General features: G+C 33.9%; 15 protein-coding genes across 21 annotated transcripts; 7 read left to right on the forward strand and 8 right to left on the reverse strand.

Moving 5' to 3' along the window:
* The first annotated feature begins 8278 nt into the window (after positions 1 to 8278).
* On the forward strand, positions 8279 to 100792 carry LOC126768944 (protein GDAP2 homolog). Of its 3 annotated transcripts, none has more exons than XM_050487425.1 (12): positions 8279 to 8431; positions 48775 to 48940; positions 49486 to 49628; positions 51293 to 51425; positions 52644 to 52753; positions 53385 to 53609; positions 61803 to 61956; positions 93073 to 93226; positions 94715 to 94854; positions 96216 to 96270; positions 98059 to 98202; positions 98803 to 100792. In XM_050487425.1, exons 2-12 carry the CDS (start codon positions 48786 to 48788, stop codon positions 98845 to 98847), a joined length of 1458 nt encoding a protein of 485 aa, XP_050343382.1. In that variant the 5' UTR covers positions 8279 to 8431; positions 48775 to 48785; the 3' UTR covers positions 98848 to 100792. The 3 variants fall into 3 exon arrangements, with proteins under 3 accessions (XP_050343382.1, XP_050343381.1, XP_050343383.1); XM_050487424.1 differs by lacking the exon at positions 8279 to 8431 and adding an exon at positions 16335 to 16482; XM_050487426.1 differs by lacking the exon at positions 8279 to 8431 and adding an exon at positions 16335 to 16482 and having other exon boundaries at positions 61806 to 61956.
* Positions 100793 to 102834: 2042 nt separating this feature from the next.
* LOC126769028 (phosphatidylinositol-glycan biosynthesis class F protein) lies at positions 102835 to 103661 on the reverse strand. Its single transcript, XM_050487566.1, has one exon. The coding sequence runs from the start codon at positions 103593 to 103595 to the stop codon at positions 102885 to 102887; it is 711 nt and encodes a 236-aa protein (XP_050343523.1). The 5' UTR covers positions 103596 to 103661; the 3' UTR covers positions 102835 to 102884.
* Positions 103662 to 104131: 470 nt separating this feature from the next.
* On the forward strand, positions 104132 to 106061 carry LOC126768937 (5-aminolevulinate synthase, non-specific, mitochondrial). Of its 3 annotated transcripts, none has more exons than XM_050487411.1 (2): positions 104132 to 104311; positions 104400 to 106061. In XM_050487411.1, the coding sequence occupies exon 2, from the start codon at positions 104405 to 104407 to the stop codon at positions 105899 to 105901; it is 1497 nt and encodes a 498-aa protein (XP_050343368.1). In that variant the 5' UTR covers positions 104132 to 104311; positions 104400 to 104404; the 3' UTR covers positions 105902 to 106061. The 3 variants fall into 3 exon arrangements, with proteins under 3 accessions (XP_050343368.1, XP_050343370.1, XP_050343367.1); XM_050487413.1 differs by having other exon boundaries at positions 104135 to 104322; XM_050487410.1 differs by having other exon boundaries at positions 104135 to 106061.
* LOC126768918 (pre-mRNA-processing factor 17) lies at positions 106057 to 141066 on the reverse strand. Its single transcript, XM_050487371.1, has 11 exons — positions 140755 to 141066; positions 140407 to 140680; positions 139499 to 139658; positions 138820 to 138935; positions 138118 to 138221; positions 137614 to 137721; positions 136785 to 136893; positions 135711 to 135865; positions 134984 to 135117; positions 134006 to 134227; positions 106057 to 106253 (listed from the first exon to the last, which is right to left on the reverse strand). Exons 1-11 carry the CDS (start codon positions 140926 to 140928, stop codon positions 106076 to 106078), a joined length of 1734 nt encoding a protein of 577 aa, XP_050343328.1. The 5' UTR covers positions 140929 to 141066; the 3' UTR covers positions 106057 to 106075.
* A 248-nt stretch (positions 141067 to 141314) lies between these two features.
* Positions 141315 to 143506, forward strand: LOC126769059 (V-type proton ATPase subunit F). Its single transcript, XM_050487611.1, has 5 exons — positions 141315 to 141457; positions 141597 to 141678; positions 141801 to 142006; positions 142824 to 142847; positions 143362 to 143506. Exons 1-5 carry the CDS (start codon positions 141404 to 141406, stop codon positions 143392 to 143394), a joined length of 399 nt encoding a protein of 132 aa, XP_050343568.1. The 5' UTR covers positions 141315 to 141403; the 3' UTR covers positions 143395 to 143506.
* Positions 143507 to 143518: 12 nt separating this feature from the next.
* On the reverse strand, positions 143519 to 153409 carry LOC126768998 (carbonic anhydrase 7). The gene is made up of 5 exons (XM_050487530.1): positions 153309 to 153409; positions 145733 to 145936; positions 145124 to 145395; positions 144177 to 144407; positions 143519 to 143920 (listed from the first exon to the last, which is right to left on the reverse strand). The coding sequence occupies exons 1-5, from the start codon at positions 153352 to 153354 to the stop codon at positions 143714 to 143716; spliced, it is 960 nt and encodes a 319-aa protein (XP_050343487.1). The 5' UTR covers positions 153355 to 153409; the 3' UTR covers positions 143519 to 143713.
* Positions 153410 to 166919: 13510 nt separating this feature from the next.
* LOC126769062 (uncharacterized) lies at positions 166920 to 169244 on the reverse strand. Its single transcript, XM_050487615.1, has 3 exons — positions 169156 to 169244; positions 167725 to 167895; positions 166920 to 167591 (listed from the first exon to the last, which is right to left on the reverse strand). The coding sequence occupies exons 2-3, from the start codon at positions 167864 to 167866 to the stop codon at positions 167362 to 167364; spliced, it is 372 nt and encodes a 123-aa protein (XP_050343572.1). The 5' UTR covers positions 167867 to 167895; positions 169156 to 169244; the 3' UTR covers positions 166920 to 167361.
* On the forward strand, positions 169091 to 179385 carry LOC126768856 (uncharacterized). The gene is made up of 4 exons (XM_050487210.1): positions 169091 to 170094; positions 171096 to 171159; positions 171247 to 177169; positions 177237 to 179385. Exons 1-4 carry the CDS (start codon positions 169433 to 169435, stop codon positions 177641 to 177643), a joined length of 7056 nt encoding a protein of 2351 aa, XP_050343167.1. The 5' UTR covers positions 169091 to 169432; the 3' UTR covers positions 177644 to 179385.
* On the reverse strand, positions 179366 to 181682 carry LOC126768904 (vacuolar protein sorting-associated protein 51 homolog). The gene has a single exon (XM_050487315.1). It carries the CDS (start codon positions 181545 to 181547, stop codon positions 179445 to 179447), a length of 2103 nt encoding a protein of 700 aa, XP_050343272.1. The 5' UTR covers positions 181548 to 181682; the 3' UTR covers positions 179366 to 179444.
* A 1777-nt stretch (positions 181683 to 183459) lies between these two features.
* Positions 183460 to 192215, reverse strand: LOC126768926 (TBC1 domain family member 5). Its single transcript, XM_050487389.1, has 13 exons — positions 192043 to 192215; positions 191904 to 191971; positions 191427 to 191561; positions 191085 to 191184; positions 189711 to 189827; positions 189452 to 189579; positions 188602 to 188652; positions 187671 to 187770; positions 187188 to 187306; positions 186725 to 186867; positions 186475 to 186616; positions 185855 to 186101; positions 183460 to 185242 (listed from the first exon to the last, which is right to left on the reverse strand). The coding sequence occupies exons 1-13, from the start codon at positions 192043 to 192045 to the stop codon at positions 184973 to 184975; spliced, it is 1623 nt and encodes a 540-aa protein (XP_050343346.1). The 5' UTR covers positions 192046 to 192215; the 3' UTR covers positions 183460 to 184972.
* Positions 192216 to 192601: 386 nt separating this feature from the next.
* Positions 192602 to 194366, forward strand: LOC126768950 (uncharacterized). Its single transcript, XM_050487434.1, has one exon. It carries the CDS (start codon positions 192871 to 192873, stop codon positions 194281 to 194283), a length of 1413 nt encoding a protein of 470 aa, XP_050343391.1. The 5' UTR covers positions 192602 to 192870; the 3' UTR covers positions 194284 to 194366.
* Positions 194367 to 195454: 1088 nt separating this feature from the next.
* LOC126768929 (transmembrane protein 181) lies at positions 195455 to 203334 on the reverse strand. The gene is made up of 12 exons (XM_050487396.1): positions 203051 to 203334; positions 202862 to 202965; positions 202248 to 202406; positions 200534 to 200636; positions 200090 to 200243; positions 199810 to 199890; positions 198405 to 198504; positions 196850 to 196977; positions 196222 to 196368; positions 196046 to 196148; positions 195742 to 195966; positions 195455 to 195662 (listed from the first exon to the last, which is right to left on the reverse strand). Exons 1-12 carry the CDS (start codon positions 203206 to 203208, stop codon positions 195526 to 195528), a joined length of 1599 nt encoding a protein of 532 aa, XP_050343353.1. The 5' UTR covers positions 203209 to 203334; the 3' UTR covers positions 195455 to 195525.
* A 1175-nt stretch (positions 203335 to 204509) lies between these two features.
* On the reverse strand, positions 204510 to 219276 carry LOC126768877 (aminopeptidase N-like). Of its 3 annotated transcripts, none has more exons than XM_050487258.1 (15): positions 218946 to 219276; positions 213914 to 214113; positions 212283 to 212920; positions 211883 to 212038; positions 211136 to 211456; positions 210786 to 210969; positions 210372 to 210607; positions 209876 to 210056; positions 209407 to 209602; positions 208795 to 209069; positions 208399 to 208595; positions 207840 to 208007; positions 207092 to 207305; positions 206776 to 206923; positions 204510 to 206185 (listed from the first exon to the last, which is right to left on the reverse strand). In XM_050487258.1, the coding sequence occupies exons 2-15, from the start codon at positions 214094 to 214096 to the stop codon at positions 206085 to 206087; spliced, it is 3198 nt and encodes a 1065-aa protein (XP_050343215.1). In that variant the 5' UTR covers positions 214097 to 214113; positions 218946 to 219276; the 3' UTR covers positions 204510 to 206084. The 3 variants fall into 3 exon arrangements, with proteins under 3 accessions (XP_050343215.1, XP_050343216.1, XP_050343217.1); XM_050487259.1 differs by lacking the exon at positions 218946 to 219276 and adding an exon at positions 214329 to 214411; XM_050487260.1 differs by lacking the exons at positions 213914 to 214113; positions 218946 to 219276 and adding an exon at positions 213364 to 213573.
* A 13388-nt stretch (positions 219277 to 232664) lies between these two features.
* Positions 232665 to 248963, forward strand: LOC126768886 (aminopeptidase N). Its single transcript, XM_050487283.1, has 15 exons — positions 232665 to 232742; positions 234478 to 234555; positions 235680 to 235942; positions 236621 to 236815; positions 237648 to 237803; positions 238295 to 238434; positions 239992 to 240181; positions 240540 to 240690; positions 241714 to 241925; positions 242423 to 242606; positions 243213 to 243414; positions 244002 to 244276; positions 244870 to 245069; positions 247154 to 247468; positions 247965 to 248963. The coding sequence occupies exons 2-15, from the start codon at positions 234490 to 234492 to the stop codon at positions 248230 to 248232; spliced, it is 2817 nt and encodes a 938-aa protein (XP_050343240.1). The 5' UTR covers positions 232665 to 232742; positions 234478 to 234489; the 3' UTR covers positions 248233 to 248963.
* Positions 248964 to 257129: 8166 nt separating this feature from the next.
* Positions 257130 to 259516, forward strand: LOC126769060 (WAP four-disulfide core domain protein 2-like). The gene is made up of 3 exons (XM_050487612.1): positions 257130 to 257392; positions 257999 to 258178; positions 259306 to 259516. The coding sequence occupies exons 1-3, from the start codon at positions 257350 to 257352 to the stop codon at positions 259470 to 259472; spliced, it is 390 nt and encodes a 129-aa protein (XP_050343569.1). The 5' UTR covers positions 257130 to 257349; the 3' UTR covers positions 259473 to 259516.
* The last annotated feature ends 28842 nt before the right edge of the window (positions 259517 to 288358 follow it).

Below are 288358 nucleotides of genomic sequence, written 5' to 3' on the forward strand. Positions count from 1 at the left end.
GAACTGCCTTAGTCTTTACATGGAACCAGATTAAATTATTAATTAATATCGCTACGATTCATCAAAAGTGAATTTTGTATAAATATAGAACGGCTCCATACATATTATTTAGTATCATTAAATGCAATTATAGCGAGGTGTGGCTTTAAAACCAAGTGTCCATGACTTAGTGTGAAAAGACAATTTAATTGACTGCAAACCGATTAAAGTCGTTCGTTTAGATAACAATATTACTATTAAGCTACTTGATCAAGTATTGTTGTACAGGAAATATAATTGTCAAAGTAACAAAACATTTTTTTATAGCAACTTAATTGAATTTCATTATTGTAAGTAATTTTATTTAAATAATTTTCATTTTGACAAAAACAATTACTGTCAGGAAATGTCCAACTGTTGGCCTCCTAACCTCTCGAGAAAAAATGTTTGGCTTATTCCACTTTTACGCGTGAGTTAATATGGAAGTTTCCAGGCGGGTTGATGGATATAAGATACTAGGCAGAATTTATTCGTCGCAAAAATTCATCGCGATGTTTTTCGTCACTACAGAGCACGTGATGAATTACAAATACATTAAAACTCAGTGGTGTTTACCCGGTTTGAACCCGCAGTGTTCGGTTAAGATAAACATGTTCTAGCCACTGGAAAACGAATTTAATTTACTATACTAATTTATTGATACCGGCTCGAAATGATTAAAATTATGTTGCAAGAAGAAGAACAAAAGCTTATTTGTTAAATAGAATGCTAAATAACAAAAATTAACATCAAAATTGCCAAGTTTGCTTCTGGTTTAGAAATAATACTCTGTTATAATAAATATTTTATTGATACAGATTATAAATTAATTGTTGTATTTGATATTAGTGAAGATTTGCTTGTAAGCACTTCATCTATTATCGATTCAACTGTATGTTTATCAGATTTATCTTTTAATAAATTAACCGTATAAAGATTTTCTAAGTCAAGAGTAAAATATTTTGAGTCAGTTTTTTCTAGATATTTATTTTCGGGTAATAGTGTTTCATTTTCATAGTTAAATTTATTTAAAGCATTTATCACTAAAACATCGTTTTCTCCGAGCTGAATAACAGTGTTATTTTTACTGTCAAGTGTAATGTTAGTGCTATTCAGGAATATACCTTTTGTTATTATTTTCAAATTAATACTTCCTTGATTCCTTAAATGTTTTTCGTCTTTATTTCCTGATATAATTTTAATTTCAATTTTTGGTTGCCGATCTACTACCTTAATTTCCAAAGTAAGCGAATTTGAGGAATCCATATAGAAATTTTGTTCGTTTTCTTTATTGATTGATCTTCTAAGACCTCGTAATGGCAACCTAAGTGACGAGGTAACCGTTTTTTCTAAATCAATATCTTTTTTTCTGCTACAATTTGTTATTACTTCATCAGTTGTAGACATAATAGTTGCACCTGTCTTAGAATGTCGGTAAATTGCTTTTGGAATTTGAGACCTAAGCTTGAACACTGTCGATAATTTATTCGATTTATCTTTTTGATCCACGTCATTATCATCATAGTAATCGTCACCTGCTTTCTCAAGACCGAAAGCAACATTGTCGTTTGAGAGCAAAACATCGTTCGGATAGAAGAAATCATCCTGAAAATTGAAAATGCTGTATAATTATTGTTGTTTAATAGTCATATTATTTATTTTCCCAAATATTCTAATATATCCGTATGAGCGATAACTTTTTTATGAAATAGTTAGGCGGACGGGCAAATTAGTCATCCGATGGTAAGTCCATAGATATTGGCACCATAAGAAATATTAACCATTCTATACGTCGCCAATGCATCACCAACCTTAAAAACTAAGATGTTATGTTCCATGTGCCTGTAGTTACGCTAGCTCACTCACTCTTAAAACCGACATAAAAATACTATTACTGTTTGGCGGTAGAATACTTTATAAGTGTGTGGTACCCGGACGGACTTGCACAAATACCTTTAAAGACATTACATACATTTCGTACGTCGTTGTTCGTCAAGACATAACATTTCGTATGATTACCTGTTTTAAATGTAAATTTTAAATGTTCAGCGATACGTTGACAATGTACCTATTTCATTAAAAAATAGACAAATAATAACACATACAGATCCGAATTTTTTGGTTCTGTCCGATGGCGTTGGGTTAGGTAAAGGATTCACTGTTGTCATTAAATAACAGAACGTCGAAAATAAGGCCAATAAAACCACTGAATATAAAAACAAAAGTATGGAAGATTTCGACATCACAGTGTTTAATTAAAATAGATATATAAGTAAAGAAATTATTGAAAAAAATACATAATAGACATCTTTACGTTTTGTTCTTAAAATATGTCATAAAATCTTTACTTTTGGCGCAGATAATACTCTGTCAATGCCAATGAGAAGATACGAAAGAGAATTATTAAAACCTTATTCGTTCAGTGGTCTAAATTCGACCTCAAACATTATTTAATAATTAAGAAAAATAGATTTATATAATTTTGCAAATTTCGCACACTTTTTTTCGTAATCTGATTTCCTATTTTTTTATTGCTATAATTACACTAAAACTCAATGCTCGAAATTTAAAAAAATAGTTTGCCTCTTCTTGAGGATGTTCTCCTTTAGAGCTTATTCCACCAATCTACTCCGATACGAGTTGGCGGATACACTCCTTGTTGGATGTAACTGGATACTAATAGGTAACCTTTATCGCAAGTTATGGGATAAATCACAAGCACAAATTAAGTATAAAGTACTTAACTTCACACTTAACTCACTTGTGCTCACCCAGATTTGAACCCGCGTACATTTTTAAGATACAAGATGACTTTCGTTAGGTTATAATAATAACAGTATTCATTAATCAGTATATTAAATATATTACATACGGCTTGATATTATATCTTTTTAAAGATTTTTTTTTTATAGAATAGGAAGGTGGACGAGCATATGGGGTGCATGTCAGTCACCTCCACGTGGTGCACCCTGGGCAACGGGGTCGACCAGCAATCCGATGTTTTTTCCGGATTGCTTGTCGACCGCGGCTGAGACTGACGCGGCGGAAGTGTCGCGGGCCGCTCCTGGTACTTCTCTGTTGCGCAGAGTAGACCAGCGAGCGGCTTCGTGGCAAGTAGGAGGACTCCGGGGTCCTTTTGGGCCGCCGGAGAGAGGAGGAGTTGGTCTCCGGGGTCCTTTCGGGCTGCCGGAGACAGGAGGAAGGAGTAGAGAAGGAGGGAGAGGCGGGTTCGCCCAGTTTCGGTGTCGATGCTGGGTGGACGGACTTCGGTCGCCGCCTTCTCAAACTCGTTTCCCCATCCAGGCGCCAGCCTGTGGTGGGACCGAGGGCCTTGCCTTCACCGGCCGGGCCAAGAGAAGAAAACCTCAATAAAAAACAACCGATCGGTCGCTCACCCAAAGCGACGGCCGCAGGCGGGGTCGCGGTGGTGAGCTAACGCGTTCCCGTAACCCCGCCACCATGCGGTGAGACGGAAACGAGGAGGTTTTAGTCGGTAGGACGGTGGCCTTCTGCCCTGTGCGTCCCACATACCTGTCCCGGCCGTGTCCGGGCGGGAGGCGTAAATGCCTTTCCTCCTCGAAAAAAAGAAAAGGTGGACTAGCATATGGGCCACCTGATGGTAAGTGGTCACCAAACGCCCTTAGACATAGGCATTGTAAGAAATGTCAACCATCGCTTACATAGCCAATGCGCCACCAACCTTGGGAACTAAGATTTTATGTCCCTTGTGCCTGTAATTACACTGGCTCACTCACCCTTCAAACCGGAACACAACAATATCAACGTATTGCTGTTTTGCGGTAGAATATCTGATGAGTGGGTGGTACCTACCCAGACGAGCTTGCACAAAGCCCTACCACCAGTGAAAGATTATATGCCTCTTGACTAATTGACGTAGTTACCGCAAACTCTCGATATTTTGTGTTATTGGATTGAGTGAGTTAGAATAATTACAGAAAGAGCGTACCAACATAAATTCATATGTATCGTACTCTGACTGGATAAGGGCAGAGGTCATTTAGTCATTTACTGTAAGGTATTGTAAGTATTTTTTTTTCGAAAACATTATTTTCAATTTGTTTTCAATTTGTTTTCAATTTGAAATGTTATCAAGTTGTTCGTCCATTACTTGTGTTACGTAAGTTTTAACACTGCCTCATAATTGAGATGTAATAAAAATGATTTATTAGTAAATTAATACGAAAAAAATACAATTAAAGCCACAGGAAAAATATTAAAATAAAACTCAAGTCAAAGTTATATTTTTTTTATTATTATTAATTAGTACAAGGGCAATTCAATAATAAACAATATTAATTAAGTAATAGTTACAAAATATTTTAACTTACGCCTTGAATGAGTTGAAAGTGCGTTATCAACATCAACGTATAGTTCGGGAGGCTGTGAATTACATAAATATATACATATGACAATAATTGAAGATAAGCTTGACGAATGAAAAAGTAAAAAATAAATAAATATTTAAATACTTATTATACAATTTAATTAATTACCTATTTGTATGGTTTTTAAGTATTTTCTAAAACAGATATCTTAAATTGAACACGATTGTGATAAAAATACTGAAATTTGCGACACGATATCATCCGCGTTAAATTTATTTTCAAAGTAGATAATGTATTTTCTCATACATCTCGCACATATTTGGGTATTTATATTATTCTTCAGGACCTATTATGACAAATGTCATCGTGAACGATAAAGCGATTTTGTCGTGATGACAGTTACATTAGCGTTTATTATAATAGTATCGATATATATAGTTATACTTAAAATGCCTCGTTGGTCTAGTGGCTAGATGTAAAGCTGCAGACCCAGTGGTCCTGGGTTCAAATCCCAGGTCGGGCCAATATAAAAGTTATTATGTATTTCTATCGAAAGTTCTCAATACCAGCCCGGAATCTGGAAGTTGGAAGCGTGTACACTCCCGTGCCTCGGAAAGCACGTAAAGCCGTTGGTCCTGGGCCTGAACTCTTTCCTGTCGTATCGGATTGCCGTCCCATTGGGTTATGAGAGTTAGGGAATAGGGAGTGCACCTGTGTTTGCGCACACTCATGTGCACTATAATATGTCCTGCGCAGTTGGCTAATCTCTCTTGAGATTGGGCGCCGTGGCCGAAGTCGGTCTGGAGGACAATATATATTGTTATACTCACGAGGATAGTTTTTTCATTGTGATGGTCTTCAGACGATAACATAGCTGATGCTTTCTCTGACAACGTCATTAGTCCGGGATCAACGGTTGTCATGAGATAGACAAATGTAGAAAACAGCCCCAATATCATACTGGAATAAATTAAAAAGTACAAAACGACTTTCATTGTGCTTCGTCTTGTATTACAACTTCTTATTAATTAATTATTCTTATAAGAAATTCGAGTAGTCGAAATCGTAGAAAATTTGAAAGTTAGAATGACTTTCCCTCGGTCTGCGAAAATAGGACACGTCACATCATTGCGTATTTTTAAAGATATTACACACTATCGCGGCGAGGGTGAAACTTTATGCTACAGATAAAAAAAAATATTTTGTTGTATTTCGATATTTTTATTATAATAATACCATATTTGATACTCCTTATTGTTAAAGTAAACATTAAGGTACTACAAATTTAAACTTAAAGCAAATAGGTTGCATTACACATGCCTTTATAATATATATATGCTTTATCCAAAAAGTATTATTTTAATTTTTACTTAATAAACTTTAAAATTAATTAAATGGTAAATTAGATATTTATTTATATTTCATTGCACACAATTTACCAACATATAAAAGAACGACTAGTACATTAGTATGCAAAGGCGGCCTTATCACTTACAGTGATCTCTTCCAGGCAACCTCTGTAAACAGAATTATTTGTTTTTTTTTTTTTACCAGGATCATTAATAGGCTGTAGTGTGCGAACAACTTATACTTAAAATTTATTGAATGATTATAAACTTAATAAAAATATGTAATACACCAACATACATACTCTATATAGATATATTATATTCGAAATACATATTAAGTAAAATTGTATTTAATGAATTACTTTCCAAAGTTATTTTAACCAAATATTTTAATTTGAACTAAAACGGCTAATTTTATGAAATTTTCACATGAATATTTAAGTAATATTTGAGGATGACGTTCGATAACCGCAGTGTCTATGGTCTTAATTTGTTTCTACAATATTTATTTGGTTTGCATTACAAAATATTTATAGTGTAAATAAACATAACAATATTCTTTTAACCCTTGAAAATATATATTAAAAGTAAGTTGCAATATTCTAAATTGTTTTGAAAATTATGAATTAAGAGAAAAATGGTACTTATTATTTTTAAATACATTCCTGACAAATATAGTTTTTATTACAGTAATGTCCAAAACATCTGATAGCAATACAGATTCTGAAGCTGATTCCAAAAGGCCTTATCGCGTAAGCCGACTGAGCGCAATAATATGTCCGATTATATGCGCTCTACTCATCATATGCGTTTTCGTGGTTTTATTCCTGGGAACCAAGATGGCGTATGAACGTTACGATGCATTCTGTAACCGTCGCTTCAACATCGAAAAGCTTTATATACTGCCTAATATAACAATGAAAATAAAATGTATATGACAACATGGAATATTATTTACAATGATTTAATTGCAAAGACCGGTTTGTGAGAGATATATATTGTGTAAAGATAATATTACGTCAACAATGAAACAATACAGTAATAGCTGGAAGTTAAGTGCTGGGCAATGCCTCCTCTCCTCTTGTTGAGAGCGTATTCCATTACGCTGCAACAATGCGTTAAAGATTAGTAGAAAGTCATGTGTAGAATATTCTCCGACACACGGATTTTGTCTCAGATGAAGAAAATGTACAGACAAAATCAATTAAGTCCGTTAATAATATGTTAAAAATATAAGTGAAAGATACTCGGATAATATAACTCACCTGAATGAATTTCCCTTGCCATGTAATAGAATGAACCGGATGAAGTATATAGACCTTGAACGACATTATTATATTAATGTTTTATATATACCCTTTTTTAACGCTGGAAAAACGCATAACGCGTTTCCCTACGGTAACAGTGTGGGGGTAGGCTTGTCGGTGTCCAAGATTTTATACCCTTATGGAACCTACGCAAAGCCGGTACGGGTAGCTGGTGTATATAAAATATTACAATTTACACAATAACTTAATTGCGAATTATCTTTTCTCCAAAATTCTCTTTACCTGTCCTAGAAAAACAAAATAGACACAAATGTACTTTTACTAATATAACACACGCACCTAAGTGCCTTTTTCGTCACGTTTAGCTTATCTCATAACTTTTTACACACACTCGCTATAATTGAATACTTGACTTTTTGTTAAAATACAAATAACGCACAACGAACACTTAACTATTCATTGGCTTTTTATATAGAATTGGTAGGCGGACGAGCATATGAGCCACCTGATGGTAAATGGTCACCAACGACCGTAGAATTTGGCATTGTGAGAAATGTAAACCATCGGTTACATCGCCACCAACCTATGGAACTAAGATGTGATGTCCCTTGTTCCTTTAATTACACTGGCTCACTCCCCTTCAAACCGAATCACAACAATACCAAGTACTGCTGTTTTGCGGTAGAATATCTGATGAGTGGCCACCCACTCAACTTACCCAGACGAGCTTGCACAAAGCCCTACCACCAGTTAATATAACATCTCTAAGAACAAAACATTTTTTTTAATAAAATTTTAGTTATTACATGTCTTTATCTGTTTTGAATGCGATAAACTATTTTTATAGAGATAGATACCAGAGATTTTCAACCAGCTATTATAAATTTAAATTGTAGTTAGGCTATAAACATAATACAATTATTGTGTGTATAGTGCGTATATCATTATATTATCATATATCAATCTCTTGAATTCACAATCAGTATATGTGTTATAATGCCATCTAGCGGCGTCATTTTGTAGTAGGATAAAAACTTCCACACTATGTAAGAGACCACTTCAACATTTAGATGACGCTACTAATAAAAACAAATAAAATTAAAGTACAGAAAAAGAAAAAACCGTGGTCAAAGTATAATTATTTTACACTATATAAACGCAAACACGACATTCATAATTTTTATATAATAATTAGGCATATTTATTTTACAAATAAATTTAAAAGCGTATTTCCGAACGCTTATTTAAAATATTTTTGTACAGGTAAGAAATGACAGATCATAACAAAAGGAATTGCCAAATGGGCGGCCGCTATACAGTAAAAAAAATTGATTGTTATTGTGATAAAAAATTTAATTCTGCTCAATTAAATTTAAAAATAGAACAATAAACAAAAATACCTCAGTGCTAGTGTTAGTTCCTGCTGTTTCATACCTGTAAATAACCTTTTGTAAGTATAACATGTTCTATATTACCGTATTGATTGTTGGTTGGAAGGCCAATGCCAAGCCAATGTTACTACGATTACTATGAAATAAAAAATCTCTAAAAATCTGATTACTATAATGAATTCGATATAGTTATAACAGACTTAAATTAAAATTATAATGTATTAAAGCTTATATTAAGTTTTTATAAATAAACTGGCGGTTTTCACTTAATCTTATTTATTTTTATCATTGACAAGTTTTTGATAACATATGTAGGTGTACTTAGATGTTCATTGTAGATTTGCATATTATGTACACAAAAATTGGATACACATAACATAATGACATAATAATTTATTTACTTCAATAAATTGCTATAATTTATTAGGTTATGATAAATATTTTACTATATGTTCAGAATTCAATAAATATTTTAATTTAAAATAATATTTTTTATCTTATATAATCATTATATACAGAACTAGCTTTTGCCCACATTTTGTTTGGGTTGGCAGGTGTTGGATATAAAAAAAGCAGCTTATAACCTTTCTTATGGTTCAAGCTTGTTTCATATTTAATAATATCAAAATTGGTTTAGCCGTGATTTTGTTGAAGGCCTTTGTAAAGAATTTTTATTATAAAATAAAAGTCATCATGTCTAGCAGTGGATGGAAATTGGCCAACTGTTCAGAGCTGAAATAGAATGGTGGATAAAATATGCGGAGAGTGACTATTCTTACACACATACAGATGTGCGGCAGCAGGGCATTATAATCTTTTACTTATTATAATAAATAAAAAATTGAATACTTTTTTAAATATGCATTTATAAATCTTGCCACCCTACTATTGTGTTGTGGTATAATTATATATTATTCTACTTATTATACACTAATATTTAAAATCAGAGTATGCGGTATACCAAAAAAAAAAATCTATATTAACTAATATCCATAATTTATTTTATACTAGCTGTACCTGTGACCATTGTGTTTTCCCATAAATTATTTGTATTCCATAAAAAAAATATTGTAAATGTTGAGTCAGACAGTAGATAAAATCAAAATCTTAATAGTTTTTGCAATATTTAGTAATGGACAAACAAAAAATGCATAAAAAATTAAATAATATAACTAAAAAAATCTGTTAATCTGGTAATGCATGAATTCAGCTAGAATTAGTAGCACCATTCTGGAAATTTGATTTATTTTTCATAATAACTTATATATATTATAACACTGACTTATCTCTCTCTGTTATCATTGGTTTGACATTCAAAAGAAGAAGACACAGCATTGTTGGACTAATCATACCCGAAATAATATTTATAGGTAAAGCTGATTTTATTTTAACTATTTCTTACATCATCAATCTTGGGTTGAACCAATCAATGGGAACCAATGAAAACTAAAAGTGATGTCACTTGTGTCTGTAATCTGGCTCTTTAATGTACTCCCACAGCTAGATAACAACACAGCATAGATTTTTGGTGGTAAAGTATGTGCTGAGAAATAGGCTTGCACAAAGTCCTAGATTTGAGTAGTTTTGCTATATAATTATATACATTACAATAACATAGTAATACATCATCATCATGTCAGCCGAAAGACGTCCACTGCTGGACAAAGGCCTCTTCCAAGGATTTCCATGTTGGATGTTCTTGCGCTGCCTGCTTCCCGTGACTCCTTTTATGTCGTCGGTCCACCTTGTCTGGGGCCTGTTGTAGGGGGCCTGCCCACGCTGCGTCTTCCGTTCGGTGGTCGCCACTCGAGAACCTCTCTGCCCCAGTTGTCAGTTCTGCGAGCGAAGTGACCCACTGCCACTTCAATTTAGCAATTCTATATATCGAATTATTTCTCAATAATCTACAGTTAAAGAAACAAAAAAGAATATATAATAAAAATATTTGAATCACATATAACTTGTAAAAGAGCTTAAATCTGCAATCTCTTGAGTTATTGCATCCCCAAGGCCGTCTAATGCTCATTACCATTAATAATATATATAAAACCTGCTTGTAAACAATTGACCAATAAATAAATTTATTCAGGTCAACTTGTACATTATTTAATACTTTAATGTTACCTGATTTTTGAAACGTCAAAGATATTTATTATCTGTGAGAAATCGTATATACTCTATCAAACACACCTGCGTGATCATTTCAATCTGACATTTGCCTCGTTATTCATGTTAATCGGATGTCAAAGTTGACGTTATAAAGTGCATTCGTTTGACAGCTACATTCGATAGGAGCTGTAACACGTTATAATATAAAATGTTGTCATGGCGGTTGCTTAAGTTTACGACACTAATTCAGTTTTTAGTCACCATATGTTTTTCAATTTAGATAAAACAACAAACTACAAATAGCATATATATATTTTCGAGCATAACAATTTTATTGAAATAAACAGTTACAAGACCATAAGAGAAATTATTTAATAATCTGTTTTACTTACCCAAGGGTATTTGGGATACGAGATTAATGCCTAATTACCGTAACAGCCTGTGAATGTCCCACTGCTGGGCAAAGGCCTCCTCTCCTCTTTTTGAGGAGAAGGTTTGGAGCTTATTCCACCACGCTGCTCCAATGCGGGTTGGTGGAATACACATGTGGCAGAATTTCAATGCCTAATTAATTCGCCGATATTTCAAATCCAAGATATTAATATTTTTTATTCAGTTAATCAGAAGCGAATTGTGCAATTAGCATTCTAATGATCTTCATGGTGTGTTCATACAGGTGTAGTGGTGTTGGTGATGATACTTTGCATAATATAAAAAAAATTAAAAGGAATCTTTAGTCCAATTACTCAAGCAATAAACTATAACACAAAAATTATTGATATTATATTATTTTCTGAAACATTTAGATTTTTGCTTTTAAAAAAGGTGTGTTTTGTTCTGTAATGGCTATTATTCTTTGTGTACATAGTGAGTAATATATACGATTCCAATGGCAAGTGAAATAAAGGTAAATGAAAAACTTAGACCTTAAAAGTTATGATTAACCTTAACCTGACATGATTGTTCGAGATCTAAAATAATTATAATCTGTGGTATTAATAATGGATTCGTAAGAAAATGAGTTTTGAATCTCGTCGAATCGATAACAACTATCGACACTATGGTAGTAAAATTAATATTATCGTTTGAACTGCATTATATAGCACAGCTATTGATAAATTACATGGAATATGTAAATCTAAGGTGTTTTTTTTATGTGTAAAAAACATTCCACTCGAATTTATACTAATAAGAAATCATATAAATTAATAATATGAAATAATTATCTTACAAATTTAATACGTTTTCTTAATATTATAGAGGATAAGTCAAGACGTTGTTTTATCTTGTTTCCAAGGCCGTAAAATTTCTTCATCGCGTCTTATGAGCTCACAGAACAAACTTTAAACTGCTAACATCTCATGATTATTAACCCTGCCTTGCATCTTTTCATGTCTTTGTGCGAGATGTTCCATTTTCTTTACGCCTTATTGGAGTGCCGCAAAACCTTTGTTTCTATATCAAGGCTTAAGAAATATCTATGAAAAGAATTCGCAGTGCAAAGTTCTAATAATGTATGAACCGACGTTATTTTAAGTTGAAAATAAAAAATTAGATCGTGGAACACGCTGTTTATTTTTGTGTATGTTATAAAACCTAGAGTATATTTTTCTGATTGTGAACCGTTTTTCAGTACCCATAATGATTACATTTTTTTGCTACACGAATAAAAATTATAAGTATGCTTATAGTAAGTATGTTACAAGACTTATTTAAAAGTGAAGCTACACTGGTTCCGAATATAGATTCTACCGGGAAGAACCGACAAGAAGATGTATTTGAATTGAAAAATAAAACGTTTTTATAAGACTTCTAAAATGCTATAAAACCAAATTGCTCAACTGCAATCAATAAATTGCCTCTGTGATAAAGAAAATAACTTAAGGTTAATTACATTTAATTGGAACACCGAGCTCTCGGATAGGTACATAAGGGGCCGGATTAATTTTTTGCATAAAAGTCAGACAAGCAAGGTCTTTGCTTATTATTGATAAGTATTACAATATTATTACCGTTTGGCGGTAGAAAAATTCGCGAGTAACAGGTTCACATCCAGTCAGATTGGTGAAAAGGTTCTGCCATTACAACTAATACCAGTAATCATTTAATATACTAATAATTCATCAATATTAATTATTATTTATAAAAACTTGTCTTTCGCTCGAAGTAAAGAAGCAGTTCGTGTCCGTCCCACAGCTGGGCAAAGGCCTCCTCTTTTCTTTATTTTGTATATTGTATTGTGGTTTTAAGATTATTTACCACGCTCGCTCTTAGTCGATGATTGCATACTAACGATGTTTTCACAACTGAGCACTAGATGAATTATAAATACAAAATGAAGCATATAATAATTCAGTGATGCTTGTCTATAACCTGGATCTAACATGTATGCACACATATATATACATGCAGGCTATAACTTTTTGAAGTCATATTTCAGATTTGCTAATTACCAATTTCCATAGCTCTTTCTTTAATAATGAACGATTTTCATCCTATTTATCACTACCTTAGGGTTCAATTTTCATAAATCCTTAGTGCTAACCTACTGTGTAAAAGTATGCAAATCTTCATGGTCCCGTGACTACCCGGGAGTTTGGGCTGCTCTTTGATATGTCTGTCAATGAGTCAGTTATTCTATTAATGTTCACATACATATATATATTTACTGAATATATTTGTGAGCTTGGTGTTCCAATTAAGTTTAATTAACCTAACGTTATATTCTTTATCAAGAGGCAATTTACTGATTGTAGTTGAGCAATTTGCCTTTTACAATAATGATTTAAACCTTGTACATTGTCAGTAGTTACAGTTCACGGTAAATAATGCATATTGCAAATGATAAGTAGTTAGAGTAGATAATGATATTTAAGGCCACCACATGAAAGCGATGTTTTTTTTTTTTATAGAATAGGAAGGCGGACGAGCATATGGGCCACCTGATGGTAAGTGGTCACCAACGCTCTTAGACATTGGCATTGTAAGAAATGTCAACCATCGCTTACATATCCAATGCGCCACCAACCTTGGGAACTAAGATTTTATGTCCCTTGTGCCTGTAATTACACTGGCTCACTCACCCTTCAAACCGGAACACAACAATATCAAGTATTGCTGTTTTGCGGTAGAATATCTGATGAGTGGGTGGTACCTACCCAAACGAGCTTGCACAAAGCCCTACCACCAGTAAAGTGTATTCAAGATTTGTATATAAATACAAATTTGTGGACTTGAATTTCTTTAATAGGAATAGTATATGAAGAATGATATTATACTAGATATCTATGATATGACTAACGAAACAACCTATATTGAATTTGTTAGTCAGGATGTTTTCCTTTGTCTATGATCCAATTTCCGGGTTCACCTGGAATGCGTCGCTGACGTCACCGACTACGTCACAGATGACATAGTGACCTATATAATCAGGGTGGTCGGGTGCTCCATTCAATGCTCGCGAACAACCCTGGTCTATTTTTAGTTTCACAACTCCATTCACCATTGCATGCAATGATTGCGCATGCCTCGTTGACTGGAAACCTCACAACTTTATCGGTCTATGAAGATTCTATTTGAGACATTACATAACAGCTGATCACTATTTTTAAAACGGCTTAAGTACTATACCGTTCTATAAAGTTAGCTGTTACTACTACTTACTAAATTAAGTAAATCTTTAATGAAGATTAGAAGAGCTATACAATAACAGCTATACATTAATATTAAAAAAAAAAACTCCAATCTTTGTCTGTAATTTCGAAATAATTGCATTTCTGAGTCGATGTGACAATTTGCAAGTTACCGTAACGAAAACGGACATTATCTTTATCTGTCTGTTTGTCCGGAGATATCTTTAAAACTGGTAAACAAATGCAAATATTATTATAGGTAGTAATCCGGTGCCGTTTAAAATAAGGAGTTATCTTACTAAAATCGATTGAGTACGATTCATGACTTATTTAAAAAAAAAAACAAAAAACAGCGTGTTCATTCATAATTCCAAATAAACGACCTTTGTATTTTAATCTTAAACTGATTAAAAATCAATGCTTCAATAAGAATCTATTACCTAAGATTAACAACATAAAATACTTAATATTAATGTAGAGGTTCATTTTCAATAATAATTATGTGAATATTTAATCATTAATTTATAGATAACTTGATAGAACATTGAAAACAATAATATGAATTAGTATTCGTAAATTTAATATACACAGATATAGCCCGTACAAAATTACATATATACATCGTGGTTCCTAAGTTTAACTAAACTCAAAATGTCCCAAAAAGCCTTCTCTCGGTTTGAAGAGAATGTTAGGAGTTCCACTACTCCGCTCAACTTCCAACGAGGTTTGGTGGATACACATGTGGCAGATTATTATATAGGGCCTCTGCATCTTTGACATATGATTTAAGCGGCATCGCGAAGGCACTTGCGTTCATGACTGAATAGACCAATGCGAGAGAGGATCCTCCGGCCGCACTTCCGACAAGTGTATGCGCCCCCAGATGGGCGGGGGTTTGAAGCCCGCTCATGACGCCTATTTTTTATTTCAGGACTAGCCCATATAGTGTTAGTAAAACATATTTTTTAACTTTACAAATTTTAAAATACAATACAATAATAAAAAAATAATTACATTTTTGTTTTAGATAATAATATTTATCAATAACAATTTTAAAATTTAATTTAATTTAAATAGTTTTTTAACATTATATTTAATATTTTATTATTATAATTTAATATAAAATTTTTAATCAAGCAGTTATTTAATTTTAAACAAAAAACCATAAATAAAAATATAAAAATAAAAACAAAGCAATTAATTACAACAATTCTTAAAACTACGTTAGTAATACGTGGGCACGATCCCAGCGCCTCCAGATATACATCCAACACACACAGGTTTCCTCACAATGATTACCTGAGCACGAGAGGGATAATAAGCATTAATTAAGCACATGAAAATTTAGCGGTGCACCCGGGTTTGAATCCTCTACTCTGTGTTAAGATACAGGTATTCTAACCAAATGGTCATCTATGTTTTTAACGTATAAATAATATTAACAATATTACCTCCTCTAAGTGCATTTTCCTCATGTTTAGCTTATCTCATTACTTGTTACACACATACTCTATGATTGAATACTTGCCTTTTGGTAAAATACAAATAACGTACAACAAACACTTAAAATAACTATTCATTGACAATTTTTTTTATAGAACAGGTAGGCGGATGAGCACGTGGGCCACCTGGTGGTAAGTAGCAACCAAAGCCCATAGACATTGTCATTGTAAGAAAACCAATAACCTAATAAAAGCTAACCATCGCTTACATCGCCAATGCGCTACCAACCTTGGGAACTAAGACGCTATGTCCCTTGAGCCTGTAATTACACTGGCTCACTCACCCTTCAAACCGGAACACAACAATACTAAATAATGCTGTTTAGGTGTATAGTATCTGATGAGTGGGTGGTACCTACCCAGAAGGACTTGCACTAAACCCGACCACCAAGTAAAGTATTTACAATCACAGCCTATGATTTTGTTTATAAGGTCCCTTATATTTTGTGATCATATCGTGCCTCATCTACCGTTGTATGTGAGGACACAAACGTGTGAAGTGGTTACAAAGCGAACTTGTCATTACGATAGGAGATAGTCGGAAGGCGTGGGCAAAACTGGATGACATGCATACTGATCACTAGAGACGTTGAAATTAATTTAAACAAAGCAATATAGTCATTAAGACAGTAGATAAAGAACACAGTTTTCCGTAAACAAAAGTCAATGCAATGCTAACTGATCGTCATCAGACCTGTTCTTTAGTTACCCACCGGTTGTCGAGTTGAGTGGACGTGTCGCTCATTACAATTAAAATTTGTATATTTTATTTTCGCGTAAATATAAATCTTGAGTGTGTTTGTGAAAATATAACGGTTTCTCCCTTAAGTGCAACGAAGGCAGTCACACTGGATTTCAAATTTAATGGTAAAACATTATTTGTATATTAACTTTATTGTGTAGTTGAAGTTCTTGCTTTTGTGTGTCGGATCTTTTAAGCCATAATCTATGTAATAAGTTATGTATATAACTTCTGTGTATTATTATTTATATATTATATAGACGTTCAAGATGAAAAATATTCTACCTAAAATACGTCTACTTATCTATATAATTTAAATAATTTTGATCATTTTTCTTTATTTTAAAATGCCTAAATTGAAACAAAGTCAAAAGTAAAACTTTGTATATTCAAACCGTGTATAAAGTTTCTGCTATAAAATTAACACGTTGGCTCTAGATGTACAAAAAAGACTTATCTAACATCCGTGACCGTCACAGTTCTATAATGTCAAGTCGGTACCGTCATCCGTCATCCGTCATCCGTCACAGTTCAATTACTTAAATACTTAGCATAAAAAGTCGGATTCGTTTTAGTACAACCTCAAAAAAAGAACATTGTCCGGTTATAACTGAATCAGTGTTTTCATTTTGTCTGTTATATAAATTTGTAATTATTTTTTTAGTTAAAAAGTATCAGATAAATGGTTAGCCTATGTTACCAAATATATTGAGGCGAGATCCCAATAGATAGAGACTCTGCGGTTCAAACCCCGGGAAACGCTACAGAATATACATGTGTTTTGTTTATACGAATGAAATAAAATACTTTAAAATTTTATACATTTAAAAGTATACATATAAAAAAGTTGTAAGCCATTCACCCGTAGAAGGGCTTTGTGTACGTATGAGTGTCACTCACAAGCTATTCCCCGATTTTGTATAGCAAAATTTCTTCTGAATGATAAGTGGGCAAATGAAATTCTAAGCGCAAGAAACATCAATCATCATCGTTTGTGTTTGTCAAGTTAACCATATAAGATATAGCTTATACTCCTTAATACATTTATCATCTACGTAGCATACGCTCGTGTAACGAATTAAAAATCAAAATATCGTGTGTATATTATTGAATTTGCAAAGCATTCTCCTTAACAAAAGATGAGTCAAACTCTAACATTTGAGATCTAAGAATACGAATAACGTAATATTTTTTTATTTTTTTTTTATAGAATAGGAAGGTGGACGAGCATATGGGCCACCTGATGGTAAGTGGTCACCAAACGCCCTTAGACATTGGCATTGTAAGAAATGTCAACCATCGCTCATAGCCAATGCGCCACCAACCTTGGGAACTAAGATTTTATGTCCCTTGTGCCTGTAATTACACTGGCTCACTCACCCTTCAAACCGGAACACAACAATATCAAGTATTGCTGTTTTGCGGTAGAATATCTGATGACACAAAGCCCTACCTCAAGTAAATATGATACATTCGAAATAAAACTATTACTAAAAGTAAAATAGGATTGAATAACGTATAGAATATAGGGCAAATTAGTTCTGAATGTGAAGATAATCTTATTAGAATGCTCGTATCGTGCGCCGGATGTGACCCAATGGTAGCACTGAGCACGCAACTAAATATCAACTAGACACCCTATAGAATAACAATCGAATGTGATTCAATAAAACCATTCACATTCGCCGCTTATAATAATGTCCTCCAGGCCGACTACGGCCACGGCGGCCAATCTCAAGAGAGATTAGGCAAATACACAGGAGATATTACAGTGCACAAGTGTGTGCGCAAACACAGGTGCACTCTCTATTCCCTCACTCTCATAATCCGATGAGACGGCAATTCGACACGACTGGCAAGAGTTCAGGCGCAGGACCAACGGCTTTACGTGCTTTCCGAGGCACGGGTGTGTACACACTTCCAACTTCCAGACTCCGAGCTGCTACTGAGAACTATAATAGAAAAACCCAATAACTTTTATTGGCCCGACCTGGGAATTGAACCCAGGACCTCCGAGTCTGCGGCCTTACATCAAGCTACTAGACCAACGAGGCAGTTATAAACACTTATAATAGGAATAATTAAAATATTTCATTAATTCATTTCATTGTATTGTTATTAAACATCTAACGTATGTTCTATTATTTCTTGTTTGAATTCATTCACCGTTCTTTATATTATTTAACTAGCTGTGCTCGTGGTCTCATTCGCAAAGAATTCCGAAATAAAACTGACATCAAATTTGACACATTCTTACTTCGGGATTATACTAAATTCGGTTAAGTACTTTTATAGTTTATCTGTTACAAACAAAGAAATCTTTCTTCTATAATATTAGTATAGATGGAAAAAATCTAAACTAACGGCTCTTATTAAGTTTTTATACATAAAGCGTTGTATATGTGTATCCAGCTCCTATATAACGTTTCTTAGTAAGGTAACCCTGGATGTGTAAAGATTCGCGCTCTTTATGAATACGCTTTCATGTTTATGACATCGTCCCCACGGAATAAACTCATCTCTACTTCTAGTAAAAGATCTCATTAACAAGATATTCCCAAAAGATAATATACATATATAGTTTTAATGAAGCAGTTCTTTAGAAATTGAGACTAACTATTTGAACTTACCCATCGCGGCTTCGTTCTTGGGATGTTTAGAAATATCTGCATTGCATGTAACATCATATTTATCTTTATTTTTTTATAATATATATAGAACGGACAAATTGGCCACCAGATTTTAAGTGGCCATCACCATCTTTGCTAAAAATTGCTAAATTTATTAGCGTGACATTAAGAAAAGAATATCCCCAAATTTATGTGGTATAGTTGTACCGCTGTATATTGTACCGCTTAGGTACGTTGATCAGTCAGTCAGGACATACACATGTCTTTTATTTTCATAGAATATCGCGTCATGACTAATCATCAAACTAATTTAATATTATATAACCTTTACAATGACGAATGGCAGTCGTCAAACAACTATACTATAGCTTTATTCTATCGATAACATGAAAAAACTGAAAACACTGCCTCATTTGTCTAGTGGCTTGATGTAAGGTCGCAGACCCGGAGGTTCTGGGTTCAATTCGCAGGTCGGGCCATTAAAAAGTTATTGGGTTTTACTGTCAGAAAAACCCAATAACTTTTTATTGGCCCGACTTGACTTTTTATTCCCGGGCCTCGGAAAGCACGTAAAGCCGTTGGTCCTGCGCCTGAACTCTTTCCGGTCGTGTCTCTTTCTGGTGGTGGTCGAATCTCATTATATTCTATGCGTCAAAGCAATGCGGTAGACCAGTCGCAAATGAGTCTTTACTTGAACTGAAAAAAATATTGGGCCTCTGCCCAACTTATATTTTAATAACTGATCAATTGCAAATGATTCGAATTTGCATAACTATTTTATTTCGTTATACTAACAGTCGTGTACGTTAGTTTGTCTGGCAAAAAATGCAAAAGTTTTAAGTCTACTTTTTGTGCAATTTCATTTAATTGTGCAATAAAGTACTTATATGATTGATTAAATCCTTTTATATTTATTCCTCCTATCATGCTTTTATTTATTACTGAATTCGCCCTGAATAAAAAATAGACTCGTCTGAAACTGATGTTGTCTAAGTGATGCAAAAATTGTTTTCAGATCTAAATGACGTAATAAGTGCATTTAATAGACTGAAAGGCAGATGCTTCCTACAGGGACCTAAATTTAAATTAAATCACGTATTTATATCTCGTATAAAAAAATGGATGTTGTATATCTGTTTGAGATTAATAAACTTGGACACTGACCTATCTCCGTGAAAATGGGCAAATGTATTCATCTAGAAAGTTCTTATACTGCTTAATTAATTTTAACTACTAAAAGACGCTAAAGAACATTATTGTTTTTTTTGCAGTTCAACTGATCCCAAAGACATTTAGTATTTATACACAATCAGGTTTGTCGGTTTTGAGCTAGTATGTTTACGTGGAAGAGACACGATGGCATAAGAAAGCTTTATGCTACTTGTCGCCAGACGCCATGTATAAGAGGCCCCAAGGCGCTAAACTAAATATTTTTTATCAGTTAACTATATATCACCAGAGTTTATTTATTTGTTTATGGAAAACTTACAAGTTCATACAATTACGTAGGTATATTTAATGAAATAATTACCTCAAGAATGAGAGAAGTTAAATAATATAGAAACGAAGATAAACACGGTGTAGATAATATAAATATTAACTGAACTACACACGTTTGATAAATATTTAACTTTATCTATGCAACATGCAAATGTCAGCCTCCAGTTTTATTTAGCTAAATTAAGTCATCGAAGCCATTGCCATGATATTGCAGTAGTTTAAGCGCTTAAGTGCTTACTAGTGGAATCCTAAAGTTAATTGATATGATTGTGATGCTGCCTAGGAATAAAAACACGAAGACACGAGAGAATGACGTAAATCAATACAACAGAAAGGATACACCAAAGACATTACATATTTGAGAATAGAAAGGATTTACTGAAATTTCTTATTTTTCAATTTAAAAATTATTAATTAATAATTGAAGTGTCATTTGCAAGACTCAAGAGTTCCTTGCCACGGCTTGTTTAGTTACTGAGATCAAAATCTGTTCTACCTGAGCACGAGGCAGCTGAGAGTAATTATCCTTTTGAGACACCTATTATACCCCTAGACCCCTAAAGCCTCAATTTATTTTAAGATTTTTTTATGGATGCCCCAGATATAACACGTATCTCACTCTGAGGTCACGTGAAAGCACTTGAGATTTTTTGAGTACTTAATTTTATTTATAATTTATCCCAAGACCGAGGGTAGAACAAAATATTGCCAAGGTATGCAACTGTACATTTTAAAAGTTTTTCTAGGATAAACCTGTAGCGAAACCTTTTTCATAATTGGAGAGATGGTCTTTAACGAATAGAAGAAACTAACAATTACGGAATTAAATTAATTCTCAAAAGGCCTTTAAAATTATTCCTTCACCACCACCCAGACATTGGCCATGTAAAAAATATTAATAATATTAATAATATTTCTTATATAGTTTCCCATTGATGGTGTCTCATTTCTCTTATTCCTGTTTTTCAAACACTCGCCGTTCAAATCGGAAAAAAAATCAGTACGAAATTTATCTAGTTAGTTAATTATGTTCGAGAGATAACTATTTCAACTAGTTGTATATAAATTGTGAACATTTATTGCTTAGTTTTATATTCGTCTAAGTAATGGTAATTTCAACTTCAACAACAATGAGCAATAAACATATTATATCGTTAACAATAAATTGAACGTAGTTATATAAGTTAGCGGCATGATTTTTCTGGATCGATTCTTGGCTGAAATCGTGACATTTTCGTAATTTTATGATAGCAATTGGGTCAATGAACTTAACATAATTTCTCCTTAATATTTATGTACATAAATTAAATTGAATCACTTCCAGTTGATAACCCCATCAAATGTCGTGACATGGGTGCAAACTTTCACGATTAGTTTAATGTAAATATTTTAATACGTGTTCGGAATTCAACATTTCATAAGATAAATGCATTCTAGAAGATTAACCATTGCTTATAATTAAACGATACTAACTTGAAATGTAATTAAGATAAGAAGAAATTATAGTTTGCAGATATTTTAGCGTTAATGTTATAGCTGTATATATATTTTTCTTATATCTCGTTTCATTGTCTGAATTGTCATTTCATGTGTTATTTTAATCTTAACGGTGTACTTAGTTCTAATTATGTGTTAGAGGTTCAATCGTAACAAAATTATACTGGCGTCTATTAAGTGGTAGGCTACTGCAACCAAAGGATAACCTACTGTTTAAAATAATTACTGATATCGGCATGAATTTGATTAATAAATACATGGATAATTCGATTTTCTGGTCATGCCACCAGCAGTAATTTTATGGATACTCACGTCTAGTCATATATTTAAAAAAAATATATTAATCCTTATGTACAATTAACCTTTTCCATACAAACCAACATATACAATCTACAAAAGCTGTTCTTTTATAAATATCAATCTTCGAGTAAAATCGTCTATTTGTATATTTATATATGGCTGACTGACGATCAGATAACATGAGTATCGAAGGCATATATTACACGTTCATTCAATTTCATGAATGAAATGTAATAACATACGAGAAATTAATTAGATGCATTAAGGGCGTTGCTAACAAAAGACCATCAAATGTTTAATATTATAAACTATATAAAACCAATTAATCAAGTATTGACATGGAATATCAACATGTTGTTATTAACATTGTGCATGAGCAGTGGACCGTTGAGTGCATCGCTTTGCTTTGTAAGGTACCTCGGATTGTTCAACGGTCATCCAAACGTGACCCAATTGTACCGTCTCTATGGTCGCTCATGAATAATATATATGTACTAGTAATTGGTATAATATATAAAAAAGCCGAGATGGCCCAGTCGTAGGAACGCGTGAATCTTAACCGATGATCGTGGGTTCAAACTCGAGCATGCACCACTGAATTTTCATGTGCCTTATTTGTGATTAAAATTCATCTCGTGCTGGAATAAGCTCCAAAACCTGCTCCTCAAAAAGGGAATGCCTTAGCCCAGCTGTGGGACATTCACAGGCTGTTACGATTACTAGTACTTGCCCGCTGCGACACGTGTTAGACGTAGAGTGGCGGGTATTGGGTAATAAAGAGTAGCCTATACCCGTCCTTATCGTTCAAGCTTTGCTTAATACCACATTTTATCAAAATCGACACTGTTGTTTAACCTTAAAAGCGTAACAGACAGAGTTATTTATAATATTAGTACAGATTAGTATTAGATATCCATTAAATGTGACTTGATAATTCCTTGACTATAATTTTCAAAACACTATTTGTAAATATTTTGATAAAGATAAAATTAGAGTGTTGTGTTGAATTTTTTGACGTCACGGCGTCTTTCCGAGTATAGGTCTACTTTAAATGTTTCTGTCATGGGCTATTCATCAGCCATCCTGACCATCCTCCCTAATACATTACATATCTCGTCTGTCCAGCAGCCTGTCTACATGGTGTGCTTTTAGCTACTGGACCTGCCCACATTTAAACGATATCGTATATTGTAGTTTTTCAAAGTATTAGCTTTAAATATGCAACATTTTTAACAAACTTTTAACAAGCAAGCATTATACTTGAATGAAAATGCCTGTTCGATGTAGGAAATGCCTTTGAAACATACATTCCTTTTAGCTAGAACAGACTTTATGTAAGTGCCTTGTTTTACGATCGAACGAACTTGGAATTATTTATTCCAAGTTCTAATACTTGGAATTATTTAATCCAAGTTCTAATAGTTGGAATTATTTAATCCAAGTTCTAGTAGACGGTAGATAATATCTTAAATGGCGAAAAGGATAACCATACAGCAAAGTTTTGCCAGTATTTTGTACGTTTACAAAATATCACATTGTTTATAGTTTAACTCATTCGACTTGTCCTTGTATGATACTCATCGGATAAGTTGACAAAAGAAATAGTTGGAAATAGGATCGTTGCGAAATCCCTAGGCTTCGTTCAGTCGACCGCGAAAGAAGCCCTCGAAGTAACCGATTATATCAAATGAAAATGGCTTACCGTTGACGTAAATTGTGTAAATGATCGATTACACCACAAATAAAATACAAGAAGTATATATACATTATACATATCTTAATTTATACAGTCAGATAAATTTAAATAGCCAAAACAATGTTATTCAAATTTTGTTTAGAATTTTAACAATTTAAATTGGTATTAAAATCAACAATCGTTACATGACCTCAATTTTTATAGATAAAGTTTATTTGGCGAAATATTTTATCTTTTTCTGTGTCACAATTAAATGTTTTTTTAATACTATAATTCGAGGGAGTTCTATCATCTAGTTCATTATGGCTTATTGTATTTAGTTAATGAATAGCTTATGAATACTTAAGATGATTTATTAGTTCATTTATTTGTATCGTTTTTAAAATATTTTTAGGCAATCTAATACTTGTTTTGTCGATTTTCCGAATAAGTTATGTTGCTAGTTCAGATTTAACAATGTTAAAATATTGTTTTTATTTGAAATAAAATTTTGCAATAGCTTTAATTTCTGGGCGCCAAGATGACTCAGAGAACTGGTGAACTTAATCCAAGATCAAAGTTTCAAATCCAGACACGACACTGACTTTTCATGTGCCTTTTGTTTACAATTTATGTCTTGTTCTTCGGTGAAGGAAGAAAATTCTTCTACATGTATATTGTACTGTGTGTCCGATACGATACGATAAATCGTTATCCTTCAAAAATATCGCACCAACTTCAAAAATTTCTTATTAGACGATGGCAATGTTTTATTTGTTCTTAATTAAAACATTCACGTTACAATATAAGAAAAACATGATAAACAGTTACATTGAATAGTTAGATTAATTATGATACGATGTATAATAAATTTGTTGGGCATTTTTATATTGTACGTCTTCACAGTGCAGCAGTGTCGAGTAGGTGAGTGGGCTCCGAACCTCCACCTAACCAAAAGAAGAAGTTACCTAACAATTAGACATATATAGGCGTTTACTGCTCTAATTTTTTTATTTTATTTCAAATTATGTAAACGAAAATAGTACATTTATTCTAACAATAACAATTTACATACAATTTTTTCCGTGAAGGAATGACACATGTTTTCTTCATGCAAACAAAGGCATTAACGGTTTCTACAGTAAGAATAACTAATTAGGTCAAAGTAATACCTACTTTTAATTGTTTTTAAAGTAAAGACAGATAATCGATGACTCCCACCTTGGGAAGGATTACCATTTAGCTTATGTTAGAAACTGCGTAGTGCTCATAAAAGCAAGTCTATATATTACCTAACGTATTAGACGGTCACGATTTCATAATTTTAAATGAGACCAGGGCTAAAAACTTCGCATATAAAACTTGGAGATGCTCTCGTTAAATCAAAAGAAATGGAATATTACAAGTAATCAATACTTGCATTAAATGTAACTGCTTCTATAAAATATTGAAAGTGTTTATCTTAATTTTCTATGTCTTTTAAAATCATATTTTAAAGAATAATCTCATGATCATTATCATCGATAATGTATTAACGTTTTATCTGATCACACTGTCATTGTCTAATGGGGCTTTGTATATTGACAGCTTCTTACATGATGCAAGTTGATGATTATTGTTATTCAGGAAAATGGAAACATTTTTTTCTGGAGTGTCTCCGTTCCTCCGCGTGATTACATATTTTATATATTGCGGCTATTTTTTTTGTGGCGCAATTGACATGTAAAGAATTTTCGGCAGCCCTATACGAAATTAAAATCTTGTGCAACAACCAGAAAGATAACATTCGAGTTTAATAAATATGTTAATTACATTAGTCATCGTCCATTCAAGACTTATTTGTTGACTATTTAAATTGCGAATTCATAAATTTTTGATCATTAAATTCTATTAAATCGTTTTTTGTTTTTTTTTTTCGATATCATTCTACACGTCATATTTAAAAAAAATAGGACTTTTATTATTTTTGACTACGTTTTGATACTGTTGCTATTCCTGTGAACAATTTAATTAGCTAGACACTTTTAATATGACGTCTCTAAAATATTAAAAGTCACTAGTTATAATTCTCTGTAAACTTATACGTTTACACTAACTGCGTTATTGGTAGAGGCTAGACACTAGCTAGCTATTAAGGCTGTAGATCCCGAGGTCCTCGTCCAAACCGCCGGGATTTTCTGTCGTTAAGAAAGTAGCCAGAAGCATTTAGGATGGCAGACTAGCAAATAGAACACTCGAAAAAGAATGATGATTTTCCTTGTGCCTGTAATAACACCAACCCAATCCAATGTAATACTGCTTTGTGATAGAATAATCAGTGAGTGGGTGCTAACTCCCGATAGGCTTGCACAAAGCCAAACTTTATTATATCATACACATATAGAGTAATAATTTAATTGAAAGTTACATTTTATAAACTGAATATCCTTCGTGCGTCATGATGTTGACTTGATAGGTTTCTACGAGCACGTAAATATTGACAACATTATAAAATAAAATCTTTATTTTATACATCGATCTAAGGTGCGTTTTGATTAGATCAGCTTCCGTAATTGGATAAAGTTTTACCGATAGTCTAAGTGAGTTTTACTCGTTTGGATGAAAATCACCAACTCCTCAAATCATTTAGAAAAATAAACGCTTTCTTGCCACCTGAAATATGTGTGTACGTCATTAGTAACAGGGCTATGTGAGGTGCGGCTAATGTCAAAATCTATATGCTGTCATCGCTTGTCATAGTTGTCCGTATACCAGAAAACAAAAAAATAAGGGTTGTAAACGACTAACGGACCAGGTTATCTTAATGGATTATATTATATATATATCTAAATAATCTGTTCGACACGAAGCCAACGATTGTCTCTAACATTATAAAATTATAAGTTAAGCAAACAATATAATAATCAATAAAAATAAATTGCTTACAGATAATTAAACAAAACGCGAATTAAAAAAAACACTTAAGTCGCACACATCAAGACAACACGTAATACATTTAGTTTTAGTTATAACTCTACAGATAAGGGCAGTGACATCACTCAATTGTGAAATAGTGGAACCAAGGTTGTAGGCTGATGTGTTCTTTGCTAATTCAGCGTCTATTCTAGCAATACATTACTTGTGTTTGTTTGTCCTCTTTGTATGTATGCGTTTCGCTTTTTACTCTAATCAAATATTTGTTTAACTCTTTGTGCTTGTATAAACATGTCCGATAAGTTTTATTATATACTAATATTATTTTTTGAAACAAATCATAAACAAGTAATAGTGTACTTAAGGAATAAAATTAATACATAAGTAGTTTATTTCGATCGATTTTTTTATTATTTACCTTTTGCTTTTTTAGACAATAGTATTTTAAATGTATCCGATTGTACAAGTACAAAGGATTTATTTTTTATTTCGTTCAGAGAAATCATACTAACATTGTAAGGACACAGTTTTTGTATCTTGTTATTTTATGGATTTTATTTATGCTTGTTAATCGATTTCAGATGTTTTGTAGTATCTTAAAATGTTGCATAATTTTTAAATAATGATTATAATTTTCTGATCAATTCCGGGCTCAAGCGTGTGCGCACGTGTTTGCTCGTATCTGATTGGACGGCAATTTTAAGTCACCGGGAAGAGTTCAGACTCAAGAATATGAATCAATCAGTCTCAAAATATAACATATCGAACAAAAAAAGAATTATCGGAATTCATTTACAGTGGCATAGCTATCCACAAAAAACAAAGGAATGAATAATTGATAAGCTTATTTTTGTAGTTGGCTAGAAATTATTAGTGGAATTCTTCATTTTAAATGTACAATAATAAAATATTATATTCAATTCATACTCAGAATCTTGGATGAATACAATGATGTCATTTTACTTTATGTCTGTAAATTATTATTATACTATTATGAGTATAAACATAATTCAAGTTTTTGTTTGTTGATTTATTTGTGATTCAAAATAGTAGACTTAAGTTATTGTTTATTTTGGCTTAAACTCGAAAATACTCATTAGTTACTCTTTTGTGTTGATTCTTATACATTCATGTATTCGATATTTAAAATAAAATAAAATAATAGCACAGTGTTGTTTCAAGAGTTCTCATCGTAAGCGTCTGCGCGGATTGGGTTTTGTGCAAGGCCGTCTGGGAAGGTACTAGGTACCCACTCATCACGTAATGTTCAATAACAAAATATCGAGACTAAACATACTTCACATTCCCTATCGTTAAATCTAATAAACAGTTTTCAAAATTTAATTACCGTAAATATCGTGGGCGCTCATAAGTCGAACAATAAAATTACAAGTTTCTGAGTCACACGATATATAAAACTTCGTAAATGTCGTTGTTGATATTTTCATTTTCGCATTTTCCAATACAATTATTATCAGTTTCTCGAACGTCATGTTTGTTTTGCGATGCAAATGTAGAAAGATATCTGTCTAGACGTCGCATGTAACTCCTCAAAGTGGATTATCAAGTAGCTGCTACACGTGTTTCCTAATGCGGCTATCGTCGGCTTTCATATGGGTAATACTAAGTTTTATATAATACTTTTTCGTTCGCGGCTACGCCAGTATTTTAGGGGAGGAGAGGCGGGTTGTTAAAAAAAAGTAGCCTATGTCCGTCCTTGGAGTTCAAGCTTGCTTCATAGAAAATTTTATCAAAATCGGTTCAGTGGTTTAGCCTTAAAAGCCTAACAAACAAAATATTTTTGCGTTTATAATATTAGTATACATATGTTAATTTATGCTGAGGTGATGAACTGTCACATGGTTTGGAATCTTAACCGATGACCGTGAGTTCGAACCCGGGCAAGCACCGCATTTTCATGTGCTTAATTTGTGGTTATAATTTATCTCGTGCTTGACGGTGGAGGAAAACATCGCGAGCAGGTTTGCACGTGTCTAGTTTTAATTGAAATTATGTCATATGTGTATTTTACCAACCCGCATTGGAGCAGCGTGGTTCTCCTCAAAAGGCAGGCCTTAACCCAGTAGTGGGCATTAACTTTTTTTTTAGTGACAATATGGAAGTTCTGTCAAATAATATTGCTTGTTATAAAAGCATACCACTTTTAGTGAAAAGTATTTTATATTGTTACGTATAATACTTTTTTATACAGACAAACTGTCAAATGACCTACATTACCCACTGGCTCATTTACCCTTCAAACCGGAATACAACGATTCTAAGTATAGCTGTTTAGCGGTAGAATAACTGATACATTGGTGGTACCTACCCAGACTAGCTTGCACAAAGCCCTACCACCGAGTAAACACATAACAGGGCTTAGACGAATATCTGATTCGAGTTAAAGATATATCTATTGTTTTTCTGTCGCTTTGTTACGTCATTTCAAAACATTTTTTTTGTTTTCTACAATCGAATTGATGATGTCATATTCTCTTTTAATTTAATTTAAACGTAGTTTTTTTCTTTAGATGATCAAACCCCCGCAGACGTGTTGTTTGTGCTTTTGGTGTATCTTTTCCATTATTTTGATTGCCTTGCATTACTTGTTTTTACGGGTCTGCCTATTCTATTACTAGACAGCATAATATAATATTAGGATTTCTTATATGAATGTACAATTTTATGTCTTCTGGTTTTAACTAAAACCCACCTGTCCTGACTAAAACTATAAATGCGAAAGTGAATTTGTTTGTTATGCTTTTACGTCTTAACCAAGCAACTGTTTCTTAGAATTTTTGCATACACATTTTTGGTTGTACAGACAACACATGACCCGCACATGCGGACAAAGACGCGGGCGGAAACTAGTTGTATATATTTTCAACTTATTCATTCTTCTTCGTTCCTGATGTTATGCCATTTTTTTTTTCATTTAAACGTAGCTCAGTTTATAATGTTGAATAATTACGATTTATAATAATAATAATATCCTGGGAAATTATTCACACACGGCCATCTGACCCCAAACTAAGCAGAGCCTGTACTATGGAAACCAGACGACTGATATATCACATATACTACTTTTCTTTTGTAAATACATATTTATATAGATAATTACATCCAGACTCAGGACAAACAGACATGTTCATGCACAAATATCTGTCCTGGGTGGGAATCGAACCCATTACCATCGGCGTGAAAGGCAAGTATGTACCAACCACGCCAACCGGCCCGTCATTTAATTGTAAGGACGTTCGTGTGATTAAAATAACTTTCATTAAATTAGTGGTACCACTTGTTAACGAATGATCAATTTCAGCTCATTGACTAATTGATCAGAAACTAACGATAGAGTCAATTACTGTTAAACGAAGGTCAAATATAAGTATACAGGTTCTTTGTTTTTTTTTTTATTCGGATTATTATGTTTAGTCTTTACGATATTTAACAATGTACCTAAGTTAAAATATTCCTGATATTAATCGAAATTAATTAGTTAAGAGGTCATTGGACTCCTGTACCGAGTTTTGTTCCCTCCCGATTTCAACGGAGTCCTAAGCCGAGGTCCGGCCTCACAGGAGGCACCCTTAGGACGTCCGTCTCTCTTGAGCCTTATGTGGCTCCCAACATCCGGCCGAGTTCAACTCGCCCATCCCGCCCGGTTACGCTATAGAGGCCAGTAAGGCCAACAGTAATACACAATCCGAAAAAAAGGAAAAAAAAACCGAGTTTTGCATAAATATTTTTAGAACCTTTATTATTTCACTCTCAACTGAGAATTTTTGTTTATTATAAATTTAATATATTACATTTGTTATATTATTGTTAATTATTATTTTTGGTTTGTATGTCGTATTTATTCTTTAGATTGTATATTTGATGATTTAAAACAAAAATATATACAGGCCACGGTCAGATGTCAGTGATCATCGAATAATTTATTATAATTGTGTATATTTCTAGATTAGATTACATTATATGTTATGTAAACTTGTTTGCAAATAAAAACTATATTATCATTAATAAAGTAACAAAAAAAAAAACAAAAGATGAAAAATAGTTTTCGTTATTTAAAAAAAGGACTGTAATAATAAAAACTCGCGGTAACTATTTTCCATAATCTTGTCGTACTCACGCAGAATCTTGAACTTTTAAAAAGACAACGATCTAATTCTTTGTATTTGATAATAATTTCAACCTAACAGATATAGAGCCTTATAGACAACCAAAAGCGCCGGAAGCCGTGATGGTTCAGTGGTCAGAATACGTGAATCCTAACCGAACGTTGCCGATTCAAATCCGGGCTAGCATTACTGAATAACATAAAAACAATACACAAATAATAACAAAACTACATGTCATACAGACTATTTTTATCATTAAAAAAATACATCAAAACATACATCATCATTACATATTATAAAAACAAAGTGTACCCGCCGCGTTTGTTTGTCTATATGTATGTTTGTCTGAACGCGCTACCGACCGGATTGGTACGGTTTTCACCAATAGATGAAGTGCTTTTGTGCTATTGAACCATTTTTGTAGCCCGTGTATGTATTGCATGTTGAACATATTATTTTATCTCGAACAAAAGCGTAGAGAATTGTATCGCAATCGTAAAATATACGTTATCAAAGTAAACAATGATACAGAAAGCGCATAAGGGATTTATTTTTATATCAATTTATATTATGTTTGCGTAATGCGAAGCTCAATCTGACTGTCTATCCGTTGGATTACTTTTGGTATGACAAGCTTAAACCTCAAGGTAAAACACAAAAGCGAAGCCGCGAGCGAATACTAGTTAAAATTAACTATACGCAATGTTAAGACGATTCTCTCACTCAGAACACGAATATAAACTTGCTGTTTTTCGAAATAAATAGTGAGACAGACACACGAATGCCTACCAGCAATAACTTGAAACCTCTTACCAATGTTTCATTTTGAGGAAATACTGCCTCCACACTCATAAATAGAAAAATGTTTCTAAATAGTACGTAATTGATAAGAATAAGGAAACATACATAATTTGGAGACATACAAAACGCAGACGTCTAAAGACAATCATCGTTAAACTAGTTCACGTTGGCAATCAGGTCTTGTTGGTTGTCAATTGAACAGAATTATAATTACTACATTTAGCCATGACTTGAATTCAACCGCGTTCTCCACATATTAGAATGAAAATTATTCAAATTAAATAATATATACCTATTGTAAATATATGTCAATTTCAATCATAACTATAGATTTTAATAACATAACAACACAAACACAAAACAAATCTAAGCAGAGATATGAATCTGTTTGACCTTTCGTTCAAATCGTTCATTAATTTCACCATCTCTAAAAGAAGCAACAACGTTCCGACGTTGTTGTTTAGATTATGCTTAACTTATTGAATGTTTCAAAATTCAGCTTTCAGACACAATGTAATGTAACAGCCTGTGAATGTTCCACTGCTGGGCTAAGGCCTCCTCTCCATTTTTGAGGAGAAGGTATGGAGCTTATTCCACCACGCTGCTCCAATGCGGGTTGGTGGAATACACATGTGGCAGAATTTCAGTGACATTAGACACATGCAGGTTTCTTCACGATGTTTCCCTTCACCGTATAGCACGAGATGAATTATAATCACAAATTAAGCACATGAAAATTCAGTAGTGCTTGCCCGGGCTTGAACCCACGATCATCGGTTAAGATTCACCATTGGGCCATCTCGCCTTTCATTTCAGACACAATACAGTATACATATACAGTTTTGGGTGTGCGTTATTATAATGATAAATCTGCAGTGTGCGGATAGTATAACATTTCATGGTATAAACAGTAAATCCGTTCATTATGACTATTATATTCAAAACAGATTCTTTATCGTTTAGGCTCACTGCGTGTGTCTCTTGAGTTTATTGACTGTCCTAATTCTACTTGTCGTGTTGTATACAACTGCTGTTTCATTCTTGTGGCTTACATACATTAAATTTAAATTTGACTTAACGTTTAGCAATATTTTATATGTTTTGGGATTTTTTTATTTTATTTATTTATTAACAACTATTTTTCATTCGGGAAGCAGCTGGTAAGTATAAGAAGTAGCTTCTGTCCTTATAGTGGTTTATCTCCGAAAGCGTAACAGACAAACAGAGTTTCTTTTGTATTTATAATATAATATTAGACAGTCTGGAAAATGGGCCACCCGATGGTATGTTGTCCACGGACCATAGATAAGCACTGTCAGAAATATTAACCATCACTCGCGTCGTTAATGCAATCCACATTGGGAACTATGTTATGTCCCTTGTCTGTTGTCCCGTGTCTTGTCAGAATATTAAGCATTTCTGTTTGGCGGTAGAAGTTGTGATGAGTGAATGGTACCTACCCAGACGGGATTACAAAAAGTCCTATCTACAAGTAAATATATAATAAAAGTATATATTCTAAATTTTAAATTTTGATTTCAAATCTTCTTCTTCTACTTCGTGAAATCAAATGGTCTTTAAACCTAATACCGACTTACTTAGAGTAATAATAATTATAAGCTATTTTTCGCCCGCCTGTTAAGGGGAGGGGGCCGGGTATTTGCTATAATAAAGTAGCACATGTTCGTCCTTGGCGTTAGCTTACTTCATACCAAATTTCATCACAATCGGTTCAGTGGTTTAGCCGTTACTTTCGCATTTAAAATATTTATAATTCCTACGTCTTACCGGAACCGCTCGCAAGTTATAAATAAGTCAAAGGCATCCAATGTTTGTGCACTGTGTATGCAGACTACAGTCGAAGGTCAATCGAAGTAGAACAGGTATTGATCGAGATGTATGTAATTAAATTAACATACATACGTGTTACGTGGCTGATTAAAAACATTCAACTATATATAATTATTATATGTATATCCATTGTGGTAACTATGTTACTTATTTAACTAAACGTTTATACTCGCGGCTTCGACGGGATCAAGGAAACCTCCTTTCTAATTAAGTGATATTGTTTTATAGCAACATTTCGTCTCGTTTGGCTGCGGTGGTTCTTTGGGCTGACAAAAATCTGTTTGACTATGTTATGAGGTCGATTGTCTTGTTCTGGCTTCAAACCCTGCGTCGAGCCGATAAAATATTATTTGTTTTTTTTCTGTCAAAAAATACTCAGTAGCATCTCAGTTTGTATTTTGGATTGTGTAAACACGTGCCTTGGAACTCTTTCCCGTCGTGAATACCGTCCCATCGGATTATGAGATTTAGATAATAGAAAGTGCACCTGTACTTGCACACACATTTGTGCACTATATGCCTTGCACAGTTGGCTAGTTACCCTTGAAATTGGCCGTGGCCGAAATCGGTCTGGAGGCCATCATCACCATCATTATCATCATCAATAATACTTATATATTGAAACTATTGAAACAAACCATATCTTCAGCTAAGAATCTTATTTTGATATTTTTATCCCTATCATGAATTTGTGTTTATAATTCATCTCGTGCTCTACGGCGAAGGAAAACATCGTGAGGAAACTTGGATGTGTCTAATTTCACTGAAAGAATTACAGTGTATCACATGTGTATCCACTAATCCGCACTGAAGGAGCATAGTGAAATGAGCTCCAAACCCTTTTTCTCAAACGGAGAGGAGTCCTTTCCAGGAGATTCATAAGCTGCTATTTTACTTTTTATTTTAAATATTTCTGACCTTTTAGTGTTTTCAAAATTTTTATAAAAGCTACCTGAATATATCTAAACAATTAGAAGAAATTTAAAGCAAAAATGATATTTAAATATCCAAGCCGTATAACTATATTGATTATAGTTTATATGTATCGCGTATCCATCCATTTACAGTCAGCAATTTTTTTTAAATAACTGATAATAGGGTAATTAATAACTGTTTTTTTCCTTGTAAATATTTTTAATATTTTGTCAAACTTTTATTTGATAGTTGTATAATATGTAACACTAAACTAGTAGATATGGAATATATATAATTGTTATTAAGTATTTTCACGTGCAATTAATACAGTTATTTAAGTTGGTAGTTAAACATTGAAATTACATTAAAATAAATTAAAGATAATGTACAACAAAGGTAGAGAAAAAAAATACAAATACGAGAAAAAAAGTAAAAGCTGGTAGTAGCAGCTCTCTTACAACCCATTATGATACATTTCTTGAAATGCCCATATACTTGCATCATTATTTGTAAACAATTTATGATAGATAACTAAAACTTGCCATCAGTGCATGTACGATACAAAAGTCATCAATTTACCATCCGTGGAGACGCAGCTTTGCAAACGTTAATCTATATAAAATGTATTCCTTGGGAAACCATTAAACCGAATACAATATGGTCATGAAAAAAATATATATATTAACAATATTTCAAACAAGCAAATGACAGTGCCTTAAAGCGAGTTGAACACGCAACATTGAATGTTAAGAAAGAGTCAATACACCCGTGTCGTGGTTGTAAGTAACGTTTTGATAGCAGTTCAGATTTTCTTCAATTCCATTACGAGAATTGTAACAAAGTTTTTTTTTCTCTTCGAACTGTGCTTATTTTAAAATAACGTATATTTGGTTGGTTGCCTGGAAGAGACCGCTATGTAGCGATAAGGCCGCCAAAGTTGTATGCTAATTAGGTTGTATCCATGTCTTATGTATTTTTTAAATCTTTGTGGTGTACAATAAAGTATCTCTCTATCTATATTTGTGAGGTTATATAGACGTAGTATTTATTTTTTTCGACCTCTACATCAAATCGTTTTGTTTTTAAAGGTCTTATATATTATTAATTGACTGCCTCGTTGGTCTAGTGGCTTGATGTAAGGCCGCAGACCCGGAGCCGAACCCCAATTACTTTTTAATGGCCCGACCTGGGAATTGAACCCTGGTCCGGCCATTAAAAATTTATTGGGTTTTTCTGTCAAAAAATTCTCAGTAGCAGCCCGGAGTCTGGAAGTTGGAAGTGTTTACACTCCCGTGCCTCGGAAAGCACGTAAAGCCGTTGGTCCTGCACCTGAACTCTTTCCGGTCGTGTCGGATTGCCGTCCCATCGGATTATGAAAGTTAGGGAATAGAGAATGCACCTATGTTTGCGCACACACTTGTGCACTATAATATGTCATGCGCAGTGGCCTAATCTCTCTTGAAATTGGCCACCGTGGCCGAAATCGGGCTGGAAGATATTATTATATATTATTAATTCTTAAAATTCGACTGTGATGCTACTTGCGAATAAAACGTCAATATAAAAACATAATCAATCAAAAAAATTGAAAAGACACACCAAACGCACGGACAAAAAGTCCGTGAAGGATCTGTTTATAAAAGAAAAAAATATCATAAAAACCAAAAGTGACTTATTTTTTTGACCTAAATCTATATTTTGTAAAAGTAACTTTGCCTGTCTGTTATGATGGCTAAAGGACTGAACCGAATTTAATGAAATTCGTTTGAAGCGAGCTTGAACCCCAATGAAGGACATAGGCTGCTTTATATACTTAACACCTGTTACCTTCCCCCTAATACGCGGGCGAAGCCAAGTAATTTATAACTTTAAGTATTAAGGTAATATTAAGCGCTCTTGATGTATGCTTACATAACTGTTAGTCTGGATCTAATTAAATGATCGTTATCATGTTATTATTTATAAATATCATATAACGTAATCTTTTTGACATTACAATAATGCTGTATCCATATCGCCTAGAATGTCGGACGCTCAGATAATCGTGGGTGGATTCGGGTCAGTATAAAACAAAGGGGGACCATTGTCGCATGACAGTCTAAACGGCGAAGACAATGCCTTTCTATGAAATAGGTTGAGAACGTCTCGAGAAAAAGAGCTCGTTTAGAAAAAAAATGTTGCTTACGACTCTTCTTATGAGAGCATTTTAAAGCTCATGTGAAGTATCTTTGTAAAGAATAGAACAAAAATAACGATATACATAGTATAACCATGTATGTACCTGTAAGTGCACAAGTATGCGCGATGCAATGCCAGTATTTCAAGAGGATCACATGTGTAATATGATGTGATAGTTTTGAAATAGTGCTATTTAATTTTGATCTACAACTGTGTCTTCATTCCTTTTCATACACTTTGGGTTTATATAACACTAGATGTTTTCGTACGGGTAAAATTCATACAAAGTTACTTCTTTGTTTTTTCTATTTAATTTAAAAGCTGTGTTGCAAACATCAGATCACGAAAGTATTATTTTGAATAGGATTTGCGTAAAATCGTCTTTAAAAGACGTATATTTTTCTTGAGAGCTCATAATAAATCAACCTGTGAGTTGTATTTCGCTTTTAAATATTTGCATATATTATATACAGTCTTTGATCAAGTTATATAAATATTCATTACCAATAAGCAACGACAGGAAACTTGGTATAAACTCCTATTACCGTTTTGTATGTAAAAATAGACAAGTTACGCATACGTCTAGCGAACCGTGCTAATAACATAAAGTTTGTATTTATATCGTAAAGTAAATGAATCGTAACCGATCGTTAAAAATCATTTTCCTTTTGCCATTTGTTCGGTGGTAGTTTGATCACGCGCCCCATTCCTTTTATGTCTCATATTAATAAAATATCAAGCTCTAACTCACGTAAATCATTCGATCTAGCTATTACGCCAAGAATGGATCAGTCGGGTGCTTTGCCACGTTTCGACTTACTTTAAGATACGTGTTCTGTTTACTGGGCTAAGTCGGCTCACTGTAATACCGCACGTAATTAGTCACTCAAATGGTCAAGGTAATATTATAAAAACTCTTGTTTGTTTTGTGTAGTACTGTCATAATAAAAAAGGACTTAAAAATGTCTATAACAGTATTTTAATAGCTTATTCCGTGCTTATATGCCCTTATAGAATGCATGTGCTCCTCATGACAAAGAAAGTATGATCTCTTTTATATATTATCGTCTCTGTTCCACCGATTCCGAGAAGTTAAGTCATTGGCCTCTGAATGTTTTGCAACAGCGATTTTGTCTCGCCGTTCCTATTTATATTCGAATACCAATCGTTTTTTAAACCGACATTAGATATATTTTTAAAAGGACCAATTTAAAACTTAGATCCTGTTTCCGTGTTCACATTATTCGTGTTTGTTGAGGCTTTCAGGCATTTTTCTTTCTATTCTTAAATGAATTTAGTATTCCTTCGAGATGAATAAAATATAATTGAGCTTTGTGCTCAAGGCCTTTTGTGGACCGGTGAAATTACAGAAAGGATCCCTTGGTTGACAGCACATGAAGACGAAATGAGTCTTAAACTCTTGCAGACTATGAACTGGACAAATGGACATTTGGTCAGCTACTTTGTATGCGATAATTGCGATTTTATATAATGGAATAAGATTATTTTATCTATCGTTAATTTAAGTTAAAAATATATTTAAAAAAAAAATAGATATTACACAACTACTGATAAAGTTTTTAAGATCTCAAGTGAGATTGGACGGCCAACCCGACACGATCAGAAAGAGTTTAGGCGCAGGACCAACTGCCTTATGTGCATTCCGAGACACAGAAGTGTACACACTTCCAGACTCCGCGCTTCTGCTGAGAATTTTTCGATAGAAGAACCCAATAATATTCTATCTGGGGCTTGCAACCACGACCTCAGGATCTGCGGCCTTATAGCTAACCACCAGAGCCTGATTTAGGGGATTTGCCCATACGGGGATATAGTACAATTCAAGTATAATTATTGTTTTATAATACATCCTCAAATATTTGTCAAAATAATTTATTTCGTTCCGCAATAACTTATAAAACACCTGACGGACAAAAAATGTTCAATTTATTTAGAAAATGGCCTCCACTTTCATGTTATCCCGGGGCCTCCAGACATCTAAAAGCCCCTTCACTGGCCCTACAATGAATGCGATAGAAAATAGAAAAAATTGTGAGAGAATTGCCCGAGTTATTTTGAAATTATACTGTTGTTGAATAAAATAGGTAATATTATAATAACTTACAATAAACAAGTACGCAGAAACTAAGCAATAAGTACCCACTTATGACGTTGTATTTCCCACTGTCTTTGTTCTTGCAATAGCGTGCAGTGGCGACCTATAAGCCTTTATAAACATTATTAACTGCTAAGCTGTGATTCTTCAGTGGTTAGAACACATTAATATTAACAAAATATGTTCTTAATTTTTCTTTATAATTAGTCTTAAAGGTTAGTTTTTAAGGTTAAGGAAAAACTTCGTCAGGAAGGTAATAATAATAATATGATAAAGGAGGAAGATTCAGTAACAGCCTGTTAAGGTCCCACTGCTGGGCTAAGGCCTACTCTCCCTTTTAAGGAGAAGGGTTGGAGCTTATTCGCCCACGCTGCTCCAATGCGGGTTGGTAGAATACACACTTGGCAGAATTTCAATGAAATTAGACACATGCAGGTTTTCTCACGATGTTTTCCTTCACCGTCAAGCACGAGATGAATTATAAACACAAATTAAGCACATGAAAATTCATTGGTGCTTACCAATACCAATTATAGGTTTGAACCAACGATCATCGCTTAAGATTCACGCGTTCTAACCACTAGGCCATCTCGGCTTTAAGAAAGCTTAAGGAGGAAGATAATATATTTTAGATAAAAATCTGCCACGTGAGTTTCCCGCATTGAAGCAGTTGAAAAAAGTTCCATCCTTCTCAAAAAGAAAAGGGGTCATACGCAATAGGATATTAATAACATGCTTTTTCAATTTTTTCCTTAGTCATAGTTGATTATGTAATTTAATCTGATAAAAATGAGTTTTTACTGATTTTGCTTAGCGGTAAAATTTTGGACTTTACACATACAACCGTATATATGTAGTGCTCTTTTACATATGGAATCCTGAGAAATGTCTACAGAGAACACCGTTTAATATATTTCCTGTTAATATTTTATTAAGCGCGATTTAGGTCACACTAAGAAACTAAAGCGTAACCATATCGAATTTTCGAAACAGTTAAAGCGATTCGTATTGTGTTAACATCGCGTTTTGATTGCATGAGCGCGATATCTGTGCGTATAAAATTCTTCGTGTAATATTCTCGTTACATTGTTGAGAATTCTGTGATTTATTTTAAGGGCATAATACCATCGATTCATCCGCCAAACTGATATGATATCTTCAGGTATCGGTTTTAGTGTGTTCAGCTTTATGGAATAATTTGAATCAAAATCAGTTTTACTTTATTCTCATGAATGCAGGTTTTACTTTATTCTCATGAATGTAGCTTCATAGCTAGAACAACTTCTGAATTATGAACTTTTAATTAAAGGCACAAGGGACATTGCATTTTATATCCCATTGTTGAGTGGTTTGAATAACTATCGATACATCGATTTAAAATTCTGAGTGTTGAAATGGAATATATATCGATATTTTTTCATACCTAGAATTTTAAAAAGCCAATTTTAGAAACCAAACAAACAAGGTGGCCATTTACCAAATGGTTTCTCATTTGTTCGTATATCTTCTATATATATATATATAAATATATCTTATATCGGAGTATCTTTGAAGGATAAGATTAGAAATGAGATTATCCGGAAAAGAACCGGAGTCACCGACATAGCTTGCAAAATTAGCAGGCTGAAGTGTCGTAGGACCGATGGCCGTTGGAGCAGACGAGTCCTAGAGTGGAGACCGCGAATCGGCAAGCGCAGCGTAGGGCGCCCTCCAGCCAGGTGGACCGACGACCTTAAGAAGGTGGCGGGCACCAACTGGATGCGGAAGGCGGAGGACAGGGAGCTTTGGCGCACCTTGGGAGAGGCCTATGTTCAGCAGTGGACAACGATTGGCTGTTGAGTGAGAGTGATATATATATATATAAACTACTGATATTATCTATGCCTTTATCATAGTAAACATGTTAATGAGTACATAGTGAAATGGGATTATCTATAAAATCCACCTATTGTCATTTGTTTCCAACAATTGCGCTTTATTGCTCAGTTGTTGTACATAATCTGCGTATGCACATATCATAGATGTAAATAAGGTCATGCGCAATTATATTAAAACTAAAGATCAGTTCGATTGTAAACAATAGTGCTATTCTTTAAGAACACAGAACACACATCTTAGCTGTGAAATGTTGGAAATCAACTTATGGTGATACGCTATTTTGATGCGTATATCCTTTATATGTTATAATTATTACAGTCAATATCGCATATTGCTTTCTTACATATCACATCGATCGTTTTTGCGGTGAGTCGAATTTGTTCTATACTACGAGCTACTTAAGCTCTACAGACCTACTTCATGTTCGTGAATAGACATATACTCTAAAAGATAAAACGTATAGTAACTATTTTGTAAAATTATTTTGTTTGTCTGTGTTTCTTTGTATGTATGTTAGTACTATATGCAGCGCCGGCCCTAACCCTATAAAAATAGTATAATTATGATTGAACTGTTTTTTTATTGTATTATGTATTACCTTATGTATTTAAAAGTCGAGATGGCCCAGTGGTAGAACGCGTGAATCTTAACCGATGAACGTGGGTTCAAACCCGGGCAAGCACCTCTGAATTTTCATGTGCTTAATTTATGTTATAATTCATCTCGTGCTTTTCGATGAAGGAAAACATCGTGAGGAAACCTGCATGTGTCTAATTTCATCGAAATTCTGCCATATGTGTATTCCACCAACCCGCACTGGAGCAGCGTGGTGGAATAAGCTCCAAACCTTCTCCTCAAAAAGGGAGGGGAGGCCTTAGCTCAGCAGTGGGACATTTACAGGCTGTTACTGTACTGTTACTGTTTTTTTTATGGATGGTTGAACGAAGCAATGTGACGCTGCGAATTGGCTCACTCAGCTCCACACTGAGAGTGATACCTCAATTGATTATCAGTGACTGCCATACGCGTAAAACAGTGACAGTAATCATTTTGAAAGAAATAAAATGAAAGCCCAAATATAATTCATATAAAATATACACAAAAATGATCTAAATTTATATACAATGATATGAACAACCGAATCAATTATATATATTACCAATATATATACCAATTGTGTTAAAATTTACATATATACACGTATAAAATATTATATAATATTTAATGTCCCAAGTAACTAACATATTAATCTTCGCGAATATACTATTTTTTTTTACATATTTGTGTATTTATCTTAGGACATGCTGTAGCGGAGCGGAGAAGACCTACATTGTTTTGATGTATCTCGCAAAGTTTAGGCAACGATAGTTGTGTAAGCGTATGAAAATAGTTTTTTGAACAAAACACGGCATAGTTCAACCATTAGAAAATATTAAAAAATATATATATACGAACTTTCCTTGCTTTTTATATTAGTGAAAACCTTATCAAAATCCGTCATGTACTTTAGAACTTTCTCTTTTCTTTTTCAGTCTTTGTTTTCTATTATTTATAGATGTATAAGGTGTAAATATCCCAGGCCTCCTCTCCCTTTTGAGAAGAAGGTTTGGAGCTTATTCCACCACGCTTCTGCAATGCGGGTTGGTGGAATACAGACGTGGCAGAATTTCAGTGAAATCAGACACATGAAGGTTTCCTTACGATGTTTTTTTCTTCACCGTCGCATCGGTTAGAACGCGTGAATCTTAACCGATGATCATGGGTTCAAACCCGGGCAAGCGCCACTGAACTTTCATATAGATGTATAAAATTATATATGCAATAAGTCATGTTATGGATATCCTTGTAAGTTTAAACAAGTTATCATTACTCATAATGCCTACGTGATCTCTAGTAACAATTGCATTAGTACCTTACCTGCATTCAGATTACTCGATATTTTAAACTTGGATTACTATCTCCATCGTACACTTGTCTATGTTCGGACGAGACATGAGTTTGATATCAACCCTAAAGTTAATTTGCAAACATTCTCTTTATTTTTTAAAGAATAGGAAGGCGGACGAGCATATGGGCCACCTGATGATAAGTGGTCACCGACGCCCATAGACATTGGCATTGTAAGAAATGTTAACCATCGCTTACATCACCAATGCGCCACCAACCTTGGGAACTAAGATGTTATGTCCCTTTTGCCTGTAATTACACTGGCTCACTCACCCTTCAAACTGGAACACAACAATTTTAAGTACTGCTGTTTTGCGGTAGAATATCTGATGAGTGGGTGGTATCAACCCAGACGAGCTTGCACAAAGCTCTACCACCAGTAAACTCCCCTGCGAAATATGTACATACTATTTGACTCTATTGAACCGATATTTCAAAGTTTGTTCAACTTAATTATAATGTAGATGTAGCTACTGCTCGGTTATTATTTGAACGTAATTTTTTATTGAACAATAAATAAGATTCTATTTTCAAATTTCGTTCATTTAGTTAAAGAAAGAGAAGAAGTTTTTGTCGTGTGTACGGTGACATAACAGTTATATTATATTAAATTTTAGTTAAAAAATTACGACACTGGAAAGATCATTATTTAGTCATATAGTTATTATATATTTATTAATTACCAATACTTACAACTCTACCATTGATCACAGCTGTATGACACTAATTGCTTTAATATATATAATTAAATAGCACAAAGTATTTTAAGTCTTTAGTAAATTGATCAAAATTGAACTTGTCATTCCAAACGTAAAAATCAGATGATTTCATTGTCTCGCACAAATCACAATAGAACGACATCGGAAATGCTTTCAAACCTGGCAGATCGACCTGTGATCCCATGACCTACTTCCGAGGTTCGTCGACCGTGTGACGTCACGGCCTTCATCCCTCCTACTCGCCCACTCTCCCTCTCAGCTGGGGGTGTACCGCCCGTTCGAGGTCACATGTATGCTATATCCCGAACGGAGCGGACGCGTTCGTTATAAGGATTAATTCACCAAAGTTTAATTCAGTGATTGTGCTCCGAGAATGACCATTTTAGGTATGATGTAATTTTACTAAGTAAAGTATCTTTTTAATTTACAATATATGCTTCGAAATCAATTTAATTAATGTTATATTTGTTTTTCTTTGTATATTTGAAGGGGCTTACATAAGATTATTAATAAACATACAATTAAAATTAAGTGCGCTAAATGCTTATCACAGACATGTTTATCTTTTCATTAATAAATAATATATTATATTTAGCAGCATATAATAAATGTTACGTAATAACGTTATATTTTTATTGCATCGTAAGCACATTGAAGGGCAAAAAATAACAAGGATATGAAATATATTATTATAGGTTTTATATAATTAATATATAAGTGAAGCTAAAGAGATTTCTGGTACGTTCTTTGTTTCTTTTTTGTTTCTATATTTATTTATTTTTCGATTTTTTTACAACCAGGAAGTGTATGAATACATTTTTATTAAATTTAATTTTAAAAGCGTTTATTTAAGATTATATCGGTTGGTAAGTGTGAGTCATATCTTGGGACTGAATTTTTAATCAGTATCACTCAGGTAAATGAGCTGAAAATTTTTAAATACGGATCTGGAGTACGATTTTATGCCTACAGCATATGTTAAGGTATAACTAACTAATATTCCTATTTACCCCTCCAATTAAACGTACAGCTTATATCAGGAGTGAGGACGTTAGTAGCCCAAGATCCAAGAACTTGTACTTTAACATTTATATAGCCAGCCGTGAACCATTGCGTTATTAATGTTTTAGTACATATATTAAATAATTTGTTTATTAAAAGATTTTTTGTTATGTCAGATACATTTACGGTCGGTTCGAATTTAATATTAAAGGGATCCACATTTAAAGAATGAAGCAATAGAATTTTATGTAATTGCACTCCTGTTTTAATTGTGGAAATGAATTCTATTCATGTAATATATGTTGTTTGAAGACGGTGATAATTTTTTTTAGATTTATTATTAGACAAAAAGGTTAAAGCAAAATCAAACAATTACAATTTTTAAAAGCAACTGTCAAACGTTTTTACTTTGTGATTAGTGGTCAGTGAGCCAGTTTAACTACAGGGACATCTTAACCCCAATATTGGTTGCGCATTGACGATGCCAGGACTGGTTAATATTAAGAGCACCAGAGTCTATGGGCAATGGTGAGTATTTAACATTAAGTGTCTAGTAATTTCCATTTGCCTATATATATACAAAGAACGTACCGTAATTAAATAGTTCTAGAGATATTCGAATTTAATTTTTTTTTTATTTGACCAAATTTTGCAATTCATTGTAACATTACTAATTTCTTTATAAATTTAATTTGACAATGTTTTATCTTGTAAGGGTACAATATAAAGGATAATTTTATGAAGAGCTTATATCATTATTACGTAACATAATAGAGGACGACCTTTGTGTCTATTTGCAGTAACAATTTGCTAAAATAAACCGTTAAATCAAATTGCTTTTCAATTTAGTCGATTAAATACGTAAATAATTGTGTATAAGTTCTAAATAGCTATATCAAGACGTTTTCATTCTTTACCTAGGCAAAGGTTTGAGCGTGATTTGTAACTGGAGTACGGACTTAATAATAATTATATAAAATTTGACGAGCCAGTTGGCGTGGTTTGTAGATATCCGCCTTTTATGCCGAAGGTTATGGGTTCGATTCCCACCCAGGACAGATATTTGTGTGCATGAACATGTCTGTTTGTCCTGAGTCTGGGTGTAATTATCTATATAAGTATGTATTTACAAAAGAAAAGTAGTATATGTAGTATATCAGTTGTCTGGTTTCCATAGCACAAGCTCTGCTTAGTTTGGGATCAGATGGCCGTGTGTGAATAATGTCCCAGGATATTATTATAAAAATAAAAAAATAACCCAATAAAGGGCGAATGTTTCTTTTGTTAAGAATAAACCTTGAAGCTTATTTCACCACGCTGGTTTATTGCTCGTTGGATATTCATCTGCTTACTTCATCCGACGGGTTTTCTTGCGGGTGAGCTGAGCTTAAAGTGTACACGGTCATTCGTCATACGTTCTTAGGAGCTCTATTCGTTGATGCTCATTAATTTTACTACGTGATAACATAAATTATAAATCTCGAGTTATTGCGGCTCTCTCAACCAAAGCGTGTTTAATATTCTATGTGTATTACAAAGCTACATTATAGATTGTGTATACCCTTTTGAAGACGTTCGTGTGAAACGAAACTTGGAAAGTTACGTAAAACCGGAACAAAAGTGTTAACCCCGCTTAGATACTTCCATCCTCGGAAGGAATGAAAGAAATATGTTTCACTAGCTTCGAGACGTGGCTTCGGTCGCGTGTGGGGGGGGGGCAGGTGTTGGGTTTGGTTAGTTTTGTGTCCTTTTCGGTACCCTTGACAGCATACATATATGCAAAATTTCTAGATGATTCGTTGACTAACTAAGCGTAACAAACAAACTCACTTTCGTATTTATAATATTAGTTAAGACATTCTGATATTGCCATTTCTTATGGTTACATTGGCATGGTTTATTATTTAAGACATACAATCCTTTATTAACATCGTTACAATTTTCGTTATTTAAAAATATAACTTTCGAAAATAAAATTAAAAAGAATAATTCTGTAATTATAAATTCTGTAACTTCTGCTGTTCAAATTTCTTCTTCCGAAAAAGAAAATTTAAATAATATTATAAAACTTTTTGAAGAAATTTCCTTTTTGGTAGAAAAATTCTAGACTATTGCCTTATTTAGATTTATATTTTCTCTTAAATATTTCGCACATCTCTTTTATTATTTTTGGCTTACCACTTATTTTTTATGCAACTGCATGTTTTGTTTCCAATCAGCATTCTAATCTAAATTTTAAAATTATCGTAGACTATTTTAATTGGATTCTAATCTTGTAACATTTTATTGGCAAGTTTTCTGATGTTTTTTTTTTCTATTGACACCTTCTTTCTTCGGAATGTTATGTACCAGTTGTTTTATTTAATGCGTGTGTTATTGTATATATCTCCGTGGGTTAACTCTATTATGAGTTGTAATTTTCACTAGTTTATATCGATATATAAATTTTGCATTTTTAAATTCTAAACTTGAAATTATATGCAAGAAATTATCGTTTTCCATGTTCTCGGATACAATTATTGACTATCGAGTTTTACATGGAACATCGTAATAAATAATGCCTTTTATTTCTCAGAACGGTAAGGGCCAAGTATTAAGGCTAAGACACAACTACACGACAAATACAAGCGACATTAACTAAAGCAGTGTCTTCAACCGCAAAACATTGTTGATGCCTCGTGAAAGCAACGCAACTGTTACTAATAATAATAAAAAATATATTATGAAAAAATACATTTTATGTGTCACTTTCTAGACCGAAAATGATAGAACATTTTGTTTATATAAGTTACACTTTAAAGAAGAACATCTTGCATGATATTTTTTTTTTACTTTTCCGTAGTATCAAGCATAAAATCTCGCAAAACTAATAATTAAAATTTCGAGTTTCGACTTCAAGATTGAGAACAGCTACTCTTAAATAACAAACAACTGAAAACGAAACGAGTAAGAAACTCAAAACAAATTTTTAATTCTTCCGTTATTTTATGCATGGGTTGGATGTAGTTATATGGAGGATATTGTTGAATCAGCTATTCTATAAGAATAAACTTGACTTATTCCTACTAAAACAAATCATCATATTTTAAGTACACATGTATCAAAGAAGCGTTCTACTTTAAGTGAGATTTTAACATATTACGATAAGTGCCCGGTTATTATATTGAAAGAACTATTTGTTTGACATTAAAGGATTGCCTATTATGCATTAGTAAAAAGTGTGCAATTTTTTTTAATTAAACAGTATGTATCATTATATACTTACATATACCGACCCTATTCCTTATTCGTAGTGCCTTCTATTCGTAAGTAGCAAGACAATCTAACATTGGCTTTGAAAATTGAATTACGCCTCGTAAACAATTTTGCAGTCCGGACGTACACAACACTTGTCACATTTCAAATATCGAACACATTATTTTTTGTCGCACGTGTGTTGGTTGCCTTATTTATTTAAGTATACAAATGACAATATCGTCTATAATAAAATAATTACTTGTATATGAAAGATAATAATAGTAGCAAAGACGTATTTACAGAAGTCCTTTGAACATTTTTAAATTAGTATTATTAATGTTTTATATCAATTATCTCTTACCTAAGTATTCCGTTTTGGAATTTTCGCTTAGTTCACTCGTTATCAATTGTTATAAATATACAGTTTTTTTTTTAATTGTACACCTTTATAAAATTAATTATTACTAACAGCATATATATGCCAATGTACAAAAAATCCTTATGTTTTTACATGGCTACACTATGCTTAAATTTTTATTTTATAACTTATATTTAAAATAAATAAAATATACAATTCTCTAAATAAAAATTATTGCAAATAAGCTAAAGCACGCTGAAGTCCTCGCGTTGGCTAATCGTTAAATAAACAATTACCGCCTGCATGTGACAGTACACGCGAGTGAGAATTTTTAACCCGCACGAATTACGCAAAAAATTTATATTTTGGTCACTTGATATTTATTTTGTTTCAACGGATGCCTTTCTCAAAGCTATTGGCAAACCATAATGACTATAGAAGTATTTTTTATGAGTGATTCTTTACTAATACTCAAGTTTATACGATTTTTTTTCAATAAGAAGACGGCTGATAGCGTGTACGTAGGCATTGACACTGTGATGTACATATGTACCGTTCCTTTGGGGTCCAACTGTGGTCTAAAATATTGTTTTCCTTATACCTGTTATGTAACACTGGCTAAATACAACGTTTCGCTGTTTGTAAATTGAATATTTCACGAGTGTGTAATGTTGATTTCTAAACAGACGGGCTTGCACAAGGTCATATGAATAGTGAAATTTATTTTACATAATACACGATTTTCATAGATTTTTTTTATTATCTATTTTCAGAAAATAGCGTGATGCGTGCGCCGGCGAGTGCCGGCGGGGTGGCCGTGACCCGCTGGTCGCAGACTGCGCCCGCGCCGCTCACGGACTACGCGGACAAGGCGCCCCCAGTACACGCATACCCCGTGTTCCCTTATGACGATGAGATCAACCAACGTCTCGCTATTTGGTAAAATAATAGTATTTACAAAAAATCATCAGACACTTTTGCGAGTATCCGCAATTACACATCGACACCTAAGTAATTAATTATTATCTGTTGTCTTCCTAATGTGTTACCATTTGAAATAATTTATGTCATTTGATTTGCCCAAAATTTCCAACCGATTTTCTTTTCGTTTGGCAGCTATTGACGAGCTTGTGTTTTTTTTTTTTCTCTTTTTGAATTTAAGGACATTTGTTCCACAAATATACGATTGAAAGTAGAAAATGTACAATTAATAATAGAAAACAAAGTACGTTTTTTTTTTTTTTGTTGTGTACGTGTATGTATGTGTGCAGGCCACATATTGAATTGGAGTGAGTGTAAAATCCACGATTATATCAAATTTCTTAAAAAGCATTATAAATTTAGTTTTGATTGAGACAAATGAAATGATTCTAAGATTATCTTGTAAAGCATTTAGTTCCGTTTAATAGGATAGTTCAATTTCTTTGTTACCTTTTATGGAACTTGATAGAGTTAAGGCAATAAAAGTCCTCATTTTATTTCAGGCAAGGCGATATATCAACGTTGGAAGTGGATGCAATCACGAACACAACTGACGAGACACTGTCAGAATGCAATATAGTTAGCGAGCGTATCATGCAAGGAGCGGGACCAGACTTGAAAGAGGAAATCATTACCAGATCCTTAGGTATGGTCATGACACGGTAACGATGATGCTGATTGGAAATGATGACGTTTGCTTTTGAATTACATTATATGTACAGCTGTAGTAAAATACTTTACTTGCTGATAGGGTTTAATAAAAGCCTGTATGAGTAGCGTTCTATTCATCACGTATTCTTTTACCAATCAGCAATAACTAGTATTGTCTTCCGGTACGAATTTTGAGTGGGTTAGGCACAAAGGACTCATATTACTTAGTTTCCAAGGCTGGTTAGCGCATTGGCGATGTAGGGAAAGTAAGATTTTTGTTCTAAATTCAACATCTTTATTCAACAAATGAGCATTACATTTATTACTGATTATCAAAAATCAGTGGTTAGAACGCGTGAATCTTAACCGATGATCGTGGGTTCCAACCCGGGCAAGCACCACTGAATATTCATGTGCTTAATTTGTGATTAAAATTCATCTCGTGCTTGACGGTGAAGGAAAACATCGTGAGGAAACCTGCCTGTGTCTAATTTCATTGAAATTCTGCCACATGTGTATACTACCAACCCGCATTGGAGCAGCGTCGTGGAATAAGCTCCAAACCTTCTCCTCAAAAGGATGAGGAGGCTTTAGCCCAGCAGTGGGACATTAGCAGGCTGTTACTGTTACTGTATCAAAAATTGGACACCAATTCTTTAAGGAACACCTCAGATCTGAGACGAGCCGGCGTTAGAAATTGAATGGTATTTTTACAAAAAGAAAGAAAATTATTACGACGGGTTGACTGTAATGTGATTGTAAAAAAACTAGCAATTAAAATTACATTAATTTCAATTTCAAAGGTCGATGATCAGAAGAGCCGAGATGGCCCAGTGGTAAGAACATGTGAATCTTAACCGATGATCGTGGGTTCAAACCCGGGCAAGCACCACTGAATTTTCATGTGCTTAATTTGTGATTATAATTCATCTCGTGCTTTACGGTGAAGGAAAACATCGCGAGGAAACCTGTATGTGTCTAATTTCTCTGAAATTCTGCCACATGTGTATTCCACCAACCCGCATTGGAGCAGCGTGGTGGAATAAGCTCCAAACCTTCTCCTCAAAAAGAGGAGAGGAGGCCTTTAGCCCAGCAGTGGGACATTCACAGGCTGCTACGGTTACGGATGATCAGATGAAACGAAATAAATCGTAAAATAATTCTACCCCTTTAGTACTCATAACACGGATACACGAACATAGTAAAAAATATTTCAAGCATTAAATGATAATTCGTTATTTATTCTAAAGTATAGTCAAGACAATTACGCGAGACATGATGCACAAGTGTGTGCGGAAACACAAGTGCACTCTCTAATATTATCTACATATTTAATCCGATTGGACGGAAAATAAGTCTCGACCGGAATAAGTGAGATGTGTAAACACTGCAATCCAAAGTCCGGGCTGCTTAATATGATATTTTTTCAACAGAAAAATCCAATAATTTTAATGACCCGACACGATACGAACCCAGGACCTCGGAATATGCGACCTTATACGATCACCAATATTATATCACACATACACAATCATCATAGTACACGATATACAGTGTGTGAGGTGAGAAATGCGCAACGGCTTATCGTTATAGCGTCTGTATACAACGAGAAAAATCGAAAATGTTTTATTATGAAAAATCCTCTTTTCCTAATTCCAGAGTGTCGAACAGGGGAAGTGGTAGTAACTGGAGGGTTCAACCTCCACTGTAGACACATCATACACACAGTGAGTCCAAAATACGTGGCAAAATATCACACAGCGGCCGAGAGCTCGTTACACAACTGTTACAAGTAAGTACATTCGGTGTTCGGATTTTTACACTTCAATCGCAGTGTTTTAGTTTTCCTATCAATTGTACATAAGTCTTATTTGATTAAAATGATTGACACCCAACTCACGGTAACCGCGGACAGTAACGCACCGCACTTCCAGCGGTGCGTGTCAGTCTGTGTCGGTCTTGAGATTCGAAGCTATTATGTAACCAAATCGTAACAAAATGTAAAGTGAAAGAGACATTCTCTTCGGTTTCAATGACGGTTCTTCGCACCGCACCTTTGAAGTTACCGATTTACGGGTCCGACGCACCGATACTCTTCCCATGGTGCGTTGGTGCTGGCTAGTCGGCGTCCGTCCGTAATACGCACCGTGAGAAGCCTAAGAGATTAAAAGACTGAGTGTTTTTTCCTCGAGTACGTTTTTGTACCATCCACGTTGTTGTAGCTCGCCGCTACATGACACATCAACTTCTAATATCGTTTGGCTTATCGCTATAACAATAATTGATAATATACATATATACTGGAAAAAAAGACGAGATGGCCTAGTGGTTAGAACGCGTGAATCTTAACCGATGATCGTGGGTTCAAACCCGGTCAAGCACCACTGAATATTCATGGGCTTAATTTGTGATTAAAATTCATCTCGTGCTTGTCGGTGAAGGAAAACATCGTGAGGAAACCTGCCTGTGTCTAATTTCATTGGAAGCGTGGTGGAATAAGCTCCAAACCTTCTCCTCAAAAGGGAGAGGAGGCTTTAGCCCAGCAATGAGACATTCACAGGCTGTTATTGTTATTTAGTGCAACATCTATTGGCGTGACTTAATTGGGTTAAGACCGACTCGTATGAACGGCACATACCCCATACTCCCTTAATACGCAACTCTTTTTGGTTCTATATTATTGACTAGCTAATCGTCTTGGCTTCGCACGGATAGATAAGAAAAACGTATTTTGGATAGGATTTGCGTAAAATTCGTTCTTAGTGACCGTCTATGAAGATGTAACTGAAAAATTTCAAGTCAATCGGGCGCCTAGTTCAGATCTCGTGATGAGTGGTATTTCGCTTATATATAATAATAAATTTATTTATTCTCTCCCACAGACAATAATGTATGCTTTTTTTAATATATATATAAATACAGTTATATGTGGGAGACAGGAGCCCAATAAATATATATAAAGGATATAGATTACCCGTAGCATATAATTTTGTTAATCTTTTTATTATAGAAATGTTCTTCATTGCGCTCTCGAGTTGGGTGTTCGTTCGCTCGCGCTGTGCGTAGTGAGCTCGCCGCGGAAAAACTTTCCGCCAGATGTCGCCGCGCATGTCGCGTTACGTGAGTAGTATATACATTAAGTTCAAGTGCTTAAAACTTTTGAAAGAAATATTTTGAATATGGAACAATAATTGCTTTTTTTCATTCTAATGAAACCAATATTGTAAAATATATTTTATTTGCAATTAATTACTATTATATTTGAATTTATTGTGACATTATAAGACATTTTCATTTAAACAATAAAGATTAATTAAATGATTCAAGTTCATAAAATAAATTAAATGTATAAGTATATAGGCTGTATAAAGGCTTGCACGGTCGTGCTTATGAACCTTGTTCAGCGGGTTATTAGGTAATCAATGGTGTCTTCTTCTTTCGAATGTCAAATCAATAATGACAGAAAGAGAGCAATAAGTGTTTAACTAAACAGCCGCTAAGCGACGTTTATAAGTAAGAGCTTAAATCTTGTGTACTTTTTTTATTTAATGTTTTACTGTCTCGCTATAGCTTAAAATATTCCTCTAGTTATTTAAACTAGATGTCAAAGTCACTCACTTACGTGTTAAAAACGTACCCATCGTAAGGAGCGCAGCTTTCACATGACCAACGTTTCAAGTTTACATCGAACGTCATACTCGTGGTACATGCGATACTCGCAAGTGTGACGTCGCTAGCGGTCCGCCCGTAGGCTCGGTGCGGCGCCACCTGGAGAGCGCGCGGCTGCCGGCGCAGGTGGTGCTGGTGAGCGCGCTGGGCGCCGAGCTGTCGCCGCTGCAGGCGCTGGCGCCGCTGTACTTCCCGCGCGGCGCCGGCGAGGCGGACGCGGCGCGCTGGCGCCTGCGCGACGCGCCCGACGCGCACCCCGAGCGCCGCATCCGCATCATCCACAACCCGCACGAGCACGCCGACCGAGGTACGCGCACACCACTTCCTACATTCTTTTAATGATAGCCAAACGAGTCTCCATCACAGGAGACGCTTTCAACTTAACTCGTATTAACTCACTTGCCCATATAAACGTCGTTATATGGGCAAATACAAACTATCCTCATTATAATAACCTTAACTTAAGAAACTGGATGTGCTTGTTTATATAACATATGTATTTTTGCGTGATTTTGTTGGTTATGGTAATGTTAAGCGTAGATATTACAGTAACAGTAACAGTAACAGCCTGTAAATGTCCCACTGCTGGGCTTAAGGCCTCCTCTCCCTTTTTTGAGGAGAAGGTTTGGAGCTTATTCCACCACGCTGCTCCAGTGCGGGTTGGTAGAATACACATGTGGCAGAATTTCGATGAAATTAGACACATGCAGGTTTCCTCACGATGTTTTCCTTCACCGAAAAGCACGAGATGAATTTTAAACAGAAATTAAGCACATGTAAATTCAGAGGTGTTCGCCCGGGTTTGAACCCACGTTCATCGGTTAAGATTCACGCGTTCTTACCACTGGGCCATCTCGACTTAGATATTAGCACAAATATATTTATATTTTTACTCAAAAATGTACTTGGACCTTTTAGCACCAGGGCACGGTATATTTTTTATCCTACTGACGATTGCTACTATATATACATTTCTTATCCTATTTATATTTTCCTGAGTTTCTTTTCGACGATGTGTCACGCGTCTGTCAGTCATTTTAATAACCAAAGTAAATACTAAACGTTGAATGGTCACCTATTGCGTCATCATCTGCCATCGACCAATTACAATCCGAATTTTATATTTTAATCACATTAACTAAATAAAACGAATATATATTGCGTATCAACTAATTATAATTCGGATTACATATTTATACAATTTACTAAATAAATTGTATTACGTAAAATATACATTTACAATATAACTATTGTTGATGGCACTTTAAATTAAAATTTATCACAATGAAAAAAAGTTCATTAATTTTCACTGAAAAAATGAACTTTTTTACTTATTACTGGTAAAACCCGCGGCTTCGGCAGCGTGGCATTCAGTTTGTAACGGAAATCTTTAAAATCTGCCATTTTAACGTACATAATACCAATTCAAATTATACATAGAAATTATTTAAATTATCAGGCAGCAATAGTAGTCTAAAATAGTAAATTGTTGTTATGGTTTTGGTATCTATCAAATAAACAACAGACAGATTTACTGGTGGTAGAGCTTTGTGCAAGCTCGTCTGGCTAGGTACCACCCACTCATCAGATATTCTACCGCAAAACAGCAGTACTTGGTATTGTTGTGTTCCGGCTTGAAGGGTGAGTGAACCAGTGTAATTACAGGCACCAGGGACTTAACATCTTAATTTCCAAGGTTGGTGGCGCATTGGCGATGTAAGCGATGGTTAACATTTACAATAGCTTTGTCTATGGGCGTTGGTGACCACTTACCATCAGGTGACCCATATGCAATTTCATTTATTTGTATAGGATATTTATTAATTTTATGTGAACGATCAAATGAGCCACCTGATGGTAAGTGGTCATTTTACGCCAATCCATACTGTGTTGTGTAGTTTTTCTAGTGAAAATTAATAATCTAATGTATTGACTGTACTATAATTCTCCCACTGCTGGGTAAAACCCTCAGCAAATGTTTGGCTTATTCCACAACACTTCCAATTCGGCTTAATATATACACATTTAGCAGAATCTCTTTCGTCACATACATGCCACATGTTATTTCCTTCAGCGTCAAACACATACTAAGCAATAAATACTAGCTTCCGTTTGAACCTGCAAACCATCGGATAACATTCGCGTATTCTCCATAACTGAGAAAATTCGACTCCAATTCATTATAAGTACACTTTTTCGAAGTAATTTCATGACTCGGTTATTTATAATAAGGATCTTATCGTAATAAAATTATCTTAAAAGAATTGATTTTTCTGTATATAATGCGTCATCGTTTTTATATGAAAAATATATTTTTCAATTGATTTAATGAAATGATTACTTGGTTTATCGACCGTATCTTTATAAATTTAATATGCGATAGAATTATATAGGTATTTTTAGAATCTCTAAAAGATCAGAGATTTATTTATATAAATCACAACCAAGTACTCATGTCCAAATGGGCCGAGATATACGTTTGCATTTATTTAGCTTATAATTAATTATATTATTATTACTTGTATATTTACTGCTTTACGCCTTTCAATTTTAATAGTTCTTTAAAAACTATGAGACGTCATTCCGCTTTGTTTGTTTTTATGCGTTTACACCCCAATTACTCGGTCGATCATCATTCATTTTTGCATAATAAGTTTTAAGTTATTCAGGGGTATAGAGACAGACAAATATTCATACACTTGTTTAAAACATTCTGACACACGGGCGGAAACTAGTATTAATGTAAATCATTTAAAGTATAATATATAACAATAACAGCCTGTTAATGTCCCACTGCTGGGCTAAGGCCTCATCTCCCTTTTGAGGAGAAGGTTTGGAGCTTATTCCACCACGCTGCTCCAATGCGGGTTGGTAGAATACACTTGTGGCGGAATTTCAATGAAATTAGACACATGCAGGTTTCCTCGCGATATTTTCCTTCACCGTCAACCACGAGATGAATTATAAACACAAATTGAGCACATGAAAATTCATTGGTGTTGCCCGGGGGTGAACCCACGATCATCGGTTAAGATTCACGCGTTCTAACCACTAGGCCATTTCGATTCATTTAAAGTACCTTATCAAATTAACTTAAAGAAAATATACAATACTTTTTTTCAATTGTTATTAAAGAGATCTACAATGACATCGTTCTAAATTATCGGCTGTAGTATATTATGTCCGAGCTTATCGAAGATACTAGTACACTGGCTTATCGTATATTGACGCATTCAGTATTATCGATCGCCTTAGTCCGAACTGTTCTCTTGAAAAAGTGTGTCGTGATTTTTTTTTTTTTTTGACAATATGGCGCTTCCAGTCACACCTATACCGAGCGTGCATTTGAATTTGGAAATGAAAGTGCGACCAACGGGTGAGATTGAATAACGTATTATATTAGAAATTATATTTCCTTATATTTGTACAGCATAGATAAAAAATATTTAAGATAAATACTTTTTTAATAACTGCCCATATCTTAAACAGATTCATTAAAACATAATCCCTAAAATGCATTACAATTATAAAATACATTTTATAGTAGAATGAAAAACAATAACACTTCATTAAAATACCAATAGATGGCGCTAATTAATGTGATTTTTTTTTTTATTGTGAAATTGCTTGACTAATATTTAGTCCATGCTTTAAAAATAACGTTTATATTTACGCAGTATTTGATGTTCGAGATTAGTTTGAACATTAATAATCTGTAAAATTTATTGCAAGTTATTCTAAATTAGAATGTGTTTTTAAAAATAATAACTAAGTCAAAAGCGTAGAATTTATCATAATATGATAATAAAGCGATTGTGTTATACTTAAGAAACATTATTCCTAACGGGTTTATGATTTAAAAAAAAAACACTTTAAGCTTAATATGAAAATAATGATATTGTAATGGTTTAAAAAAAAAAATGTTTCTGAAAAATCAAATATTTATTGCAATTCGTCTCATCGGGTATATTAAATAACATTATAAGGAACCTTTATAATATATAGGAAGGCAAACATAGAGCTAGGGTAGGCAGATATTTACTGGTGGTAGGGCTTTGTGCAAGCTCGTCTGGGTAGGTACCACCCACTCATCAGATATTCTACCGCAAAACAGCAATACTTGATATTGTTGTGTTCCGGTTTGAAGGGTGAGTGAGCCAGTGTAATTACAGGCACAAGGGACATAAAATCTTAGTTCCCAAGGTTGGTGGCGCATTGGCTATAAGCGATGGTTGACATTTCTTACAATGCCAATGTCTAAGGGCGTTTCGTGACCACTTACCATCAGGTGGCCCATATACTCGTCCATCTTCCTATTCTATAAAAAAAAAAGATAGGGCAGGTGCTGGCAGTCTGGGCCATAAGTGACTTAAACTTTTTTGTAATACCTGTAGACAAAAATTACTATATACTTCAAGTTGGCTCAATTGTTCGTCCGCCTTCCTCTCTATGTTTTGTTTCAAGCCCGCGCTGTCGTCCATGTTGGAACAAACAGTTTCTATTTTATAAAAGGACAAGAGGACAATGGGACATTGACCCGTTCCGGCCACACGAGATAAATGCGCACATTGCTGTCATCCTTAAATGAATAATAGCTTTGTTCTCAACAAATGTAATTATTTTATCCATCCGATTGTAACACAACAAACATATCCGAGTCAACATTCAATTGCAATTTAATTTCGTCATTTTGAAAATTTCCGGTAATAGTAAAACTTTAATCGCAAAAACAAAAATTTTTTTTTTTTTTTTATTCGCCGGGAGGGCAAATGACTCTACTCCACCTGTTGGTAAGTGGTAGTAGAGTCCAAACGCGACGACGGCCAGTACAGACGGGAAAAACGTTCTGCACTAGCCGCCTTCGCCTTGCCGGCCCGCAAGATGCCTCTTCACGCCTCGTTTGAAGGAACAATAAAATGTCATGAATATGTATAATATGACATTATTATAATATGACATTTATTAAAAATGTAGTGCTATAACTGTAGTACCACCCACTCATCAGATATACTACCACTAAGCAGCAATACTTCGTATTGTTGCAAATACAGACACAAGGGATATAACATCTTAGTTCCCAAGGTTGGTGGCGCATTGGCGATATAAGCGATTGTTAACATTTCTTACAATGTAAATGTCTAATGGAGACCACTTACCATCAGGTGGCCCGTATGCCGCATCGTCCGTCTATCTATAATATAAAAAAGAAGAAAAGCAATTTCAGTGTAGAGTCGAAGTCTTACTTAGATACAATGTCAGAACGAACCACCGTTATATGCATATGCACCGAATAAATGATCTATCGGATGGAAGCGAGGATGAAGATAGCTACGAAATATCTGGAGTTGAAAAAAATCATGATTAAAGTTACTTTTAATATATACATATACTATAAAAATACAAATATATATAATTGACCTCTTCAAGCTGAGACTGTATTGTCTCATTGAGTATAAATATATTTAAACATAGTATAATTACTGGCAAAACCGTCATAGCATATTCGTTTCTATTGTCTGTGGTTTTGATGGTAATCATGGCTAATTCTCAGTGGCTCAATGGCTATGAGTTATGAGTACTTTATTATAGCTTATTTTTCCCTTTTAAAAAAAAAAACAATACAAATATGTTCTTATTACAAAATAGTTCACGATAATGCTAATCAATTAAGGTCGAGTAGTTGTTACTTATGTATTATTAAGTTAAGTGGATAGATTTCCAAGCGCTAGAATTACACTGGCTAACTTATTTTTCAATTGTTTACACCAATTAAGAATCCCGGATAGCACTATTATGAAATTTAAAAATTGAATTGAATACGTATACATTTATATAGTTATTATTTTATAAATTAAAAAAATACATAATAATATAAATGTAATGAATGAATTTTTAATAATATATTTCAAATATAATATTTATATTATATTATTACGAAAGGAAAATGTTAAAATTTTTAAAATATCAGCCTCAGCTTTTTATCTTAGACAAAGAAATGCCTTCGCGCCATAATTTGACAAGCAGCCTAAAATTATTTCTTATCTGTATTCTACATTTAGCCCAGTTTAATGAAACGTTTTTTTTTTATAACGGAATACTGTTTATTAACTATTTATTTTGTTAAATTTAGGTTTTGCTATTTTTTTTAAAGGTATTTATATATGCATTTATTTTTTTCTATTAAAAATTAATTTTGAGAAACAAATCTTTGATAGTCTAAATGTGAAATATTTTTACACTATGTGCTTATGTATTTAGTGTTTTTAAACGTGATGTTATTTTCAATTTTGGTGTTCGGAAATGATAAACCCAGCTTTTGAATATGATCGTAAGTAAAATTTTATTTTATGGTGCGTTTCCAATGAATTTGTTGGATTTCCTTGTGTTTGCGAATGTATGCAATCCTTAGAAAGTCAACAACTATTTATTACACAACATTTAAATAAAAAATAATGTTCCCTTAAAATATCGAGCGGAAAATCTTTGAAAATTTGTTTGATTAGTGATAAATAAATCATTTACGTAAGTGAATGAGGTATATATTAAATATTTTTTACTCTGTATTTATAACATACGGCTAGATTTAACTATGTACATACATATATCCGATGAACGTGGGTTCAAACTCGGGCAAGCACCTCTGAATTTTCATGTGCTTAATTTCTGTTATAATTCATCTCGTGCCTTTCGGTGATGGAAAACATCGTAAGGAAAGTTGCTTGTGTCTAATTTCATCGAAATTCGGCCACATGTGTATTCCACCAACCCGCAATCGAGCAGCGTGGTGGAATAAGCTGCAAACCTTCTCCTCAAAAAGGTAGAGGAGAACACACATGAGAGAAACTGAATACGACTGACGACCGAACTCCCATTGCTTAGTAGCTTTAACGTCGGTTCTTATTATATAAAAAAACAACACAAACTCTTTTATCTAATTACGCGCATATTTTTATTGCTACTTGTTCTATATAATGTTTTTTTTTTAATTGTATAGCTTGGGAACACTGATAAGATAAATGCTGAGATATTAAGAATATAAAACATTAAACAAAGAAAGCGTTCGTAAGACAAGAATCCTGATAGGGCTAGTACCTAGTAAACTGTTTCGAAATATTAAACTTTGTTTGTCATAATGAAGACGATTGTGATTGCAATAGTGTATTCGATTGCGTTGCAATGATTGTGATTACAATATTCTGATATTTTTATCGATTCTGTTTGGATGTTTAAAATTAATGAAACACAACAACGCAACCTTTCGTAAAAAATTATGAATTCATTCGTCGGCGGTAAAACTTTAAAACTAAATTCGATTAATTGCTTTAGACGAAATTAGTAAACGTATTAAAAAAATTTTTGCAAATAATAGAAGAAAAATAACCTGATATTAAATATGGTGTACGTACTACAATAGTGCAATATGTTTTTAAAACAATACCATACATATATATGTATGGCACGGTTGATATAATTCAGTCTTATTTTATCAGTAAAACAAATCGTAAACTGATAGGGACAATACTTCCTTTGAGATAGGAATGACGCATTGCAGAATTTAGGCTAAGCTTCGAATACATATGCGTCGGCGAAAAATACTTTGCTTTAGGTCGTAAATAATTAAATCGCAAATGTGTTTGTAGCCTTACGGTGATTTCAAGGTCTCTCAAATTTCGTATTGTCGCACAGGCGTTGCTCATGCTTTAATATTCCATCGCCTGGCTGCGAATCGACCTTCAAAGTAGTTTTTTTGTCGGCTTAGTTTTCATCGTTACTGGATCCTTTTGTTAACAATTTATCTGTTCTCATTCATACCATATTGCAATTATGACAGCTGTCAATGTGACATATAATAAATTAAACACACATGTTACTCATGTAGAATATATGTATTTTTCTTATTCCTTTTATATTCTTAATATTTAACTTTAATCTTGCCGTGATATGTAATCCTTACTAATATAAATGCGAAAGTGAGTTTATTTGTTTGTTACGCTTAAACATCTTAACCGCTCAACCGATGATCATGACATTTAGCATTAACGTTGTCACGTATACAGAAAAAAAGACATAGTATACCTAACACCTTTGTCCTTCACGCGGGTGAAGCCGCGGGCGGGAACTAGTACTATACATTTCAAGAAAGTTCTACAGAAGAGAATTTTCATCGGCTTCGAAGCTACAGTAACAGCCTGTTAATGTCCCACTGCTGGGCTAAGGCCTCCTCTCCATTTTGAGGAGAAGGTTTGGAGCTTATTCCACCACGCTGCTCCAATGCGGGTTGCTAGAATACACATGTGGCAGAATTTCAATGAAATTAGACACATGCAGGTTTCCTCACGATGTTTTCCTTCACCGTCAAGCACGAGATGAATTATAAACACAAATTAAGCACATGAATATTCAGTGGTGCTTGCCCGGGTTTGAACCTACGATCATCGGTTAAGATTTACGCGTTCTTACCACTGGGCTGGTTCGAAGCTAACGTACGTCGATTTGTTAGCAGCGGACGACGACACGTCGTTGTGCGATGAGGACGCGGCAGCTGAGGCGGCGGCGGCGTTCGCCCGCGCGTGCTCGCCAGACACGCAGCTCTTGCTGCCCGCCGCCTCGCCGGCGCCAGCACCGCACGCCGCGCGACGCTACCAATCCGAGCAGTAAGTCCTTATAGATAACTCTAAATATTATTGCTATATATTTTTTTTTTACAATTAATAGGCCAGCGTTTGACCGTTGACTTGCCTGATTTTAAGCATCGACACGGTCTAGGATGTAGCACGCTTGCCTATAAGAAACCTGTTTATTTTGTAACCTGTTTATGTTATATTTTATAAGCGAAATAATTTGATGCATCTGTTGGACGCTGCGGACGGTTATAACGAACGCAGTGTTACAATGGACTTGAAATATATAAGAGATTCCTTTTAGATCAAATTTAAAGTAATCACACTGGTACTATTATGGTTTTGAGTGTTGAAAAGTCATATATTCCTAATCATAAGTGATAACCGATCTGCGACCCTTTCACGTTTCATTAGCGCGCATTATCGTCGATGCAGTTCGGTTGTCTAAAGCGCTTACAAAACTAGAAATTAAAAATATGATATAAATAAAAAACGAGGTTATAAAATTTGAGGGAAACATTTTCTTTAATTTGTTTCCACTAGTATCTCATTTTTTTTTTGATAACACTATAGCAAGTCAACGGCTACCAAACAAAAAAAAATGTCGACAAACAGAGGAGAAAAAGTTTTGTCTAAACCTTTTCATATATATAGATAAATAAAATTAGTAAAAAATAATTCGTTAAGGAAATGATTACTATTCCATTAGAACCATGACATTTTTCTTTCAATGAGGAAAACAACTGATACGCACGTTGCCTTAATTATCATAGCGTGTCTCGAATCTATTTTCTAAATTATAAATAACTAACCTCGAGCCGCTCACAACAATGTTGATTAAAAATCATATCGTCCCCGTTGTGTCATTAAAACGTCACATCAGAGAGAATCCGCGTACAAATAAAATGAAAGCAAATATTTGTCTTCGACGAAACTGGCAACACATTTGTCACAAATAACTTCGAATAACAGTTTGGAGAATTTAATATTATGAGAATTCAAGAAATGGTTTAATTTTATTACAGTATTTCGCTTTAGGTTTTTCTTACGTAGATAAAGTATCGACAGCGGTAGCTGTCGAATATCCATTTGTTTGAAAATATCACGTTGCTGTACATGCATTCATGTGCCATATGAAATAAAATTTTAGAGGTAACTCCATTAGGTGTAGTTCACAAAAAATAAAATATTTTTTTTTTATTTACTTGGCCTGTATGGGATCGTCTATTGATATATAAATTATATTTTAAATTATAGTTAACTAGTTTCCGCGGTTACTCGCATAGCTGGGAGGGCGTTGTTGGTCATAAAGCGTAACAGACGAATAGAGCTACTTTCGCATTTATAATATTAATATAGATATATATGAAGAATTAATAAACATTGTCAGGAATCAGTTTCACGTCAACACGTATCTCAAACAATCAGCGAACAACAAACAATTTAATGAAACCAGTGACTATACACTGATTTCAATAGAATGTTTGTTCGCACGTCGACACGGAATTATTTCAACATATCTTACTTTCATCTATCACCAACAATAATTTATAAATTTAGGGCGCATTTCGTACAATCGTTAGAAAAGATTTGTTCGTTTCGATGTTAAGTGAAACGGGAGACGTGCGCAAAATTTCATCTGATGCATGTTCATAGAACGTTTTGTTTTGACAGATGGCGGGTGTTATCGGATAAACAGCCTTAATATAGTCAGTAGCCTTATTATAATATGTGATTATCGTATGTGTCAATCTGATGAATCATAAATATAGCGACATTTTGTGATGCTCAGTTACATTACCAACGTTATTATTACTTTGAATTGATGTCATAAAATCATTTGACTGTATGGAATGACACTAGCCCCGAAGATACGAGTCCTCCTAGTTTTGTGTACTTTTGAATGTATGTACAAAAACTATTTCAATAAAGATTATTATTATTTAAAATTGTTAACAAAACCTTCTTAAGTAATTTCTCATGTTTCAATTATTTGTCAGTCTTATTTTTTTTTTATAGAATAGGAAGGCGGACGAGCATATGGACCACCTGATGGTAAGTGGTCACCAACGCCCATAGACATTGGCATTGTAAGTAATTTAAACCATCGCTTACGTCACCAATGCGCCACCAACCTTGGTAACTAGGTATATACTTGTTTCCGTTTTATTGGTGTATTTATTCTGCACGGATCTCGTCTTGGGAGTTATCAAAGGTTCATAAACCACAGTACAGTAACAGCCTGTAAATGTCCCACTGCTGGGCTAAGGCCTCCTCTCCCTTTTTGAGGAGAAGGTTTGGAGCTTATTCCACCACGCTGCTCCAGTGCGGGTTGGTGGAATACACATGTGGCGGAATTTCGATGAAATTAGACACATGCAGGTTTCCTCACGATGTTTTCCTTCACCGAAAAGCACGAGATGAATTATAAACAGAAATTAAGCACATGTAAATTCAGAGGTGCTTGCCCGGGTTTGAACCACCCGATAAGATTCACGCGTTCTTACAACTGGGCCATCTCGACAAGTAAACCACAAGAAAGACATATTTTATATACTAAACCGTATTTGCATTGTAACTGGTGATTAGCCAGTGTTTATATTTCATAGAGTAATAATGTCTATGAGTGTTGTGACCATGGTAATATTAAAAATATCGTAATAGTCCTAAAGTGTATTAGTAAAAGTAAAGTATTGTAGTAATATCGTGTGGTTTTTGAAATTATATGTCTGACGCATTACTCAAATAATCTAGAAATAAATTTATATGTATTGAACGAAAATTTTCCGAAAACTAACTACATTATAACAAAGGATTAAAATTTGACGCCAACGTTCGAATGATTCCACGAATACACGAACATTTCAGTGGGCGTCATTCATATTTGCACTTAGCTGAATATAAAACTGTCGAAAATAGATTGAATGAAAACAAACAGCGTCGAATGAAATGCGTATTAAACGAATATAGTACAAGGCCCACTTGAATCATATTTTAAGAAATTACACGAATGTGCAGGAACTTCCGATATTAAAATCTGTTTAAATTTTTCGTTTCGTATTCTAGGAATAATTTGTCGATATGTTAATTTGTTCTAAGATAACCCTATTTTTTGTCCTTAATTGCTTAAACGCTGTAATAAAAAGAAAGAATATTGTCTACGACTAGGACATTTAGTTTATTTCCAAGAGACAAATATGTACATATATATATATATATAAATAAATATGTACATATATATAGACAAATATGTACATATGTATGTATATATATATTAAAAAAAGCGCATCCGTTTCTGAAATAAAATCAAATAGTTTTATTAAGAATAAATATATAACATTAAATTGGAATGAAACGGTTAAAAAAAGAATAAAACCTTGAAGTTGTCGATGTACTTTTGAAATCTGCATGTTTGCATAACACATGCATAAAACATCATGTGTCGACTAACATGCGCAGTGCATTCCATTAGTTATTAACAAATTTGTTTTTTTTTGTATAAGTTCTTTATTCTTGAAAAGCTATGTATAACCATTTAGATATATTCGGGTTGTATAATTTTTTTTTTTATGTAATGAACTAAATGTAACGACTTAACGGATCAAAGGGATTTTCGCTAAAATTTTCTCATTTATTCACACATAATATTTACAAAGAACTTTTATTAGCAAAAATTTGTTTAATTTTTTCATATGTTGCTTATAAAACCTTAAAATGGGACTGCAACAATTTTTTTTTTATGAAATACTTGTACAGTAACAGTAAACAGTAACAGCCTGTTAATGTCCCACTGCTGGGCTAAGGCCTCCTCTCCCTTTTGAGGAGAAGGTTTGGAGCTTATTCCACCACGCTGCTCCAATGCGGGTTGGTAGAATAGACATGTGGCAGAATTTCAATGAAATTAGACACATGCAGGTTTCCTCACGATGTTTTCCTTCACCGTTAAGCACGAGATGAATTATAAACACAAATTAAGCACATGAAAATTCAGTGGTGCTTGCCCGGGTTTGAACCCACGATCATCGGTTAAGATTCACGCGTTCTTACCACTAGGCCATCTCGGCTATCACTTGTACTTGTACACCACAAGCAAATGTGTCACCTCGTGGTATGTGATCAACACCATCTAGAGACATTGGCGATGTAAAAAAATATAGCCATATACCATACATCACCAATGCGCCACCAACCTTAGGAACTAAGATTGGTGTAGTTACACTAACTAACTTAACTCTTAAACCGGAATACAACAATATAATATTTTGTATTATAATGTTGTTTGGCAGCAGAATATATGATGAGTGGCACCTACACAGACGGGCATGAATTTATAAAAAAATAATGTAGTTTTCTGTTCTTAGAATGTTGCTGCTGTTTTTCTGACTACGACCTCGCTTGTCTAGTGACTAGATATAAGGCCACTGACCCAGAGGTCCTGAGTTCAATTCCCAGGTCGAGCCAATTAAAAATTATTAGGTTTTCTTGTCAAAAAATTCTCAGTAGCAGCCCGGGGCCTGGAAGGGGTACACTCTCATGTCTCGGATAGCACTTAAAGCCGTTAGCCCTGCACCTGAACTCTTTTCGATCGTGTCGGATTGCTGTCCCATCGGATTATGCGAGCTAGGGTGTAGAGAATACACCTGTGTTTGCGCACACACTATACACTCACCTGCGCTTATCTCTCTTTAGATTGGCCGCCGTGGCCGAAATCGGTCTAGAAGGCCTCACATGATGAGTGGCACCTACACAGACGGGTATGAATTTATAAAAAAAAATATAGTATTCTATTCTTATAATGTTGCTGCTGTTTTTATATATTTATATAATATTAACATTTATAACTCGATAAGTTTACAGGCCGTAAATGACTGAATATAATATACTGTATACGGCTTAGGTATTCTAAGCATATTAATTGCTGATGCCTCATTAGTATATCCGCCGACGCGCATTGTACAGCATAACTTGCGTGTTTTGTATATTGTCTTACATAGATTATCTTATAAAATGTACTTACGTCAAGTTTATTATATGTTAATTAATAGTTCATGTTAAATTTATATACAATGTCTATTCTATGAATCTCGTCTTATTAACAAGTAAAATATTATATAGGAAGTAAATATAATTATGTAATAAAATTCAATGAATGTTAGTTGGTTAGTTTCAAAATTCTCTGGTTATGCTTAGTCACAAAATAATATTTTTCATTGTTGTTTGTTGTTTGACCTCTTTACGGTAGCATGCGCTAGCGATACCATGGCGTTCTTCGGAAAGACGGAGATGGTACCGCTGGTTTTTTAGTAGGTATTCTTATTTTCGGGCGAAGGTGTCTTGGATACCGGTGAATCTCATATAACTCCCCACCCCCTCACACTTGGGAGAAACGCGTAACGCGTCCAGCAATTAATAAAAAGGATAAACTGACCTATACTTGGGGGTTCAATATCACAGTTTCCATTATATTGCTTATTACTGTTGAAACCAAAGATCAGTCCGTATGTGGTTTTATCTATCTACACTTTAAATTTTCTATTTCACAAATTTAGAGAAAGTATTTGTTTTTTTTTTTAATTTAAATAAGCTAAATTGAATGATAAGTTAATGAAATGACAATTTTAATATAAGGCAATAAAACAAAAAAAAACTATACACACGCACTCACACAATCCAACTTAAGGAAGAACTTTAAACATTTGTCAACATTATTTTGCTACCGAGAACTGCTGAAACCTTGAAAATATTGAAAACATCACTTTTCCCGTTAAATATTTATAATCGTAAGCGATAGTATGAACTATCTATATAACTACAACTTAACATTGCTCTCACAAAGTTCCAAGATCATCTGCTATCAATTTAAACAAACAAATGAGTTTTCACGTTTATAAAACTAAAGTTTTTACGTTAAAGTAACGATTTATTTAAATTAGGAATTGTGCTATCAGCCTTGTAGGCTGGTGATTACTCTATATTTCAAGGTGGTTTAGTGTATATTTAGACATTTTTGTATATTACTATTTCGCGAGGCTGTAATTTGTGTATACGTATTTTATTAGATATTTTTTGTATCTGTAAAAAAATACTAAAGTTAAACCTGCTAATATCCCACCGCTGGGATAAGACCTCTTCCTTGAAAAGGTTTATTCAACAACGCTGCTCCACTACCGGTTGGTGGAGTTACAAATGTGGCAGAATTTCATTGAAATTAGACTCGTGCAAATGTTTTTCGTCAGTACAAAGCACGATATGGTTTATTAACACATGAAAACTCAATGGTGCTTGCTACAATATTCGGTGCGGACCCACAATATTCGTATACAACACGACTGCCCTGAATGAATCACTCGGTATTATGTCATGATTCTAACGATACAAGATGCATACATTCATACATACATGAACCCTAGAAATATTACCCTCTTTTGGACAGTCGAATAAAAAGCGTATCAAAACCGATACAGAAAAACGTGATCTAGGTACATAAGCTAGCCTCGAGACAATAGTGGCGGAGTTCATGACAGAGATAACGAAATGGGCGTTAGCGCGGTGACCTCATGAATATTAATCTACCCTCACTAGCGAAGCAACATTTGGAAGCGAGAAAGCGATAAAAAACATTATAATACTCTTTATGTTTCGAATTCATGTAATTTACAAACTAAACAGTAAAACGTATGTAACAATATAAACCGAATAATTATCACAATGAGTACTTTTGAGCTTCTTATCGCTAAATAGTTTTTATCTCGTATTGTTTATAATGATCTGGCGATTTTTAATACTACCCATTGTCCGCGAGACGTTGATTCTTATCTCGAATATTTTAAAACGAAACCCTTAAGTATACTTCATAATATAATTAAAAACATATTTTTTAAACTTGGCAACTAATAAATTAAATTTGAATATCGAATGGAAAGTTATGATATGGCACTGCTTATATATATAATGTAATGCAAAAAGATGGATTTTCCACATAGAATAGTTGTAGTAAAAAAGTCAAATGTGAGGGTTGCCATGTGCAAGCAGGGAGTGACGGGATATGAAAATAAAGGTGAATGGCTAATAGAGGTGACTTAAAAATAAAAATAATTATACTAACTGAGATAAGTGCAAGCAAATGTTGAATGATGACAAAACTTAAACATAAATCTCAGATATCATGTCTTAAATGCTTTGTTAATTTCAAAATGATAAAGTGCTTAAATTCGATACGACACTGATCATTTACTAATTTAAAAAAATCAAATAATTATTCAACTTTATTTTAATTATCTTGTATACCTTAAATTTAACTGTGACATCCTACCACACGTGATGCGACAATCCGCAGTGTGACGACACCCTTATCTCGTAAAGTAAATATTGAGACAAGATGAACAAAGGCTGTATAATAACTAACATTTTAAACGATATTTTTGCATTTTATGTATGTAGTAAATCTATAATTTTGTGGTTTACCTCGTGTTGGATTTTTGCGAGCCCATGGAGGTACCTTTCAATCATCAGATTTTACCGTCAAACAGCAATATTTAGCACAATTGTGTTCCTACTGGCACAAAGGCACATATCATGGTTCTAAAGGTTGTTAGCTCATTGGCGATGTATGGTTCATATTTCTTACAGTGCCATTGTCTATGGGCGGTGGTGACCACTTATCACTAGGTAGCCCATTCCAAGCGGCATTCGTAAGCAGGCTGGTGACCGTTACTAACTAACAAACAAACCGACGTGCTTAAGTAAAAATAGATCTGAAAAACGTAACTAAAGAAAAAAGATAAAAAATAACGAATTGTGAAGCCTTTTAGTGATGTCGTGTCACTAGAAGTCGTTTTCAATTAGTTTTCAAGAGAACCGAAGGCCGCTACAATATCCGTGTCCCACTTTGTTGAGCGAACGTCGCCGATCGGCTTCTTAGTTAAATGGTTTTCTATTGAATTTCATTCTGCTTATAACATGACATCAAATGCATGTCTAAGTCTATTATGTTCTGTTTCAGTGTTCCATTTTAGATTGATACTAGTTTTCGCCCGAAGCTTTGCATGTGTGTATAGGGGGGGGGGGGGGGGCGTTAGTTGTTGTTATGATATTTATATTAACACCGTTAATCTCAATTGATATTATGATCAGTGTTTAGATACTGATCACAGTAACAGCCTGTTAATGTCCCACTGCTGGGCTAAGGCCTCCTCTCCCTTTTGAGGAGAAGGTTTGGAGCTTATTCCATCACGCTGCTCCAATGCGGGTTGGTAGAATACACATGTGGCATAATTTCAATGAAATTAGACACATGCAGGTTTCCTCACGATGTTTTCCTTCACCGTCAAGCACGAGATGATTTATAAACAAAAATTAAGCACATGAAAATGCAGTGGTGCTTGCCCGGGTTTGAACCCACGATCATCGGTTAAGATTCACGCGTTCTAACCACTAGGCCATCTCGGCTTTTTTTTATATATATACTGATCAGGTTGTCTTAAATATAAAAATGATACTGAAGATCGTTCAAATATCTCACGATTGGTTTTGTTGGAAACAAACATTGTTAAACCTATTTTTACAAGGGTAGTACCGTTTAAGAGTAACATGACGACGAAAGGATATTATTCACCTTTGACATTTAATACATCTTTTTAGCAGAATTGGGATCCTTGATGGCTTAAGGCAATTTTGACTGCCTCGTTATTCTAGTGGCTAGATATAAGGTCGCAGATCCCGAGGTCCTGGGTTCACCCCAGGTTGGGCCGATAATAATATATTGGGTTTTTCTGTCGAAGATTCTCATTTGCAGCCCGGAGTCTGAAATTTAGAAGTGAGTACACTCAACATACGTGCTTTTGGCACATGTATCAAACATGCACGTGCGAGGCAAGTCGTTGGTCCTGCACCTGAACTCATTCCGGTCGTGTCGGATTGCTGTTCCATCGGATTATGAGAGTGATGGAATAGAAAATGCATCTGTATTTGCGTACACACTTGTGTACTATAATTTATCCTACGCAGTTGGTTAATCTATCTTGGAATTGGCCGCCGTGGTCGAAATTGGTCAGGAGGACATTATCAACTCAATTTAGTTTTTTTTATTTTACACGATTGATTCCGAAGTTAAGTCTAGTTTGACTATGTCTTATAATAATCGGTTGAATTTCACAAAAAATAAATGGTGTATTACGAATACACTCGATAAGGATTTTTCGATATAAATAATTCAAATAAAAACAAAAGTAACAAGCTAATGCTTACTATTTATTCTAATGCCAACTTTGGTAGCGGTGGACTCAGATTGGCTAAATAATAACTATGATGATGAATGGCAACTGACGTGAGAAGTTTTTTTCGAATATTCCTAATATAGGCTTCATACTTCCTGCTATCAATGCTGTCATACAAAAAACTTACAAACGTTATATTTAACATTAATCAATAATTAATAAGTATTAAAATACTTTCGACCTATCATATGATAACTGTCTTCCATATTGAAATGTAATAAAAATATTTTTGCTCCTAAGTTTTTATTCTGTTGCTATCCTATCCTCGTTATATTGAAAGAATACTGGTCGTTTAATATTACAAGAAAAACAAATATTTATAATAATATAATCGATCAATCTTAATACAGTAATGTCTACAGGTTCAATACGATTGTCAAGTAGATTGGTTTCGTTTTGTATTGTTGTACTCCGGTTTTAAGGGTTAGTGAAACAGTGTAACTACAGGCACAAGGGACATAACATCTTAGTTCCCAAGGATAGTATACATATTACAAAATAGCTAGGCAATCGGGCCACCCGATGGTATGTGATCACCACCGTCTACAGACATTGGTAATGTACATGTATATTATATTAATGTTTACGCTGCAATCCTAAAGAGTAAGTGTAAACTTTAGCAGACTAATCTTTTAATCTATCAAAATAACTTTATGTACTCATTATGTATAGTACATACGTAGTGTTTGATCGAAGCCCGACCAAGGCTGAAGGCGTTGTCAGTACCGTCAAACGTCAAAGCGAAGGAGACCTGTAGAGACAGGCCAGCCATGTAACGGCACATTAGTGACACGCGCCAAAAGTCACGTGACTTACCGCAATGACAATCTTTTTTTTTTTTTTTTATAGAATAGGAAGGCGGACGAGCATATGGGCCACCTGATGGTAAGTGGTCACCAACGCTCTTAGACATTGGCATTGTAAGAAATGTCAACCATCGCTTACATATCCAATGCGCCACCAACCTTGGGAACTAAGATTTTATGTCCCTTGTGCCTGTAATTACACTGGCTCACTCACCCTTCAAACCGGAACACAACAATATCAAGTATTGCTGTTTTGCGGTAGAATATCTGATGAGTGGGTGGTACCTACCCAGACGAGCTTGCACAAAGCCCTACCACCAATCTTATATCCAACTCTTATTTTATTAGAAAACAAAAATTGTCACCTTAATAAACAACTGTTTATCATTGTCACCAGTTCGTGGTGACGTTGGAAACGTGCTCGGAATAGGTTGAACAGTAAATAATATCGTCAAATACTTATATACACGTACGTATATTTCGATGTTTTCACTAAAACTATATATATTAACTATTTTCGAGTATTGAATCCTTTATCATGTTATTTATATACCTAGAATGCAGTAATATATCATGTGTATATAAATAATTGTTATTTTATTTCAATGCAATATTAATTGTTGTGAAAAAAGTATTTTATTCTAATATTATAAATGTATTAGTAAGTCTGTGTGTGTTTGTTTTAAACTGGGTATTAATAAATTTTATTCATTTTAATACCCAGCCTAACTTATAATTAAGTTTTTGAATATCCCGAGCATGCGCGCATGCATCTTTAACATCGGTTGCTGCTCATATATACCCAAATATTCCTTAAGAGATAACTGGACATCAATGTTCTTATTCATCGGATTATTTAAATTAATGATTAAATAAAAAAAACCATTTATTGTTATTTAGTTTAAGAAATTTAATTATTATTTGTGCAACAATGCAGTAAGTTGACGTTTTTATAAAGGAATCTTAACTGCTGAGTTATATGGTAACAAGTTGAAGGTCACGAAAACGAATTCCGTCGTACGAATATAATTGGCGGTGACGTCATAACGTCATACAATACAATGTTTATAAGGACTCGTTGTGCGATCCGTCGGGCGATCGATCAAGAAAACCGCCCTAGTGTGGGCGGGCAGACGTTAGGCGGTCAGGCAAAGCATCTTATATACATAGCCATTGGTATTAATTAAAAACACTCCAATGTCTGTTTATATATGCAAATATTCATCAATATTGCTATCGATCCTTATTTGCTTGAAAAAAGTAATACCAGTGAAAAAACGTATCAATACTATGACGATACTCGTGTTATATTTTTGGACTTTCTCAGCACTAAATTCCTATATAATCGTTAAGATTGAAGATTTGCATCGAAAAATAACTGGAAAAATTTTACCCTGAGAAGCGACGCGGCGCGCATTTCACTGCGCCCTTTCAGTCGACTCGTGACCGCCGCCGAGGACGCACGCTCGAACCGCATCGATTGATAACTAAAAAAAAAAACTGTAACTGTATAATTAGTACCATACGTTCTTAACGAGTGCTTGTGTTTTGTGTTTTTGTGGGTTTCATTTTGTTCCATTCGCTCCCACGCTAAACAGGAAAATCAATCTTCAGAAAGCTATTGTAAAATAACGAATAGGATAGTATTTTGGCAAAATATTTCGAACAAGCGTAAGTACGTAATTCATGGATTAAATGTTTTCGTCTATCGTTGATTCGTGTCTATAACGTCAACATGTGAAGCTAATTGCTTCGTTTTATTTTTAATGAGTCTATTATAGCTAACTGAAATTACATACGACAACGTATAATTGTGTATGTATTATAATGTTTTAGAACTTTCTATTTAATTCACATGACATTCTAAGTGACAATAAAATCCCAAGCTTATACTTACTATGATTTTTTTTAGATTAAATACGATACAATAAAACAGAATTCGTGTTTCATTCTCGTCGTTTCGCAAATTAAATAATAAATTAACAATTAGCGAAGAGATTTGTTCGTTGAATAGCAAAGTAATTGAAACGAGAAACATTGTCTGAATAATAACAAGATAATACTATGCGATATTCTGTTTAAATATAAAACAAATTAATAAGTATTAATACTAACTATTAATGCTCCGTTAACAGTTAAGCACGGTTACGGTATTGAAAAACGATTCGTTTACTTAACGAAAAATAAAAGTATCTATTGCATATTATTTGAACAGCTAAATAATTATTTTAATTTATTATTTTTCTTTAATAACTATGTTTATTCTTTGTTTGTATATTTTTTTTTTTTTGGTAATATTATTGGTCTTTAGAATTGGAATGGATAGATGGAATAGTTTTGAATAATATTTTGTTTCAAACCAGGGGTCGTGTGTGTGTTGTTGTGTTTGACGGGCCGGTTGGCGTGGTTGGTAGATACTTGCCTTTCACGCCGAAGGTTGTGGGTTCGATTCCCAACCAGGACAGACATTTGTGTGCATGAACATGTTTGTTTGTCCTGAGTCTGGGTGTAATTATCTATATAAGTATGTATTTACAAAAAAAAATTATTATATGTAGTATATCAGTTGTCTGGTTTCCATAGTACAAGCTCTGCTTAGTTTGGGATCAGATGGCCGTGTGTGAATAATGTCCCAGGATGTTATTATCAAGTTACTGTGTACGTTTATAGAATTCTGTAATTATTTGTTCTTATTTTAAACATCGTTAATAAGTTTATCGCGATTTCAAATGAATTTGAGATATTTTGATAATTCATAATATTTCTGATTTATAAGATAAATTAAAATTCAATAGAAAGGACATTCTCTTCTAAAGATTTTTTATACATCAAATAAATAGATATAATAAGATTTCGCGAGGACAAATCATTTTAACGGAATAGATTGAGTAATTTATTAGCGCTTTAGTAATTATATTTATCTCTTGCTATAACGTTACAAAATAATAAAAATAGCCTAAAATCGTATAACATTTCCAGATATATCCGCATCAAATTGCTTCAATCTAGTTTTTACTGGTTTGTATAAGTACACAACAAAGATTTATAGAGCGCATTATGATCAAATACATTAATTTTACAAAAAAAGTCCTTGCAATTACTGTATGACCGAGAATCGATTTCAATAAATAAACTATTCGTGAGCTTAGCGTGTGTATAACATGTTTATTGATTCATAATTTCAAGATTAGTATTTATAGATATTGTTCATATATGAAACCGTAACCGTAACAGCCTGAGAATGTTCCACTGCTGGGCTAAAGGCCTCCTCTCCTCTTTTTGAGGAGAAGGTCCAAGCTTATTCCACCACGCTGCTCCAATGCGGGTTGGTAGAATTCACATGTGGCAGAATTTCAGTGAAATTAGACACATGCAGGTTTCCTCACGATGTTTTCCTTCACCATATATATGAAAGTCATACATATAAGTTTTTATACGTTAGACTATCGATTAATATAAGTTGGGTTTGTCTCAAATAAGTTCACCTTTCGAGAGATTGTTATCAGCTTAATACTATACGAATCGTAAGCGTTTAACGAGGTATGTTGGTGACGTGATTCCAACGCATCGGTTCCATGACGATGGGAACCGTAGTTTTCTCGTAACGTTATTTGCCGAGAATAAATAATGTTAGTTAAACTTGATTATATAAAAGTATCAGCCATATGATCTACTGCTGGGTTAAATTGAATAGAATTGGAGCTTATTCCAAGACGCTGCTCCAATGTGGGTTCGTGGATACACATGTCATAGATTATAATCGGTCACATGCACAAAATAAATATAAATACAAATTAAACACATGACAATTTTGATTAGAACCCGTAATCATCGTTTAATACATATTTTTATCCTTAATATTACTGTTGTATTGCCTAATGTTAAGCAACAACACGGTCTAGGATGTAGCACGCTGGTCTAGAATAAACCTGTTATACTAAAAACCAGAAATATTCACGTATGCTAACCACTGGACCCTCACGAGTTAAAATCAGATTATATAATGATAAATATAGTTTGATATCAGGTCAAGTTGTATGTAATATAAACGTAGACCGCGGCGAATGATAGTTGTAGGCTATTGAGTTCAATGCCAATAGCCTTACTCGCATTACATACGCGTTTTTCATTCACACACGTTCTCATTATAAATACAATTTTTTTTTCTATTTAAAATGACTGCAGACTGACAAATAGGCCATTTGATGGTAAGTGGTCTGCATCGCCCATAGACATTGGCAAGAACCGGCCAACCTTAGGAACTATGATGGCGTGTTCCTTGTGCCTTCAATTACTGTAACCGACTCACTCTTCAGACCGGAGCCTAATAATACTAAGACTATATGACTGGGTGGGACCTAGTACCTACATTTGTCTTGCACAAAACCCTACCACCATGTATCGGTTTCATTCGACTTTAACCGAGCCAACACTGAGTTAGTTTATACTAAAAAAATACATAAGTAACCTTTTTCAATCTAAACATTAAAAAAAAAAAAAATTTTAGATACCAGATTGTGTTATCGCCAGAGCTAAGTTTGTGCAAAATCTTCACTTAATCGACTGGACGGAATTTGTTTTATATTCAGTTGCAAAATTTGACCCATACACGCTAACAATTTGAATTAAATAAAATCTTGTTAAATGTCATATTCTCGTTCACTTTTATAGAAGATCAAGGGAAGAAATAATTTCACTTCACAATGCGAACGTTACTTTTAACGGTAACGATACTGCAGTGTGTTGTCCTTTAAAAGTTCGTGTCGTATCTCACTTGTGAAATGTTTAAACGCGACTCACATTGATGCGCTATTTTGATACGTAAATTGAATGTTATGTTATAATTTTGTAGTCAATGTCGCGTATCACTTTGACATTTTACGATCTTGTTCTGCGTTAAGTTTCGATTTTATTATATAGAGTAATAGCATTGGATTCATCAACTTAAATACTGTATAGTCATTGGTGGTAGGACTTTGTGCAAGCTCGTCTGGGTATGTACCACCCACTCGTCAGATATTCTACCGCAAAACAGCAGTACTTGATATTGTTGTGTTTGGTTAGAAGGGTGAGTGAACCAGTGTAATTACAGGCACAAGGGACATAACATCTCAGTTCCCAAGGTTGGTGACGCATTGGCGATGTAAGCGACGGTTAACATTTCTTGCAATGTCAATGTCTATGGGCGGTAGCGACCACATACCATCAAGTGGCCCATATGTTCGTCCGCCTTCCTATTGTATAAAAAAAAGTTATCATCATCATTAACATCAGCAGTCACTTCGCCTATTGCGGTGTTTAACTCTACTTTTGTCTCTGTCACGCCTTAAATGTCCTGCGCAAGTAATAAGCAGGTTCCAGGCCTTATATGGCGGCGAGTCATATAGTACATTATCCAAATCTAACTAATATTTATTCTATCATTATTATTCTGACGGTATATTAATCTATATATATAGTTAAAATAAATTTCTATTTCAGTGTCTTTGACCAAATTACACCATTTAGTTATACTAGATCATTTTACAGCATCAAAAAAGTGCGCTAAGCTTTATCGCTTGTGTGGAACTGGTTTAACATTTAAATGGTTTGTCCCACACATACTAACAAGCGATGTCAAATAAAAACTAGTAGAAACGTAACCCAGAAACAAACTGCGAAAAACAATTATTTTTTATAAATGTTTTATTATTCTTACATTTTAATATCTGACCTACATGACACGATACATTTCATTAAAACCAATTATATTGTTTCATTCCGAAATAATGGATGCAATGTCTCGATACGGACCAATTAAATATTGCATTCGTATGCTTAAATAGCAAAACTGAAAATATTACATTCAGATTTCAATTTAACTTCAATCAATCTATGCTTTTATTAATTGTCGTGTTATATTGTTGACTTGTCTTATTAGAATGTAGAACTGAAGGTCCAGAATTCAAAATCCAATTATACCAATAGAGTTTTTGAGTGGCCGGAGTTCAGAAATTTTGGTCCCGCGCCTGAACTGAGAATACAACAATGAAAACCTGGGTTTGCGCAAATGTGCATTTCCTAATGTCCGTGCCCAATGCCTAGTGTCCGTTTTGTCGTAGCCGCAATCGGTCAGGAAGACATAACATACAACGGTTTAAGGATGTCTGTATGTGTCGGATGAAATACTGTTCAAAGCCCAGCTGTGGGACAATGACTGTATTTTTTACATTACAATACAATACATATATACAATACACGTCGTATTGAACTGGCAAAAATATAACCAACATATACACTATTAAATAATGATTTCAATTAAGTACTTTTAATTATGTAGGTTTAATGTTTTCAGGTTTCATTTCATTTAGGTTATAATCAATAGAATCTTGATAACAAATATATTACATACAAATGCTAATTTAGCACCTATAAAACTGAATAATCGCACAATCTAGAATTCCACAAAAGCGAGAAAAGTCCATTAAGAAAATTATATTTTTAAGCAAAAATAAATCAATTATTTTTGTATTACATTAATATAAGTTGGCTGACTGTCTAATACGCAATATGATGGTAAGTGGGCACCATCGCCCATCACACATTGTCGATGTGCCACCAACCGTAGGAATTGTCTTCTGTGCCTATAGTTGCTGGCTCACTGAAACTTTTTATACAAAATTGTAGATTATATAGAGAAAACTCTGAAATAAATTTCGAAAATATTCTTTTTAAAATGATTTTATTGATCAAATATTTCAGTTACAGACAAAACACTGTTTTAGAATTCTATATATTAACTAGGAGCGTCTGGCGATTCGGTTTCAGTTGCGTTAAGCTTTGAGTTTCGACCCTTTAGTTGTTTAAGGTTACTGCTAACACGGTCGTAGAAGGCGAATTTATAGAGCCTATAAAATTCCTTATTCAAATTGGCAGGATAGTTTGTTAGATTGACGCGATAAACGTGTAAACTCTCCTGCTGTATTATATATAGTATTTTTTTATTAGATGTGTTCATGTTCTTATAATTAACCAGGTATCGCCCGCGGCTTTGTCCGCGAGTCAAAAATTGATTTATAAAATTAAGAGTTAAATTCGTTAAGTTTTATTTTATAATCTGTAATAAATCAGTTTATTATTCATCCTTCAAATGTTAGAACCGACTTATGGTGATATTTTGATGCGTGTATTTTTTAAATATTATAATTATTATGGTTAATGTCGCATATCAATTTTTGATATTTCACGACCGTTTTCTGCGGCGAGTCTCGACTTTGTTCATACAAAATAGCCTTACAGAACATAATTACGTATGTATTTTTAATATTGTCCGGAAATAAAGCGTTTAATCTTTTTAAACGGAATCCTTAGTAGTCTAACGTGCCCCGACCACACTGTACCGCCGAGATCCGGTGGCGTTTATTTACGGTCGTTAACTAAAGGCCAATCATATACTTGACCATTTGAAATCATTGTTATATGTAATAAATTATGCTTAACATTAAATCTATATCTTTGCAAGAACATTTCAGTTAGAATTGTTTTTAATGACTTTTTCTTTTTCCAAGGTACTCGTGTTTACAACGTAGCTAACAAGTTGCTTGACATATATTTTAATACCAGAATGTAAAGGTGATAAGTTATAAAACGGTTATAAGTTTTATTTACAGTTAGTATGGCCTCCTGTCTCCCTTCCTATTTAATTTCATTTCATTGTACAAGATGTAGTCTAATACGTTTTTTTTTTTTGAGGAAATAAATAAATAATAATCATTATTATTTATTACCGAAAGATCGTCCTCTATCGTTTCACTGTCGATCTATGTATCAAGACTTTTTACGCGCAAAAACGTCCCAGTACTTTCGTTAACTAAATTCAATTGAAAATTTTGAAGATTTTTCACATTAGTTGCTGAGTGAACTAGGGTAACTACAAGCCCGAAGACCGAGACATAACGTATTAGTTATATATAAAAAAATACAGACTCAATAATTAAGAATAATTGGTATAATAGTATCATGTAATCACTCAGCAGCATAAGTACCTTAAACAAATTCTTAAGTATTACAAAACGCTGGATTCGTTGTAGCCTCTGGGCTTCGCTCAAGTTTTGGAGATTTAATTAAAAACGAGAGATAATAAAAAATATTAACAATACATACATATTAAGGAAACTTTACATCACTTTGCTAGGATTTTATTGATATCCCAATTAATCCCAATAAAGCAAGTAGTGTTCCTAAGTGAAATATCAATTCCGCTTATATCCGATTTCGTGCAGTAAGATCCGGCGTGAGTCATTCTACATGTTGACATAACAGAACTCTCGCGGAACCACGTAAAGATGCAATGCAATACATGCCCAGCGCATGTGCCAGCAAGGTTGCGTCAGAATGACTTAGTTTAACCGAATAAGGGATGCATCTTCCGAGTTCTAGTTTCATATTATAGCTATGTTCTTTTTTTAAATATTGTTTCACGTACTTTACTTAGACTACTATACTTGTTATATTTTATTATTACATAGTAATAGATATTTTTTATCGATAGATATTTTTTTATGTGAAATCAATTATTTCGACCCGGCATACCTTTAGAAAACTGATGCTATTCAATGAGCAAATGGACCTCATTAAAAATACAATATAATATTAGGTTCTTGAATAAGTTCTCGCCGTTTCCTAAGAGATGACACTACCAGTACTACGTACGTGTAATTACAGATGGTAACACATCTGCGGGGAATTACTGTATGTAGTCATTAACTTCAGTATTATAATAGTAATATTAGCTGGACGTCCCACGACCCAATTACATTACATCGTGACGTATATCCGAAAACACAAACAACAACTCTCTACAAACGCTAGTCTGGTCTAGACAAACATGAGGATATTGAAACGCGCGCCATTAGTATTTAAGACATACTGGCAACCATTCCGCCATTTAGTTACCAATGAGTGTATTGCAATGTATTTTTACATGTAAAAAGAATTTGCTACACCAAGAGCTGACCAAGTGTCTGACACTTTCGAGATTGCTTTTACTGGTCGATCCCATAACGTCACCATCCGGGAATTCCGGGATATTGAGGTGCTTCCGTGCTCGATTGTTACGGCTTTTACTACTATCTCAGGTTGAAACGTAATTGCATTGTTTTACTCAGCCGTAACTACGAAGTTACTTTTTTTTACGGTGTCCTATCTATTTAGATTTATAACTTCGAGCTCACAACCCTAGGTCGTGAATTACTCATGCATGTGCGATCGCTATGGCACCGTGAACACATTATTCAGTGTGCGTACGTTCTTATTACATGCATATAGAGTCTGTAATCGTCTAACTAGATCATTATTTACATTGCGCACTAAAACACCGATCTCTCACTTCAATCTGCTTCTACATAATAATAAAATTTATATAAATGAAATATAATTAAATATATTCCCTGTGTAATAGCTTTCCGTTGATTGAAAATTTTTATTTATTAGATAATTTGTAAATTTAAATCTGAAGAAATCCATGATTAAATCTTTACGGACTCAGTGAATTGAATTAAGTGTAAAAATGGCAATGGACACTATGGCAGTCGAACTGCCTGACTTATCAACACATGCTCCACAACGACCCGCAGAGGAAACACCTGAAGAAAAGTGAGTATAATGATTGCTTAATGAAAATTTTAATTTGCACAAACATAATAGTATGTTTATTTTTTATTATCAATTACCGCCTTCACGAATTTCTGCTTAGCCTAAAGGTTGACTGGTAGAGAATGCCTTTAGGCATTAAGTCCGCCTTTTGTCCTACTACACATTGTATGGTGGTCAAAATAATATTTAAATAAAGAATTAACCGGTTGGTATATTTTTTTTGTAAATTGAACACTACCTCTTAATGCCTTTTAATGACATTATCTGTGTAAAAAAATTGAATTGAATTAGTCTCTTTTTCAACGTACATTCCTACATACATAATATATTTTTAGGTCAAAAATATGTTATCGTTGTAAACGGAAACAGTTTTACGAATATTAGACTTTAAAAGACCCACGCCCACACCCATACAGATGATCTAATAAAATAGAACATTTTATATCTCCAAACATTAAATAGGTCAAAGAAAAAATATTGAAGCAACGTTCGTGTATTAAATGTCACTATAAAATTAATGACTGTTCAGAATTTTCATGATAGCATTTGAGAGTGTAACGATCTTCCCCATTCCATCCCTCATTATAAAAATAAATAAACCTGACGGCTCTTCTCGGGTCGAAGCAAGCGTTTCAAGTTTTTCGTAATTTAAATAAAACAAACTTTGTTTTCTAAAATTAGTAAATATATTTTGAAGATTAAGAAAATTCCAACCAGCACACTTTTTTCCTGGAAATTCAAAAATATAACCGTTCAAAATGATGAAATTGACTTACATTTGTTTTGTCTACCATAGATATAAAAATTTAACATATACATATAATATATATAATCGTACTAACTTTCATCAGAGTTTTTACCCGGACAAATGATTCATACCGAGTAATTTAAGTACAGAACGTTCATTTTCCGTGCACTTGTTAGTTGAAAGGTGAAACGGTAGAACTGGTTGAAATATGTAAACAATTATAATTTATTCTTTTTGATGGATCCAAAGTGAAGTGAGTCACTCCGCGTGATTCGCTTCGGATGTACGTTACGTACTCGTCTGTTTGTATCAAAAGTACAGACTGTTGTTAGTTTCAATCCAACTGACAAATCACACGCAATGTTTTTTCATTCATTAATTAATATTATTTATATTTTTTCCGTGTCTTGTTAGCTAGTAATTTAATTAATAGAGGTATTTTATTCCGTATACGAAATAATTTTTCATAATAATAAAAAATTGACGCTCTTTCTACTCTTAATATTATTTATTTCTGTTCAACAAACTAGCGGCCCGGCAGACGTCGTCCTACCATACCGACATTTTTTTCATTTGGTGCAATTTTAGTATTTATGCGTACTTTAGTGTACCTGTTTGTTGTGTGTTATTTTTGTCCTTCAATATACATATGTAAATCCTTATTCTTTTATCGCTTGCTAAGCCAGGACGGGTAGCTAGTATAATATAAAAAATATATTTTTAAAAATAAATACCGTTTTTATATTTAATCTAGCATGAGAAGTCATTGAGTTGTGTACGCATACCTCTGTAAAAATATATAGTCTGAATTGTTCAACGGGCCCGGCGATGCGAAAGTAGCAACTTCGATCCTGGCTCACAGCACTACGTTGTTGTACTCTGTCCTATATACAGTGAGAGTGCGTATAAATATTCATAATATTTTGACATGTACCGTACCGTAACCGTAACAGCCTGTGAATGTCCCACTGCTGGGCTAAAGGCCTCCTCTCCTCTTTTCGAGGAGAAGGTTTGGAGCTTATTCCACCACGCTGCTCCAATGCGGGTCGGTAGAATTCACATGTGGCAGAATTTCAGTGAAATTAGACACATGCAGGTTTCCTCACGATGTTTTCCTTCGCCGTTAAGCACGAAATGAATTAAAATCACAAATTAAGAACATGAAAATTCAGTGGTGCTTGCCCGGGTTTGAACCCACGATCATCGGTTAAGATTCACGCGTTCTTACCACAGGGCCATCTCGGCTTTTAATATGGCATGACATGTACATAATTTCTAAATCAAAATAAACGAAATAAACTAAAAATATTACATATATCTTACTTAGTCTTTATTTATCGCTGGAAAAACGCATTATTTCCAAAGCGCCGAGTGCGCTGCGAACATCGGCGTGTATTCCAATAAGAAACCAGCGGTACTCTTTCCGTCTTAACGTGGAGCGCCACGGGATCGCTTACGCATGTTACCGTGATATATCTTACTTAGCCTCATGTAGGGGGAGGGCGTTAGAACTAGTAAAATAATTGTTGTCTGTAGTGTAGTTCTGGTATTTGCGGTTTGTAAGCGCTTAAATGAAATCCCCTTATTTTTAATGCTTTTTTTTAATTGTCTTAACTTAAAGGTGTTTCCACTTGACTGTCATTTTTTTGTTATTTTACTTGCTTTGACAAAAATGCTTGCAACACTTAGAATAACGTTTTCAGCCTAGAACGATATTTTTAAAAAACCTCTTCATCACACGTAACGTAATATAAGTTAAGAAAAAAGCATGACGTCACCGCTGCTAATGATCACTACCCACGGCGTGGAGTCGGGGTAGTTATTCCCATGTGCTATTTAGGTCAAGCTGTGACGGTATTGATTCAATATTGTGATATTTAGACGCACTTAATATTTTTATGATAGCTTATACGATTCATATGTTGCGTCAAATTTTTATGTTCGGGTCAGAATGTTGGGTCAATAAGATCACACATAAAACAAATTCAATATGATGAGTATGCAGTGAAAATAAATCGAACACAAAATGAGTCCCAGTGTAGGAATAGCTCAAACGAAACAGATTATGTGTAAAGAAAAATTTTTATATTATATGATTTTTATATTATAGGTTGGCGGACGTGCATATGGGCCACCTAATGGTAAGTGGTCACCAACGCACATAGACATTGGTATTGTAAGAAATGTTAACCATCGCTTACATCGCCAATGCGCCACCAGCCTTGGGAACTAAGATGCTATGTCCCTTGTGCCTGTAATTACACTGGCTCACTCACCTTTCAAACCGGAACACAACAATAACAAGTACTGCTGTTTTGCGGTAGAATATCTGATGAGTGGGTGGCACCTACCCAGACGGGCTTGCACAAAGCCCTACCACCAGTAATTAAAAGTGCCTTAGCGTTTCATACTTATATGACACGAAATTGAGATCGAAGATCTTTGTGAAGGATTCTATGTACAACAAGGTATTAACCGAGTGTGATAAGATATATAAATGAATGCATGATGCATGTGCATCGACTAATGCTCCATAAGAGTTATTTTGATCATGTAGCGTCATATTCTTATGACGTATGACTTTTTTGGTGTAAATAATACTGATGATTCATAATGGAGTGTAAAAGAAATTTAATAAAATGTATCTTAATATCTTAACACGATTTTATTAAATAATATCATGTAAACTTTGTGTTAGTATATGGGTTTGATGTTAAAAATGTCGAAAATGCTTTGACGTTTCTTGCGGTTACTTTTACTTGTTTCATGACATATTCCAAAGCAAACACATTATGTGGATACAAATTGGCCACGCGATGTTCGATCAAATATTTGTACGTTGAAAATCGATATAGTGTGATAGTATTCTTTCTTACTTACGTCTCGCTAGAGACCGCATTCAAAAACATTGTAGCTTAAAAAAGTGACGATTCCAAAACGCTTTATTATAAATCTAATTTGATTTATTAGTGTTTTCAAACACGCCAAGTCGATTCTGATATAAGACGACCGTGTCCATTTCTCCTGGACGAATCATCAAACAGATCAACCTAAAATATTTCTTCTTATTGATAGTCATTTTGAATCATTTTCGATAACATTTTTATGTTTTCATAGTATGTGGTTTTGTTTATTTAAATTAAAAACGATATATCGAATCAAAATTTAAAATTGCTCCTATTCTTACTATGACCGCGTTTAAAGCAGCATTTCCCCGTTAAATTTCTGGGTGAAAAATTAACCAACCTCCTGTTACCAGTATGTATTTGTTCCAATTTAACAGCAACGCTAAACGATCATTTTCCAAAGTTGAATTTCTCAATTTAGTTTTGAAAATGAGTTAATTTAGTGCTTATAATTGTCAAATATGTCAGTAGTTTCCGTCACTGTTTAAAATACAAAGAAATTCATTGAAATGCTGTCTGTTCGAATGATTTACATTTAATGAAGAAACAAATTGCTTCTTTGCATTTCAAGCAAATAATAAAAAATGTATCGTGACTGAAATAAATAATTCTCGCTAAATGTCGACATTAATCATTACATCCTCATACTGAATTGTTATTAAAACTAATTAATTATTTACGTTTTTTTTTGTACGTACGATAAAAGCAATAATTTATTTATCACTGTTCCGCCTTGCCAATTTAAGGCCTTACTAATAAACGTTATAAAGCAGGCTTTGGTCTAGTGGCTAGCTTATAATTCCGGTGAGCTCAATGTCCGGAGTTTAAATCCTGGTTCGTGCCTATAAAAGTTATAGTCTTGATTGCAATTACAAATCCATTTATCTTTATTTTAAAATTAGTAATAAGACACTCGAAAGAAAAAAACAAATATATGTGTAAATATACAATACAATTAAATACAAACAATATACAACGCTCGTTTAGAAAGTATATTGAAGGCATACATAAGAATAAATATTTAATAAATTTTTAAATATAATACTAACACTATTATTACATACTTAATTTTAAATAACATAGATTAAAAATGACATTACATATATCGAGCAAGTTGACAACAACCTTCTTTTTTTTATTAATGCAAATGTCTAGACTCGTGTTTAATAAAAAGCGAGCTATTTCTACAAGCTAAATATTGTAGTATGCCAATATAATTTCTAAAGCTTGACACTTTAAGACTAGATTCGAATGCCTATATTTACATCTGTACACTTCTGCTGTTGGATACAATTTGCATAGCCATAAAAACTTTAACGATATTCAATAATAATCGGAGTGCTTGTCATTCAGAATTTACTTAGCATTATTTATTTAACATTACCATAAATTAAATCGAAATATTATACCTACACTAAAACATACCTACAGTATGAGAAGAATCGTTAGGTAACCATATATCTTAGGAAATTACGCCATGAAGCAATTGTCGATAAACCTTTCCACTTCTTCGTCCATCATACAATTAGAGGATCCGCATGGTCTTTGGTCTTTGTGATATATTCTACCTATACTATTTTATCTTTAGTATAAGCTTATGATACATTTTTAGATGAGATGAGATGTGCATTGTTTAAGGAATATATTAAAATCTAGATTAATCATTCACATATCAAAAAGTACCTTAATAGTCATAAAACTTGTACTCGCAGAACATGTTCGTGTAATGTCAGAGAGTGATATGCGACATTGAGTACACGAATAATAATATTGAAAGGATACAAGCATCACAATAGCGTATCACCGTAAGTCGATTCTCATCGTTTCACAACTGAGATATAAAGTGAGATCTTACAGAATAGCAACGATAGAAGATATAGTTTATTCAGTAATCAATAGCGCAATTATTGCACTGAAATAAAAACAAAATATACGTTGAGCTATGTTAAAGCTATGACCGAAGCTACACCGGTCAACCCACTAATAAAGTAAAGGGGCCAATATTAAAAGGCCCTTGGCTCATATTTGGCAAAGCATCACAGAGCAATTTCAATACTGGCAGTAATGACCACGTACGAACAGGTGAATAAATTGGCTGATTTCCGATATTCGTATCTGTTAACTCCTTGTCTGGGTTCGTAATACAATATATAAAAAAAACTCTTCAGGAATAAAACCGCGATAGGTCCCGTGACGTCATACTATGACAGGAAATTTTACTGTCATAGTGTTTACTAGTTTCTAGGGGATACCCATGTAATGGAATTTAACTAAAAGGAAATATGTTTTTTTTTCATTATGTGTAAAGTCTAGAGTTAAAGGTGTAAAAATAAATCTAGCGTCACAGAAAAAAGTGACGCTTTTTTTTATTATATTTGAACGAAACCTTCGAGCCTCTATTTATGAGCTTCTTTAAATCATTTATTATTTACACTTGAACATTGTTATTCAAGATATATAATATTAGGCTCTCTCTCACATCAATTATTAATAAAATTATTTATTATACAAAATTCAAATCTTGAAGCAATTAATAATTTTATTGATTTTCTTCATTTATAAAATATAGTAAACCAAAAATTCCACGTGATTTACTCCCTTGAACCAATTATTCGTTAGTGATATTAAGCATGACTTTACCAACAAAATATATTATATAATTAAATAAAACGACAATGCAATACGAAACATTACGATCTTATCTACATAACAAAGTACATAAACGTAGTAGATATGTGCTTATAGCTCCATTAAATATACATGTTCTGAAGAGCTCTGTAAATGATACATGGTTGTAACGCATTAACAATTTGTAATCGGATTTATTTTAGAATTGCCTCATAATTATAATATCTTTAAAGTACATGGAATCGACTTATAATCTCAATTAAAGGCAGATTAAAACTTTTAACTGACTGTAGTATAGGTAGGCGGACGAGCCCATATGGCCACCTGATGGTAAGTGCTTACATCGCCTATGCGCCATTAACCTTGGGAACTAAGATGTTACCTTCTGCCTGTAATTACACTAGGTCACACACCCTTAAACCGGAACACAACAATACCAAGTACTGCTGTTTTGCGGTAAAACATCTGATGAGTGGGTGGTACCTACCCAGACGAGCTTGCACAAAGCCCTACCACCAGTAAATATTTTATTATTCCAATGTTAACTTGTAATAAGTCGACAAAACATCTGTGACTCAACTACACGAAACACAATAAAAATATTGCTGTTTGGTGCTAGAATATGTGATCAGTGGATATATACACGTAATTACACACTCACAAGTTCACATACAAACCGAAATTTTCTTTTATAGTATAATCTGCTTGTACCATGATTCTGTTTCGATCGTAATGAATTATTTATTCCACGTATTCGTCCCAAATAAGATCAAAGAGGGAAAGTCCATCTCTTGCTATAAACACATAAGGAATCTACCTAACTGGCATTTATACGTAGCAAATTGTATTACGACGCAGCCTGGCGAACAGCCAGCGGGCCTGGCCGTACCGTGTATACATCGGTTTTAATATATTTTCACTTAAAAAAAACTACGCATAGTAATTACGTTTGTACACACGTTGTGCAAGGCTGCTTTCTATTTAAAATATTATGTAAAAACTTAATTAAGTAATTGCGAGATGAATGTTGAAATACTTCAAGTTTGTCTCTGGTTTGTGAGCTGACGAAGATGATTTCTAAAAAGGCTAACAGGCTTTGGTAGCAAATTTCAGAGTGGTTTTTCTTGAATACTAATTTTCATTTACAGTACAGTACAGTAACAGCCTGTTAATGTCCCACTGCTGGGCTAAGGCCTCCTCTCCCTTTTTGAGGAGGATTTTAATGAAAATCATTTAAATATGATCATGTAAATGTACTTGATCATATTTAAATAAACGTTTGCATAATTTTGCATTTTTATTTTATTAAATATATTTTCTAGCTTTGGTTACGATTTTTTAATATAAATCGTCTCGTGCAATAAAAGAAAACATACTAAGCAAAACCAAACATTTATAAATGTTAATCGTTGCTTATTAAATTTCCAACATCTTTATTTTTCTTTTACGTCAGTAAATTATTAAGCTTCTTATCCGTATGTCTCAACGAAATACGGTCGGCTAGCGATATAAAACGTCGTGATCCCTTGGGCTATTGTATGACCCTTAACAAAAGCTTTGCGCTAAACTTAAGGGAAAAATAGGAATACCTATTTGAAATTCTCTAAAAAAAACTTTTATGAAGAAAAATATCATAGGCTTCATTGCACCGACTTTTTTTTGTAACATGGTAGAGAGACGGGCAAATGGGTCATCTGATTGTTAATGGTCACTACCGCCCATTGACATTGGTGCCGTAAGAAATTCATCCCTTATATCGCCAATGCGCCACCAACCTTGCAAACAAATATGTTATGTCCCTTGTGCCTGTAGTTACGCTGGCTCACTCACCCTTACAAATGGAACACAACAATACCTTGCTGTTTGGTAGTAGAATATGCAGCTTGTACAATGCCCTACGACCAAATAAATACTTTACTTGAGACTAGAGACAGTTTAATTGGAGCAGTATAATACAATCTTATTCCCTTCAATATATACAATGTTTTCCGAAAAGCGGGACGAGATACTGCTAACTAAAAACTCCGGACAGCTGACAATGAAATGAAATAGCTAGTAGCTGGATTAACCTATATTACTTCTTACAATGTCAACTTCATTATACAAGCTATTAGTCCCCGCCAGACTGGCGTGTGCCGACCCCCGCTGGTTTATAATTTTATCCATTTCTCAACAATTTAAGGAGACACATGCAAAAAGTGTGCCAAGAATTTATCACATTATAAATTGATAGTTATAATTAATTTATATATATCAAATTTATCCGTCAAGTTTCAATCCCTGAAATGTCATCCGTGTAGGTCTTATACATACAAATAAATTCAGAAAATTAAAATGTCTTCAATTCTGAATTTTCTGAAAAATTAGCCTAATATTCGGGACACGCATATAAATAGTATGGTAAAAATTATCTCTAAGAATTTGTTTCTTCACTATCCTTAAAATATATTTATTGTTCATGTTGTTTTGTATTACTTCAATACTTTTACTTTAGCTGATCACAATTCAGTTCATACGTTATGCATGAGCGGTCGAAACGCTATACATATTACGAAGTGTGACGTCACAAATCGTGACCTTACGCGCTTATTTATTTTAGGAACGCCAAAAATAAATCGTCTGAAATATATTTCATTGGTGGTTGAAGCGAATGCTTCTTCAAACGCACGTGTTATATATTATTAGTGACGTAAATCCTTGAATCAGACTAGAGCATGCGTTTACCTTTCAAATGAAATTTCTTTGCCAAATAAATCTGGTTCCTTTATTTTGGCATAAGAGAAATAAATATAACTGAAACTTCAATTCAATAGTTATTACTTACCGTGTCACATACACAAACGGCGGAACTTTACTGCGATGTATTCGATTTTTTCAAGCGTAGCCTAATACCCTCGGAACATTTGAAAGTTACTTCTACCTTGAGGAAGCCGTACACAAACCATAAATAACATTTTAGGGGTGGGTGTAGCTATCGTAAATGCATTAATAACGTCTTCTGCGGCAATTTAAACGAGAAATTAATGTGAGCTCAATTATTTTACCCTTTTAGTAGTTTTTTGAAAATCGCCTTGGATTTGATAGCTCACATGCTTATACCTCAATTATAGTGTTAAAACAAAAGGAAAGTTACAGCCTGTGAATATTGCTGTATAAGGCCTCCTCTCCTTTTGAGAAAGTTTGAAGCTTATCGGTTAAGATTCATGCGTCCTCACCACTGCTCCGCATCGGTTATCATTTATTGTGTGTGGCAAATACAGTGGGTATTACTCTTTTAATTACTAATAATATTGTATAAATTAATTTATAAATAATACTTTTTTATTTTCCTACCCCGAGTATATAACCCGTTTTGTACTTGCAGCCTTATAATCTTAACTATAATAAACGTTGACTATATTAACGACAGAGAAATTGTGTAATATGTATATCTGATGAGTGGGTGGTACCTACCCAGACGAGCTAGCACAAAGCCCCTACCACCAGTAAAATACTATAATTTTAAAATGGGCAATAAAGTTTAATGTCATGGGGATATTATTTATGGGTAGCAATCCGACACATTCTATTTTTATTGGTTCGCAATCGCACCCTTGACCTAAAAGTCACCGTGCCCCTCGTACCCCTGTTCGGTGGATTATTTGCTCTGAATAATCCACAGAACAGGGGCATGTTGAAATGTCAATTCGAATTGGAATAGCAACTGAATTGGTGTTTTATTTACTTACGGAAGAAAGGGAAATAAGTAAATGTTTATTTTGGGACGTAGCCCTTTCTCTTTATGGATAATTATTGCATTTTTAAACCTACTTGGTGCTATCCGTGGAAAATTTATGGTTAGTTACATTTCTTTATAGAATTGAACCTATATTGTAACTAGTAAGTTGCTGATCTCCAACATTATAATTAGAATTACATTAAATTTAAATAATCCAGAGACCAAATTACAATTATAAAGAACATTCCAGTCGTCAACGTCAAAAGTTATACTAGTTAGTACACACTAATAAATACATTATCATCCCAATGCCAAGGCACAAAATAGCGTGACAGTGAACATTTTCTCATCCGGTTTAGTGTTTGCTCGTGATTATAGTCATAAAACATGACGCCGAACAAATAGTCATTAAAATGTTTAATGGCTCGTAGAGATTCGGCGCGCAAATATCGCAGCATTTGTTCTTCTTGTATAATATGTGTCCATTTTAACCTTTAAATTAACTTAATAATACCAAAATTAAATATAATTACATGAAACATTAAGGTAAAGTAAAATCAAGTATGTACTTGATTTCTTTTAACTCCGAAATTTAGATTCGTGATTCAATTTTATTTGGTACGTGTGTACGTAACTTTTCAGAATACATGTTCCGATCTTGTAATGCGTGAATGAATTAATAATTTCATTATTAAATGTAAAAAAGTTGTTCGATTATGTAAATTGATTATAAATACATTCATTACATTATAATATTATTATTTACTATTTATTTTGATTTGATTCATGATTATTCTATGTTACTCTATTTATTCTATTTAATTAATTCCATAAATCATTATTAATTCCTTAATTTTAATTTAATTTAATCTGCGTCATAATTATTGTAATAATATGTTATAATGTGTAAAATATAAGTATGTATTTACTTACTGGTTTCCATGGTACAAGCTCTGCTTAGTTTGACATCAGATGGGCGTGCGTGAATAATGTCCCAGAATAAAAAATTAAAAAAAATTACACCGACGATCATCGGTTAAGATTCGTACTAACCACTAGGCCATTTCAATTTCATCATTTATTTTAGAACGAGCAAATAGCATAGGCACCTGATGGTAATTCACCTCAGCCCACAGGCACTGTTACTTCGTCTGTTCACCGAAAACCACGGAATCTAAGATGTTATGTCCCTTGTGCGTAAAACAATACGAACTATTCCGCTTTTGCGAACCGTGACACAATAAATTATTACGTAGAATAACTGTTGAACAGCAAAACCCACTGGGAGTGCAAGTTGGTAAAACATTGGTTATATACAGGCTCCTCAAATGTTATAGTTACATTTTGGAGCTTGATCTTGTCGCTGGACCTAAACATATTAGAATATTATAATTGAAGCGAGAATAGTTGTGTTAATTTATTTCTTTGTCTACAGATATGAAAGACTATTGCGACGTGCTCGCAGCGAGGACCTGAGCGAGGTGTCTGGCATCGGCTGCCTGTACCAGAGCGGCGTAGATCGTCTCGGCCGGCCTGTTGTTGTGTTCATTGGAAAATGGTTCCCGATATCTGACATCGATTTGGATAAGGTCAGTATAGATGTAATACTAAATACTAATGATATCACTACCGAAAGATAATCGCTACCATCCGAGAGTTAGCGTATATACTTGCTGTGCCCGAGACTTCGGATACATTGAATTATTTTTACGTGAGAATACATACACACAAGCGCACGCTGATAAAGCAGCTTAGTAGCGATTTCTTCCTGCTTGCTTTACAAATACCATTACTTCATGCTTGAATCTTATTATTACTGAAATAAAATATAGCATAGGTTACTTCTGGATCAAGTAGCATTCTAATGGTGAAAGTATTATTAACATAGGCTCTATTAGTTTCCTTATATATTACGTATAGATTGCTGTATGTAAGTGAGCCAGTGTTTTTAAAACGAGAATTAAGTAACTTCCTAGATACTATGGGATCAAACTTTTTATAATTCTTCTGTTAATGTACTTAAGTGGTAATTTTCCATAAAATATCCACATATCCATGAAATATTCGATTTAATCGCTTGCCTTTTAACGATTAAAATCAGATAAAATTTCCTCCCAGTACAAAGGTAAGCATTGCTAACATTTACTAACTCGTTAACTTACTTAGGAAGTAAACGGAGGCAGCCCATAATAATGTTAAGCGTAAACCGTTACGTAAGAGCCTTATATTATGTGCATAATAAACTTAACCAGTTGTGAGGCTTAATCTATATTTTTAAAGCCTAGTCAAGCCTTGATATCCATAATTATAACTATAGAGGCATCCCCTAGACATATGAATGCAATACTTGGTAAATACTTAGTTGACCATATCCATCTACATGGATAAATCCGAGATGGCCTAGTGGTTAGAACGCGTGAATCTTAACCGATGATCGTGGGTTCAAACCCGGGTAAGCAGCACTACATTTTCATGTGCTAAATTGTGATTATAATTCATCTCTTGACGGTGAAAGAAACCATCACGAGGAAACCTGCATGTGTCTAATTTCATTGAAATTCTGCTACATGTGTATTCTACCAACCCGCATTGGAGCAGCGTGGTGGAATAAGCTCCAAACCTTCTTCTCAAAAGGGAGAAGAGGCCTTAGCCCAGCAGTGGGACATTAACAGGCTGTTACTGTATCTACATGGGCTTTGTAAGTGGTCCACGTCGAATGTGGATTACGATGGGAATGTGGCTGAAAATGATGATGCTGATCAAAATTCATTTAAACTGCTCTAATAAAATGATTTGGTGAATTTTTACTTCCAGCCTTCGCCCCTGGTGCGGCTTTGCTGGCGAATTAACTAATTACTAACTATAAGAATACTTGTATCTTAAGAACTCGATTAATGGGTAAAATAAAAGTTTATCCTTTTTCGATTCACACACTCAATTCTTCTCCGCCGGAACCATAAAGCTTAATTAATATGATAGATATTTTTTACCTAACAGAAATAATAATCGATCGCCTTCGACTTAAACCTGTACTACCTTACATGTAGTTAATGAATCGTATTAATTTTTGTTTCCAGGCTCTCCTATACTTAATAAAGTTGTTGGACCCGATCGTTCGCGGCGACTACGTTATCGCGTACTTCCACACTCTCGCCTCTTCCAACAACCACCCGCCGTTCTCCTGGCTCAAGGAAGTCTACTCCGTGCTGCCTTACAAGTAAATATAAATTTTATACTGCCTATGAAATGAGATGACGCTAAGACCAGAACAAGTCATTTTTACCAGAAATTTTCCTTTTCAAAACTAATAAAATTTTACGTGTATAATTCTGGCTCCGCTGTGATGGAAAAAAATTGTGATCGAGGGTGGATGAAATCTGCCACTAATGTATCCACCAACCCGCATTGGAGCAACGTGGTGGAATAAGCTCCAACCCCTCTCCCCAGGACTTTTAGTTCGACAGTGGGAAATTTATTGCCTGTTACTTATATTATTCAATTGATTTTTATGTTGTTGATGTTCAATAAATAAATACAGTATATAAAAACCCGCGAGAGTACACTAGTGCAGTATACCGTAACATAATAGGTCATGAGTTCAAACCAGAGCAAACGTTGCACAACTAATTACTATTGATTTTAAAAAGAAATATAATTTTATAACTTTTTCCTATTTACGATATTGTTGACATTTATAGTTGCCATTCGCACCGTTTTTTTATAATTATAATTTTTTTATACTATAAATAGTTCGTAAAGCTCTTTTTTATCCTTTCCAAAAAAACCATATACTTATAACTGTATATAAGTAATATACAATAGTATCATGCAAGACTTTTAATAATAAAATCTATAATTTCTTTTCAACACGTAAATGTTTTACGTCCATGTTGAATACTCATTTCAAATTAAAATTCTACAATCCCAGTTATGTTTTATTACGTAAGTGATCGTGACTAAGGTCTATATTTGTTGCACATTTTGTATATTGCAGTGTTCTAAAAATATTACGATCACTCTGTTAAATGATTCACTGGAATGTTTTAAATTGTGGCCGTATTATCCTGCTTCTATTATTGGTCGTTGGTGAATTGCAATTAACGAGTCAAAAGGTAAATTTAATTTGTAGGTATAATATGGTAACGTAAATACAATACTTCTGAATTTGAAAAACTTTTCGAGAAAGTTATTGGGAATAAAATTTCGATTGCAGCGTTTCTATGTGTAACGTTTAAGTGAAATTTTCACTTAAAGGGAAATATTGATAACCGATTAACGGTGATACGCTATTTTGATGAGTATATCCTTCAAATGTTATAATTGCTAAAGTCAATGTCGCGTATCACTTTCTGACATTGCACGCTCGTGATTTGGGATATTCGAGTTTCCTCATAAAGAATCAGAAAAGAAGCTCTACAGGCACGTGTTTTGAGTTGAACTCACTTTTGTTTGAAGAGGCGAAAAACAACATTTTTAAAAAATGTATTTTCTATTTTTATCTATTACTTAAGCAGTTATAGATTTTATAACATTTTTATTTATTTATTTTTTTCTTATGCGGAATATTTTACGTTTCAGATATAAGAAGAATTTGAAAGCGTTCTACATCGTACATCCAACGTTTTGGACCAAAGTAAGTTATTTATTACTCTAGTGTTAGAAATAGTTATTTATGTACTTAAATTAATATATTTAATATTTCGGACAGTCGCTCCGGGTCACACTCGGCACAAAGGTTGTCCATTGCCATACAACGCGGAAATGCGGCCTGCATTATGGGCAGCTTTGCGTCGGGTGGGAATCGGGAGGGACTATTTTAAAATTTGACTAAAATAATAAAAATTAATAATCTAAATTTAAATCAAATCCTATGTAATGATGAAGATTTCTGTAATATAAAAGAAAAGTGTTATTGTAATCAGATACACAATTTAATATTTACATATTTTTATATTGTATTCGATTTAATAATAATATAATCAGTTTCAAAACGACATTGGTATTGCTTGGTAGTAAAGATAAAAAATAGTTTTCCCGCGCTTTTATAAAAAAAGGAGAACTGAAGGGCTGTCATCGAATTAACAATATCTGATATTTATAAAAACCTCATAAGTTTATTATATTAAAGATATTAAAATTAACAAATAATAAAATTTATTATTATTACGTGTACTGCTTGTAGAAAAGTTCATAAATATATATTTATGAAATTATCTATAAATATCACTCAGAGATTCCTTATTAATTATAATAATAAGACGGTGTTTGTTGAATGAGTCATTGAGTGAATGGAAAAGTACCTCTCAGTCATAATTGTTCTAACTGCTTCCTTGTAGGTCAGAACTCATTTTCTAAATTAAGACAATAAGGAAATATCTTACAAATTTGTTTTCAATAATTTCTCTCGATGATGTTAGTTATTACTTTTTTTGTATTCGGTTAAACCGGATCCGTTCCAAATTATAATAATAATAATAATATCTTAGGACCATTATTCACACACGGCCATCTGATCCCAAATTTAGCTTGTACAAAGCTTGTGCTATGGAAACCAGACAACTGATATACTACATATACTACTTTTCTTTTGTAAATACATACTTATATAGAAAATTACACCCAGACTCACACAGGACAAACACGTTCATGCACACAAATGTCTGTCCTGGGTGGGAATCGAACCCACAAAAAGTATGAATCTTACAATAACAAATTTAAGTTATTACATTTTAACTATTTAAAAAAAAGGTAAATGCACTACAAACTAATCGGCTTACATCCTGCAATGTAAAAACTAAAGGTTTTACATAGTGTTGCTTAGGAGATTTTTTTAGTTAAACAACGCTGTGTCTTGTTCTTTTGAATGTCAAATGAATGACAGGACGAGAGACATCGTTAACTAAAAAACCGCTAAATAATTTTTATTATAAGTCGGTTTTTTCCTTTGCTTATATCGAAAGCTAAATACCATTTTCGTATTAACTTGAAAACTTACATTTAAAATATTAATATCGATTCTATTTTAAATTATCGAAAATATTTAAGATATTTTTTTATGTATTACAAAAAAAATTCGAGATGGCTCAGTGGTAAGAACGCGTGAATCTTAACCGATGAACGTGGGTTCAAACCCGGGCAAGCACCTCTGAATTTTCATGTGCTTAATTTCTGTTTATAATTCATCTCGTGCTTTTCGGTGAAGGAAAACATCGTGAGGAAACCTCCATGTGTCTAATTTAATCGAAATTCTGCCACATGTGTATTCCACCAACTCGCATTGGAGCAGCGTGGTGGAATAAGCTCCAAACCTTCTCCCCAAAAAGGGACAGGAGGCCTTAGCCCAGCAGTGGGACATTTACAGGCTGTTACTTACTTACTTTTAATGTATTTTAAATGAAACCGTTCGCCTCCCGTGTGACAGATGATGACGTGGTGGTTTACGACGTTCATGGCGCCAGCCATCAAGGCGAAGGTGCACAACCTGCCGGGCGTCGAGTACCTCTACTCCGTGATGGCGCGCGACCAGCTCGAAGTGCCCGCCTTCGTCACGGAGTACGACATGACGGTATGTGTACACAAAAATACGTTTATCATAATCTATCTCGTAGCTGACATTAATGACGCAACCGTAGGTTTAATGATTAACAAAGTAAATTCATGTATAGCCTATTCCAATGTTAGAAGTAAAGACAAACAAACAGGTTTGACATTGAACTGACCCGATATCATTGGTCGAGATTTTTTTTTTATAGTATAGGTAGGTGGACGAGCATATAGGCCACCTGGTAAGTAGTCACCAACGCCCATAGACATTACATTGGCATTGTAAGAAATGTTAACCATGACTTACTTCGCCAATGCGCCACTAACCTTGGAAACTAAGATGTTATGTCCCTTGTGCCTGTAATCACCCTTCAAACTGGAACACGATACCGAGTACTGTTTTGTGGTAGAATATCTGATGAATGGGTGGTACCTACCCAGACGAGTTTGCACGAAGCCCTACCACCAGTAAAGTTATTTAATAATTTATGGTATCGAAAAATGACATTTTGAATGTAGGCGGAGTTGTTATCAGAACTTTGGAAATAGAATTAAAGTGGATATAAATTTAATAGTGTCGTATTATTTATGCGTTAATTTTTTTAAATTTAATTGTTTACAGATAAACGGCCTGCACTACTTCCAGCCCGACACCAACAACACGTAGACGGCTCTACTCCACGCCGCCCTCTTTTCCCATATTCTATACGTTTATTTATATTAATAAAAATCTATGACGCTGTGTATTCGATCGATTAAATGGCTACTTTAGTTTTTGTTGCTGGCAAATCGTCAATAATAGTAATGTGTATACTCACCATTACAATATTTGTGCGTGTATGGCAAGCTTTAAATATTGTTAAACCTTGTTAGGAATTGAATAAAGGCAATAAACGAGCACTCCAATTTTATATAAATGAAAGATCGGGTTAAATTCGTGACGGCCTAGATTCGATTGAAATAAAACTTCGTTATTGCTTTTTCTCTATTCGAGGATTTGGACCCAAAGATTTGAATCTGTTCCATAAAATGGCGGCGAGTGACAGGCCAGTGTTAGATTAGAAGGTTAGTTTGTAGTTGTATGCATTTTCTATACAACTTTGAAATAAAAAAATGACAAAAAAATCAACATATCAAAACTTATTATAAAATAAAATTGTTGATTTTATTAATCCAATAATTTTCATTCGAAATTTTCGATCATATTGTTTTTATTTGTCAATGACAATTATAAGTTGTATAGAAAATTCAACAAATCCGTAAGATTGTTGAAAATTTAACTGGTAATTAGTATTAGCAGTGCATTTTTATATTTTGTAAGTGATAACTAAATGTGTGGATATTTCGATGCTCTTTTGCAAATCTTGTTATTGATGTGCTCATGAAACAAGCATAACGTAATTGGCACAGATAATAAATGTCGCTGGACACTAAGAAAATAATATTTACAGTAAAATTTAGTTTAAAATACATTATTTTTTGTCTTTATGATTTATGTGTTCATACCAAAAACAAAATCCAAAATAGATAATTTTACGTTAATTACCTACAAACATATACAAAACAGGGTAACTGTGTCAGAGACGCCATATTTGAAGTGTGTTGAAATTATATTTCCTTTTATCTATAAGCACTAAGTAATACTTCCACGAAATATGAAAGCAACTTCAAGATTTTTATTTTATAATATGGAACAACTTTTCCACATTTGTATTAAGGTGCTGGAATTTCGTTACGCGTTTAGTTTTATTTTATAGAATAATAAATAGTTGTTGATAATAGTTCTGTACATATGTTGTTACAGGATTGCACATTGCATGATTCTAGATCAGATATGAAATGGTTTAGTGCCAAGTCATTTTCTTTGTAAAATTTCTTTAAAGCTACTATCACAAATGTTGATGATCTTCAATATGTGCGATATATAAAGATTTAACTAAAATTCTGTACCAACTTGTTTTAAAGTATTTCTCAATGCAATACCACTGCCATTTATGCAAGGCGTTCGTATTTGTATACAATAGTGAGATAAATTGCAGGGTGATTTCTGTATGCACCAAGTTATAGCACTGCAATATGTAGCTACTAATTTTATGTCACATCAAGGAACAGATAATAAAAGTAAAGAAGTAGTTACAAAAATATTTTTATAATAAATAATTATGTTGATGTTAACAAAAAATGTTTTTTATTATAATATCTAAAAATATTTTTATAACGTTACAAACACTCTGAATGTGCCACATTTCCATAAACAATTATTGTAGTTATATTTTAAGTATAAGTGGAAAGCAAACGCAGTCACTGTATTATGTAATGAATTTATAGAAGATTTGAAGATTTATATTACAAATTCAAAATTGTTAATGTCTTTGATTACAATAACAAAATACTTACCGCAAAGCCTTAGGTGTGTTAACCGTTGTTATTCTTTGTTAGCAGAGTATATTGTTGTCCAGTTGAATGTGAATGAGAGTCGGCATAAACTTTGTATTATAATGCTAATTTAGGAGTTATTTAAACAATGTGATGAATCAGTTAAGTTTCATATTTTATAAAATATTAGGCTATGTACATATTTAATAAACACAAATAAAGTTATTAATTTACTACATATGAGTTTTATTTGCTATCCTAAGTAATAAATATGAAATATTTCTTATGGTATATGGCCAGTTTTGACGAGCCGGTTGGCGTGGTTGGTAGATACTTGCCTTTTCACGCCGAAGGTTCTGGGTTCGATTCCCACCCAGGACAGACATTTGTGTGCATGAACATGTCTGTTTGTCCTGAGTCTGGGTGTAGTTTTCTATATAATTATGTATTTACAAAAGAAAGGTAGTATATGTAGTATATCAGTTGTCTGGTTCCCATAGCACAAGCTTTGTACAAGCTTAATTTGGGATCAGATTGCCGTGTGTGAAAAATGTCCCGGGATATTATTATTATTATTATAGTATATGTAGCCCAAAAGCGCGGCAGATTAACTTCAAGGAGGATATCTTGCACCTGTTCAGTATCTTCATCATATATAACTATATAGGTTCGTGCGACCAGGGCAGCCGATCAGAATTACAAAAAACAATGAGCTTGATTGCGTTTGTGTTATTTTCATAAAGTGTGCATTCCAATAGTCTGACAAGATGAGCTTCATGTAAGACAATTGGACGATCACTAAAAGGCAGTCGGTTATTTTTTTTAATAAAAGGATTCAAGTATAATCAATAAAGCTTAGAGCGTGTATTTCCCTCCCCTTAACCCCTCGAAGTGACTAGACATGTTCATGTTCTTGTTTAATTTATAAACTCACCAATAACAAACTTAAGACCATAAAAGCATGAGCATAAGCCCCATTTGCTTTAGCGCCGTCATTTACAACTACTAATAAGGAAGTAATTTTATCATTTAAATATTTTATCATCATTTAACTAATGCCTCGTTAGTTTAGTGGCTATAAGTAAGGCCGCAGAGCCGGGCCTGGGTTTAAATCTCAGGTCGGGCCAAGTTATTGAGTTTTTCTGTCGAAAATTCTCAAGAACAGCCCCGTGCCTCGGAAAGCACATAAAGCCATTGGTCCTGCGCCTGAACTCTTTTCGTTCTGTCGGATTGCTATCCCATTGGCTTGTGAGAGTAAGGGAATAGAGTGCGCCTGTGTTTGCGCACACACTCATGCACTATAATGTCCTGTGCAGTGGGCTAATTTCTCTTAAGATTGATCGCCGCGGCCGAAATCGGTCTGGAGGAGTATTATTATTAATTTTTATTCAGTGTTAGAGATTATTATTTTTTATAGTATTAGAGATGAAAAAATTTAAATGACCTGGTGATGAATTACCAGCATATGAAGATGTAGTCATAACACTAGATATACTCCTGTTTCACTTATTTTTATAATTTTCAAATACATTAATAAATTACTATTTTTTCGACTACCTCGTTGGTCTAGTGGATTGATATAAGGCCGCTGACCCAGAGGTTCTGGGTTCAATTCCTAGGTTGGGCCAATAAAAAATTATTGGGATTTTCTTTTAGAAAATTCTCATTAGCAGCCCGGGGTCTGGAAGTTGGAAGCGTGTACACTCCTGTGTGACTCCTCTGACTCCTCCTGTGTGACACTCGCAAAGCACGTAAGGCCGCTGGTCCTGCGCCTGACACTCTTTCCAGCCGTGTCGGGTTTGCCGTCCATCGGATTATGAGAATTAGGGAATAGAGTGCACCTGTTTTTGCACACACACTTGGGCACTATAATATGTCCTGCGCAATTGGCTAATCTCTCTCGAGATTAGCTGCCGTGGCCGAAATCGGTTTGGAGGACATTACTATTTTTTTATTTTATTTTCAATACATTAATATCACACTTTTCATGATATAATTAAAATATTGTTAAATATTATAACAATTACTTGTTATGATTGTGCAAGTTATAGATGAAATTTATGACCAAATCAAATCACACTTGCAGTATTATGATGATAAAGAGTATGTATCATATAACACTTCTTTTCTTCCTACAATTTAATCTTCAAAATTAAATAGGCCCCCATGATGATCTTTGGCATCTACTATTACTAAAATCTAAAGGCTATTTGTTTGTATAAGTAAATGAAAAATTATGGATCTTTTTTTAACAACGATTTATTATTTTATAAATACTTTAATTAAATTAAAACAAATGCAATAATACTTTTCATTCTATATCTAAAATTACTTAGAAATATGTAGTCTATTCATCATATTCACAAAAATGTTAAGGAATGGATGTTTATTAGCCGCTGACATCAAGGTAACTTTAGTCACAGTTAGAACATTAGACAGGAGGTAGCCGCCAATTGCTCCAAGATAACATGGTATTGGCCATTGTTGCCAGGGTGTATTCCAATCCAAGGGAATAACAACCGCGCCGAGCCACGCCCCGCATACTGTCAATAAAGCGTTGTTCACTAACATGGCTATTATAGTGTCCCGGGAGAAGTTTTTCACACCAAACAATAATTGTACCGCTAGTTCCATCCCCGTGTGAGCTATCAGGGGGAATACAGTTAAGAGTGTTAATAAACTCGATAAGATTAATGTTTCCTCATGGTATTCTAAGACTGGGGCTCCGAATAATATGATTCCGACGAAGAAGCAAAACTTTACTCCCAGTAGAAAAATAATTGATTTAACAATTTCACTAACTCGACTTTTGCTTGCTTTTTTTTTAACTTGAAGATCATTATTAGAGTTCAAGTAAAATGATTTAATTAATTCGGCGACAAATATAAGTACTAACACGTAGAGCGAAGAAGCATTTCCCACCGAGTATAATAATCCTTTGTATGATATAACAGTCACAATACTAGGTAAATAAATGCACGTCACTAAACTGGATATAGTCACTCTTCTTAATTCTAAGTGATTGTTTAATGAAAACATAGTTTTAGTAGCGATATTCTTTGAAATCTTACTTTATAATTGTTTTAACTCGTGTGTCAATGTCAAATTAAAACACTGATTGAACAACTGATTAATGAATACAGATCTAAAAACACTATACCGCTGACAATTACTACAGCTTATAGCTCAAATTAGGAAGAATTAATTCAATTTTTTATGGGAGGATCCAATTTAATGTGAGGGACATTTTATTCTTTTACAAAAATTATACAATTGTAAATTTATTAAAAAATCCAAAAGAAAATTAAATACAAAGAATTAAAGATTATTTATTATTTAGTGAGTTTGTAAAAGACACGAAACTAAGTCAAATGAAATTTTTGATTTTCTTTAGTTAAAAACATTATATAAGTAAAACTTGAATAAAAATAGTAATAATTATTATCTATCATACTTTTTTTAACGCAGTACGAAATAAATAATTAATTATAGTTTACTAAAAATAAATTATTTACAAAGTTACAACACTAAAATGACAAATTATTTTTTTGGCAACATTCAACTATTCGGAATCAAAATAAAAATTATACGTGGAGTAGAAGTACACAACCATTTATTGAAACTTAATCGATATGACGACACATACTTTATAAATGAAGGCTGCAGTGTTTTGAGCCGCCAGTTGCAATCTATACCCTTGCGAGACGTTCGGCTACAGTGGGAGCCAACGTAGACGTGGAAGGCATCGGAATATTGTATAAACACGGTTCTTATATTATACTTGTGTCGTAAGTGTTTCGAGTGAGTGTCATCGATTACATAAAATGCCTTGTCCTTTCTTAGGATCAATGAACCAAGCCTTCGTGCGAAACTACGGCAGCGTACTGGTAAAACAGTATGGGAACTTCTGCCCTATATTTTCACGAGGTTTTCGTACGCTCGGGGTCGATGAAACAAAATGCCCTTTCATTCAAAAGAACTCTATCATCTCCGAAGCACCGAAGGAGATGACTGAAGACATCGTGGAGAGCGTCAACACTTATAAATATGATAAATTCTTCAGTGAACAAATTAATGCAAAGAAGAAGGATTACTCCTACCGTATATTCAGAAAAGTGTCTCGCTTGGCGGCCGACGGCATGTATCCGCAAGCATTAGAAGGAGCTGAGAACCGCCGTGTGACTGTGTGGTGCGCTAACGATTATCTGGGAGCGTCGCGGCACCCCGTTGTGCAGGATGCTGCAATTTCTGCTATCAAATCTTACGGAACGGGTGCAGGTGGTACCCGAAACATTGCTGGTAACTCACAAATGACTGAAAAACTCGAATCTGAAATAGCCAATTTACACAAAAAACCAGCCGCTTTAATCTTTAGTTCCTGCTTTGTCGCTAACGATGCGACTCTATCTACTTTAGCTAAAATATTACCTGGATGCATCATTTACTCGGATGCTGGCAACCATGCATCTATGATACAAGGAATAAGAAACAGCCGGGCACCCAAGCATATATTCAGACACAATGACCCGAGTCACTTAAGAGAATTATTATCTTCATCACCAAACGGTGTGCCAAAACTAGTCGTTTTTGAGACTGTCCATTCTATGAGTGGAGCTATTTGTCCCCTAGAAGAAATGTGTAACATAGCTCATGAATATGGAGCTTTAACGTTCGTAGATGAAGTCCACGCTGTGGGCTTGTATGGAAAACATGGTGCCGGGATAGCTGAAGAGAGAGGTGTCGAAAACCTCATCGATATCGTATCTGGCACATTAGGTAAAGCCTATGGAAACGTCGGAGGCTACATCGCTGGCTCGTCTCTGCTAGTGGATACTGTGAGGTCGCTGGCTCCAGGGTTCATATTCACGACGGCACTTCCGCCGCCAGTGCTGGCGGGCTCCCTGGCGGCTATAAGACTACTGGCGAGCGAAGAAGGCAGAAGCATGAGAGCCAAGCACCAAGCTATCGTCCGTTACTTGAAGCTGTCGCTGCTGGTCGCCGGACTGCCGCAGATGCCGTCCGTGAGCCACATAGTTCCCGTGCCGATAACGGGAGCGGATAAGGTGGCTCTCGTGGCGGAGTCCCTGATGAAGCGGGGCCACTACGTGCAGGCCATCAACTACCCGACGGTGGCTCGCGGCGAGGAGCGCCTGCGGTTCGCGCCGGGCCCGTACCACACACCGGAAATGATCGACAGCCTCATTACTGCCCTCATCGAATCATTCCACGAAAACAACATAAACTTTAACCAGTTCATGGTGAACGGTGCCTGTCGCGAGTGTAGTATGGAGTACAAGGTCGACATCGCTTACGAGGAGCCCTTCAAGTATCCCATAGCCGCGTAAACGCATAAAACAGACGAACGCTTATAAATATAGAGCCGAAAGCTGACATGAATTTAAAAAAAAAACTAATGTTAAAATATTGCAAAGTTTATTTGAATCGTTATTTATGGTTTGTGGTTTAAAGGTAGGGAATTAAATTTATTAAAACTATCATATCGTATTTGTTGTTATCATTTAATCCCAGTATTTGATGAGACCGTCCCAGCCCGCGGTGAGCAGGCGGCTGGGCTCGTGCGGGTGCCATAGCGACGTGATACACACTCCGTCGTGAGCCTTCCACTTCTTGTACAGCTTCGTAGTCTTCCAGTCCCATATGTAGCACTTGCCGTCGGCGTCGCCTGACACGAGATAACTGGAACCAAAGAACAAACAAATAGAACACAAATTAAACTTTTCAAATTTTACACTTAAAGAGTCGGATGAATCTAGTAAATTCTCGACAGCTACTCATGCTGATAAAGCGTAATCGATAATTATCGTAACAATTTCAATTAATTTACAAATCATTTGCATAAGTACATATAATAAGCACGTGTAAGCAATAAAATTAAATAATACAATAAGTAATTTTTTTTACATTTCAAATACAGTTTGTTTACTAACAACTTGTATAAATATAATATGAAATCATAGAAAGCAATGCGTTCGCAGAGTTGGTTACATTCGAAATCTGAAGTAAAAAAATTATGAAGTATATTTTTTTAAACTCAAACATACATATGTAAAAGATGCAGTTTTATTATTAAATCTTAAATTGTTTTTCTAATTGATTTAAGCAGAGATCACGTAATTTGTTTCGCACAGAATTATGTATAATTTGGATTAAGTAATTTGTTTGTGTTAATTGACTGATGAAGTGCAATTTAATCGAGTACAGACTAAAAAATTACAATTATTATATTCATACACAAACGACATTAACTCAAAAAAAAAAATAGCAGTACTAATATACAAAAAGAAAATACTTAAGTACTTCATAATAAAAATGTATTTTTATTATGATATTAATAAATAAGTAAAAAAATCTGACTAAATTTCACAGAGCAAAGTAGTTGAACTTGATTAATTAAATCTGAATACGTAATACGCTACGAAATGTTTATTTGATTGGTATCATATGACTATAATTCGATACTAACTAGGTTAAATATAATTATGTCTATGTAGATTTCAAGGTTAAACCACTACAAATTTTGACCATTTTTTTAAAATTTATTTAATCATATATGTTTCTATTTTTTGTTGCTTGATCCTTAAACTAGACATGTTCGGATATCGCACTTTCATCTTAGGTAATTACAATAGTTATGGAACAATTTGTAGATTGTATTTATTTATATATATTTATATATTACTGGTGGTAGGGCTTTGTGCAAGCTCGTCTGGGTAGGTACCACCCACTCATCAGATATTCTACCGCAAAACAGCAATACTTGATATTGTTGTGTTCCGGTTTGAAGGGTGAGTGAGCCAGTGTAATTACAGGCACAAGGGACATAAAATCTTAGTTCCCAAGGTTGGTGGCGCATTGGATATGTAAGCGATGGTTGACATTTCTTACAATGCTAATGTCTAAGAGCGTTGGTGACCACTTACCATCAGGTGGCCCATATGCTCGTCCGCCTTCCTATTCTATAAAAAAAAAAAATATATATATATTGCTTAAAAAGGTCACGTAGTCTACTTTTTTAATAATTCCGATATTAGACAAACGAGGTTATATATAAACAAACAGCTAGCAATTAATAAATCATATTGATCTGATTTACAATGCCGATTAATACTTGACCTCTACAATAAAGGCGAACCAGTTAAGCAAATTAGAACGATTAATTTAATGATTATATTATAATGATCCGTTTTATAAAACTATTTATCGGTATTTCTGAACGAAAATCGTCAGTTAATATAAATAAACGTCACAAAAATTTAAACTGTGATATTGTGTCCAAGCCCATACTAATTACTGTATTAAATTTTTATGGTGATATTTTTTAATAAAAACAAGACATGTTTGCTTTATCAATCAGAGGGGCATTAGCTAACGAGCAACATAATAGGTGATAAATAATTTAGAAAAAAAAAAAAAAACAAAAATATATCTACAAGTCAATTAAGTAAATAGGTTCCTAATTATGATTATGTTATTAAGAATAAATCTATTTCACATAATTAAATAATTATTCAATTTGAAAATATACACATTAACTCGTATATTAAAGACACTAATAGAATGAGTACATGGAATTACTTTATGTAAAATACCGAATATTAATAATAATTTATGTATTTAATTTAAACCAGTTTGATTTTTTTTCAGTAGCAAACTATCACTAAACGTACACTTCCTACTAATTTAATAAATTTCGCATTTAAAATCAAATATCGTTTATTTTTTAAATGAGGAGGAGGCATTAGACGAGCAGTTTGACATTAACACTTACGTTAAACATATGAAGTAGGTACTTAAAGCACTTTGAACTTAAACGAACATAAGATAAGTCTTATCAGGATAATTATTAAATCGATTGCATTGTCGCCATGAGGATATCGTTATGGAATCGGATAAGCAATCGATTAAGTTTACGTTTCATTATATCCATTTCAATCGAGTAAAGGTCAAAAAGATCAAATTATAACACAGGATTTTCGACGTCGGTTTTGTATATAATACCTATTGATACTGAATGTATTTCCTTGCATAAAGTCATAAATATTTCGATCAGCAGAAACAATTTGATATGAAATTTATTAGGCGATTATATGTAGGTATGCAAAAACCGGGTACTAATTACTTAATTAATTAATGTGGTTTTTATTCTCTCAGTCACTAAAAACCCAAACGGAAATTTTGTATTACGGGCATTTTGAAATCAATAAATTTCTCAATATTTGTGATAGTCGTTTTCGATATGATAATAAATATATCAAGGAGGTGGAAAAGATGAAAGGCAACTGCCAAATCAAATCACGCGTCGCTACGGGAATGTTGACTATCCGTTTGAAAACAGTCCTGACCCCGTTAGATCGGCCATCTAACTAAAATGAAAAACATTGACTTGGTATCAAAACAAATATGTGATAGATATTTAAAATCAATATTTTAAATAAAACGCAAACGTAATGTGGGCATTATTCATTTCGGGTCTTATTAGTTTAAATTATTTAAATAACACAGTAACAGCCTCTTAATGTCCCACTGCTGGGCTAAGGCCTCCTTTCCATTTTGAGGAGAAGGTTTGGAGCTTATTCGACCACGCTGCTCGCTTGCACGCTGCTGTAATGCGGGTTGGTAGAATACACAAGTGGCAGAATTTCAATGAAATTAGGCATGCAGGTTTCCTCACGATGTTTTCCTTCACCGTCAAGCACGAGATGAATTATAAACACAAAAGCCGAGATGGCTTAGTGGTTAGAACGCGTGAATCTTAACCGATGATCGTGGGTTCAAACCCGGGCAAGCACCACTGAACAATCATGTGCTTAATTTGTGTTTAAATATCACACTTAAAATTAAATATATTTAATTTATTATTCAGTTATTTATCTTGTAAAAATATCTAAAAAGCTTGTAAAAAGTATTATGGTTTCTTGCTGGCACTTATATTACCGTTTTGCCAATCGCCTGATTTAAAGTAAATTCGCAAAACGCGCACGTCATACAGTAGAGCCAATAAAAACCAATGACTTAGGTATTCATTTTCGGAGATAAATATAAACAAAGTCTGTCAAAGAACTGTTGAAATAAAATAAAATAAAACGTAAAATATGAAGTGAAATGTCGAAATTTTATACCTTGTAATTATAATTTGACTGAACTAAACTTAATAAGTGTTACAATTCGATACGTTCGAAAATTATCATAAATTGTTTCATTATATTCAACTTTATATTAAGAAATATAATTAATCATTTTTACGACTGCGCTTTCATAATTAACGAGAAACTAGTTTACGTCCGTGGCTTCGTCCGCGAGTGACAGTGATCAAATATTAGGTACCTTGTGTTATTTTCTGTACACCTGAAAACTTGTATGCAACATTTAATGATCATCTATTGATAATAAAACGATGAAACAGACTCATTTTTGCATTAATAATACTAAATAGGACAATACAATAAATCTGTCTTATAACAAAAATACAATATGTATAAACGTTAATTTTAATTGTAAAAACATAAAGAAAGCTGATGAAATATAAAATATTTATCTATCACATTGTCTTGACTTTCCGAATATTAAAAAAAAAACGGTGTTACATCCATCACGGTTTAAGCGCCTGTCGTGGCATCGCGGGCGATAACCTGAAGTTATCTCGTAACCGAATGCACGGTTATTGCTGGTGTTTTAATAAAAACGAACGAAAACCAATTTAAACGTTATAAATTTTTATATGTTGCACAATATTTGTTTTCGTTTTTCGTGCTTTGTAACCCGTAAGGGTTAATAAATAAATAGTTCATTACCCAAGAGGGGGAGAGCCAGGAGACCCTTGGTACAGGGCCCTGTACTAAGTTTTCTGTACTAAGTATATGAATTGAAACTATATAATACATAATATATATAATGAATTTAGGTTTTTACTGTATATATATATATACAGTAAAAGCCTGTCCATGTCCATGTCCCACAGCTGGGCTAAGGCCTCCTCTCCTTTTTTGAGGAGAAGGTGTAGAGCTTATTTCACCACGCTGCTCCAATGCGGGTTGGTAGAATACACATGTGACATAATTTCAATTAAAACTAGACACGTGCAGGTTTCCTCACGATGTTTTCCTTCACCGTCAAGCACGAGATGAATTATAATCACAAACTAAGCACATGAAAATTCAGTGGTGCTTGCCCGGGTTTGAACCCACGTTCTAATCACTATATAAATTAAGTTAATTGTGATTTTTACGAACACGTGTTTTGATAATTTATCGTTTGACGTCACTAATGCGTTTAGGCGAACAAAATAAACAATATGTAAATACATTGTAGAAAACGCTTTAGACATTAATATAACATGTTGAAATTTTTCCATTTATTTCGAATGTATTAAATTATTAAGTAAAAATATTAATCGCTGTCAATAGTAAATAATGCTATCACATTGTCAAATCTTAGGATTTCCTTCAAACATATGTATAAGCTCCAAACCTTCTCCTCAAATAGGGAGAGGAGGCCTTAGCCCAGCAGTGGGACATTTACAGGCTGTTACTTTAATATGTATATCGTCATCTTGTGTCGTGACAACCAACTACATATGTTTTCTAAGATAAAATGACATAAACTCAAAAAAGGGTACTTTTTTACTTTTAATAACCAAAATTATACGAAAAACTTTCTGACTGACTTAAGTTTTATGTTTTTTTTTATAGAATAGGAAGGCGAACGAGCATATGGGCCACCTGATAGTAAGTGGTCACCAACGCCCTTAGACATTGGCATTGTAAGAAATGTCAACCATCGCTTACATAGCCAATGCGCCACCAACCTTGGGAACTAAGATTTTATGTCCCTTGTGCCTGTAATTACACTGGCTCACTCACCCTTCAAACCGGTACACAACAATATCAAGTATTGCTATTTTGCGGTAGAATATCTGATGAGTGGGTGGTACCTACCCAGGCGAGCTTGCACAAAGCCCTACCACCAGTAAATGTTTATGTGAATAGGGCTATTCCATAAGAACAAACTCGAAACTCGAAAACGGTCGAAATGTCAGAAAGTGATATGCGATAATGACCATAATAACACAAAATTTCAAGAATAAACGCATCAAAATTGGATATCACCATAAGACGGTTGTTCAACATTTACAAGTGAGTAAATTGTAAGTACTTAGAGAATACTGCTGTAGTTAATTACGATCTAGAATCTGAATCCATATTTTTATCGGTTACGACATCGAAAGCGTCACAACTTTTTATTGTTTTCATATTTACACATTACAATGACAAGATCGCCTCTTGGAAGGCCGGCCGGAGGGTCGCAGAAGTAGAGGCAGGCCCAAGCTCAGATGGTTAGACGGCGTCGAACGGGACACCAAGATCTTAGGGGTGACAAGTTGGAGAACGAAAGCCACAAATAGATCGGACTGGAGAGATTTACTGGACCAGGCTAAGGCCCACCCTCGGCTGTAACGCCTCAGATGATGATGAATGACAAGATCATTCTATTATGGAAGGATTAAAACAATACAACAATAACCCATATCGTATCCGTATATTGACGAGACGGCCAACGCATTGACCTTGCTCCTAAAAAAAATTAAACGTTAGCATTACGTCTGCCAATGACAGTGAGCCGATAAATAAACGTGGACAGAATACTATGTACAGAATTGCGACTCGGTAGCTAAAAGTATTATTTATTATATCTAAAAACGAAAATAAATCTGATGATAACAATGAAAGGAGAAAGAAAATAAAACGATCGATGCGACGAAACCAAATATTTTCATTTGACGTTTAAACGTGCCGTTATATTTAGCACTTTGATAATCACGAGACCGTCAAGAATAATATTTTGAGTAAGTCTAAAAATAAATCTATTCACATGCGATCAAAAGGAACCGTGTTTTTGATACCGCTGTATAATATACCATCAGTTGAACTAGTTTGATTTCATTATGCAATCTTTAGAGTTTATATCTTTATGTTAGATCAATATCGCCAACCTTAAAACATGTTTTTTATAAACAATATAAATCTGAAACTACGCAAACATGGTTTATTTACTGGTGGCAGCTTTGTGCAAGCTCGTCTGGGTAGGTACCACCCACTCATCAGATATTCTACCGCAAAACAGTAATACTTCGTATTGGTTGTGTTTCGGTTTAAAGGGTGAGTTAGCAAGTGTAATTACAGGCAGAAGGGACATAACATCTTAGTTTCCATGGTTGGTGGCGCATTGGTGATGTAAGCGATGGTTAACATTTCTCATAATGTCAATGTCTATGGACGTCGGTGACCACTTACATATATAATTCGAGATCATGTCTTATATTTAAGAAGGGCCGGTTGGCCTGGTTGGTAGATACTTGCCTTTCACGCCGAAGGTTGTGGGTTCGACTCCCACCCAGGACAGACATTTGTATGCATGAACATGTCTGTTTGTCCTGAGTCTGGGTGTAATTATCTATACATATAAGTATGTATTTACAAAAGAAAAGTAGTGTATGTAGTATATCACTTGTCTGGTTTCCATAGTACAAGCTCTGTTTAGTTTGGGCCTTGACTCTGTATGATGGCCGTGTGTGAATAATATCCTAGGATATTATTATTATTATTTAAAATAACACTTTAAATTATACAGTAGTTAGTAGCCTGCAATACTTTCATTAAAATGTTAATTCGGCTCGGTTATAAAACAAGTAATTTTTATTTTTTATAATAACAATACAAACAATCAATCGATCATCATAATATGAGATCATTATATATAATAATAAATAATAATAATAAAAATTAATTACTTTAAAAGTTAAAACATGAAACAAGGATTATTATATTAAAAGTTTTGAAACAGGATATCCGAAATGTGATAAAATCAGTATAAAGTATTTATTTATTCCTGGAGAATAATTCAGGGCACTGGCATTTACTGTCCACATTGTATAGAGATACATTACAAAACCCATTGTAATGCCGATTGTGACACAAATCGAAATATTTAAACAAAACATCTTTGCTTAACTTCACCAAAATTCGACCGCTTTCTTCGGTGAGTCTCGAATTTGTTCTTAAAGTAGATGATTCTGCTGAAATTCTCCTAAAACGAGTATTAGAGACTGAACAATATGATAGTTGTTATACATTGTAAAGACACTGCACGTGCCTTTACAATGTATTACTGCTCGTTTACAAAAATTTGGCATCAGTTCTGCAAAATAGGAAGAAAGTTCACTGAACGATCCACGTGGAGATTCTTTAGCTAATTATTGCTTCATACAATTTAATTCATAGTGCTGTGTAGTTGAAAACATTGATCAACGATGAGAGGCTGAAATGCATTCAGAGCACAAAACAAAATTATCAGATCAAGAAGATTAGATTGCTCTCAGTTTACACGTAAACGTGACGCCTTCGAAAGCAACCCCTTTAACATTTACCCAGCAGTGCTATGCTGTAAGAACTCACTTCATGACTCACCCGTGAAATGTTGACTACCCGACTTATAGATATACTATTGTTATGCTTGTATTCTTAAAATGTTATAATTATTATGAACAATGTAGCATTATCACGCTGTCATTTTACAACTGTTATCTGCGGAGAATTATTTAATCGTTTCTAAATTATTAACATCTTTTCTGAAAGCTCTTACGTGCATACATTATTTATATTATGTTTCTGTGACGGTTTACTTTACTTTATACTTTATTGTACACCACAAAAAGAAAAATACAAAACATGTATACAGCCTAAATAAAAGTACAATTATGGCGACCTTATCGCTACATAGCGATCTCTTCCAGGCAACCAACGGTGTAAGTAATAACTGATAGGATATGAGGTATAAATAAAATAATATTAATCTTTAATTAAAACAAACTAATAAATAAATGAAAATATCAAATACACACACATATATATATAAATAAATAAATTATATTATCAATACATACAAAACTACAAGTATATAATATAAATACAAACTATATACAGCAACAACGAATAAAACGATAAGTCCTCAAACATAACAAGAAAGAAAGAAGAAAAAAAAATGAATAATACAAAAAATACTAAAATAAAAGAAATTATTGGTGAGGCATTTGAGACAAAAAGTGATCTTATACAAGTTTTTTAAAAATATCTATGGATTTGGCCACTCGAATATTTAAAGGAAGGTCGCTCCAGAGTTTAACGTTCCAGAATTAATACATGACATTGTTATATAATATTATATGTACATGCTAGTACGTCTCGCGAATAATCCCTACGAGAGTTCTTTGATTTCGGCAATTCAAGTGGATATATGTAGTAGGATGGAATAGTATTGTGAAATATATAAATATATATTAATCAAGAAATATTTGCAGTGCATATAGCAGATGCAAAAAAGGGCAAAAAGCAGAGATGGCCTAGTTGTTAGAACGCGTGAATCTTAACCGATGATCGTGAGTTCAAACCCGGGCAAACACCACGGAATTTTCATGTGCTTAATTTGTGTTTATAATTCATCACGTGCTTGACGATGAAGGAAAACATCGTGAGGAAACCTGCATGTGTCTGAATTCTTTGAAATTCTGTCATGATTATTCTACCAACCCGCATTGTAGCAGCATGGTGGAATAAGCTCAAAACCTTCTCCTCAAAAGGGAGAGGAGACATTAGCCCAGCAGTGGGACATTAACAGGCTGTCACTGCATATAGCGAACAATTAGCCAATCGCATGCATCGCATCTAATCTAAATTTTGTTGAACTCCTTCGATTGGAATATGATTACACGGTATGAATGGAAGCCAAATAATTCCGAGTTACATATATATAGTATCGTCATGTGTTTATATCCGCACCAATATATTCCCCTTAGCGACTAGGAACTAGCATTGATAAAATAGCACTTCCCAGTTCCCATCGTGTTGATGGTTATTATCTTATCTAAATTGGCAGCGCTCTTTATTACATCTAAACGATAAACATTATAAAATGTTCTCAATGATACAAACATTACATTCAAACATGAAGTGTATGTATGTCTATTTGTTGGTGTAATTTTTTATTATATTTTTAGCATAATTATATTATATATTATTAGCATAAAAATAACAGTAATAGCCTGTTAATGTCCCACTGCTGGACTAAGGCCTCCTCTCCCTTTTTTTTGAGGAGAAGTTTTGGAGCTCATTCCACCACGCTGCTCCAATGCGGGTTGGTGGAATTTCAGTCAGAATTTCAATGAAATTAGACACATGCAGGTTTCTTCACGATGTTTTCCTTCACCGTCAAGTACGAGTTAAATTATAATAACAAATTACGCACATGAAAATTCGTGGTGCGTGCCCGGGTTTGAACCCACGATCGTCGTTTAAGATTCACGAGTTCTAACCACTAGGCCATCTCGGCTTAAAAATAAGTATTAAATATAAATAACGTAAATAACTATTAACGGCTTTGGGTGACGGAAATGAATTTATCATTAACCCTTATATGCCCATGGGTTCGAAAACAACTCATTAAAAAGAAAAACTTTCAGGATTGAAAACTACAAATGACTACAGCGATATTGACCATAAATAAACTAAGTACAGTTTAGTGTCTAACAGACAACATAATATGTGAACGAAATTAATTTAAAAAGATCCGGGCTTGTGTGCTTTAATACGTGTTATTGAAATAGCCTAGCTAGGACAGCCAGTACCTAATATTTATTTTGTTTAATGGCCTCGATATTCATACACCCAGTTTATATTGCCCTAGATAAATCACCTGCTCTTAAATGGTTTCCTTTATAAAAAAAATAAATTATACGGTAGGGCTTTGTCCAAGCCCATTTGACACATACATACCGAGGTATCTTCCACTCATTAGTTATTCTACTGACAATCAGCAATGTTTCGTATGAAACGAAAATATTTATACACGTCCCGATCGATGTTTACTTGATTATGTCAATTACGCCCATCGTATTAAAGATCAAATTTGTATAAAACTCAATTTAAATGTTTTTAGGGCAATTGCATTGTGACTCGGTCACATGGATAAGAATTGAATTTCGTTTGAAGGTTGTAGATAAGTTATGGTTAAAGCTATTTGGAAAACACGTGTTAAAACTATTTTATCGAAAAGATAAAATATGAATTGTCGTATTGGAATCTTACACGAACTATTAACAAAAATGGTAAATGGTGACTAACTGCTCATACACCGTGGCGCGGCAAGTTAACTACTCTGTACATCGCCAATTTTTTTTAGCGCTGTAAAAACGCGTTACACGTTTCCCCCACAGGAACAGTGTGTGGGGGGGGGGGTTTGTGGAGCTCGCCGGTGTCCAAGGCGCCGAGTGCGCCCCGAATATCGGAATACCCACTAAAAAACCAGCGGTACCGTTTCCGTCATAACGAGGAGCGCCACGGGATCGCTTTCGCGTGCTACCGTAACGCTCCGACGACCGGCCCATTTCTGTACATCGCCAATGCCTAAAACCTTTAGAACTAAGAAGTTAAGTCAATGTTTGTATGTAATTGGCTTTCAAACCGGAAGACAACAATACTAAACAGAGATATGTTGATTTGAAGTCGACATTATTCCGTTTGAAATTTCATATATATGAAATGAAAATCATGAAAATCATTATCGAATCGATGTTGAAAGAAAATAATTAACAGTGCATAATTATTAACTTTTATTAACACCTTATAAGTAAGTTTAGCCTGAATTAAATTTCAATTGAGAACAAGTAATATAATATTTCAGATATCAATAATTTATTTTATAATATATTCGACCTAGCTGGGTGAGCTTATCGTTAATAACGATTACGGCAGTTACATAAGTATATATGAATCATATAAATAAATATGTACACATTCCAAGCAGAATTTATCAATCAAAATTGTAAACATTTTTTTAAACTACAATTAGTACTTCCTGTGTTTGATCTTTAAATATTTTGCGGTATTATCATAAAATCTTGAGATCTATAAATATTTTTATTCATTAATTTAAATAGTAGAACAGCTGTAGTACAAGGCCACTCTTATCAGTATCATAACTACAAAACTTACAACTAACACGCATTCTGTGATAACGATGACAGACACACGTAATACCAATCTGGTTATCCGATCACGTGATTTTTAGAAAACCATATTATTATTGTTATTAGGCATTATATTTTATGTACATTGACACGAAAGTAAAATAAAAAATATATATTTAAAAATGTAAAACTCAATACGTTTGGCAGAATTAGAATGCATCCGAAAAGTTTAAGTCGAGCGTAAAGTTATTGATATAAATGCTTATTATTAGCACGAAAGCATGCTATTATAAAGCAATTGCTACTTAATATGGTAACCGAATTAACGATATTTCATTTCGAAACACGCTAATTTGTATTACACTTCTTCTAACTGCGTTATAGATAACAACTATATTAATAAATAATATTGCGTTCAAGGCACTATAAATTAGGGACCGAACCCACCGGAAGAATCGTATCGAGAGAAACTCTATAAAGCAACTGTCACACTTGCGTTCCATGCCAAATAATTTAATTTTAGTTTCGTTTTCTTTAGGAAAACAATATTAATAGAATTTATATATATTAATAGAATGTACAGTAGAAATATTATTACCGAATGTACAAAACATACATAGTTATAGGACCTTCAATGACGTTTGTAAAACAGAATCCGGGTAACCTTGTTAGCGATTCGGTTTTGAACATTTTTTTTGTTCCTAAGTGAAATACAATTTACGTTTGCTGCGTTGGTAATCGTCGTTGGTAGTTTGGATAAAAACCCCGGGCCATATAAAAACTATTGGGTTTTTCAATCTTAAGGTTCTCAGTAACAGTCCTACTGAAGTACGGAGCGTTTACGCTGCCTTACCTCGAAAAGTACGTAAAGCCCATTGGTCCTACACTTGAACGCTCTCCGGTATTATGAGAGTGTACTTGTGTTTACACACACAAATATAATATATTATATCCTGCGTAGAAGGCTAAGCGTTCAGCAGTATAAAATAAATCTCATCAAGACATGAGACGCAACGGTGCATCTATACCAATTTATGTACATAATTATATCAATACGTAAGTACATACATCAGGAAATAAAGGAAGTAAGTACATTTCGTAATATGTAACCACAAGTTTCTTACATAAGAGCATCCATCAAATTAAATGTCGGCTACGATTAAGAAAGTAGGTACTTATGAGAGTACTATTATTCGGTAGTGTGTGAGGGTGCCTGCGTGTGTGTGTATATATGTTACGTTAGCTGGCTGATTTTCTTTAATCAATATAAATAACAACATTGTTCTAAGACATTTATATATAAATAAGCAAAGACAAAACAGTTCAGCGCATTTTTCTTATCTGTTTGTCATGGACCGTTTTAGTCTTTTTTTTTTATAATTTGGTAGCTATTGACATTAGTGTTATCAATAAAACATTTTGGAAATGAGTAGAAAAAAGATTTCGAAATGCAAACTTACATGTTTTTAAATATACAATATAATTACAATAACAATTATATTAATTTTGACCAATAGTTTGGGCGAACATTGGTTTAGTTTACAAATTCGAACACAATCTTCCATTGATATACTTTGGAATCGTGAATTCTTCGAAGGTCTCTGACGCGTATGCGCTAACGGATACAGTAATTACAATATAATATATACGTAACGTTACGTTCCATTATATATATAATATTATATACAGCTGAAGAGATTGTTCATTTGTCTATTTATTAAGAAAATATATTGATTATTATCAATAACATCAGCTAGGTATGACTCTGGGAGGGGGGAGATAAAGTTTAGCGCAGGTGAAAACGCACTGAACAACTAATAATCATTATATTAAAAGTTTAACATCAAACAAGGTCAAACACACGTAAAAAGTAGGTTAATTAGGTCATTGGTCTACTTAAACGATAAGTGGAAAGCAGCTCAGAGAACCAAATATTCATGGAAATATGTAATTATAAATAAAAATATACAACTGTGTTTTTTTTTAATCTTAAGAATTACAATTCAATTATAAAAATAAATGCATATATACGAACATTCTACATTTAATTAGAGGAAAATTTCATACGTATTTTATGATTTCGATAACATGAGTAAGATATAAGAAAATAACTGTGATAGGACTTCGCGGAAGACAGTTTGGGTAAGTGCCTATCTCACCTCCGCTGGTTATTATAACTCCAAACGTCAACACGTTCTATTGTTTTGATTAAAGAGTCAGTACATCAATGTTATTACAGATAGCACATTAGCGATGTAAACAATGACTATTTCGTAAGACAACTTCCCACGGCCTGCGATTATAAGGACCTTTGAAGTTACCGACTTTTGGTGGATGCGCGGCGACGGGCGAGTACACATTCGCACGGGTGACACGCGAGCAATGAAATAACAGGCCAGAAAAGCCAACTCTACAGTGCCAATAGATGACCATTTACCTTCCAGTTATGAATTTAAAAAAAAACTGTGAAAACGTATTATCTATTAACTAAAAAATAAAAACGGTACGTTATAATGATCCTCTTAAATAGATACTGCGATACACGTTGCAATGTACGAGTACTTAATCATACATTCACTTGCGATTAACAACCACACTGACATTGAAATAATGATGTTAGCACACCGGTGTTGCACTAATAGCAACACGTTTGATTTAAATATCGTAAGTAGATTTAGGCGTATGTAAATAGAAGGGGATCTGGACTATTTTACGAACGATACGAACTACGAATTAGCGCTTACTTAGGGCGCTAAGCGAATTATATTTAGACGCTAATTCGTCTAGTTTCCACTCGCGGTTTCATGCACATGTGGGGGGGGGGGGTTAATAGTGTACCTACCCTACGTCTGTTTCTGTACCCCTGACAACGTTAATGCTAAATTTCATTATGATGAGTAGTTAAGATGTGAAATCGTAACAAAAAAAATTACATTCGCATTTATAATATTAGTTACGATTCAAACACCTGTATACCTGTAAGCTTTTGGTTTGATTTATGTAAATAAAAGGATCTGGACTACATTACAAACTAAATTTTACAGAAATAGATTTAAAAGAATTATGGTCTGTACACGTGTAACGTCGTGTAAGGTCACTTTGACGATAAATTTTATATGCATTGGTGACGCATATTTTACGATGCAGAAAGACAGTTTCAATTTCAGTCTAACTTTCGCCAGAATTATTGCAAAAATATTTAAAAAATACTCCAGACATTAACTATGCCATTAGCATGGTTTTCGACAGACTAGAAGGGCATGCCATCTTACCCCGTTTGTGTCATAATAGGCTTTATGTAACGTTTCACCAATTTATTCAGGCAAACTACTATCAATTTGACACTTTATCGTAATCGAATCGAAACGTAATCGTTGCTGTTTAATTTCCTATTCTATTAACACAACGATCCTGCGGTTCAAACCCGGGCAAGTACCACTGAATTTTTATGTGCTTAATTTGTGATTATAATTCATCTCGTGCTTTACGATGAAGGAGAACATCGTGAGGGTTTCCTCACGCATGTATCTAATTTCACTGAGATTCTGCAACATGTGTATTCCACAAATCCGCATTGGAATAAACTCCAAACCTTCTCCTCGAAAAGGGAGAGGAGGCCTTAGCCCCGCAGTGGGACATTCACAGGTTGTTACGTTATTTTATAGAATAGCCCTATTGCTTAAAAAACTATTGACTCAGCAATGACTTTTACTATACTTTTGATAATTTTTATAATCAATATAGCATACTACTTTCTAGAATTTTACGATCACGTTTTGCGATGAGATTGTTATTACAGAATAGTTCAACTTCTTAAGATTTTGGAACGTTTTTTGAGAAGTCTAGAACCAGCTAGATTGACGCGACGATGACTTTAATTCATCCTCTTTTACTATATGGAACATTTTCATAAATAGAAATATTTGATGCAAATAATGAATAATAAAAAACAATCAAACTCGATTGCGACTAACACATTGATTTTTGTAATAATACTGAAAGAAACGAGAAATCAACGATTAACATTTGTTGGTTGAATTACATCCGTTTAAATCGATTAAAACTTGAGTAAGATTTCGAACGAAACTAGTTGTTCGAATATCAATAAATTATTATTATGTTAATATTAAAAACGCGACATATAATTTTTCCCACTTGTGAATTAAGTTAAAAATTATACTAAATTTAATAACAAAAGATTACTTATGTAATCTTACTTAAAATCAAAAGACGAAATCGCTACTAATAAAAAAAATTCACGAAGAGGTCCAATCAATTCTAGAAAAAAAAAAATTATTCAACAATATATTTTTTTTTATAGTAAAACAAACGAGGTAATTATATTTTTTGGTGGCCTCTTTTGTTCGACTTTGGACAATTTTAACGTAATATATTAGTGAATTAATTTTTTTGTATTTCCGTTTTTTTTTTTAATTGTGATTACTACAAATATATAAAAATATCAATTTTGAAAGTTTAACAGTAAATTAAAAGTAAATGCAACATTTGACGTATATATTAATAAATAATCGGTTCATCGACATGAACATTGAACATTAAAGTTCAATTTCAACGTAATTACTTAAGAGTGTTGAGTGATATTTAAAATTTAGTAAGACTACGATCACTACAATGTTGCATAAAAAACAATTCACAATCAATAGCTATCAGTTGAGTAACGTTTGCCCCGATTTGAAATCACGATCTATTTAGTCGTATCGTAAACGCGCGACAAACCCGCGACGAGCTTATGGGCCACCTGATGGTAAGTGGTCACCAACGCCCTTAGAAATTGGCATTGTAAGAAATGTTAACCATCTCATCTCAACAACTAAGATGTTATGTCTCTTGTGCCTGTAATTACACTGGCTCACTCACCCTTCAAACCGGAACACAACAATGCCAAGTACTGCTGTTTTGCGGTAGAATATCTGATGAGTGGGTGGTACCTACCCAGACTAGCTTGCACAAAGCTCTACCACCAGTATATTTATTATATTATTATTTAATTTTAACGCTTAATAATATTCGTAAACTATTCCAATAATTCGGATGCTATTGAGTTCAGATGATTCGGTCGAATGAAGTCATATTCAAATTAATTATGCAATTAACGAAACCATACAACAATGGATCGATATTATTTATGTTGTTATTTCGTGTGATTTATAATTATTATGTATTACTAAACTCAATAAAGAACGTGATCCTTTGTTCACGCCTGTTTAATAGGATGGGCCAAGGCGATTTGTAATAATTTGTCGAACTACCACCTACGAAGTGTGTTTTATTGTTTTATAATAGTAGCAGATTGTGAACAGATAATGATGTTTATAAACGGGATCACGTTTATCATACATACATTTATGTATACGTATACCGTTGATGTAAATTCCAAATTCCGAATACGATGGATTAAACATTTTCTTCGTTGGATTCATGAATTCAAAATCAAGATATATATGTATGATTTCGTCTCGATGTACTTTTATAAGCACTTTTTTTATTTTCAATTTCATCGTACCGTCAGACTATAAATATGTTTTTTAATATCTTTATTAGATAACAGTGACGTGTTTATCACATTGTAATCTATTATTGATAAAATTGCTAGCGTCTCGTCAATCAAATGTTTATATTACATGAACCCAAGGAACCCAATGGTAGCTCAATTATCACTTAATTATCTTGATAAAAACATTACATTTATTTTGCCGACTGTAACGCACAGAGACATCAAAAATATGTACATTTTGTCACTATGTGAACATGTAATAAAAATGAATCTATATTAGGACCACCATAAATCCAATATGGTGGGAAATTGACATCATGTAAAAATGTTTAAGTGTTTACGAAACTCTCAAGCAATATGACGTAACGATGTCCAGCGTGGTATCAAAATGCCATACTATAAATTCGAAAGTGAATTTGTTTGTCTGTTACGCTTTCACGTCTTAATCATGAAATATCAACAACATACTAATAACTAATTACATTACAAACCGAAAAAAAAACGTCAGAAATTTTTTGCTTAATCCTTAAAGCAGTATGACGTCACCAGAAGTCCAATATGTTAAAAAATGGCATTACATTACAAATCAACAAAAACTGTTTTATTCTATTAAAACGCAATTCAGACCAACATTAAAATATATAACATTAACATAACAATGATAGACAAATATTTATAAAATCAGTTGCTGATTAATTAAATATTTTGAAAATCACGAGTGCTTCGTTCAAATTTGTAGCATCATGATGACTTTGTATATTGTCGATAACGTAGCAATTTTAATATCAATCATAGGTTGTCGACAAAAATAATTGAATGCGTTAATAATCCTTACTATTTATGTATAGTGTACACATGCCTCGTTGGTCTAGTGGCTTGATGTAAGGCCGCGGGCAAATAAGTTATTAGGCTTAGCACGTAAAGCCGTTGGTCCTGCGCCTGAACTGTTTCCGTTCGTGTCGGATTGCCGTCCCATCGGATTATGAGAGGTAGGGAATGTAGAGTGCACCTGTGTTTGCGCACACACTTGTGCACTATAATATATATCTCTTGCGTATTTGGCTAATCTCTCTTGAGATTGGCCGCCGTGGCCGAAATCGATCTGGAGTGTACACAATATAGATAAATGAATTAAAAGAAAAACTTTTTTATACGTGTGGGCTATTTAAGCCCAACGTAACCAAATTATTGTGTGCGGTCAAGAATAGACAAAAAATAAATTTGTTAAAAATTATGACAGTTGACAGACACACTGTGGTTAACTACATTATTGACACCAACAATATCAATATCAAAATAAAAAAAAAAAACGCTTAATATATTTTTTGTTTTTAAATAACACGATAACATTCTAGAAATGTTTAAAAACGGAGTCACGGAATACATTTGACATGTTAATTTTTGCGTTATGTATAACAAGGTGAACGTTCAAGAATAGGGTGACGCAACGAAATAAAAAAAAAACAGTTTTCTTGACTGTTTTAGTTTAAGAAAATTTTGTAAACGGAAATTATTATTAATACAATTATAAATATAATTAGGCCAATAACAGTTTTAGAGCGATTTGTGTGTAACAAAACAAATAATTTTCTTTAAATTTTAATAATGTACGTATTTTTACAGTGATGCGTGTGTGTGCGTTTTTTGTCAGCTGTCATTGACATATACGTGCCGTTTTACAAATAAACGCTGTATACAGCTACACATATATGTCTCTCTTTCTGTCGTCAGTGAGTTAACAACCGAAAAAAGAAGCCAAATATTATGTAACAATACAAAAGTTATGCGATGTTTATTAGTAAGAGGAATTATATATAGATTATGTTTGTATATTTCGGTACCAAATGCGAGTTGTTCAAGTTCAAATACTCGAAACACAAAACCTCAACCTCAAAAGATTGGGTTAACAAAACACGCCATTGTTTTTAATATACTCACGGCGAAATAAATAATACATGTCACCTCGAAAGGTAAATGAATACCAACGATCTCGATTTATAAATATAAAATTTTAAAATTACAAATTAATACAGACGAATATCCTTACTAATATTATCAATGGGAAAGTGAGTTTGTTTGTTAGGCTTTCACATCTTAACTACCTAACCGATCATCATGACATTTCGCAGACAAGTTGTCAGAAGTACAGGAGACGACATAGGGTATCTAACTCCTGCACCTTCTCTATATATCAAGCGGGCGGAGCTGCAGTCGAAAACTAGTATATCGTAATATTATAAAAGCGAAAGTAACTCTGTCTATATGTCACGCTTTCATGGATAAACGACAGAACCGATTTTGATGAAATTTGGTATAAAGCAAGCTCGAACCCCAGGGAAGGACATATGCCGCTTTATTTATACTTAACACTCGCATACCTTTAACACGCGAGCGAAAACTAGTTTTATATAAAATCGCTCTAAAACTTCCGGAATCTACTTCTAATTTCCAGTACTTCATAATAAAATTATTAATATCAAAACTATAAAATATAGAAAACAATATTGTTCAAATATGACCTTATACGCATTTGCATCGTCATGTTACAGGATAAAGTTTAATAGCCACCATTTTGAATTTCCTTTCTGACGTATACATGACGTTAGAGATTGCTACAGGCCTGCCGTCGATGACATTTGTCATTTATAAGATCTAGCTCGAAGCTAGTGAGCCTGTGTTAACGGGCATATAGCAAGGAGTTTTTACTTATTTCAGTGCGTGCTTACGAATGTAAGCCTAAGAAGAATTAGTGCTACCGCTTTATTTGAGAATACTACATATTGTAAATGTTAAATTACTTTTAAGTAATTAAATAATATAATGGACATTGTTTGTTATTTATTTTTGACAAATGTCAATGAAATTTTATTTACCTCGTTATTGTTAGTAACCGTAAACTTAAAATATTACATTTTATTCACTTTTAGCCAAAACTTGAATCGAATTTCTTAGGGTTTTCTTAGACTTTCGGCATCGGCTTCGTTTAAAAATCGACACTCGGTCGAACACTAGTGACCCCTTACCAATGTATGGTCTATTTCTCGTCTATATTTTTTAATTTATTATTTATATATCTAAAATATATGCAATATAATAATCATTAGAATAACATAATTACTGTATATAAAAACATGAGCGTCCGTGCTGATCATTGTTATGATAATTTTATAGTTACTTCGCGACGGCACCATATACCTGTAACTTTAAGGTTCAATGGCGCAATAAAACTTAATTATATAGTATATTATTTATAAGTCATGATTTTTAAACAATAACGCGTGTTTTAATACATTATATTTTATTTTAATTTTTATTATATCTGGGAAACAAACAGTACACGCCACATATACTACACAACAAATTAACTCGATCACACACCAATCAAGTTTCCACTCAAAACTAATTCATGTATGACAGTAAACAAGCAATTTTGTAAATTACAAATAATAATTATTAAGATTCAAACAGTTAACAACAGCAAAACAGTATTATATAATAAAAATTAAATAGAAATATAATTAAATAAAAATTATGAAAGAAATGTCTGTCTCCGCAAAAACAATTCATTTTAACTTTCAGATTTGCCAATTAATAAAAAAATCTTACTTATAAATCGGTACTACAAATGTTCCGTTTTGGCAAAAATATTTACAAATATAGTTTTGAATAATTTGGCAAATAGAAAAATTTGGTTTACATTTGACTCAACAATGTACTTTGGCCCTTTTAATACCAGACCCCAGATGTGTTTATAGTAAAGCTAAAACATAATAATAACCCATCACGATTCACGATCGGAGCGAGGTCGCAACACGTGAAGAGAAAGTCTTGAATGACCTCCGTGCATGGACACATGACACGTACAACAAACTTCAATAGACTTGTTGGAAATAAATCTAATAATCATTACTAGGAGCTGAATATTAATAAACTAATAGCCTGTAAATGTCCCGCTACTTGGCTTTTTTTTTTTATAGAATAGGAAGGTGGACGAGCATATGGGCCACCTGATAGTGGTCACCAAACGCCCTTAGACATTGGCATTGTAAGAAATGTCGCGCCACCAGCCTTTAACTAAGATTTTATGTCCCTTGTGCCTGTAATTACACTGGCTCACTCACCCTTCAAACCGGAACACAACAATATCAAGTATTGCTGTTTTGCGGTAGAATATCTGATGAGTGGGTGGTACCTACCCAGACGAGCTTGCACAAAGCCCTACCACCAGAAAAGGTGGTAAAACCACTTAGGGCTCTTTTCATTTTTAGAGATGCTTACTTCACCAAGCTTCAATGGGGATTGATGGATTTTCATCCGTCCACATGCAGGTATCCTCACGTCGAACATTAATTATAAAAACATATGAAGCATATGAAAATTCAGTTTTGCTTTTTCGGATTTGAAATCGGAATCATCGATTAAGTATATCGACTTCACGTCTTCTAACCACTGAGCCATCACTTATATATTAATAGAAATTAATATTTTTCGTTAATGTAGAACTATTGTTTATAAACAAAAGTCAAATTTAACGTGTACAATTTTACGATGCAATAATAATAATTTTATAATGTATTTTATACGATTTCGATGACTTTACTGCAATAATAATTTTATCACCATAATTTAGTTTTCAACAGTTCACGATCTAGGGTTGAATTTGTTTTTTTTTACAACTTTGCTAATGACACGCGACATTGTTTTGACGTTGAAATTCCGTTGAAATGTTCATTGTTTACGTAATAACATAATACTATGTGTACCGGCAAAACGAAAACATATTTTTATGTGCTTAATTTCTGTGTATGTTTCATCTCAGGAAAGGAAATCATCGTAAGGACACCTGCATGATTAGGATGAAAATCTTTCACATGGATATCCAAAATCCACCAAACCGCAGCGTTTTTGGAGGGGAACAAATGTTAGGTATAAATAGTAACCTAAGTTATCAATTGGGGTTCAACCTTGATTCAATTACAGTTTTATTTATTAGATTTTTATCCACCCAGTAATAAGAATAATTTCAGATTTCATAATATAATTAAAATGGTTGCGCCATTAAAAAAAATATAGAAAAACGTGATAACTGAATTAGGACCGTATTTCTCTTCTTTTCTATCTTTATATGTATTTATATTTCACAATAACATAAAAAAGCTATTTGCAATTTTCTTTGTTGACCGTACAAACGTGAGTACAATCCGTCATTTACTAATATTTTCTTTATTGACAAGCGTTATATTTTGTAGTCTATTTGCTGTTTACTTTATCAAAGATAACACATATCCCCTTGTATACTACCGCACAATGTAATAATTTATCTCAATCGTATCTTGTCCGATTCTTTGATAGTTACAACCGAAATTCGACATATTCATGTTTATTTATAACTAAAATATTCATTTCATACGACAAAAAATACTTCGAAAAAATTCCATCACGACTGAAGCCAGAATAGATAACAAATGCAGATAAAATATCACAATATTTTCTGCTCTTACCTTAGTAGATATTGTTTTCATTATTCAAAAGCAAATCATTAAAAAACAATTTAAACGCAATAGAGAACAATGCAAGGTTTTAAAATAAGAATCCGAACTATTCCAAGGAGTGTAAAAAAATAATCTTTTAAATACCTTGATAATATAAATTTGCGAGAATGTATAATTTAACCTTTACCTACAATATGTACCTGTATACGTATAAGACCAACCTCTGACATGACTACCTCCTTGGTCTAGCGGCTATATATAAGGACGCAAATCCCGAAGTCCTTAATTAAAAACCAAGGTCGGGCCAATTAAAAAAGTTATTGGGTTTATCTGTCAAAGATATTCAATAGAAACCCGGAGTCTGGAAGTTATAAGTAGGTACATTCCCGAGGCGTTAGTCCTGTGCCTGAATGAAAGTATGTAAATCCTTCATTCCCGAAGAAAGATTATAGTAATTGTTACTTAGCAATTCTAAACTATACTCTAGCGCAGTCGAAAAGCGCACATTTATATAATAGTCAAATTAAAAACTACCACTCTGACGACCTTACTTATAAACGTTGCTTAGCGACTGTCTTTATCTCTTTCTGTCATTGATTTGATCATGATTTGACATGCGAAAAAAAGAGACAGTATTATTTAACTAATCACCCGCTAAACAACGTTCATAAGTAAGGTCATAAAGAGGTAACATCTTACTTCCCAAGGTTAGTGGTGCATTGACGATGTAAGGAATGGTTAGTATTTCTTACAGCGCAAATACTGGTGGTAGGGCTTTGTGCAAGCTCGTCTGGGTAGGTACCACCCACTCATCAGATATTCTACCGCAAAACAGCAATACTTGATATTGTTGTGTTCCGGTTTGAAGGGTGAGTGAGCCAGTGTAATTACAGGCACAAGGGACATAAAATCTTAGTTCCCAAGGTTGGTGGCGCATTGGCTATAAGCGATGGTTGACATTTCTTACAATGCCAATGTCTAAGGGCGTTTGGTGACCACTAAATATGCTCGTCCACCTTCCTATTCTATAAAAAAAAAATAATAATGATGGCGACCATTAACCGTCAGGTGGCGTGGCCGTACCTTTAGTCTTTTTTAAAAAAAAGCTCTGAATAGTATGCGTGCGAAGTCGGGTCGAATAACAGGTCACGTGTATATTTAAATCTTACATTGAAATAATATTCTTGAACTACATTGAAGGTCGATACAATTATTCTGTACTAGTTGCAAAAAAATTACAACTATGTAATTTTTTTATGGATCTACTATATACGTGTTTTTACGTAAAATTAATATAAATAAGCTAGAAAATTTACATTAAAATATTTTATATTATATGTTTGTTATTGTTTTTTTTTTTTAAAATGGAATAGGTAAGCGGACGAGAAAATGGGCTATCTGATGTTAAGTGGTCACCACTCTACATTGGCATTGTAAGAAATATTAACTATCGCCAATGCGCCATCAATCTTGTGAACTTAAGATGTTTTGTCCCTTGTGCCTGTAATTACACTGGCTCACCCGTCAAACCACAACCGTCAACACAACAATACCAAGTGCTGCTGTTTTGCGGTAGAATATCTGATGAGAGGGTGGTACTTACCCACCAAGTGGAATCCCACTATGTGGAATCCCGCGGGGTCCCGGTAGATTGAAAATATATACAAAACATTCGACCAACGAATAAAACTCGATGACTGTAATTTAACAGTTATGATATTTGTACCATTAAATTTATTCGCGTTTCGTAACATCAGAGGTCAAATATATCAAGTATAGAAGTAATATGGTATATAATTAAATTATTTAGACCGGATTTAACCAGTTTAGTATTATACAAGGTTTTATAACGTTTTTATAATTTTTAAGTTATAACTCGTTTTTGACTTTGACTAAAAAAAAAGTTGGTGATATTATCTATCGTCTTGCCTTAAACACCATAATTTATATTAAAGTCTTTTTTAAGTTTTTATTTTAATTGAACGGTTTTTTCATTATAAAAGAAAGAATCGATGGAAAAGAGTCAATAACATGATTTATTTTCAAGATTGACACAACTTCAACTTCAACGTCAACTTGAACACAAGTTTATTCCCTCTAATCTTCAAAATGTAAATATTTAGTATTCGATTGTTTTAAAAATCGAACGCATTCTAAAAAAAAAATCTATAACCGTTTTTTTTTTCATTATTAGTTTGACCATATTAATATTTGTTTTGGCCTATTTGTTAGACAAAGACAATAGCAAAGCCGAAATAAAAACGACACCTCGGATAACACGTGAAGCCACTCCTGAGTTATTACAATCATCATAAATTAATTACAAAAATTTGAATTCACCTTGGGCTCGCCGGTGTCCAAGGCGCCGAGTGCGCCCCGAACATCGGAATACCCACTAAAAAACCAGAAACCCTTTCCGTCATAACGAGGATCGAATTACTGACGTCAGTCACAAATTCTTATAATTACTTTTTTTGTAATCTTCAAGGAAGTCGTATACATAAAATAATTTAAATTTTTTATACCATTTTAAAAATTCAGAATTAAATGATTCATATTTAACTTAATTAAAGTCAGAAGGCATGTTTTTTGTAAATAAATTACAGATGCCACTTGTATATATATTCTTAATATACACAATTATTATTACTACAAAAGATAACTATGTCTTTTTTTTTTAAGTCAAATTTATAATAGTGCCTCCCGATTCCCACCCGACGCAAAGCTGCCCATAATGCAGGCCGCATTTCCGCGTTGTACGGCAATGGACAACCTCTGTGCCAAGTAGCGACTGTCAATTTCTTAATTGAACTCCTGTTCACCCCAAAAATTGAGCGTTAAGCTTGTGCTGTGAATAACTATTGCCTAATGGGTTCTAATTGAATTTAATTTATATATATACTGGTGGTAGGGCTTTGTGCAAGCTCGTCTGGGTAGGTACCACCCACTCATCAGATATTCTACCGCAAAACAGCAATACTTGATATTGTTGTGTTCCGGTTTGAAGGGTAAGTGAGCCAGTGTAATTACAGGGACATAAAATCTTAGTTCCCAAGGTTGGTGGCGCATTGTCTATAAGCGATGGTTGACATTTCTTAGAATGCCATTGTCTAAGGGCGTTTGGTGACCACTTACCATCAGGTGGCCCATATGCTCGTCCACCTTCCTATTCTATAAAAAAAAAAATATATAATATTTTAATTTTACACCGCTACATTTTACGCAATTGACACTATGTACTCAGACGGTGTCTTTTGATCTCAACCACCCTCGAAAGACTGGACAGATTCAAATGAAATTAAATAAATAAACTGATTATGTCGTGGTTCAGACAATATCGGAAATTTATTTATTTTTAATTTAACTACACTCTCATCACACTCAACATTAAGAGAAATATGAACATAAAATAAAAAAAATAAATTTTAAAAAACAATATTTTAATTAAAACGTTAATATCGAACTTACCTATATACCTGCCTAATACCTTAATGGTAGAGCTCTGTGCAAGCCCATCTGGGTAGGTAAAAAAATCCAGTACCTAATAAATAAATCACCCAAAAACATGAACAGAGTTACATCACCTACATGTTTTCAAATACGATTTCTGATAATGCCTTCTTATCGTTAATTTAAATAACTGCACGATTCAACGACAAATGATTATACATACTACCATTATCGTTGACTTTGGGTAGAAAATAATGAAAATGAACCTTTCGAGAACACAATCACCTGATGCAATCGCATCGTAGGTCAGAGATCACTCATTAAATGGAATTTTTACCAAACTTACGCAAGAATAACCTCTGTAGAGGTAATCAAAAGAGTATCTTATTAAATTAATTTTTTTTTAATATAATTAATTCTTTGAATATAAAAAAAATAAAGGCAAATGCCTTGTTGTTGTTATTCGAAAAGAGAAATATTAGGCTTGAGAAATACCGAGGAATTTAATGGACTGTGTGAGAGGTGACAAAAAAATGTAAACTAATGATATGACTTGTCTCATGAATGGGAAAGCGCGATACACCGACTCCAAATAAATGGTTTATGGGCACGAAAATTATGATAAATAAAAAAAAATTGCTATTTAGATATATGATTATTGAATTGAAGTATAATAATTTAACCGGAACCATTTCTACCGTATAAATCTAATTATATAAGATTGTATTTTTAATTGAAGGGAAAACATGGAGTTTATTTGTAATGATTATTTTTATTTGATTATGATATTTTAAAAACAATTAACTTAAAAGTGATTTTCACTTTTGTGTTTAATATGTTGCGCAGGATATAATAATAGCCCTCCAGACCGATTGCGTCCACGGCGGCCGATCTCAAGAGAGATTAGCCAACTACGCAGGAGATATTATAGGGCACAAGTGTGTGCGCAAACTCAGGTGCACTCTCTATTCCCTAACTCTCATAATCCGATGGGACGGCAATCCGATACGACCGGAAAGAGCTCAGGCGCAGGACCAACGGCTTTTGAAACACGGGAGTATACTCACTCCCAACTTCCACGACTCCGGGCTGCTATTGAGAATGTTTCGACATAAAAAATCATCAACTTTTATTGGCCCGACCTGGGATTCGAAACCAAGACCGGGTCTGCGGCCTTACCTAGCCACTAGACCAACGAGGCAATCGCGGAGGATACAATATGGTGCTTAAATCTGGGAGAGATCTCATAATCCGGTGGCATTTGACATTAACCTAACCTAACATAACATTTATGTACGCGTGTATTTGTATACGCGGAGGCGAAGCCACAGGCGAATGCTAGTTATAATGTAATTTTACAAAAACAAATATGATATCATCAAAGGAAGCAAGTTATTTTTAATTAAATAATAATTGTTATTTTAAAAATATTATTTTATAATTTATTCTTGAATATATTAAGTGGTAAATCAAATTTATATTTTATTTTAATTTATATTTCGTATTTTTTTTAATGCGCAAACAGCACACAATGCAAATTAATTAAATTAAAAAAGTAATTATACATTGTATTGGGATGCTTAAGTTTTAAATCCATTTCCGTTCCATCGTTTTAACGTTACCTCAAACTATTGCAGTAGTTAAAAAAAATTAAAATTAACTGAAACACAACTTTTATCAATAAATATCATCAGACTAATTTTGACCTAGCCAAAAAACAACATATATATATATAATATATAAGCAAGAAAAATATGATTTTAATTATAATTGAGGTACAAAAGACTCAATGCTATCAGACTGTTACCGTGTCTCTGCTATGGTACGAAATTCATACATTATACTCATGCATATAAATTCTGTATGTAAGTGTAAGCGAATGGTGTGTATGACACATGTGCGTGTGGTGCGCGTGGTGCGCGTGGTGCGCGTGGTGCGCGTGGTGCGCGGGTACCTCATGTCGGGCGAGAAGTCCGGCGCGCAGGCGTACCCGGCGACCATGTGCCCGGTGAAGGTCTTGCGGCGGTTGAGCTTGAACCGGTTGAGCGCGCTGAACACGACGATCTTGTTGTCCATGGACTGGCACGCCAGCCACTTGGCGTTGGGCGCCGCCGCCACGGCCGGCAGCGAGTGCATGGACGGGTCCGCGATGTACTTCATGTCCACGGGGATGTCCCTGCGCCCGCCAGGGGGTATATATACTATTTATGCTGATCTGACAATCCTGCTTATAACACTGCGAATCATGCAGTAGTGGGTATAAAGGTTTTTTGTCAATAAATTCTCATGCACTATGCTCCTAGAAGTCGGTATTCGCACACCCATCGAATTATGGCATCATAGAAGTCGACCGTTACCTTCGTATGTGTGTACACACACTTGTGCAATACGTGACTTGTCTCCCTTGAAAATGGCCGCCCTCATCAGGTGAACATCATTTATTTTTATTTATTTATAGAATAGGAAGGCGGACGAGCATATGGGCCACTGATGGTAAGTGGTCACCAACACCCATAGACATTGGCATTGTAAGAAATGCCAACCATCGCCTATATCGCCAATGCGCCACCAAACTTGGGAACTAAGATGTTATGTCCTGTGCCTGTAATTACACTGGCTCACTCACCCTTCAAACCGGAACACAACAATACCAAGTACTGCTGTTTTGCGGTAGAATATCTGATGAATGGGTGGTACCTACCCAGACGAGCTTGCACAAAGCCCTACCACCAGTAATCATCTTCATCATCGTGTCTTATCATCAGTAGTACCCACTAGACACCTACATACCTACTGCTTATCGCTCAATTTACAAAATTCAATCAGGCAGTGACCAGCGTCCATAAGGAAACATAAGTATCGATTTATAGCACATCGGTGCGACATTCCTATTTATGATATAAATAAGTAAATAATATTTTTCAGATCGTACCACTCCCACACGCGCAGACTCTTGTCGTCGGAGGTGGTGACGAAGCGCCGGTTGTCGTCCACGAAGGTGATGGTGTTGACCGCGCCCAGGTGCCGGTCGTACTCCTGCACTATCTCCCCGGTACGAGTGTCCCACTATAGACATACGTACACAAAGTTAATAAATACCACATTGATTAGTATATCGATCACCTCTCTGCTCTCTCGCAGGCTCGGACGGCAGATCATGATGTATCAGCTTAGGATATTAAAAATTATGATAAATAAACGGATAATTATTAATTATGTCGTGATTTTAGGCAAAATTTCATATAATATGATGGCATGGGAGCATACAAATTTAAAACAAACGAATATTATGACGGATTGCATATTTAAATTTAAATGTCAAAGTACTGCCACGAATGGTTCATTAATTAACTCTTTTTGTTTTGCGTTTTTGTGTATAAATTTTTTTATCATAATATGTCTGTTTGAATATCTTGAAAAATGTTACGTTGGAGTGAACGAAGCTGAAAATGTGAAATTGCATTATGAGTTAGCCTATAATTGCGATGTATAGTGTTAATAAGTGTCATTATTTGGAATTGTTATTTTCTGGGACGAACATGTAAAAACATTGTACATTGTGTTGACTACCTATTAAAAAAAAAAAAAAAAAAGAAAAAACCTCAAGATCTTAGCAAACTTTGACATATTTATATTAAAATAATTGAATGTATGTATACACATATAATCTTCTTGTCGGAGGTGCCGGCAACGAACAGATGCTGTTTGTCCTCGTCCGGGTTGAACTTGGCGCAGTACGGGACCTTCCGCGACGTGAACCGGGACACGCACTCGCCCGTCTCGGTGTCCCACAGCTTTATATAGCGGTCGTAAGCTGCAATACGGGAAATAGCTTTTTTATTATGGTGATTAGTTATTTGACGATCCATATGCAAGTGCAACGCTTTGACGTTTTTTTTATAGTATAGGAGAGTCGAGATGGCCTAGTGGTTAGAACGCGTGAATCTTAACCGACGATCGTGGGATCAAACCCGGGCAAGCACCACTGAATTTTCATGTGTTTCATTTGTGTTTATAATTCATCTCGTGCTTGACGGTGAAGGAAAACATCGTGAGGAAACCTGCATGTGTCTAATTTCATTGAAATTCTGCCACATGTGTATACTACCAACCTGCATTGGAGCAGCGGGGTGGATTAAGCTTCAAACCTTCTCCTCAAAAATGAGAGGAGACCTTAGCCCAGCAGTGGGACATTAACAGACTGTTACTGTTACTGTATAATATAGGAAAGCGGACGAGCATATGGGCCACCTGATGGTAAGTGGTCACCAACGCTCATAGACATTAGCATTGTAAGAAATGTTAACCATCGCTTACACCACCAATGCGCCACCAAACTTTGGAACTAAGATGTTATGTCCCTTGTGCCGGTAATTACACTGGCCCACGCACCCTTCAAATCGGAACACAACCATACCAAGTACTGCTGTTTTGCGGTAGAATATCTGATGAGTGGGTGGTACCTAGCCAGACGAGCTTGCACAAAGCTCTACCACCAGATACACCAACAAATCATCAATCCCATATTTACGTGGAGTCGGAGTAGTGTTACTATATTTATTAAAATTGTATTGACCACAAAAACATAGTAAAAAAGGCACGAGTCTATTCCACTCTGCCAATATATAATAATAATAAATCAGTTGTTCGGAAAACGAATGGGAAATGTGGGCTATTACATATGGCAACACTTTATTTATGTTTGATTTAAATGTAAACAAAATATAACTTACCCGCAGATAAAAACCTATCGCCAGAATTATTGAAATTAATATCTCTGACGGCCTGCCTGTGACCGAAGTACGTTCGTATGCAGCGTCGCTCTCCATACACCTCCCAGATCTAAACGATATTTAATAATTATATTAAGAAACACAAAACATATTAATTGATTGTAATATATAAGTAAACAATTAAAAAATATATTATTAAGATAGCTTAGGCAAAAAGCAGTCAAACAATGTTACTTTGAATTTGTAAAATAACAAAATAAATTTTAAAATTGCCGCCATGTTATTACGGCATACGGCTGTGTAAACTAAAATGTCTCAACTGTCATCAGCGTTGTACTTTTATTACTTTCGTAACTGACTGCCTCGTTGGTCTAGTGGGTTGATATAAGGCCGCTGACCCGGAGGTCCTGGGTTCAATTCCCAGATCGGGCCAATGAAAAGTTATTGGGTTTTTCTGTCAGAAAATTCTCAGTAGCAGCCCGGAGTCTGGAAGTTGGAAGTGTTTACACTCCCGTGCCTGGGAAAGCACGTAAAGCGCCTGCGCCTGCGCCTGGTCCTGCGCCTGAGCTCTTTCCGGTCGTGTCGGATTGCCGTCCCATCGGATTATGAGAGTTAGGGAATAGACAGTGCACCTGAGTTTGCGCACACACTTGTGCACTATAATATCTCCTGCGTGACGTCATGACCACAGAGCAATAAAACGTCCACTACGTCTTCGCGCGAAATTTGTAAATGTAAAATTTTAGCGGAAATTTTATGGCACTTATCAATTGAATAAAAATTTTGAGTTTTTTTTTTAATGATATATTAGCACTATAGAATGTGATACCTTGACCCGGCAGTCCATGCCGGCGGACAGCATGAGGTGCGCCGTGAGCGGCGACCAGCGCACCGCGCACACGCCCTTGCTGTGGCCGCGCCACGTGAACACGTGCGCCTGCGGACACGGACGACGTTAGCATCGATGGTTTACATTTAATATATACATATTAGATAACAAATTATAATTATTAAATATAGTGTTAGTTTTGACTTGTGTATGACTAATGGCAACACTGACAGGGACATGAGACGCTTTGACAGTTACATGAGTTATCGTGAATCATTAGAGCGGGATTCAAAACTTCAAAATAATTGTATTGAGAACACTCGACTGTGCCGCACTTGCATACTGACTATGTCAGACAAACAGATAATATTAAACATACAAAAACCCTAGGTAGGCAAGAAATATAACTACCACAAAGTTTTTATATCACTCAAATTATTTATATGGATAATATATCTAATTTTATAAATAAATGGTGTTTCAATTATATATTAGAATACTTACTTTCGGTAGGAAACATTTATCCGGTGGTGTATCACTTCGTAAGTGAGTCTCACTCCTAGGAGCCTCAATCCAGGATCGACCTTGGTAGTCTGTCGCTTTGTCAACTGGAAATATTTACATATACAGTACAGTAACAGCCTGTTAATGTCCCACTGCTGGGCTAGGGCCTCCTCTCCTTTTTTAAGGAGAAGGTTTGGAGCTTATTCCACCACGCTGCTCCAATGCGGGTTGGTAAAATACAGATGTGGCAGAATTTCAATGAAATTAGACACATGCAGGTTTCCTCACGATATTTTCCTTCACCGTCAAGCACGAGTTGAATTATAAACACAAATTAAGCACATGAAAATTCAGTCGTGCTTGCCCGGGTTTGAACCCATGATCATCGGTTAAGATTCACGCGTTCTAACCACTAGGCCATCTCGGCTCTTTTATATATAGATTAAACAAAATTCCATTTTTAATATTATTATATACACTTATAATAGACCAATGAGGTTTGGTCTACCAAAATTATATATATGTATATAAGTATCAATAATATATAATATGTTCTAATTAAATATGAAAATCATTATTTACAAAAACATAATTCACTACCTTGGCCACTAGGCTCTGGCCAGGCTCTGGTATTCTAGACTATATAAGCGATGGTAGCTACCATATAAGAAGAAATTATAATATTAACTGAAGTATACTTACTGTGGAATATAGATTTCTCTTCCAAGGGTTTATCATCATCAACCTTGCCTTTCTTCTGTCTCTTTGCCAGGATCTCTTCAAGCTCTTTCGCATCATCTCCTTCTGGTTTCATTACTCTGGAATTACCAAAAAAAGAAATTAATTCACTATAAAATGTTTAACTTTACGTAAATACTGATTATCAGTTCATTTCTATATATATTAGTGTGTTAAATTAAAAAAACATTGCAAATTTTTGGTATTTTAGTAAAATCACATAATAGGCAAATAGATTCAATCAAATCTCTGAAAAAATTAAATATAAATGGCTTGTTAACATAGTTGTATAAATATATATTTAAAAGTTCATTAGATATTTCATTTTAATAATGAAAATTTATTCACTTTCAATGACAGTACAGTATACTGAAATAATAATTATAATATTTTATTTCAGAACTTATTGTAAAATTATACTCATCCACCTACCTATTCAATAAAAAAAAAAATGGTGACCTACTATGATTTATTTTTAGGAGTATATAATTATTTTCTCCAATGATTACTTTATATACACATGACAAGGTTTTTCTAAAAGCTCTGATATTTTAATTTCCTTTGAATATCACGGATAAATTTCAATCCAATTCTATTTTCATTCAATGATTATAGTAAAATGGCTATTAAAAAAAACACTTGCCTCTGTTCACCCTCATACCCTCCCCAAGGTCCTAGGAAACCAGTTACATCTTCAGGATTGTCATTTTTTTTTCTTTTCTTTTTATCTAAAGGTCTCTTCTTTATGGTCTCAAATACTGTTTTACCAGCTGCTTCATCTGGTAGAGGTACCATCTCTGATACTGAAAAATTAAAGAAACCATAATTAATATAACTATTAGTATGAAATGTTCAGACTACTGTTATTTTTTATAATAAATATTAAAAATTATGTAAAATATATACTTATTCAAGTTATAGTATTTATTTGTTTCTTTTAATTATATAGTAAATGCTTTCTTGGCAACTTGGTATCCAACAGACTAGGAGACGGATGAGTAAATGGGCCACCTGATGGTAAGTGGACACCACCGCCCAAAGACATTGGCATTAAAAGAAATGTTAACTGAGGTTTACATCACTAGTGCACCTTGGGACCTAAGATGTTATGTCTGTTGTGCCTATAATTACACTGGCTTACTCACCCTTCAAACAGGAACACAACAATACCAAGTACTGATGTTTTACAGTAGAATATCTTATGTGTGGGTGGTACCTACCCAGACGAGCTTGCACAAAGCACTAACACCAAGTAAAATAATAAAACAAAAACACTATAAATTTTTCGAAACAAATACAAGCAATAAATCTGTTAATAGCCCTGAATTATATATCCTTTATTATATTTGTTAAAAAAAATCAAAATATTATTAAAAAAAAACAGTATAATATTATTTTTTTAAATTCAGTTTTTAACCCTTGGTTTAAATTAATTATACAAAATTATATGTTTAGCGAGCATAGATGAGGAACACTTTATATGCAATTTTGGTACAAATGTTCCTGTCATGTATACTTTTTGATCAACAAATGTGTATTGTTTCTACATACCAACAATGGAATCTCCCTTTTCATCAACAATAGGTTCTGTGGATGGATCCACAGCAAAACCGTAACTAGTAAATGTCCTTCTTTGGTTCTCAAACTGAAATTCACTAATGTGGGCCTTCTCTACATAACCAGATAGAATGTTTCTGGTTGCTTTCATTTGTTGTGTCTGAAATGGATTTTCCGGACCATATGTTGGGGCATATAATTCCTCAAATTTTGGATTATGCGTTAATTCTTGATTATGATGTAGAAGGACTCTCGTGTCTTCGTTAAGCTAGAAATAATAGTCAATGTAAAATCATATTGGATAAAGCCAGAATAATATATCTTAACAATTGATTAGTATACCGTAGGTACAACTGAAGGGGCTGCGCATATTTGCATCTTTTTAGCAATAGATAAATCGGGAGCAACAGGTTTTAAGTGTGTCAACAGTGTCTCGTTGCTATGTTTTTGATTTGTTTCTGTTTCATTGTCTGATTCATCTTCTGAACTACTACCATAGTGTTTTATATTTAACATTATTTACTAACAAACGAAAACAAAAGATATGGTCAAAAAATGCTGTTCTTTATTTAATTCCCTAATAAATTTTGCAAGCACATCAGAAATATTATATTTTGCACTAACAATTCACAAACACACTTCTAGACTTCAGAATGATGCTTTAGCAGATGACAAATTGACTTTGACATTAAATATATAGTGTTGCTGCCGTAATGACTTAAGCGGTGGTTTAAAGTATATAAAGAAAGATTTGTTTAAATTTACCCCAAATATTTCACAACAATACCAAAAACGTATGATAAAAAAATCGAAAATTCAGAATTAAAAAGTTGTAACTTGTCATGATATTAAATTTTTTTTTGTTTATAGTCTTATTTCAATAATCAGAATGACAACTTTACAAAAAAAATCTATAGTCAGGTGACGAGTTCTTGTGACGGCTTCCATTACAAGAAATTTTTGCTTAAAATCAACAAAAAAATATACAAAAATGGCTCTCCAGGCTGCTGTGAAAGGAAAACTCATCAGTGTTATAGGAGATGAAGTAAGTAAAGTCATTATTTAAAATCCTCCAAACTTTTGTTCTTATCTGTTTCATTTCAACAATAACGATTTGAAATAGTACACTTTATTATTTTTAACATACAACTTTTATTCATATATAAATTACTTTACGATTTCAGGACACGTGTGTCGGATTTCTCCTTGGAGGGATCGGCGAAATTAACAAGAACAGACACCCAAATTTCATGGTAGTTGACAAAAGTAAGTTTTTTAGCTAAATTGTGCGAAGTAAAAGAAAGACTTTGGCTCTCATTTTATATTTCACGCTTTATAAATTTAAACATTTGAAAAAAATATATATATACTGTTTTAATCTTTTACAGATACTCCAGTAAGTGAAGTTGAAGATTGTTTCAAGAGATTCGTTAAACGTGATGATATTGACATAATACTGATCAACCAAAACATTGCTGAAATGATCAGGCATGTGATCGACTCACACACTGCACCAGTGCCAGCAGTATTAGAGATTCCATCAAAGGACCACCCCTACGATGCATCCAAAGATTCAATCCTCCGTCGTGCTAAGGTATTTAATATTATTAAATTTTCTTAGATTAACATATTTACATTGTTGCTTTCTCATTGTCATGTTTATTTTAAATCATTATATGTCTCAAATATAATTTGAATCTGATGGCATTAATTTTTTACTTTAATAGTTGTGACAATAGATGTCAACATAATTTGTCATATAATACAAGAAAATAGCTTTTGTCCAGTGTATTTATTTCAAATCTCTTTATGGTTGTTTTTTTTCTGTTTCTGGTGTGTTTTTGGTCGTTAATAATAGGAACCATTAAGTAGTAAGCTTAAACTGTTCACAGATGTCAATTTAAAAACATTATTATATTTCAGAATTTAAAAACATTGACACTTAATTTTTCGTTTTAACTATTTATATTGTGATATAAGTAAAAAAACATGTCTAAAGTATCTCTCTATTCATAATAATTAGAAATTGTAACATTATACAATATGGTCCTTAAATAGTCCAATTAATTTAATATCAACGAAGCCAACATATTTATTTTTCATTGGATCATGTGTATATCATGTAATAGGTACAAATGTTTATTTTGAGCGATGGCATGATCAATGAATGATATCAAAAATATATCACATTTATGTATAATGTTTTTAAAAGTCTCAACATTTATGGCACATTTTGGTCATATTCTGGCTGCATTGTCATATAATAAAACCAGATTCAAATATAGTATATAGTAACTATAAAAAGTTTTCAAGGATCTAATTGATCTTGACTTTAAAAGTTATTACAAGCATTTTACTTTCAAAAAAAAATATGATAATTAATTAATAACAAAAATTTGTTTTATTTACAGGGCATGTTCAACCCCGAAGACCTGGTACGCTAAAATAATATTAAAAATTATGCATGAGGTTTTGTCTGACTGCAATAAACTGGCAGTTGTATATACGCCAATTACGAAGAAAACTAACTAACAAATTAATTTCGATATGGATTTTGCATTTAATAATTTTCAGTGTGCATTTTTGACAGTTTGAAATAACATTCCGCACAGATAATAAAATATATTTTTATCCTGTTAAACCTGTATGATAAACCATTTATATAGATAATTAACTATTTAAATCGAAATATTAATAAATTATTAGTTCTGTAAAACGAAAAATTGTATAAATAATAGATTGTTGAAGTTGTATTATAATATATCACAATACATATTTGTTTTATTTATCCTTAATTAACATGTGCATGTTATTGTATTGTGGCTATAATTTTTGTTGGTTTTTGTTTTGTTTTCCTTTCGCAAAACGTGAGGTGTAAGGTAAGATTAGGGTATACTATATTTATTTATCACTTTTTACATAGGCTATTTATCTCTTTCTTTTTTTCAGTCAACATTTGGTGCCGAAAACTTCGCAACATAACTACTTTCTTTCTAAAATGTAGTTTAGTTTTAAAAAAAAGATGTATTATGTATTTTATCTCTAATTATAACATTGTTATTTATATGCTTATTTAATAAAACAATTAAAAGTGTTCTATACATTTATTTACATGTATTATTAATAACTTACACAAAATAATACTATTCGCACACATACAAAATTATACAGTGCACACATATTAAACAGATAATAACAATTACTCAATACTATTTGGTGGTGATACATTATCAATTATTACCCGTAGAGAGAACGAGATGCAGTGAGTGGTTACTTTAAATATCTCTTCAAGTTGTATTTATTAATCGTCGAATTCGGCGATGTCATTTTCAGTTTTCTTGTGGCCAACCCAATCCCATTTGGAGTAATGTAATTTAGTTTTCTTGAATTTAGGATTCTTTGAAGTAATACGAACGAAGACACGGCGACCGAAGAGAGGCTGTAACTGTCTAAAGTTGTCAACCAGAGGAAGGTTCAAATTGGAGAGGAGACCGCGGAAGTTATCCATCTGAAAAATAATACAAGATTTTAAATTATGTTAAAAGTACTTTTTTGTAAGTTATTGATTATTTTTAAATAATTATGATATTCGATTTTTTTTTGTCAATAATTAACAGACTATTACTCAAGCATTAAAAGCATAGAGAAGTAATAAGGTGACAATATTTTTAATAATTCTCTATATATATTTCATTTTTGTATAAATCAGTGAAAGTGAATAAATAAATATTAGTTATAAGTAATAATACGTTCAGTGTTCTTACCTGAAATACGGAAATAGGTAGATAGTCTGAGAACACAACCCATGTAACAGCTTCAGCGCAGGGAGGGGTGGTCAGAGAGCCCTTGTAGGTATAGAAACGTTCGCTATCAAGACCTGAAAGGATGGAGGATAGGGAGAAGGTGTGTGGTAGCTGCATGGTAGTGTTGTAGTTCTCGATAGCTGATAGATTCTTTACAATTGGAGTGAGAAGCTTAGCGTCGAATTCGACAACCTGAAATAATATTATAAATTGTTATTGTGTTGGTACTACTGTTATTATAAAAGTTTCTAAACGTTAACTAATTCTAAAAAAATTACAACGTCTCGAACAGTCACGCGATATATATTCGGTACTTGGCAAATATTGAGTTGTAATTTACGAAAGAAATACATGTATTAGATACATGTAAGAAGTCGTCATTAAATTACATTTGTGGTTACGTTTAAAAAAAGAATTGATATATTTTTTAAATTATGTCGATCGGATGAAGATCTAGCGATATATTTTGTGCCTAGTATTATATTTTATATGTAAGTAAAAAAAACGTAACAGCCACACTAAAATTTAAATATCACAAATAGTTTATCACTGTTTAGTAACACTGTTTCAATTAGCGTGGTGGATAATTGATATATTTTCACATAGCACGATATTAATATTTAAAGTAGTCAGTTGTTTATATGGCGAGAATAGTTACGATAAAAATCTTAATTTTTATATTTAAAACCGAAAAATGACTAATTGCTATGTTAATCGCTGCTAATGGTTATTTGTTACGCAAAAATTTTGCCTAACTTATATCTAATATGTAATGGCAATGTCAATTTTAATTCGATACAATTCTAAACTATCCAAAACATTACTAAAAAAATATATGAACTTTTTGATAGCTATACATTTAATTTATCAAGTTATTCACGAATTTTGATTTGAATAGATAAAATTACCTGGTAGAAGAAAGCGAGTACACAAAGACCATCAGGATGTTGGAGAGCTTCAGCCAAGCTCCTGTATTTCTTGTTCCTATGGATAATGTGCATTTCAAGGGGAAGCCTCATGTCATTCAGAGTATGTTCTGAACCCCGATTGTTCTTGTCGCCCCAATGGAAGTGCAGACCTTCGATCTCGTACTCATTATCGAGTGGTCCTCCAAAGATGTATGGGAGGCGAAAACCTTTCTTTTCTTCCTCGGACGAATATTTAGGTATTGTGAGTGCAACTGTAAATCGATTTATGATTATGATGATGACCTTTTGACCGATTTTAGTGACCGTGATTTTATTACGGCTACATCTCGTTGGTATTGCAAAAAATGCATCGTTACTTATACTTATTAAACTTTAAATCAACAAAGTTATATTAAAATTAGTTCATATTTATTATAAATGCTCTTTGCATTGACCCAAGAAGTCGTAGAACCATGGACTCTTTAAAATAAAAAACGAAACAACCTCACCAGGTTTTGGCATTTCTATGCATAGATATAATTAGATCGGGTTTATTATGATTTAGCGATTTTAAGAAAAAATATCAAATTATCTTATAATTTTATTTACCTGAATGTCCATTATTTGTTACGGTCAGAGGTCCAGGTAAGGGGTTTTGATAACCAATCATTTCCATGGCTGGAATGGAAATAGGGATGGCCTGTCGAGCGGATATGGCTATGGGTGATTGTTGGCGACCACCACAAGCTGGATGCAGCACCGCCCATCGGCGTTGATCAGATGCTCGATAACCCCATCCAATGACGAAGGACACTAAAAGACAGACATTAAAATTATTTTATAAGTTAAAAAAAGTTAAAGTTCCTTCATACACCGGAAATGGGCATAGTTTGTAAATCATCAACATTACAATGATTCAAATGACAATGTGCGAAATTATTATTAAATTATTTATATCCCCAAGGTATAATATGCATTTAAAATTCCAATGCTAAGAATTTGATACCGCTATTTGTGGATTGCGTGCCTCTCATTTTAATAGGTAGGTAATAAGATATTCTATTGAAAAATATTTATTTCATTTTAGATATTCGCTTGGTACTTTTTTTTTTTTATATAGAATAGGAAGGCGGACGAGCATATGGGCCACCTGATGGTAAGTGGTCACCAAACGCCCTTAGACATATATATTTATATCAACTAGGTAAATATCTATACCTAAAATCGTTTATTCAAATTGTTCCTTGTTAAGAAAAACCCTTTCAAATAAAGAACTTTAGTTAAAACTAATTTTATAATGGTTTTTTTTTATAGAATAGGAAGGCGGACGAGCATATGGGCCACCTTATGGTAAGTGGTCATCAACACCTATAGAAATTGACATTGTAAGAAATGTTAACCATCGCTTACATAGCCAAAGTGCCATCAACCTTGGGAACTAAGATGTTTCGTCCCTTGTGCCTGTAATTACACTGGCTCACTCACCCTTCAAACCGGACCACAACAATACCAAGTACTGCTGTTTTGCAGAAGAATATTTAGTTAATAATTGTTTACATGAATGCTTAATATTAAATAATGTAATAGATCGTCTCTGTGTATTTCGAATTTGTTCTTACCTAAAACGAATAACTATTTTGTCTTTCAGATAATGATCAAGTCTACGAAACGCTACAATCTGCGTAGCTCGATAAATGAAATTTGATGAAATCTTAACCGTTTAAATGATAAATTACCAAAAAATCAATCGGTCATTAAAATTTAAATATATTCTCAGGAATTACTACGTGTCGTGATTAGGAATAGATATTTTATTTGGATATAAGGAACGCTCTAAGACTAAAGCGACCCGACAGGCTTCATCTGATATTCACAACGCGAACCAAGGGTATTGCTGTGTTGTTGAAGACAAATTTATTACACTTCATTATGCTAACATAGCTTAAATTATTCGTGTAACGAGTTATGGCATTTTTTTATAATGGCGCGTGGCTATTAATCAATCTGTCATTTGTATACGATAAAATTGAGCCGTTTACGATTGACGACAATTACAAGATTTCATGAATATTTTTAGTAAGGATCATTTTTAAGATTTGTCTCTTGAATTATTGAAATTGATTTATGATTCCTTTTAGATTCGGATAATTCAGATCTGGTGTCTAATTTTAAATGATAAGATTCGGTCCTAGAAATTTGCTTTGAAATAGGTTATAAATATTATAGTTGCTAGATTTTTTTTTGTCAAAATATTTGGTCTTCTCCTTTGACAAATATGCGCACGTGTCCTTTAATACTTATTATATAAAACAGTATGGGTTTGTGATAAAAGTTGTATCATGAAAATAGTGTAAATTATTCTGTAAAAATTGCGGTAATCGTATAAATTATATAATACAGGTGAGCGTGTGGTTCCTACATAACTACCTACATCTCTAACCACAAGTCGCAAATATTTATAAAATACTGATAATAATAATTACGTGTCCAGCTAATGATGGCCTCTTACATATTAAAGCATCTTGAAATGATATATGTCTACAAAATTACAGTGAGGTCTACGTTTTTTGAGGTCTACAATTATTTGAATATAATTGTTTACAAATTATAATACATTTTAATAAAATTATAGACGTCACACTATGGATTTAACCAATCGTAAAGCAATATAGGAGCTCGCCTACTACGCTTCGTCTACATGGCTTATAAAACGAGCATTGAATTTTGTTACTCTGAAACGCACTCTATGATTCTATCATATCTATCTTCGTGATAATAGAAAATTTTGATTCGATACAAATTGTATTCGCGGTGATATTGAGCATAAAAACTTGTTTTACTAGACTAGACTATACCAATGCCTATATCTTGCGTTCACGATACGAAATGTGTTTTGTAACTACTTTTTCGTGATCGATTTCATTTTGGGACTATACCTATCTTAATTTTTTTCACCAAAGTTTGGTATTCTCTGACTTTAAGCAATTTAAAAATTAATTATTATCTTAGTATGTTAGGATTATGTTAATACGCCTAAACTATATATAACTAATCCAGCGATATCATTCATATATTTGAACCGCAAAACAGCAGTACTTAATATTGTTGTGTTCCGGTTTAAAGGGTCAGTGAGCCAGTGTAATTACAGGCACAAGGGACATAACATCTTAATTACTAAGGTTGGTGGCGCATATGTAAGCGATGGTTGACATTTCTTAGAATGCCAATGTCTAAAGGCATTGGCGACTACTCACCATCAAGTGGCCCATATGCTCGTCCGTCTTCCTATACTATAAAAAAAATGGATATAGTACTCAACGTTAGTTAACTGCTGATGTTTATTTGTCTAAAATTGGAAAATTTTAAGACTTTAAATGTTTATGATGTCAAAAACAAAAAATCAATCGATGTTCGAAAGGACTGAAGTCGCAGACGACACAGGCATTATTAGGCAATTTTTAACGGTTAAAATGAACGGATAACTAATAAAAATGTATTTCTTTATTAAAATAAATTAAAAAAGTGTTGATATCTTATAAAATTGCGTACATTATGTTGTTATATAATAATTAATTCAATATTAATATTAACATTGTGGAGTACCGGCTTAGAATAGTACTCCCCCAATCTCATCCCGTGGGTGTCGTAAGAGGCGACTGAGGGACGGGGAAAAGGGGGGATGGGCAGCAGCGTCCCCCCTCCCATAAACATCTTACCCCCTACTGCGCTCGCCAACACGCCTGCCCAGCGCGGCGAGTATGGGCAAACCCCTCCCTTAATGGCAGATGCGCCCAAAAAAAGGCCCCCAGTTACCGGCAAGCCCGCTAGGCCCGACCAAGGTAGCGGTCGCGGTATCGGCAGGGCAGGGGGTGCTAAGAATCACCGGTTCACGGCAGGCTACCGTATAAAACGACTGAAAATGGCAACGTATAATGGACGCTCGATGAGGCTGGACCATCACCTCGCCGAATTAGAAGTAGAGTTAAGTCATATAAAATGGCATATACTGGGGTTATCTGAAGTCCGAAGACAGGGGGAGGACACGATAACTCTAGAGTCCGGTAACTTACTCTACTTCCGCGAAGGTGATAACCTCTCCCAGGGTGGTGTCGGTTTTCTAGTCAAAAAGGATCTCATTAGCAGCATTGTGGAAATCAGTAGTGTGTCGAACCGGGTAGCGTACCTTGTCCTAAAACTTTCCGACAGGTACTCCCTGAAGGTTGTACAGGTATATGCGCCAACTTCGACATACTCTGATGATGTGGTCGAAGCGATGTACGAGGACATCGCAAAGGCCCTCAACGACACCTCGAGGGCCCACTACAATGTTGTTATGGGAGACTTTAATGCTAAAGTGGGAGTACAAGATAGCGGTGAATCGAAAGTCGGACCATACGGCTTGGGCTGCAGAAATCACAGGGGGCAAATGCTGGTAAACTTTCTCGAAGCGCAGGGGCTTTTTTTGATGAATTCTTTCTTTCAAAAGAAGCCTCAGAGGAGGTGGACCTGGCGAAGCCCCGATAACGTGACAAGGAACGAGATAGACTTTATCATTTCGAATAAAAGGCACATATTTAGAGATGTTTCAGTGATCAACAGGTTTAATACCGGAAGTGATCACCGCTTGGTTCGAGGCACTCTAAATATCAACTTAAAAGCCGAAAGATCGAGAATGATGAGGTCTACTCTCCGACCTACCATGCTCCAAGCTGCTCAAGGCTCCGAAAAGTTCCAAATGGAACTTCAAAATCAATTCACCGCGTTGGAAACCATAAGCAGCATTGATGAGAGAACCGACACGCTGGTCAAAATACTGCAAAACACATCCCGCAAGTGTTTTCCGCCACAGAGAAGAGACAACGCACCAAAACTCTCTGCTGAGACACTCGAGCTCATGAGAAAACGACGAGAACTACCATCGTTTTTGTCAGATAAGGCCTTAAACCGAACAATAAAAACGCTGACGCGACGCGATCTCTGACGCTCCAATACCCGTGCCATCAAGGCTGCGATTGAGCAAAATCGGGGATCGAAAGTGTTCGCTCGCAAGTTTGGGAGGCCGCGTCTGACAAAACTTAAAACTGAAAATGGTGGGGTCGTTACCTCTAGGCCTGAGATTATCGGAGAAGTAGAGAGGTTTTATGGGCAGTTGTTCTCTTCAAGATCGGATAAACCCGTGGGAATCAGTATTGAAGACCAGCGCGCCCCTCTTATGCGCCATTACTCCGAGGAGCTCCCGGTCGTTGACCAAGGAGAGATTAGGGCGGCTCTAGAACAGCTTAAAAACAACAAAGCTCCGGGAGATGACGGAATCACAACAGAGTTGCTTAAGGCAGGCGGGACTCCGGTCCTGAAAGAGCTAGCAAGCCTCTTTAATTCCGTCATCCAACATGGCAAGACCCCGGAAACGTGGAGCGGGAGTGAGGTGGTACTGTTTTTCAAGAAAGGTGATAAAACCCTCTTGAAAAACTACAGACCAATCTCCCTCCTGAGTCACGTGTATAAGCTGTTCTCAAGAGTCGTCACGAACCGTCTCGCCAGACGACTTGACGAGTTCTAGCCCCCAGAGCAAGCCGGCTTTCGATCAGGCTACAGCACCGTGGACCACATCCATACTGTTCGGCAGATTGTGCAGAAGACCGAAGAGTACAATCAGCCGCTGTGTATGGCATTTGTGGACTACGAGAAAGCCTTCGACTCCATCGAAACCTGGGCAGTGCTCGACTCATTGCAGAGATGTCATATCGATTGGAGATATATCGAGGTACTGAGATGTCTGTACAACGCCGCTACAATGACTGTCCACATCCAGGACTGTAAGACGAAGGCGATCCAACTGCGCAGAGGGGTGAGACAGGGGGATGTAATATCCCCGAAACTGTTCACCAACGCGTTGGAAGACGTTTTCAAAACGCTGGATTGGACTAGGTATGGAGTCAATGTAAACGGCGAGTACATCTCACACCTTCGATTTGCCGACGATATCGTCATCATAGCAGAGTCGCTGGAACAACTCACCGAAATGCTGCGTAGCCTAGGCGAGTCTTCCCGGTGTGTCGGTCTCGGTATGAACTTGGACAAGACCAAGGTCATGTTCAATAGGCATGTCGTGCCGGGACCGATATACGTCGAGGGGAAACCTCTCGAAGTTATTAGTAAATATACCTACCTAGGACAAATAATACAAGTCGGTAGGAACAACTTCGAGAAGGAAGCCGATCGAAGAATTCGCTTGGGATGGGCAGCATTTGGCAACCTTCGTCAAGTCCTCAAGTCGTCTATACCGCAATGTTTGAAGACGAAAGTCTTCAACCAATGCGTCTTACCTGCCATGACATATGGTGCCGAAACGTGGACACTAACTGCGGGACTAGTCCACAAATTCAAAGTCGCTCAGCGTGCTATGGAGCGAGCTATGCTCGGAGTATCTTTGAAGGATAAGATCAGAAATGAGATTATCCGGAAAAGAACCGGAGTCACCGACATAGCTTGCAAAATTAGCAGGCTGAAGTGGCAGTGGGCTGGTCACGTATGTCGTAGGACCGATGGCCGTTGGAGTAGACGAGTCCTAGAGTGGAGACCGCGAATCGGCAAGCGCAGCGTAGGGCGCCCTCCAGCCAGGTGGACCGACGACCTTAAGAAGGTGGCGGGCACCAACTGGATGCGGAAGGCGGAGGACAGGGAGCTTTGGCGCACCTTGGGAGAGGCCTATGTTCAGCAGTGGACAACGATTGGCTGTTGATTGATTGATTGATTGATTAACATTCCATTTTCACTGACATTCTTTATCGAAATTATGTCAAAATTAACGTTCGCTGCTTGACGATGGAAAACGTCATCGCGAAATATATCGAGCATTTTTCGATAAATAATGTAAGCAAAACCGGAATAGTTAAAGATTTATAATAATATGAACACATACGTTTCACTTACAAGTAAAATTATTCAATATATAATTAGTAACAACCTCAATTCGTTATCTCAATCAAAGATTAGTTCGTGACATTTATTGTATTACCATTTATGAGTTATCGCTAACTATAGATGCAGTCAGATGTAACGTACAAATAAATTCGGCCTTTATAGATAATCTAACAAAGATTTGAGGTCAGGTTTGCTGAAATTATTTTCACACATAATTGATTGTCCTCTTAGCGATAGTGTACGTAGCACGATTCGCAAAGGCTAGAATCATTTAGACTTTATGCTAATTTACAAATGCATTTTGTAATACACTCACGCGTAAAATGTTGTAAATATCCTTAGGTATGAAATTATAATTTTGTTTGGTGTTATGCGTAATTGATGATTTTTTTTTTATTTATGTTAAATGATTAAATTGTTTTAGGACAACTTCGACCCCAATTAAATAAAATTAATTTATAGTAATTTTTCAAGTTAAATAATTAGTTTTAATTTTATTGAATAAAATAAAATAATCTAATTTAGCAGATTTTGAAACATATTTCTTTAACTATTATGAATGGCTAATTGTCTGGCCAGTTACATTTTGACTAAGTATAGATATTTAGTAGATAAATAATTTTAAGTAGTGATATTATTTATTAAATTTAACAATCTAGGTAATTAAATCCTACTTTATAGACTTTTCAAATTAACAACAGCTCTGATTCCCGAGCTTCTAGCATAATTCCCAGAAATAAAATCTTCGAGCAATAGTTTTTCATTTCATTCATTTGCAAAATTGTTTTCTTTTATTTAAATTTCGAACTATTTTTTTTTTAATGAAAGAGATTGGGATTTGTTATTTGTTTGTCGGATGTTTGTGCGATCCGATGTACGAAAGGAAGATACCACGTTATTCAAATGTCATTCTTGTATGCTTTGTTTAGCTCTAAATTTTTATTTACACGCGATGTTTAAAGATATCAAGCTATGATAATAATTGATAGCATAATAATAGTAAAACCTTCAACATATCTTAATGCACTAGTTAACGTTTTTGTTACATTAAAACAAATATTTTAAAACGCATTCAAATAAAGAGATAAAGGTATTTCATTCTACGTCGAAGCTTTTAAAATAAAAATCAATGTATTTTTCGATATTAAAAAAAAATAAAATTTATTTTTAAGTTATAAATTATTATTTTCTGATAATATAAAAAATAAGATAAAAAAATATAATATGTAATTTTTAAATGAAAATTAAATTTTTAACTCACCATTTACCGCCAAAATGCCGAATACAGCTGAAATTAGCGAATTCATATTTCACTTTTTTCAATTGATTGCTTTATATAAGATTAACTACTTGATCGATAGCGGATGCTTCCTTCCCCGCAGCTCGCGGTTTATATACTACACATACACATCTTGTGCGCTGCGATTTCAATGGGTTAGCGCGTCATCCACGTGAGAACTAACCCTAAAATATGCATCCTAATTTTTTTTGCACATTATTGTTCTTACTGACATTAATTATTAATTGAAAATTCAATTTATAGATATACCCTAACCTTTTTAAAATGCTATTAATCTTTTTATTTAAATCTTTTCTTTATTAATTTCAATATTTTCTTTTTGCCAAATACGTGTACTAAATATTTGATTAAAAAAACAAATACTCATCACTATTTTCATCACACATAATATATAAAACCAATATCTTAATAGTATACTGAAAATCTGCAAAACTATAGAGTAGGTCAAGTTTTATATTCACAAGTTATTGTAGAATAACATTACAAAGTTTTTTTAAGCAGATGCATTTAATACTTAGTACGACTATGTAGGCGATTGAGCTGAGTAGTGTATATTCTTTGCCTTATATAACATATAAAAACCTTCCTTGCATCATACTTTTCTGTATCTTTTGCGATACTAGCCAATTTTAGAAAGAATTTGGCTCATTTAGAGTTGTACAAAAATATGTAAAAATCAGTATCGATTCAATTCTCCAAAATCTATTCGCATATCGTATTTTATGTCACGTGCTCTTTCTAACAACAAACTAATAAATTATTTTAAAATTGTAGCTAGTAATTTTAGAATAGGTCTAAAATTACTATTTCTAATGTTAAAATCTCAACTGAAATTCATATATTATATTATATATATATATTAATTATTAAATATTTATATTAGATATATATTAATTAATAGAAAATTCAGACATATTTAATATATGCTTACCTGTAAGACAAACTCGTGAAAAGTACCTAGTTACATACTCGGAATTTATAAAGAATAGGATAGGTAACCTCGATTGCGAGGTTGCTTATTACTGATATTTATTTATTTATAATATTACCAATAAAAGTTATAATCTTTAAATACTCAGAGATAGTTACCAGTTATGATTAAACAAATTAATTGCACTATTAGTATCATTTACTTTCAGCATGCTTAATATTTCATTATACCATAAACAAACAAAAATAAATTTATAATTTACATTTCAGCTTTATTTATAAATTAAGATAAATCTAGTAATATGATTAAGTATTAGTAATTTGTTTTTATTTCAATACGCGATAAACGGACACAGGCGAATGTTATGCTAAAATAATTAAGGGTGAGTGAGCCAGTGTAATTACAGGCACAATGGACATAACATCTTAGTTCCCAAGGTTGATGGCGCACTGGTGATGTAAGCGATGGTTAACATTCTTACAATGCCAATGTCTATGGGCGGGTGTGACCACTTACCCAGGTGGCCCATATGCTCGTCCGCCTTCCTATTATATTCTATAAAATTAAGTGTCATGACTTGACAGGCTTTAATTTTAAGTGCACATATTTTTACTTACGTATTCTGTAATTCTAAAAAACTTCATATATATTTGGATATTTTTAATATAAAATGTAGTCTATGAATTAAAATCCTTATTACGCCTTAATCTGTGTGATCTTATACAAAATTCTAAAAAGGACTATATTCCATTCAAATTACTATAACTTTTAAGTAATAAATATTTCATGTCTATTTATTAGCATAATAAATAAATCTATATACTCTGAACTTATTATATTCATACGTTTATGGTGTTATAAGGCTTGCTTTAAATTATAAAGGTCTTAAGGACCTTAAAATGTTTGAATTGAAAAAAATACTCCCTTAGCAATCAAGTGTTAACTGAAGCCCAATGGGCTTTAGAACAAAGGATGATAGCAAAACACTCTGAGATGATATAAATTATCGGACCAACAGTCAAAACAGGCCCATTGATTAGAATCATAATAAATAATAAGCGACTGACTCGAATACTGTATATATATAAAAATATTATATTGTTATCCGTTTAACGTTTAGTTCGGTGGTTGACTATTATTACGTGGAATTTAACTAAGTAATATATTTTAATTTATATAACTTTTATAATTTCAGATTTTATTATATTTTATAAAAAACTTTGTAAAAGAGCGTAAGACACAGTATTTATCCTTTAATACTTTGTATATTTATTGAAAATATCGTAAAGTGAGTAAAGTAACAGTAAATGTCCCACTGCTGGGCTAAGACCTCCCGACCCTTCGAGGCTTGACATTACACCACGCTGCTCTACGCGAGTTGGCGGGTAACGCATGAGAGATTTTTGTCCGACATGTGTAGGTTCTCGTAGGATTCTCGTGTTCCAACCAGGCCATAACGCCTCCTCCTCCGCGAAAATATCATAATTAATATGAAAAATTTATGCTGTCTCTATCTCTTCGTATACTTTGAGGACTTTGTTTATATTCATTATTTGTTTGTTCACAGACTTTTGTGTCCTATTTGACGAAGTTTTGTTTATTTTTAAGCGCATTTTTTTTTGCTTTGTTATTCGCGAAATAAATTTTATGATATACATGCATATATGTATATGGCATGCTCGTTGGGAGTAGCTAACTTATAAGACCGCAGTCTGGAGCTTGAACTCCTGGGCTTAAACAAGGTTTTACCAATAAATCGGGGTTTTTCGGTCCAGTAGTGTCAGTAGAAGCCCGATGTCTGGAAATCGGCAGTACTCTGAAAGCTACGTGCTTTATGAACCGCTCGTTCTATATGAACTATTTCCGGTCTCATCAGAATTTCTGTCCAATCAGATTATGAGAGTAAGACGGAAACCGAGAGTGCACTTTTGTTTTCAAGGGACATATGCAGTAGGCTAGTCCTTCGAGAATAGTCGCCGTGGTAATCGAGTTAGGAAGATATGATCAATTAAAAAAAAATTAGAATTGTAGTTATTTTGCGTCTTCGTATTGACAATAAATTCAACAACACAACCATTCGGGTCCAATCAGCTTTTCGAAAACTGCGGTGTCTCTGTTCTTCAATGCTATTAAAATTAAATCGTATGTTTCAAGCTATTATAGAATTAAATGTAACACACAATTACTATAATTTATTTACTCACACGTTTATACTTACATTTATCCTGTAATCTGTAAACATAAACTCTAATAGTTACTAAGTACGTACAGGTATAAATTGCAAGTGCAATAATTGAAACATTACTACAATAATTTTTATTTTGTTTAGAATTAATAATGTTACAAATTCACCGAAAGCCATCAGTTATTATTTTTATTTTTCAAAGGTAACTGTAGCTTATAGTATATTGTACAGGTATGACAGTGAAGTTATTTTGTAAGAATAAACTTGAAACTCATCGCAGAACATGATCGTGAACCGAAATGTCAGAAGCGATATTAACTATAATAATTTTAACATTTAATTTAAAGTGATAATAAAAGTAATAGCCTGTAAGTATCCCACTGCTGGGCTAAGACCTCCTCTTCGTAATAATCAGTTAAGACTTACGCGTTCTAACCACTGGGTCATGTCGATTCAGCATGCAATAAAACATTAATATCCTCATCATAAGAGTTTCCGCATCTGCGAATTAGTGTCCAATGCAAATTAGTTTTCCGTACAGCATTAACATTCTTCAAATGTGAGCAATAACTTACTTTATCTGGTGACAATAGAATAAAGTGTTTAGTTAATTAAATTAACACAGTATATAAATGTATACATACATATATAACGCTGATATTTTAATATACCTAAGGTGTCCATTCGTTTATTTTTTCGAAGACAGACATATCAGGGTTGACCATAGATTTATCCAATTTTTTAAACTTCGAACATTTTTCCATAAAGTTTCGTTAAAATTATTTAGATATGGCAATTAAGGTTTTTAAGGATAGTTGTGATGTGATAGATTAAATGGCAGGAGATTTTAATATAAGATTTAGAATTATAATAGTGAATAATTGTTTTATTTATTATCCATTTAAATATTTCTACAATAATATATTGAGTATGAGTAGCCCGTCTGGGTAGGTATCGACCACTCATCAGATATTCTACCGCCAAACAGAAATACTGAACATAGTTGTGTTCCGGTTTCCTAGAAAACTAAGCACGTAGCTTCGGTGTGCCAGAAAACCTACAGGCATAAAGGAAATAGTATCTTAGTTCTGAAGGTTGAGCATTGACGATGTAAGGAACGGTTAATATTTCTTACAACGCCAATGGTTATGGGTGACATGCATCTGGTCCATTTGCACTTCCGCCTACGTATTTTATACATATCTTCTATAGCATATTCTATTTCTATCGTAATAAATGATAACTTAACAGATATAAACTTTTAACTGATACTCCAATTACCAATATTTAATTGGATCAGGTTTTAAAAAACAATCGCATGCAACACTAAGTACGACACGATTCTAAAGTTTTTTTTTTGTGTAAAACACATTTCACCCAAACGTTATAAAACATATTACGTTGCAATAAAATTTAACCTTGAAATTCAAACGTCAACCCAAAGAAGTTAAAAGCTTGAGGTTTCACTTTCAAAAATAATTGATATACTGTTGTCCTGATCAACAGCACTTGAAATATGGTAAGGCTACTTTAATACAATGCTAAATATGACCCAAGTTTGTTAAAAAAGCGTTTAAAGTCTTTGTAACTGAGACTATGCTTAAATATCTGCTACGATCGTTTTCAGATTTCACTTATATTATGAGTCTAGTAGAGACCCTCGGTTTTGCGCGCGTTTTGTGTTATACGTAGAAAAATAAAAAAAACCTTACAATAATTTTAACAATAGTAGATTTATTATCCCGGAGGAAATTAAAAAATCAGTTTTACCTAAAATAGCACCTCAGCAAATTCATTTATGTATATTTTAAGTTGTTATCACTTGTGATACTAACCTGATCTAATTTTAATTTGCACTTTACACCCGTTTTGAAGATTAAGCCTACCCCGAAGAAAACAGACAAATATAATGGTGGTTTTGGTTAATATAACTTTAGCAAAGCCTTTCAGTGTCGCAGATGTCCATGGATGGTGATAATCGCTTTCCATCATGTGAGTCCTAACAGTTTGCCCTTATATAAAATTTAAAAAAAATTAAATCACAAACATACTTTACAATTTCATTAATTTATATAGAATAAAAAAATAAAGTAATAATTTGTTTTAACTAAGTGTTTCAAAATCATTTTACATTTGACCTAGTTTTTCCTTGCAGATTTAAATGGCAGCTCTTTTTCTTAATTGCAAATACTTATTAAAAATCGCGGTAAGTATATATGACAGAAGAAACAAATCCTTGTTACTTAAAGCGTGGAACGAATGGTTTTAAGGCCATTTTAGTATGCACTACATATTTGAATATAACTTTAAAAATATAAAACCATGTTGTTACATTTAAAATTCATTTGTAAATAATATCTTTAAAAAAACATAACAAACATAACAAAGATTATTCAATAATAATAATATATTAATTTATTATCATCTCAAATCATTTGAATCTTTTAAAAAAATATATTAATTAAATTATATATATATATATCTTTTTTTTTTATAGAAAGGAAGGTGGACGAGCATATGGGCCACCTGATGGTAAGTGGTCACCAAACGCCCTTAGACATTGGCATTGTAAGAAATGTCAACCATCGCTTATAGCCAATGCGCCACCAACCTTGGGAACTAAGATTTTATGTCCCTTGTGCCTGTAATTACACTGGCTCACTCACCCTTCAAACCGGAACACAACAATATCAAGTATTGCTGTTTTGCGGTAGAATATCTGATGAGTGGGTGGTACCTACCCAGACGAGCTTGCACAAAGCCCTACCACCAGTATATATATATATATGTTTTGTAGTTTTATATAATTACATGTAAAACTACAAAACAAAATACATAATCGTAATGGAGCTACGCCTGTGACTTGAACCTTTTCACCAATCAAAATTCAGTTTTCGTGTGGCGCCAAATCGCATCAATCACAGTGGACAGGCGGAGCTTGGTCAGTTTAAATCATGAATACGGCCCAAGATAATTGTCAAAAGATTTTATGGACGTGTTCTTTATTATTTATTCGACAATCATGCTGTCCTGTGGCACTATAATATGTGCCCTTATGGTCGTGGGCGGCGTTTCGACTCGATTGTTTAAGTCTACATACGTAAGCAATTACGAAATCTTAATATTTCATCACTTAAAGATTAATTTATACAAGTGTATTTGATTTTATAACTTAGCGATTGTCTGAATTTTAATATGGGTGATTGAATTTGTGCAAGCACATATCAGAAATTATTAATTTTATGAGCTCATTTTGTGAGGTATACATGTATATATATAGGAATTTAGTTTATTTAACACACACAAGGTATTAAAAAAACATAGAAATTCAATAATATTTAATTTTAAAGGTTTTTTCAATTGGCTCATGTGGCAGATATTATTTATAGTGATATAAGTACCACAAGAAGCGCTGCATGCTTCAAAAATGTTACAGAAAAATGGTGAGCTATATAAATTGCTCATTTTATCTCTCTCGGGAATGTTAAAGTTACTTATAAAAACATAGAAAATCGATTAGGCAGACATCCAGCCGTTTGGTATTCCAAACTCCCTATAACCCTGAAGAAAATGACTGCCATGTATGAAAGCCCTTTGGTATTCTCCCTACAACCCTATGAAGAAAATGCCTTCCATGTATGAAAGTGATGAACGGATCTCGACTGAACGCAATTAGAACCATGACAAGCAAATGACTTAGCAGACTTAATTTTTTGCACTTTCAAAACTTTTTTTTGTAGGTACTGTTATGCATTACAATTCTGCCTCATAGATTTTTTTGTTTTCGGGTTGTTTTTAACCATCAGAAAATAATTGACTTATTGTCTTTAACTGGACTAAATTGATTAGAACTGAACTAAGCTTTAATCGTTATGAATAAAAAACATGAGCAAATCACATAACGAAATGCTCGCCAGATCCATAGTCAAATCAAGCCCTGCAGCCCAAAAAGCGCAGCAAATTCTAACTTCAAACTAAAATCCAAGCAGACGAAGTCGCTAGTATCATCCTATTATTCCCATTAATTAACATAAAATTTTGTAAACTTTTATAAAAAATGGCAACAAACATATTAAGTATTTCCCAAAAATTTGGACAGGTCAAATATAATGTTTAGCACTACACGCTACGGTAGGAAAGAATAAAAACGATTAAGATGTTTAAATACATTTTAATTTAGAAAGATAAAAAATGCAAACTTTCCCTAGAAAACGTCCAGACTTATATTCCGTTTAAAAAATCCTGGCTATGATTATGTGAAGTTGAATACATTTGAAGTTTACAAATCATTCATACAATCATTCTGAAGATACAACGGTCGACATCTTTAACAATTACATTGTACCTATATTAATGGACTCTACCAATTTTTCATATATTATTATAGTATTATATTACTTATTACTGATGCTGAAAATTTATGTTAGATATGAAATAAAATAAAAAAATAGAAATCGATTTCGTCGTCGGGTTTTATAAAATAGTTTTTTTTTAAATGTATAATTCATAGTAGATAAATAATACATAAATAATATTGCATGATATATATATAGGCCTCTGCATCTTTGTCAGATGATTTAAGCAAGCCACTCTCCGTGTTGTTTTCCACCTGCAAGACAGGTGAGCGAAGTGTCCTCTCCGTGGATGCTGCTACGCCTGGGCAGGCAACTTTATGGCAACACGGGCTTGCCCAGTACCCATGCCACCCTCTCCTCCTCCCCAGCAGGATCCGCAGGAATGACGAGTCAATACGTGTGGTGCTGGTTTGGCCGCAGGTGACTGGCTTACGCCTAAACGGAGGCACCGCTCCGGGTTTAATATTAGTTTTCCTTCTTCTTTGGCGTGACGCTGGGATAATTTTGGGAAACAACGTATCAAGGAGAGGGGGGAGGATACTGTGATCACGGAAGATACAGGAATGTGACACTAGTAGCTACAGCAGTCCGGGGTCGCGTACCCGTAGTGATTCCAACCAGCTGTCGGACAGATAACTGGTAGATCCACCCTCTGGACAAATTGCATGATAAATGCAACAAAAAACAACATAATATTTTTAAATAAAAATTAAATGCTTTGTAGGTATATAATATAAAACTACGTGGCATAACAAAAAGTACTATACCTATAAAAGTATTGTACTGGAACTATAAAAATGATACAATAAAGCTCTACACAGTAATGAATTTACTGGTGGTAGGGCTTTGTACTGGTGGTAGGGCTTTGTACTGGTGGTAGGGCTTTGTGCAAGCTCGTCTGGGTAGGTACCACCCACTCATCAGATATTCTACCGCAAAACAGCAATACTTGATATTGTTGTGTTCCGGTTTGAAGGGTGAGTGAGCCAGTGTAATTACAGGCACAAGGGACATAAAATCTTAGTTCCCAAGGTTGGTGGCGCATTGGATATGTAAGCGATGGTTGACATTTCTTACAATGCTAATGTCTAAGAGCGTTGGTGACCACTTACCATCAGGTGGCCCATATGCTCGTCCGCCTTCCTATTCTATAAAAAAAAAAAAAAAAAAGAATACCAATGCTTAAATCGACGCATAGCAAGCAAATCAAAGTAAGGTTAGAACTTACAAAATACGATAACATTAATAAGTTTAATTGTACATTCTAAATTATACACATTTATCTATATTATAGAACGGACAGGCAAACGCGACCAAAGCGCCATAGGTACACAGTAGAACTTCCCCGCCTACGCACGAAGCGCTTTGAATCCACATTTATTATTCGCACTGCGACACTGTGGAATGCTTTGCCTAAGTCCATATTTCCTGATAGGTACAATTCTGGTGTCTTCAAATCCTTGGTAAACGGGTTCCTTCTGGGCAGGCGCGCTACATCCTAGACCGTGACTATGCTTAAGATCAGGCAAGTCAACGGTCAAGCGCTTGCCTATTAACTGTAAAAAAAATAAAATAAAAGAAATAGTAAAATTTGTGCATAGTAGTAGTAAATGAGTAGTAAGAAGTAATAAATCAGTTTTACTTAATGCACTTTTTTTATTTTAAAAGGAAAATATCGATATTTACAGATAAATACAATATTAAGATTTTCTTATTTCCAGGGCCCGTTAAAATGATTTCGAAGTTGTTCGCTAATTCTTTTGTTCGATAAAATCAAATCACACAATGTAATTTGATTTTATCATATCATATTAGTATTTTAAGAGTCGAGACAATGTTTTCTTGTGACAGTATTAATTGCATTATTCCAAATGTTAGATATGTAGAAAAATAATATACTATATTTTTTAAATTTTTGATTAACCTTTATATAGAGTATACTTAACGTTATATTAAAATGGCAAAGATTATATATTTAAAAATATTTATTTATTTCTGCGGCAAAAGAATACATGAGGAAATTGCAATTTAAAAAGTTTTGGCAGAAATTCCGGCGTTACCATATCCTTCTTTATATCATACATATTACAAGAAACAGCCGTTGTCCAGAGTTGGAGGACAGTTAGAGTGTCTTTTATAATAATTCATAAAAAAAATTAAAAATCTAACTGTTTGTTTTATATCCTTCGCTTGCATTGGAAGCGAAGGATGTAAATGCTGAATTGATTGTATCCTTAAGGTTATGTCATATTGTATTTATAATCTAGTATTGTGAACACGTAGTGGCGCCAGACAATTTTCAAATAAAATTCTACGTGTGCTTGGGTCTAAGCATGTCGTTAGGATTTAAAGAGACGTATCTTTGTCATAAATTTTAGTGTTTTATAAAGTAGTTTGTATACATATATACTATGTTTAATTTAAAAAAGGTTAGAATATTAAAAACATATTAAAAAAAAGTTATTACTATTACTTTAACATACTAAAAAAACCGTATTTATACGTGATGTAGATTCCGCCTGAGGCATCACCCGCTTACGAGGGGAGGCGGAGTTACCTTCTGTATCTTCGTGGTCCTTTTCTGTACCGCTGAGAACGTGTATGACAATTTCATAATTATCAGTATATCTACATATCGGTAGTTTAGACGTGAAAGCGTACCAAAGAAATATACCAACAAACAAACTCACTTTCGCATTTATAATATTAATAAAGATGTAGGCCTTACTTGCACTTGTTAAGTATTTATTAATTTAGTAAGCACACTAACAATATACATATTACACAATGACATATACAACATTACACATATAAGCGATTTCTATGATCTTAAAATCAGGATCAATCTGTAATAAAGAAAACGCCTCTGACATATATTCCTATATGGTACTTAATTATTATTTACCATATTAAAATATACTCATCTTTCTAGTATCTTTGTCGAAACCGAAGGTAATCATTATTAGTCTACAATTCTGGTAAGCGCAATATAAGCTGCCCTTAACGCTTTAAATGCTAGATTTGCCGTCTCGATAACTTTTTATCCAATTAAGCTCCGTTGTTTGATTTTATCAAATCTTTATTAAAAGTCAAATCAAGTCCAATAAATGTCTAAAATGATTCGTAATAGGTATACTATTTAATATACCTAAAGTTTTTTCCATATGAATTTAAATTATTTAAATATTATTTTGGTATGATTTCTTTATAAAAACATACGTAATCCAGACCTGATGATGTTGGGACAGACGGGGGCTTTGGCGCACTTTGGCAGACATCTCTTTCAGCAGTTACTAGGTGGTAGGACTTAGTGCAATCCCGTCTGTGTACCACCCACTCATCCGAAATTCTATCGCTAAATAGCTATACTTGTTATTGTTGTGCTAAGGTTAGTGATGCATTGGCGATGTAAGCTATGGTTAAAATTTCTTACGATGCCAATGTCTATGGGCGTTGGTGACCACATACCATCAGCTGGCTCATATAGTCGTCCGCCTATCTTAAATTTAAAAAAACACCGCACCGCATGATACCCACCGTCAATAAGGTGGTGGAATCATGCTGCGGTCGCCCGTTCTAAGCTGCACGTCACGATGTGAAGACCCTCTTCACATCCCGCCTAACTCTGAAGACCAAACTGAGGATCTACGGTGCCTACGCCACGTTACGTAATATAGAATATTTTTTTACGATATCTGCAAAAATGATTTTTTTACAATTTTTTAAATGATTTTCTGGACCGACCGATCGATGCGTGACGTCACATCGCCCAACGTCTCTTCCCAGCTCATACCATTTCGACTGTATTTTCGCGTTATTCATGATTTTATTTATATTTCGGATAGTGTAAAAAAAAATTCATATATTTATTATACAGTACCATAGCATAGTAACTCACCAAATTCTCTCGAACTCGAAAAAAATTCTTTTTCCATATATATATTATCAACAAAAACAAGTAGATATTTTCGTGATGATTTTTTGTAAGTACCTTAGTAGTAAAATTTGTCGTATTTATAAGTTTTTAGTTTGAGGATCAAACAATTAATTTTTACAGCCTAGTTATAGGTATTCGTTAAATATAAACATAATTCAGAATGTTGATACGTTGAATACCGATGGTGTTGTCATTAGAGTTTTTATCGATGAAAAATGCATTTCACCGTTAATCTTAAGTTTATTGTTAATCTTGAATATAATTTGTGAAAAACACCCTATCGTCAATGGTTATGAAAAAATCTTGAATGACTCTGACCCAATGAAATTGATTTTTAACATATTATGTTTCTTTGAAAGTCAAATACGTAGCCTAATATAGTACGTATGATACAAATAAAATCAAATAACTATTTATTCAAATAGGCTTATAAGAGCACTTTTGAAATCTTCTAGTTTACGATGGGCTGAAGTATTTGAATCCAAGAGGCCACCTCTTGGACTTAATTATAACAAAATTAGCAATTAGTCTGGACATCTGGATTGGGTACGGCATAAAGCGCACCTTTCGAAGATTCCTTTCTATGTGCTTCCCAGGAGATAATGCAACTGGATTTACAAGAGTTTTACCAGATAGGACCATCAAGGTCGTTGTCGACGGTTGCACTCTGACTTAAAATTCGTCAATTTTAGTGTTTCACAAGGATGCGTGTTACCACCTAGTCTGCTACTTTTGCATATTAATGACATGTGCAAATGAGCAACATTCAATGTTGGCAGACGAGAGCACTGTAAACGCCTTATACACTGGCCGCGCTAATATTTGTCGGGAACACGTCGATGAGTATAAACTTGTGTCTGAAATCACAAGTACTAATTAACCAAAGTCTGATATTGGGGCCAACCAAATTTGGTACAACTCAACCCCAATACGATACAAGTTTGGGCTATGACTTCTAAAATGTCACCTTTTGTCATATCCCCTCATTTTGACCTCGATGCTAAATCCAGTATCGGGACGTTAGGTTCCGCGGTCTATTGCAAGGTGAAGCCAAATTAGCCTGTAGAAGCTTTGTTTGCTCAACAAGGTAACACAGTACTTCCCGTCAGCTACTTGCCTAAAATTCTACAAGGCGAAAATTCAGCCCAGGGCGGGCATCTTCTATCGCATCTTTTATACTCTGAGAAACTGAACTACTGAAATCACAAAGAGGGATAAAATAAATACGAAATTATCAACGCGCGTATCGCAGTGTCGCCCACAATAACGATTGTGCGAAGCAATGATGCCAACTCCTACAGAATATTCCCCCTAGAACCAACTTCCAATTCCCCTAAATATCAATTAAAAACCCCTAAATTTATTGTTGTACACTCGTTTTGAGAGGTAATTTCAAATACAAATTAAAAATACATTCAAGTATTATATAAAATTGCTGTTCTATTTATGCGGGTGCATTTTACACATTTACATATATTAATTAATGACCTAATAATATTATGATGATAACAATGAAATTAAACTATTTTTATTTTTCATTCATGACCAGAAATCAAACCCCGTCCTATGTGTTGTACAAGCACGCTGAATAATAGCTCAACGGGAGCTATTATTTCAATCTCAATATATTATAAATTTTTGATATTTCAGTTTTAGCCACGCTTCGAGTTTATATTTGATTTAGTTTGTTGGTTGGGCTCGAGCCTTAATATACATTGTATAGTCGTTCGCATTTTTTAAGAAAAAACAAAAATTCTTAAAAAATAAGAAACCCCGTAAAAACTCCCTAGACGTCTTGAATCCCCCTAAATTTGGGGTGAAAGCCCCCAAGTTGGCATCAATTGGGCGAAATGACGTCACAGTCAAAACTCGGACGGAGTAAGAATTATACGAGAGCGCCTAAATTGATTTGTTTATAAAAAAAAAGTTTACATGATATAGTCATAATTTTTTCACACATGTTGTTATAATCATTTATATCTTATTATAGTACAAAAAAAACAACATTTTTTTTAATTTACATGTTATTATGATCAAGTTTTTATATTTAAATTACAGGATCGTCAGTTGTTACTTCTTAGTACATTTTATTATACCAAAATTAGGACATTGACAAGGAAAGTAGGTGGCTGGTTGCTAGTCAGCTTGAAATCAAACTATGCTGCAATTTATTATGTTTTTATTTTAATTAAATAAAATGGCACAACATACTTAATTCTGAGTCGTGATAGTATAATCCCATTCACAATCAAGTCATATTACAAGGTACTAAAAACTTATGTAATTAAAAGTATACAACTGCCAGTGTTAAATAATTATTGTTAAAACAAAATTATATTCAATGAAACCTTCGTACATATTATAATAATAAAAAAAATTGTCAGTATAATTCTTGCAAATTGCAAGATGTTACATGACTTATTTTGATATATAACTTATGTCATAATACTTTTCTAGAAAATAGAAGAAACATGCCATAATTATATTAAAATAAAGCAATAGTCAAAATTGGCCTGTCGCTTAATAAAACTAAATGTATGAAAATAAAATATTCCTTATTACAGACCATTTATAGAACAAATAATGTGGTTTTTTTTTATGAATATTCATAAACTGCAATCGGAATCCTGTAACTGTTTTTCAAGCAATTTTCTCATTTTTTCAGGAACTGGTACTCCCGAATGTGCTGGTTTAGGTCTTCGTTTCCATGATGCCTTTTTTGCACTTTTAGAAGCACTACTGGGTATCTGTGCTGGCTTGTGTTCTTTTGGCTTAGGGGTCGACAAATTAGGAACTGTATTTGTACGAGTTCTAGGCTGAATAGTCGTGTTGTTAACTGTAATAAATCCAAATATTAACAGCTTAGATTACTATTTGTATATACTTTGTGTATTTTTCGATTACTTTACTTTGTGGATATGGCCACAGTGTTTTAAATAAATAAATAAAATAATATAATTAGTCAATACCTTTAAGATTTTTTTCTGGAGTTTTTTTAGAGGATATTGCTGCTTTTCTTATAGTCGCCACTGGGGACGCTTTTGTCTTAGTCGTTTTTATAATAGTACGTTGCACTTTCGGTGTGGCTTTAGGTGTTTCTCTTGGCGCCATTATTAATTATCTAAAACTATTAAAGGTCACTTAAAAGAACAAGTCCGTATTATAAACAAATATAACTCATAATCTTTAACTGCGAACGAATTTGTTGAATGTATATTTCAAAATTCTCAACGACATACGAAATAATGTTACTCTTATAAATTACACAATTTCGCTAAATAATGGGAATGACTTAAATATAATACTGATGTTTTCTTTAATTCTAATTGTTTTGTTATATTTAACTATTTATACACACAACAATTTTGTTATACTAATTTCTGCTTTTTACATAAATCATTAAATGTTTTAACATTATTAGTCAATTTCTAGGAAATGACGTTAAAATGGCAATACCAAGCCTAAGTACATTATACAGATAAAAACATGACATTGTTATTTAAGCATCGTACGTATGTATCACGTACGTATATAAACATCGACTCGAAATTTTGGATCAAATATGACAAAATGTAGGAATTTAAATAGTGAGTATTAAATACAGTGTCATATGCTTGTGATGTATAAATGTTTTTTTTAGATTTATATTTAGATATATTTATAAATGTTTTTATAGATATTTTTTTTCTTTTTTATCCACTGCTGGACGAAAGCCTTTTTCTTCTTGGGCAGTCCGCATCCATCTCGTACATGCCACCTTTTTTAAATCGTCGGTTCACCTTGCCACAGAGCGTCCTACACTACGTTTGCCTAAGCGTGGTACTGGTGGTAGGGCTTTGTGCAAGCTCGTCTGGGTAGGTACCACCCACTCATCAGATATTCTACCGCAAAACAGCAATACTTGATATTGTTGTGTTAAAGTTTGAAGGGTGAGTGAGCCAGTGTAATTACAGGCACAAGGGACATAAAATCTTAGTTCCCAAGGTTAGTGGCGCATTGGCTATAAGCGATGGTTGACATTTCTTACAATGCCAATGTCTAAGGGCGTTTGGTGACCACTTACCATCAGGTGGCCCATATGCTCGTCCACCTTCCTATTCTATTAAAAAAAAAAAAAGCGTGGTCTCCACTCTAACACGTGTCGGCTCCATCAAGCGTGGTGACTAAAGCAAATAAACCCCCCCTCCCCTTTATTATTACAAATTAGGAAAACTTTATATATATTTTTTAATTTAAATTCATTCTTCAAAAATTCATAAATCTTTAAAAATCAGCATTGTAAATATGGCAACATTGTTATCTATTTTTCGCGACGTCCATCTTTAATATTTGATGTGTTGTGTTGTTAAGAAAATTAAGGCAAAAATAATATTACAATACTTTAAAGAAATAATACACACCAATGTATTTATTGACAATCAAGTAACAAGTTATTGAGTTATTTTTTTAAGTCCTGTTAAACTGATTCGTTCATGTTTATTAAAAGTGTCACAGTTTCATTATCGTTTGTTCCACTAAAAAGTTTCACTTGTAATTCACTGCTATTGACCTAAGTGCTAATTGGCCAACCTTCAAATGTTTTCTTCAGTTGTGGTATAACTGATACAATATAATTTAGCGCGTCCATACCTCTCGTGCGATTGTTACTTTTGTTGTCAAAACAGATGAATTGTGAAAATGGATAGATTAAATCAGATACGGGGCGAGGCGGGAAGCTCGCGAGACTTAACGTTGGATACTACTTCCCCGCCGAGTGAGGCCTATATGACGGCTAATGAGAGCTCTTCAAAATATTTCTCGCTTTCAGAAGTCGATTCAACTTTTAGCATTTCCCCTTCGAAGGAATCTCTGACGACGACCAACGCTGACCCAGACCGGACTATCACATCTGATGCTGAATTGATATCAAATCTATCACCTATTCCGAAAAAGAGCGATTTAGATAGTTATAAAATTGGTAAGCAAATAGAGGCCGCCAATATCCTCTCTGGTGGTGTCAATATTTTCGATGATAATGAAAACTCTTATGATGGTGATGAACTTGTGATAGATGACAATGTGATGGTGGATGACGAAAAAGTTAATGCTGAATTAAAAAATAATGAGAGTACTGAGCCTCCATTAGATAAAATGGATAACCTGGAAGCTTTGGAAGATACGGAGACTATACCGAGTAAGGATACCGAAGTGGTGCTACAAATAGATGGAAAAAATGTTGATGCTATTGATATTGGTAATGGATTATATTTATATAGAAAAGCTGGTCAAGAAGAATTAGCAGCCGTACAAATAAATAATGATGATCAACAGCAGCCGAGCTTTAAGTTTTTAAAAGTGCGGTAAGTCTAATAATACTATCATATAGTCTAAATATTGTTAGAATTGTAATTTATTATTTCTCTCTCTTAATCTCAATAATTTGTTGCCACTAACTTCTTTATTTTATTTAGTTATTATCCATTTTCAAATTTGTCTTGCTCATGTACATCATTATTATATTACAAATGACAATTGTCAAAATTTGACATAGTACTTGGTTCAATTTCACAAAAAAAATCTCATAATTTTCGTAGAAATAAAAAAAAAACCAGTTATCTTAATAACAGATTTCTTTCAAGCCGATTCATATCTAATTGGTAATACAAGCAACGATTTTTAAATTTGGAGTTGGAATATTTGTTTTCCACCATATTAAAAGCCTCTCTATTTGAAGAGAAGGTTATCCACCAGGCTGCTCCTGTGCGGGTTGATGGAAACATGTGTAGCAGATGTATACTGGTGGTAGGGCTTTGTGCAAGCTCGTCTGGGTAGGTACCACCCACTCATCAGATATTCTACCGCACAACAGCAATACTTGATATTGTTATGTTCCGGTTTGAAGGGTGAGTGAGCCAGTGTAATTACAGGCACAAGGGACATAAAATCTTAGTTCCCAAGGTTGGTGGCGCATTGGCTATAAGCGATGGTTGACATTTCTTACAATACCAACGTCTAAGGGTGTTTAGTGACCACTTACCATCAGGTGGCCCATATGCTCGTCCACCTTCCTATTCTATAAAAAAAAAAAAAATGTGTAGAGAAAATCACAATGTTTTCTTTCACTGCCAAGCAAAAGATTTATTATAAAAACAAACTAAGTCCTTGAAAATTCAGTGGTGCTGCTCAGTTAAGATTCTAGAACAATTGGGCCTTTATCACTCGCAACATCACATATCTTAATTTAATTTATCATGTATGATATTTTAAAAACCGAACATAAAACTAAATAATATGATAGGTCATAGTTACAATTAGTTAAATGTTTGTGTCTATAGCTAATTATCTAAATTACTAATTACAGGGAGAATGCTGAAGGAAATTTGGAAGTATATGAAGAAATTGAGGTTGAGATACCAAAAGAAGTGGTAAATAATGAGAAAATAAATTGTACATTTTACAAATTATTTCCATATTTAGTCATATTTAATAAAATGTTATTTTTATATTTTCAGCCAACAAAGGATGGAAATCCTGCTGGAAACACTTCTCATGTGCCTATAAAGGATATAAGTAAAGTGATAAATGAACCTTTAAGTAATAAAGTTGCTGATAAAATACCTAAAACACCAAAAAATGAAATTAATGTTAATAATGATTTGGGATTAGAATGTAATGTAGAATTACAATCAGAAATAAAAACAGAAGTAAATTTAAATGGTAAAATGATGAAATTCCATGAATCTCGTAAATCTCCACTTATAGGTACATACACTCCTATGACTTATCATTCAACACCAAATAAAGAAGGTATACCCTTAACAAAAACAATGGTCGATCAACAGCTACATCCCAGTAGACATTCAGATAATATCAAAAAGACTATTGAAGTGCATACTGATAGTTGTAGACAGAAACATTTAGAAACTCCTCCAAAAAATAAAGATTTGCATGAAGTACCTAAAACACCAGATAATATTAATTATCAAGAAAACGAAGAGAGCGAAGACGGAGCGTCAATTATTCCACCGAAAGATATCTGTCAAAAACTACCTTTAAATGAATCAGATTCAAAAACAATAGACATAATTGATAATTGTGAATCATCTAAAGGAGAAAGCATAATTATTGAAGAGAATGATACATCTATTATAATTGTAGACAATTCTGAATCTTCAATACCAACTGTGAATGAAGAAAAGGTTAAGAAATTTGACGAAGAAATACCATCAACAGTAAAAAATGAATTACCTAATGAAGAAAAGAACATTAAAGGCAATACCATCATTCTTCAAGATGATAATGTAAATTCAGACAATGAAACTAATAATCCACTTTCTAAAGAAGTTGATAATAAAAAAGATAAAGACTCAAGTGATACGCAACTAAAAGAAGAAACTATGGAAGGTATTAAAACCGATAAATATAAAATCTTTGACAATGTTGCCAAAGATAATATTGAAGTGCAAGCATTTTGTGAAATAAATCATGTTGAAACACAATTGCATGAAAAAGCATTAATTAACGACAGTGCTCTATGTTCAAAAGATTGCAATAAAAAAGATGAAACCATAAAAGTAATAGAAGATGTCAGTACAAATATTGACATTGGGTCAGAACCTAACAATGAAGTTAAAATTACTAACCCAACACCTGTTCCAGAAACAACTAATGCAAATGAGATTAAAAATGACGGAAGTGAAATAAAAAACCATAAAGAAAGCTCTCAAAACAATATAAATGAAATTTGTGACAGTACTGAACATACCAAGTCAGAATCAATGAACACAATGAAAGAAAACGAAATTCAGGAAGTAATTATCATTAGCGAAAATAAACATGGTGCTGACACTATGACTATGATAAAAGATAATGAAGTCATAACTCCCAAAGCACAATTGGATATAGCTAAGAAATTAGAAGACAAACTTAAAAATATTTCTGCAGAAGAAAAAATCACTAGTGTAAAAGATACAACAAGTGCCAATAAAACAGTTGACACCGAAAATAAATCACATTCGAAAGATTGTAAAGAAGAAGATAAATCTGAAACAAAAAAAGCAAAAGATTGTATAACAAATGATTCAAAACAAGGAAACAATGATAAATGCTTAAATTCATTACAAAAATCAAACCCAGAATTTGTTACTCATTTGAAAGACTCTGTTTCTCAGTCAATCACAGTCAATTGTGATAAAAAAATAATTGATACTGATATTTCTAAAAAAATGAAACAGGCAAATGTGGCAATGAATATAAATAAGCTAATGTGTCCAAAAAGTGATACAGACAAAAATAAAATAGAAATAAAGGATGATACAACAAAATCAAAAGTAGTTGTAGCTTCAAAACCACTTAACAATAACAATAGTGCAGTTCCTTTTGGAAAATGGACTTCTGCAAATAGACAAGAGTTTTTGAATAAAATAAAAGAGACAAAAATACCTACTATTAATTCCAACACAAAGCAACTGAAACAACCTAATGACTTAAATAGAAGGGATGTATTGAAAAAAATTGATAGCCAAAGACAATCTGCCACAGGATCTATAAAAGTTGGTGATTTTGGGAAAATGTCGAAACTTAATACAAAAATTGAAACTGCGGCATTTGTTAATAAAAGTAGTGCTCACCAAAACACAAATAATACAGAAACAAAAGTTACTTCACTAAAAATTCAACCTTCATTTGTAAAACAAAAACCTATGGTGAGCAAGAAACCATGCAAAGAAGAAGAATCTATAGATTCTATTTCAACTAAAGTACCCATACAGCGAAAAGAAATCAATAACCAGGACCTAATTGATAAAACGATTGAAGGTATCATTAACAGAGCGGTAGCAACAAAGGGTACAACAGAAAATACTGGTGAAAAAACCGAAAATACTGATAAAAATATAAATACAAGTACTCAAGCCTCATTAGATGAAATTGAGATGAAAATGAACGAATTACACGGAAATCCGTTTGAAGGCCGAGCGTCACATGAGATGCCCCAAATGATTAGTAACGATGTTAAAATTATTACTAAACCTGACCACATACAAATGGACAAAAATAGTAAAATACCCAGCCTTGTACCATTTAAAAATAAAGATCATAATGTTGTAAAAGAAAAGGAACTGGATGAACTTTCAGATGAGGAAATATTAGAGCATGAGCCAATCACAGGAGACATAGATGTTAATAAACAAAATTTAGTATCTTTATTATCCAATAAAGAGAAAACGCCAAATGATACCAAGAAAGAAGCGATAATTACGGAAAAAGACTTTGATAAGTTTGCGAGAAGAAATTCTTTTACTTATGAAAATTGTATTACTATGAGTTTTGATGGGAAAGAGCCACATAATGTTATCCAAACCGTTGTGGAGAAAGAACCTCCGGTGAAAAAATTATCTCGAAATGAATTAATGCTTGCCGAATCTAAAGCTAAGTCTACTATTAAACAACATAATATTGCAATGAGACACAATAACCAATTAAGTAAAATTCCAACTTCTATAAAGATAGCGAATGAAGACGATACATTGAACAAAAATTACCAATCTAAAGTGCAAATCGCCTATCAGTCTGTTCTGACAGCGAAGCGAAATTTGGAGTGTCCAATATCAATAATAGAAGATAAACCAGTAAAAGTAGTTTATATGGAATCTAACACGGAGTTTACCCCAACACAATTAAATGTACAGGGACAGGAGTTGTCACCATCTAAAAAACAAATACCGGAATCATCTGATGTACACAGTGCTTCAGAGTCTTTAGATTCAGATACACTAGAGACCATTAATGAAATAAAGCCACAAGACGAAACAAAGTTTAAAATCAAACATCAAAGAAAACAAGTCTTGACGCCAGTTAACGAACCTGAATTAGAATTGATTGAACCAGGTGATCTAGGCATTGAAGTATCGCCGAAGAAAAAACGTAAGTTAGAAGATAAAACTGAAAAAACCACAAAAAACCTTGTGCCAAAGAAATCTTATCTGTTAAATCGTAATATAATAGACGATGAAGTCAAGAAAACTCAAGATTTAGTGAAAAGTTCACCAAACGAAACCAAGAATAAAAGTGAAACATTTAAAAGTCGTACAGATACTATATCAGCAATAGATAATTTAGTCAAAGCTGCTGAATTAATCGAAACACAAGCTGAAAATAAAAACGCTATAATTAATGTACAATCTTTGGATAATTCTCAAAACACGCCAATAAAGAGAGGAAGAGGTCGACCTAGAAAGTATCCACTACCTGAACAAGGAAAAGAATTAAAAGTTCCAAGTCCACAGAAAAAGCCTCGATTAATAGATGCTAAAGTTACCAAAAATTACACAGATTCAGAGGATAGTAGTGACGGAGAAATCATAAAAGAAAATTGGACAATGGGAAAAATTAATGAAAATATTGTCTGTCCTATTTGTAATAAATTATTTAGATCTGAAAATGTTGTATTTAAACACGTCAAGCATTGTACCGGTCCGTCGCCTAATAGATCTGATTCGGATAAAAGAAGTCCGATGAGACTGAGACACTCGTCTGACAGGAAATCCTGCGAAAGTAGATCAGACTTTACAGATGACGACGACGAACAAGAGAAAATTAGAAGTCGCAAAGCTCGTCACTATGCTCAATCTATGAATGACACAGACGACGTTATTGTAATAGAAGACACACCTATTAAAGAGAAGTCGGAAAAAAAACAAAAACTAAAACTTTCGGAGTTAAAGAAAAACATCACTAGAAGTAAACATCAACATAATACAAATAATCTAATTTGTGAATTTTGTGGTAAAACATTCAGGCAGTTATCATATTTAGTCAATCATAAACTGCAACACAAAAAAGAAGATATGAAAGACGCTGAAAGTGAAGTTACGAAATCTGTCTTTAGTTGTGAAGTTTGCAAAAAAGAGTTTCGAAAATTGCACCATTTAGTCCAGCATCGAATAATCCATACTTCTAACCCCATAGCAACAAGGATACTCAGAAAAAGTTCTTCTGAACAGCATGATACTTCAAAACCTTTGAAAAATCAGAATGAAACGAAACAAAACGATGATACAAGTGCTGGTTTTCGATGTGAACCATGCGATAAATCCTTTAGAAAATTACATCATCTTGTTGAACATAGAGAAACTCATGATGGTATCAATAAAAAATGTACTTCAAATTCACAAAGTTCCAATGAAACTACCAAGCCTTCACTATCTCACTATTGTGATGTATGCAAAAAAGTATTTAAGAAATTACAAGATTATTTGGAACATAAGGAACAACATTTTGAAACAAGTTCTGAAAAATCAGATGATAAAAGTGTTAAGAGCTCACTCTCAACAAAAGATATTATACACGAATGTTCACTTTGTTACATGGTGTTCCCTAATGAGCATTCTTTAAATAAACATACAGTTATTTGTCTGAGAAAGAAAAAACAATCGGCTGCTAAGCAGGCTGCCAAGAAGACCGAGGAAGAAGAAGTTATCGACGGCGATGAAACTAAATCTGATGAAAGCATGTCTGAAGACTTTATTGACCCAATTAAACACCATGAGCAAGCTGACACTTGCGAAATAACTGAAAGCCCACATGAAGATACAGATACTTTGGAACAAAAACAAGAATCTGACGATGTTGAAAAATTAAACATTATTCCTGATAATGATAACATCAAAGAATTGGAAAAGAAAAAACACACTTTGGAACCAAAAATAAGTGATGTAGTATTAATACCTGAAAAAATATCTACAGAACAAACTAAACAAAATATAACTGCCGTTGATAATGTTTCTGATAATTCAGTTAAAATAAAGAAACCTGAAATTAAAGAACATGTTACGATTGTAGAAACACCTACACCTAAAAAGAAGTTGCCTCCTAAAGATAAAATAACTCCAACCGTTACGAAAAGACATAAAACAGTTAATATTTCTCTACCAGCTGTTGAAGAATCAAAATTTAAAGTGGAGTCCAGTGATGATGATGAAATACGATACATGTTAAACCCAAATTTCAAAGAAGACGAACCTTCCGAGGGTAAACTGTTCATGAAAGTAAGAGCTAAGAAACGCAATTCCCTTCAAATAGAAAGACCAAACTCGAAAGATTTAATTAAAAGAAGAATATCGTTGCAGCATCCGCCAAAAATACCACGCTTGAAAGCAAAAGCAGTCGAACCGAGACCTCTTAATTCCTTAACAGTCGAGAAGAAGTTAAAGCTTTCGAAACCAGTACAGTTGCCTTACACGGATTCCGATGATAGTGATGTAAAATATTCCTTCCCGAGAACAAAACCGTCGGAAGATGTCGCTTCTAAAGATATAGACAAGAAAAGTAAAAAAATGTCGTTGGGTGCTAAAAGAAAATCTCTCAGTGGAATAGCGAAACGAAAATCAATGGGAAAGCACAAGTTAGCGACACCAACAAATAAAACCAAAAAACGTAAGTACTGATCATCGTTTTAGTTTTTCAATTTTTTCAGTTGTTTAATTGTAAATATTTTTCATAGGCACAACAGAAATGGAACATAGATGCGACTGCGGGCAGTTGTTTAGCAGCGCGGCGCTGCTGTCCCGACACACGACTCTGGCGCACACGCCGCCCCGGATCCGTCGCCGGCGCTCGCCTCCTCCCGAGGTCGAAACACAAACGCCTAATAAGTCACGGACAAATAAAACTAAAACGATTGTGCAATCAAAAAAGCTCAGAAGTGATGTTACCAACTCGAATATGACCCAAAACTTAGGAGTAGGAACCAGAAAATCTAGTGTTAATAATAGTGAAGCGAAAATTACGAATGACGTTGTCAAGGCGATAAAAAGCGAACCCAGCGGTAAAAAACTCAGAAGTTCCGCACATAGAGGAGTGCCTGTACCGGAGAAAATGAGAAAACTTATGGAGAAATCGAAAAAGTAACTGATATCGGTAAGAGAAGAAGTTGTTGACTGAGTAGGATTTCTGGATATTGTATGAGAAACTAGAATAAGAATAGGGGTCGCTAGTATGTAGATAAAATCACACATCACAAGCGCTCACAATGATGAAACAGACGGACCATTGTTTAATAGATATATTTTTCCTATTTCGGCATGTTTAAGATACACCAAATGACAAATATTTTTATCGCAGTTTGGAGCGTTGGTCTTGTCTATATGTAAATTTGCGAAATTAAGAATCATATATAGGTATATATTTTGTCAATTTGTTCTATTATAGATATAGATATATGATGTAAAAGAGTAATTATTTATATTTGTGTTAGTATTAAGAATAATTTCCTTTTTTTATATTTCTTTTACGCGCAGTGCAGTTTTAGTTGAACTGTTATATAATCATTAACACTGCTAACAAAAATGTCTATTAATAAGAATTGTAAACAATTGGGCGATACTTGATTAAAATGTTGTACACTTGTTCTTGTTGCAGTAATGAACAAATAAAACCAAAATATATATATATATATATATATTAATAAAAATGTTATTAAGAAGCACAGGTACAATTTTAAAGGTATCTATTGAGCCAAGGAAATAATCTAATTAATTTTATGTCGCAGATGTGTTGTAAACTGCAAGTTTAGTGAGAACTACTGTTTCGTAGAACGAAACTTTATCACCATTTTTGTTAATTTCTACCATTTTACGATTTTTGAATTTTAATTCGATCATAAAATTCTGACACTAGTCTGTGTATGCACAATTTTGATATTAAATAGAATAGAGCAAACAACTACAAATCGCCCAACTTTTAATTCTGAAAAGTAAACCACAAGAGATCGGTTTTATTGTTGTGGTACAATGTATAGGACAATCTTAATACATTTCCCTATTATGGTTATTTCAAAGGGCAGGGTAAAAAATTTAGGAACATGATAAAATAAACATATCGGAAGTTTCATTTTTAATCAATATATATTTGTGATGTCGATGATATTGTGGATATAAAATGAGCTTATAGAAAACATTTTAGTGGTTTTTGAAAAATTGTAAATTTGCTATAGCAAATTAAAGAGCTTCCCAATTTTGGATTGTTCCCCAAACGCTTTGTAGCATATTTTAAAATGTAATGACGAAAGGCGTAGTAAAATTGATCTTTCACCAAATAACAACCAAATGATCAATTTTAGCCCTCAATTTGGAAGATATTTAAATATACGATTAATAGATAATATTCAAAAATGTATTTTGGGATATATTTCATAATACAAAGTTGTTGAATATAAGCCCTTATCTATATTATAGTAAAACCGACCATAACGACATATACTTTTTTGTCATGGATTTTCGTCATAATTTTCTAGAAAAATAGGACCAAATTTTATGAAAAATTGTTTGTAATGGTAATAATATATACTGTTTTTAATTTTAATTATTAATGTTTATCTGCTCTCGTGACTAACATTGGATTAATGTTATTGTTAGAAGTAAAGCGTAGTGTCTTGTAAAAAGAGCATTTAACATAGATTTTATATATGTAGATGATATCATTATTTTTATTATGATGCAATTTTCATTGATGGGTTATTATAAATTGTCATAAAATGTGCTGTTTACTTTGAAGTTTCATAGTTAAAGGTGTTTTATTAAAATATTCTGTGTTTTGTATGTTTAAGAGATATAATTTGTAGTAATTTTTGACAATAAATAATTACATACTGATGATGTTTTTAAATGTTTACATAACTATACAATATAAGTGGAATATAGATTAGACATATTTAACCTCTTTCACAAATGATGTCTACAATACTTGCTTCCATCAGTTGTGGGTCGACACATCTAATTTGGGCTGAAGCTAATGCGTCTTCTAGTAGAGAGTTCAATAATCTTTCATCATTTCCCATACATGATAGTCTTTGTTGAAGAAAATGCACATCAACTTGCAATTGTTGCAAACCATGGCGACTAAATGTACGCAGCCTCACGCACTCCACTAAAGCTTTCAATGCTACTTTTAGTGCTCCATTTGAAAGCGCGGCGCGATCAGCTCCAGCTGGGCTGAAAACTTCAATCCTTTCCGAAAATATTCTATTTATAGGCGAAAAGGATGAAGGTGCCCGAGACCATATAGTACGCCGACTGGAATCGCTAGATGGCTTTATGCTTGTAGGAAATAGTTGTGATGCAGCACTGTCAGCACTAGCAAGCGTTTCTACGACCCTCCGACACACAGCTCTTGGACCCCTCGGTTCCGGAGCTCGTAACCAGTCCCTAGCGAGGACTGATACTCTTAACATTTGTGCTGCTGTTTGTCCTATAAACACAACTTCAGAGTCTAAAGCCGTTTGAGCTGCAGTAGATAAATGAACCATTACACTGTTAGTATCTTTTTTATCTATACTCAGTCCTGGAGCTGATTCTTCCAAGAGTTTTAAAAGATGACTATGTAATGTGGCAACACCACTTTCTTGCATTTCTAGGCATAGTTTTGCCAATATTAGTAGTAATTCAAAAGGAATGTTATTTGACGTCTGTAAGGAAGACATTTTCTTAACCATTTCTGATAGATTAATCAATGTTTCTGATATTACTGTCCAACAAGCATCAGCAACAGCCTTACCGCACCATGATTTTAATCCAAAGGAAAGTTTGTTCTGTAGGAATGCCATCAAATCTAATAATGAAGCTTGGATCTTTTGCATCAAATGAATTTGCAAAGAATTTAGAATATCTTTAAGATCAGCACACTCTGTACCTTTGCTTGCTAAGGACTGCCTTACTCTCATCAAGTTTTCTTTAAATTGTAATTGAATTGTTTCATATTGTAATGTAGCCTTGTGCTTTATGCATTGTTTAACAACATCCAAAGCTTTATTAGAAACCAACTCACTAGAAATAATTTCTGACATTGCTTGTAATTTTCTAAAGAATTTGTCTAACCCTCTTATTAGTATCTCGGTGCCAATGTTTTCAGGTCTCTTGACAACATCTTCAAAAAGATGGAATACTTGAGACATCACTTTATCGGCAAACTCAGGCAAGTTGACCATTTCCTTATCATCAAATAGATCATGATAACATGATATTACAATACCCAAGTCTGCTAACAAAGTGTTATTGCATTTTTCTACCCATTCCAATATATCAGCACTGTCGACTATAGCATTTAAACTTTTCAGATGTGTATCCAGTCGATTCTCAGCACATGTCAAAAAAATATCCTGTAAAGAGGAGTCAGTTTCCTGTAACTGTCTTAAGAGACCTACACTTTCAGCTAGTTCAGATGCTGAAGTGTCTGGTGTCAGTAGTCTTTCTCTTAAAGTCTTCTTGAGATCACATATAATTTCTGAACATTCTGTCTGAATGCTTTGAAAAGAAGGTTGATTACCATACTTCTGTAAGACTCTTTGAGCATGAGAGTAGTCTTGTACTGCATCTACATAACGGTTTTCTTGAATTGCTTTATTCAATTGAGTCGGTAAGAGGAACACAAACTGTAATTTGTCTAACAATTGACGAGTGCTACATAATCTATTAACACTGTTCCCACTTTCCTTTAAATTATCGGATATATTGGAACTGAACTTTGTTATGTTATTTATATTTTCACTAAGTTTGTTCATTTCCTCTTGCATTATTTGAAAATCTGAGCGCATTTTTCGAACTGTCTCAGTAGCTGATATAAATTTGTTATAATTCTCGTAAACCAATGTTTGCATTTCTGACTGTAAGAATTGACTTTGAGTTACTACTTCGGCCTCTTTATCCATTACTTGTCGTAGAGTGGCACATTTCAAAAGACATTCTAAATACATTTCAGAATTAAAGTTACTTCCATCGATGTCTAATGGGTTTTCTTTGTCCTTAGGAGATTCTGCCATTCTGGGTTGTCAAGGAGTAAGACTCCAAAGGGTTGATTTTATTGCCTTACAGTTTTACTTCGTATATCTAAGTGCAAAATTTTATCAATGAATAAATTATTTATAAACAATAAATACTATCACTTCAATTCAACATAATAATGTATGTCATTGTCAAGTCTCTTTCAGACGTCACACATCACAATAATTATGATCACAGAGTACTATCCCCAAAGATAAAATAAAATAATTTAAAGTAAATTAGCATAACTTCGTAGGTATAGAAGAGATCTATGATGTTAGACACCCAACAATTAAAATATTAAGTTTTTATAATTATGCATGCTCACTACTTGAAAAAAGTTCTAATTATATTGAAAAATAATAATGCTTTAAAGATTGCCAATTGCGAATATATTTTAAATTAATTTAAAAATTATTGCTAAAATTGATTAAATTATTTAAGATAAACCAAATAACATGTGTATATAAATAAACCTCATTGTTTAGGAAAAAAGTTTAAAATTTTTGACGACGGCGATCACTGCACCTGTGCGAATGCGATGGTAAAATATTCATACGTACAATATTCTTTTTACTTCTCGACTGAATTACAACATATTATGATTGTTTTTTTTTTGGGATTAACGAATGTATACTATTTTTTAGCCTACTAATGTATCTAATAATGAATCGATCGAAGTTTCTTATTGGAATATTAAGGAACACATTTTGTCGTTCGTACTAATTTATGTCAACCAGCTGTTAATACCAGTCTTGACTTGCTTGCTATTGTAAACTGCATCTAATTACTAGTATTTAATTTCTTTAAATATGATTTGATTATATTATGGAAATGTCATATTATAGTATTAATATAATAATCTGAATTTAAGAGTATCCGCCTGCACAATGACTAAGCTTTCATTATCCAATCAACTAAGCGTTTAGGCAACAATAGCCTCTTCCAATCGAAAAAGAAGTTAATTAATTTGCGAGTGATTTGCTAATAGCCAGTGCTGTAGATACCACTGTATCAGCCGTATTTAAGTGACGGTATATACGGTAAACCCCTAGCTACAGGGGCACCGAACCCGTTTAAGCAAAAATTCGTAAAATATTATTCAAAATCTCACTCGATCTCTAAAGCCGTACGCTAAATTTCCCAGGAAAAAATGAAAATAATATATACATTTGAAAAATAAATTTCAATAGATAGTTTAACTCGTTCCCGATCAAGGCGCCAAATTCGCGTACCTGGAGGTTTGCTTATTGGTCACCGGAGGTGTCGTAGATAAGTTAACATTTATATAAGTATGTTATTTTATGCTCCATTGGTAATTTGGTTTAGTGCTTCATATTTAATAGAAATAAAACAATACCAAAAAATAGCGAAAAACTAAAAAATAAACAAGAAACAAAGTATCACGAACTAACGCGGCAGTTAGGAAGAAGAGCCCCTTAAAAAAATTTTGATACGGGGCCAATCAAGGGCAAGCTACGCCTCTGCTAATAGCTCTGGTATAAGTATAGCTTATTGTATGCTACAAAAATCTCTTTATTATAGCCAAAGCAGCTTGGAGATATTTTTCTGTTCTAACATTACTTTTGCGAGAGTTCGAGGCACGAGGTAGCGCAAACTGGTTTATTCCCAATTCAGTCTCGACATGTGTGTGTAAACACTACAACAATTGTTTATGCTAAGTTGATTTATCTTTTATTTTATCTGTAATCAGATTATTGAGAAGAAAATATGCAATCACAATTATAATCTACATATTAAGGTATATTAAAAATAGACTATATATTAACTAATATTACAGAAATTATAAATAAACAATTGTATGACTCATATTTCTTTATTGCTTGATTTAAATAAAATATCACTTAGTTAAACAGACTCTTCTAATATATATCTGATTAGAAAAAGTAACTTGCATTTATGTAACGAAATATATATTATTTCAAATCTATTTGTACACGTTTTGAATATAACTGTCAAGTTATAATTTTTTTTAGTCGAAAATTGATGCTTTTAAAGTATAATTCGTAAATGTTTTGTTGTTAATATTCTCATTGTTTTGTTTAGTGACATATGTACAAAAAGGTTTGATAATAATAATAAATTATAAAATATAATGTAGCAACCTTTATTAATAACATTAAAATACTTTAAAAGAAAATTACATTTTCGTAATAGTTACTAATTTGCACTTAATTTATAAATTGTTTTTTTTTTCATACCTAACTACTCTAACTTTGTTCCTTATTTGTCCAAAGTGTAAACAAACGGTTGCTTAAACAACATCACAATACAATCACATTAAATTTTTTTTGTATCCAAAATAAAAATAAGGACATATTACAAATTCTTTGTTTCTATAAAATAAAAATTGTCAATCTAAAGTGCACCTTAAACCACAGCGTAAGGTTAATAATAGATGAAATATATTATATTTTGTATATAAGCTTGCTGTTCACACAGTCCATCGCGCCAATTCCAATATTTTAATTTTCCCGCGCTCGCGTTGTGTCACTCAAGATGACAGAAGCATGTACACAGATAATATATATTCATATAAAATACTAATTAATATATTATTGTATATGTGTACATGATTTGTATATACATGTCTGTTTATAATTCATCTCGTGCTTTTCGGTGAATGAAAACATCGTGAGGAAATCTGAATGTGTCTAATTTCATCTAAATTCTGCCACATGTGTATTCCACCAACCCGCATTGGAGCAGCGTGGTGGAATAAGCTCCGAACCTTCTCCCAAAAAATGAGGGAGGAGGCCTTAGCCCAGTAGTGGGACATTTACAGGCTGTTACTTACTTACTATGTGTACATTACACTCAACACGAGTTGGTGGTAATCATTGATAATTCCTTACGCTTTCAAATTAAATTGATACAATAATGTTGTGGAATTTCTAAGAGAACGTTAAAAAGTCGTCAACACAGAATAAACATGTTTTCCAGCAAACGCACCAACACTCACAAAGTTTGTTTACTATTTGTACAAATTGCATTTTAACAATATCTTATAATAATTAAGACAACCTGTTTAACATAATATCTATATAGTTTTTGTTACGCAAATGTAACATTGGAAATTGATTATTACGTATTTATATTTAAAATTAGATATGGTCTATTAAATTTGAACAAAAATTGTGTCGTACGTTAGCCTTAAATGACTAAGACTACCTCTTTAGTAACACAATGACTGAATACAGATTATATTTAATATATTCTGCACTTATGCTAAAATGTATAGAGAGGAGAATATATTTAATCATATAATTCAGACTTCAGATTGTACGTCATATATTAACATAACATATATTTTAAACCGTAACAAAAGCCCTATAACATTCCGGTAATACATTCGAAATTGTACTTAATGATAATAGCTAAAGAGCATTATTTTGCGTCGTAGTCATTCTGTCCTGAGTCCCAACGGATCTAAGAATGGCAAGTCACTCGCTCCATCGCACTCCGCCTGATGGAACAATTTAAGCGGCACTTCTTTCACTTTTTTCGGGATTTTCATTTGTTTAGCGTTCATTTGTTGCTTCGGTTTGGGACCCATGACGACCGGCACGAGCTGCTTCCGGCCGATCGAGTCGGTCGATTGATTCTCGGCAGCCTCTAGCGCCGTTTCAACGTCTATCAAAGCGTGATTGCGGCATTGGAGAAGTGCAGCTAACTGTAAAGGGAGATACACGAATAAAAAAAAAAACGTTAAACAACAACAGCTTCATTTGAATGACAATAAATAATAGGAAGATCCTTCTAATTGTGTTACGATCATTAATTAATTAAATTAGCGTTTTATCGTACTTGGTTAAGCATTCCAAATTCAAATTTATAAATTCATTTAGCTGGTACATTTGAGTTTTGAAAACGTCGCTTATTACCGCACAATGGAAAACATGAAATATCGGTATATTTACGAGTACGAGTTCTACCGTGGCACCAGTGCTGCAGAAACAGCTCGAAGGATTAATGATGTGTACGGCGCTGGTGTCGCAAAAGAAAGCACGGTACGTTTTTGGTTTCAACCTTTTCGTTCTGGAAAATTCGACCCTCAGAACCAACCCCGTGGACAGCCGGAGACCAAAGTGGAAAATGAAGAATTAAAGGCTATTGTGGAAGCGGACCCATCACAAAGCACTTCAGAGATAGCTGCAGGCTTCGGGGTGAGTAATAAAACTGTATTAATCCTAATAAATATAATTAAGTGAATAAAAATTTCACGCATCGTATTTCGAAAGTCGCTTCACATAATAAACAAACGGTCAGGGAAACGTGTCAGCACCTGCACGAGCTGCCGCAGCGGCGGCTCGGCGCGCGGCGGCACGCGCGGCAGCGCGGCGCGCAGCGCGGCCACGGCGCCGGGCAGGCGCGCGCGCAGCAGCGCCAGCGCCGCCAGCGAGCGCGCCACGTCGCCGCCCTCCGCCACGCCCTCCGCCACGCCCTCCGAGCCCGACGACTCCGCCTCCTCCTCGGCGCGCTGCTCGAACGCGACCACCGAGCTCGACGCGTCCAGGATGCTGTCGGGGCTCCTGCGGACCGACTCCCGCTTGACGACGTTTGCGAGCCGTTGCCCGTCGTGTGACGGTTTGAACGAGCAAGGATAACATTTTAAAAGTTGTATTAGAGAAAACGAAACAAAATGTCCAAATGTAGCCATGTCACTGGTGAATGTCTTTTTTGATACAAGAGATATTCACAGTTCGGAGTTTTTTGAATAAAAACTAAATAACTTGCAATTTATAATTTATCGGCTTTATACGCTTAATGCAATTGTAGCTTAATGATTTCATTATTTTTATTTCGTGATAAATGTCACGGAGCGTGAGCCTAACACGCGCGAATGTGTGTGTGCGCGTGCGCGGCTCACGCGTGCGGGAGAGTGTGAGTGTGTGTGCGGCTCACGTGCGGGCGTGCGCGAGGGGCGGCGGCGCGGGGTGTCGGTGCGGCGCGCGCAGGTGCAGCGCGAGCGCGCACACGTGCGGCGCGCCGGCCGCCGACGGCCGCATGAGCACGCACAGCGCGCGCGCCGTGTCCATCGACAGCACTGCGAGGGGTTACACTTCTAAGCGTCATCTAGTTTATACAGCGATCGCTGGCTTCAGTAGCTCCAATAGAAACATCGTGTAATACGGCGGAGTCGTTTTCTACTTACGTATACTTCTAATTGAGATCAGCATGGCGAGTATTATGTAGTGCACGTTGGGCAACATGGGCCCGTCGGAGAAGATAAATCCCCACAGATGCGGGACGTCGGTACGGGGGAACTCCCGTCCGAAGAGTAGCCGCAGCCAGCGACTGTGATTACATATTGAAACTTCGTTAATATTTTTAATAACAGTATTACCAGTGTTAATAATTTAAATCCTTTGAAAAGGCAATAGATTACCATAAGCGCTATGTTTTACTATGAATGTTGTGAAATCAATAGCTAATCATCAAAAAGTAATACTTCTTTTTTTTCTTTTAATAATTCAATAAGATAAACTCCGAAGCAAAGCTATTTACGTTACAATATAATACACTAAAACGGAGTGCGAAATACGCTACGTTATCTGGTATAAGTTTTATGTACATTGGTTGAGTAGATTTTGCTTTCGATTTTTTTTTCTACTTACATTCCAAACAACTCCATAGAGATACCGCATTCAGCCAAATGTGTTGCCAGGTCTGGGTCGAATAACATTAAATATTCCTCTCTTACTTTATCTAAATATCGTATTACTTCGTTTTGATTCTGAAACGAAAAATTACACATTTTTTTTTTTATTAAAAATATATATAATAAATATATTAAAATAAAAAAACGTATTTTATTTATACTAATATTGTAAATGCGAAAATAACTCTGTCTGACTGTTACGCTTATACGGGTAAATAATTGAACCGATTTTGATTATACTTTGTATAAATCAAGGAAGGACATGCGAGTAAAGCCGGGAACATCAACTAGTTATTTATAAATTTGTAACTTCCGCAATGTATATTTCCTGTTTTAACCACGTGCACGAATTACCTTTGTCTTGGTAGAAAAAAAAAAACGTACACTGAATTATATAATATGTATATAATAGTATAGTAATATCAAATTAGTTCAGTACGTGTACAGTCTTCGAGACGGGCAGTCGTCCGCTAGCGGAGGGCATGTCGCCCGTCCAGTAGAACTTCTCCAAGCCTTTCATTATCGCGCTGAATAGCATGCTGCGAAATATGTACAGTTATTTTATATACTATAATGACAGTTATGTGTTAAATATTTTTAAATTTGTTTTATTAATTTAATTTAAAAAAAAAAAAAAAACAAAATCCTTCCTACTAATTACAATTATTTTAATTATTAATATATTTTTTTATGGGAACTCAAAATCATTTATGTTAAAAAGGTTAAAAATATTTTGACAGAAGCGAACTTCATAATTGTGGGTTCAAACCCGGGCAAGCACCACTGTATTTTCATGTGCTTAATTTGTGATTATAATTCATCTCGTGCTTTACGGTGAAGGAAAACATCGTGAGGAAACCTGCATGTGTCTAATTTCATTGAAATTATGCCACATGTGTATTCTACCAACCAGCATTGGAGCAGCGTGGTGGAATAAGCTCCAAACCTTCTCCTCAAAAGGGATAGGAGGCCTCAGCCCAGCAGTGGGACATTAACGGGCTGTTACTGAACTTCATAATTTGAAACGAAAAAAATTGTCACATATATAAGTTTGTGTTATAACTATAATATAATAATATCCTGCGACATTTTTCACACACGGCCATCTGATCCCAAATTAAGCTCGTACAGAGCTTGTTCTATTAAAACCAGACAACTGATATACTACATATACTATTTTTATTTTGTAAATACATACTTATATAGATAATTAAACCCAGACTCAGGACAAACAGACATATTCATGCACACCAATATCTGTCCTGCAATACCCACAAGCTACGGCGTGAAAGGCAAGCCACCAACCACGCCAACCGGCCCGTCATATAAAAATATTAAATATACATGTCTTACTTTATGTTAATACTTACTAACTGTCGTGTTCTAAGTAATCTTCTTGTAGATAATATCTCAAGGTGTCGCTGAAAAACGCAAACATAACATTGTATTATGTACTTTATATACGATTACATCAAGTTTACATAAGTTCCAAAAGCCGTTACGATGAGACCTTTTCGAATGAAACGTTACGTCATCAACTGACACTTTTTTATATAGAATAGGAAGGCGGACGAGTATATGGGCCACCTGATGGTTGTGTGGTCACCAACGCCCATAGACATTGGCATTGTAAGAAATGTTAACCATCGCTTACATCACCAATGCGCCACCAATCTTGGGAACTGAGATGTTATGTCCCATGTGCCAGTAATTATACTGGCTCACTCACCCTTCAAGCCGGAACACAACAATACCAAGTACTCCGGTTTTGCGGTAGAATATCTTACTGGTGGTAGGGCTTTGTGCAAGCTCGTCTGGGTAGGTACCACCCACTTATCAGATATTCTACCGCAAAACAGCAATACTTGATATTGTTGTGTTCCGGTTTGAAGGGTGAGTGAGCCAGTGTAATTACAGGCACAAGGGACATAAAATCTTAGTTCCCAAGGTTGGTGGCGCATTGGATATGTAAGCGATAGTTGACATTTCTTACAATGCCAATGTCTAAGAGCGTTGGTGACCACTTACCATCAGGTGGCCCATATGCTCGTCCGCCTTCCTTTACTATAAAAAAAAAAAAAAATCTGATGAGTGGGTGGTACATACCCAGACGAGCTTGCACAAAGCTCTGCCACCAAAACACTTGTACGTACCGTTAGCAACGCAATCGAATTTATATCTACGTATAATTTATTCTGATTAAAACAAGTGAGGTCGTACCTGAGCGAGCGCGGCGCGAGATTCCTGTCGGCGCGCAGCTCCAGCAGCAGCGGCGCCAGCACCTCGTGCATGCCCTGGCGGTACCCCGGCCACGGGTGCGCGCGCGACCAGTGGAACAGCACGCGCACCTGTCGTGTGCATATATTTAATAGCACTGAGAGATGGTCGTTCCCATTTGGAGGAACTAGTGCGATCGAAATTAAGCACTTTTCACACTTGGTCTCGAGTGAGTGGTAGTAACAGGTTTTTAGTCACTCACCATAAGATCTTGTACGTCCTTATCACGGAAGTAAGCTTCGTCAGGAAATGTTCTGACAACGTCTTGCAGTATCATCGCCTTGAGTTCATTGTCACAAAAGTGTTGTTTCCAAACGCTCTGTTACAAAATTGAAAATAGGATTCAATGAGGATTTAATAAAAAAAAGACTGGCCGCTTTAAAATAAGTAGTAATTTTAAAATGTACGTTAACATGGACCGCGAAAGACGTAGTATGCTCTTGTTGCTAAAGCGATGAATGATGAAAAAATAGAATTAAAGAAAATATTGGGTGAATACCTTTCTTTAACTATTATACGCTTGCCCGGATCCGCCGAGGGCAGAAGGGGTCTGTAGGGCACTCCTGCGCATCGTACAAAGATGCACACATACATATGTCATTTTTCTATGATTGATTTTCAAATTCGCTAGTATACCGGCTGTGTCATTTAAAAACTATTGCCAAACTTTTTTTTTTAATGTTGTAAAAATATTTTAAATACGCAGAATCGAAATATAGCAAAAAGTGATATTTGCATTTTTTTTCAGACGACATTATTCTCCGATCATGCCGATTTTTATTAACACGTGCGAACTAACCACCCATAACAGCCAGTGAATGTCCCACTGCTGGGCTAAAGGCCTCCTCTCTCTTTTTGAGGAGAAGGTTAGAAGCTTATTCCACCACGCTGCTCCAATGCGGGTTGGTGGAATACACATGTGGCAGAATTTCAGTGAGATTAGACACATGCAGGTTTCCTCACGATGTTTTCCTTCACCGTAAAGCACGAGATAAATTAAAGGCATGCTGGCAAATACATCCATGGCGTGTATGCTTTTTTTGAACCACTTTTGAACACTTAATTTTTTAATTATTGTTATTATTGGTCTTTAATTTTGAATATATACTAATTTATTATTTACGTACTAATCGTCACTGAGTATACAGTCACGGAAAATTTGTGAACTGGGTTGCTATAGCTGTGCATTTTTGATTTGAGAGTGCACCTGTGTTTGTGCACACATTTGTACAATAATATGTGTCGTATAGTTGACTAATCTCTTTTGAGATTTGCCGCCGTGGCCGAAATCGGTCATGTGATCATCAGCATTTTGGAGCCTTTGAGACCAATGGTATAGGTATTTCTAAAATATGATTGAGCACATAAAAACAGAATGTATGGTCACATTACTCAATTTCTTTGATCAATTTGGAGACAATAAAATATCTTGAAGATTAATATAAAACAATCTAGGGTTTGTTCTACAAATTATATATCAGCACTCTTGAAGCAGACAATATCTAAATATGTTTGGAGAAGACACTCTTTACTTGGTTTTGTTTGGACATTAACCTATTTAAAATAAACTAATCACCTCTTCCCTTTGTGAAAGTGGATCGTCCCCAATGACTCCTCGTGGATCCATTGACATTTTTTTCCTCAAATCATCATAGAAATTTCTGTGACCTCTTATGCTGCAATTATGAATAAAATTAACATTTTAATATTGAGTTTTTGGATATAACATATTTTCTATAGAAATGAAAAAATATAATGCTATAGACAGATAAATTTGAAGAATTTATTAAAGAATAAAAAATATTTAAAGGTACCAAAATAAACTAAATCATTCATTGTTCAAAATTTAAATATATTTGTTGTTTTTAAACGATGTATCTCTTAGATAACATTATATTAATTGACAGTCAGATTCTACCTCATTAAAATGTCCTCGGATGGTGGAGGAACAGCATTCAGTAATATGGCCCAAGCCAAACTTCTTGGCCGCACTAATCTGTGTTCCACTGCAGCTTTTTTCAAATACTCCATGCTCCATGTTGGAAACTGTAAGCTAGAAAAAAAAAACTAAGCATTAAAATAAGTTATATTATAAAATACTTCTTAATATAATGATTTTTTAATGTGATAACTTAAGTTTATCAAATGTTTGTTTTATTTATCATAAATAAATTATAAAGATCAAGTTTGAAATCATAATAACAGTAAAATATTTAATTGTTAAAGTAATTTAGTAAAATCTTTCTTCGGAAAAATACAATGATTAAAACTAATAGCTATCAAAACGAAAGTAAAGTATAAAATAATAATAACGATAAACATTTGCGGAAATCAAGGAACCAGCGACAAAGAAAAAGTAAAAGAAATATTTAATAATGGAATTGTTTGTACATACTCATAGTCGCTGGCCTCGATGAAAGGTTTTGAAGGGAAACTCGGTGAGCCGTTTGTGTAACTTTGTTCCTACAAAATAAGAGTCCATAAATGAGTCACAACTCGAAAGCAATAATAAAAGTAATTCAGTATATAATCACCATTTTTTACAGGTTTATTTATTTATCATGGTTTTTATTGTTCCACATAACACATTATTATAAATTTTACATTTAAAACCCAAAACACATTCGTAATTTTACAGAATACGACCTCTTTTATCTTGTTTTGGTATTTTTACAAAAATCACTTGTACACTGCTCACAGCTGAACAGACCTGACACTGTCAATTGACTGACACATGACATGTTTTGCATTTTCAAACAAACCAAATGCAGCGAAATTTATTTTAATATTGTTTGTAAATTGATGTTGTACTCAAAATATTCGAATATTTAATTTCCAGGAAATTATCCCCATATATTAAATTAAATTATACTGAACTGTATGTAATGCATTGAACGGTCATTGTATATAAAAATGCTTAATTGCAATTGATTTCAAGCTCAAAATATAAACTATAAAAATATCTTGGAAGATTCACAAATTACAAACAGTAGATTAAGACAAATAAGATATCGATTTTCCATAAAAATGCTTTAATGACTAAGTACTTAGTTGCCATGTTTTAATTTTCTCTTCATTCAAAAGGACTGCAAAAGTAGTCTGTGGCTGTAGAATGGTTGTCTTTCTCTTTTTAGTTAACGAACGCGTTTGTGCATTTTTGACTATTTTGAGTTTGAGATAAGTTTTTCAAATACAAAAGCGATCTCGGAAATTTACCATTACGTCAATCAAATGTTTGGGAGTTATGATGTTATTGGTGTCTATAGTTGACATGGCGCGTAATAATCTCGCTATTGTGTGGAGCGGAGTGAGATCGCAAGCGCTGGTTCTCCGACTACGATGACCATAAAGCAACAGCAAACATGATTGCCAATTTGCCGCTGCTCTTCGCTAACGGGAATCCAACGGCATTATCAAAAATTAGTGCCGACGAGTTAGAGAAGTTCATAACATTCATGGTGACATGTTCTTGGGGGCACGACACAGCGAAAGAAATCAGGAAGCCTCCTTGGTGGCCGAAGGATGTAGTTTTTACACATCCGTTCGTTAAACCAAGTGAAGTTCCAACCGATTGGGAAGCGAGGTTAAAGCATTTAGTTAAAAGATGCTACGATTATCATAAGAGTGCTTTTCTCTTAGTTTTTTCCGCTCAGCTCGCCCGGTACCCGCGAAAGAGGCTAAGGTACGTCGATAACCGTGACCATACTACTTCGCTGTATTATCGCCCTAGCAGTCGCCTTTTAGTAACCTTTAGGAATGAGAACCTTTTCTATGACAGAGAGACACCCTTAGAGGAGAGTGATCCACAAGTGAAATCCGCCGATATTTATCTTTGTGATAATTGTGACAGTCATTTTGATAATTTGGAAGTATTAACAGCACATGAAAGGCTGTGTAATAATGAGAATATACCATCAAGTACATGTATTGGGGGTTTACCTGAATTTCTTTCAGCATTAAAACTACTGCCAGTTGGTGAAAAGTTAGAGGATAGAAATTCAAAAGGTAATGAAAGTGATTCTCGTCCCAAAAATGCAAGAACTGCAGCTAATATTGATAGAGGTCCTCCATATCCTTTTTCATCCCTGGCCTATATGAAAAATGCTAAGATAAATGCTCAGAGAGACACAAGCTATTCCAGGGAAAGGATAGAACGATATTGCTGTACAACAACACCAATTATTAAAAATGTAGTTAGTAAAAGCAAAAATCAACAATTCCCTATAAGGTACAGAAGGCCTATTGATTATTGGCAAAGAAGGCACATTTTTCCTAATCAGAGGAACAAAAAAATACTTGATCTCAATAGCCAGTTATTGCTTTTAAAATGCAGACCTCTGACAGTGGATATTTATAGAATGTCAATGGAGAAGATTCAGGAATATATTGAAAACTTGCAAAGGGAATCCGAGATGAAATGTAATGGAGACAAGGACATAGTGTTTGTTGACGGGCTTGACACAGACCAACCTATTGATGAGGAAATGAAGAGTTGTGATCCTCTTAAAAGAGCAGATAATGATTGTGAAGTGATTGATCTGTGCTCAGATGATGAAAGCCCCATTGTTAATGAGAATTGTGATCCAAGGGCTGGAGTGACTTGTGTGATGAGGGGTGGGGCAGTATTACGTAGGACAGCGGCAACACCACAAGCCCTTCCAGCAGAGCCTTGTGGTGCTCGCCAGCGTCCTCTTTCCTCCCTTATACTGCAACCTCACCCTGTTATATTAATAGCTCATACTCTGAACAATTTACAAACTATAGCATTAGATTAATGTAATGAATTAATGTAATGACTTTAATGTAGTTACATGCTGACAATTATTTATTATCTTCCTGATTAAAATTTTAATGTTCATGTTATGTTTTATTTCACAAAATTAAAGATAAAAAAAGTTCTTATGATTTAAAAGGTTATACAAAATGGCGGTCTTTAATATGTCGCCAATTTACCTTATGAGTAAATTAAACTATATATAAAAAGTTCTTACTAAATATCGCATTTTTTTACGGAATGCGTATTTTTAATGTATATAATCTAGAAATATTCTACAAACAGTATTTTTAAGAAACTCAATGTCAATGATTTTTTTTGAACTGACTACGATTCGAAAATATCGAACTGAATTTTAATTAAATATATTGTAGTATATTATTCAATACATATCAAACACGAATTTTGTAAAATTGTTGACGCATTTTAAATTAACAAAATCTGTTTCTTATCTATATATATTCAAATTGGGAACGCAACGTCATTAATAGTTATAATATAATCGAAATAAATAATTACTCATGATCATATTTTTGATGGGTATACAACAGGTTATTTTTTTTGTTGTTGGGAAAATATTCAAAACAGTTAAGTCATTTTTGACATTACGTACAACGTACGTGATGTAGAACTAAAGGAAATCTTTTAAACTAAATTGTCAATTAGATTTGTTCTATCGTTGCATATTGTCCACTGACTTTAAATTTTGAAAGAATGACGTATTGAGGATGAACAGAAATACTTGTTTGTGTATAAGTGCTAAGAGTAAGGTTGTATGGTGTATAAAGCAATATAAAATGGCAAATGGTAGCCGGCATAAAGTAAAATCTGGTAGACATTTGTGTGTTTTCTTCGAAACGAAAGTGCCTATTCGTTAATTGTAACTTTATTCTAAATAACTTTTTCATAATAATCTTAATGTTATGGCAACCCAATTGACAATTTAAATAAAGAAATGTCACTTGTTACATAAAATTGTGATTAGATTTATAAAAGTTCAAGTTTATCAGGAAGCATCGACTTAATTTGTTATAGTGCTTTTCTTTACTTAGATTGTCATACCTATTCAGCAGATAAAAAAATAATTTGTAACTTTTTTTGTATAATTATGTAAGATAATTGTATAAAGCTAAGGAACAATCGATATTGTACTATATTGGAATAGAAATAAAGGAAAAATTATGTCTTTCATTTTCTATTTTGTAACAAGAAAAATTACATAATATCTGAAAAACATAGTTAATCATATATCTTCATTGTTCGCTCTATGAGAACGCGAATTAAGAGGACGTCTGCTCTCTTCGTCGGAACCATAGATAACTTCTTCATCAGAGTCGTTGATCATAGAAAAAGCTGGATTATCTTTGGTAATAGCAGTTTCTAGAAAAAAAAACATTAAAGAGTATCTAGTTTACTTAATTAAATTGTGTGGATATTATAAAAAAAAATAATAAATTACCATGAATAGAACCACTTCCAGGAGAGAATAAATAAGCTAATATATACATCTTGAAGTTAAAAAGGCCGTATAAAGCCATGAATGGCGCGGAAGTGTCATAATGCACTTTCGGCTGGGAAGCCCAGTGGTCCTGCAAGGCGGCCGGCCCCCAAGAGTGGAGCGCTAGTATCGTAGTTATAAACGTGACTGTACCAACTATAATCGATAGGCAGCGCAGTCTAATGTCTAGAACAGGAATAAATAGTCACGAAAAATTTATTAAGTACTGACAACATAAAAAGCGTTAGTTTTTTTCTATACTTACCAAAAAATGGCATATTTCTTAAATCACTATAGGCTTTAATAATAAGTACGAGCAAATATAGGAAGTACAATGTAACAGCAACGAAGAACATGATTTTTACCACCTGAAACAAAAAAAAATATGAAATTCTTGAATAATAGGTATTCAGATAAGTAAAAAATGATGCAAAAACTTACAGGGTAATTAGGATTCATATAATAGTTGAATGTGGGGTCGTAGTACGCGTAATACTTCTGCCACACCGCCACTATCATGGCGGGCACCCACATGAGTCCTACCACGATCACTTTGAACAGGTAGAACGATACAAAACCTCTTTCGTTCTGAAATGTGCAGTTTATGATTATGTAAACAAGTTTTAATTTCGTCATCTATTTATGAAATAAGTAAGTATGAAAATTGAATAAAGTAAGGACTGACACAGAGCACATTAAAATATACAGTACAATACAGTAACAACCTGTTAATGTCCAACTGCTGGGCTAAGGCCTCCTCTCCCTTATGAGGAGAAGGCAGAATACATATGTGGCAGAATTTCAATGAAATCAGATACATGCAGGTTTCCTCACGTTTTCCTTCATCGGCAAGCACGAGATGAATTATAATCACAAATTAAGCACATGAAAATTCAGTGGCGCTTACCCGGGTTTGAACCCACGATCGTCGGTTAAGATTCACGCGTTCTAACCACTAGGCCATCTCGGCTTTTTTTATTAAAATATGACTGAGCGAAAATGTTTTTTTATTTTGCATTTAAACATTCCGATTTTGCTTATTTATAATAATTTATATATTAAACCTTACTTGTCTTAGGCCATGATAAAGTGCGAGCCAAGACAGCAGTACGCACGCTAGGAATGTCGTCTGGAACACGGCATCCAGCAGAGGCGCGACACAACCTCCAGACACTAGGCGTAGAGGAAATATTGGATCTGACAAAGAAATATCACCTCATACTTTATGCAATATTTTTGCATGTACGTAAATTTATACGTAGATATCAGTACTCAAGTGTATGCGCAAATACACTCACTATCCACTCAATCTCATAATCCATGGATGTCAATTCAATACAACCGGAGCTAGTTCGCGGGACAAATGTAGTTGGAACTTTCCGAGGCACGGGAGAGTTTACACTGTAAACAATCAAAACTTCCGGGTGCTACTCAGCTATTGAGAATTTCTCGACTGAAAAACTCAATACCTATTTATTGATCTGACCTGGGGCTTGAACTCAGATCCTCGGAAAGTTGAGCTTTATAAGCTAACAAGTTAGTCTATGATAAGATTTTCACTACGTAGTATGTATTCAGCATAACATTGAAAAAACGAGATAGTATCGCACACTAAAATGCACCCCCGTTTATAATCAATAAAAAAAAATATCATAATCATGAGAATTGATGTGAAAACACGTGAGCTCATATATCGAACTTACTCACACATCAACGCATTTACAATAACAAACGTCACATTCATCTAAAGTTCAAACACTAAGTTAACACTTACCGTATTTTTTTTATATAGAATAGGAAGGGGGACGAGCATAAGGGCCACCTGATGGTAAGTGATCACCAACGCTATAGACATTGGCATTGTAAGAAATGGTAACCATCGCTTACATCACCATGCGCCACCAGCCTTGGGAACTAAGATGTTATGTCCCTTGTGCCTGTAATTACACTGCCTCACTCACCCTTCAAACCGGAACACAACAATACCAAGTACTGCTGTTTTGCGGTAGAATATCTGATGAGTGGGAGGTACCTACCCAGACGAGGTTGCACAAAGCTCTACTACCAGTGCAAATCGTATACCGAGCGCTAAAATAGAGCTTACATATTAATTAAATACTTACAAATTATATTATTGATTAATGTCCATTGAACGTTTTAGACCTTGCGTTTGGCGGACTGACCTAGTCGGGATTTAAATGTGCAAAATATCTTGAACTTTGTTATATATTAGATATTACGCAGCTTAAATTATCTAAGTCGGTTTTAGCTTTTAATAAATAAGATATAATCCATGAAAGCATAATACATAGATAAGGCTTTCTTGATTTTTTAATATATATATTTATGTACCTATACATACCTACTTCATTAGAATTATGTTTAGATTATCTAGATCGATCACACCGTTTTCGTATATTCGTTGAATATAAAAAAAAAAATAGAAAAAACCGCGTCGAATATATAACTTCTTTCGACGTCGTATGTAAGTATGGTTAATGTTTCTTACAGACGGTGGCGATTTCTCACTTATTCGCCAATCTACTTACCTATCTATAAAAACCGGCGCCAAAATATTATGCAAAATATCTTCAAGTATCATAAAAAGCTAAAAAAATACGTACCATTATAAAGCAATAGCAATGGCAATAAAATGGAGAGCCATTTCTGTTCGATGGCCCAATCTTGCGTCGAATATTTTCTTAGCGTGTGAGCGAACCAACACTGAAAGGCAAGAAAATTGTATGTATTAGGAAAATTTCTTTCTCTTTTAAATGTCTTGTTTTTCCAACCTTTGTTCATGCTTGTTTATAAGACATTTTTTATGTTGGTATTATCAATAAATAATAAAAAACGGTGTGTGCTAAGGTACTCACGAGAATCGATGTAAGCTCATGTATCTCACGCACACATAAACACACTTATAATCAAACAAAACAAATCTTACGGTGACGTCACCTGACGCTCCAAATCTGACGCTGACGTCATCTGACGCTCGAACTCTCAGTTATCGAGTACCGAGCGCTAAGATGTTTACACATCAAAAAAATTGAGTAAGATAATAGAACGAAGGGGTTAGGTATTTTGTAAACACATTCTCAGCATAATGATAGTTACTCAGAAAATACCAATTTTGATATTTTTTTTAATAAACGATTTTTTAACCGTAATAAATAAAAGGTCTCTAAGCATTTTACGTAAAATGTAAACAATTCTCTTATTTTAAGGCATCACCATTACTACGTATAACATACATAAAACATAATCCCGTCACCGAGTTTGTATGTCTGTCTGAACGCGATAGAATACAGAACGGATTTTCACACGGTTTTTACAAATGAACGGAATGATTTAATTTAGGATGGCTAAGATGTATAAATTAATTAACGTGTTGATTGTTGAAGATGTTGGAAAGAAAACCCGACATGTTTTACTGATGTTTGCCGCGTAAGCCAATAGAGTTATTTGTATATATGTATGGGTCTATCACATGGGCAGTTCGTTGTCGGAGTCGTTATCAGACATGTCGTAGGCGCAAAGTAAAAGTTCAGTCTCGTACAACTGTCGTTAATTTGTTCGCTTATAATCGATAATCACAAAATAACAATTAACCACGCCGATTAAAGTGGTTGGAAACGCAGCAAGTTCGATACAAGAAGACGACCGTTCGCCCCGGAGTCCCTTTCCAAGTCCCTTGCACGAGAGCGTTCAGCAAACCTCAAGTCCGATGTCAAATCATTAACAACTCATTATTCATTAACTGTCAGGGCACTCTGAATTCCTGTATCGACCTTACTCAAGCGTACTACTCGACGTTTCCGAAAACCGCTTATAGATGGCGATATATATATAAACGTTTTAAGAAGACCGGTATTCTATCCGTACGTAAACATATGTGATAAATTGTTAATATATAAAAAATATGAAAAAAATATGTATGAAAAAAATCAACAGATTGTATTCGTATATTCTTACATCCAAGACGTCAATTAACTAACTGACTAACTGTACAAAAAAAGGTCAACTCACGGCTACTGTGAACGTCGTGAGAAGAAATATGAATCGGAACCAAGTCTCCATCTGAGTAAATGCTGGATTGTAGGTTTTAAACTGGAAATATATACATTTAAATATAAAATGTGCCAACCAAAATTACAAATTCTTATTACAATTAATGATTTCGTTATCATTTCAATGTAATTAATGTAAATTAAATTTGGAATATATATTTTTTTAATTGAACCATAACAAGAACCAATGTTTCCATCGTTAAAATATATTTATAAAATCGAAATATATAAATACTTACATAAAATACAATTTCTCGTATGTAGTATCGTTTGTGAAACTCTTTTAATTCATAGAATTTCATATTAAGAATGTAATGTGTGTACTCTAAGGAACCTAGATGTAGAACCATTACTTCTTCGCACACCTGTTTCTTGCATTTTAAATGTTGAGTCCTTAAATAAAAACAAATATAGACTGTATGTGGCTCTAATAAAAAGATGAAGCCATAGACAATGAAGTACTTTTTAATGATTTGACATATTCCTAAAAATGGCTACGAATATTTTTCTTGCATTTTAAATGTTGAGTCCTTAAATAAAAAATATAGACTGTATGTGGCTCTAATAAAAGATAGATGAAGCCATAGACAATGAAGTACTTTTTAATGATTTGACATATTCCTAAAAATGGCTACGAATATTTTTCACTATAAAGTGTTTTATTTATTTTAACTCGTACTTACCTATTAGTAGCCGCCGACTCCGGAATAATATTTATGGCGGTATGATCACTAAGCACTCCATCTATTGATATACTTATTTGAAAACTCTTATCAAATATCTCTTCTGAAAAAGGAACGTCACATTTGAAGATCTTATTATAACAGAACATATTAAGGTCCTCCAGACCGATTTCGGCCACGGCGGCCAATCTCAAGAGAGATTAGCCATTTTTTTTTTTTTATATAGAATAGGTAGGTGGACGAGCATATGGGCCACCTGATGGTAAGTGGTCACCAAACGCCCTTAGACATTGGCATTGTAAGAAATGTCAACCATCGCTTATAGCTAATGCGCCACCAACCTTGGGAACTAAGATTTTATGTCCCTTGTGCCTGTAATTACCTTGGCTCACTCACCCTTCAAACCGGAACACAACAAGTATTGCTGTTTTGCGGTAGAATATCTGATGAGTGGGTGGTACCTACTCAGACGAGCTTGCACAAAGCCCTACCACCAGTAAACATCACACTGCGCATCACATATTATAGTGCACAAGTGTGTGAGCATGTGTGACACAGGTGCACTCTATTCCCTAACTCTGCTAATCCGATGGGATGGCAATCCGACACGATCGAAAACAGTTTAGGCGCAGGAACAGTTTACGTGCTTTCCGAGGCACGGACGTACACACTTCCAACTTCCAGACCCCGGGCTACTGAGAATTTTCTGACAGAAAAACCCAATAACTATTTATTGGCCCGACCTGGGAATTGAACTCAGAACCTCAGGGTCAGTGACCTTATATCTAGCCACTAGACCAACAAGGCAGTCAACAGAACATATTACAACATACTCGTTTATACGAGATTTTTTAGCTTAAATAAGATTTTATAATCCTGATGATAAATTAATTATTAACATTTATTCTTAAATCGGTAATATGTTTTTATAAATTTAATTTGATCATTACTTATTGAATTTCTCAGCCTTGATTTTTTTTTCTTAGGACCTAATCGAAATTATCGTGCCGGTATTCTAACATTTCTAGAATCTCTTAATGCTCATCAACCATCAAGCCAGAAATTATTTATTTTTTTAAATTAATTCGTGGTTCAAGGTGCCGCGCCGGACTGGCGCGAAGTTGTTTGGCATTGGCGCTTGAAATTCGATATAGGTCAGGCAGGTATTATATATTACACACGACAGATATTTTATTCTAAATAAAAACTGTTCACTGTTCTTACATTTTAAATATGTATTCAAAATTTTATTAAGTGGCATATAGAGGCTAAGGATATCCACTACCCGCTATGAAACGACTGACCACAGCTTTGTTGAATATACTGATCGATAAACTATATACTTAGATGGATTATGCAGATGTCAGTAATTTTTTTAATATCATATCTTACTGGTAGTAGGGCTTTGTGTAAGCTCGTCTGGGTAGGTACCACCCACTCATCAGATATTCTACCGCAAAACAGCAATACTTGATAAGCGATGGTTGACATTTCTTACAATGCCAATGTCTAAGGGCGTTTGGTGACCACTTACCATCAGGTGGCCCATATGCTCGTCCGCCTTCCTATTCTATAAAAAAAAATATAAAAAAAATTTAAGGTCATTGTACTATTTTTCTATGAAGGTCATGCCCGGCGAAAATATAGCCAACAATATGATCGTTAGCTCGCTATTTTTGAAGGAATAGTCTAGATGTACTTGTAGGATACTCACCATCGTTGTTGTCGGTGAGTATCTCCGCGAGCAGCCAGAGTTGCTGCACGCGCGCCCCGAGCGCCGGGCTCCGCAGGTGGAAGGGGCCGCGGTATATCTCGCTGGAGTTTGTGACCACGCTCGTAGCGGACACTGACGTGGTGGACGTTGGGGACGGACCTACGTGGTTATTACTTGACGCTTAAATGCCCTGTCCTTACTAAAAACCTCATCAAGAATAATACCCGCATATATATATCAGTAGCAAATTCATATATTTGTATCATTTATCAAATAGTATTATGTTGAATATATAAAATTTACCTATCACATGATAGTTTTAAAATGTTGTTTTTATTCTATAATTTAGTATTCATATAAAATATGTCATAACTATCAAACGTAATAATCGAGAAATCAAATATAAGTAAAAAGGTACATATTAATTCGTTTTGAACGCTACTGCGTGTTGTCGAAATTGGTTTTTTTTTCTGCACCTCTTTACCTTTTAAATTATATGCATTATTTTACAATAAATACTAAAAAATGCAAGCATTTTCGCGTAGTTAGTAATAATAATTATACATAATAATGTAAACATAAGTGTTAGATAAGTGTTAACTCTCCCTTCAAACCTGCTAATCCTATAAATACACCGAGACCGAAGCAAGCAAAAAATGCTATAAAAACCATCACGAATTCCCCTTTGTGCATCGAATAAATCCTCATTTGGACAGATCTAAAAGGACAAAATAAAAAATAAAATACAATCATATTTTCAGTAATTTAAGTAAATATATGTAAGAATTATTTAATTAAATTACCTTTCACAGCGGTCGTGGTGATATGCAGGTGCAATATATTTATTAAACTCGCTAAATAGATCACTGAATTGTGACAGCGTATTGCGTATTTTGTAGTTCCATCCGCCTGTTGGCAGATGGTAAGAATATCCAACATTTGTGGTATCCATGATTGCCATTAGTTTGTACTATATATTACAATAATATATTATATATTATAAAGCAATAGACGCACTATACATTAGTTGCGTTGTAAAAAACGCTAAATACGCGAATTGTTTCCTCACATACTTGTTTACAAGCATTATTGATTTTCGCGGGGCTTGCCACAGAGACGCCATGTTGGATAATGACGTGGACTCATAGTATGACCTATATTGTATTTTTATAATTTTTAAGAGTTTTCTATTAATACCGTTTATACTGTAATTATTACAAAGCAATAAATGTATTTTTACTTATATTTCAAAAATGTATTCCGTATTACATTCGATGTATCGTCTATGCTTTTATTGATTTTATTTTATAAGGGTAACGAGATTGGCGCCTAAGTTTGAATGTTTTGAAGAAAATCGCCAACGAATTATTAACTTTATATAAATAACATTTGGACTTTAAATTACGTTCTCAAGAAAACCTCATACACATTTAAAGGAAATGTATTTAAACGAATTATTTACATCGTCAACTATATGATGCTACAAGAGTGATTAAAACAAAATGGTAAAAGTGATTTTTGATGAAAGTAAAACTTTTGCTAGCTGGTAGGTCCGTCTGGGTAGGTACTACCCACTCATCAGACTTTCTATATCCAAACAACAATACTTTGTATTGTTGCGTTCCGATTTGAAGGGTGAGTTATACAGTGTAGTGTAACTACAGGCACAAGGGATATGATATCAGGTGGCACATTTACCCGTTCGACTAACACACCAAAAAAAAAAAAAAACAATCATATATTACCAGTGTATAAAAAACGCGTGGATATATGAAAATAAAAATAGTATTGCGAAATAAAAGATTTTTTATTCAATAATTACAAATTAAGCAAACACAAAATTTGAATGTAAACAATTTATTACAAATAATGACATTTTGAAATTCAGTAGTAATACCTTTGGAGCAGCGACAATAGTTAAGAAAAGAGAACTACGGGTAAAGTAATACGAGAGATGGTACGTATTAAATACATTAAAATTTTCAATGTTACAAAGGTTACAAAAACAAAACTACTAAGAAAAATAATAAAAGGTTAATATATATTTATAAACTAAATGTATACACTTAAACAGATTTAATATTTTATAAAAACATAACTCAGTTATTGCACATATAGCATGTATATTTTTTTTCTTATCGATTTTTTACGACAACATGATTGATTCGTATTTGTTAATTAATAATCTGTGATCAATTCAAATCAAAACTCTTTTATGGAAACTTTAAAAAATATTAAATTAACGCTAACTAACATTGGCAGATTTACCAGCAGGTTCAGCGCAAGCGGCAGATTTTAAAGTTTTTTTTTAATCGCGTCCCAGACGTAAACAGAATTGTTTTATGAGTTTAACGTAGCTCCCGCTAACGTAGCACGAATGGACGGATTTTGATGTGGCTTTCCTGTTTGTTGTTATAAAAATACAATACCCTACACTTGGAAAATCTGTCACTGATAGTCAATGTAAGTTAATTTTCTTTATATTTATTAAATATCATCGGATCACAAGGGTTACTCGCGAACGCGAACACATTTATCATTATGAAATATATATATATAATATACGTTTTTGTTATTTAAAAACGATCGTGAACGTATTTAAACTATTTTTACACATCGTAAAATATTGTGCGCGATTTATTCGTTGTTTTAAGTGATAGATATCGAATGTGATCGAACAGTGACGAGGTATCTCCTATAAAGATACGGCCACATCTGTGTAACCACGCGAGATACTTAGCGCTGCTTCCACATATACGGCAGTTACGTTACTCAGAATTGGAAAGATTCATGTAATCTTTGTATATAGGTACAAAGTATATTATTTTTAAAATATAAATTAATTAATTTTGATTTCAATTTTGTAAGGAATAACTTATCTATTAAATTTTAAGATAGTACCGTCTGTTATACAGATTGTAGCATAAATACTTATTTATAAACTTATTAAATTTAATGTTTTTATTTAAATCAATGTCTAATTCTTTGGGTTTCTTTGACCACTATAAATAAATGCTAGTACTATAGTAATATTCATTTCTACTTACATAGATTCGAATTTATTCATTATTATGCTTAGAACACTTTTATGTAAGTACGTTTGAACACTTTCTTCTTGTTTTTTAATACAAAACTAAAACCTAAAATAAACACCGCCATTGTATTTATTCTATAATTAGAAAATTTGAGCCTACACTAATTCATCCAAAACAATAAAAAAAAAACAACAAAATAATTAATATTTTTTTACTGGCAACTATTTGGGTTTTTTTTTTTAAATCACAAGCTTTTATTTAACTACATCTATCAGTATGCGTGTTTCAAATCTTTGAAAAAAAAAAAACAGTGCCACCCAATCAATTAAGCTGAAATTTTGCACACACACTTTCATTATAAAATAGTACACTTAAGTGTTAATCGTTGTAGTCTATATATTATATAAAAGCCCGCTTTGAAAAGGTTTTTTTTATAACTCATATATAATTAATTATGCTAAGACAATTACTAACGTTCTTACTTATAAATGTTGTTTGGCGGATGTTCAGTTAAACAGTTTTCTCTTTCTGTCATCATTGATTTGTCATTTAAAAGAAGGAGACGAAGCGTTGTTTCCGAGTCACCACTTAAACGGCATTTATATAAGAAGCTGATTCTTAATTGTGATTTCATTAGCAACAACCATTACTAATCAGTTTATTATTTTCATATTTTTACATGAAAATACTTACATTTTTACCGCCAAAGACACTTGTGTAGTACAAGTTCAATCTTGATTTAGAACTAGGATGGTGCTGTATAATAGATAGATATAAAATGGTAATAATTTTATATTTTTTATTAAGGACTAGAGGTTGTAATCGGTTCTGTTGCATTAATTGTATTGTTTCCGGTTAAAGCTGGTGATATCGTTGTGGTTTTCGATTTATTCGCCTTGTAAGCTGTAAATAAATAATTAGTGTTTATTAAATATAATTTAAGACGTTTTTTAAATTTAAATTAAGAACGCGAACTAGTTTAAAGTACAGAATGTAATAAATATATAATGATTAAAAAGATAATAAGCTGGCACTAGCTACCATGTGCCTAAGTAGCGTTAGAAGCGTCATTTTTCAAATTATTTTTGTCTTACTTAATAAAATTTAAGATGGGAAAGTGAAATCTTACATTGCAAATAAAAAATGTCACTTTGAATAGTATTTTCTACATGCTATTGAAGCGAAAAAGTAATTTTAGAAAAGAGACGGTCTTAGATTATAATTAACATTAATGATTTAACGTATGAAAGCGAATATGGGGATGACTACGAAATGTAAGAAGTTAATGAAATTTACGATTAAAAATTACGTTTACCATGTATAGTATTAAGTACCTAGCTACTTAATATAAAATATAAAAAAATACTTGTTTGTTTAGTGATCTGATATTATGTGATAATGATATATGAAATAATAATGATATTATGAACATTTCAGTTTACGTAATATATAACTATATATAAATTCGAATAAATTAATTCATCACACGTTACCGGTGACGTAGCTCTCGAACCACTGGTTGATCCCCTCCGAGTACTCCTCGATCCAGCCGATGCGAAAGGTCGCGGCGTCGACTATCTTCTGGAGAGTCTGTGACATCGGTTTCAACTCCTCCTTGTGTTTCAGCGCGAACTGTTTCAACTGGAGCGAGACATTTTATACTGTTAGTATTTAAATTTTTAATTTTAAATGTAGCTTTTATCCGCAACCAATACGGCGGAGCGTCAGAGGACGGGTCTACACTGTCGAAAGAGCAAACGGTATCGTCACGTCGGAACAAATCAGGAGGCGGAGGAGTGCAGCACTCACGCGGTCGAGCTCGTCCTGCGCCGTCATGAACCCGAAGGCGCCGTTGAGCACGGCCTGGAAGGAGAAGGCGTCGAGCGCGGAGAAGCGCGCCAGCACGCGCGGGAAGTGCGACAGCAGGAAGCGCTGCGCCGCGCGCGCGCCCGCCGCCGGCTGCACGGCCCACGCCGCCGCCGCGAACTGCGCGCCCAGCGCGCCCAGCGAGCGCTCCAGCAGCCTGCGGGCCTTGGGTTATGTACTGGCATTCTCGGAAATTAGAAAACTAGAAAATATAAAATCCAATCTTTTGTAACGAATGATATTCAACGAAATAGTTATTGATATTATTGTTTACGCCCGAAGTCATCGAGGGGAGCAAATTATGAATGAAATAAGAACTACACTTCACTGTTCACGAAATTTTAATAATTTTGATCATATTATATAATACTGACAATACTCATACGCACTATTTACAAAAAAGTCAGCGTATTTTAGTTTCTTCAAATAATTAAACAACGCCATCTAGTGCCCACAATAGGAAACATATTTTACCCTTAACGGTCATTGATATTTTTTTAGAATAACCTACATTTGTTCGTTTAATATTTATTTAAGAATTAAAAAACTTAACTTCTTTATAATTTTAAATTAGATCACTTATAACACTCAATAAATAGAACATAGACAAAGTTCAGTTTAAGAAAAACATTAACATTTAAATTTGCATCTATCAAGAAATATTAAGATGTAAAATTTAAGTATTACTCACAGATTGATCAACGATTCATCCCTAGTACTCGGCAGGTTGCTGATAATTAAATTCTTGACGTTCGGGTCGGTTGAGTTCTCGAACATGTCCCACAGCAAATCAAACTCCCGCCGGCCGCCATACTTGATCGCCATATTGTAGACTAGAGAACGGAGGTAATTCGGTATACTGAAAATATTTAAACATTATCACATGATACACCAAAGAACAAATTCTGGTTTAAAACAAATTAAACGCACACGAGTGAATGGAATTAATCAATTCTAGCTACTTTATAAACTTTTCACCTTACAAAATGTCAAATCTTATGACAATAAGCACAAGGACTATTTTTCCGTAGAAATTTTTACCGCCTTACAATATGTCAAGTGAAATAACAGCCTGTGAAGGTTTTACTGTTGCACAAAGATCTCCTGTGCTAATAAGGAATTATTATTTTCACACGCTTATCTTATGCAAATATGTAAATAAAATGCAACATTGAAAAACAATTTACCTCGATATATGCAGGTTCCTTTGGTGGTCCTTTTGTTCTTTAAAAAAAATTAAAAGAACTTACGGGTTGTCATTCATGTCTGGTCTGCTGGTCCAGTCCTCGAAAAGTCGTCGTGCCCACTGCAGACAACGCGGAGACTCCATGAGGCACTCCCACACCACAAGGTTCTCCGCCAGGAACGACTCGTTGTCGTCCTTGGGCTGGTCCAGTCCATAGTTTAGTCGCTCCAATTGCCTCTTGAGTATTATATTCATGTAATCCTGTAATTGAATCAATGGCTTCTGTAAAAATGATCGGACTAAATATTTAATGATTCTTGTAGGAAAATGTCCGTACAGTCTTTTTACTGGTACACGTTCAGCCTATCAAATCTACATTTAATGCTCAAAAAAAATAGTTCAAGAAAGTTCTGTGATTAATATATATTGTATAAATTTAAAATAAAATCTATAAACTTGCCTGAAAATAAATATAACCAGATGTCGTCCTCAAGTTATGCTTCAAGAAGGCCATGTTGTTCAGCAACAGTTCCCATACGATCCTCGAGTCTTCTCCGTCAATCACGCAGGTGGTCAGTCCGAGCGCGTAGCTGTAGTTCAGTTGTCCTACTTTAGCCAGATTGAAGGCATCGTCAATCAGCTGAGCTTTCACTATTGGGTTGTCTACGGCACCAGACTTTAGAGCTGCGCTAAGAAGCGCCCAATTATTTTGATCATAATTTACTCGGTAGTAGCCTGGAATAAATAATACCTAAGCTTTAATATATTTAACTAGCGCTTTGCTCGCGGCTTTGCTTGTGTCATCATTCAGAATTGCTACCAATTTCCATCGCTCTTTCTTCATATATGAAAGATTATCATACTTTCATCCACTTTATCACTTAGGGGTTAAATTTTTAAAAATTTGTACTAAGTGCTAACCTTCTAACTATGTAAAAGGATCCCATAATGTAAATTTCATGATGTCACTACCAGTGTAATATATTAATATATATAATATATTAGTAGTGGAATGTAGTACCAAAAAATTCGGACAATAAATTCTTGTATTATAATAAATGGTACAGCTCACCAATAGCGTCAATGTTGACATACAGGGCTTGTGTCTCATTCAATGGTAGATTGGCCGTGACAGTCCTATCGGTCAGCCACAGTTTTGGTCCAGTTGTCCAGTTGCTAGCAGGAGTGTCCAATGTTGTGTAGCTGATTGGTATATGCCAAAGTCGATCAGGTTTAGGGATGCCATCTTCTGAGCTCGTGAATAATTTCTGAAATACAATATTAAATACAAAGTTAAACATGTATTTGTATTAACTTGGCGGTAGCCCCTGGGTAGGTCTGGGTAGGTACCACCCACTCATCAGATATTCTACCGCCAAACAGCAATGAGTATTATTGTGTTCTGGCTTGTAGGATGAGTGAGCTAGTGTTATTATATATATATATATATCTATCAGGTGGCTCATTATCCAGTCTGCCAAACTATTTGAAATAAAAACAATTAATTCATTTAGCAAGTCTTATATAAAAATATAATTTACCTGCTGGAAAATAACAGAGCCAGTGGTATAATTTCTGCGCACATTGACAACAGGGTACCCCGGCTGTCTGGTCCACGTGTTCATGAACTTCACAACGGAGAGGTCTTTGAATTTAGGGTCCGATTTTGTCGCTTTCGACATCGCGTTCCAGAGATCGTTTTCTTCGGCGTTCTGATATTTCCTAGAATTTTGTTCTTTTTGAATTTTAATGTGGAGACTAGGAATGTAAATTATTGTTTTACGACAGTAAAAATGTAAACTTGGTCCTATTTTCAAAAAATAAATAACCCATCTTCAGAAAAAAATCACATTCCAAAAAGAAAGAGATAGAGGGAGGTAGACGAATGTCGGCTAACCTAACCTATGAAGTTTATCGTTTTTAAATTTCTAAAAACACTTTACCACAATTGTACTAATGTATTAATGTTAAAGTGTTCATCGTAAAACTACACCTCATGCAAATAAATGATTAGGATTATCGATTCGTCTCGCTCACCACTCGTTCAAGTAGGAGAGCAGGCCGCGGCGGAACAGGTCGGCGGAGAGCGTGTGGTTGAGCATGCGGATGAGGCTGGCGCCCTTGGAGTACGAGATCTCGTCGAACTTCTGCGCGATCTCGGTGGCGTCGCGCACGCGCCGCGACACGGGCGCCGTGTTGCGCAGCGCGTCGGCGCGCAGCAGGTCCATCTTGTCGCGCGAGAACGCCGCCAGCATGCTCCACGCCGGGCACACCTGCGCACCGCACCGCACACACGTCACCCCTCGTTGCACTCTACCGATCTTGCAAGATCATTTGGGTGCGAGGCGTTATGGTTTACAGAGTAATTACGAGAGTAATTGAGTCCGTTAAAGAGTCCATTTGACGTTAGGGGAGTTTAGATCTTTATGAGCGTATGATCTTGAGACTCACGTGGTCGACTCCGACGTACTCGATGTAGGTGGCGAAGCCCTCGTTGAGCCAGAGGTCGGTCCACCAGCGCATGGTGACCAGGTTGCCAAACCACTGGTGGGCTAGCTCGTGGGCGATATCGATGGCCACGTTCTGCTTCTCGCGCGGGATGCCTTCCTTCTCGTCGAACAACAACGTCGTCTCTCTGAGGATGTTTTGTAAGGAATATTTATTTTCGAGAGCGACGACTGTCTATTGGTTGGAGCGAGTGAATCTTCACATGGAGCGTCTTGAAATAAGCTCCAAAAATTCTTCTCAAGGGGAGAGGGGGCAGGTACTTTGAATAAAATATGTCAAATACATTTTCTTACCTAAATGTGATCAATCCCCAATTCTCCATCGCTCCACTGGAGAAGTCCGGAATGGCTATAAGGTCAAGCTTATCCAAAGCATAAGGTAATCCAAAAACATCTTCATAAAACGATAATAACTTGGGAACAATCGTCAATGCATAATTTGCCTTTGATAGAAAAGCCGGTCTCGTCCAAATACGGATTGGCTTCGTAACATTATCTTTACTGAGGTAACTAGTTTCTAAATATTTGAAATCCGACAGGACGTAGGCTACGAGGTAGGTAGACATATTAACAGATCTATCGAAGTGAGTCCATTGCCAACCTGGTTCTTCTTCGCTGAAAGTGGTATGGAAATCTATATTATTTTAGATATTTGAAATAAGTAATATTATTTTAACTAATTTTATATCAGCTTTTCAATGGTTTTCAAAGGTTTGAATTATTATCAGGGATAAATTATATTAAAAATGCAATAACATACAAAAAGTGTTTTTTTTAAAACACAAGGTTGTCTGTGCCTGAGGTAGGCTACTTAAACCTGTAACATAAGTAATAGCCATCTGCTATACATATTTACTTATATAATTTTAAATAATACTTTTTTATAAAACTACTACGATTCGGAGTGGGTTTTCAGTTCAGTCAATTGTCAGACAACGGGCGCCAATGGGCCAGTCAATTTGAAATTAAAAAAATATTATAACAGTAATCAAGTACTAATAATAGACTATATACATTATTTAAAATAAAATTACTTCTTACATTGCTTCTTGAGTGGCAACCCTCATATTGGAAAGTACGGATATATTTTGTCTGTGTCCAATGCTAATTTCAAACTTTGCTTTGAAGGCTGGTTCATCAAAACATGGGAAAGCTGCTCTGGCTGAGGTTGGTTCAAATTGAGTGACTCCAAGTTGTCTGTAAAAACAATAATACCTTCTTAAAACTTAATTTGATTAATATATATGATAAAAAAAAAAAAAAAATTATGTATATAAATTGTGTGTTTTCTGTTGACGCTGAAAAGTCATTTTTATTTCAATGTGTACATGAATTTTTTTATAGAAGTATGGATTGCAAGTATTAATATACAATAATTCTATAATATTTTTGTTAAAACATTAAAATTTTCATTAAAATTCAAAATTTACAATATAATTACCTGACTTCATTATTTTCAGTATAAGTACTTTTATAAAAGCCAGTTAATGAATTCTGAATTAAACCATTAAATGACAATTGTAATGTATAATCCAAATCGGGTGTGAGGGGTGATGCAAGTGTCAGAATAAGTCTATCACCAGAATCTAAGACGACAGAGGTGATTTTGATATTACGGACATGACTATGTGTCACTTGCGTATCAATTGGTTGTGTTGTTGTGTCGTGAGCTACGACTGATATCGGATTTATTATCTCCTCTGTGTTGTTAAACACAATTGTTTCATTATTTGCTGTGGTAACATTATTATTTTCTTCAGTTATATTAACATTTGCTACTTCTCTCTTCGATTTTTTTGTTGTATGTAACGTTTCAACTTTCTCATAGATTTGTTCAGTTAACGTCACATTGGGCTTAATAGTGAGATTCTTTGAGTGAAGAATTATTTCTTTAACTTTTTTATTGGCTTTTATAGTTATGTAAACATCTCCATGAAATGATGAGTTTTCTAGGTCCGCTTTAATTTTTAATCTGTAAAAACTTGGGACCACATAGGTTGGAAGTCGAAGATCTGGTGATGAATCTGATTGTCCAAATGGTTCGGCATCGTCCCAATAGTCTCCTGTTTGTTGGGACACCTGTGACAATATTGAGCCGATGGCCCAGTGGTTAGAACATGTGAACCTTAACCAAAGATTTTGATTTCAAGTCTGGTCAAGCACTGCTGAAAATTTCTTGTGTTAATTATTAATCATGTTCAGCAGTGAAGGTTACTATTATGAGGAAATCTGAATGTGTCGGATCTAAATCTGCCACCTGTGTATCCACCAACCCTCAATGGAGCAGCATGGTGGAATGAGCTCCAGACTTTCTCTATAAAGGAGAAATATCTGGAGCCAGCCTTAACCCAGGTGTGGGATATTTACAGGCTGTTACAAGCACTTTTGCTACTGCAAGAATATTAAATTAAATATTTATGTATTTTTAATATCCAATCGTTATTTCGAGTAATTTAATTCAAATTTAATGCTTTCGTTTAAAATATATATTTAAATAATGTTTTTTACCATAGCATACTTACACTTTTAGTTACACAAATCACTGAATAAAATAAAAAATACAATAAGTAAATATACATTTTCATCTAAATCGTCTAGTCTAATTAAAAATATAAAAAAAATATAAAATGATTTTATTAAATGTAATATCACTAATACAACTTATGTGACAATTGGGTAAATCCCAATGATAGCGGAAATATTGTTTATTCCACTTCTAAACATGTTTTTTATAGAAAAAAAATCTTATTATAAAATCGATCCCTATACCATAAAACACAAGTCAACTTTGCGACTTTTAAATGTAAACTGTCTTATGTCATTGTCATAAGTCTGTATGATTTTTCGAGTTTTGACGTTATACTTTTTCTAATCACATGTCAAAGGGCGTAACGATAATTTATAGACATTTATAAAAACGTTAACAGCGTCCTTGAATGTTGATTACGATAACGTACATAGTTCCTTTTATTATTTTGTAACTAATATCGTTAAATAAAATATATAGCCGTCATTGCGATTTAACTATTGTAACATTGTGACTGTTATTATAAAAATCTAGAAATAACTTACCCTAAAATAAGTAATATAGTAAACAATTATGCCAACGAGAATAGCAGTTAGCACAGCGAAGATAATAAAACTGATGCATATACACGTAGAAATAAATATGCCTCCTTTTCTTCCATATTGTATATCCTGTTCTCTATGAGTTTCATATGCTAAGAATTGTTGACGACTCGTCGATAAAGACATATTGCGACTTGGTCATTCTGAAACAAAATATAAGTTTCTCATTCAAAATTCAATAGAAGTTAAGTGTTACTTTATTATAAATAATATTAAGGAGGCGACTTAAATCTATGGGTTGGCCGCCTACGGATCGGCGAGACCGGAGACGGTCTTTAGGGTGTGAGACTGTTTTCGCTTTCCTCCGCAATTCGTGTTGTTAGTAATTTTACTTTCAACTTGACAACAAAAATTTTACTTTAAAAAAGCAGTAATTGAAAACGGGGCTGGCTAGTATCGGCAGTTTTGGCGGTTTAAATACAAACATTTAAACACATAGCGAAGTAAACACAGTACGAATATCGATAAAAAAACCGAATCCTTGTCTAATGCAAATGTTAACTGCATCGCACAGCTGCTGCGTATCGAATCGTATGCGGGCGATATCAAGATAACGCTCGCCATTACAACTTACTAACATTAAAATTGGATATTTTACCCGCGTAAAAGATTTAGTTTTAATAAAGAGGCATTTATGCAAAACCATGTACTCTTACAGTCAAATATAATTTTAAAAAGAAACTTACGTACTATTTTATAGGTATAAATTTTATTAAAAATATTAAATATTTTAAACAATTTTATTGTAATAATACGATGCAAGCTGAAAAGTCGAGATGGCTCAGTAATTTATGTTTATAATTCATCTCGTGCTTTTCGGTAAAGGAAAACATGGTGAGGAAACCTGCATGTGTCTAATTTCATTGAAAATCTGCCATATGTATATTTCAGTAACAAGCATTGGCGCAGCGTGGTGGAATAAGCTCCAAACCTTCTCCTCAAAAAGGGAGAGGAGGCCTTAGCCCAGCACTGGGACATTACAGGCTGTTACTGTAAGCTGAATAGATAAATCGTTTATATAATATTATTAACGTTTTACAAGTCTTGATGTCACATATGTTAGTCCATTAATAACTACTGTATTATAGATATATTATGTACATAGATCTGGGTAAATTTTAAAATCATAATACAACTTAAATTTTATTAAAAAACGGGTTCGACCGTATATAAAAACTTTTTGCTAATTTTCTTAATCTTTTTTCCGAAATAAAAATATTGTGAATAGGCTAATTCAAACTAAGTACGAATTACTACGTAATTGCCAATATTTATGGTAACAAGTAAATAAATAAATTTAGCAATATAAATATTTGTTTATTTATGTATAATATACGGATAATCGTATAACTTAACCTCTATTTTAAGCTTGACTTTTTTAATTAGCACGTGTAGGATAATCTTTCGTAAATAAATCGATTACTTGCATTGACATAGAATTAGATAAAAAATTGTTGGATTGATTATTATTAACTCAAAATGAAGGACAAACGCTTATTGCGTGTATTTGGTTGTTTATCTATACGATTCCATTTTATTATAGAATATATAATATTATAAATGCGAAAATAACATTGTATGCTTTCAAGGCTAAGCCGCTGAACCTATTACGCGCGGGCGAAGCCGCGGACTTTACTAGTAATTTATAAAACGAATCTAAGCTGTTTTTCGTAACGGTAATTTAAAGTAGATTTTTTTTTAAATTCCTTTTTCTTTTAATTATTTTTTATATTATTTTATGTAGCTCTTAAATTTCAGCTAAGTTATATTGACTAGAATTAGTAAAATAATAGAAAATCTAAAATTATTTATTTTTTGACTGTCTAGTGGCTGTGTAGCAGTAAATTCGATATCAGAATACAGGCTACAATCATAATAATATTATAATGATTTGAATATAAAAAAACTTATGATATTTGTAAATATTATATTAAGATAAGTAAAAACTAATACGACTATATTGACATGATCATGCCTTATATATATCGTAAGTAAACGATACCTATGTACCGTTTACTTACGATATATCTTACGTAAGTTATATAAATTCATATATAATATATATATAGAAGAACAACTGACTGTATTTATATTATTTTAATGAGCATGTTGTGTACACACATTTATGAATGTAATCGCGATTTAAATTGCGTAAGTTCGTAGTTTTAATGTTTTTGCTTTCTATTGTGTGTGTGTGTGATTGTATTCTGTTTGTGTATCTATAAGTAAATATCGAAATTTGTCTTACTATTTCTTATTATTTACTATAAAAAATGGATTTGAAATTAATGTCATACGATAAGTAAATATTGTATGTGTAATGCAAAATTTTGGTCTATTTCGTCAAAAAACCGTCGAGCAACTTGATCACAAGCGATGAAGCTCTAATATATTGTGAAAAACTGTTAAGTGTATGAGTAATGCTAAAATACGAATGAGCAATACCAGTGGGCAGACCACCCGCCCGATGGTCAGACGATTTTAGGAAGATGGCGGGTGCTCAATGGATGCGACTAGCACAGGACCGAGAACCTGGCGCGCCTGTTAGGAGGCCTATGTCCAGCAGTGTATTAATGTGGGCTGAATATGATGACAATACCAATTCGGTGAACATCGTGAATATACACTAAAAATCTCGTTTAACAAATTTCAAGTACGATAGCTTACTTTTACTTACCTATAAGGAAAAAATACATTAATATTAAAGATTCTGGTTTAGAATTTCTGTTCTGAATTAAAATTTCGGGTTTTCGAGACTGATGATTTCCCGTGAAAAACTTCTTTTAAACCTCAAAATCTTTATTATTTATAAATGTTGAAATTTAAAGTAAATCGGAGACTGCCATAGAAATAGCGAATCGCTTTGAATTCTCATGGCTTAATTACTATTATACATTAATTTAATTTACTCAGTCAATTTTATTAGTTTTCTTGCATTAAATTTTATTATTTCTTATTATCTATCGCAGATCCTTTATAAGCCTATGTTTTTCTATGTCCTAATCTTCCTCAATATTAAACATGACTATAGGTCCAATAGTTTAATCATAACAATAGACTGACAGAGTTAATTCCGTATATAAAATATGAATAGTTTCATATGAAATAGTTTAACGTGAGGCTTTACTCCTGTGCTTTTTCGGGTATAAAATTAACGGTCGCTCCATTTATTCTTTCGTAAAAACAAGGGACGTACTTTTGAATACAGATCGTAATAATACGGATCGAGAATGTTGAATGTTTTCGATATTTTAAATTTAGTGATAACTGTTATCATTTATAATTATTACTGGAAATGTATCTGACTCCTTGGGATTTGCAGCCACATGAGTTAGTATAAAAAAAGTATATCTATATATCACATAACTAGGTAATTTTGGTTATATTTAATAACATACATAAATTCCCAATTAAATTTATAAATCGAATATAGTAAAACATATTCCCACCGTGTTTTCGAAATTTAGAAAAAAGTATTTGTAGTTTGAAAGAAAATTAAACTTAGAAGAAGTAAAGTATTTCGTGCTAGCTCATCTGATTAGGTGTGTAGGTACAAAGGACATAGGGTCTTAGTTTCCAAGTTTGGTGGCGCATTTGCAATGTAAATGTAATTGTAAATATTTATTAGTGCCAATGTTTATGGGCGGGGGTGACCGATTACCATCAGGTAACCCATTTGCCTACTACTACTACTAATTAATAAAAAAAAGTATCTCATATGAGTCTTCACTCGAAAAAGTGTTTCCCGAATTGTATGAAATAAAGGTTCCTTAAATTGCCAGCATTGCGTCACTTTAGCCAGAGATTATTACACGAAATTAACATTTATGCGTTTAATAAGTGGGATTTTTGTTAACAAAATAATTTGAAAATGACGTCTTCTAAAGACGGATGTTTATTTTTTTACATCGAATTCTGTTTTACTCTAATATCCGTTGTATTAGAGCGGTCCTTTAAATTTCATCCAGTTCCATCAAAATTTCAATAATTTTAAGAATACAAAGATGCTTTCCCTTTAAGCTCTATTTATTATAACGATCGAATAAAATGGGACTGTCGAATTCGGATCATTACTAAGGTAATTTAATGATAATTAAAATGGCGGCAGATAAAACGTTGAAGAACGTCCGTGAATCGGCAGTTATGCCGAAGGACATAACTTGATAAGAATAATTCGATTTTAATTATCAAATCCGCTTCGCTTTCACTAATGGACTAAGTATTTTAGACACAATTCCTTTTACATTAAATATTTAAACTTATTAGTTTTGCTTTTAATATTTATTGTTTATGTAAGTTTTTATAGAAGGGTGTTAGGTATTAAAAATGTCTAATTGTTTAGCCGCGAAAATGTAACAAATAAACAGACGGTTACTTTCGCATTTATATTAAAAGTATAAATCAATTACGATAAAAAAGACCACCAGTATTATTAATTGCGTTTTGGGCAGGGATGCTATGGAGCTGCAAAACCAAAACCATCGGAAATCCGAAATAATCTATACGAAACCGTAACTGATTCAGATAAAAAAATGTTTATTAGTTACAGTTTTTTTTTATTTTCTTAAATTTTCTACCTAGATTAAAGCACTATCGTTGATATGTATGATTTTTATTGTTTTATTTTCTCTTATAATAAATTTATTGATGCGTGAAATTCAGTTATAGAAATAATTTACCTTAGTTTTTTATATTTATTTACATTTAATTTTTAAACTTTATACGGTATATAATATTTTATTTAGTTACTAAAGTGAAAAGGGCTAACCTTAGAAGAGGTTTCTTTTTCTGAATAACTTGTGTTATTGCAAATATATATTATAAGTATGTTGCTATAGGCAGTAGACTTATGATAATAATATGACCGTAAACTAGTAAACAGTATAGTTATTGGCATTACAAATTTATCCTTAAATACACGTCAACGGCATAATAAAACATGTTAAATAAAAAATTAAAATAAAAAAAAAATTACCGTGTCCCCGCATATATCCAAAAAAAACTTTTAAAAATAGAACACAGTTCACTGCACTTAAACAAAATCGAAAGTTATAGGTATTGACTTAAATCTTTTGAAAATATAACAAATGTGTCTAGCGACGCGCGCGCAATGCCAATGGCGGTGTGGATATTCACTCTGTGGGCGTTTTACATGCTTATCGACCGATTTACTTTGACCCCTCGCGCACCTGTAATTGATTCTTCATTTCCTGATATTAATATGAATTATGAGACGGAGAGAAGATCACTTTAACCGGTTAACTATAATAATAACAACTTTGACACGACCGACCTTGCGTCTGTGGGTAATGGTGTAAGGCAACCCGCACTTATATTTTTTTTATTTGTAGTTATTTGTGACGTTAGTAAAAGCGATAATGCGTGATGACGTTTGACGGATTCAATGTTTTTCAGTAAGGAAAACTGTTATGCAGTTTTAAGGCATTTAGTTATTGAGTAATTTGGAATTGAATGTATGTACGCTAGGTATCTAGTTCATTGTTGTAAATATTTAGTAGGTACCTATTTATTTCTTATAGTTCAAATTTCAATAAGTAGGTCATACAAATGTATGTGAGAGAGAGATTATTTTAGTAAAAAAAACGAAATTAAAAATTGTTTTTATTAAAATAGACTTTTATAAGCTTCTTACTTTTCTACTTCTACAAACTTGCAATTGATGGTAGGGTTTTGTGTAAGCCCGCTTGGGTAGGTACCACAACCACTCATCAGATATTCTACCACAAAATAGCGAAACTTAATATTATTGTGTTCCGGTTTGAAAGGTGAGTTAGCCACTGTAGTGGCTAACTATTAACTATTAAGATCTTAGTTGCCCAGGTTGGTGGCGCATTTGCGATATAAGGGACTGTCACATACGTAAGTATGTTTTTGACATTTTTACGCTGTAAGTTGTATTTACCTCTAATAATATATATAGGCCTCTGTATCTTTGACAAAAGAAGAAAGTCTCCTCTTTGAGAAAGAAGTCACTTGCGTTCATGACTGAACTTGAAGTACTTCCTCTAATATTATATGAAGTAACTACCCATTAAAAGTCAACAGTACACTCTCCTTCACGTTGACATTCTGAGCACTGGACAGAAATCACATTGCGTCAACACCCGCGAGGGCCATCGCCTTGTCAAACGTAGCGTAGGACGCTCTCCAGCTAGGTGGAGTGACGATATACGCAAGGTGGCTGGCAGCGGATGGAGATTGAGGGCTGAAGATCGAGCTCAGTAGCGTACCATTGGAGAGGCCCATGTCCAGCAGAGTACGACAAAAGGATGATGATGATGAGTATACTCTCCAGGTATAGCTTGCACCCGGTCTGTCTAAGCAAGTTTAATGTCTTGGGGTATCGATTACATAATCTGTTGTGTCCTACCAAACGTTATTAAAAATGCGATAAAATGAATGAATTATTCGATATATAAATCAGAACTCGTTAAATTAGAATATAAGAAAATGTAAGTAAAAGTTTAGTCATATTTCGTCTTATACATTGTTACGATTTAAAGGTCAGCTCGTAATCAAGGTCCACTGACAGGCTTTACGCATAACAAGATGACAATTACCGTTGAAAATTACCCTTTTAATTATTTTTTTTTGGAGAGTAGCTTTTTTTTTCAAATACTTTTTTATGTAACATATTTTATTTTTATTTTGCCTTAGTTTTCAAAGGTAATACAGTCTAAATATTTGAATAAACTTGTATAAAGCTGCGTCACCACAGAAGGAAAATCGACAAGTTTTGTGTTACCAATAAAGATTCTGTTTCCGCTTAAGTCAAGACATCACAAAATTAATTCAATGTTGCGTTAATTTTATAAGTTTCTAAGAAATTATTAGTTGTTGGAAAGCCAGTAATCTTCAGCTCATTATTCTAAAACAGCTCATTATTCTAAAACAGCCTAACGGATATTCTGAAAGACATGGGATTAACTCCAAATAAAGTATCGAAACTCATAGCATCATACTATCTAGTTTATGATGCTGTCTGAAAATTACATCATGCAGGCCAAACAAAAATTACGCGAATAAAATAAGATAGAACATTGAATAGAAAAGGTACACCAAAAACACGGACAACACGTTTGTGGAGATACGATTATTACATATTTGTCAAACTAATTTTTTTACACTTAATTGAATAGTTACAAATTTTAATTTCAAATTAATTATTTTCTTAAGTAGGAACTTAAAAGCTACCACCGGTTCGGTATCACCTATCGAGATGAACAAGTAACTCAGTAGTTACTCATTTCTTTTATACTGCCAGATGGAAAATAATCTGGAGAAAAAGAGATGAATATTGATTTAACTGCCAATCTATTTAGTATAAACAAAAATAATCTTTAATATTCATATGCTTTAATGACTATAATCAAAGCCGTAATTATTAAAACACATATATAAGCATAAGCACTGCTTTATCGTACACATATATACAATGGAATTTACCAGATAACTGTAATTCACATATATGCTAATGAATTGGCTTAATAATAACAGGCATCAAACAATTAATTTTGGTACAAATCATATACTTCGAAAAGCAATTACAATGGTTTATAATTACAATGGTAATACATTATATCAAATAATTGATAATTTTTATTTAATGTTAGATAATATCCCTACGATTTGTATCTTTGTAATATTGTTTGCTGAGAAATAAGAGGTTCCTGATAATTGGTACGAGATGGATTCATGACTGCGACGGGAGGATGAGGAAATAGTGTATAATGGGATTTAGAGTATTAGTCAATTGTTTTTTTTATTTGTAACGGAAAAATGTTATCACCTTAGAACCTCTATAAAAATAAGTAATAGCTAGACCAATTCTTACATCATGCACCAACAAGTGATGATATCCTATGACCGATTTGGCCACGCCGGTCATTCTCAAGGTAGTCTAGCTAACTGCGTCGGATATATAGAGCACAAGTGTGCACGCAACGCTATTCCGTCCATGTCATAATCTCCGTTATGATCGGAAAAAGGCCCATGACCAAGACTTTACTTGCACATCGAAGTACTGAAGTGAATACACTTCCAACTACACACTAAGAATTACTGAGAATTTCCCACCCAGTTACTGTTTATTGGCTCGACCTGGGTTTTGAACAGGTCCTCGAAATCTGCATCCTTATAAGTTAGCCAAAAGACCATCAAGTAATTACAAGATTAATTAATCTCCACTATCCTAATTGTTATAACGAAAGGGGTTTATAAAAAATCCCAAGAGGAAGTTCTCGATTATTTGTAAATATAATTCATTACGCAGTTTTTGTCTCAATAGTACAGCATTACGAGTATAAATCTTAGAGGACATTTCGTGTTGTTTTTTTTATCGAGAAAATTTATTTACTTATTTTACATTTGACGCAAACCTTTAAGTTATAAACTGAATTTACCCCTGCAAATTTATACAAAAGATTAGCAATTTTGCTTTACACCGTAGGGGCACTTTAACAATTTAATGTATAAATTGTACGTATAATATGAGACGTACCATTCGTATTATTTGATTACTCATGACGTCATTTAGCAATGTTAAGGATGCTTCCGCGAATAAAACGATATCTCTTTAGTTAGAATTGGTTGAACCGTTTATAAGCCAGACCGTAAGACGTACATAATATATACTACGCAAGTCTATTTTAAGATATTGGATATATATATGAATCATATATGTGACCAATAGTCAATCTTATAATATTAAATGAGCAATTCTTGTATATATATGTATTTAACGTCGAGAACCGCTCTTATATAGGTGCCTTTTTTTCACGCAGTGGAAACGATCAGAAAGGTATTCGGATCCCATGGAGGTGGAACCGGGTTATGTGAAATTCTTACCTACTAAAACTACTGCGATGGCCGTCCTCAGCACGGATCGGAGAGGCTGAAGGCAGCACGATCACGACACGAGCAACCTCTCCGATCCGCGCTTAGCACGCATCGTGTATAAGGCATCCGTGGCCTCTTTCGTGCTGTGCTCTGCTCGTGGCTCGCGGCGAAGGTAATCTCGCCCCCCGCACTCCTCGCAGGTGCGTACGGCAGCGCGAGGCCATCCCGCCTGTCGTACTCCTCAGGGGTATATAGGTGCCTATCACAATGCATTTTTCACGCTAAAAAAATGTACATATAACTATATATTTATATTATTATTATACAGTGAAAGTTTGTACCGAACCATAGACATTGACTGAGCCAACAATTTATAAAAAAAATCTTTTCAACGCGTCACCATTGTTCGGTATGTTGTCCAAGATGTTATGTGTACACTGGCTGACTTTAAACTGAAATATATTAATAACAAGGATTAATGTTAGTAAATTTTGAAATATATTCTATTCGTGTTAAATGTGACTTATTCTGACTTCGAGTCTCTATCTCTAAATATGGAGTAACGAATTTCAAAACGAATTTGAAGTGTTGAAGCGTGAAATCAGTACAAACGCAAACATAACTTTAACATTAATAATAATAGATGTAAATATATTATTATTAATATTGTATGAGAACAAACTCGAAACTCAACGCGAAAATAGTCAAGTAAAGTCAAAAAGTGACATGCGACATTGGCCACAATAATCATATCATTTCAAGAACACACGAATCAAAATAGTGTATCGCCTTTAAGTCGGTTGTCAACATTTCACGGGTGACTAATGAAATGAATTCTTACAGAATAGCACTACTGTTCTGCAAAGTTATGAATGAACATTTCAAAAGAAACTTTTATAAACTGAAACTAACATAAGTGACAACGATTGAAAATAAACGGTTATTAAAAATGTTTGATTAATAAAAGCAAAAAGAAACGGCGAAACGAACGATAAGGGTTTCTTTAAAATTAAATCTTTCAATCCTATTTAATATCGCGAAGAAAGATTTACATAAAAAATCAAGTTGATAATATAATCAGATGTTTTTTTTTTTTCTAATAATATGTATAAAGCTGGGCAAATATTTCACGCATGTGACCTAATTACGTAAAATCCGCGTCTAATTTAAACATTAATTTATTCTATATTATTAACGGATAATGAAAAGCGTGGAAAGAGTTACAAAACATACATATACATATGTGTATATATAAATACTATGTGCTTAAGAAATAAATTGAGATGAAATTTGAGAATATTTTAATTATTGAACAACGATGTGTGTTATTTGAGTCAAAATTACAATCGCAGTGGCTAATGACATCGCGGCAGGTTTCGAAGGACATGACGACATGAGGTCTTCTTTAAAAGTAAAAGAGCAGAGGATTTTGCCCAACGGTAGGACACACCAGGATGATAAGAAAAAGATTGTATGTCCAATACAATATATCTGTACTTTAGCAAAGGCAAAACTACTCTGGACCGCAAAGAAAACGGGTCGGTTAGAAAATATTTAATATATTCAAGTGACCTAGCTTTATGAAATAAATTTTTATTACTCAATAGTGATTCCTATGCCATGCTTTCATGTTGTTAAAATAAAAAGCCAAATTTGAAGGCAGAATAATTAATTACTAATGACCGTTATTAGCAATGTTGCAACATTCGTAATAATCGTGAATCAGTTGTTAATAATCTGTGTCATGCCGATAATTGTTCTTAATTTGTATCTAACTTACTCATAACCTTTTTATTGAGATACGAAAACAGGATGTTTGTTAAAAATTACAAATTCATTCTATATATAGGTAACAGTAGCAACCTGTGAATATCCCACTGCTGGGCTAAGGCATCCTCTCCCTTTTTGAGAAGAAAGTTTAGAGCTTATTCCAACACGTTGCTCCAATGCGGGTTGGCGGAATACACATGTGGCAGAATTTCAGTGAAATTAGACAAATGCAGGTTTCTTCACGATGTTTTCCTTCACCATCAAGCACGAGTTGAATTATAACCACTAATTAAGCACATGAAAACTCAGTGGTGCTTGCCCGGGCTTGAACCCACGATTATCGGTTAAGATTCACGCGTTTACCACTGGGCCATCTCAGCTTTCCTAAAAAGGGAGAGAAGGCCGTAGCCCAGCTGTGTTACATTTACAGGCTGTTACTGAAATATACAGGTAAGCTAAAAAAAATTAAAACCTATTAAAACTTATTTGGCGAACTGTTAACTTCCTGTCACGCGCAGCGTCATTTATAATTTAGTAATGTTTTTAAAAATAATTTAATAAAATGTCGTTCTTGTATGTCGTTGTGTCCACGACGTAATCGACTATTACGCTAAGCATTATTAGAATAGGTGTAATCGCTAGATAATATTTATTGAAATAGTTACACTATCAACTCATTACTAAACACTTAAAATTAATAACTAAAATAGATAATCTTACAATGTGATTAACGTCTTTAAAGGTATAAAAAATAAAAATAAATAATAAAACTAACAAACTAACCAATATAAAAATTAAAAATCAAATCTTTTCGACTAATACAATGTTAATTAAAATGTATAAAAAATAATTATGTTAATTTAATTGTTAGTAAAACACTTAATTTAATATAGACAATAAATCAATCCTCATATCGATTACATCAGTTTATATTCGTAAATATTATTGTAAAAACTAGATCTCAACACGCAATCCGCAATGCTCATAAAGAGAATTCAAAGTCTATCAGTTTCCCGCCATAAAGAGTATCTGTCAATGTTCTTGTTGCCAGATTAAAAATATAGATTATTATTGATTAATATAAAAAATGACAGATGCTCTCAAGTAATATTTAATAATAATTCGTACACATCGAATATTATATATTACAATCTGACTTAGTCTTACATTATGATACAACAATGATATATAAATTATCGTCATAATAAGTAGTTCACGTGAACGATCGCGTGGGCACAATCCGACAGCCGCATCTTATTTTATCAGCGTGTTCCTACATGTCCTTATTTTCATTGACCTTGTTTATCATCGTATCAAGTAGCTTGTTTTAATGGAAGGAAGTTACCTGTCTCGAATGACGTAATTCAATCTACTGACGATGACAATTTTGACAGTTTAATGATTGGATTACAGATGTACTGATTTGGAAATAGAGCAGTATCTGAAGTTATACTATACAGCTTCGTCTGCGTTTGAGGGGTTCGTCTTTTTTGTGTCCTTGATAACGTGTTCAGTCCAGTGATTTAGCCGTGAAGGCGTAACAGACAAACAGAGTTACTTTCGCATTCATAATATTAGATTAAGGATAGATAATTGAAAATATCATTTTACGGTGGAATAGAAAATACAAAGTTACTCGCGAAAGCGAGTTAAATATATAGTTAAACGTATGTTATGTCTATGGAAGAAAACCGAACGAAAATTACTTTATAGTTAACTATTAAACTCTTACTAAGAACCTTTAATTACTTTTTCCGTACGAACCTATTTTTTTATTTATACTTTCATGAATGGTACCTACATATCTTTTAAATTTTTCATATTATGTAAAAACATTACATTATTTATTTGGGATTTTGCTATCGTCTTTTTCCTTATGTGGCTTTGTGGCACATGAATTGTCAAATTAAAATAAAACACGTCAATTTCTTGTTACGTCGAAAAGAAAATACTAACAAAAACATTTTCGCATTTACAATATTACTGCATCCAGTAATATTGATATTGGTAATTTTTAATAAACTTGAAAATTATATATTATAAATTTAAAAATCGAACTTACTCGATTTATTCCTATTCTTATCAGTTTGCGTTAGTTATATGTAATATCAGTTACAAATATTTTTTACATAAAACATGGGTTTGTACCTTACGTAATCGTGACGTCATTACGACAGCTGTCTATATTCCAGACGGGGAAAACCGCGCTAAAAGTAAATTATATATCGTTAATATTATAAATGTCAAAGTGAGTTTGTTTGTTTTTCGTTACGCTTACCTCTTACCTACTAAATGGATCATCATGAAATTTCGCATATACGTTGTCAGAGACACAGGAAAGGACACAGAGTATCGAACATCTAGCCCTCCCCCTCACACGTGGGTGAAGTCGTGGGCGAAACTAGTTTAACTATAAATCGGTTAAATTATATAGTATGTACATGCAAATGCATTTAGAAAGTATTATCTGGTCTAGTGAAACTGTTGTGCCCCGACGCTCGAGACTTAAAAGATTGGGCGGAGCCCTTGGGCCGTGGATGCGTGAGGTGGAGGCCTCACGTGTGCTATTTTAGATGGCCCTGAGGAGGATGGCAGCTGGGATGGCCTCGCGCTGCCATAGGCACTAACGAGGAGAGGAAGAGAGCTCCGCCGAGCTACGAGCGGAGCACAGCACGGGAGGGGCCGCGGATGCGTTATATCAACACGATCCCACAGCCTTTCCGATCCGTGCCGAGAACGGCCATCGTAGTGGTTTAATTGGGTAAGAATCCCACATAACCCGATTCCCCTCCCCCCATGGGAACCAGGTACCTTTATGAATGTTTCCACTGCGTGAAAAAAAGTGGAACTGCTGAAGAAGAGGAACTCCTTAATGAAAAGTATTTCACGGGCGGCGCCAAGATAGTCTTTATTTACTTTTTGAATTATTATTTGATTTTTTTTTATACTCGCATACAATTAATACGGGCTATTAGTCTATTGATAAAATTATGTTAAATTATTTTGGCGAGTTATAACCAGTCTAGTAAGTATTATATGATCTGTGGTTATATAAACACCAATGCCATCTAGTTGCTGTCATAAAAATGTAATAAAATATTTCAGTGCAAACAAAACTAGATGTCACTGTATCGTTTATTAGAAATTTAAAATAAATTATTAATATTGGCATTCAGTTGGTGTTAATCATTGTATTTTGCGATGGAGGGAATTGAAAGGACTATAGTATCTTTTATAGTATATACAACCACAAGAAGAGTAGAGACAACCTTGAAATTGAATTAACAGGATACCATTTGTTGAAATCGTAAATAATCTATGATTTTAGTTATGAATGTTTTTTAAACAATTTATTTTATGTACAGACATTTTTGTTATGAATTGAAGAAATGACATCTTGAATGTACGCGAAATTTTTATACGAACTTCGGAAGTAAAATTAAAGCGAATGTAAGAATGTAAGTAGGTTGAAGAATAGTGTTGTGCTATAAATAAAGACTAGCTACCCGTCCTGACTTCACACTGATGGAATAAGTGTTTACATAAACTTTTATATCGTAATATTTATTGGATTACGTGGCGCATGCTCTCAGTCGGCATATTTTCCGACATCTTCAACGATCATCGTTATATTTCAGTCAATTTACACAAAACCTTATTGTATTATAGATCTAAACCTTCCGTATAAATCACTCCGTTTATTGATTAAGAAGTATATTTTTGTGAAATAATTTCCTTTGAGAATAGGCCAAGGTATTGCACCATACGCCTCTCCTTAAGTATTTTATATGTCGTTCATATGTTTGATAATTCATTACCCTATTCATTATTCACGTAATGCTTCATTCGATATACAAAGTCATCATATTTAAGTATCAAAATCCTTTAAATAAATAATGGTAGGTTTCGTGATAGTCACAGCGTGGTACCGTTAGCGCTGGAAAAACCAAGATACAAAAACCAATGGCATAAATTTATGATAAATCTGATCGATTAAAGTGAATTATAGTGTAAACTACTCTGTGTTGAATACATCGTCTATTCCGATAAATATTTCATTGGAATTTGTTGCATATGTATTACAAATGTGAATGAAACTTATTTCATTTGATATTATACAGATAAACAATGAAGAAGAAACGAAGTAGTTACATAGTTATTATAGTAGTTATATATAATATAGGTATATTTGCTTTGTACATTGCGGATATATTTCTGAATAACAGTCCGTCTACATAAAATATCATTATTACCACTTTTAAGATATAGTCTCCTAGTATTATCCGAATTCAAAAAAGAAGATTATCAATTTTATAACCGCTGTGGGTACTCTTTGAATTTATATACTGCTTTCATTGCTTAACAAACAACACAGTATTAAAAAAGGAAACAACGTTAAACATGCGGAAAATTCGAATTTCGAAAATGGAAAATATATATTTTTTTCATTTTAAGCCGCTGTTACTTCAAATCTAAGGCTGAATATGAAAAGTTATTGCAGCTTTTCGTATTTTTTCTCTGTCATATTCCGTAATCCAATGGCCAGAGATCGTAATTATGTCAAGTTAATATTTTTTTTTAAAGAATATGAAGGCGGACGAGCATATGATCCACCTGATGGTAAGTGGTCAGCAACGGCCTTAGACATTGGCATTCTAAGAAATGTCAACCATCGCTTACGTAGCCAATTCACCACCAACCTTGGGAACTAAGATTTTATGTCCCTTTTGCCTGTAATTACACTGGCTCACTCACCCTTCAAACCGGAACACAACAATAGTAACTATTGTTTTGCGGTAGAATATCTGATAAGTGGGTGGTACCTATCCAGACGAGCTTGCGCAAAGCCCTACCACCAGTGAAATATATAAGTAATTATGTGATATGTGATTATTTGGCGGGGCGTTGTGTAAATTCTTGAAATTAGGTAAATATAATTAAAGTATTTATAATTAATAAGAAAATATAACACAATAAAATGTTTTAAACTTAAGAAGGAAGCTGCGAAATAACACATTTAAAAGAATCAACAAAAGTTACTAACATCGTGTACTTCATCCGCCGTTTCTTTGTCTGCTAGAAGTTAAATTGTCGACTTATATATTGCTTCGCTGATTCCATTTAAATAGTTATTTCTTAAAGTTTTATCTACTTTTTAATACGAATAAGATATTCAATTCAGTTTCAATTCATTTATTTCTATCACAGATATCTTGATTTTTATTTGTTGTATAATCGTTTAATAGTTAGGTGTCTGGTAGGTTTTTTAAATATGTATAAATTAATCTTTCGTTTTTATTTGGTTTCATTTTCCTAGTGATAGTGAAAATTGTGTGATGTTATAAAGTAGTCTATAACATATAAATGCCCATTTGTACTGAAAAAATATTGTTCACAAAAGACTGCTTGGTTCTAATATATGCAATTTTATTAGCTTGATCAGAATTTTCATATGCTTAATTTGTGCTTATAATTCATATTGTGTTTAGCGGTGAGGAAACCTGCATGTGTCTAATTTCATTGAATATCTGCCACATGTGTGTTCAGAAAAATAGCATTGGAGCAGCGTTGTGGAATGTATACAAAAATTATCTTTAAACAGAGAATAGGCTTTAGCCCAGTAGTGGGACATTCATAGGCTGTTATATTACTCCTTATTTATATAGATTTCATTTTAATATTTAAAAGTATTCCTAAGCAGTAAGCAGTTTGGTTTATCAAAGAAAATTCTAAAAACTGGGAAAAAAGTCGTCCGTACTCTCTCAACCACTATTAATAAAATTAATGATCGATTAAAAACTACTACAGAACTGAAAAACTAGTTTTAATTTTAATGGTTATTAAACATTTCATGAAATATCCAATTAATTTCTTCACTAATATAAATCGTGCAATTTGAAAGTGATTTCGGTTGAAATAAATGAATTCCATTAACGTCAAATATATTTAAAAATTGAACTGGATTCGACTTTCATTTATTCTATGAACTTTCCACACTATTGACCTCAATTTGATGCTTTTAAGGATAATATGCATACTGTTTAACCTCGATTCATATTATCAAACTCCGCACGGAGTAGACACGTAACGGCACAGACATAAAAATGTTATATCAAACATTATCTGTGGACGTGTTCAAGTCTAGCCAACGTTAGCGTAGCGTATCCGCACAGACAGGCAGCGATTGATATTCTATACGAGAATGTTTTGTCTCTACCGGTGCGTGAGTCTACGTGTCTGTGGGTGTGTGGAGGAATATTTATATTAATCTATATTTACATATATTATAAATGCGAAAATAACTTTATCTGTTTGTTATGCTTTTACGGCTAAACATATCAACCGATCTTGATGAATTTTGGTATGAAGTAAGCTTGAGCCCCATGTAAGGACATAGACTTTTTATAACTTTCACCTAATAAGAAACCCTCCTCCACCGTAAAACGAACGAAACCGCGCGCGAAACGTAGTTCACGATAAAAGCGCATGTATAAATGCTTCAATTACACCAGCATTAGTATTAATTAAAAATTTAGCAATCAAATTTTGTAAGTTATTCTAAGACTTGAGATATCGCATATAATTGTATGGAGGCTATGAGTATTTCAATTTAAATTACTTTACATACTTTAAATTGCTTTACATACTTTTCTAACCGTGCCCTTTTTCGAGTTTTATTTTTGTTTTGAATTTCGAATACACATGTAACTATACATATTACCATATAATTACATGTAATATTGTTCTTAATTTTTTTATAATTATTTTGTTACATATATGTCCGTAATATACTAGCTATGTAGGTGTAGCTTTTACTCTACAGTGTTTGTCACTTTAGTAACTGTTCGTACGCTTGCTCTCTTTTTAAAGGCGGTCACTGAAAACCAGCGTCGGCAAAATATGTTGAGTGACGTCCTTTTGCAACGTCACACATTGTCGTGTAGCCACTTTTTTTTTCTTTTTTACAAAACAGCTTAAGACTTACTTTTAGATGATACTATGTTTTTTTTTTTTGTTTATTACTTAATTTTTAAGTATCTATTTAAAATTTTTAGTGTTTCGCAAACGCTTCGTGTTGAAAGTGAATAATTGAGATTATTAAATTATTCATGTGTATCATTTATTGGTATACGTGGCTTGGAGTAAGACCGACGCGTATGCCGACGGGAAATGGCATGCCCTCTCATGCTATCTTGCACTTTTGGTGCGTGGCGCGTAATGTATATACTATAACAATATGTTGGTATACATATATAATATTAAGAAAAAAAATACATTTTAAGGAAATTGTATGTTTTATTCAATATTGATTTCTTGGTTTCCTTTAGTTATAAATTGCCCGTCGCAATAAGCTAATTTTAGTCAAATATAAGCAATTATTGATGCTATGATACACAGGAAATCGAAAAATAATCTCTCATTTGATTCCATTTATTTAGTGGTAGGGTGGTACCTACCTACCATGATGGGCTTGCACTAATCAGATATTCTATCGCCAAACAACAACACTTAGTATTGTTGTGTTTCTGTTTGAGTAACTGCAAGGTAGACCTTCTTAGTTCCCAAGGTTGGGGCGCATTGGCGATGTAAGGAATGGTTAATATTTCTGTCTATAGGTGGCGGTGACCACTTACCATCAGACGGCCCTCTTCCATACCATCCAAAAACCACATAATCGATCTCTAGAAGCGGAGATTAAGCCAATCTAAAACTTATATTTGGGTCGAACACAAGTTTGTAATGAATCCGATTAAGGTACAGGGGTTACGGCTGAATGGATCTAGATAGATTATGATCACTAGATAGTCTGTATCCTGAATTAGCATTTAGAATAGTTCCGTCTAGAAACTTAGGACTTTTGTAAATTATGTGTATCTAGAAAAAGAAACTGCGACTAAAGGTCTGTATTTCATAAATATTGTTGTTCGTATTTTGAAATAGTTTGACAACAGTTACTACTAACTATTTCGCAATATGAACAACAATAGTACTGTGTTTCGGGGTGTACGTGTTAACATTAACTGTTTACAATACGTGTGACAATCAGTGCCGTCAGAGCAAATAGGGCATATCCTGAACCAATTGAGTTGGTTCAAGCTGGTCGCAATTCATACGCCTGCTATCCGCCACTACGACCTGACTCGTAAGTAACTTTCGAATATTTTGTACTTAAACGTATTATAAATGACCTTTTAGTTATGAATATTATATAGTAAAATATTTTTTTACATATCGCATGGAAACGATATTAAAGGTTTTTTTTTAATAAATTGGAACGCAACCAGTTTACTTTTGAATAAATGTGATCAAAGGAATCTTATGAAAGAAAGACGATAGAAATCGCTTTGACGAGCAAAGCGCTGGTCTATCCATGAATCATCCTATATATTTAGAATTATAATTATATACAATGTACAATACAAAACAAATATTAAATAATACATGAATGCTGTTATACAATGGATTTGGCTTTATCTAAGAATACTGGTAAATACGTTTGTGGTCAGTTAAATAAAACGAAATAAATGCCACAAGTTTTTCCATGTTATGTTTCTAGTTTACTGTGAAACGGATTTAGAATTAGAACTCTTAATATATATGATTTGCATCATTATCGTCGTACGTGCCTAAACATGGTGCATGAAATACGAAGATGACTTTAATTTAAATTATATAAATGTTTAATGTGTTATTTTCTTTTGTTTATACAATAAAAAAATCTAATTTTAGAATATAAAATCGGTCCAGTGCTCCAAAATTACATAATTATTTAAAATATTTTAAATGTCGCATTTATTAATGCATTTTATTAGTAAGTATTTACTTTTTTCGTTCATTTGACCGCCCTAAAAAATTTGGTGTATTTTTTTAATACTCCTCGTTTTGCTGTGAAAGTAACATCGTTAGGAAACCTGCACGTTCAAAATTATATTAGTAAAATTCGTGTGGAAAAATCTAGAACAAATTACAGCTTTAAAAAATCTAACTTTAATTGTAGGAACTATATTTTTAGACAAATAAACAAAGTCATTATCGGGTTTAGATACAATTTATGTTTGTCTTGACTTATGAAGTAAAGTGTTTGATTTATTATCGAATAATTTTCATCTATTGCAATGTATTGACAGAATTGTAAAATGATTATTTTATTATACAGATGGCTAAATGTTTATATCCATATGTATTTACGACTGACAGCACTGAGAATAACGTATTGATAGATGTATCGCTTATCATAATATTTTATTGTATATATTAGTATGGGAAACAAAATAATTAATTTACAAATTCTACTAATATTATAAACGTGAAACTTTGAGAGAATGGATCTTTGTTCCTTTTTAAAGAAAATCTACTGATCGGATTTTTATGAAATTTGGTTTATAGCTTAACATAGGCTAACCTGTTCCCCTCATACACGGGAGGAGCTGCGGGCGGAAGCTAGTGATATTATAATGCCATTTATGTTGTTGTATTTTTCTGATGGACATATACATGACTTTTTGACGTATTTGCCCATTTTGTGTTTTCACTATGATGCTTTACGCTTTATTGCTGATATCGATGTTCTGAGTTCGAATCCCAAGTCGGGCCGATCTAAACTTCACAAGTATTCGTACCAATGCTATAGCAAGGAAGTTGTAGTTTGGGCTCATTTGGTTTTCTTTAACGAGTCCAACAAATTATACTGACATAAATGTAATTCTCACTTTTTTTACACTAAAATTTCAATGAATGATTTACATATTATTCGTTTCATGAGATTGCTTATCAAAAACAAAGTAAAAACAATTCTCGAATATTCTATATTTATTATAAAATATATTTTAATTAAGTTGTACTGAAAACTACTACATGAATTTTTCAATTTTCACCAGGTTAACGCAATCATGAAGACGATAGTGTGCGTGCTCGCGTGCATGTGTGTCTCATCTTATTCCCTGCCACCGGATAAGGTGAGTTAGTGCCCCGTTCGCGCCTCACCTCGTTAGCTGTCGAGTTCATGTGTGATGATGTTAAACACCTATTTCGAGACGAGACTTATCACAGCCTAACGAGTAATTTTATTATCCTCCTAAAATAACCTTTGAAAAGGTCTTTTAAACGTAGACGACGGTTTATATAACTTAGTAATAGATGTTCTAACTTTATAAGTTACGATAAAATATATTAAGGACTTCATTTAATTTTTATATACAATTAAGTTACTTAATAAAGTTAGATTTATAAATAGTGCCAATTTCCTATCAATATCCGTTTTATACTTTGTTTAAAATGCATGAAATTTTTATTTTGTAATTGAAGGTAATATCTGCTTAATACTTTAATTGCTTAACAGAATTATAAATGGTCCTCATTGACAGCAGTCGGTTGTTGTTGTTCGTCGGCTTGAGCAATGTTCGTGGCATTTTTTGGGAAGCTTAAGCCGACTTAAACCAATACGTTTTAGGCAGATCTGAAGATCTGAACATGTTGTTCTTTAATTCTTTGAATTGTTCACAAACGGACATATAACCAGTAAACTCAGTATAAAAGTTATAAAAGTATATAGTTTATTGCAATCACAAAATTAAGAACTTTAAATTTTAATAAACAACTTTTTAAATTTAATTTTCACGATATCATTGGTTGATGTCTCGAATAAGATATGGATTCGTGAAATAATTGCGGTTTGAATGGCGACGACGTTGGTGTCGAAACTTCAGATGTAAAATAGTTTATATCAGATAGTTAAGCAGAGTAATTTAATTTAAACTACTGTTTACATTCGCATGGTATATGTAAATGTAAATTTTCATCTCGACGATTTCTGCTATTCGAATAGCCTATACCATGGCGAACTTCAGTGCTATTCTGTAAAAACTCACTTCATTACTCATCCGTGAAATGTTGACAATCAACTTGTGTTGATATAATATTTTGTCGCCTGTATTCTTGAAATGATATAAATATTATCAATATAGTATTTCTGATATTTCATGAAAGTTTTCTGCGGTGAGTTCCGAGTTCTTACAGAATAGCCCTACTTGTCCCAATTTGATATGTAACATTTAAGCTAGTAATTACTATTCGTTCACAGATACAGGCTTTTCACATTATCAAAACACGTAGCATCGATCTGAATAATGCTCACGGTTTAGCAATGGAGAGTAGACTGGAAAAATCAGTTGAACCGACGGGCTACCGTTTAGAGCTTGAACCGTATCTAGAAGATGATGTTTTTGAAGGGCACGTGAGCATCAACGTGACGTGGTTGGAAGATGCGGACACAATAAGCGTTCATTGTGCTCATGAGATTGAAATCACAGAATCGGAAGTCAAAGCATACATACCGAGTAACTCGTAAGTTCTCTTAAACAATGCGACTTTGAATCACTTTATAGTTATATTCCTTTAGTAAAGATGACTCTTGTCTTCTACTTACTCGTACATCGTAAAGTTATAAAACATACTGTTTTTATTAATTAAATTTTTACGTATAGTTATGTTTTGTTCTTTATTGTAGTATTATCTCAATATAGTTTCAAGTTTAAAAATATTTTGTCCAAGTGTTTTATGATTTTGAAAAGTATTATATATATGGACTTTAAGCAAATAGTTATTAAAAAATGTATTTGTAAAACCTTAACAAGCACTAGCTCATGTTAGTGAAACTACTTGAATGTAATGTTTAAAATATGACTTTGAACGTGGCTTTAAGACGCTATCTGCGGTTGAGTATATCGCGACGATTTCACCTTTGTATCTTCCACTAAGCTATTATATCTAAGTAATGCCATAAAATTCAAGACAGTATGAGTCGATCATCACAGGAACGTAGCACAATGGTGACAAGACACGGATTAGTTGCATTCGTAGCGATAGGCTGTTAGAATTATCGTTGTATCGTGGAGTTTACAATATCAATGATAGGAATCAGAATATGTTATCATGTCATGTCATCGTCATACACTCATTCGTGAAGATGACCATGTTATATTATGCTTATAGATTTTTTTTATAACTTTTTTATTATCATAGGAAAGAATTGCAGAAGATTCAAATAAAGAAAATGAGTAGTGATCCGAAAAAGCCTATTGTTACGCTACGCCTGGAAAAGGTGGTGCCGAAGTCCTCAGTTGGGTTCATCAACTTCAGTTTCAAAGGGACCATGCAAACATCGTCGACAGAAGCGTTCTTCAAAACAATCTACGTCACTGACCAGGATGTTGAGAGGTTATATCAGTATTTGTAACTGTTTTTAAAAAACGTTGATAATAAAATTGTACTGACTATCCTTGTCTAATATTGTAAATGCCAATGTATTAAAAATTCTTTCACCAATGGAAAACTATAGAGCATATCAGCGAATAACATAGGCTATATTTTATCCCCGTATACCCATGGGAACTATGCGGCTGAAACCGCGAAGAAACGCTAGTATAATATAAATTTATTGTTATTCAATCTATAAAGTTAATCATTTATTTTGCAAGGCGGTGCCAATCAAGCAATTTAAGGTTATAGGTAAAAAATAATCAATTGTTATCTATTTCTAATGAAACTAATCTTCTTTAAAATTGTATTAAAACTAATAAGTATACTAAATAGTTTTCGCCTACGACTACACTCGCGCAGTAGTCATGTATTTTGTAGTTAAGATTTTATTATCCCACGTTTTATCTTCGAGACCACCTTGTGTGGGCGTGTAACCAGGATATATATATATTTTTTTATAGAAGATGTAGGCGGACGGGAAAATGGGACACTTGACGCTAAGTGGTCACCACCGCTCGCTAATATCACTCATGAGCCTCGATATCGATATATATGTGATGAGTCTTCTGTTTGTGTGGGCGACATGAATTATATTAGGGGCTGATACTTCTTGCCATTATATATGAACGTGTCCTATCAGGTGGCCACTTTCTCGTCTGCATTCCTAGAAAAGTATAAAGTACTGGGGTATTATTTTGAATATGGTCATAGTCTATATTTATATTCATTTCATTTAATAGAAATAATATTATTTAAATGAAAAAAATATATAAAAATGTCTATTTCATAGAATGGTTGCCGCTACCCAATTGCGTCCCAATAATGCAAGACGAATGTTCCCGTGCTTCGACGAGCCTGGATATAAGACGCCTTTCGAGCTAAGTGTGGTCCGGCCTCGGAATATGGTAGCTCTTAGTAATACTCCTGTTGCGAGATCTGAAGATATGTAAGTATTTTATTTAGTCTGCTGCCTCGGTTAAGTATCTTATGAGGGTGCTGATCGCAAGCCCGATATGAATGTTTTTCTGTCAAGGATTTCCCAGCAGCAGTCACTATGACTGCCTCAGACACTATAACACTCCCGTGCGTGAAAGCACGTAAAGCTGTTGATACCGCACCTGGTTTCTGATTGTGTCGGTTTTTTGTGTCGGAGAGAAATGTTAACCATCGCTTACATCTCCAATGCACCACCAATCTTCAGAACTAAGATGTTTTGTCCCTTGTGCCTGTATTACACTGGCTCACTCATCCTTCAAACCGGAACACATCAATACCAAGTACTGCTGTCTAGCGGTAGAATTACTAATGACTAACCTATCCAGACGAGCTTGGACAAAGCCCTACCATAAATAGCTTTACAATTTTAATGTGTACTTGATAAAAGTATAAACTATTCTATAAAAAAAATTGTATAATAAATATTCAAAATAAAACTAGCAATGGTGAGCCAAATGCTGTTTGGGATCACTTCGAGAGGACTCCACCGATGTCAACTTTCACACTGGGCCTCATTATTGCTGAATTGAAACAACTGGGGGAATCCACTCATTACAGAGATGAAAATGGCAATGATATCGGTAAGGAAATACTAATCGAAGATATTTTACACCACAAATGCTCTTCGAAATTTACAATATTAAAATAGTATTCCGCGAAATTCAACCTGTTTTAGATAAATAAGCAAACATTTATGTATAATTCTTTAATGAAGGTTTACAGGTATTAAATAAGTTTAAACAATCCAAGCGTAAGCGAAAAGCGGTCATATCAAATATATTTTGGCCTACCAAAATCGTAACTTCAACCATTGTCTGCGAAATTGAGCCATCAAGCGAACAATGGTTGATGACATTTATATGATTCGCCATAAAGTTTTTCTACTTTATACACACACATTTAAGATATTAAGTTACCTTATTGTTTCTATACTAAATACAATCGTCATTATTATTTACGATTCTATTACGATTTCCTTTAGATAAATTCAATTTTAATATGCTTAGATATTTTCCATATATAAGTTTTGAAAATATTTAAAACATGGTACAAAAATTAGTACATGTAGGGCTATTCTGTACGAATAAACCTGAAATTCAGCGCAGAAAGCGTTCGTGAAATGTCAGAAAGTGATATGCGACATTGACCGTAACAATTATAACATTTCAAGAATACACTCATATATCGCCATAAGTCGGTTGTCAACATTTCACGGGGGCGTAATGAAGTGAGTTCTTACAGAATAATTATTCTCTTTAATTCCTGCTCCCCCCTTCCTTCATAAGTCTACGCGTGCTGGCTCTCGATGTCACCGCCTAACTGTGACATCAATTCCATCTCGCACAAAGAAATTTGGCAACTCCTTTCTCTGTCACACTTCCAAAAAATGGAATTCCTTACCATCTCACGTATTTCCCTCCTCTTACAACCCTTCAAACGAGACGTGAAGGTGGCTAGTGCAGAACATTCTACCCGTCGTCGCGTTTGGACTCTACTATCACTAACCATCAGGTGGAGTAGAATGTTATGGGCATATCACTCCCGGCAAAAAAAAAATAGCACTGTTCATATCATATAAAACATTTCTTTTTATAAGCTTATTTACAGATTCTTTTACAACACATTTAAATTGCGTAAAAACATGCTTTATCTTAGATAATGTGTAATACAATATTAATTATGGCTAATTTGACATTTCTTCCAATCAACAAACTTAAAAAGTGAAATTTTTAAATATAATCTGTATAGGTGTATAATCTGTGTAAATATGTTCAGACGAATATGTAGACGCAACACGCATATAAAGTTTGTATCCTACTGATATAATAAACGCGAAACTATGGATACATAGATCTTTTTTTTCTCTTTCAAGCATCAAATGTTGAATAAATATTGATGAAATTTGAAATGAAGATGGCTTATACTCTGACTTAACACAGGCTTCCTAACGCCCTCCTATTAAATTCATATTCGAAATATTACTACTATAGACTAATAAATATTCTAAAAGCATTTATAAACAGTAATTTATATTAAAAATCATAGTAAATAGTCATCTTCATTTTATGGTCGACAGTGAATTGTTTTGACATTTAATCGATTAACATAATGATTATTATATATATTTGTTTATATAGAACTTCGTGTGTGGGGTCGGCCTGAATATTTGGAAGCTTTGGAAGGTGTTAACGAGAAAGTGGCCCAAGTGTTTGGCGAAGTGGCTAACTTTTGGCAAGTGCCTCTTCCTTTGCACAGGCTTGACATCGTCGCTTTGCCGAGCTATTTTGGAATCCGACCTGCTGATAATTGGGGATTAATTGTTTTTAGGTAAATAATTTGACATAAGGTAAATTGCAATTGGAAACGAAAACACGATACTATAAAAAGGAAAACATTAATAAGTCATATTAATACCTATTTATATATTGTTATGTATAAACGAAATGGTTACTACAATTACTTAATATGAAATCTTGCTTGTGGGTTTTTCGTGAATACACGACAAATTAAAAGATTTATCCCTAAAAATATACATTTTTATTTTTCAAATATTTTTAATCGTCATGGTAAAGATGACTTATATGATAATTAATTTAATTTTGTGGGGTAGAATCAATTCCAAATAAAAAAAATGTATATTGTTTTGTAGACTTTTTTTTAAATAGTTTTTCATCGTTACGTATAGAGAGAGTGACCTCAGTAGTCGAGGCTATCTGCAGTTGTCGCAGGAGATCTCGTATCAGTGGCTCGGCGCGCTTGCCACGCCCGCGTGGTGGAGCGACGCGCACCTCAACAAGGCGCTCGTGGGATACCTCGCGGCGGAGATCGCATTCAAGGTACCTTATATACACGAACTATCTATCACTCGTGGTAGGATTTTGTTCGTTTGGGTTCGTATCACTCATCATATACTATACTTATTTTCACTTCAAACGAGCAGAAATACTTTGTATTATAAATTCTTTTTTATAATATGATTGCCCTTGAAAAAAAGGTTGAAGAACATTACATCTTTATTACCATAGCTTATGGCGTATTGTTTTTTTTAATAAAGCAAAATAAATTAAGACTATGTTTTTTTTTTAAATTAAATATAAAAAAACGAAAGACACGAATTTTATATTAAATTTATCTTATAATATTAAATGAGTAATTCTTGTTTAAAAACTTATTTCTTATGTATCGGCTTCGGCTTTCTTATAAACGGCTCAAAAAGATTAACGATTTGGCTCAAATTCTGTATTTAGCTTTTTAAGTTCATCCGTATGGGCTTTTCTCAACTCACTTCACAATCTATTCAGTCACAATTAAATTCATCGTAGTTATACCGTCTACCTCTTTAAATATATAGAATTATTACCAAGAATATACCAATAATTTTAGTATAATGTTTTGTAGTAATTAAAGTACACATAGTTAAAATCAACAAGTAGTGCATCTTGTAAGTACTCACTTCGTGAAATGTTGACAGATAAATAACAGTAATACGAATACGCTGCTTTCATACGAATCCTTCAAATGTTATAATTTTATTACAGTCAATATCTAATTGTTATTAATTAAAATATTTCAAGTATATACGGATCAAAATAGTATATCTCCTTAAGTCGGTTGTCAATATTTTACGGGTGAGTAATGAACTGACTGATATTTCACGAAAGTGTTCAATAATGAGTTTCGAGTTAGCCTACTAAAAAAATAAAATAAAAAAAACTAAATAAAACTTATAATTACGAAAACTAAATTGTATGTTTATAGTGTAAAAAATATATCAATCGGCTGTTACATATAATACAAGCATTAAGTTCCTAAGGAAACTTCATTTTTTTTTAATTAAAAGATTACTACTTCCTTTGTAGATAAATAACGGTTCAGAGATGGAAGAAAGATGGCCGATGACAGTATTATATTCTCTGTATTATGAGTTCAGCAAGCGTTACCCACACTCTCGCATCACGGGCATGAAGCAAGAGACCGCTTGTACCAAAATAGAACTGCTCTTTCGCATGTTTAACTACACAATCGGCGGAGATACGTTCAAGAAGGGGATGAAAATGTTCATTGAATCCAAGTAAAGCTGATTTTATTAAATAAATTGTCTTTTGTAATTCATTGAATTAAAAAAAAAAATAACTTGTTTATGGTTGAAAATATTTTATGGTTAATTTGTTAATGTACTTATGACTTTCTTGTTTATAAATAGTTAGTTGCTTACTGAGAATATTTGTAAAGATAATTGCGCTAGTTTCTCAAATACGCTGAAGCTGGATAATTTGTCAGACAGCGCAAAATCTTTATACTTTTATTTTACTATAAATTTTCATTCCAACTTAAGAATTTTACTTATTAAATATTGCATAACACGATATAAATTGCAAATAAATAAAAATACGACATAAAATACATTTGTTAATAGCTAGCACATATGTATAATTATATTTGCTTATAATTGAATCTGTCATTGTCTCTAACTGTTTTGTAAGCCTCAGAATGTTTTTGAATAAAGTACATTCGTTTGGAAAAAATATGCTAATAATATAAGTGTTTTTATATCGTGATTGTTTTTAGAAAATTTAAAACATTCACTGGCGACGATATTTGGAATGCTCTTAATGCCGCTGCTATAAGTGATGGCAAGATACCGAAGGATGTAGATATAAAGACTGTAGCTGCTAGTTGGATTGAAAAAGATAGATTACCACTTGTAACTGTTAAAAGAAATTATGATACAAATTCAGCTATGGTGACGCAGGTATAAAAGTTTTTTTTAATACTTTTTCTATAGTGTGAGATGAATTATAAACCTCATCAATTCATCTCGTGCTTAACGGTGAAGGAAACATCGTGAGGAAACCTGCATATGTCTAATTTCATTGAAATTCTGCCACATGTGTATTCTACCAACCCGCATTGGAGCAGCGTGGTGGAATAAGCTCCAAACCTTCTCCTCAAAAGGGAGAGGAGGCCTTAGCCCAGCAGTGGGACATTAACAGGCTGTTACTGTATAGTGTGAATTAAATAAAATACTTCGACTTCGAGATATAGACGATGTTAATGAACTCGCTATTCATTGTGACAAATCAAATTATGGTATCTCGTGATGGCAAACGGCATGACGTTCTATCATGCGCCACCCGCACAGAGCTCTTACTCCCTTGTGTGTGCTTGGCGCGTATACTGTATACTTTTGTGTAATTCGATGCGATGTAATTTTTTTTATTTAATATCTATTTATTGTTTTTCTTTAATTATTTCATCAATCATCGATTTTCGTTTCATATGCAGGTCTCATGACGACCAAGTTTTTTTTATGTAAATCAAATTAGTAATAATTTATAATAAATATCAAAATATTCAGAAAGTTTATCTTCGTGAGCGTCCCCATGACGTCCCAGACGCAGCGAAGATGCTTTGGTGGGCACCTTTGGTAGTTGCTCGCGGTGACAAGCTCGATTTTACAAACACAACACCAGCTGCTTGGATGCGTAATCACAGGGATCTTAATCTAGTGAACTTACCTGATAAAAACCATTTTATAATCGTCAACCCTGAAGAGATTGGTGAGTTAACTTGGAGTATACATTGAATTAAGAAACTAACTATTTTATTTTACTACGACTTCTCACACTACTTATTACAGCATGTTTATTCCATAATATCAAAGAAATGTAATTTATTAAATATTCACGAATGAAAAAGTTATTCAAAGTTAAACTTATCTGTGAGTATCATTTCTAGGATGAAGTTTAATATAACTTTCTTTTATGCATTGCTACTAAAGTAATAAGAAGTTCTGCATCTGATTTACATATGTAGTGAGATGCAAGCGCTTACACTGTTTATTAATTAATAATTGGTGACTAGTTAATCTTGTGAGCTTGTTTAACTACAGGCACAAGGAACATAACATCTGACGTTGGTGGCGACCACTTACCATCAGGTGGCCCATTTGATAATCTGTCTACTTTATTTTAAATGAATTGAAACTACGGTTATAATAAGTTAAAAAAATGTATGTTAAAAATATGCGTTGGTGGCGACCACTTACCATCAGGTGGCCCATTTGCTAATCTGTCTACTTTTTATTAAATAAATTAAAACTACGGTTATAATAAGTTAAAAAAATGTAAATTGAAAAATTCAACAGCACCCTTTCCCGTCAACTACGAGAAAGATAACTGGAATCTCTTGTCTGCATATCTTCAAAGCGAACAGAGGACCAAATTACCTGAATTGACAAGAGCCAAGCTCTTACACGATGCATGGAACTTAGCATATGCCGGCGAGCTATCTTTCGCCACAGCGTTCAATATGACATTGTTTATGAGACACGAGAGACACCACCTGGTATGGGATCCAGTTTTTACAATGATAGACCATATTGGACGGCATATATGTTCCTGTATCCAGGATAAGTTCCGGGTAAGTTAGTTAGCTATAAAATTTCCGATACAGTAAATGTCGAGGGTGAGAAGCATATATGAAGCGTTATACGTAACCTTTATATAACATTTTGCTAATTTGGGGGACTCGTGACAGTTTATAACCGATATATGTTTCAAAATTGGCTGAACTAAATATTCCTTTCAATTATAACTCGACAAATTCGTTCCAAAGCGAAATGAATTGTAAGCGCAATGGCGTAATGGCACAATAGTTTAGAGGCCTCTTAGCGATGTTTAAGTTGCAGGTTCGATTTGACTATTGGGCTATTGTCGTCCCCAATCCTGATACAAGCTTTACGCTTTTGGAGTGGCAAATATTCTTCTCATATTCTCTAAAAAAAATATTATTATGCATAAAATTTATTTTGTACTCCATTATATATAAAGTTGAACTAAATATATACTTTTTAATTATTATTATTGTAACGTACCTGTTAGCATATCATATTTTTTTAATTAGGTGCTCTATAGGTGAACAGTTTTTTTATTCAATTATTCCGTTAAATTTACATATAATAATAATTTTAAATGTGATATGATTTCCGTAATATTTTCTCTTATTATCTTAAGGCTTACGTGCGTATCTTATTGACTCCACTATATAATGAGCTGACAAAAGATGTGAGGGACGATGAGGAAAATTGGAGGAAGAACCTTCGTAGTTTGACTAAGACTTTCCTCTGCCAAGCTGGATACAAGCCTTGCGTGATGGAGGCGCAGGAACAGTACGCCAAGTGGGTCCAAGCTCCTACTCCTGATGAAGGAAACCCGTGAGTACATAGAATAATGATAATAATAAGCAAGAATGATTTTTTTACTGTAAATATTAATACTTATACTATGTCTTTACTTTTATTTTTTTGTCAAGCTTCGTATTATAAAATTGTAACCCTATATGGCCTTACTTTAGTAACGAGTGATAACTGTACAACCATTTCTGTAACGCTGTTGATTACAAGTAAAAATAAATAGTTATTCTTGAAGGATTTTCGTCACAAATTGAACTGAACTGAACGTTAGCGAAACCACGGGTTTGCTAGTCTATATTATATAATAAATCCGAAGTTATTAAAAATTTGAATGTATTCAGGATACTTTGTTTAATGTGTAACGATATAAATTCTTTTTTATATTTTATTTTCTCTTCTTTCCTCATTTAAATTTTGTTGCCCGTAACAATAATCTTCTTTATGCGACTCAAAGGTAACATAGAACTTTTAATTGTGGTTGCTATAATTAGAACTTTTACGCGTAGCTCACACACAGCGCAAACTTGTGTAATGCAAAACTTTTTCGTAATTAAACCTCGAATAAAAATGTTTTGCGCAAAAGTTTAATCATGTAACAAAGAACGAGCCAACAAAGTAACACCGTGATTTGAATAATACAGTCATTAGTATAAATTAAAACCGTAACTGGGCTCGTCTGTTACCTAAATAATTCATAAAATTGCCGAATTCTTGAGGACAGTGCTTTAACTAAAGTTATCAACATTAATTTCAAATATTTTATTACTATACATGTATTTTTGGAAGTCGATAAACGCGTTTTGCTGAAAACGAATATTATTTTAACTTTCCATGGTTGTGCCGTGACGGGTAGAGAAAAATGATATATATATATATATATATATATAGTTTTCAATGATCATATTTGCTTCGCACAGATTACCTTTAATTACAGATGAATTACTTTGTTGCTTTTAATTTGTTATTTGCGTGGGTGTGTTCGATTTTAAAATTTAACATTACTTATATATTCTTTATTTATTTCAAAGGATAGGTTACAAAAGTGTTATATGAACATATCTTGGTTATTTATCAATCAGTAACATTGACAAAGTACCGAAAAGAATCAATGATATCATCAACATCCCAGTAATATTACAATATTATATATTAATAGAACTTGAATCTGTACTTACACAATTTATTAGGTATTGAGTGTTCAAGCATATTTTTACTTGTCAAATTATTTATTCGACTCTTTGATTTGTTACGTCATTGACAAAAGTCATCGTATATCTTCATTGTGCGGTAATATTGAATCCAAAGAAATCGTAAACTCATTTATTGGACGGAAAGTTGACAGCTGGAAGGGATGTCCATTCGTGTTATGTGGAGCGTGAAAATTTAATTTAATCCTGGCCTCTTATGTTGTGAGCGTCATTTATCTATTGGAAAACGTGAATTTTACGGGTTATCAAATATGCGACATAGTTACTTTTCGTCTTCATTTTTGGTTCTTTAATAAATGAACGAACAAATGTGGTAGTCATTAATTTTTCTTCGAAAAAATCCATTGTATCAACGATGCATTCATCTTGGACGTATTAAATAATTCTATTTATATTTAAATGCAACGGAATATATATTTTAAGGTTAAAAGTATAAGCTTATAAAATATTTTATTGTTTTCGTTGGATACAATATTCTTGCCATCTCCTATTGTGGTTGGGATTCATCATTCAGTGTGCTTTGGCCATTAATAATGTTAGGTATTGTTCGCGTTCTCGACGGTTCCTGTTTAGTTTTATTGTTACTGTTTTAAACATAAATACATGTTAATAGTTTATGCGGAGTTTTCTATTTATATCATAGCGTTATATCATAGCATATAAAAAAAGTTCACTTCACAGTATTATTAATAATAGTTTTGTGTGTGATAGATTAGCCCTGTTTTTGAAGAAGTTTGAATTAAACTTATGATACTATAAATTGTAACAACACCAATATTCGGGTGTGTTGATTTGAAACGATACCGATTAAATTTTAGCAGTCATATCGTATTGAAGTCTTACAAAATACTCAGGTAAAACTGCTTATTTTTTTTAAAAAATCAATAAAATTTTCAGAACATCCAACCAATACATATGTCCAGTATTTAAATGGGGCACACAAAAAGAATGGGACTTCGGCCTCCAGAGGGTGATAAACTTCCCTCCATCGAGGAAACAGAGCGAAAGAACATATCTCCTAAAAACACTCGCTGGTTGTCCAGTTGATGAATATAAGGTCCAGAAGTTGTTGAACATTACTGTTCTAGAAGGCAATGGAAACTTTACAGAAACTGACCTGTTCCTTATATTCAGTATGTTGACTGGTAATTCTCAGGGTTACACTGCTCTATTCCATTTCCTTAATGATAATTGGGACGTGCTTAAAGAGAAGTAAGTATTATATATTTTCTTAATGATCCGTCCAATTTATTGTTACGCACCGTAATGCGAGCATTAAGTGTGCTTTACAGACGCTTCATAGCACTCAGGTATTCCACTGATATTTAATCCTGCAGAACGGATTTTAAAGTATACTAAAATTGAAAAATATTTTATTATATTAAATAAAAATTATTTATTGAGAAACATTACGAATTCCATGTTGAGTTTGTTGTATAACATTTAGAAAAAAAAATATTTTCATCAAAAAATTCTTCGCTTTAATTGGATTTATTTGGATTATACATTCGGATTTTCGGTAATAGTAACTCCATTCTGAATAAGCACGATCTATTAAACTTCAAATATTTCTTAACACGAGACACTGATGACAAATAAGCCGAAGACGCGTTGTACGCAATTAATTAAGTATATTTTTAGACTTAAGCAATTTTTAGTACTTTATATAGTATCTATTGTATTATAAATGTGTATAAACTCTGTATAGATTCTCCAGCAAAACGAACATCTGGGACAACTTGATCACATCAGCAACATCACAGTTCACGACACAAGCTGGATTAGAACTGGTCTCCAACTTGTATGTGGCGCATCAAGGGGAATTCGGTTCGGCGGAACATATAATAGAGAAATCTATGAGGAACATCAGGGAGGAAGCTAAATGGTCGGCAGAAAATTTACCAGTTATCGAGAAATGGCTAGACAATTACCTCAGTGAAGCTGACGTCAAAGATGACCAGTTCATTAGAAACTAAATGTATATTTAAGAATATAAGAATAATTAATTAGGTTTGTATAAATCTTTTTCTATGATAAATGTTAATATAATGAAACTGTTGAAACTGTATCCACTTTATTATATTTAATTTAAAACAAAATGTCTGCTGAATTTATTTTGATTGAAGTTTGAAGATTCAAGTAAATTTACTCTGTAGAGTTTTCTAACAAGAAAACGATATACGGTAAGTCTAGAAGATATGTCTTTGACAATAAGCTCATCTTTGTACATTTGCATTTATATATAAAATTGTTATATATTTGGTCTTTGACATATCGTAACAGGTGCTTGCTAAAAATATCGGTGTAATGTTCAAGCGCCCGCCGCGCGTCTCTCCATCGTTTGCAGCGCTGGTGTTGTTTGTATATAACAATGACAAAGAATCTGCTGCGCGGACGCGTTGGTCACAAATGTATTTATGTTTTAAAATGTATAAACGTGATGCGAACGAGAACTACGGTATCATAATTATTCAAATTAACTTAATTAAATAATTATTGGAGCGAAAGTTGGTATTCAGTATGTCGCTGGTTCGTAAATTTGGAAAATAATAATGGTAACATACATGATAGGCTTCCTATATAATAATAGTCTTACGACTTTTACGTTTTGCTCTCGTGAAATACATACATACAGTTTTATAAATACAATGAAGAATATTTTGAATTGTTAAAATCTAAATATTTAAATAAATAATATTTTTTAATTTATTTTGTTTTAATTGTTTGTTATTATTTGTATTTTATTATTGTTATATGAGTTATTATTTTTCAATATATGTATAGAATAGGAAGGCGAACGAGCATATGGGCCACCTGACGGTAAGTGGTCACCAACGCCCATAGACATTCGCATTGTAAGAAATGTTAATCATCGCTTACATCACTAATGCGCCAGAAATCTTGGGAACTAAGATGTTATGTCCCTTGTGCTTGTAATTACACTGGCTCACTCACCCTTCAAACCGGAACACAACAATACTAAGTAATTTTGTTTTGCGGTAGAATGTCTGATAAGTGGGTGGTACCCAGGCGAGCTTGCACAAAGCCCTACCGACAGAAAAATATATTATATTATTATATGTATTCTAGAGAGGTATACTAAATTAAGCTTATAAAATAACGAGTTAATTTTATGGAATATTCGTAATCGTTAAAAATTCAATACATTATAATAATATGCAATAGTTCCATACGCAATCTAAGTTTGCCTTTTATTATGTAAGAGAAAAGAGGAAACATATTATAATACCTGAACAATAAAGTTTCTTTGTAAATAAATAGTAGTCCTTTGTTAGCCACTAGGGAAGTATTCAAGGAGATCATGGCAGTTACATCAAAAATGTATGCAAGGGAATGCCTGACTGCGAACACATTATAGAATAAAATTCATTGAGTACTTCCAAATCAAAATTATAAATGGCTATTGTAAAAATCATTATCGCGTGGAACGGTGGAAAGAATGCTAACAGCATTACACCCTCTAATCTTAATTCCGTTTTTCTGGACGGAAAATGTACTAACCCTCCTCTCACTAGATGAGGCAATAAAGCAATACTAACTATAATAGCATCGAACTAAGCAACTTATTTGCCCCTATTGTACTATATATGCCCCTATTGTATTTATGGTGGTAGGGCTTTGTGCAAGCTCGTCTGGGTAGGTACCACCCACTCATCAGATATTCTACCGCAAAACAGCAATACTTGATATTGTTGTGTTCCGGTTTGAAGGGTGAGTGAGCCAGTGTAATTACAGGCACAAGGGACATAAAATCTTAGTTCCCAAGGTTGGTGGCGCATTGGATATGTAAGCGATGGTTGACATTTCTTACAATGCCAATGTCTAAGAGCGTTGGTGACCACTTACCATCAGGTGGCCCATATGCTCGTCCGAATTCCTATTCTATAAAAAAAAAAAAAAATATACATGACGATTTTTTTTAAATATGTAAGTATTCTGCCAGCCTGTCTGCCTGCCACGGATAGTTGAAGAAGCCAAAATTCCACTATAATCACATAACATAAGAACACACAACAAAAAAAAACACAGAAGGCAATCAAAATTCTAATCCTGAATGCAATGAAAATAACAAAAAGATACAGTAAACTCACGGACTTCACATCACAGCGGAAATATGAATAATTAAATTTACAAAAAAAGTTTGTTTGAAGTTATTCGGGTGGTTCGGATTGCTCTCACATAAGAGTGAGGAATAGAGAACGCATTTGTGTTCCAGGATGTTTGTGCCTCATATGTCCGGTATGTAGTGTCCGGTATCGATCATGAATCAACACTCGTTTATACCAATTATGATAATTCAAAGTACACAATCACCAAAAATGCATAATTCTATTTGGTTTAATTAAATCGTTTAAAACAGAAGCTGATTACGGTAACAATGGCGCAAAGTAAATATGAAATGTGTAACAATTAAATGTTTTAATACATTCAGCCCGTATTTATCAGCGCCGTTCGTGTTGTACAATCAATAGAGAGTACAATCAAGCTCGAATTTACAAGGTACCGGTCTAGGTGCCTCTGTCTTTCGATGCGCCCTATCCAGACAGAAATAATATAATTTTACTCTATAAGTACTTCAGAATGGGGGCCTCAAAATTAAAGTGCCTAGGGGTCTTTTTTTAACGCTGGAAAAACGCATAGCGCGTTTCCCCCACGGGAACAGTGTGGGGGTATGTGGGGCTCGCCGAGTGCGCCCCGAACATAGGAATACCCACTAAAAACCAGCGGTACCCTTTCCGTCTTAACGAGGAGCGCCACGGGATCGCTTGCGCATGCAACCGTGACAAGTGCCTAGGGGCCTTGGATCTCTAAGTCCGGGCCAAAGTACGTTTTAAAACAGCTTCCACCCACGTTTTTGACCACGTCTTTCAGACAGTACAGTATCGGTTGAGTAGTTAAGATGTGTAATCTTTACAAACAAACTTTCGGATTTATAACTTAGTACTTGATTAAATTATTAATTTAACTTTCAATTCAATTACTATAAAATATAAGCGTAAAGTTTTAAGGGATTTTTAAAAGAATTTTAAAAATCCCTTAAAACTTTTAATTACAGTTTATCTTTTTATAGCAAGACAAGTACTTAATGTATTTCTAACTTGAATAATTTTGAGAATGTTAGAAAATATATGACACATTTCGTGTATAAAACAAACAACATTAATATTATCACAAGTATATTCGTCTGTTTTTAAATATCTATCATTTATTTCATTCATACCAGGAATGTATAAGAAATATAAGAACTTCTTAAAGGTTTAAAAAGAGTAACTACTGAGTTTCATGTTAGTTCTTCTTGGTATATAGAATATATTTCGAACTGGTGATAGCTTACACATTTAATACTTGAAGATTCAAAAGAGCCCTTATAACCCTACTTGATATACTAGCCTTATATTTAAGTGTGCTATAAAGAATTATTTGACTTGATTTGGCGGTAACTGGTCATACTGATTTTATATACGTACGTAAGGAATTATAAGCCTTTTTTTATTTATTGATATAAGAAACACTGCCCCATTTATATACTACACTATACACAAAAAATTTATTACATGTAACACAGGTATTGCACGAATCGTGTTATACAAAAAAGGATGCCGTCTCGGGACCGCAGGCATATGTGTAACATCGAAATTTAATAAAGGACTTCGACATTGATTGAGCTATCATCATAAAATTGTCCCATATGCACTCTTTCGTTAGATAGCTACTAGACTGCGTTGTGCTTTATCAAATTCTATACCGTTAAACGGATCGACATGACAATTGGTATATATGATTATTAATTAAATATTGTTTTTATTTATTTATTATTAAGTTTTTATTCCTCAAAATATTATATAAAAGTTGAAAGGACTTTCTGAACTAGATTACCTCACTCTGAGAACGTGATATCATCAACAACCACACAAACGAAGGCGTTCTTATTAGAACGGTCATTTGGTGATTTGTATCTTTGCGCTTGGAATGAACATAAGCTATTTTTTTTGCGATGCCGCGTATTAGATTATTACGTAATTTAGCGCGTGATTAGTGAGAAAATGCTGTGTCTCCTTCTTTAGAATATTAATTCAATAATGTCAGACAGGGAGAAATCATTGTAATTCTAAGCAAATACTTAATATTGTGTAATATTAAAAACAAATCAAATATCTTATTATAGGAACTGTTATCATTCATATATTTCAAGGGAATACAATCAACTACAGAAAGGTTATCAGCCGAACCTTGACTTTGCTATAGTCTACAGACTAATTTACAAATTGTGTCAACGAAACTAATCAATTTTAACTTAAAACATGTTTCATAACTTTTTAATAATATATTTTTTATAAAAAAAACGCGATGGTATCAATTTTACCTTATGTCTTTTGAGAATCGATTTTAATACACAAGACAGGCCCTATAAATAAAAAAAAAAAATACGTCTTCAAATGATGATTAGGTAAATATTTCAAATCAAATCAAATCAACAGCCAATCATTGTCCACTGCTGAACATAGGCCTCTCCCAAGGTGCGCTAAAGCTCCCTGTCCTCCGCCTTCCGCATCCAGTTGGTGCCCGCCACCTTTTTAAGGTCATCGGTCCACCTGGCTGGAGGGCGCCCTACGCTGCGCTTGCCGATTCACGGTCTCCACTCTAGGGCTCGTCTGCTCCAACGGCCATCGGTCCTACGATATACGTGACCAGCCCACTGCCACTTCAGCCTGCTAATTTTGCAAGCTATGTCGGTGACTCCGGTTCTTTTCTGGATAATCTCATTTCTGATCTTATCCTTCAAAGATACTCCGAGCATAGTTCGCTCCATAGCACGCTGAGCGACTTTGAATTTGTGGACTAGTCCCGCAGTTTGTGTCCACGTTTCGGCACTGTATGTCATGGCAGGTAAGACGCATCTGTTGAAGACTTTCGTCTTCAAACATTGAAACATCTCTACTTCTCCGACAATCTCAGGCCTAGAGGTAACGACCCCACCATTTTCAGTTTTAAGTTTTGTCAGACGCGGCCTCCCAAACTTGCGAGCGAACACTTTCCCCGATTTTGCTCAATCGCAGCCTTGATGGCACGGGTATTGGAGCGTCGGAGATCGCATCGCGTCAGCGTTTTTATTGTTCGGTTTAAGGCCTTATCTGACAAAAACGATGGTAGTTCTCGTCGGTTTCTCATGAGTTCGAGTGTCTCAGCAGAGAGTTTCGGTGCGTTGTCTCTTCTCTGTGGCGGAAAACACTTGCGGGATGTGTTTTGCAGTATTTTGACCAGCGTGTCGGTTTTCTCATCAATGCTGCTTACGGTTCCCAACGCGGTGAATTGATTTTGAAGTTCCATTTGGAACTTTTCGGAGCCTTGAGCATCTTGGAGCATGGTAGGTCGGAGAGTAGACCTCATCATTCTCGATCTTTCGGCTTTGAAGTCGATATTTAGAGTGCCTCGAACCAAGCGGTGATCACTTCCGGTATTAAACCTGTTGTTCACTGAAACATCTCTAAATATGTGCCTTTTATTTGAAATGATAAAGTCTATCTCGTTCCTTGTCACGTTATCGTGGCTTCGTCAGGTTCAGCTACTCTGAGGCTTCTTTTGAAAGAAAGAATTCATCAAAAAGAGCCCCTGCGCTTCGAGAAAGTTTGCCCCCTGTGATTTCTGCAGCCCAAGCCGTAAGGTCCGACTTTCGATTCACCGCTATCTTGTCCTCCACTTTAGCATTAAAGTCTCTCATAACACTATTGTAGTGGGCCTTCGAGGTGTCGTTGAGAGTACATCGCTTCGACCACATCATCAGAGTATGCCGAAGTTGACGCATATACCTGTACGACCTTCAGGGAGTACCTGTCGGAAAGTTTTAGGACAAGGTACGCTACCCGGTTCGACACACTACTGATTTCCACAATGCTGCTAATGAGATCCTTTTTGACTAGAAAACCGACACCACCCTGAGAGAGGTTATCACCTTCGCGGAAGTAGAGTAAGTTACCGGACTCTAGAGTTATCGTGTCCTCCCTCTGTCTTTGTACTTCAGATAACCCCAGTATATGCCAGTTTCTATGACTTAACTCTACTTCTAATTCGGCGAGGTGATGGTCCAGCCTCATCGAGCGTCCATTGTACGTTGCCATGTGAAGTCGTTTTATATGGTAGCCTGCCGTAAACCGGTGATTCTTAGCACCCCCTGCCCTGCCAATACCGCAACCGCTACCTTGGTCGAGCCTAGCGGGCTTGCCGGTAACTAGGGGCCTTTTTTTGGGCGCATCTGCCATTAAGGACGGTTTGCCCATACTCGCCGCGCTGGGCAGGCGTGTTGGCGAGCGCAGTAGGGGGGGTAAGATGTTTATGGGGGGGGGGACGCTGCTGCCCATCCCCCCTTTTGCCTGTCTCTCAGTCGCCTCTTACGACACCCACGGGATGGGATTAGGGGAGTACTATTCAAAGCCGGTACTCCACGGCAGGTAAATATTTATCTTAGCGTTAATGACATTTTCTATAAATGTAGGGATTTTTTTGTTTATTTTTCGCCACAATAATTGAAATTACTATTAAATAGCATTCACGCGTCAAGTTTTGTACAGTAGTCATTTATAATTTCAATATATATATTTTAGTTTAGTTCTCAATGCACGTGATTTTTTACGTAATATTATTTAGCACTTTGGGTCCTGCCATAATGCTATAAGATATAGTATCTTGATATGTCATCCATACGGTTAACAAAACTTTTTTTATCACAAAATACCTTGAAGCAAAGTGTCAGTAAGGAAGCATAGAACCCTAAACGATCTTCGGCTTCAGAATATCTAAATATGAATAGCTGAAGGCGATAACGAGTTTACTTTAACACGATAAAACTCCGGTAAACATTTTTCCAATACTTTCTATTGCGGAAACTCATCAGGCACGGTCGAGGCGCTATGGGCAGAGTAATTTTATTTTTCACCGTTTTGCAACTAGTTTTCACTTTGAGGTGGTTTGACAATCTGTGTTATGTAATTGATAAATGCTACTCAGATAGAAATGTTGTTTTATACCACTTTTATATTGATTACATTTTTTCTGTTATTATCTATTTTTTTTTATTTGATAAAAGCAAAGATTGGTTATTGAATGCCAATATCATGTCAACAAGGAAATCATTATGTAATTGAAAAAAAGAACTGAAAAAATCGTAGTTAATACACAAATAATATATTGGAGAATGGCTACTGCCACCGAAATCGGTCAATTTTATATTCATTTATAGAAATAGAAATACATACCTAATAGTATAGGTAAGTAGAAGTTTAAAGAGTAAGAAAAATTAGAACCTAGAAGCATGGATCAATTGAATATCGAATTATAATAAATCGGTAACATGAGTATTACAAAAGAAAAAAAAAAGTCATTATTGTGGTTATTTTGTATATAAAACAAATACGGCCTTACTTAAAAAACGTTTTTAGCGGGTGATTAGTTAAACAATGCTGTGTCTTCTTCTTTCGAATATCAAATCAATGATGAACAGAAAGAGAAATCAGTGTTTTACTAAACAGTCCCTACGCAACGTTTATAAGTTAAAGTTGATAGATTTTACTAATAAATCGATGTTGTTCTTTAATCACAGAACTCGATGGATTCTTGAGAAATCATCATTTCCATTGTCTATTTCAATTATAAATAAACAAAGTGAGCAGTGCAACTTGTTAAAAAATATTCCTTATGCTTATGTCAGCGATAAGAATAGAATACAATCTTCATAACGTTCTTTATGAAACATATCTTCATGATTCTTTCACTCATATTCTTTAAGAGGATTAAAACTTTCAGACGACAGAACACTTATATATTATATATATACTACAATTTGCGAACCCTGCAGTGCTATTCTGTAAGAGCTCACTTCACTATTCGCCGGTGATAATGTTGATAACTGACCTATTGTATAATGTTACAACTTGGTAGCGATAGATGGCGCTGATTGACTATGTCCGATTTTGAATCGCGCTGTCTAGATATTCGCTACTGAGTGCTGGGTTATATATAATGTTTAAAAATAATTATAGACTGATCAAATAAATTATAGTTGTGTGTTGTCGGACGGACAAATGGCCCACCTGATGTTACGTGCCATGGACGACATTAGGTAAGTATTAACCAAGTATTAACAAGTATTAACCATTCCTTATATTGCCAATGCCGTCAACGTTGGGAACTAAGATGTTATGTGCATGTTACACTGGCTCACTCATTCTTCAAACCGGAACACAACAATACCAATATTGCTGTTAAGCGGTAGAGTATCTGATGAGTGGTGAATGGTAAATGACCATTTGATTCTACGATATTACTTCGGCGTAAACTTATTGTGATATACAATTTTGATGCTTGTATTCTTGTAATGTCATAATTATTATGATCAATATCGCATATCATTTCTGACATAGTGCGACCGATTTCTGCGTAGAGTTCGATTTTGGTCTTACAGAATAGCCCTACTGACGTCGTTGGGCGTTATCTGTGTTGACATTCACAATAATACACACTGTCGTGTAGTTAATTTGTTAATTATATTATTTCTATTATGTAAATACAATTTTGAAATTATTTATAAAATTGTGTAATGTCTGCGACCGGTTTTTTTTTTGTTTTGTATTTTATTGTTTAAGTTGAATACTAATTAGTAGCTAAGAAATACGAATGTAAAAAGCCACATAAAATATATTAAAATAAAAATAATAAAACATCTTCTCATTTCATCTTGCATATCTGTTTAAGATTAAAAGGTTTTTTCACTGTTTGACCGATCATCATAACAGTTGGCACATAGATATATATTTTTAATGGTAAAGATTTCCTCTTGTAACTCTAGAATTGATAGCGCTGCAGCTCATCTTCTACCATTCAACCGGTCACTGGGACAATTGGTATACATTTGAGATGAAAGATGACGAAATGGATACCAGAGATTAGTTATATCAGGTCTGCGTTAATATGAAAAATCCGGATACTAGACGCACGAAACCGTATGTCACACGATATTTGTGTCAAGACGTTCCTAGTAATTATCTGAGCAAACGAGAATTACAAAGCAGCCGCTGTTCATGATGGAAGATAAAATGTTACGGCTGTGTTTCTTGGTTATCGGTGAGTTTAACGGTGTTAAGTTAACCATTGAAAAATTTGGTGTTGTTTACTGAATAACTGTTATGTGTGTGTGTTAGTTACTGGAAAAGATTATTTGTGTGTAAATGTAAGCCAGGAAATTGTGATTTTTTTCAATGATAAATTCATATATGATAGTTGTACTATCATTAGTTCTTTAGAATGAGCAATGTGACTGATATATATTGGACTGTGATTATTAAAGCGTGTCGTTTCTGTGGTATATTTTTTAATGTATATTATTTAGAGTATGAAAATGATTGGAGTGATCCGGAGTTCACCGGTGATACGGAATCACCGGTCCGGACGGTGAATGTCATATTACTAGAAGAGTTAGGTTAGATGGAAGGGTGAGTGAGCCAGTTATACTTCAGGCACAAGGGACATAAGATATTAGTTCCTTAGATTACTTACATCGCCAATACGTGACGTATTGGCGATGTAAGGAATGGTTGATATTTCTTACAACACCTTTGACCACTCTCCATCAGGCATTTGCCCGTCCAACTACTGGTATTATAAAAAAAAAATGTGTACAGAAGGGACACATTCAGAGGCTGTTACTAACTATATATTTTATATCAATAGCAACATCAGTGGCGCTAGCATCTTGTCGTGGTTCTTGTCCACCGACATTGTCAGTGGATATCTGTGAAGCTACATGTGGGCCACAAGCGCCGTGCAACAGCACCACTCTCTGCTGTCCAACTGCTTGCGGTGGAGCGATGTGCGTCGATCCGATGACGGAACGACATTTCGTGACATTAGGTAAAATTTTATATTTTTCATAATCGTAAATCAAAGTCGATTCTTTGGGATAAAGTTCCTTAGCGTGCGAAACTTTTTTTGAAACTCGATTCGTCTCGAGTGTAATTTGGCGAATGAAAGCCAGGGCGAAGTTATTGTCATGAATAAGATTTTGACCATCATCACGTATATATGTGTGTGGGTGTGTTTACATAATCATATGCCAATATAGGTTTCGTTAGTTTTCATGTCGTAAGTAGTTTTTCTTGTCGATTTCTTTTCAGTAGAATCGATTCAATAGTATTTTTCAAATTATATTTCAATAAATTTATTCTGATTTTGATTGAATACGCATACACATATATAGTACCCATGAATGGCATCTAAGCTTGCAAACTGTATGCAAGTTTCCATTGTAAGCAGCCACATATACTACAAATTTAAAACTGTTAAAAACGCATTAAGCCGCTTTCATTTTATAAATAAAAAGAACGCGTGCATCTCAGTACAAGTAAAATAAATAAAACCTCCTTGCGTCAGAGACTAATCGCGTAATTTTTCGTTTAAAATTTTGAAACGTTATTTAAATTATTATTTGGGGGCAGAGCTTCGTGCAGGTCCGTCTGGGTAGGTACCATCCACTACATATATTCTATTGCCAAACAGCACTACACAGTTTTGTTGTGTTCCGGTTTGAAGGGTCAGTGAGTGCCAGTGACCAGTGTATCTTCTGTCTAAATATTACTTCCCAAGTTTAGTGGCGCATTGGAGATGTAAGGAACGTTTATTATATCTTGTTCAATGTAATACGTATTACAGTTTTTTCTCTTATGTTTTGTAATTTAAAATAAAAAAATATCAACATAGAAAACCTTTTATAAGAAACCACCTACAAGAAAATAACCATAAAGCATTTACTTTTCAGTAAATTTCTTCATTGAAGTTTTCTAAGGCTATCGTGATCTTAAAATACTTGACTTTTTTTTTTAAAAAATCCGCATTTTATTAACTTAAAATCGCGTAACTAGATCCTAGAAATATATATGTGTATCTGAAGAAATGATACCTTAAATACACATATATTTATACTACTCTGCCACTTTTAGAAAAAAAAAGATTCGATATTCAAAATCATAATTTTGTTTCAGTTAAGAAAGGTCGTTGCCCTGAATATCCCCGTGGCGTCTGGATATGCAGCCATACTTGTACTGGTGACTCTGATTGTCCTCGCTCGTTAAAGTGTTGTCCCAATCGATGCGGGGCCCAGACGTGCCAGCGACCAGACGCGGACGAAGATATGCCACAGCCTATTTAATTCAATATGACTATATTTCAAAATATATACACCTTTCATTTGAAGTAACTCACTATTTTTTAGATTATCCATTTTAAATATATGTATTTTTTGTTCAATTCCATGTTTGAATAAGCTCGAAAACGAATGGATGAAAACTTAGAAATGTTGATTATTATAATGATAATACAAAATATTGCTTATATGTACGGTCGCACTAAAAATATAACAACGCCAATATCAATAAAATTGATGTAGCTATATTGTTTCATAAGAAAAAAAAGTGATACCCGAACATACAAAAAAAATATAAAGATCAATTGAAAATTTGTCTTTTTGTCAATTGGTCAATGAAGTCTCTATATATTTATGACGATATAATTATTTATATTCTATCTTTTTACATTTTGAAATATTTAAAATAACATGATATTTCAAAATTCATAAGAAAGTCTGCTATTATTCTCGAAACATTATTAACATGAATTGGGTAATTCATAGTTGTTATGGTTCTACAATATATTGAGCTTGTAGCTGCGCACGAGGTTATAAAGTGCACAAATGTGTGCGCAAACAGAAATGCACTCTTTTGATTCGACGAGATAGCAATCTGAAGCGTATCATTTATCATAAGCAAGGTTATGGAGCTCATTTACCAGTTTCGTGGATACGATACACACGTGACATAATTTCAGTAAAATTAGACTCATGCAGGGTTCCTTGCGTTGTTTTTCTTCATCGCCGAGTACGAGATGAACCATAAGCACAAATTAAGCACACGAAAATTCAGTGGTGCTTGCTTGAGTTTGAACCCGCGATCATTTTATGATTAAGATTGAGTCGTGTCGACTCTTTACATGCTTAATGTTTATTTTTTATGATGTAAAAATTTCAAATTTTTTTATTATTTAAATCGTATTAAGTGTTATTATGATGTCTTAACCAAGTCACATAAATACATTTTAAACTAAACATGTGCATATAAAAAGTCCAAAACTATTCAGATCGTTGAGCTTACTTTTTAATATTTAATAGTTGACGAATACGTTTCATCGGTCAAGCAATAATGTATTTTATACTATTTACACTAAGAACTGTATTCGTGTAAAAGTAAATGGAGCAAGCCTGGTGTATCGGAATAGATGTATTTTAAAAATTTATGATTTAAAGAACTGCGTCAGTGATAAAAATAAAATACAATTGTTCACATAAAACAGTTCCAATTTTATTATATATTTTTGTACCAATTAAAATGCTTTTAAAATGAAGTCCAACTGAATTCGCTTGATAAGTTATTTATTAATGATTGAATAAACCAATTATGAAAATGTATTTTCTCTCAATGACGAGGTTCAATTTATTTACGTCTTTTTTATAAACGTATTGAATTTCAAGTGTGCATGGTTGAATTAATCCAAAACATGCATCAAAGAGTGTACATAATATAAAGCTGCAATATATAAAATATTGATATAGCTTAGAGGCTAGAGCTAACAAAATAAAAAAATGCGAACTCCTAAAAAAATACTAACAATTTTGCATGAAAGCTTCTCTCGGTATTTGCAATATTATCATCGGAATTGAGGTCAACCAGTATAAATCTTTAAAATAAAAATCTCGAGCGATTAAAAAAGGTTTATTACAGTTAAGTGATTCACTATTTAAATATTGCAATCCAACGTGAATAGATAGACCTCAGCCGCGGACAGATTTTATTTTCTACAGAAACTATTTCTATAAGCGGTTATGACCACTTACCAACTCTAAATAAAACAAAACCAGAAAACCAGATTTGCAACAAACGAAGTAGTTCTAATTGAATAATAAATTATAGTTCTTAAAACCTCTTTGGTTACGTCGTGACTTAAAATTGGTCTGTTTATGCTATCGTCTGACAATTGATTAAATGAATGGGGGGTAACTAATTGCCTATAGAGAATACCTTGAACTTCCGTATAACAGCTCACGTTCACGTAAATTGTTGCGAACTCGATTTTCAAAGTTAAATTGTAGTAATAATTAGTTCTAGGGTTGTAGGTTTTTTTGTGTCAAAAATTGCGTTATATACCTATGAATGCCAAACCTTATCTAGTTTAAGTCGTAGTTTAATCGTGTCCGAGATCTACGAAATAAATTTATGCATATACATACGAAATTTATGTATATAAGAATTGCTTATTTAATATTATAATATAATTATATCGTGGTGACATTTTGACGTATTTAACGTAAAAAAGAAACTACAATTTTAAATTTTTAAAGGTCGTGAAAATTCCTTTACGCTTTGTGTACACAAAAAAACATTCAACTTTGCCCTCTGCAAATGGATATCGTGATTCAGACGAGAAATGCATTTTTTGTGAGTCGACTGAAAATTTAACTTTTGTACTATTTCGTTTTAAAAGGCTTTATTATAAAGCGGTTTTATATTAAAGCATCCTCTGTGGTTTTGTATAGTCCGAGAGAGGAAATTCATTTTAATAATTAAATGTTGTTCGTCTTTGTGGAGATCGACGATCGCAGCGTAGGGATCTCCAGCTAAGTAGAACGAAATACTTAAGAAGATGGCGCTATCTGGCTGAAAATAGGAGGCGGAAAACTAATAGGCATTGACGAACCTTGGCATATTTATAAATCAATTAAGTCGAATAGCAAATACGTAAAGGAAGTTATTGACATATGTTCAAATTTTCAGCTTATGCTTGCTCTTGAACATACACATTATTTGTACCTTTTTTGAAATTAAGGTTTTGCAGCCCTTACAGATCTTGGCCGAGATGGCCTAGTGGTTAGAACGCGTGAATCTTAACTGACGATCGTGGGTTCAAACCCGGGCAAGCACCACTGAATTTTCATGTGCTTAATTTGTGATTATAATTAATCTCGTGCTTGACGGTGAAGGAAAACATCGTGAGGAAACTTGCATGTGTCTAATTTCAATTAAATTATGCCACATGTGTATTCTACCAACCCGCATTGGAGCAGCGTGGTGGAATAAGCTTTCTCCTCAAAAGGGAGAGGAGGCCTTAGCCCAGCAGTGGGACATTAACAGGCTGTTACTGTACTGTACTGTACAGATCTTTTGATGAAAACGGAACTACTTATGACCATAGTCCAAGCAGATAGTACAGGTGGATCTTACTACCTCAAGCCAACGTCGATGACAGCATGGTCGTCTAAATAAACATTAAATCACTTCAAAACACTTTTTATTTAATAATCATATATTTTCCTCGATTATATTCGTCTACTGCCAAGTGCGCAAACATTATCGAACTCGCTATTCTTTTACTCTCATCATTAGATTTGAAGGCGAAATCGACACGACCGTAAATAGTTTAGGCGCAAAAGTAAAAAATTTATACGCTTTCCGAGGCACGGCCTTGAAAAACTAAACACTAATTCCAGAATTCCAGGCTGCTACTGAGAATATCTTGAAAGAAGAACCGAATCAGAGACTGAACCCAGACCCTCGGTATTTATCGTTTTATAAGCTAGCCATCATATAAATGAGACTCCATTATATAACGAGTAATTATTCTTTATTAAACTTTTATAATATAGCAAGTCATATAATTCATTCAGACCTAAAACGAAACATTTTTATAATTCTTATGAGAAATGTAAAGTTTTATTTCCATATATATTCAAAAACTTTTGGTACCGCGAACATCTTACTCACGGAAATGTGTTTCAAAGTGACGCCAGTTTTGCAAATGAGCCGGTGACGTAATAGTACAATTTCGAACAACAGAAAATGTAATTAAAGACATCTTATGTATTTAATTAAACTCTTCTTGAGTTAAGACTCAAAGCTATGTGTTTAAAGGTATACTTTTGATCTTTTCTCTTTCCAGGATATGTAATGTATAGCTGTAGAAATCAAAAAGAAAGTTAATATATTAAAATGGCTGAAGATTGCGGTTGAAACCCTGACAAAGGCTTGATTTTCATGTACTTAATTTGTGTTTATAATTCATTTCGTATTCTACGGTGAAGAAAAATATCGTGAGAATACCTGCACGTTTTGAAATTCTGTGTATTTATCAACCCCTATTGAAGTAGTGGTGCGATGAGTTCCAAACCTTATACTTAAAAAGAGAGCTTTTCACCAGTAGGGGACAATTCTATTATCAAATTGTTACTGTATCAATCAAATCGAAGCGTAATCGTTGCTGTTTATCCGTTTTCATATTTTTTAATTTAATTATCGACTATTGCCATAGAAGTTAACAATTAAGTTTGTTTTTGACATACCGGTATATGTTATGTTACGACCTTCTCTTTTCACTACTGCACTTTACTTCAAATTATAATTAAAGACAATTAGTGAATTTGTATTACAATTGTTTATTTGTCAGCACACCTTTGTTGCTCGGTATCTAGCAAACGAATGGCCGGTTTTCCGACTTTTATTATAATTTCAATTTCGAGTCAAAATAAAACTTATATTATTAATCAAAATAAATATTTCAATCTAAAAAGAGAGAATCAATTGTGATACTAAAATATTTGTAGTATATAGTTTTGTGATTTATTAAAATATTGTATACTTCCGCCTTATTAAAACAATAATATATCTAAAGTCGGTAACAGTTATCATCATATCGTTTCGGTTTTGATTCGAATAAATATAAAATAGTCAAAGTTGTATTTAAATTGAATCGGTAACCTATCGCAATTATTATAGATTAGTGTCTCCAAGTTGGACATTATATGGTAGTTACTATATTTATTTACTGTTCTTAAATTTATAAGCTATGAAAAAATCAATCAGTAAAAGGTAGCTGGTAGAAGATAGTACCTTATATTTTAATGTAATCGATCACTAAAGTAACATTTATGTGATTAAATAAATTAATGCTAAGGCTAAGTTTATTCTCTATTGTTTTAATACTTGTCATAAGTGTTTATTTAAATCGGAAAACCGTATTCGCTTGTGCGAGTGATAGCGTGGATTCACCGAAACAGAGACCATTAGCAACATACACGTTGCAGGGAATTAAATAAACACCTGAGCAAGGTGACGTTATCGCAGAACGATAATTAATCGATAACAAAACGATTTGTCAAACTTTAGCTGAAATAGCACTGAGTGCATACCCATGTAAGGTGAACCGACGATGGAAACCAAGGGAAGCCTCTGGATATGTGGTATTTTGTCCAACAGTGGGTGTCTTTCGTCTAAGATTTTGATGATATTAATTTGTCGAAAGTGATAAAAAACGACGACCGATTTATTCTTAACGAGTGTTCTTTCATTATACACATTTCTGTTTGCATGTAAGGTGAAAACAATGGTTTCAATTAAATTATGACAAGCACAATGCGGTTTCTCATTAATGTATACATGTTCCAATATCACTGAATGTAATGGATTGCAGGACACTAAATTTGTGGAGAAATACCTAAGGTTCTGTTGATAGAATAAATCCGGACACTTCTGAAATTTTTATGTGCTTAATTTGTGCTTGCTTAAAAGCTAATTCTGTCTGTCTTGTTCTCAGCGTTGCAGGAAAACATCATGAGAAAATGTGGTGGATAAAACCCTGTTACTCGTATAGATTGTGGCGCATTGGAGGAACGCAGTGGATAAATCTTTACACATTATTCTTGGAGGAGGAGAAAAGAGTTCCAAATCTTCTCTTTAAAGAAAGATGACCTCTTAGTGTGTCTGTAGTCTGTAAGTGTCCAGCAATAGAACACTTACAGACTGTTTCTATATTTTTACTTTACATTCTTATAAGTGGGCCTCCTTCATAAAGGAGCGGAGGCTTTTACCAAGCAATGGAACATTACTTATTTACTTACATTCTCGTAACGAGCATGTTGTCTTTTGCCTATTGTAGCACATTTGCATATCGTTGTCAATTTATACAAACCCATATACTGTTCCCATATTTTGAAGGTTATAAGTAAAGTAAAATCGAATATTTTATTGCTTTTTTAAATATTATTAATTGAACTTGATGCCGATATGGTGCAGTGGTTAGAACGGACGATGATTAGTTAAGGTTCATCCGTTCTATCGAGTTCAAATTCACCTCTGAATTTTCTTGTGCTTAATTTGTGTTTATAATTCACCTCGTGCTCGGCGTTGAATGAATACATCGTAATTTAACCTGCATGTGTTTAATCAAACGGAAATTCTGCCACATCTATATACAACCCGCATTAGACCAGTGCGGTAAAAAAAATCCAAATCCTCTTCTCACAAGGAGAGGAGGCCTTAGCCCAGCTGTGGGACGTTCATTGACTGAAACTTTAGTTGAATTACAATTAAAAAATAAATATTTCTAGTTTAGGTAATACAAATTTTCAATAGCTAAAGCGTTCTGTGATAAAGCTGCGCCTCTTAGCGTTTATTTATTTGCGTACATTGTTTTCTCTGATAGAACTGATCGTTCGGCTTTGTTAGGTTTGTCGATCGGATTCAAAGGATTTGACAAATCAAATCGTTGATTTAATACGGATTATTCATACTTTTTTATTCTCGCACAACAATAAAATAATTTTGTTTTTACGTGGCTTTTTCAATTAACACGGATTTGTATTATTTTGTATTTATTTTGCGTGATGAGAATATATATTTTGCTTTTATCGTTTATTCATTACTTTTAAAAACCCTTTTTATGATAGTATGTTGTGTCTTTGAAGGATACATTTAGAAATTAGATTATTTGGAGAAAAGCAGACTGAAGTAGCAGCGGACTGATCACGGTTGTCGAAAGACCGATGGTCGTTGACGCAGACGAGTCCTAAGGTGATTGTGGATCAAAAACCGTAGCATAGGGGGATTGATGACGTAAATAATTTGACATGACTAATTGTATGCGGAAGGTGGAGCACCGAGAGCTTTGGTGCACCTTGGAAGAAGTTAACGTCCAGCCGACTGAATTATTATTCTTTTAAATATTTTTATTATTTATTTTATTTTAAATTGCGCATTTACTAATAAAAACAACAACGTACAATGAACGCATAACGTTTAACATATTTATAACAAGAGAAACGAAGTACTCAGAAAAATATCAAGTAAAATATATTTAGAGAGCATAAAAAGCTGGAATCAGGCCTCGGTGTGAATAAGACGGAGTACTGTAATATTTCATGTAGCCACAATTACCTCTGCACGGTTCGGTGTCGGAACAAGGCTCCACTGTCAGACGACGTGATTAATATTATTATATATTTGTGGTGTAATCTCAAAATCAAAGTTCAAAAGTAGGGTTTTGCTCACGCCTGCCTAGGTTCTTCACATACCCTACTCTACCCTTCTTCACATAGCAGCAATTCTTAGTGTTGTTGTGTTCCGATTTGAAGGGTGAGTGCGGTCTGAATACGTGTAACTATAGGCGCAAGAAACATAACATCATAGTCTAACACTCACTCTAACATTACAAGGGTTTGTCAAAATGTTTAAAAAAATTCCAAAAAATTGACAAGTTGTCATTGGAATACCATTTGAATTTAGAATTTTTAACATAAATTAAGTATATGTTTATTTTCATCACAGATTCTTTATCTTTTTTTATAAAAAAAAGATTATTCATTATTGCAATTACTTAAGTATTAATAAATTTGTCCGTGTGTTTGAAAAAAATACTGTAAGTTGAGAAGAGTCAGCGACATAAATTCAGCGAAGTTATTTATATTTATTTTTTATATTACCTTTAAAAAAGCCTAGCGGTAAATAATCGCATTTAGTTCAGAGTTCTGTCGCCATCGGAAAAATTGAAAAATGTTAGTGTGTCTTACGGGATTACGGGATTGTTTGTTAAATATTCCTTTTAAAAAACTAACAAAATAGTTTTCAATTCCAGTTATTTCCGTTATGTTTTAAAATCGAGTAAATATCGAGTTTGATTTTAAGTAAGTAATTACAATTTAGATGAGGAATACTTATTGCGTGATATAATTTACTTCAACAATATTGTCATATTTGAAATGTTGCCAATTAAAAATAAAATTATCAAAAGTAAAGTATAAAGTTCAAAAGTATAAAGGGCAAATGCTTAATGTAAGATATTTTTATCCTAGATATTTTCGTATTCTAATTCAATTTAGACTTAATTTCATTAAACTTGCAAATCGTTTTAGTTTTAGAATTATATTGTATAATTAAATAAAGAAAAAATAAAAATATCGTTAGAAAACTATGGAAACCGTCTTTTTATATGTAAAAAAATTGAAAGCGAAAAACGTGCGAATTGATTCTTCGAGGTAATATAGAACGCTGTGATTGATTTCAGGATTAAGGTCTATAAAAGAGACCCCACTTTTCTCTTTCTATTTTCTCCGTAAAATTGTCGACTAGTTTACTTTGAAATGATTATTAATGGTCTGATATAGTGTCAATCTGTACATATCAGTTTCAAGTTTAGAAAAAAAAATTACCTGTTAAGAAAATGTACTTAATTAATTGACACATGAACTACAAAATGGCTAAGCAATGGTTATTTAAGACAATGTTATGCAAATATGAATATAAGTTTTACAGCATTAAATAAAATCCAAGTAATAATAAAATTTAACAAAGACAAATAATAACACAATTTGGCGTTTGACTAAAAAAGTGTAAATCTCTCACGGCATATGATTATTGAGCATGCTCAGTAATGATCAGATAACCGCAGTACTAATAATATCAGAAATTGATGTACGGTAAGGGGTCGCTATGACTACTCAAACTCAGGCTGAATGTGTTGACGCTTATTACAGGTCAGAAAATCATAATCAAGCTCAGCTCAATGGGGCGTTTTCATTTCTATTAAGCTATAGTGTAAGTGATAATTTAGTGTTACCACATGTTAAATAAATCATATTAAATTAAATAAACTGTTTATTCATTGAGAACCACAAGTCTGACCCATCATTCGCAAAACAGATAAACCCTGGCATATGGCAACACTAATAATATTTGCTATTAATGAAACACTATTTATAAAAGCAAATTCAGTTGATTCTATTTTTAAAAACAATAAAAATAATTAATAATCTCAGAAAGGAACTGCTCTCAAAAACAAGTTTAGTTTAAATGCAGTTAGGATCGTAACTGTTTTCATCATGTACTCCAACGTGTAGGGGAGGCAGCCTCTGTTCTTCATCACATCGTAATTGGCAGCTCGTTGTCGACTATGTGGCTTACGTAGCCTTAGATTGTAGAGTAAAAATATCAGTTAATCAAACATTGTGAACTAGTATGGCTTATTTTTCTATAAATAAATTCCTAAGATTGTATTGGATTTTAATAAAATTGACAGTATAACTCTTTGTTCACAGTTACGAAGAGTAGAATTATTGGAAAAGTTTAAAAAAAATATTCAACAATGAAATATCTTTAGAATAATACACAGTTCTTTACAACTTTTTCACACATATATATTATGTTTTTTCTGATAAAATGTAAACATAATGTTTAAGTGAACCTCCTTTATTTTCTTGTCTGTGACGCGTGTGAACATTAATTAATTTTAGATCCAGGTACTGCGAAGTAGCGTCGGATGTAGGTCGTGCAATCTTGAGATCCGATTAGTTGAGTAAAAATAATGAAAGCACATGATTGGATCCCGATCACTCTTTGTAAAGAGCCCCATACATGCCTATCGGATATAAAATTAACTGGAGTAGGAATTAAGATTTATGTTTGTGCTATCAAATTGAAAATTATAATTAAGTGAAAAAATAAGTCATTTATTTTTAATGAGTTTTTAATAAAGACTACCTCACTCTGTGGTATATAGACTATGACTAAATATATTAGATGAAGTTTGACGTCTCTCGGGACGTTTCTTGGTCTTGAAGTTTTAACGACCACATCCTTTCGAGCGGAACCCTAAAAACTTTAACTTTAATGTAATCTAACGACACGTTTAACATACTCATAAACTAAAATAACGAACGGTAAATCTTAAGTTTTATAGTTCTCTCATTTATTCCATTAAAATACACTAAGTCTGCTGCAAGTACGAGTAAGATGTGCTGAAATACAATAATTTAATTGGTCGATTTGCCAACTCGCAGATTCGAACTTGGATGAACTTTTAATTGGAAGAAATAAAACATAATTCTTCGAAAACAGATATAAAAATGTAGGTAATTATAAAAGTGCTCACCTCACGTGTTCATTTTGTATAAATGTTTATAATTAATAAAATTGTTTTATATTTCTAAGTAAAATATATGCGAGTAGTCTTGTTAAAAAGTCCAACTAATGTTTTTTATTTTTCCGAATATTAACTTGGAGACATTTATTTAACATTTTATTAATCAGGGAGTTAATTTATTATTAAATAAAATAATAAATAAGAATAATATTCACGTTACTAATAAATGAAGTTTTTATCTGTTAAACACGTGTTACATATAAAATCTTCTAATAAAAAAATCAAATTGACATTTTTTTTACTTTTTAGTGCTGTGAGCTATTCTGTAGATGCTCATTACTTACCCGCGAAATGTGACAACCGACTTATGGCGATATACTATTTTGATACGTGTATTTTTGTAATGTTATTATTATTATAGTCAATATCGCATATCATTTTCTGATATTTTACGACCGTACTCTGCAGTGAGTTTCGAGTTTGTTCTTATATATCCAGACCAACTGGTTGATGGAGGTTATAACTAATTACTTAATTATGAATGACGGCGACATTTTATGTATTTATAAAAAAATCAACTTTTAAAGATATATCGAGCGCATAAAGAAACAGCAATTATTTGTTTAAATAAAATAATATATATCTATTTTTTATGCATTGTCTATTGATATGTCGTTCTGTCACTGTTTTATATTTTTTTTATTATAAAAGTGTTATATAATTTTGTTAGAAATAAATTAAAAGTGAATGAATTGTTATTTTCTTAAAAAAAAAAAAATAGAGCAGTATGACGCCGTATGGTGGTCGGTTTCGGGTCAGATTTTTATAATATATAATTGATCACATAAGTACAATGACATATTATATATTTTAATATGTATATAAAGTTGTTTTTGTTGTTTGTTTCTCAATTGTACTTGAAATATAGTTAGTTGAATTTTTATAGGCACCACAATGGTGAATGAAAATCTTCGGCCTGATTTCTGTTCACATAAGTTTGAGCCGCGAGCGTTTTTAAAGAAAAATCGTTACATTAAAAGAAAGACCGAAGTCGCGGTCAGTTTAAAGTTGTGACCTACTGCTTGTATTGACCGTATTTTCTATGAAAATCAAATATATATGTTTAAATAACTTATTATATACAAAACCGCGTTGATTTTGGACCATATATAATAATATAGTTTGACTAAAAAATGTGCAAAGCAATATAATAATACATAAATAGGCAAAGATAACATTTAAGTATCTTTTTCTCATCTGTTTGTCAACCGAGATTTTTTTATTTATTTGGGATCTATTGACGAGCTTTAGTGCTGTCAATCAAAAATTTGGAAATATGTCAGTAACATTTCGATCTTTTTCTTGTTTTTTTTTTTTAACACTGGTACATCGCGTTACGCTTTTCCCCCACGGGAACAGTGTATTTGGGGCTTGCCGGTGTCCAAGGCGCCGAGTGCACCCCGAACATCGGAATACCCACTAAAAAACCAGCGGTACTCTTTCCATCTTGACGAGGAGCGCCACGGGATCGCTTTCGCATGCTACCGTGACGAACATTTTGATCTATTTCAACCACAAGAGGAATAAACCCAAATAAACAACTTTGACACCGATATCATTGGTCACCGATATCAATTGACGCGATATTATTGGTCGAGATCTTGAATAATCAATGATATTCACTATGGATTCGTGAAAAAAATGGCGTTTTCGATATTCGCGAAATTGTAATTGGAACTTTGAAAGTTAAATTAATGTGGTTATAACTAGTTAAATGGAATAGTGTTGTATTATAAATAAAAGTAAATTAATCAATAACTGTTTATAGTATTGTTAAAATATCTTCCGAAAAGGGAGAGGCTTGGCGACTCGACTTGATTACGTGATGGTCATCGTGATGGAGACTGGCCCTGCCGAGCTCAACAGCCGGCTGGCCTTACACACTTCTGCTTGGACTAATAATTCAGTTGCTAGTAATATTTCAGTTGCTAAGTTTTGATTCCTTTATTCTATTTTTTGAAAAAATAAAAAACGTATTTCCATCCTGATTCCTAAAAGTATATATTTATTTTATTTATTCAACAGAACAATTAGAAAATCAGTAGAACCACGTGGAAGGACGCCCATGCGATGGACCGACCAAATAAAAACAACTGTTGGCGGTCCTTTGCATGAATGCACCAGGCTCACCACTAACAGGGACATATGGTGAAGGCTCGTGAGGCGACATCTGCGCCGAACAATTCATAATAAGAGTGTCACGACGAAGAAGAAGAAAAAGAAGATGCAATTTGTAAATCTACGGTTTGATTACCTTTATTCATACTCCGATTGGAATAGGGTATATGTGCGAATAGTATTATGATTATTATAGGTATATGCTATTATTTATTTCTGTTTTTACGCACAAATTTGTGGATTTTATCTCTTGCACAGTTGGCTAGTCTTTGGGATTAGTTAAATTGCCTTCTTTGAGACCATCGTATTTATATTATTCATATCTTTTGATATAAATGTTATAAAATTAATCATTAAGACTGTCTTTCTCTATATATTTAATTAAAGATAAAAAAGTTAGTTCCATAAAAAGAACCTCCCAACTTTCTTTTATAAATTTCCGTCATATTCAGTAACATTGTTCCAGTTGTATCCGAATGCCTCTGGGAGATAAATGTCACATATAAAAAAATGAAATTCCCGTAAATGTCCCGCAATAGGCTTTCGAGGCGTGAATTTGAATTAACATTTCCATATTTCCTTAGGATGTTATTCATAACAGCCGAGCTCGATATGAAGTTAAAAAGTTTTTTTATATTAATTTACTTTAGTCATGAATCAATCCTGATAATTAATGTTCAGGTAGTTTACTATTTCGTTTAGTATTAATAAAATTTTCTTCGTATAATGTTAGTATTAAATTGGACTTTATTTTTATACTAGCTAATCGTCCAGGATTCGCACGGGTAGATAAGAAGGAAACAATATTTTTAATAGCATTTGCGTAAAGTTCATTCTTAGTGAGCGTCTACGTCGGGGAAGGAGTAACAGTGACAATTTTCAAGTCAATCTGGCGCATAGAATAGGAGTTCTCGTGATGAGTGGTATTTCACTTATATATACATATGTATATAAGAATGTTTGTTCTTATAAAAAAACTCCAGAGCTCCCTAAAACTTTTTTTGGAATTATGGCAACTTATTCTGTCAATACGCGTGAGTAACAAATATTCAACTACTTTAAGTACTTGACAAAATATTGTTTCTCTTCGGAAAAATAACAAATAGTTGCAAAATACATCTAATGCTTACTATAACATTTGGCTCGTATCGTATATACGACTGAAGATAACACACTCGATACAGTATAAGAAATCAAATTCTACTGACCTCAGCTTGACCTCTTGACCACAGTAACACTTGGTGGTAAATATTGATGTAGTCTAAGTTGGGATGCACTTGTATAGAATTTTACTTTGCCTATTCATAGTTAAATAACAGCCTGTGAATGTTTCACTGCTGGGTTTAAGCCTTTTCTATTTTTTTGAGGAGAAGGTTTGGAGCTTATTCCAATACGCTGTTCCAATGCGTGTTGGTGAAATACACATTTAGCAGAATTTCTATGAAATTAGACATACGCAATTTTCCTCACGATGTTTTCCTTCGCCGTCAAGCACGAGAATCATAACCACAAATTAAGCACATGCAAATAAAGTGGTGCTTGCCCGGGCTTGAACCCACGATCATGGGTTAGATTTACGCGTTCTAACCACTATGCCTCGGATTATTGCCTATTCATATATAAATATAATTGTAAATGATTATTATATGTATATTTTCGATTGATGAAAAGGAGTAACTACTGAGTTTCTTTGCTCTTCTTGAAATCCACATTCCAGACGGTAGCTTTATATTAAAATTAATATTGTAAAATGAACATTCCAAAGTGTTGGTATTGTGATTCTGGACATCGGGATCTGTAGCCTTAAAGCTAGCCACTATATGAACAGTACCATGATTAATACATCAAGCGGAACCAAACAGTAATAACAACCGGGTTTATTTCAAAACAAAACTTTATTAACCATGCTAAATCACAGATTTCACGATGTTTTATTAAAAAAAAATGCTGAATCTAAATTCTGAAATGCAAGCATTTATAGCGGTCGCTGCCTCTTAACTCTGTAAACGGTATGAATTCGAATTTTGACGAAAATTTGAAATAAGAATTTTCACCGAATATTTTTTAATATTTATTTGAAAGCATTATTTCTGTTATCGTTTAAATTTTATATTTTGCTTATTACAAACTTTACGGGAATCATGGCAAAAACATGTACCAGGCCGAAAAAAAAAAATTTGGCTTACATCTATTTTATTATATATAAAAATGAGTGATGTTATATCTGTTTAAGATGAATAGAATTCGTCACATTTTAACCAATTACCATCAAAGTTGGTGTATAATATGCATTTTTACGCAATTATCGCGTTAATTCTATTAAAGCACCGAGCAAAATTTAGTAATATTCGATAAATCTTTTTTTTTTAATACTGGACATTATGCCCTTACGAAGACGCCATGTTGAATTTAGAGTGACGTCAAATAGCCTATAACTAGTGGAACTCAAGACGCTTCTAACGATATTATCGAGGTATGATAATATGTAGGTGGGTAGTTGTGCGGGAACAGATGAAAATACATAGGTACATATACATACGGGTTGAAATCATATATCCTCTGAAGTCAGGTAAAAATATGAATAGAGAAATACTCTATAGTTTATATACAAGAACCTTGTAATTAGTATTCATTTAGTTAGTTATTTTTATATAGAATATATAAATTACAGTACATACATACTGGTGGTAGGGCTTTGTGCAAGCTCGTCTGGGTAGATACCACCCACTCATCAGATATTCTACCGCAAAACAGCAATACTTGATATTGTTGTGTTCCGGTTTGAAGGGTGAGTGAGCCAGTGTAATTACAGGCACAAGGGACATAAAATCTTAGTTCCCAAGGTTGGTGGCGCATTGGATATGTAAGCGATGGTTGACATTTCTTACAATGCCAATGTCTAAGAGCGTTGGTGACCACTTACCATCAGGTGGCCCATATGCTCGTCCGCCTTCCTATTCTATAAAAAAAAAAAAAACAGTAACAGTAACAGCCTGTTAATGTCCCACTGCTGAGCTATATATTAAAGTGTATATATATAGCTATAAATTAAAGTGTACATAATTATGTATATATATAATATTAAGAAATAGGATTATAACTTTATGTAAATATAGTTTCTTGACAATTTTTTTTTGGATCTATATTCAGCTTTAGATGTCATTAATCTCAAGAAATGGCGATTTCTATTCTATATTTTTTATTCATAATTATCTAAATAATCATTATTTATTTCTTTTGCTTTCAACTAGCACGAATTATTTACCTAAAAGAGATATTTTAGCTTGTAAAACATTGGACCGAAAGAAAAATAAAAAGCAAGGAAAGGAAATTTATCGAGGGAGCGATCAGAATTATCGCTGGTGTTGTAACTTCGTTAGCAATGTTTTCCGTTGAGTTTCTTTGTCCGAAGTGTACGTTTCAATTGTCGATGTTTATTTATAACGGTATTCGATTTTTAAATATTTCGTCTTAACTTTCAACTTTTTTTAATCGTATTTGTGGTGTGTTTTAAAGACTGCGTTCGATTTTTAAATATTTTTGGCATATTTTTCTGTGTCTCTGTTCGACTTTTAATTTTTGACCAAATTTCCAATTATTTTTAACTAGATATAGATAAGATTCGAGATTCTTCTTTACTTAGCGAAAAATTTCGGGGTTGGCAAGCAGAGTTTGAACCGATAGTCATGATATTTTGCATACACGCTATCAGAAAAGAATAGAAATTAGGTTACCGAAAATGTGCACCTTCTTCGCCAACGTGAGAAACTGAAAACTACCAGTTTTTATTTTAGACCTTTAAATGATTGTTTTCACGCTAATATTAAAAAAAGATGTTCAAATGATGTTATCTATTGTTTTATGATCAAAGGTACAGAATTTAAGTATAAAATATTTGTATTAATACACATACTCAGTAACAGCCTGTTAATGTCCCACAGCTGGGCTAAGGCCCCCTCTCCCTTTTTGAGGAGAAAGTTTAACGCTTATTCCACCACGCTGCTCCAATGCGGGTTGGTAGAATACACATGTGACATAATTTCAATGACATTAGACACATGCAAGTTTCCTCACGATGTTTTCCTTCATCGTCAAGCACGAGATGAATTATAATCATAAATTAAGCACATAAAAATTCAGTGGTGCTTATCCGGGTTTGAACCAACGATCGTCGGTTAAGATTCACGCGTTCTGACCATTATCTTACTACTACTACTTTACATACTCTATTATAATTAATTTCTTTACAAGCTAATTGGGTGCAGAGCTGTAATTACTGAATTCCAGCCTAATTTAAATGTTCGTGACACTGAAAGAACCTTTGGTAATGAACGTTCGTGCCTTTTTTACGGTTCGTTTGTTTCTGTTCTTAATTTTTTTGATAATTGATGTAAAATTTACGAATGAACCTGTGGACCTTAAATTACTTGAATCATTCTTTATTGCGCTTTAATTAAAATAGTCGTAAAAGAAATTGTTATGAGAGTAAAAATATAGTACGTGATATATTTAAAAAAAAAGAATAATACCGTTCTATTATATTTATTCCTATAAATTTATGTTAATGTGTGTTATTTCATAAGTGTGAGTATATGTATACGCGACGTGAATTCGTATGTCGAATTCAATTGTCAACGTTACCTTCTTATCATACGTATGAGTACGAATAGCAAAATATAACACTAAAATGTACGCAAAGATAGATAAAGATGTAAAGTAAACAGCCTGTAAATGTCCCATTGTTGGGCTTAGGTCTTCTGTAGGTGAGAAGGTTTGGAGTAATTATGGTTTATAGTTACACAAATGGCAAATTCATTCGATATTTTCCTTTACCGCTGAATTATAACAAATTAGTTTTGTTAATTGTCACATTCTTCGGTTAATATTTACGCATTCTATCCACAAAGACATTATACGAATCTAGATATAGGAATTCATTTCTTAATCATGAATTATAAATCTAACGTAAAATTAACGAATGTGCACCTGACGGGCTTACGGGAATTAATCGGGGAACAGGTGACCGCCAATTTAGGTGAAAACCGTGCAGTTTGTTGTGGACACTGATTTGCATTTCAAAGCTGACCGCTGACGTTACGGCGGCGAAATGACCCGTAATGCTGTGTTCGGGAATGTTTTGTTGATATATTTTTAGACTTTACGTAATGGCAATATTGTACAAACTCTTCTTACCTACCTTTCTTTTACGTCACTTTTGACACTATGAAATAAATGGTATTTTTTTTTTCTCGCTGGAAAAACACATTTATGTGTTTCCCCCACATAAGGTGGGGGGGTATGTGGGACTCGCCGGCGCTGAAGGCGCCGGAATACCCACTAAAAACCAGCGGTACCCACTCCATCTTGTCGGGGGACGTTACGGGATCGCTTGCGCATACTACCGTGCCGTCCCGACGGTTGGCCCGCTTCTGCGGGCCTCCACTTTACTGGTGGTAGGGCTTTGTGCAAGCTCGTCTGGGTAGGTACCACCCACTCATCAGATATTCTACCGCAAAACGGCAATACTTGATATTGTTGTGTTCCGGTTTGAAGGGTGAGTGAGCCAGTGTAATTACAGGCACAAGGGACATAAAATCTTAGTTCCCAAGGTCGGTGGCGCTTTGGATATGTAAGCGATGGTTGACATTTCTTACAATGCCAATGTCTAAGAGCGTTGGTGACCACTTACCATCAGGTGGCCCATATGCTCGTCCGCCTTCCTATTCTATAAAAAAAAAAAATAAATCCTAGGGGGTACTCGGGGTACAGAGACCCTCTGGCCCCGGCGACACTCACGGCGGGAGGAGAAGATGCGCATAGCGCTGGCGTCTTCTCCCCGGTCTTCTTCGACGAAGCGGGTCAGCGGAGGCACTCTCCTCGCGCTCCCGCTCCGCGGCCTCCTTCTGCGACATGACATTTTCGCAGAAGGAGACCATCTCCATCCAGCACCTTTCGCTACCAAGCATGGCATTTATCACGCTCGGCAGCGAAAGGTCTCCGCCGATTAAAGTCGCCAGGGAAAGGCGCTGAGGCCCCCAAGCGGCACACTCCATCAGAGTGTGGCATGCCGTGTCCGTAGGCGCACCACACTCGTGGCAGGAGGGCGTTACCTCCCGCCTGACTATTCCGTGCAGGTACTTACCGAAGCACCCATGTCCAGTAAGCACCTGAGTCAGTCTGAAGGTCAGTGTGCCGCCTTTTCTCGTTACCCAGCGACTCAAGTGGGGACGGATGGCCTCCACTGTCGCCAGGCCTGCTGATGGGGACCTCAGATCCTCCTCCCACCTGCGAATCAGGGCTTGCTGGGCGAGAGTCCTGATTCGCAGCACCTCCTCCAACCCTGGACGGTCGCCACGCGACCTCACTTCCGCCCGGAACCGGTACACTTCCGCGAGCACCTCCGCCTGGAGCTCCCAAGGCGGATCGCCCGCGAGAAGTGTTGCCGCCGTCCACGACACCGTACGATATCCGCGTATCACCCTCACCGCTATGATTCTTTGAAGCCTTCGCAAGAGAACCTTGTTCCGAGCGGTGAGAGCGTCCACCCAGATGGGAGCACCGTACAGAGCCATGGACCGCACAACACCGGCGTATAATCGCCGGCATAGCGTTTCCGGCCCTCCTACATTTGGTAGGAGCCGGCTTAAGGCAGCAGCAGCGTTGATGACCTTCGGGCCAATTTGGACAAAATGCTGCCCGAAGCTCCATCTTCCGTCCAGGGTCAGGCCCAGATACTTCATGTGGGCCTGCACCTTAATCACCGTCCCCTGGGCGGTGATAAACGCCCCTCGAGGGGGGCCTCGACGTGGACCGTGGAATAAGAGGGCCTCCGTTTTTGAGATGGAGACCCTCAAGCCCAACATTCCTATGCGGTCCACTGTGAGCGACGTACCGACTTCGGCCAGGCGAGCCGCCTCCTGATAATTCCACCCTGTCGCCGTGATGAGAGTGTCGTCCGCATAGCACAACACCCCCATTCTGGGAAGGACGGATGTCCGCAGGAGCCAGTCGAAGCCAACGTTCCACAGAATTGGGCCGAGAACTGACCCCTGCGGAACGCCACAGCCTACCCGACAAATAAATTTTACTAGACCAACAGTTTAATTTTGCTTGAATAATACAAAACAATTATCTCCTTTATGTTATTCAAATTTAACAAACTATAGCGCGATTTAACTTACTACTAACGCCATCTATTATCCCGTAACAAAAATTTATTAACATATAATAATATATGGATGCGAAATAGTGTTTTTTATTTGCTCTTTCACACATAAACTGTAGTATTTTGTCCATACACGTCATTGGTACCGTTAGAATTATTAACTTTTTATTTTATTTTTTGTTCATGTATTTAGGAGATCCAACAATGTTTTTTATTAATTCATGTACAAGATACATTTTCATAATTTTAGTAATAGTGTAACAATTACTACTTGGAAGAAAGCTCCACATGCACAAAAAAATTAAAAATAAATTAAAACTATTTAAATAAAAAAAGTACAAATAATGTCTCTTTTTTGGTCCACGTAGACAATATTAACAAAATTGAATACATATATTGCCAATGTGCCACCAACATTGGATATTCAAATATTACGTCTCTTGTGCCTTACATAACACTGACTCTCTCCGTCCAAGCCGGAATACAAGAACACTAAATGTCAGAGTTTGGCGGTAGTTTACGTATCCAGACAATGTTGCACGCAGTAAATATGGATCTTAGTAAATGATACCATATATTATATAGTTTATGTGTAGTATATTGAAATATTTAATCTGGAAATGCGATTATGATGATGTATAAAAATTGATTTAATTTATTGATTATTTTACTTAATAATTAATCAAAACAGCTATATTCACATACATTATGGTATGTAACTATTGTAACAAACCTATCTACGCTACCCACGGAAGTGGTTATGGTGATTTATAAACATTAATAGTATATTTAATTTATTTTATTTCCTTTTCTCATATTTAATTGATTTTGTTATAATTAATAAATAAGTATGTCGTAATATTTTTCTTATAAGTGGTAACTGTCTTTTTAATATTATTAAGATGGCAACATCGTTTTGAAAAAAGGCGGTAAAAACAAAAAGAGTTGTAACCGTTTACGGGTGTTAAAATAAATCGCTGCCGAGTTGGATATTGGTTTTTTATTAAAATCAGCGTCGTCCACGCGCCACCTCCGTCAACTATTATACTATATACAAAATATATTTTATATTATTCAGCAGTAAAGAACAGATGAAGCTTTACACTTATAGCGCAAATGTTATCTAAGGCGATTGTATTAAAAATGATATAGTTTATACCTGATAATAAGTGGTCACCAACGCCTTTAGATATTGGCTCCGTAAGAAATGTTAACCATCGCTTACATCGCCAATACGCCACCAACCTTGGGACCTAAGATTTTATATCCCTTTTGCCTGTAATTACACTGGCTCACTTACCCTTCAAACCGGAACACAACAATACTTCTGTTTTGCGGTAAAATGTCTGATGAATGGGTGGTACCTACCCAGACGAGCTTGCACAAAGCTCTATCATCAGTACAAAGCCCTATCACCGTTCACGACGCCCTACCACCAGCGACCTTAGCGATGTTCTTGGTCCATGATCGCATTTTCAACAGTAGTCTGATTATATCGATCTACTTGTAACTATTAAATAATTAACAAAGCCTTAGGTTTTTTTTATCATATTATTAAGGCTTAGAAACGAACGTAGCTCAATATTAAAACTATATATTGTATCGAAGGTCAATACAAAGAAATCATTTACTTTTCTTAATTTAACGTGATATAAGCACGATATTTCATAATGGTCTTGTAATCTATAAAATATTAATATTAAACACGACAAATTAACAACGAGTAAGGGATACTTATGTGCTATTAAAGAAAAATATGTACTAAAATTCGACTTCGTAAATATATTTCTAATTTGTTACCAACTTTAGGAATGGGAGGTGTTAAGTTTGACGCATAAATCTTTTTTATTTTTTAAGGATTATCGATACTACGTACATATAATATATTGCCAGTTTCCAGCACCAGCAGCCGCCTTTTGGGGGTGGACTAGTTTTGGGTATTAAAAAAGTACCCTATGTTCTTACTTGTGGATTAAGCTTGTTTCATAGCAAATTTTATCAAAATAGTTTTGGTGGTTTAGCTATGAAAGCGTAACTAACAGACATATAGATTATTTATAATATTAATATGGAAAACTATGTAGATGCTGGTGTATATTGTGTTGTATTGTGTAATTTTCGTATCCTAATCGTGAAATGTTGAAGATCGACTGCGTTGATACGCTATTTTGATGCGTAATGTTATAATCATAACGGTTATTGTCACATATTATAATTATGTCTTGGTTTTTAATTTAATGGAAAATATATATATTGTGACTTCAGTACAGCACAGTAACAGACTGTTAATATCCCACTAGAGGGCTAAAGCCTCCTCTCCCTTTTGAGGAGAAGGTTCGGAGCTAATTCCACCGCGCTGCTCCAATGCGGATTGGTAGAATACACATGTGGCATAATTTTGAATTATAAACACAAATTAAGCACGTGAAAATTCAGTGGTGCTTGCCCGGGTTTGAACCCACGATCATCGGTTAAGATTCACGTGTTCTAACCACTGGGCCATCTCGGCTACGGTCTTGCATTGTGACTTGTATCCTTATAATGAAATCAAATGAAATGAAATACAATGTAATGTAAGTAAAAAAATAATAATAATTTAAGTTAAAATATTTGCATGCATATAGCGACTAGACATGTATATTATGTTTAAAGCAACTAAATTGAATTTAATTGAATCACTTTAGAATATTCCACGATCGTGTTCATCTTGACTTTTGAATTTTGTACTTATAGAACAGCTGTATTGATTGTAACGAAATTTTAAAGAGGTAGCCTGTGACCTAGAATAGGACAAAGGCGTATAAATTAAAGTCTTCATTTTATGTAATGTGAAAATAGATAATTTGACGCGATGGAGTGACGGGTAATAACTAGTTTTACTATTGTAGTTGTGGTAGTATCAGGCTGGTTACAATAATTCCATTGTGGTTATCAAAAAATGCGCTCAATTAAAAAAAAATGAATGATTTATTCTTTGAGGAAATATAATTGAAAATTAGAACGCAAACGATATTGGTTTGGTTCAAAATGGGACACGCGCGACCGCCATTAGTACTACGACTATATACATATGTACATATGGCGTTAGAAGCTCCGTCGGCTGCGCGGATTAGTGGAAAAAAACTGAAGCAACAATTTTCATTATTTTCGAAAGCTTTTAAAGTACGAGTACATGCAGAATCAATGACTGTTCAAGATTATTGGTGAATATTAAGCTTAAACAGTTTTTTGCATATCATATTTACACATTTGATTTGAACGAGATGAAAATTAAAAAATGAAAACAGATTAAAAATAAAATCATATGTTACTTTATGAACTTTTTTTTAAATTTAATATAGAGACTCCTTTGGTCTAATTGGTCTACTGGTGGTAAGATGGTAAGATGAAAGATTTTTATATTGACAAAAAATTACTTGCGCAACAAATATATAATTAACGATGTTATGACCTTTATGTCTGTAATTACACACACTGATCCATTCAACACAGTACAGAATACAAAGCACAAAATCCATGTACTCATAAAATCCCTTTTATGTTTCAATTATAATATAATCTTTAGAGTTTCTTCAAAATCAAATCAAACTTAACATCCAAGAACCCGTAATTGGTTCCCTGGTGGGAATTCGCTGAGTATTCAGAGTATATTCTAGAATTTAAATTGCAGAGTGGCTGAATCTAAGTGTCTATACTTTTTTAAAATTCAACGAATCTCATTAGAATGAGCTTGTTAAAATACTGAAGATTTTATATAGAAAATTTTCTTAGAATACTTTTCAGAACCAAGATAGCTCAGCAGTTAAGACATGTGCATCTTAACCAAACAACTCGGGGCAACTGAATTTTCATGTTTAGGTCCGAAATTACACAACATTAAGGTAACATTAAGGAAAACATCGTGAAACACTGTGTATTAGTATATATACAAATTGTGGTTAGCTTTAGTAAATTCCACTTATGTAATAAAAAAAACTCTATTTAACTCAGCATGTCTCTACTTAATATAGCAAGTTAAAATTATATTTTTTAATAAGTATAAAATATTTAAATGTTACCGAGTAAATATCGCGCTATTGAAAAGAGGTTCTATTATGAAAAAAAACTTATTACAATCTGCTTATATTAATGCATAAGCCGTATTCATAAACATATGTTAATAATGATTAATTTTCATTAAAATAATTGCATGTATGCGATGCACTGTTTAAATACATTTCCCTTTTCACGGCAGTGGTTTTGTTTTAATGTGCCTCCCTGAGTATAATACCATAGAGCACACAGATTAAAAATATCAGCTAGCTTAATGTTTATTTTAAAACAGAAATAAATAAACTTGCTTATAATAAGTAAGTAAAACATAAGCATACGTATATAGAAAGTACATAATCAATCTTGATAAAACAATAATTAAGCTTGCTGAAATTTCTTTGTTTTAATCATTTAAGTCACACAGATGATTGTGACGTTGTTGAGAAATGAAATTAATTGAAATGACATATAATAAAATATTCATTGATGACAGGTTAATAATGATGAAATCTATTTAAATATAAACATATATGCTCTCCGTCCGGCCGAAAGACAATAATAGGTGCTATAATTTTCAAATGAATAACTTTTATGGATATATACATTATCATGTTTCAAACCACGTTTACTTGCTGATGGTGTTTTATGCAAGCCTGGAAAGTACGTATGTACTTTCTACTGCAATACAGCGATGCTTAGCATTATTGTGTAACTACAGGCACAAGGGATACAATATCTTAGTTCCCAAAGTTTTTGGTGCACTTGCAATGTAAGATTATTTTTTCTTACAACACAAAGGCAGTGCTGACCACTTATCAGGTGCCCCGTTTGCCCTATTACATTTAAAAAAAGGTTTATTATATTATATAGTTTCACAGTAAAGTCAATATTATGCTGTAAGGCTTACTGAGAATTATTTTTTAAACGATGATAACAAAAAACTAAAGTTTTATTATTTATTTTATTTGCGTTAATAAACTTGTTTTCATACTGTATATTCTACACTATGGAGTAAAACTAGCCTTGAATACATTCATATTAGATCCATTGTCCACCGAGCATGTAGCTATAACCGTCTATTGTAAGGATGTGTAGCAGTTAAGCAAGGCGTGTAAGTGCCAACTGTCATCTCTCTCTCTAACTTATTGTTCTATTCACAGGCGAGAGGAAGACAAAAGGAAATAGTAATGAAAATGCGGCACTTTTTGTAGTTTCCATTGTGCGAATGAATCTCGGATTTTAATCAAAGATATTAAGATATCTACTTTCCATTATTATAGTGCTGCTTGTTTTTAAGATTTTATTTTAGAGCGAATTCGACGCGATGCATTATCAAAATTAAAGCTCAGCCTTAAATGAAATTTACGAATTTTTCATTAATTTTATATATGTCTATAGTTATATTTTGCAGACCCGAGGAGGACCGACATAAGAATTTTTTTGATCTGTAACATTTATTGGCGCAGGAGTAAAATTCGTATGCCGAGACGGCAAACGAAATGACTTCTTATGTCCTCTGATCTGTTTTCGCCAACTTTTTCTACTCTAGTTTGTAAGTATTATTATAATATTATCAATAATAATAAATAAGATTTTTTTTATCTTATTAACAAAAGTTCATGTTCTTTTTTATTTTACTTCAAATTTTTTAATATTTTTATAATTGTAAAGTATTTCAATAGTCATCTATTTCGATATTTTATATGTGCCCATTTTGGATTGCCATCTGAATGGCCACCATTGTCGCCCAACATGTTGATTTTATTAAATCATTCCGCACTCGACAAACGATCACACGCACTACTGACAGATACACCATTATATTTTTATATTTCACAACAAGTCTTATATATTCACAACTTGACGTCTAACAACAGACAACCCATAAGACGTCAATCACGTTGTGTGGTGTTGTTATTCCAATAAAATAAGTGACGTCACATAACCGCTCAAATTAATGATCTCTAACATATATTTTTAACGCTTGAAAACCGCATTACGCGTTTGCCCCACGGTAACAGTGTGTGTGTGTGTGGGGGGGGTACTACTGTGCGGTGTAATAACTTGTTTGAATTAAATATAAAGTATTATATTCAAAGATGTAACATTAAACCTGATTATAATTTAAATGGATGTAAGCTTTGATATGCTGATCACATAATAATCGCTGAACAGTTCGTGAGAGCCCTCGTCAAGTTAGCGACGAGGGTAGCATCACAAACGAGGCCTTTGGAGCTTATGAGATGGATTTTAAAAGATTATTTTGGGCTATACATCAAATCTTCGCAAAATATGTTGTACAATGTTTTGATATATTTAATATTTTTTGGTGATGAGGTTTTATGCAAGACCATCTGGGTAGGCACCACCCCTCTTCACATATTCTACTGCTAAGCAGTTGTTGTGTTCCGATTTAAAGAGTCAAATGAGCCAATGTAACTACAGGCACTAGGGACATAACAAATTAGTTTCCAAGGTTGGCTGCGTATTGGTGTTGTAATGTATGGTAAATTTACTGGTGGTAGGGCTTTGTACAAGCTCATCTGGGTAGGTACCACCCAATCACCAGCTTTTTACCGCAAAATAGCAGTACTTGATATTGTTGTGTTCCGATTTTAAGGGTGAGTGAGCCAGTGTAATTACAGGCACAAGGGACATAAAATCTTAGTTCCCAAGGTTAGTGGCGCATTGGCTATGTAAGCGATGGTTGACATTTCTTACAATGCCAATGTTTAAGGGCGTTGGTGACCACTTAACATCAGGTGGCCCATATGCTCGTCCGCCTTCCTATTTTATAAAAAAAATTTAAAATCTTACAGTGCCAATATGTGTGTGCGGCAGTTACCATCAGGCCCATTTGCTTGTTTGCCTCTTATATGACACTGGAGCTATTTAAATAACAAAATATCTAAATATTTATATTAAAATAAATGTTGTTATACTAAAGCTAAAATATATTATCACACCACCGCCCATGGATATTGACGATATAAGAAATATTAACCATTCTGTACGTCACCAATGCGCCACCAACGTTGGCTAGCCCTACCATCAAGAAAGACATTGTACTTGTGTGTTTTTTTTTTAAATATATAAGCTAGCGCTTGACTGTTATCACACCTGATGGAAAGTGATGATACAGTCTAAGATTTTTTTTTTTTTTTTATAGAATAGGAAGGTGGACGAGCATATGGACCACCTGATGGTAAGTGGTCACCAAACGCTCTTAGACATTGGCATTGTAAGAAATGTCAACCATCGCTTATAGCCAATGCGCCACCAACCTTGGGAACTAAGATTTTATGTCCCTTGTGCCTGTAATTACACTGGCTCACTCACCCTTCAAACCGGAACACAACAATATCAAGTATTGCTGTTTTGCGGTAGAATATCTGATGAGTGGGTGGTACCTACCCAGACGAGCTTGCACAAAGCCCTACCACCAGTAAGATGGAGCGCGCTTGCCTAGAAGATGCCTATTCACAATAAAGTGTGTGTGTAAATATATTGTATATTCTAATTTTAATCCGAATTATGTAATATTTATATATATAATTTGTTTGAAATAAATGTTTTCTATTCTATATTAACTTGCATGTAGCTTATATAACAGTCAAACCTTTTAAATATGTTACTTTAATACTTAATACAGTTTCTCTAATAAGAACAGTGTGTATCTAGATACTGAAATCATTTTATCTCGTATCCGACCTCACAAAACACCACACTTTCAAACTACGTGACCGTATAACGGCAAAGGGTACGCAACCGAATTAGCTACGAGTGTATTTGCTCGACCCGACCGGCCTTTGTCATCGGATAAGCTGAAATTATCTAACAAATCGTCTGTTACGGAACAGTGATTCTGTATACTGCGAAGGCTTAAATGTATTTGAAATCGAACTTCCTTTTAGTGTTCAGTAAAGACTAGCGATATAAAATTTAAATTAAAAGATTTAAAAACCCCCGACCGATGATTCATCGTCTTCCCCATAACTACCACCTCTCCCTCTTTACAATCAATTTTGTAATAGACAAATCAAATCCTTTTATTTGAAACCCCACTCGGATATATTCGCCTACTATTGTTTATTAATCTCCTCTTCCACGCCTATAACTATTAAACGACTGAATCAATTTTCTTCAAACATAGCCTAAAACACTCTTGACTAAAAAATATTTCAAATAAAAGCAACTAAATTAAAATCGGTTGGTCTATTCTACGATCTCATGTAGACAAACAGACACACACGTCAAACTTTTAACATCCCTCGTTTTGCGTCGGGGGTAAAAATAAAAATAGTTTATTATTATTACTAGTAGTTAATATAAAGTGATACTCAAAACCGTTATCAGACCTTGATTTAGAGATCCAAGTTCTCTACGTACTTTGAAATTTGAGGCCATCCCCATTCGGAAGCAGTTAAAGTAAAATTATATTATTTTTCTCTGGGCTGGTTGGGCTCTAGGCCGGTGCCTTGTGGGCAACGGTTATTTTTAAATAGGTATGTACATATTTTGAAAACGTAACGTATTTATAATTTCTTAATACCTTACAATATATTCTATAGAATATTAATTCTAGTACTCTAAATAAAGACAAAAGACTATCGATCATCTATGATAATAAGTTTGTGAGAATTGGCTTCTTAGTTAATGAGAGTTCTTTTTTATCTGTCGTGCCAATCGGTATATTTTTAAAATTCACAAACAGTCTTGTATACCTTTTACAGTTAAGGTAGCCTTGGTACCACGTCTCTAATTTCCAACCCTTATAATTTAGTTTCTTAGAAGGCATTTTATTACGTTTTCTGTTTATTAAATGAAAGGGGCAACCCTTATTTAATGTCTTATTTTTCGTTGACGTAAATACTAACTGTTAAGGCGGCGGTCTTAAGTTCAAAAAATTCAAATATGTGAATTGTAGCACGTAATTAAAAAAAATAAGTTTCTGAAGTTAACCTAAGATATACTTGCTCAGAATTGCTTAAATATAATATAGGAGTATTTTGTAAATAAAATGACAAATTAAAAAATATATAGTAAAGTTATTTAATATGCAATTACAACGTTACATGACAATATTTTTTATGATTACTGTATTTTCTGTAGCACCCCAGAGTCTGGAAGCTGGGAGTGTATACACTCTTACGCCTCAGAAAGCACGAAAGCAGGCGTTGGTCCTGTGCCTGTACTCTTTTCGGTCATATCGGACTGCCATCCCATTGGATTATGAGAGTAAGGGGTCTAGAGTGCACTACCTGTGTTTGCTTACATACTTGTTCATTATATGGCTGGAGTAGCCGAAATTGGTGAGGATTTTATTTATGGTCTAGATGATACAGTAATGCTATTTGCATTAATAGATAGAGTAAAAAATGTAGCGAAACCCCATAAAATTCTTAACCAAATCGCGTTTGAAGCTT

Source organism: Nymphalis io, chromosome 6, assembly GCF_905147045.1.
Source record: "Nymphalis io chromosome 6, ilAglIoxx1.1, whole genome shotgun sequence".
In the NCBI taxonomy this organism is placed as follows: Eukaryota; Metazoa; Arthropoda; class Insecta; order Lepidoptera; family Nymphalidae; genus Nymphalis; species Nymphalis io.

Coding starts and splice junctions, on each gene's coding strand:
- LOC126768944 (XM_050487425.1), top strand. CDS start 48,786: ATGCGTGCGCCGGCGAGTGCCGGCGGGGTGGCCGTGACCCGCTGGTCG. Junction 53,610..61,802: donor GCACGAGCACGCCGACCGAG/GTACGCGCACAC, acceptor TCGATTTGTTAG/CAGCGGACGACGACACGTCG. Junction 98,203..98,802: donor TCACGGAGTACGACATGACG/GTATGTGTACAC, acceptor AATTGTTTACAG/ATAAACGGCCTGCACTACTT.
- LOC126769028 (XM_050487566.1), bottom strand. CDS start 103,595: ATGTTTTCATTAAACAATCACTTAGAATTAAGAAGAGTGACTATATCC.
- LOC126768937 (XM_050487410.1), top strand. CDS start 104,381: ATGCCTTGTCCTTTCTTAGGATCAATGAACCAAGCCTTCGTGCGAAAC.
- LOC126768918 (XM_050487371.1), bottom strand. CDS start 140,928: ATGTTAAATATAAAACACTATGGTAGTAGTTCAGAAGATGAATCAGAC. Junction 140,681..140,754: donor CCCCTTCAGTTGTACCTACG/GTATACTAATCA, acceptor TATTATTTCTAG/CTTAACGAAGACACGAGAGT. Junction 138,936..139,498: donor GGGTATGAGGGTGAACAGAG/GCAAGTGTTTTT, acceptor TGGTAATTCCAG/AGTAATGAAACCAGAAGGAG.
- LOC126769059 (XM_050487611.1), top strand. CDS start 141,404: ATGGCTCTCCAGGCTGCTGTGAAAGGAAAACTCATCAGTGTTATAGGA. Junction 141,458..141,596: donor TCAGTGTTATAGGAGATGAA/GTAAGTAAAGTC, acceptor TTACGATTTCAG/GACACGTGTGTCGGATTTCT. Junction 141,679..141,800: donor TTTCATGGTAGTTGACAAAA/GTAAGTTTTTTA, acceptor AATCTTTTACAG/ATACTCCAGTAAGTGAAGTT.
- LOC126768998 (XM_050487530.1), bottom strand. CDS start 153,354: ATGAATTCGCTAATTTCAGCTGTATTCGGCATTTTGGCGGTAAATG. Junction 145,937..153,308: donor CGGCATTTTGGCGGTAAATG/GTGAGTTAAAAA, acceptor TCTGTCTTTTAG/TGTCCTTCGTCATTGGATGG. Junction 144,408..145,123: donor TACTCGCTTTCTTCTACCAG/GTAATTTTATCT, acceptor ATATTATTTCAG/GTTGTCGAATTCGACGCTAA.
- LOC126769062 (XM_050487615.1), bottom strand. CDS start 167,866: ATGGCGCCAAGAGAAACACCTAAAGCCACACCGAAAGTGCAACGTACT. Junction 167,592..167,724: donor TCCAGAAAAAAATCTTAAAG/GTATTGACTAAT, acceptor GATTTATTACAG/TTAACAACACGACTATTCAG.
- LOC126768856 (XM_050487210.1), top strand. CDS start 169,433: ATGGATAGATTAAATCAGATACGGGGCGAGGCGGGAAGCTCGCGAGAC. Junction 170,095..171,095: donor TTTAAGTTTTTAAAAGTGCG/GTAAGTCTAATA, acceptor TACTAATTACAG/GGAGAATGCTGAAGGAAATT. Junction 177,170..177,236: donor AACAAATAAAACCAAAAAAC/GTAAGTACTGAT, acceptor TATTTTTCATAG/GCACAACAGAAATGGAACAT.
- LOC126768904 (XM_050487315.1), bottom strand. CDS start 181,547: ATGGCAGAATCTCCTAAGGACAAAGAAAACCCATTAGACATCGATGGA.
- LOC126768926 (XM_050487389.1), bottom strand. Junction 186,617..186,724: donor GATCTCAATTAGAAGTATAC/GTAAGTAGAAAA, acceptor AACCCCTCGCAG/TGCTGTCGATGGACACGGCG. Junction 185,243..185,854: donor CGCTGCGGCAGCTCGTGCAG/GTGCTGACACGT, acceptor CTCCCTTTACAG/TTAGCTGCACTTCTCCAATG.
- LOC126768950 (XM_050487434.1), top strand. CDS start 192,871: ATGATTGCCAATTTGCCGCTGCTCTTCGCTAACGGGAATCCAACGGCA.
- LOC126768929 (XM_050487396.1), bottom strand. CDS start 203,208: ATGGCAATCATGGATACCACAAATGTTGGATATTCTTACCATCTGCCA. Junction 198,505..199,809: donor TCACGACGTTCACAGTAGCC/GTGAGTTGACCT, acceptor CTTGCCTTTCAG/TGTTGGTTCGCTCACACGCT. Junction 196,978..198,404: donor ATTGCTATTGCTTTATAATG/GTACGTATTTTT, acceptor TTTCTTTGTCAG/ATCCAATATTTCCTCTACGC.
- LOC126768877 (XM_050487258.1), bottom strand. CDS start 214,096: ATGTCTTTATCGACGAGTCGTCAACAATTCTTAGCATATGAAACTCAT. Junction 210,608..210,785: donor AGTACGTCGGAGTCGACCAC/GTGAGTCTCAAG, acceptor TGCGGTGCGCAG/GTGTGCCCGGCGTGGAGCAT. Junction 209,603..209,875: donor GCTCTGTTATTTTCCAGCAG/GTAAATTATATT, acceptor ATTGTATTTCAG/AAATTATTCACGAGCTCAGA.
- LOC126768886 (XM_050487283.1), top strand. CDS start 234,490: ATGAAGACGATAGTGTGCGTGCTCGCGTGCATGTGTGTCTCATCTTAT. Junction 240,182..240,539: donor TGGGGATTAATTGTTTTTAG/GTAAATAATTTG, acceptor CGTTACGTATAG/AGAGAGTGACCTCAGTAGTC. Junction 247,469..247,964: donor TGGGACGTGCTTAAAGAGAA/GTAAGTATTATA, acceptor AACTCTGTATAG/ATTCTCCAGCAAAACGAACA.
- LOC126769060 (XM_050487612.1), top strand. CDS start 257,350: ATGATGGAAGATAAAATGTTACGGCTGTGTTTCTTGGTTATCG. Junction 257,393..257,998: donor GCTGTGTTTCTTGGTTATCG/GTGAGTTTAACG, acceptor TTATATCAATAG/CAACATCAGTGGCGCTAGCA. Junction 258,179..259,305: donor ACGACATTTCGTGACATTAG/GTAAAATTTTAT, acceptor ATTTTGTTTCAG/TTAAGAAAGGTCGTTGCCCT.